Below are 288,358 nucleotides of genomic sequence, written 5' to 3'. Positions count from 1 at the left end.
AGGTGCGCTTTTAAGGATAATCTGAGTGTACACACGTGTTGTGCAAAAAAAAATGTTTTTAGCAAAGGTTATAAGACAGTGGTAAAAAAAAAGAAAAGAAGTTTAGTAGCTACTGTTAAAGAAATAGGTGCCAGTTGGTGTAAGTGGCGGCAAGAGAATACTTGGCTCTTGTGGTGGGTGGTCAAGGCCCTGGGGAGTGGGCACAGGAAGAGAAGAGTGACAGTCTAAAAAGAGGGAGGGGTGACGCCTGCTAGGTCTGGCCTAGGGGTCCTCTCCCTCGCAGACGCAGGCCGGAAGACCTCTAAACTTCACAGCTCTCTCCCGGTGCCAATGGGCCGTGAACAGCCGGGTGTCACGCCGCAAACATCGAAAGGGGCCTTGGCCGCTTGCTGGTAGGGGTTAGGTTAGGGATAGATGCCGCCACCGTTTTTTGTTATGAACTTGTTTACAAGTTTTAAGTTAAATTAAGTTCTAGTGCCTAGTATAAGAATATAAAATACATAGGCACCAATTATTCGTTTATTAAATAAACGCGACCGTGACCAGTCTTTATCCCAACGTGTTGTCTGGTCTTATTTCTTTTTCTAAAGGGGGAGGGTGGTTCTACAGTATGTAGGACTGAATATGTGGTTTAGACCTTATGACAGTGGAGGGCCCTCTAGTTGGCCCAGGAACAACATTAAGGGCTTAACAACTTGAAGTCTGGATATTGCTGGAGTGTGTTTTGTTACAATGTTGCAAGAGGGGATGGTGGTGTTTGTGCTTACCTTTTTTAGGGTCCTGCAGCAGTGATACCGGCCTCTTCCTGTTCCAGACTTCAAGGAGAAAGTTTGAGTGATGGTGAGTGACCCGGCTGGGGTAGGTTTAATTGAGCTAGCCTTGGTAAGCCTGTGTTGTTAAGATAGCCATCCACCCCTAGAAGGAGGGTTGAACGATTCGACTGAGAGGGGTCGCTTGTATTGGGCTGGATGGGATGCCCTAGCTGGCTGGTGGTCAAGGCCCTGGGGAGCGGGCACAGGGAGAGAAGAGTGACGGTCTAAAAAGAGGGAGGGGTGATGCCCGCTAGGTCCAGCCTAGGGGTCCTGTCCCTCGCAGACGCAGACCGAAGACCTCTAAACTTCACAGCTCTCTCCCGGTGCCAATGGGCGTGAACAGCAACATCGAAAGGGGCCTTGGCCGCTTGCTGGTAGGGGTTAGGTTAGGGATAGATGCCGCCACAGTTTTTTGTTAGGAACTTGTTTATAAGTTTTAAGTTAAATTAAGTTCTAGTGCCTAGTATAAGAATATAAAATACGTAGGCACCAGTTATTCGTTTATTAAATAAATGCGACCGTGACCGGTCTTTATCCCAACGTGTTGTCTGGTCTTATTTCTTTGTCTAAAGGGGAGGGTTCTACAGTATGTAGGACTGAATAGGTGGTTTAGACCTTATACAAATCTTAGCAGCCAGCCCATTTTAGGTTCAGCATCATGGATAGCGCTTGCTTATTGGAGGCTTACATTTATCCACCAATAAGCAAGCATAACCCAGGTTCTCAACCAAAAATGGGCTGCTCCTATGCATTACATTCCTGCTTTTTTAATATAGATAGTAAGAGAACGAAGAAAAATTGATAATAGGAGTAAATTAGAAGGATGATCTATCTAAATCATGAAAGAAAAAAATTGGGTTTAGTGTCCATTTAGGCAGAAGGCCTTAACTGCCAAGTCAAGATTCAAAACCTTCTAAGCCTGTGCAGAGTATTTTGCTACTAACTCTGTAACATGTCACTGAAAGATTGTGCAAGTACATATCTGAAAAGGCAACCTCTTTATTTGAAGGTCCTAGAGAGGATGCATAGTGTTCCTTTTTTAGGAGACTGAGAAGGAAACACCAGCTCTACTAGAATTCCCTTTTCCTTCTTGTGTGTCTGGACAGAAATATGGCAAAACTATATTTTGGCAAGAGTGAAACTGAGAAACTACATTGTGAAGAAACTCCAGAATTGTGTGACGGACTACTTTGTCCTTGTAAAATTAGATATAAGGATTTGAAACATCAATAGACAATACCTGAATTTCAGAAACCTGTCTTGCAGAGGTTATTGCCATCAGAAAGACAGTCTTTAGCATATGGAAACAGCTTAAAAACTCATGAAAGAGTTTAAATGTTGCAGTAAGGATTGCATCAAAAACCAAATGCAGATCCCATGGTGGAAATATAGAATGTTGAACAGTGAGTATATGAGATAAGGCAGCAAAGAACTGAGAGTTTAAATGCTCTTGGTTGATTGGATTCCTGAAATTGCAGATATAGATGATACCTGATCCTTCAACGTTTGAAGACTCAGAGCATACAAAAAACCATTATGAAGGAATTCTAATAGATTGGAAAGATACAGATCACAAACTGGAACAGCTCTTTCCAACAGTCAAGAGAACCCGCCCACAAACTCTAAAATACAACGCAGAAGTAGAAATGTTCTCACTTTCAGTAAGGTTGCTGGTGTGGGGGACAAGATGTTAATTTTCCGAAGTCTTGATTATTGAATTGCCAAAGTGTAAGGCGAGTGTACCCCTTTAAGGAACTCAATTGCAGATTCACTAAATTAAATGTGAGTTTTGTGTCACTGTAATACCAGATGCCCTCTATTGATGAGAGGGAGTCTTTTGCTTGCAGTGATCAGTTAATTAGATTCCCTGGATCAACCAGGTAGAATTATTCCCTGCTCATGACTGCAAACTTTGAAGTTAAGTTGCAGAATATCGCCACTTAAGCCTGGGTTTGTGTTGTACTAGAGACTGAAAGGTTGTTAGGATAACCGGTTGAAAGTGGAATGTGTTCCTTAGGTAATTTCCTAACCAGTAGTGGTGTTACAGTTATCACTTAGTATGCAGTAATGAGGATGTGTTTATTCAGACTGAGGAACGTTACTTAGGCAGAGTGAATTACCTGGTCCAGTGTTACTGACAGATACAGACTTGATAGAACTCAGAAGTTACCTGTAGCAGCAAACACCAACGTTAGGCTTGAGTAGTTGCTGCAGCTTGAGCTGTTCAGAACGCTGGCTGTGTTGTTTGCAGCAGGCTGTGATGAGAGTTCCAGCTAGACTGTAAGAAAGCGGAAGTGAGCAGAGAGGGGGCGGCTCCTGTGGTTCAACGGCAAATGTTTAGCCGATATGGATCTCTTTGCAATCTGTGGAATACTCAAAACAACAAGGCAGAGACAGCACAGTGGACAATAATTACAGTTCGTGTGAGTACTATACTTGCTATTGCAGTGCGTCAGTCCTGGCTCTGGCAAATGCTGATTCCTGATGTGCAGAGACTTAAAATGAATGCGGGTAGTTGGTAGGGAGCAGTTACGACTGTGTGAGTAGCAGAGATTCACTTAGTTAGAGAAAGGAGACAAAACTCTGATTGATATTTTCCTTCTCAGGTTCAAAAATGTTTAGCTCAGATCTTCAGGTGATGTGTAACCACAAACAGTGAAATTACTAAGCAACGTCTTGTGGGTGTAGGTAGTACTTAAGGGAGACTTAGCCAATCAAATAATTCAGGGAGGTTAATGTGAGTTAAAGGAACAGAACCCTGACATGACCCCCCCCCCCCCCCACTCAAGGGAGATGTCCCACAGCTTCCAGTCACGGACGGTCTGGGTGTCTGCGATGGAAAGCAGAGAGCAATCTGGGAGCCTTGAGGTTGGCAGCAGGTTCCCAGGAGTCATCCTCAGGTGAGAAATTTTTCCAGCGAATCAAATACTGCAGTTGACCAGACCGCATATGGGAATCTAGTACAGACTGGACCTCATACTCATCAGGATCCAAAGTATGAGGAGGTTGAGGGAGCAAAGTGCTGGTGTCTCTCAGGTGACTGTAGAGTTTTAACAGTGAGACGTGCATAGTGGGATGGATTCTAATGTTGTCCGGCAATTTAAGGGTTACAGCATTCTTGTTCACAACCTGTACGATTGGAAAAGGGCCAATGTAGAGGCTAGCCAATTTCTTGCATGGAATCTGCAACTTGAGATTCCTAGTCATGAGCAGCTTGTGCCAGTTGATCTACCTTTTGTGAAAGGTTATAAACCATCTGGGGAAGATCTGATGGTTCCATTTCGATTTGGGCTTAGTAATTATGTAAGGCGAGTGTACCCTTTAAGGAACTCAATTTCAGATTCACTAAATTAAATGTGAGTTTTGTGTCACTGTAATACCAGATGCCCTCTATTGATGAGAGGGAGTCTTTTGCTTGCAGTGATCAATTAATTAGATTCCCTGGATCAACCAGGTAGAAATATTCCCTGCTCATGACTGCAAACTTTGAAGTTAAGTTGCAGAATATCGCCACTTAAGCCTGGGTTTGTGTTGTACTAGAGACTGAAAGTTCGTTAGGATAACCGGTTGAAAGTGGAATGTGTTCCTTAGGTAATTTCCTAACCAGTAGTGGTGTTACAGTTATCACTTAGTATGCAGTAATGAGGATGTGTTTAATCAGACTGAGGAACGTTACTTAGGCAGAGTGAATTACCTGGTCCAGTGTTACTGACAGATACAGACTTGATAGAACTCAGAAGTTACCTGTAGCAGCAAACACCAACGTTAGGTTTGAGTAGTTGCTGCAGCTTGAGCTGTTCAGAACGCTGGCTGTGTTGTTTGCAGCAGGCTGCGATGAGAGTTCCAGCTAGACCGTAAGAAAGCAGAAGTGAGCGGAGAGGGGGCGGCTCCTGTGGTTCAACGGCAAATGTTTAGCCGATATGGATCTCTTTGCAATCTATGGAATACTCAAAACAACAAGGCAGAGACAGCACAGTGGACAATAATTACAGTTCGTGTGAGTACTATACTTGCTATTGCAGTGCGTCAGTCCTGGTTCTGGCAGATGCCGATTCCTGATGTGCAGAGACTTAAAATGAATGCGGGTAGTTGGTAGGAAGCAGTTACAACTGCGTGAGTAATAGAGATTCACTTAGAGAAAGGAGACAAAACTGTGATTGATATTTTCCTTTTCAGGTTCAAAAATGTTTAGCTCAGGTCTTCAGGTAATGTGTAACCACAAACAGTGAAATAACTAAGCAACGTCTTGTGGGAGTAGGTAGTACTTAAGGGAGACTTAGCCAACCAAATCAGTCAGGGTGGTTAATGTGAGTTAAAGGAACAGAAACCCTGAGACAAAGTGCCAGATGAACATTTGACTGAAGGCTCAATGAATGCTGATTCCAGGCACCTGATGCTGATGAATAGCTCCCCAAACAGTGGCGTTGGAATCCATTTTTATAATTATCCAGTCCAATTCCACAATTGGGAGATCCCTGAATAGAGTAGATCAATTCAACCATCTCTAATGTAGTAACTTGAGAAAGCAGGAAACGGGTTTCCTTGTGACAGACTGAAAGGGGTGCACATGCCACTGTGCTACTTCAATTTGTGAATTGTGGATGCTCTCTTCCCTAGCAGGTCATTCATATTCTGGCAGATAGTGCTCTTGATAAGAATCAGAGAGAAAATAAGTGAATGAGGTCATGAGTATTCTCCTATGGCAAGGATAGAGAATTGTGCGCCCTCACAATTTGAGGAGAGTAAAAAACAGTCTGGGGATTGTGCATAAGAGTGGTAATAGAGCACATATGTGTGTAGGAGTGTGTAAGAGAAGAAAAATGCCTAAGTGGGTGCACATACATATTGCTGCTATCTTTTTTTTTTTTGTTCAAATAATTTTTATTGAAAATTGGGTTCTTGACAATAGACCGCATTCACAATATCGTCATAACATATGTTAATAACAAGAATATCTCGAATACAATGTTGACATTTATAGACAGAGTCCCAATTTCCGTAGATATTTTCAAAATTATAAACAATAACCATTTGAATATTAGAGTAACTGAGTTGGGATCTAATCCCAAGAACAGGTAAAAGAAGAAGAAGAAGAGGATGGTTAATAGGGTTAAGGGAAAGGAGGAAAAGGCTAGTATCCCTGCTTGAATACCTTATATAGCAAATGGTTCACTAGGGGTTCATAGAACATTTTTAGTTGTTTTGTTCCCAAATAAGTTGGATATTCAAATACATATCTGGTTTTCCCTGATAACAATAGTATATATTTTCTAGTTTGAGAACATGATCAATTTCTGATCTCCATTGAGCTATAGTGGGTATCTCTTGTGTTTTTCCAATGTCTAGGTATTAATCTTTTTGCACAGGTTAACATTATAAGCTAAAGTTTCTTACGATAGAGACACGTAAGTTTTGGGATATGATTAAGAAGAATAGCTTGCGGGGTAAGCTTGAAATTCATGTTTAGGACTTTGTTCATGTGTCTTTCTACTTGGGGCCAAAAATCCCCCAAATTTGGACATGTCCACCAAATGTGTGTCATAGTACCCTCATCACCGCATCTCCTCCAACAACTAGATGAAGCAGTGGGGTAAATAGCTCGTAGACGTTGGGGGGTGAGATACCACCTAGCTAATATTTTGTAATTTAGTTCGGACATGATTAATGAGGTGGAGGAAGCGTGAGTGCACCGGAATCCACGCTGCCATGTTTCATCATCTAACTCTATGTGTAGCTCGTCAGACCATCTCGTCAGATAGGTCGGGCGTTTCTCAGGAAAGGAGCCCCTAAGTATTTTATAGATCTGTGAGAGATGTGCTCTTGTATTTTTCGGGTAATGCACAATTGTTCAAAATTAGGTCTCAGAATTTCTTTCCTGTGTGGGCTATGGTTTATCGCGTGTCTGATTTGAAGATATGCATACCAGTTGTGGAATGGAGAACCTAGTTCTTCCACGAGTGAGAGTCTGTCTTTCACCTCTAAAGGTGTCGTTATTAAGTAAATTGGTAAATTCAGTAAAAGTTTGTTGTCGTTAGTATGGGTAAGTAGGCTATGTTTCAGAAAGAGATGGTACCGTAGAACAGGTGTGAGAGGGGATATTGGAGTTGATATCTCTTTTAAATGTGTGATCAAGTCGTCCCATACGGCTAAAGTAGTTTTAATATATTCGGTATGTTGTATAATATGGGGTCTAGAGTCTCTAGGTATCCAGGGTATATCTCTCATGTGTTTAGTCTGTAATAGGTGACTCTCCATCTGTATCCATAGATTAGAGGGGGAGGAATGGTTCCAGGCCACTATTCTAGCTAGGTGTGTTGCTTTGTAATAATGTGCTATATTGGGAACATTTAAACCTCCATCCTCTTTACGAGGTATAGTGTGTGTTGGGCAATTCTCGAGCGTTTATAAGACCAGATAAATGAGTTTATCATCTTTTGTTGTGTACGTAGGTAGCTTTTAGGAATAGTCATAGGTAGGATTTGGAAAAGATAGAGGTATTTGGGAATTATCATCATTTTCACCGTGTTAACCCCGACCGAACCATGATAGATGTCCTGTCGGTGCCATGAATCTAGCAGATTCTTTATGTTGTTCTGGAGTGCAATGTAATTGTCTGAGAATAGCTTTTGTGTGTCTTTGGGGACTATCATTCCTAGGTATTTAAGTTTGTCTGTCAGTAAAAATTTTGTTTGTTGTGATATAGATTGTAGTTCCTCGGGTGTTAGGTTAACTGGCATCAATCCCGACTTCTCCATATTAATGGAGAAGTTGGAGATTTCTTTATATCTTTCTAAGGTTTCTATGAGGGCCGGTAAGGATGTGCTTGGGGATTGTAATGTGAGTATCACATCATCAGCGAACAGGAGGCATTTCTGAACAACTTCACCAAACCGCAATCCCTGAATACATGGGTTATCTCTGATTTGTATCGCTAGAATTTCAACCGTGAGTGCAAATAATAGGGGGGGAAAGTGGGCATCCTTGGCGAGTGCCATTAGATATAGGGAAGGATTGTGAGATGGTGTTGTTTATTTTGACTTTAGCTATGGGATTATGGTAAAGGGCCTGTATTCTGTTTATAAATGTCTCAGAAAAACCGAACTTTGACAGGGTGGACCACATAAATTGCCAGTTCACCCTGTCAAATGCCTTCTCAGCATCTGTAGAAAGCAAGATTAGTGGCGTGCGGTTAGAAGATGTGTAATGTAAAGAGTGGAGTAATCTTATGGTGTTGTCCTTCGCCTCTCGTCCTTTAATGAAGCCCACTTGATCTGGATATATAATATTGGGTAATATAGTGCTCATTCTGTTCGCTAAGATCTTGGCATAGATTTTCATATCTATGTTTAAGAGTGAGATTGGTCTATAGTTGCCTACTATATCACTTGATTTACCTGGCTTTGGGACAACTGTGATCATTGCTTCGAGTAGGGAACTGGGAAGGGTATCTCCGCTATCAATACCAGTGTATAGTGATAGAAGTTGTGGATTTATCTGTTTCTGTAACAGTTGATAGAATTTTGCCGTAAGGCCATCTGGACCTGGCGATTTACCGTTTGGTAGAGATTGGATCACTAGAGTGATTTCGCGTAGAGTAATAGGGGAGTCCAGTAGCTGTTTATCCTCATCAGTAATGGACGGTGTATTAATATTGGCTAAATATGACCGTAGTTTTTCTGTTTTATCTAGTGTCGTAGTTTCTTGTATGTTATATAGATTTGTGTAGTAGGAGACAAATGTATTAGAGATCTCTTCGTTAATATGAATGTTCCTCCCATTGTGCTTTTTAATTGTTTTGATAAAGTTAGCAAGTCTACGTTTTTTCAGAGATCTGGCTAATAGTCGGCCTGCCCTATTACTTTCCACAAAGAACTTAGATTTAGTTGTCATCGCCCTCATGTGTGCTTTTTGTATGAGAAATCTATTAAGGTTTTCTCTTGCACAGGTTACTTTGTTATGATTAGATGCTGAGGTGGGGTCTGCTCTAAGCGCAGCTTCACATGTGGACAGCTCCTCTGTCAACGAATTGTATTGGGCTAAGTGTTTTCTACGTTGTTGGGCATTATGTTTTATTATAACTCCTCTGATGAAGCATTTATATGCCTCCCAATTATTTGCTAGTGACGTATCTTCAGGTTTATTGAGGAAAAAATATTCATCTGTGTGTTTCCTAATGTCCTCTACCGTTTCCAATTCTGTAAGTAAATGGTCGTTTAGTCGCCAATTAAATGTGTTGCGTGGTTTATTGGACCATTTAAAGATAGTAGAAACCATGCTATGGTCCGACCAAGAAGTGTGGGTGATTTTTGAGTGTACAAGAGCGGAGAGGAGAGTTTGGTCGCACAAAATGTAATCTAGTCTAGAGTGAGAGTGTTGTGGATGTGAGAAAAAGGTATAATCTCTTTTATCCGTATGTACAATCCTCCATGTGTCAAAAAGATTAATGTTTTGTAGGGCTATGCAATTAGATTTGAGAGTGTTATTTCTTATGTAAGATCTCCCTGTTGATGTGTCTAAAGTTGGATTTAAGGGGAAGTTAAGGTCTCCTCCAACAATAATCGGGCCTTTAGCCAAATCTAATATTATATTGATAAGAGGTTTATAAAAATGTGGAGTAGGCTTGTTTGGGGCATAGACGTTAACTAGGGTTACTGGCGCACCATAACAAAGGCCTATTAGAATTAAAATTCTGCCTTCTTTGTCAGAGTGCTTCTGTAGTAATTCGAAATGGAAATTTCGCCGAAATGAAATGCTGACTCCATTTTTCTTATGTGTGCCTGAGCTACAAAAATGTTGGTCATAGTATCTCCTAGATAAAGTTGGTTCATGGTTCTTCTTAAAGTGAGTCTCCTGAGTCATTATAATATCTATTTTTCTTTTGTAAAAGTCATAAAATGCAATAGATCTTTTTTCCGCTGATAGAAAACCTTTGACATTTTGTGTGGCTATGTGTAAAGTATCTTTTTTGTGATGAGGAACTTGTGCTATTTTAGAGTTTGACATTTGGTATATATGGGTTGGGTATGTAGTAGGAACCCGCAAGGATACTGGGAATTTGAACTATATATCTGTTTATAGTATAGGGAAATATGGGTCTAGTGGGAAGAACTTATCTATATGAAAAAGAGTTAGATAAGCTAAGAAAGAAAGGGAAGTTATAGCGTTAAGAATTGGGATTAGTATGGTTAAGGATGAATATAGCAATAGTAGTATCTTCTGTATTAAAACAATACACAATAGTAACCTTGATTATAATTTCTATATCGGAATAAATTTGGGAGCTTTATGTTACAGACCGGGTGCATGGGTAGAAAGGGAATGTATAAAAGCTCCTCAGATAACCCGACTTCAGCTTAATATCCGAAGTAATGGCTTTAACTAGAGCTGGTCAATAAGAAACAGGTCATTGACCACTCTGTGATGTATTTAATACATCTCTCAACTGTGTCTATAGATAATTCATATCTCTTTAAATTATCTGCTATCAGTGTCAGGACATCTGCTTACTTCTAGTACCATTAATGATATATCATGTGTTAAGGGCTAATGGGGTAACCACCAAGAGCTGTAGATAATATAAAAGCTCGACATCTTTATGTATCAGTGGGTGATAACTCATTACTACCAAGTAGTAGGGCTCGAGAGGGCGTACATACTGTAGCTTCTAGTTGTGGTGGTCGATTAATTAAAGTATATCAGTAGGGGAACAGGACTTAGGTATATTTTATATAAGTATTGTGGAGCAGTTTTATAGTAAACAAGGGTAGACATATCTGAGTAATAACATCTAATCATATTGGTCACCATATAAGGAATTCACATCTATAATTATTAAGCAACAAGAACTTGAATAACATCACAAAACCCATAGTTAAACAAACTATCCATTAATATTGAATAATGAATAAAACTCTACTGTCCGCTCAAATGAGTTCATATCTTTCTTCGAAATTTAGCTACCATACACTGCAGCAAGCAGTAATTATAAGACAAGCTGTTAAACAGTTATAGTTACTCATCCGGGTGCGTCTGTGTCTGCGTTGTCTTCATTAGCCTGGGATATCTGTCTTCTTTTAGACTGTTTGCTGGTGGTATCAGGACCTGGTCTTCTTTGGGTCTTAAGATTATCCAACTTATTTTGCTGTGTTTGTGAAGTTGGAGGAGTGCTACTTTCAGGTGGAGAGATATTTAACAAATTGCAGAATCTGTTAAGGTCTGTTAAGGATGAGCATTCAATTTTCTTTCCGTTTTTCATAACTATGACTGATGTGGGGAAACCCCATCGATACGGTATGTGTAATGTTCTCAGGTGCGATGTTAAAGGCTGGAAGTCTCTTCTTTTCTGTAGAGTTCTCTGGGAAAGGTCTTGGAAAATCTGAATCTTGTGACCTTGGAAATTTATAATTTGGCTTTTCCTCGCCGCATTATATATTTCTTCTTTTTGTTTGAAATTTTGGAAGTGAACGACAATGTCCCTTGGAGGTGAATCATCTGGCGGTTTTGGACGTAATGCGCGGTGCGCTCTGTCTAAAGGAATCTCCTCTTTATCTGAGGTTGTGTTTCTTAGTATCTCATTAAATAAGGTCTGTAGGTAATCTCCGATTTCATGATTCATGACTGTTTCAGGTATCCCTCTGAATCGGAGGTTTCCTCTTCTCGTACGATTTTCCAAGTCATCAATTTTGTCTTCCAATTCAGTTAGATGCTGGAGTTGTTTTGTTTGGTTGGTAGAAAGATGTGCCAATTTTTGTGAGACAACATACTCATGTTCCTCTAAGGTGTCCACTCTATGTCCTAGTTCGCTGATCTCTTTTTTGAGGTCAGCACATTCCTCTTTGATACAGGACTTAACCTGATCAATCAGGGCTGCCATAGCTTGATACGTGATCGGGGTGTCAACTTCTGGGTTATAGTCGGGCCCTCGTCCATTGTGGACTGCGTGGTATCTTGGTCTGGTTCTTCTTCTGATGTGTGTTGTAAACACTCCGGCCTAGATTTGGAGTTCGGCGGTAAAAGGGCTGTTAACGCTCCGCGGGTTTTTTTCTGGCCGCACCATAAATTTAACTCTGGTATCGAGAGTTAAAACAAATGCTGCGTTAGGCTCCAAAAAAGGAGCGTAGAGCATTTTTACCGCAAATGCAACTCTCGATACCAGAGTTGCTTACGGACGCGGCCGGCCTCAAAAACGTGCTCGTGCACGATTCTCCCATAGGAAACAATGGGACTGTTTGAGCTGAAAAAATACCTAACACCTGCAAAAAAGCAGCGTTCAGCTCCTAACGCAGCCCCATTGTTTCCTATGGGGAAACACTTCCTACGTCTGCACCTAACACCCTAACATGTACCCCGAGTCTAAACACCCCTACCCTTACACTTATTAACCCCTAATCTGCCGCCCCCGCTATCGCTGACCCCTGCATTATATTATTAACCCCTAATCTTCCGCTCCGTAAACCGCCGCAACTTACATTATCCCTATGTACCCCTAATCTGCTGCCCCTAACACCGCCGACCCCTATATTATATTTATTAACCCCTAATCTGCCCCCCACAACGTCGCCGACACCTACCTACACTTATTAACCCCTAATCTGCCGAGCGGACCTGAGCGCTACTATTATAAAGTTATTAACCCCTAATCCGCCTCACTAACCCTATCATAAATAGTATTAACCCCTAATCTGCCCTCCCTAACATCGCCGACACCTACCTTCAATTATTAACCCCTAATCTGCCGACCGGAGCTCACCGCTATTCTAATAAATGTATTAACCCCTAAAGCTAAGTCTAACCCTAACACTAACACCCCCCTAAGTTAAATATAATTTTTATCTAACGAAATAAATTAACTCTTATTAAATAACTTATTCCTATTTAAAGCTAAATACTTACCTGTAAAATAAATCCTAATATAGCTACAATATAAATTATAATTATATTATAGCTATTTTAGGATTAATATTTATTTTACAGGCAACTTTGTAATTATTTTAACCAGGTACAATAGCTATTAAATAGTTAAGAACTATTTAATAGTTACCTAGTTAAAATAATAACAAATTTACCTGTAAAATAAATCCTAACCTAAGTTACAAATAAACCTAACACTATACTATCAATAAAATAATTAAATAAACTACCTACAATTACCTACAATTAACCTAACACTACACTATCAATAAATTAATTAAACACAATTCCTACAAATAAATACAATTAAATAAACTAGCTAAAGTACAAAAAATAAAAAAGAACTAAGTTACAGAAAATAAAAAAATATTTACAAACATAAGAAAAATATTACAACAATTTTAAACTAATTACACCTACTCTAAGCCCCCTAATAAAATAACAAAGCCCCCCAAAATAAAAAATTCCCTACCCTATTCTAAATTAAAAAAGTTACAAGCTCTTTTACCTTACCAGCCCTGAACAGGGCCCTTTGCGGGGCATGCCCCAAGAATTTCAGCTCTTTTGCCTGTAAAAAAAAACATACAATACCCCCCCCCCCCCAACATTACAACCCACCACCCACATACCCCTAATCTAACCCAAACCCCCTTAAATAAACCTAACACTAATCCCCTGAAGATCTTCCTACCTTGTCTTCACCATCCAGGTATCACCGATCCGTCCTGGCTCCAAGATCTTCATCCAACCCAAGCGGGGGTTGGCGATCCATAATCCGGTGCTCCAAAGTCTTCCTCCTATCCGGCAAGAAGAGGACATCCGGACCGGCAAACATCTTCTCCAAGCGGCATCTTCGATCTTCTTCCATCCGGTGCGGAGCGGGTCCATCTTGAAGCAGGCGACGCGGATCCATCCTCTTCTTCCGATGTCTCCCGACTAATGATGGTTCCTTTAAGGGACGTCATCCAAGATGGCGTCCCTCGAATTCCGATTGGCTGATAGGATTCTATCAGCCAATCGGAATTAAGGTAGGAATTTTCTGATTGGCTGATGGAATCAGCCAATCAGAATCAAGTTCAATCCGATTGGCTGATCCAATCAGCCAATCAGATTGAGCTCGCATTCTATTGGCTGATCGGAACAGCCAATAGAATGCGAGCTCAATCTGATTGGCTGATTGGATGAGCCAATCGGATTGAACTTGATTCTGATTGGCTGATTCCATCAGCCAATCAGAAAATTCATACCTTAATTCCGATTGGCTGATAGAATCCTATCAGCCAATCGGAATTCGAGGGACGCCATCTTGGATGACGTCCCTTAAAGGAACCGTCATTCGTCGTTCAGTCGTCGGTCCGGATGGATGTTCCGCGCTGGGGGTCTTCAGGATCCTGCCGCTTCGCTCCGGATGGAAGAAGATCGAAGATGCCGCTTGGAGAAGATGTTTGCCGGTCCGGATGTCCTCTTCTTGCCGGATAGGAGGAAGACTTTGGACCCTCTTCTGGACTTCTTCAGTGGATGTCTAGCCCCCGCTTGGGTTGGATGAAGATATCGGAGCCAGGACCGATCGGTGATACCCGGTGAGGTGAAGACAAGGTAGGAAGATCTTCAGGGGCTTAGTGTTAGGTTTCTTTAAGGGGGTTTGGGTTAGATTAGGGGTATGTGGGTGGTGGGTTGTAATGTTGGGGGGGGGGGGTATTGTATGTTTTTTTTTACAGGCAAAAGAGCTGAAATTCTTGGGGCATGCCCCGCAAAGGGCCCTGTTCAGGGCTGGTAAGGTAAAAGAGCTTGTAACTTTTTTAATTTAGAATAGGGTAGGGAATTTTTTATTTTGGGGGGCTTTGTTGTTTTATTAGGGGGCTTAGAGTAGGTGTAATTAGTTTAAAATTGTTGTAATATTTTTCTTATGTTTGTAAATATTTTTTTATTTTCTGTAACTTAGTTCTTTTTTATTTTTTGTACTTTAGCTAGTTTATTTAATTGTATTTATTTGTAGCAATTGTGTTTATTGAATTTATTGATAGTGTAGTGTTAGGTTAATTGTAGGTAATTGTAGGTAGTTTATTTAATTATTTTATTGATAGGGTAGTGTTAGGTTTAATTATATCTTAGGTTAGGATTTATTTTACAGGTAAATTTGTAATTATTTTAACTAGGTAACTATTAAATAGTTCTTAACTATTTAATAGCTATTGTACCTAGTTAAAATAAATACCAAGTTGCCTGTAAAATAAATATTAATCCTAAAATAGCTATAATATAATTATAATTTATATTGTAGCTATATTAGGATTTATTTTACAGGTAAGTATTTAGCTTTAAATAGGATTAATTTATTTAATAAGAGTTAATTAATTTCGTTAGATGTAAATTATATTTAAGTTAGGGGGGTGTTAGTGTTAGGGTTAGACTTAGCTTTAGGGGTTAATACATTTATTAGAATAGCGGTGAGCTCCGGTCGGAAGATTAGGGGTTAATAATTGAAGGTAGGTGTCGGCGATGTTAGGGAGGGCAGATTAGGGGTTAATACTATTTATGATAGGGTTAGTGAGGCGGGTTAGGGGTTAATAACTTTATTATAGTAGCGCTCAGGTCCGCTCGGCAGATTAGGGGTTAATAAGTGTAGGCAGGTGTCGGCGACGTTGAGGGAGGCAGATTAGGGGTTAATAAATATAACATAGGGGTCGGCTGTGTTAGGGGTAGCAGATTAGGGGTACATAGGGATAACGTAGGTGGCGGCGATTTGCGGTCGGAAGATTAGGGGTTAATTATTTTAAGTAGCTGGCGGCGATGTTGTGGGGGGCAGATTAGGGGTTAATAAATGTAATATAGGGGTCGGCGGGGTTAGGGGCAGCAGATTAGGGGTACATAAGTATAACGTAGGTGGCGGTCGGCAGATTAGGGGTTAAAATTTTTAATCGAGTGGCGGCGATGTGGGGGGAGCTCGGTTTAGGGGTACATAGGTAGTTTATGGGTGTTAGTGTACTTTAGGGTACAGTAGTTAAGAGCTTTATGAACCGGCGTTAGCCAGAAAGCTCTTAACTCCTGCTATTTTCAGGCGGCTGGAATTTTGTCGTTAGAGCTCTAACGCTCACTGCAGAAACGACTCTAAATACCGGCGTTAGAAAGATCCCATTGAAAAGATAGGCTACGCAAATGGCGTAGGGGGGATCTGCGGTATGGAAAAGTCGCGGCTGTAAAGTGAGCGTTAGACCCTTTAATCACTGACTCCAAATACCAGCGGGCGGCCAAAACCAGCGTTAGGAGCCTCTAACGCTGGTTTTGACGGCTACCGCCGAACTCTAAATCTAGGCCTCCGTTTCTTTGCATTTGGAGATTTGGTCAGGTTGTTTAAAAAAAGTGTGAACTGTGCTTTGGCTGTTTTGTGATGTCTTCTGTGGCCTTTCTTGGCGAAGAGTCTTCCTTTGTGACATTATTATGTCCGCTCTTACTAAATTGTAGCAATGGTTTTATGATGGCAATTGACACTATACCTCTTGGGGAATTTTACCCTCACAGGGTGATTACGGGAAAGGGAAAGAGGGATATGACCCACCACCACTTTGTGTGGCGGGAAAAGGGATGGAGGTATGTGTCAGATAGAGGTAAAGTTGGAGTAGATCAAGTGAAAGGTAATAATCTTTTCTGATGTTTAGTTAGATCATAGCCTCCTGATATATAAGTGCAGTATAATGAATGTCTTTTCTATTTCAGGAAACCTTCAATAATATATACCGTGCTGTTCTCAGTTAGCAGGGTATTTACTTTAATATTATAGGTAATGTGGTTGGTGCACTATGGATCCTGCTCTCAGTCTGAGTGTGCGACACAGTTCACTTTCTGCTGTATATCAGACTAGTGTACCTCCTTATGCCTTTGAGTCAGCACTAATAATGTCTCTACTGTGTGCTAATGAGAGAGTAGGTCTATAGCAAGAGTTATTCAAATGATCTAGTCTCCTTCATGTACTATATCTACCAAATTATGCACAAAAAGATAGCAAGTTAATTATATAGTATATTATGGCATGGGAGCGCTATCTGTGGTAGTTGCGTAGTCCGGTAAAGTCTAGGTGACAGTAAGTTTGTACTTAATGCCCCTCCTGACAGCCAGCGTGTTAATAAGTTAAGTGCGCAGCGTAAAAAATGAACGTCTCATGTCTCCTACTCACCGCGACTTGCGTTGTTCCGATGGACACTGTTGTGCTCTATTTATTTGTAGGCATCCTCTCTATGAGTTGCAAATGACGGTATCTAGCGTTTAAAGTGACCGTCTTAGCTCTCCTCGGCACTCGGTGGCTGTCACAGGCTGAGTACCTGTTTCAGAAATCAGGTCCGTTATGAGGGCCTTGAGCCTGGCGATGTCTGATATTAATTGCCTATAGTGCAGAGGAAAGCGTCCGGTTCTTGAATGGAGCCTTGAGGTGCTAGCGGTAGTTAGCCTCCATAAGCTGCACTGTAGAAGTCGAATTCAGAGCTGTTAAGGGCTTTAATACCCGGTCTGTTCACGGAGCCTCAGTGAAGCGCAGCCATCATGGTCGGCTGCTCGCTCCGCCCCCTATTGCTGCTATCTTAAGAGCTATTTAAGCTTAAATTTCAGAAAGATATATGGACATGCATTATGGGCCTTTTGATTCTAATCAGCTGCCAAGAACTATGTTTCAATATATAGCTCCATTGATATATTTAATTTATAAGTGTACCTGTAGTACAGACACTCACACATATCAACTCTACAGTCCAATTCAACAACCTGGGTACATGATATTAAATATTATGTATCATATGTTAAACTTCCTGACTGCTGATGAACTGTATGATGCTGTATATATATATATGTACACAAGAACTTTAAGATAAGATATGGAACATGTAAATTTATGCACCATGAAAAAGATAGGGAATCAAGCACTCTAGTCTTTTAATATTAAAGTAGAACAATTCTGCATGCAATGTAAGTAGTAAATCTCTGACCAGTATAATCATGAACCAAATGCATTTTATTGAACACAAATAAAAGAAAAAATTAAACAAATTAATTGTTCCATTCTAAAACAAGAAATCACCATGATGTAATTCTATCACAATCAATATGTGATATATAGGCATATGACAATGTATTACCCTGAAAGATTTGCACATCTATGAGCAAGAAAATATATATGTCATTCTATAGTACCCTCCACATACTACGCCCAAGCTGAGCACGGTACCCGAGTATATTCAAGGGATATTACCGGACAGGTGAATATCTGGGTTCTAAGTATTGAGAGGTACTAAGAACGAACTGAATATCGTATCAAAGCATACAAGCAAACAAATGAAATGGATGTTAGTAGCAATATAGGCAGTTCTTAATTCACCATAATTATATTGCTACTAACATCCATTTCATTTGTTTGCTTGTTGCATTTTCATACAATTTTGCATGAAATGGAGATGCCTGCATTGTATTCCATTTAGCATATTTGTGGATTGTCATTTCCGTTCCATATTAACCTATACATATTTGGGTTGCTGCATTATATTTGTATGCTTTGATAAGATATTCAGTTCGTTCTTAGTACCTCTCAATACTTAGAACCCATATACTCACCTGTCCGGTAATATCCCTTGAATATACTTGGGTACCGTGCTCAGCTTGGGCGTAATATGTGGAGGGTACTATAGAATGACTTATATATATTTTCTTGCTCATAGATGTGCACATCTTTCAGGGTAATACATTGTCATATGCCTATATATCACATATTGATTGTGATAGAATTTCACCTTGGTGATTTCTTGTTTTACAATGGAACAATTAATTTGTTTATTTTTTTCTTTTATTTGTGTTCAAAAAAATGCATTTGGTTCATGATTATACTGGTCAGAGATTTACTACTTACATTGCATGCAGAATTGTTCTACTTTAATATTAAAAGAGTGCTTGATTCCCTATCTTGTTCCATATCTTATCTTAAAGTTCTTGTGTACATACAATTTTGTATAGGGTCTGCACCACCTAACTTAGTTGTTTTGTAACGCCAATACTAATTAACTGATGTTGATCTTGATACACAATGTATTAACCATTTGTCCTGAGTCCCCCTTGGTTTTATATATATATATATATATATATATATATATATATATATATATATATATATATATATATATATACATATAAACTGTATATATATATATATTTATATATATATATATATATATATATATATATAAACATATATAGGGATATATTATTGTGGTTAGCCACTGCAATATGTAATTTGTACAAAAGTAATATATCTCTAGCAACTAACTTTTAAAACATCCATATTTATGCAATTTGCATTAATTAAATGAACATATAATATATACTATACCTTAAATAGGTTAACAACTCTGCATTCAGTCTAATTCTGAGGTTAAAAAAATGACTAATTTATATAAACATGTCTAGTTCAGATTAAATGTAAGTGGGACAAAGAAATCTAAGAATATATGTCTTTTAATAAATGCTATAATATCAGTGTAATCTAATTATCTCTAAAGGCCACTATGACATAATTGCATTTAATGTAAACTCAACGCAGTTAATTTATTTTAAGTGCACTTATGTATACCATTTTTGCCACATCGTTTTTCTTTTTCTGGTATTCAACAAAACTGTAATATTTGCAGGCAGAATACAATGGATAAATTCTAGAGTTTCCATCTCACTAAATGAAACATTTATAGTCCCACAAATATAGTATTTGTTTACACTTAAATTACTTTAACAGTACTCTCACACTTGACCCTACGGGTGCTTTATTTTACATTCCCACACAAAACTAGTATCCATAACAAACAATGCAGTTAAGAGGCATTGCCAAGGAAGGGGGTGGTATAGGACATAGAAGATTTATTGAAATATTGAAATAACATAAAAAGGCATTCTCTTGGAAACCTCCTTTTAAAGCCTTTATAAAGAAATTATTTATAGGAAGAAAAAAATATGTATAGGGTAAAAAGTATCACAATAATATACTAGTCAGGATAGAAAATTAGAGCAATTTCTTACTCATCTGGGACTATACTGGAAATCTACATAACAAATAAGACTGACTACATTGAGGTGTGTATATATATATATACATATATATATATATATATACACACACACACATATATATATATATATATATATATATATATATACTGTATATATACATACACACAGATATAATATTGTGGAAAATTCACTATTATTATATAAATCCAGACTCAAACAGTCACATTACTAAAAAAAAGACCGGTACTGCCAATAAGTATCTGCATAGTACCTTGCAAATTTCTTTGCTGAAAGCTGGATATCTAAGCATCACTCCAGGGTCCTATGTATGCTGGTAGCTGACATATAGAAAAAAAAAAGGGGTGGCTTTTCTCAGTTTTTCAAGGCAAAGTAATAAACAATTTAAGACTCTGGTAGGTTAGTTGACCAAAAGACCTACTTTGAATAGCCAATTGCAAATATATGCTGTTTCTGCTATATTAGTGTTATGAGGAGAGATCAATAAGTCATAATCTGTCATAAAGAAGAAAACAATCAGACCCATATAATATTAATATATATATATATCAATGTATTGCCCCTTCAACTCAGCAAACCTTTGCAAATAATTGACCCCATATTGGCATACATTCCGCCTTTAATGAATAACGCAACACACAAGAGATGGGTGTAAAGGCAGCAGCCCGCATTTATTAAAATATTTAATAAATATAACTTTATAAACTTCAACAAATTCAAATAACCATTAAACATATTAACCTGCTAACCATAAGGTGCTTGTCCCCAGGGATGTACCTTCCCCAGGCTTACCACCAGGTACATCCCCCCCAAAACTCTCCCGCCTCTTTAGGGAGGTACCAATTTATTAACTTCCAGCATATAAAACAAGCACCCCCGCCCACACTGCAACATAATCCTAACAAAAAGGGAGGCAACTTCACCTTGCGCTTGCAGAGGCAAAAGAGGATGAGCGGCATCCGCTCCAATCTTAAATATTGGCCCCGCAGGCTCCACCTATTCCCCTCTAGCCTGCTCCATTTGCCACAATAGGGGTCAAATTCCCCTACGTCTATGCTCTCCTCCAGGGAGCATTGACCCCATATTGGCATACATTCCGCCTTTAATGAATAACGCAACACACAAGAGATTTGTGTAATGGCTGCAGCCCACATTTATTAAAATATTTAATAAATATAACTTTATAAACTTCAACAAATTCAAATAACCATTAAACATATTAACCTGCTAACCATAAGGTGCTTGTCCCCAGGGATGTACCTTCCCCCGGCTTACCACCAGGTACATCCCCAGAAAACTCTCCCGCCTCTTTAGGGAGGTACCAATTTTTTAACTTCCAGCATATTAAACAAGCACCCCAGCCACAGCACGTCATAGACTAGCCGCCCCCACCCGAGCTAAGGCCTTTAACACCCCCTCTTTGATGTTGAAATTAAAGAGGTGCGGACCAACTTCATTTAGATGTACCCCATCCTTTAGGAAAAAGCACCTCCCCATCTCACCCTCAAATTCCACATGGCGAATGCCAACCCCCCAAATCTTACCCACAAAACTGCTAACTGATCTATTAATCTTTTTCCTAGAGGCCTCCAGCTCTCTATATTCCCATGCCGATCTCCACACTGACCGTGGTTCTATGTCAGACCACACTATCACCAAGTCAGGAAACAAATCCTTCAGCCTGCACAAATCCTTCTTGATCCTATCCAACAACTCCTTCTGTGACTGGAATCCCAAATCGTTACCCCCAGCATAGACTACTAAGATAGCTGGAGGCCGGAACAATCTTGCATAATCCACCCCCCTCCTATAAATCTGATCCCACCTCAGTCCCCTAACCCCAAACCACCGCAACAACACTGTCTCCTCTTCCAATCTTAACTGCATGCCTTGCTCCATCACTGCTGCTGCCTTACGGGCCTAATAGATGTAGGAATGCCCCACAATCCAACAATGAACTGGACCTGTCAAAACAAATAAAAAATCTAAACTTTCAACTCAGATCTAACGTACAACTTAAAACATGCAGACTTCCAACCACCAATCTTCCTAATCACATTCTCACCCAACCCCAAGCTGGCGGCCTCAGTAGCTGCCCCTATTTGAAACAAGTGCATATTAAACTCTTCTGCTACATATCCCAAAACTGCCAGAACCTTCCTAAAAACTGCCAGAATTTGAAACCGAGATAAACTCAAACCATCCTGATGAATCAACAATGGCAGGGAGCCAGATAGCCGAGTATTTAGGAATGCTGTTATAATGGCCACCGGACAAATCTGCCCCTTCACCTCCCTAATTTGAATCCAACGCCCCACCCCATCTTTATCAGTTTTTGACCTCCTAAGCCAAATCCACAACACCCCGTCCCTAATGGAAACATCTCTAGCACGAAGGTCCCCCGTATCTTTTTTATTCGCCCCCACCAACTGAAATATACGGAAGGCTCCAAAAAACGCCAACACAAAAGCTGCCCGATACAACCTAACCTCAAATTCTGAAGAACACGCCATCTCCAAGGAACCCAATAACTGCGTCAAGGTGTCGAAAACCACCGGCCACCTCTTATCCTTCCTCACCAGCCTCTTACCCACTCCACGCACCGCTAAGGGGATAACAAACAATTTTGTAAGATCCTCCCAACCCATTAATTTGAAAAAAAAAACAATGCTGCCATCCTCTGTCTCACTACCAACTTTGACAGGCTCTTTGAACTCCCTTCCCCAATCCACGCCAATAGGCCCCGGATCCATCCCTCCCTTGAAGCTTCAAACCCATTCCCTTTCAAAAATTGCACCCATTGCCCCCATATTTTAACATAATAGTTCCAGGTACCTTGAGCTAGCGCTCCCCTAGCCACTTTTATTAGTTCCACAAGTCCAACTGCAACAGCTCTGGGGGACATCTGACTCCGTCCTCCTCCGCCTCCGGTGCCACCTCCCGGAATCTTTCCCACTGAAAGCGAGAAAGAGCATCAGCTATAACATTCTGGCAACCTGGCACATGGACAGCACGAAACAGGACATTCAACTGCATACACTCCAATACAAACAGCCTCAGCAACCTCACCACCGGCAGAGAGCTAGATGTCAACTTGTTGAGCGCAAAAACCACACCAAGATTATCCGTGTGGAACACCACCTTCCTGTCCCTCAACCGATCCAGCCAAACTTTCAATGCCACCAGCAAAGGAAATAACCAGAATAGAAAAACCAAATTCCTTGTAAGACTGGATGCACCACCTCAATCACACCGTCCATCCTCTTAGGCCACTGCAAACGCAAGTTCCACACAGAACTTCACCTTGCGCTTGCAGAGGCAAAAGAGGATGAGCGGCTTCCGCTCCATCCTTAAATACTGTCCCCCCAGGCTCCACCTGTTCCCCTCTAGCTTGCTCCATTTGCCACAATAGGGGTCAAATTCCCCTACGTCTATGCTCTCCTCCAGGGAGCATGTTGTAACATTTTTATGCTTTAAAAAAAAAAAAAAGTTTGTTCTTGACTGTTCAGCCATTCTTGAACATCCTCTATGACTTCATCTTTGCTCACAAACCTTTTTCCTTGCAAGTATTCCTTAAAATGTGGAAACAGGTAGTTACTGGAGGAAAAGGCTGGTGAGTATTGGAGATGATCCAACAATTCAAATCTCCTGCAATGCGAGCTATGGCCACAAAGGACTTGTGCACAGCAATATTCTCATGTTTGAACAGTACTTTATTGCTTAACTTGCTAATCTCTTCTTTTGAATTGCTCTACACTATTTTTCAAACAAGTTAGTGCAGAAGTCACCTGTTATGATTTTCCCACGCTGCAGGGAGTCAATCAGATGCCATAACCTTGTCAGCACTTGCTGGATTGTGAAAGTTATTAAGGGGTGGAGATTACGGCACTTCCACTAATAGGATTGTGCGTTTCTCACAGGATCAAGTTGGTTGTTCCACAATTCATACGTAGGGGCATACTTATCAAGCTCCGTGTGGAGCTTGATGCCCCTCTCTAAAGACCGCTGCTTCATAACCTGTCCGTCTGCTCTGAGGCGGCAGACAGAAATCAACCCAATCGAATATGATCAGATTTATTGACACCCCCTGCTAGCTGCTGATTGTCCGCGAATCTGCAGGGGGCGGTATTGCACCAGCAGTTCACAAGAACGAGAAGAGCATATGCTGTCAGCATTTATCGATGTGCAGCGGACATGATACTCTACATCGTATCATGTCCGCTTGCACTATAATAAATTGACCCCATAGTAACAATACTCCTATAGTTATCACAACTCATTTGAATGTTTGTCAGAATTATTGTAGAAATCACCATCTGCCACCTCATTTGGTCTGTAGTCAATATTTTCTCATCCCTAAAATATCTACTAAAATGGACTTACTGAGCTCTTTGACACCCAGTGAACTCATCTATTTGTGTAATATCTATCCTCGGTTATCCATTACTGTGCCATGAACTTTATCCACATTTTCTTCACTGGCAACTGTTTTTAGGGAGACAGAACATGACTCTTCTCTTCTTGAACTCCTGATACCATTTTTTTAACTGTGGTAAGATGGAGCAGAGTTCATCAAGTATTTGATGATTGTACGATATTCACTTTGCTGTATTTTTTACCCAATTCTAAACAATCCACGAAATAAGAAAATGTTAGACACCTGAAGTTTCACAAGAAAAAAAGGGGAAAATTATTGGCACTGTGATATGAAGAAAGGAAATAAATGAGGTTTCAGGCAAAACCCTAGAAAATTTGGTGTGGCGCCTTACTAATTGACTATGCAAAAAATGGGAAGAAGGACAGGTAAGGGCTTATCAGCACTCTTTCCTAACAAAATGTAACAGTCAGCTGTGGTAATCTGCTGTACTATATAAGAAATAACTAAGTTAAAATTAAACTTTAATAATAATATCCAAAAAGAAGGTGAAAAAAACCTCTCACCAAAAATCCACCACAAGCTCCTAAAAATAAGAAACACTGTTGGTTACTCCCCTGTATTTCTGGCTGATAACTAGGATTGTCGGCTTCAAGTGACAGGAGCAACCTACACAGTGGTCAAATCAGAAAAAGTTAAACAAACGCGTTTCGTACGCTAAACGGGTCTTTTTCAATGGGTATATAATTTTGACAAACCGAGTATAGAATATCTTGGCCTTTTAAACCCATTTCTACAAAATCTCAATTAATTACATGATTTCTCAGGTATACGTCCCTAAGAGAGCCTATACTATCAATTGCCGGTTCATCAAAAAGGGGCGTGACTACCATCACTGTATATTGATTGGATCTAACCCATAATATGATTAACAACCAATTACATAACCAATCGTCTTCTGAACCTGCCTTCAAACGACACTAGCTTATTTGTTATCATCTCGTTAGGGTGCATGATCGTAATTATATGCTTGGTGATTGGTTCCAATCCGGCTGACATTAATAACATGGGAGGTTATGATATTACAAAATTACTGAAACATGTAATACACTTAAATATATCGTTACATATTGAGTATTTGTTAGTATAGATATTCCCAATGAGAGATATAAATTATGAATCCGATTCAAAGGGATTCATCAAAATGGAAGTGCGTATTGCAAAACCACTTACTCGCATATTCAAACAACTATTACTATTATTTTAATCACAGATCATGTTATCATTAGGGTCCGGTTTCTTAACTAAGCTAAAACAACATATATATATATATATATATATATATATATATATATATATATATATATATATAATATATATAATATATGTCATCTCATTCTCACAACCCCATAACGCACATCACATACAATCCAGTGTCTACCATCTAAAGTGTATAACATGTAATTTCCTATCATTGGTTATAGTTGATGTTGATGTTATGAAAAATAATAAAACATTGCTACATATTAACACAGATTTTAATATACTTTTTCAACATCATTTTATGCAGTCCTGATGTTACTCAGGTGTTCTGTCATTCTTTTCCCCAGACATCTGGTGTTCATACCTACATAGAACAAATTACAGCTGCATGACAAACAGTATATTATATCTGTGCTTTTGCAGGTAATGTGACTTAATTATCCACTTGCTTTAAAATCTATCCACATTGGTCTGTTTTTTCACCATATACTGGCATACTTTACAGTTGCCACAAGCTATAGATCCTTTGTATAAGGGAGTTTTTTTGGCATTTCTGTCGAAATGACTAGTGGTTAGACAGTCATTGAGATTATTTACTCTCCTGAAGGTAAATAATGTTTTTTTCTTGGAGAAAGGATTGTAGTTGTTTATAAGCTTTCAAGACATGCCAGTGTCTTTTAAGGATATTTGAGACTTGCTCGCTTTGGGCCGAAAAGGTTGAGATAAATCTAAAGGGATTAGTGTTTAGGGGTTAGTAGCTCTTTTCTGTTTTTGTTCAGAGCTATATGGTATGCTCTGGTAAGAGACTTTCTGGAGTAACCTCTCAAAAGAAGTCTCTATCTTAAGTCATGTGCTGCTTTCTGAAAAGATTCCATGGTAGTGCTATTCCTTCTTATTCTTAGGTATTCCCCCACGGGTAGACCTTTAATAGTTGAAGGATGATGATAACTACTGGCACATAAGATATTATTAATAGCTGTGGGTTTTCTGTATGTGTCAGTCTCTAGATGGTTATCAACTCGTTTAATTACCAAATCAAGGAATTCTATTTTCTCTTCATTTAACACATTGGTCAAGTATAGACCAAAAGGATTAATGTTAAGCAGTTTAACAAATTATTGCAGAAGTTCTTTAGGATCATTCCAAACAAAAAAGATATTGTCTATATATCTGGACCAGTGGGATATGTGTTTAGTATAGTGTTCTAATGTTTCATGGAACACAATTGTCTCTTCCCACCAGCCCAAATATATTGGCTTATGTGGGAGCACAAGATGTCCCCATCACTGTTACGCACACATAAAAAAAATTTTTTTTACAAGGAATTCTTTGGTTTCATTGGACATGGTATTATTTTTCTGTAGGTAATATGAAACTGCCTTGCAACCCCATTGTGTGTCAATACTGGTATACAATGATTCTACGTCACATGTTACTAATAAGGATTCTGAGTTTATTGTTATTTGGTCGATTTTATTTAATATGTGCATCGTATCCTTAGTGTTGGAAGGTAGTGAATCAACTATGTAACGTAGTCTAGCGTCAATATATTTGCTTGCTTTTTCTGTCAAAGATCAAATGCCAGAGACAATGGGCCTTCCTGGTAAACAGGACAGGTTTTTGTGTATTTTAGGCAGCAAATAAAGAGTCGCTACCTTAGGTTGTTACACTTTCAGGAATTTGAACTCTTTCTGGTCAATAAGACCTTCTGCAAAAGCTGAGCTTACTAATTTATTGTACTGCTCCAAAAAAGTTTCTGTGGTGTTACAAAAGAGACATTTGTCATTTTTACTGTTACTTAGTTTTTTTATGGCTTCCTCTACATACATAGCTGTGGGCCAAATTACAATGTTACCACCCTTATCACTTTGTTTTATCTAGATGTCGGTCCATTGTGTTAATTCTTTGAGAGCTTCTTTCTCTCCTTTGGATACATTATTTCCCAATTCATCTCTACCCTCAGTTATGGACAATAACTACTATCCTTTCTGCCAGAGAAACCATTATTTACCTTCAGGAGAGCAAATAATCTCAATGACTGTCTAACCACTAGTCATTTCGACAGAAAAAACCTCCCTTACACAAAGGTTCTATAGCTTGTGGCAACTGTAAAGTATGCCAGTATATGGTGAAAAAACAGACCATTGTGGATAGATTCCAAAGCAAGTGGATAATTAAGTCACATTACCTGCAAAAGCACAAATGTAATATACTGTGTGTCATGCAGGTGTAATTTGTTCTATGTAGGTATGAAAAAAAAATGACAGAGCACCTGAATAACATCATGACTGCGCAAAAAGATGTTAAAAAAGATAAAAGATTAAAAGATCACTAGTGTAGCAAGACACTTTTTACAATACCATATTGGCAACACTAGTACCTTTAAATGCTGAGGCCTGGAGAAACTTAAACCAAGAATTAGAGGAAGGGATACTAAACAAGTGCTACTTAAAAAGAAAGCGAGATGTATTTTTAAATTGAATTCTGTTATGCCCCATGGCATGATTAAAAACAATTACTGGGTTTTCCAATAAGTATGTAAATAGTGATGTGAATTAGCAAAATTAGATGCATAACATTGTGTATATACTACAAACAGTATATTAAAATCTGTGATAATGGGGGGCGGAGCCAACTTCTGAGCTGAACAGACGCACACTTCAGGAGCTCCGGCTATACTTTTCATAAAAATCCAGTTTGCCAACTCCTTAGGCTTATACTTTCAACAAATTTAGTGAATTTAGTAACTTGGGAGTTGTACTGGGTCTAACTTTCAGAGAACATTACTCTATAGCGGTAGCTTCTTCAGGCAAGAGGAGTATCACTAACTGAAGCATCTAGGAGCGGCCATTTCCCTACCCACGTGGAGCCTAGTGAGAGAGACTACTCTGGCTACCTAACCTTCATCGATTCTACACCTTTTAGAAACACCATGGCATCTGCAGCCCACATACTCGAAGTGCTGAGCAACCTTCTGGAGGGCTACCAAGAGGCTTTCAAACAAACGCTACAATCGGCATTTCAGCTCGGGGGGGCAGACCCGGCATAGCCAGATCACTACCAAGTCGACTCTGCAGCAGTCAGCACGGGAGATATCGCTTGGGGACCTCGGCGTCTCACATCTACTTTGTCTATACAGGAGGCAGAAGGACAGCCACAAACAATATCGGCCTCTCCAGCTTACTCATTGCCCTCGAGTTTGGATTGCACTTCTCTGATCGCTTTGTACAAAGAGGAGCCGGTGAGCCGATAGAAAACAGAGTCGCACGCAGTATACACTTCTGTGCCCTATTTATGCCACAATCTCTATCGCAAAGAGAACTCACAGCTAGGATGGGACATCCCTAATATATGTGCAAGAGATCGCAACCTGTTGGACAAAGAAATGGGATCACAGCTTGCAGGTACGCTCTCTCTAGGGAAGACAGAACTTTTTTCCTCACCGGACTGCTCTCTTCAGAACAATCCTTTAACTGTAGCCCAGAATTTCATTGTAGTAGCACAGAGACCTTTTATAATATATAAAGCTGTTGGCAGACAATTGACTACGGTGTGCTTGTCTTATTTTGAGGCAGGCTAACTGATGTGTCAGCAGATTTTGCCTTGCGTGATGATAGCCAGTGCCCTGGATACAGACGATTCTCTAGCTATCTCATTGCTTGGTGCCCTTGTTCCACAATATATATGGAACCTGTCTCCAGCCTGAACATCTACCTTCACACTGTTTAGTGGGACTGATCACTGCAGCAATGCATACAGGGAGTGCAGAATTATTAGGCAAGTTGTATTTTTGAGGATTAATTTTATTATTGAACAACAACCATGTTCTCAATGAACCCAAAAAACTCATTAATATCAAAGCTGAATAGTTTTGGAAGTAGTTTTTAGTTTGTTTTTAGTTATAGCTATTTTAGGGGGATATCTGTGTGTGCAGGTGACTATTACTGTGCATAATTATTAGGCAACTTAACAAAAAACAAATATATACCCATTTCAATTATTTATTTTTACCAGTGAAACCAATATAACATCTCAACATTCACAAATATACATTTCTGACATTCAAAAACAAAACAAAAACAAATCAGTGACCAATATAGCCACCTTTCTTTGCAAGGACACTCAAAAGCCTGCCATCCATTGATTCTGTCAGTGTTTTGATCTGTTCACCATCAACATTGCGTGCAGCAGCAACCACAGCCTCCCAGACACTGTTCAGAGAGGTGTACTGTTTTCCCTCCTTGTAAATCTCACATTTGATGATGGACCACAGGTTCTCAATGGGGTTCAGATCAGGTGAACAAGGAGGCCATGTCATTAGATTTTCTTCTTTTATACCCTTTCTTGCCAGCCACGCTGTGGAGTACTTGGACGCGTGTGATGGAGCATTGTCCTGCATGAAAATCATGTTTTTCTTGAAGGATGCAGACTTCTTCCTGTACCACTGCTTGAAGAAGGTGTCTTCCAGAAACTGGCAGTAGGACTGGGAGTTGAGCTTGACTCCATCCTCAACCCGAAAAGGCCCCACAAGCTCATCTTTGATGATACCAGCCCAAACCAGTACTCCACCTCCACCTTGCTGGCGTCTGAGTCGGACTGGAGCTCTCTGCCCTTTACCAATCCAGCCACGGGCCCATCCATCTGGCCCATCAAGACTCACTCTCATTTCATTAGTCCATAAAACCTTAGAAAAATCAGTCTTGAGATATTTCTTGGCCCAGTCTTGACGTTTCAGATTGTGTGTCTTGTTCAGTGGTGGTCGTCTTTCAGTCTTTCTTACCTTGGCCATGTCTCTGAGTATTGCACACCTTGTGCTTTTGGGCACTCCAGTGATGTTGCAGCTCTGAAATATGGCCAAACTGGTGGCAAGTGGCATCTTGGCAGCTGCACGCTTGACTTTTCTCAGTTCATGGGCAGTTATTTTGCGCCTTGATTTTTCCACACGCTTCTTGCGACCCTGTTGACTATTTTGAATGAAACGCTTGATTGTTCGATGATCACGCTTCAGAAGCTTTGCAATTTTAAGAGTGCTGCATCCCTCTGCAAGATATCTCACTATTTTTGACTTTTCTGAGCCTGTCAAGTCCTTCTTTTGACCCATTTTGCCAAAGGAAAGGAAGTTGCCTAATAATTATGCACACCTGATATAGGGTGTTGATGTCATTAGACCACACCCCTTCTCATTACAGAGATGCACATTACCTAATATGCTTAATTGGTAGTAGGCTTTCGAGCCTATACAGCTTGGAGTAAGACAACATGCATAAAGAGGATGATGTGGTCAAAATACTAATTTGAAAATTAAAAGTGAGAAAGAGGGCGCCACATAGCGTGATACTGTTGATACAGGTTCAGACGGCAAAGAAATAAAAAAGGCTTACCGAACAGCTCTGCACCGTTCTGTGACCGGTGCTATCAGGCAGACTAACACTCTCAGTGGTTAGCACACTGGGTGGCCTCAGACGAGATGCAGTCAGGTAGATCTCAGCGTTGTTCGATTAACACGCTGGGTGGCCTTGGATGTGGTGCAAACAGGTGGATCTCAGCGTTGCTTGATTAAAGCAAATCAGCGTCTCTGCACCATGTGCACTGCAACCTCCAATGGGTATTAGACAAAAATACCTCTCCAGGTAAGGTAAATAATCGTAAGAGACAACTTCCGTGTAATAAAGTTAAAATCTTTAATCAATCCAGGTTTTTGCTACGCGTTTCTAGACCAATGGTCTTTTCCTCAGACATAAAAACAAGGGATAAATTTACTAGTACATTGCAACCTTATATACAGGTGATTAAAAACGGAAGTTGTCATAGTTTTAAAAAGAGACCAATCAAGACCAAACAAATTCTGTGAATCTTATCAGCATTGATTGTAAAATCTGTAGATTGGTAGTTAGTGTCGGTGTATGTCACCATATTGTTACAAAATGTTTCTACACTGTTTCATATATATGTTACTAATTTTTGGGATTGAATACAGAGTGTTTGTAAAAAAAGTATGAAATAAATGCCTACAGTTGTTTCTCGAGATTGTGTGTGTATATGAGTTGGTATGTATAAATAAATAAAGCATATTAGAATTTCGAATAATTCAAAAGAATGTGTGGTATTATTTGAAACTATTAAGAAAAAGTGAGATGTGATAGAAAGGAACGTGATCTGGTTGTAAGCGTGGATACGATGGTTACCAAAATTGGGTTTCGAAAATTAATCCTTTAATTTTAAACCTCACGGCTATGGAATTAAGAGCACTATAATTTTGAATATATGTGTATGTAAATGGTCTGTGTTTAATATAATAGTCTTCACTATGCCTCTGAAATTGATTCATCAGTGTATTATCTTTTTTAGTAACATATAAATCCAGAGTTTATTAAATTATCAGTTCGATGAGTGTTGTGATCCCAAAATGATAATAGTAATAAATTGTTGTGGAATAGATTGTTAAATATAATGTACCATATAAATATGGAACAAGTTAAAAATTAACATCCTAGGGTTTGTTTAATCATTATAACAGTACCTAGTTTTTGCACTGTCGATGCAAAATTACATGCCTCATTGGGAGTGAAATATGTATTTTTACTATTTAATATGTTGTGAAATATATGAATGATGTCAAACAATGAGTATTTTGCTATTGCATATATTTGTCATTCTGAATAATAGGCATGGCAAATATTAGCCCTTCCTAGTATCGAAGAATAATTGGTGAGTGTAAAGCATATTGAAATATGTTTCTGTTATACTACAATTATTGAAACTGAGTCGTAAACAGATAGGGCTGATAATATTTTCCAATAAATACTGTTCAGCTGGAAATTGTATTAATATGTAAAAAATAATGGGTCAGAAATATTAGTAAATAATAAACCTAATTAAAACGCCACTAATCATTATGATTCCAATATTGATTCATAATGTATCAATATTTTAATCTAAATCCGAGTGTAAATGTTATTGATAGTCTTTGATCTTATCAGTTATGGATGTCTGATTTAGGTATGATTATTATTATTTCTGGATATTAATTAAAGGCTGCTAGGTCTAAGTTCGCATTTAAACCTTCCGGAAATAGTGTTTTTAACTTAAAAATCCAGAAAGTTTCTCGTTGTCTAAGTTTGTTGGTTCTATTATAATCTACTGACCTGGGAATAAAATCTATGGGAATAAATTTAAAAATGTGGGGGTTGCCTTGGTGTTTTGTTAGACAATGGGTTGGAACACTATGTTTAATTTTCGTTTTCTTGCAATTTTTGCAGTTACGAAAATGTTCCCCCCATCTTGTCTTGGCTTTCCTGGAGGTGCGGCCTATGTATTGCAGGCCGCAAATGCACTCTAATAAATAGACAACAAAAGATGTATTGCAGTTATAAAATCCCTGAATGGGATAAATGTCTCCGGTGGTGTGAGATTTAAAAGTTTTAGTGCCGTGTTTGATATATTGACAGGACTTACAACCCGTTCTTCCGCATCTATACACTCCCTGTAGCCCAAAAATGCCCCTCTTGGATTTTGTGATTGTCTTGGATTGTAGTTGGGTATGTTTGACAATTTTACTGGGTGCTAAACTACTTCTCAGAGTTGGCGCTCTCCTATAGACTATCTTTGGTCTTTCCTGTACAATATTCTTCAAAATAGGGTCCCTTTGGATGACATGCCAATGTTTGTATATAATCTGATTAATTTTTTGGAAATGATTATTGTATTGGGTGATAAACATAGGATTTCCCTGATCTATTGGATTTCCCTGATCTATTGGTGTATTGCTTAGTTGATTTGTTTTTTTGTTCTTATTGTTGTTGGATAATATCTCATTCCTGTCCAATCTTTTGGTTCTGGTAAGAGCATGGTCTAAAATGTGAGCTGGATATTTTCTTTCTATAAATCTGTTGTATATAGTCTGACTTTGTTCAAGAAACATATCGTAATCCGAACAATTCCTTCTGATGCGTCTAAACTGACTGTACGGTGATATTAACTACTATCAAATTCTATCCAGAGATCCGACCCCCCTTTTCAAAACATCATATCAGGAATTAATAGGCAAGGGCTCTTTGCAGGGTATACTAAACAAAGAAGAACGGGAATTCCTTAGAATAGACAATCCCAGTATCGCTCATTACTACCATCTTCCAAAAATACATAAGGATAAAAATAACCCCCCCGGACGTCCCATTATAGCTGGGATAGGCAACTTAACATATAATTTATCATTCTACATTGATCAGTTTTTACAAAAATTTGTTATCACTCTTCCGTCATACATCAGAGACAGCACTCATCTTTTACAGTTATTACAAAACCTCACTCTCACCAACAAAAAGAAATTATGGATTACCTGTGATGTTAGTTCACTTTACTCAAACATCTCCCATGACTTAGGATTGATGGCAATATCACATTTTTTAGAACAGGACCCATATTTACCAAAATTACAAGGAGCTTACATTTTAGAATGCATCAAGTTTATTTTGTTACACAATTATTTTTTATTTTTTTTTATTTGCAGACTAGGGGAACGGCCATGGGTACCAGGTTCGCCCCAAGCTTCGCCAATCTCTTTATGGGATTATTTGAGGAGGTATATATTTACAATGCGGATCTTGGGGAGAACCTGGTATTCTATGGCCGTTATATAGATGACCTCTTATTTATCTGGGACGGGTCATTAGAATCAGCCGAATCATTCATCACTCGACTCAATGACAACAATATGGGAATTACCTTTACAGCCAACATACAATCTGAAACAATAGACTATTTAGATCATTCACTCAGTTGGGGGCTTAACCAGACTATTATATCCAAAACTTTTTTCAAAGATGTGGATAGCAATAGCTATTTGGAATACCATAGCAACCACCATAGGAGTTGGATTAACAACGTACCGTACAGACAGTTTAGACGCATCAGAAGGAATTGTTCGGATTACGATATGTTTCTTGAACAAAGTCAGACTATATACAACAGATTTATAGAAAGAAAATATCCAGCTCACATTTTAGACCATGCTCTTACCAGAACCAAAAGATTGGACAGGAATGAGATATTATCCAACAACAATAAGAACAAAAAAACAAATCAACTAAGCAATACACCAATAGATCAGGGAAATCCAATAGATCAGGGAAATCCTATGTTTATCACCCAATAGAATAATCATTTCCAAAAAATTAATCAGATTATATACAAACATTGGCATGTCATCCAAAGGGACCCTATTTTGAAGAATATTGTACAGGAAAGACCAAAGATAGTCTATAGGAGAGCGCCAACTCTGAGAAGTAGTTTAGCACCCAGTAAAATTGTCAAACATACCCAACTACAATCCAAGACAATCACAAAATCCAAGAGGGGCATTTTTGGGCTACAGGGAGTGTATAGATGTGGAAGAACGGGTTGTAAGTCCTGTCAATATATCAAACACGGCACTTTAAATCTCACACCACCGGAGACATTTATCCCATTCAGGGATTTTATAACTGCAATACATCTTTTGTTGTCTATTTATTAGAGTGCATTTGCGGCCTGCAATACATTGGCCGCACCTCCAGGAAAGCCAAGACAAGATGGGGGGAACATTTTCGTAACTGCAAAAATTGCAAGAAAACGAAAATTAAACATAGTGTTCCAACCCATTGTCTAACAAAACACCAAGGCAACCCCCACATTTTTAAATTTATTCCCATAGATTTTATTCCCAGGTCAGTAGATTATAATAGAACCAACAAACTTAGACAACGAGAAACTTTCTGGATTTTTAAGTTAAAAACACTATTTCCGGAAGGTTTAAATGCGAACTTAGACCTAGCAGCCTTTAATTAATATCCAGAAATAATAATAATCATACCTAAATCAGACATCCATAACTGATAAGATCAAAGACTATCAATAACATTTACACTCGGATTTAGATTAAAATATTGATACATTATGAATCAATATTGGAATCATAATGATTAGTGGCGTTTTAATTAGGTTTATTATTTACTAATATTTCTGACCCATTATTTTTTACATATTAATACAATTTCCAGCTGAACAGTATTTATTGGAAAATATTATCAGCCCTATCTGTTTACGACTCAGTTTCAATAATTGTAGTATAACAGAAACATATTTCAATATGCTTTACACTCACCAATTATTCTTCGATACTAGGAAGGGCTAATATTTGCCATGCCTATTATTCAGAATGACAAATATATGCAATAGCAAAATACTCATTGTTTGACATCATTCATATATTTCACAACATATTAAATAGTAAAAATACATATTTAACTCCCAATGAGGCATGTAATTTTGCATCGACAGTGCAAAAACTAGGTACTGTTATAATGATTAAGCAAACCCTAGGATGTTAATTTTTAACTTGTTCCATATTTATATGGTACATTATATTTAACAATCTACTCCACAACAATTTATTACTATTATCATTTTGGGATCACAACACTCATCGAACTGATAATTTAATAAACTCTGGATTTATATGTTACTAAAAAACATAATACACTGATGAATCAATTTCAGAGGCATAGTGAAGACTATTATATTAAACACAGACCATTTACATACACATATATTCAAAATTATAGTGCTCTTAATTCCATAGCCGTGAGGTTTAAAATTAAAGGATTAATTTTCGAAACCCAATTTTGGTAACCATCGTATCCACGCTTACAACCAGATCACGTTCCTTTCTATCACATCTCACTTTTTCTTAATAGTTTCAAATAATACCACACATTCTTTTGAATTATTCGAAATTCTAATATGCTTTATTTATTTATACATACCAACTCATATACACACACAATCTCGAGAAACAACTGTAGGCATTTATTTCATACTTTTTTTTACAAACACTCTGTATTCAATCCCAAAAATTAGTAACATATATATGAAACAGTGTAGAAACATTTTGTAACAATATGGTGACATACACCGACACTAACTACCAATCTACAGATTTTACAATCAATGCTGATAAGATTCACAGAATTTGTTTGGTCTTGATTGGTCTCTTTTTAAAACTATGACAACTTCCGTTTTTAATCACCTGTATATAAGGTTGCAATGTATTAGTAAATTTATCCCTTGTTTTTATGCCTGAGGAAAAGACCATTGGTCTAGAAACGCGTAGCAAAAACCTGGATTGATTAAAGATTTTAACTTTATTACACGGAAGTTGTCTCTTACGATTATTTACCTTACCTGGAGAGGTATTTTTGTCTAATACCCATTGGAGGTTGCAGTGCACATGGTGCAGAGACGCTGATTTGCTTTAATCAAGCAACGCTGAGATCCACCTGTTTGCACCACATCCAAGGCCACCCAGCGTGTTAATCGAACAACGCTGAGATCTACCTGACTGCATCTCGTCTGAGTCCACCCAGTGTGCTAACCACTGAGAGTGTTAGTCTGCCTGATAGCACCGGTCACAGAACGGTGCAGAGCTGTTCGGTAAGCCTTTTTGATTTCTTTGCCGTCTGAACCTGTATCAACAGTATCACGCTATGTGGCGCCCTCTTTCTCACTTTTAATTTTCAGAAATCTTCACGCCGAAGACTAGAGGAGCCTTGCCGCCGACATCTTTTGTCATATACTGATATTGACTTTCTGCCCTATTTCACGGAAGCCATTTGGTTTGTTTATAAGTTTCAGTTTTTGCATTCACCCAGCGCACCCCGCTCTAGGTTCCCCTCGGGGTTCCCTGTCAAAATACTAATTTGCCTTATAATTCTGCACTCCCTGTATGTCGAGTTCAAATGATAGAACTTTACACAGCTACCTTAATTGGTATTGAAGTAATTTGAACTCTTTAGTTCTAGTTTATGCTTATATATTCTTCATATGTTTGGACACCTTCCACATGAATGTGTATATTTAATGCCTATACAAGTACCGTTTCTCTGCCTCTATATATTCATTGTTTATCCTACTAATGTTTTAGGAACTCTTGGCACAATATCTAGAGCTGGTGTGTTAATGACTTGGGTGCATCTTGTCTCCTGGACTGACTCAAAATAATGTTATCACGGCTGACTGTCTTATCTTACATTTGTATTGTGTCTTTACAATCCTAGTTTAATAATGGAGTTACTGTTTATCATCAATCCATCAGGAAAAGCCTCAGATTCATATCAACAATAGGCTCTATTTTATTTGTGAAGTGATATTTTGTTTTCTATGAGTATACTTAATGTTTAGGTGAGACATTCTTTTTTCTCATATCCAAGTATGCACTTATCATAATTCATTTGGGGACATTACACTGTGAGTGCTGAATTATATTTTCTTACAGCGCGGGTGTAGCCAGCGGCCGAGGCTCCGCCCGCACATTTCATAAGTACAGTGTTATAGCTGCTCTATAAGATCTAATTGTTTATCCCCCTTTTTATACTACTGTTCCTCCTATTGTCATTAGCTACATTTTACTGAGAATGACGCTAGTTCACATTATATCCTGAGTCATAGGGTCTGGGTAGCTACCTAAGCGTAGCCTCTCATGGTTAACAACACCTATATTATAAATATCCCATCTTGGCTCCTACACGTTACTCCTGTTTATACCCATGGTTTGCGTGCTTTAGATAATCTACCACATTTTACTACAAATTGGCCACTTGAGTGGCTTGTGTAACATATTCCATGACAAAGTAGTGGGTCTATTATATCCATAGCTGCTTGGGTTGAGCACCTTGCTGAGGGTCTTACTATCCTATTTTAGGATACAGCGCGCTAATTAATAATTTGCTAAGGCAGATATTTTGAGATACATAGCTCCATTAGGTGATACGGGCTGGACCGGTATTACTATACTTACTTATGATCTTATTCTGTGTAATATTTTGCATCAGCTTCTTAAGTTATACCATCTTTGCTAGTATTGCACTTAAAGCTCCCTGGCACTAGGTACAACATCAGCCCAACATACTATTAGCCTATAAAACACCTACTATGCTTTTATAATCCCCTCTCCCCCTCCATGGCAATAATAATATACCACCTTCTGATGTGCTCATACATTCCATATAGTTTACTAGATTATGTCAGCCCTTTGGTTTAACATTTCCCCAAGGTCCCATATGCCCATGTGTTATTATATACAGTAATTTAGCTTATATATCCTGCTACACATATATACTCACTTCCTCCCTCCAATCTCTTTTGTGTCCCCTTGTTCAGGGGAACTATAAACGCGACTTCTCTTATCTAGGCCGTAACCCTTTGAATAACTTCCAACACTACCTATAAACTGCACATACTAAAATAGTTTCTCTTCCCTACCTTGAATTATTGTACAGTCTGGTCCAACAGTGGTCTCTTGAGTTGCAAAAAAAGATGTTCCATGCTTATTGTCTACCTTACTTGACTTACCACCTCCCCCCCCCCTCTTAACTTAACATACCTCCTTTCTCAGGAGAGTGAATTACGTGGTTTCTCTAGCCAATACCACCCCTTATTTCACCACACGGTTTTTCTTTCCCATACCACACCATAAATATCATACCATACCTACATATCACACCATATTATTTTAGCAAAAAGATTGGCGCCTACATAGTAGCCCTTGTTTAAAATACTAATTACCATCCTAGCCAAAGCCACCAGGTTTTATATGTTGCACCGTACCTGCATATTCTACTATGCTCTTTAAGCATTCGATTGGCGGCCTATTTGTTGCTATCTTTTACTTAATACTTTTGTTTATATATATGCAGACGACTGCATTATATATACTTTTCTCACCATAATATCTAACTTTCAAAAAAAAAAGGACCCTTCCAGCGTTAATATTATTCAACATACTGATTGTTAACCCACTTTAATCATATAGGTCCACTCACTTTTCCCACTTTCCTCCCCTATAGTAAGCATAGAAGGTGCCTTGATATTAGGTGAGGAAACTCATTCTGTTCAGAATATGTAAAAACATAAAATAGAGGTTCTCCAACAAGGGCCCATGAGTGGTCCTGGCGCATTACTGCCTACCTGCTTTCTACTATGTTGCCATTCCTTTGAGGTCTATAAATGACCGCTTATATCTTATAGTAGGCACTACATTTGAGCAGAGTTTATTGCTTATATTCAATGAGTAATATGTCATTTACCTGTTGTGAATACCCATATGACCTTGTTTTGATAGCTTACTCTGTAATAATATGTTCTTCTTTTTCTTATGTGTTGATAAGAAACGACTGTTTGTTTTGAACAAGAACCTCAATAAAAATTTAAAGCAAAAAAAAAAAAATCTGTGATAATATGTAGCAATGTTAGTATTTTGCATAACATCAACATCAACTATAACCAATGATAGGAAATTACATGTTATGCACTTTAGATGGTGGGCACTGGATTGCATGTGATTTGCGTTATGGGGTTGTGAGAATGAGATGACATATATTATGCAAATCCAGCACTAATATGTATAGTGTCACATGATACCCGTATAATGACACACAGTCATAGTTAAGACAATCACATCTCTCACCTTAATAAGGGACAGTAAAACTGACCTATATAAATATCATCATATGTTGATTTAGTTTAGCTAAGAAACCGGACCCTAATGATAACATGATCTGTGATTAGAGTAATACTAATAGTTGTTTGAATATGCGAGTAAGTGGTTTTGCAAAACGCACTTCTGTTTTGACGAATCGCTTTGAATCGGATTCATGATTTATATCTCTCATTGGTAATATCTATACTAACAAATATTCAATATGTAAGGATATATTTAAGTGTATTACATGTTTCAGTAATTTTGTAATATCATAACCTCCCATGTTATTAATCAGCCGGATTGGAACCAATTACCAAGCATATAATTACGATCACGCCCCCTAACGAGACAATAACAAATAAGCTAGTGTCATTTGAAGGCAGGTTCAGAAGATGTTACGCGATTGGTTGTTAATCGTAGTATGGGTTAGATCCAATCAATATATAGTGATGGTAGTCACGCCCCTTTATGATGAACCGGCAATTGATATTATTGGCTCTCTTAGGGGGGTATACCTGTGGAATCACTAAATTGGCTGAGATTTTGTAGAAATTGGTTTAAAAGGCCAAGATATTCTATACTCGGTTTGTCAAAATCATATACACATTGAAAAAGGCCCGTGTAGCGGCCAAAACGCGTTTGTTTAACTTTTTCTGATATGACTACTGTGTATAGCCTAATTTTAGAACTTCCAATTTCCAAGTATTAAGATGTATTGATCTACTATTTTAACAGTTGCACATTATGTATAGCTCAACTAGCTACGTGGAGTGACATACTAGTAACCAGTAGTTACCATCACATTTTCCCCTGCAACTGTTACATCTAATTTAATATTTCAAGTTTCAAAATCAGGGTAACCATATGATGTTAAACACCGCTGAGTCGCTATGTGTTGTTGTTAGTATAACACACAAAAGCACTCCATAACTGGATCCAACTTAAAGGGACACTAAACCCAAACATTTTCTTTCATGATTTAGGAAGAGAATACAATTTAAAATAACATTCCAATTTACTTTATTATCTAATTTGCTTCATTCTTTAGATATCCTTTGTTGAAGAAATAGCAATGCACAAGGGTGAGCCAATCACACGAGGCATCTACCAATCAGCAGCTACGGAGCATATCTAGGTATGCTTTCCCGCAAATAATATCAAGAGAATGAAGCAAATTAGATAATAGAAGTAAATTAGAAAGTTGTTTAAAATTGCATGCTCTTTCTAAATAATGAAAGAAAAAAATGTGGGTTTTATTCCCCTTTAAGGGTTTGAAGGTCATACTAGTGTTAATGTTAATAGATGGATTTGCTTGCTGGTTTAATAAAAAAAAGAAAGCTAAAAATATTTCTAAAACTACATTTTAATAATGATATGTACATATCTTAAAGGGACAGTCAACACCAGAATTTTTGTTGTTTTAAAAGATAGATAATCCTTTTATTACCCATTCCCCAGTTTTGCACAGCCACCACGGTTATATTAATTTACTTTTTACCTCTGTGATTACCTTGTATGTAAGCATCTTCTGACAGCCCCCTGATCACATGACATTTTATTTATTATCTATTGACTTTCATTTTAGCCAATTAGTGCAGTGTCTGCCACAATTCACAGGCATGCTCACAATGCTATCTATATGGCTTACAGGAACTAGCTCTCCCCTGTTGTGAAAAGCAAATACAAAAGCATGTGATTAGAGGCGGCCTTCAAGGGCTTAGAAATTATCATATGAGCCTTCCTAGGTTTAGCTTTCAACTAAGAATTCCAAGAGAACAAAGCAAAATTGGTGATAAAAGTAAATTGGAAAGTTGTTTAAAATTACATGCCTCATTTGAAACATGAAAGTTTTTTTGGACTTGACTGTCCCTTTAAATAAAGACATCAGAATGTATAGTTTTAATTATAATTAGGCTCTTAAAGTCCGATGATCTAAACCACTCCACTCTATTGAGATTAACTAAGAAGTCTTGTCAGTTTTAGCTTGAGAGCTGTTTATCTATCTCTGCAAGCGTAGGCACATACATTACAATGTAATGCTCCAAAAAAAAGAGAGAGAAAAAAACCAAACGCCTAGATTACGAGTTTTGCAATATACCGAGTGTGTAAATAATGCAATAAAATGAGCGGTATCGCACTTTCCATAGCGCTGCCATTACGAGTTACTGAAAAACCTTCTTGTGCTGTGCGGTATGGTGCGTTAAGCTCTATACCATACAAAACCCAAGGCCTGATTTGATGTGCTCATGCACGTTTTCTCCTATAGACATCAATGGGGAGAAAGTGTTCGAAAAAAACTAACACCTGTGATCGCTGAATGGCAAATCGCCGTAACACAACCCCATTGATGTCTATGTGGAAAAGAAAGTTACGTTTAATCCTAACACCCTAACATAAACGCCTAGTCTAGGGGTTCAAATGAGCCAATAGGATTCCAGTAGCTCTCTGTTCAAATCAGCCAATAGGATTTCAGTAGCTCTCATCCTATTGGCTGATTTGAAAATATCAGCCAGTAGGAATGAAAGGTAACCCATTTTTAATGCATTCAAGATTCAGTGTACGGTGGTGATCGTATGAAGAGGACGCTCTGCGCTGGATGTCGTTGCTGGTCCTGGACAGCTACGCTCAGCACCTTCACAGCTCCGCGCCACCAGGATGAAGAAAGAAGATGGTCCCGCGATGGCGAAAGATGTCGCCGCCTGGATGAAGACTTCTCGCTGCCTGGATGAGGATGGATGACCGTACTTCAGAAACCATGAGTAGATATTCTGGGGTTAGTGTGAGGGGTTTTTTTTTCATTTTTTGTGGGGTTTTTTTTTTTTTAGATTAGGGCTTTGGGCAGTAAAAGAGCTAAATGCCCTTTTAATGGCAGTAAAAGAGCTGGATGCCCTATTAAGGGCAATGCCCATACAAATGCCCCTTTAGGGGCTATGGGTAGCTTAGACTTAGGTTTTATATTTTGGGGGGTTGGTTGGGTGGGGGGGTTACTTTTAGGGGGGAATTTGTATTTTTTTATGTAAAAGAGCCGTTTAACTTAGGGCAATTCCCTACAAAAGGCCCTTTTAAGGGCTATTGGTAGTTTATTGTTAGGTTAGGGGGTGTTTTTATTTTGGGGGGGCTTTTTTTATATGGCTACTAGATTAGGTGTAATTGTTTTTATTTTTGATAATTTCATTTATTATTTTTTGTAATCTTAGAGTTTTTTTATTTTTTTCGCAGTATTAGGTTTATTTAAATTTGTAATTTAGGTTTTTTAATTGGTAGTTTTTTTTTATTTTATTAGAATAGTAATGTTAGGTTAATTTATAGTTTAATATTAGTTTTTTTTTATTTATTTAAAGATAGTTATATTGTAACTTTTAATTTAAAGTTGGGGGGTGTTAGATTTAGGAGTTAATAGCTTAATTTAGTGTTTTACGAGGTGGGAGGCCGGCGGTTTAGGAGTTAATAGGTTTAGTTTATTAGTTACGATATGGGGGGCTGGTGGTTTAGGGGTTAATAGGTTTAGTTTATTAGTTGTGATGTGGGGGGCTGGCGGTTTAGGGGTTACTAGATTTATTTAGTGTTGGCGATGTGGAGGGGTGGAAATTTAAGGGTTAATATGTTTATATAGTGTTGGCAATGTAGGAGCCGATGGTTTAGGGGTTAATCGGTTTATTTTATTGTTGGTGATGGGGGTGGGTGGGCGGGTTGGATTAGGCGGCAGATTAGGGGTTAATACGTTTAATATAGTATTTGCGATGCAGAAGGGTGGCGGTTTAGGGGTTAATAGGTAGTTTATGGGTGTTAGTGTATTTTGTAACATTTTAGTTATGAGTTTTGTGAAACATTTTTGTTTTGAAAAATCCATAACTACTGGTCTCAGATCACGGAATGCCTCATGTTGGTATAGGCTGTAACGCAAGCATTTTAGCGGAACCGCACAACCTGTAGTATAGCACTATGGAAAATCACACACTCAAACATAATTTTTTTGAGTGCGGAATGGACATTGCGTTACAGGCTAAAATGCTTGCAGTATAGCTATACCGCCGCAACTCGTAATATGCGTTACCAGCCATTCCACGCGCAGTGGCCATTTTTTCATTGGTATAGCTGTAACGCAAAACTCGTAATTTAGCTGAAAGTTTTTATTGGGCTCTCTTGAAAAAAGCCTGTTTCATATAGCTTTTATATGTTTAACCATATTTTCTCTTAAAACAATATATGTGATGAATTAGATTTGCTTAGAAAATGAGGGAAATACTGATGTATGTTAATGGAGCGCATCACATGTTAATATTTGAATATCAAATATAAACTTTAATCATTACATTTGACTATTGATTAACAGAATTTCATTAAATTCTATGAAAATCAACATTTATAAGTTGATATTTGAATGTTACATTTTGATACTTCTGGTATCATACAGTCTTTTCATACTTTAGTGATAGTCTAACTAAAAGTCTCAACCAAGTCAAAGTTCTTAGCAGTCTTGTTCTCTTGTCACTTCAACTTACCAACTTTCAGCAGTTAAACCCACTCCAATAACTTCTAACAGTGGCCAAACTGAAGCAACCTCTTCTTATGTCTTATCAATATGTAAGGCCATCTCTTGCAAGTTGTAACATACCCTTTTTCTAATACTTACTTTAAGAGAACTGTCTCCACTGCTGTCTGAGGTAGAGCTTATCTCTCTGTTTAGTACCAGCTCACGGTTTACAGGTGCTAAAGGTTCCTATTGCCAGAGGGTGGACAGTCTCAGTCCTTTGCTTGACCCTGAAATGGACTTTCCTCAACTTGGCCTTAGTTTAGTCATCTGTTTGCTCATGTAGTAGGGAATACTTTTCATGTTTTTTAATTGGGCACTCTTTATTTTGACACCAAAGCAGGCACATCTGTGTTTTTGTAATGACAATTTTCAGAGTAACAACATGCAGAGGAAAATTACTTTCACATCTCAGCTCCCAATGGTAAGAAATGGACTTGTGAAAGGAATACTAGGAAACAGAAATCCACCTTTTTTTGTTGAACTATTAAAGATGTCTCTTCTTTGTGTAGCTGTTGCAGAGTAGATTCAATAAAGATATTTACGCAAACATATTGTGAGTCACTCCATTCTTGCAACCTCCTCTGGAACCACATTTATATAGTATACTTACCGCTAGATTTGGAGTTTTGTCTGTAACGACCCGAAAAACTAACGCCGGCTTTTTTCTGGCCGCACCATAAAAATAACTCTGGTATTGAGAGTCCACATAAAGGCTGCGTTAGGCTCCAAAAAAGGAGCGTAGAGCATTTTTAACGCAGCTTCAACTCTCAATACCAGAGTTGCTTACGGACGCGGCCAGCCTCAAAAACGTGCTCGTGCACGATTCCCCCATAGGAAACAATGGGGCTGTTTGAGCTGAAAATAAACCTAACACCTGCAAAAAAGCCGCGTTCAGCTCTTAACGCAGCCCCATTGTTTGCTATGGGGAAACACTTCCTACGTCTGCACCTAACACTCTAACATTTACCCCGAGTCTAAACACCCCTAACCTTACACTTATTAACCCCTAATCTGCCGACCGGAGCTCACCGCTATTCTAATAAATGTATTAACCCCTAAAGCTAAGTCTAACCCTAACACTAACACCCCCCTAAGTTAAATATAATTTACATCTAACGAAATTAATTAACTCTTATTAAATAAATTATTCCTATTTAAAGATAAATACTTACCTGTAAAATAAATCCTAATATAGCTACAATATAAATTATAATTATATTGTAGCTATTTTAGGATTAATATTTATTTTACAGGCAACTTTGTAATTATTTTAACCAGGTACAATAGCTATTAAATAGTTAAGAACTATTTAATAGCTAAAATAGTTAAAATAATTACAAAATTACCTGTAAAATAAATACTAACCTAAGTTACAATTAAACCTAACACTACACTATCAATAAATTAATTAAATAAACTACCTACAATTACCTACAATTAACCTAACACTACACTATCAATAAATTAATTAAATACAATTCCTACAAATAAATACAATTAAATAAACTAGCTAAAGTACAAAAAATAAAAAAGAACTAAGTTACAAAAAATAAAAAAATATTTACAAACATAAGAAAAATATTACAACAATTTTAAACTAATTACACCTACTCTAAGCCCCCTAATAAAACAACAAAGCCCCCCAAAATAAAAAATGCCCTACCCTATTCTAAACTACTAAAGTTAAAAGCTCTTTTACCTTACCAGCCCTGAACAGGGCCCTTTGCGGGGCATGCCCCAAGAAGTTCAGCTCTTTTGCCTGTAAAAACAAAATACAATACCCCCCCCAATATTACAACCCACCACCCACATACCCCTAATCTAACCCAAACCCCCCTTAAATAAACCTAACACTAAGCCCCTGAAGATCTTCCTACCTTGTCTTCACCTCACCGGGTATCACCGATCGGTCCTGGCTCCGATATCTTCATCCAACCCAAGCGGGGGCTAGACATCCACTGAAGAAGTCCAGAAGAGGGTCCAAAGTCTTCATCCTATCCGGGAAGAAGAGGCGATCCGGACCGGCAACCATCTTGATCCAAGCGGTATCTTCTATCTTCATCCGATGACGACCGGCTCCATCCTGAAGACCTCCACCGCGGACCCATCTTCTTCCGGCGACGTCCAACTGAAGAATGACGGTTCCTTTAAGGGACGTCATCCAAGATGGCGTCCCTCGAAATCCGATTGGCTGATAGGATTCTATCAGCCAATCGGAATTAAGGTAGGAATATTCTGATTGGCTGATGGAATCAGCCAATCAGAATCAAGTTCAATCCGATTGGCTGATCCAATCAGCCAATCAGATTGAGCTCGCATTCTATTGGCTGTTCCGATCAGCCAATAGAATGCGAGCTCAATCTGATTGGCTGATTGGATCAGCCAATCGGATTGAACTTGATTCTGATTGGCTGATTCCATCAGCCAATCAGAATATTCCTACCTTAATTCCGATTGGCTGATAGAATCCTATCAGCCAATCGGAATTCGAGGGACGCCATCTTGGATGACGTCCCTTAAAGGAACCGTCATTCTTCAGTTGGACGTCGCCGGAAGAAGATGGGTCCGCGGTGGAGGTCTTCAGGATGGAGCCGGTCGTCATCGGATGAAGATAGAAGATGCAGCTTGGATCAAGATGGTTGCCGGTCCGGATCGCCTCTTTTTCCCGGATAGGATGAAGACTTTGGACCCTCTTCTGGACTTCTTCAGTGGATGTCTAGCCCCCGCTTGGGTTGGATGAAGATATCGGAGCCAGGACCGATCGGTGATACCCGGTGAGGTGAAGACAAGGTAGGAAGATCTTCAGGGGCTTAGTGTTAGGTTTATTTAAGGGGGGTTTGGGTTAGATTAGGGGTATGTGGGTGGTGGGTTGTAATGTTGGGGGGGGTATTGTATGGTTTTTTTTTACAGGCAAAAGAGCTGAACTTCTTGGGGTATGCCCCGCAAAGGGCCCTGTTCAGGGCTGGTAAGGTAAAAGAGCTTTTAACTTTAGTAATTTAGAATAGGGTAGGGCATTTTTTATTTTGGGAGGCTTTGTTGTTTTATTAGGGGGCTTAGAGTAGGTGTAATTAGTTTAAAATTATTGTAATATTCTTATGTTTGTAAATATTTTTTTATTTTTTGTAACTTAGTTCTTTTTTATTTTTTGTACTTTAGCTAGTTTATTTAATTGTATTTATTTGTAGGAATTGTATTTAATTAATTTATTGATAGTGTAGTGTTAGGTTAATTGTAGGTAATTGTAGGTAGTTTATTTAATTAATTTATTGATAGTGTAGTGTTAGGTTTAATTGTAACTTAGGTTAGTATTTATTTTACAGGTAATTTTGTAATTATTTTAACTATTTTAGCTATTAAATAGTTCTTAACTATTTAATAGCTATTGTACCTGGTTAAAATAATTACAAAGTTGCCTGTAAAATAAATATTAATCCTAAAATAGCTACAATATAATTATAATTTATATTGTAGCTATATTAGGATTTATTTTACAGGTAAGTATTTATCTTTAAATAGGAATAATTTATTTAATAAGAGTTAATTAATTTCGTTAGATGTAAATTATATTTAACTTAGGGGGGTGTTAGTGTTAGGGTTAGACTTAGCTTTAGGGGTTAATACATTTATTAGAGTAGCGGTGAGCTCCAGTCGGCAGATTAGGGGTTAATAATTGAAGTTAGGTGTCGGCGATGTTAGGGAGGGAAGATTAGGGGTTAATACTATTTATTATAGGGTTAGTGAGGCGGATTAGGGGTTAATAACTTTATTATAGTAGCGCTCAGGTCCGCTCGGCAGATTAGGGGTTAATAAGTGTAGGCAGGTGGAGGCGACGTTGAGGGGGGCAGATTAGGGGTTAATAAATATAATATAGGGGTCGGCGGTGTTAGGGCAGCAGATTAGGGGTACATAAGTATAACGTAGGTGGCGGCGCTTTGCGGTCGGCAGATTAGGGGTTAATTATTGTAGGCAGGTGGCGGCGACGTTGTGGGGGGCAGATTAGGGGTTAATAAATATAATATAGGGGTCAGCGGTGTTAGGGGCAGCAGATTAGGGGTACATAAGGATAACGTAGGTGGCGGTCGGCAGATTAGGGGTTAAAAAAATGTATTCAAGTGTCGGCGATGTGGGGGGACCTCGGTTTAGGGGTACATAGGTAGTTTATTGGTGTTAGTGTACTTTAGAGTACAGTAGTTAAGAGCTTTAGAAACCGGCGTTAGCCCAGAAAGCTCTTAACTACTGACTTTTTTCCTGCGGCTGGAGTTTTGTCGTTAGATGTCTAACGCTCACTTCAGAAACGACTCTAAATACCGGAGTTAGAAAGATCCCATTGAAAAGATAGGATACGCAATTGACGTAAGGGGATCTGCGGTATGGAAAAGTCGCGGCTGAAAAGTGAGCGTTAGACCCTATTTTGAGTGACTCCAAATACCGGCAGTAGCCTAAAACCAGCGTTAGGAGCCTCTAACGCTGGTTTTCACGGCTACCGCCAAACTCCAAATCTAGGTCTTAGTAAACAGAGGTGTGCTTCTAAATGGTTCATAAACTGACTTTTTAGTTATTTTGTTTGCGCAATGGAAAAATATATATTTAATTTTGAAAATAAAGTTTTAGGAATTAATGAACTAAAAGATGGCCATACAAAGTTCCTAACCAGTGAATCTGTCCACCTGCCTTTGCAGGAAAGCAGGGTTTGTCAATCACCCCAAAAGACTGTGCTTAGCTTGTGGCAATCAGGCTTACATTAGCAATTCTGCACAGCAAGGGCTCCAAAGCAGCATTTCTTACAAAAAAAAATGTAAATAAAGAGAACGAAGATAACAAGTCTGCAAAACAAAGGATCTCTATATCTAAACAAAAAGGTACAAGGAGGTATCGAAATTAACCACTCTATTTAGAAGCACTATTTAGTGATTGCATTCGAGCACAAACACCACTGTAAGTTTGTTACGCGGACGGGTTAGCACGCGTATTACAAATTGAAAGTAAAAAGTTATCGCACGAGTGAAACCTGATGAACAGTAACTTCAGATATCGCAATCATGTTAACTTCTTCTACCCTTAGACTTTAATGGAGCGTGCTGTAAAAAAAAATAATAATACTTATTGTTCGTGTGCTAACCCCAACATGCATTAGACCAACTGCACTAAAGCTTAAGGCAGTTATGAATATTTCCCATTCCAATGTTCTTCACGTAGAATAACATGTTCTTTTTATTTTTAAATATATATTTCTAAATATATATGACTATTTTTTAAAAAAAATCTCTGCCTATATATCTATATGAATAAATAAAGGTATAGAGATATACAAATGAATATGAATATATATTTAAAAATACAAAAAACTTTTTCTACTATGTAAAGTGCATTGAAATGTAATAAGAATATATAATAGAATATTTTTTTTTATCAGATAGTGTATATATGAGTATAGCACTCTATTTTAATGTATTTATGTTGAATTTGGTGCATATCGGTATACAGCAGTACATTACACACCATAGCCGCCTCTCTGAGCATGCATAGGGGCCGAATTATCAAGCTCCAAATATGTGCACATGCACAGATAAACAGTATTTACTTTTACTAGAAGCTTTTTTGCTGATGAAAGTAAATTGAAAAAATGCTTCTATTTCAAATTGAAATGCATCCAAGCCCATTTAATATTTTACCTTTCTATCCCTTTAATTTAGGAGAAGTATTTTGCAACAACTGCTGTCACTGCGATGCTTAACATCTTCCTTCAGCTTCTATCCCTTCCTCTTTGCCAATGCCCCCTCTTCACTCTCTGGAAGATTACGGACCACTGATGGTTGATAATCAGGCGTATTTACAATCTGCTAATATTCACACTTTGTGCAGGTGGGTAGGGAGGCTTTGTTTTTGCTATCAGGCATTTTGCTTCTACACTGACTTGCTCAGTGTTTCCTCTTTTTTTATGCCCCTATTGCATCGCATTGTCATACATATATTATTTACTGTATTTTGCTTTTCATGTCTCTCTCTTATTTGAAACTCAGAGATCCACATGTTGATTTCGGAAAAGCTTCCATGCTGGGGTACCTCTGATCTCCACTGTCCATAGGATTGTGCTCTAAATGTGCTATAATAAAAAGAGGTGCTGTAATTTAAAGGTTGTCTGGAGAGTGACCCTTTAGATGCTGTTTAAAAGGGTGTCCTAGAGGTGTTTTGTAAGAAAAATTAGACAGCAGACATTATGTTGCCTATTTAGAGGTGAGGCTTGTCACGGGTGGTAATTTTTTTTCACAAGAAACAGCCATAGCAAGGTATGTTATTTGTTTGGGGAAAGGGGAGGGGGGGTTGGAAAAATGTATCTTCGCCTATGTAGCCAAAAATCCTAGCATAGGCCCTGCTCTCATGAGCTTGAGTGAATGTGTTAACTTTCAACTTGTAATAAACTCACAAGTTAGCATTGGCGTGATATTGCTTATTGCGACCCAGGCTAACAATATCACGCCAATAATTATCTAACCCATAATGTTTTAAGGACAAATCATGGTAAACATTACTGAGAACCAGATTTATTCTCATTACAATTTGTTTACTATGTTTGGTATAACATTTTTTTAATGGAGTATAAACATATGAAATAATGTTCTACTGTCCTTTGTTCAGAAATGCATGATACTAATTTTCGTTACTTTGTTTTTATACTGTATTTGTAATCTGGATTTTTCTTTTTAAATATTGATTTTAATGGTTTGACAACTCTCATCATTATACAAACTCTCCAATAACTAAATTTACAATAGGACATTTATATATTGCTTGTCTGGCCTCTATAAAATTCTGTTACATTTAGGGTGGAGTTGACAGGAATTGGTAGAATATTCACCTACCTGTCACTAGGCTTTCCAAGCCATATTTCAAGAAATGAAACCATACAAATGTTGAACAGCTGATGACAGAAATAGATTAAAATGGAAGATATGTAGTTGCAAATTTACTTTTAGAAAAATATAGTTTTACAGACTCAGTTTGAAACCGTTGCTATTGATTTGTATCTTTGTTTGGATTAAATGTGGTATGTCAATATCTGGATTAGTGAACAGAAGGAAGCAGCACCACCAATTCTTTTTAAGCAAGGTTTATTAATCAATATTGGGATTAGGAATGGGCGAATGTGTTTATATTCAAATTCGAATGTTAGAACGAATGTTATTGTAGAAATTCGATTTACATAATAGAATGTTGATAAGAACAAATATTCTTAAAAATTCTATTATCGAATGTTATTTACAGTTTTCGAATGTCACTTTCGAATTCGAAAGCTCCGTAACACAGCCCCATTGATGTCTATATGTAGAAAATACAGTTTAAACACCCTAACATAAACCCTGAGTCTAAAAACTCCTAATCCGCTGCCCCTGGCATCGCTGATGCCTGCCTACAGTTATTAACCCCAAATGTGCCACTCCCGATATTGCTGCCACTATACTAAAGTTATTAACCCCTATTCTGCCACACCCCAACATCGCCACAATTATATTAAAGTTATTAACCCCAAAACCTCTGGCCTTCCACATCACTACAACTAAATAAACCTATTAACCCCTAAACCGCCAGCCCCCCACATTGTTACAACCTAAATTAAAGGACGTCTCCGATATATATAGAGTAACAATAATAAAATAAAAACTAAAAAAATGTAGTTGCCACCACAGGAGGAAAAAATAGTCTCTTAGGAGAATTAACCACCAAGATGTGATGAATCATGAAAGTCCCCAATAAATAGTCACTAGTTGCGAAATCTCAGCATATTATGGTGACCGGGTATTTTTTTACCTTACTCCTCCGGGCACCGTTATGAATCAATCGGCTTTCAGGGCTCACCAACTCTGTAGAGGCGCACACGTGACTAATGACGTCATAAGAAGTAGGCGCTGTCTTTAGTGTAGCGATCCTATTGGTCAGGACCGTCCTTGCAGCGGAGAAGTTTTACCAGCCGCTTGTAGTAAGGAAAAAGTATCCGCTCTTTAGTGCAGTTTGCACGCAGGATACCTGTGGTCCGGTGAAGGTAATAGCTCCACGGCAGTGCTCTGTAACAGCCTTAAAGACAGTGATCTCTGTAGACTCGGATTCCTCCATAACCTTATCAGACTTCTCGTATGCTTTAATAAGAATGTCCAACAGAGCAAGGACAGTCTCTGCCTCAATTCACAAAAGTGAACAATATATCCTCCTTTCGATGGAAATGAAGAACAACTGCAACTGTAATCATCAACGCGTTTCTCCCTCTTACAGGGCTTTTACAAGATGAGTTTGTTGTAGTCACAGCCTTCCTTTATACGATGAGCCAGGTTCCTTATTGATCAACCCAGGTTAATTGATATTAAAGGTGGTTACTATGCAAATTAAGTGGTATTGGCAACACTGTGGGCAACAATGTATAAGTTATCAAAAATAGGTGATAAAGTGTAGTGATTTAAATGTTCCTAAATAAAACACATAGATCTTGCAAACAGCGAGTGAAACCTTAACAAATCATGTGGCATTACTGCCAAATCCTATAAGATATTAGTGAATAATTATAGCAGACAGGGAATCCCTATCTGCTGAGTGGTGCATATCCTAAAATTATACTAGTGAAAAAAAGAAGAAAGAAAGAACGAATAATTCATAAGATCATAAAGTAAAATGATATTTTAATCTGATAGAAATAGTGAGATATCCAATTCTGAACTCCAACCAGCAGGGTATAGGGTATCATACTTATATATGTAAAATGTAATTGGAGGGGAGGGGATATAGATAAGATCTTACGTCTAAAGGAGGCAGAATACATATATAAGTATGATACCCTATACCCTGCTGGTTTGAATTCAGAATTGGATATCTCACCATTTCTATTAGATTAAAATATCACTTCACTTTATGATCTTATTAATTATTCGTTCTTTCTTTCTTCTTTTTGATAATGAGGAATATTCTAAATAGACACTTGCATATATTACAGGCAGACCCCGTTATAGGGGAGAAACTTGCCTCTAGACCCAAACTTGTATTTAGGAAGTCAAGAAATTTGAAACTAATGTTAGCACCTAGTGCATTTCAGGACTATAAGAGACAGGCTCAAACACATAAAGATCTGTCTGGAAATAAGGTTTCTGGCTTCTTTCCATGCTATTCCTGCAAAGCCTGTCAACACAGTTGCTCATTAATAATCCCCCTGACAGGGGAAGTAGTTCCAGTAAAGGACCTCATTAGATGTATAACCAAAGGGGTCATATACATATTACAGTGCACATGCAATCTGATATATTTTGGAGAGACTAAAAGGATGATAAGAGACAGAATCAGAGAGCACCTCCTTTGTATAGAGAAAAAAGTAGAAGACACAAGACTCTACAAACACTTTAAAGAGGTTCACAATGGGAGAACAAAGGATTTGAAGTATTGGGGAATAAAACATTTAAAATGTAATTGGAGGGGAGGGAATATAGATAAGATCTTACGTCTAAAGTAGGCAGAATACATATATAAGTATGATACCCTATACCCTGCTGGTTGGAATTCAGAATTGGATATCTCACCATTTCTATTAGATTAAAATATCACTTCACTCTATGATCTTATGAATTATTCGTTCTTTCTTTCTTCTTTTTTTTCACTAGTATAATTTTAGGATATGCACAACTCAGCGGATAGGGATTCCCTGTCTGCTATAATTATTCACTAATATCTTATAGGATTTGGCAGTAATGCCACATGATTTGTTTCACTCGCTATTTGCAAGATCTATGTGTTTTTATTTAGGAACATTTAAATCACTACACTTTATCACCTATTTTTGATAACTTATACATTGTTGCCCACAGTGTTGCCAATACCACTTCATTTGCATAGAAACCACCTTTAATATCAATTAACCTGGGTTGACCAATAAGGAACCTGGCTCATCGTATAAAGGAAGGCTGTGACTACAACAAACTAAATCTTGAAAAAGCCCTGTAAGAGGGAGAAACGCGTTGATGATTACAGTTGCAGTTGTTCTTCATTTCCATCGAAAGGAGGATATATTGTTCACTTTTGTGAATTGAGGCAGAGACTGTCCTTGCTCTGTTGGACATTCTTATTAAAGCATACGAGAAGTCTGATAAGGTTATGGAGGAATCCGAGTCTACCGAGATCACTGTCTTTAAGGCTGTTACAGAGCACTGCCATGGAGCTTTTACCTTCACCGGACCACAGGTATCCTGCGTGCAAACTGCACTAAAGAGCGGATACTTTTTCCTTACTACAAGCGGCTGGTAAAGCTTCTCCGCTGCAAGGACTGCCCTGACCAATAGGATCGCTACACTAAAGACAGCGCCTACTTTTTGTAACGTCATTAGTCACGTGTACGCCTCTACGGAGGTGGGGGGCCCTGAAAGCCGATCAATTCATAAACTTTCATGATTCAGATAGGGCATGTTATTTTAAACAATTTTCCAATCTACTTTTATCACCAATTTTGCTTTGTTCTCTTGTTATTTTTAGTTGAAAGCTTAACCTAGGAGGTTCATATGCTAATTTCTTAGACCTTGAGGGCCACCTCTTTTCAGAATGCATTTTAACAGTTTTTCACCACTAGGGGGTGTTAGTTCATGTGTTTCATATAGATAACACTTTGCTCATGCACGTGAAGTTACCTGGGAGCCAGCACTGATTGACTAAACTGCAAGTCTGTCAAAAGAACTGAAATAAGGGGGCAGTTTGCAGAGGCTTAAATACAAGATAATTACAGAGGTAAAAAGTGTATAAATATAACTGTGTTGGTTATGCAGAACTAGGGAATGGGTAATAAAGGGATTATCTATTTTTTAAAACAATAAAAATTCTAGTGTAGACTGTCCCTTTAACTAAATAATTCCTATTTAAAACTAAATACCTGTGAAATAAAACCTAACGCCTAGATTACGAGTTTTGTCGGTAATGCTGTGTGGTGCTAACGAGCAGTTTTCCCTCACTGCTCACTTGCAGACAGCGCTGGTATTATGGGTTGTTACAAACCCGGCGTTCGCCGCAAAAAGTGAGCGTAGAGCAAAATTTAGCTCCACATCTCAACTTAATACCAGTGCTGCTTACAGTAGCGGTGAGCTGCCAAAACGTGCTTGTGCACGATTTCCCCATAGGAATCAATGGGGGAGAGCCGGCTGAAAAAAAACCTAACACCTGCAAAAAACAGCGTAAAGCTCCTAACACAGCCCCATTGATTCCTATGTGGAAACAAAAGTTATATCTACACCGAACACCCTAACATGAACCCTGAGTCTAAACACCCATAATCTTACACTTATTAACCCCTAATCTGCCGCCCCCAACGTCGCTGCAACTATATTAAATGTATTAACCCCTAAATCTAAGTCTAACCCTAACCCTAACACCCCCTAACTTAAATATAATTTAAATAAATCTAAATAAAATAACTATCATTAACTAAATTATTCCTATTTAAAACTAAATACTTACCTATAAAATAAACCCTAAGCTAGCTACAATATAACTAATAATTACATTGTAGCTAGCTTAGGATTTATTTTTATTTTACAGGCAACTTTGAATTTATTTTAACTAGGTAGAATAGTAATTAAATAGTTATTAACTATTTAATAGCTACCTTGTTAAAATAAATTCAAATTTACCTGTAAAATAAATCCTAACCTAAGTTCCAATTACACCTAACACTACACTATAATTAAATTAATTGCCTAAACTAAATACAATTAAATACAATTTAAAAAAATGATCTAAAATACGAACCCCCCCCCACTAAATTACAGAAAATAATAAAATAATTACAAGTTTTTTAAACTATTTACACCTAATCTAATCCCCCTAATAAAATAAAAAAGCCCCCCAAAATAATAAAAATCCCTACCCTATACTAAATTACAAATTGCGGGGCATTGCCCCAAAGTAATCAGCTCTTTTACCTTTAAAAAAGTATAAATACCCCCCAACATTAAAACCCACCACCCACACACCCAACCCTACTCTAAAACCCCCCCAATACCCCCTTAATAAAACCTAACACTAACCCCTTGAAGATCACCCTACCTTGAGAAGTCTTCACCCAGCCGGGCCAAAGTCCTCAATGAAGCCGGGTGAAGTGGTCCTCCAGACGGGCAGAAGTCTTCATCCAAGATCTTCTATCTTCATCCATCCGTCGCGGAGCGGCTCCATCTTCAAGACATCCGACGCAGAGCAGTCTCTTCAAACGAAGTCCAACTGAAGAATGAAGGTTCCTTTAAATGACATGATCCAAGATGGCGTCTCTTGAATTCCGATTGACTGATAGAATTCTATCAGCCAATCGGAATTAAGGTAGAAAAAATCCTATTGGCTGATGCAATCAGCCAATTGGATTGAGCTTGCATTCTATTGGCTGATCCAATCAGCCAATAGAATGCCAGCTCAATACTATTTTTGGAGCTCTTTTGCTCCAAAAAAAATACAAACACCCCCCTAACACTATTAGAAACCTCCACCCCCCAAACTACCAAGTGCCCTTAAAAGGGCCTTTTGTAGGGCATTGCCCTAAGTAAAAAAACAGCTATTTTGCTAAAAAAAAAATAAACACCTAAAAATATATATTACAAAAAATAACAAATTATCAAAAATAAAAAAAAAATCCTATTCTAATACCCATAAAAAAACCACCCCAAAATAAAAAACCTAATCTAGAATAAACTACCAATGGCGCCTTTTATAGGGCAATGCCCTAAAGATAGCAGCTCTTTTAGTAAAAAAAAATTACAAAGACCCACTAACATTACAAACCCCCACCCCCCAAACCCACAAAATAAAAAAAAACTATCTAAAAAACCTAAGCTGCCCATTGCCCTGAAACTAAAAAAAACCCACCCAAAAAAAACCTTTAAAAAAGCCTAACACTAACCCCCTGACGATCCTCTTACAATTTTTGAAGTCCCGCTTTGAAGTCCTAATCCCATCGGCGAGAAGTCTTCATCCAGACGGCCTCTTCAATCTTCATCCCAGCGGCAAAGTCCTGATCCAAGCGGTGAGAAGTCTTCATCCAGGTGGCCTCCTCAATTTTCATCCAGGCGGCATCTTCTATCTTGATCCCGGAGGTGTGGAGCCAGTCCATCCTGAAGACATCCAGCGCGGAGCAGCCTCTTCATACGGTCGCCGCCATACACTGAATCTTCAATGCAAGGGATATGAATCAAGATGGCGTCCTTTGCATTCCTATTGGCTGAAAATTTTGCATCAGCCAATAGGAATTAGGGCTGCTAAAATCCTATTGCTGTTAAAAAAAAAGTGGATCATCAGGGGGTTAGTGTTAGGTTTTTTAAGGGTTTTTTGTGTGGTTTTTTTTTTTAGTTTAGGGTCTGGGCAGTAAAAGAGCTAAATGCCCTTGCAAATGCCCTTTTCAGGGCAACGGGTATCTTAGTTTTTTTTTTTTAGAATTAGATTTTTCATTTTGGGGGGTTGGTTGGGTGGTGGGTTTAACTGTTGGGGGAGTCTTTGTGGGGGTTTTTACAGGTAAAAGAGCTGAGGATATCTTTGGGGCAATGCCCCACAAAAGGCCCTTTTAGGAGCCATTGGTAGTTTATTAGTGTTATAGTGTTTTTTTTATTTCGGGTGGGCTTTTTTATTTTGATAGGGCTATAAGATTAAGTGTATTTTTTTTATTTTGGATAATTTCATTCGTTATTTTCCGTAATTTAGTGTTTGTTATTTCTTGTAACTAATTTTAAGAGTAGTGTTAGGATTTTTTTAATGTGTAGTTTAGTTTATTTAATTGGTATTTTATTATTATATTAGTTTAATTGGTAGTTTAAACTTAGTTTTAATTTAATTTAAGCTAGGGAAATTGTAATTTTAATATAAAGTTAGGGGGTTGTTAGGTTTAGGGGTAAATAGTTTAATTTAGTTTATTTTGATGTGGGGGGCTTTCGGTTTAGGGGTTAATAGTTTAATTTAGTATATTTTTTTGTGGGGGGGCTTGCGGTTTAGGTATTAATAGGTTTAGTATAGTGGCGGCTGTGTAGGGCTCAATAACTTTAGTATAGTGGGGCAATGTGAGCGGACGGCAGATTGGGGGTTAATAATATTTAAATAGTGTTTGCAATGCAGGAGGGCGGCGGTCTATCACTAGCGCTCCACTTGTAATCTAGATAACATTGTGATATACCATATCACCTTAAAGGGACAGTCTAGTATAAATTAAACTTTCATTATTCAGATAGGACTTTTAATTTTAATCAACTTTCCAATTTACTTTTATCATCAAATTTGTTTTTTTTCTCTTGGTATTCTTAGTTTAAACTAAACATAGGTAGGCTCATATGCTAATTTCTAATCCTTTGAGGGCTGCCTCTTATCACATGCTTTTTAAATCTCTTTTAAACACAAAGAGACAGTAAGTATACGTTGGTCATATAGATATCACTGTGTTCAGGCACAGGGGGTTATTTAAGATTTAGCACAAAACAATGCTAAATTTAAGATAATAGATAATAAACAGTCACAGTCATGTGATCAGGGGGCTGGAAGAAGGTTCCTATATACAAGGTAATCACAGAGGTAAAAAGTATATTAATATAACTGTGTTGGTTATGCAAAACTGGGGAATGGATAATAAAGGGATAATCTATCTTTTAAAACAATAACAATTCTATGGTAGACTGTCCCTTTAACTAAGTAATACATTTGAAGAAGAAAAAACAAAGAACTTTAATTTCCATTTAATATGTATAAACATGAGTGAATATACATATAAGATATGTACTACTTTTACTTCAGGTCTCCAAAAGGGCTTATTTTACATGTTTTTCTTTAATATTTAAAAACTAATATACATTTTTAATGTAATGTTCCATTAACATATTTGCAGTATAGAAAACATTAAAACCACTGACAGGTAAAGTGAATAACATTAATTATATCATCACAATGGCATCTGTCAGGGGGTGGGATATATAAGGCAGCAAGTGAACAGCCAGTTCTTGAATTTCATGTGTTGGAAGCAGGAAAAATGAGCAAGCGAAATGATCTGATTGACTTTGACAAGGACCAAATAGTGATAGCTAGATGACTGGGTCTTGTAAGTCTTGTGGTGTGTTCCCAGTATGCTGTGGTTAGTACCTACCAAAAGTGGTGCAAGGAAGGACAACCGGTAAACCGGAGTCAGGGTCATGGGTGCCCTAGGCTCATTGATAAATGTGGGGAGCCAAGGCTAGCCCTCCTGGTCCTATCACCCAGATGAGCTACTGTAGCTGAAATTGCTGAAAAAGTTAATGCTGGCCATGATAGAAAGATGTCAGCACACACAGTGCATTGCAGTTTGCTTCATGTGGGGTTGCATAGCCGCAGACCAGTCAGAGTGCCCATGATAACCCCTGTCCACTGCCAAAAGCACCTTCAATGTGGATGTTAGCACAGTCTTGGACCATGGAGCAGTGAAAAAGGTTGGCTGGTCTGATAAATAGCATTTTCTTTTAGATCAGGTGGATGGCCAGGTCCTGGCATTCATGTGGATGTTACATTGACACTTACCTTGAGATTGTTGCAGATCACGTGCACCCCTTCATGGCAATGGTGTTCACTGATGGCAGTGGCCTCTTTCAGCAGGATAATGCACCCTGAGGAACTTGACAAAGAGTTCATGGTGATGCCTTAGCCTCCAAATTCCCCAGATCTCAATCCGATAGAGCATCTGTGTGCTTAAACAACGAATCTGATCCATGAAAGCCCCACCACACAAATTACAGGACTTAAAGGATCTGCTGCTAATGTCTTGGTTCTAGATACCACACAACACGTTTAGAGGTCTTGTGGAATCCATACCTCGAGACATTAGAGCTGTTTTGGCATCACAAGTAGGATCTACTCAATATTAGCAGGTGGTTTTAATGTTGTGGCTGATCAGTGCAGATAGATAGATAGATAGATAGATAGATAGATAGATAGATTGATTGATTGATAGCGATATATATTTTATAGAAAATATTTATAACACAATTTTAAAATGGAAATACTTGGAGAATCTCATAAGACTACATCTGAAAACCCTATCTGAAACATGAAAGTTCAATTTTGACTTTAACCTTTTATCATGCCCAAAATAACACTAATAATAATAAGCAAAGATTGGCTGGTTTGTAAGCTGTTTGTTTTTTTCAAATAAAGATACCAAGAGAACAATGAAAAATTGATAATAGGAGTAAATTAGAAAGTTGCTTAAAATTGCTTGCTCCATCTTAATCATGAAAAAAATGGGTTCTGTATCCCTTTAAACCACATAAAAAAATGGGAATATGTCCCTTTAATAAAATTGTAGTATGCTATTTAGTTTTAGTATTGTTACAAGATAATCATTCAGTACCTTCACTGCCAATTCCATTAGTTGAAATACCCCGGAAAACTGGCATCTATTAAGATAATTGAAAGCTGCCAAAATACAGCCATCATGTAGTCAGACATACAGCATAGAACCGACACTGCGTAACCTGAGCCATGTTTGGGCCAAAGTACTTAAATTTGAAATGAAAGCCCAATGTACCAGATCTGGCAGTTGGAAACATGTCAGTGTTTTCTGTTAAGTATAGTGAACAAAGCTAATTACTTTTGATGCTAAAATTATATTTTATTTGCAAGACTGCTACAAATATAAAACACAAAAAGTATATGTGAAGTACTGGCACAAAAAAAAGAATTAATAAAGTGTTTATTAATGATGGGAAATATGGGATTATAATAAAAATAGATAAAAAAAATTGTGGAACAAAATTATCTTTCCAGCCTTAAACATATGTTAATGTTTTAAAATAAGACAGACTTTATGCCAACAGAGTCAGATTCTTACTTCTGAATATTTACATTGGCTGTATCATTTAAACTGTTTCTAGAATTGGAATCTTTTAAATAATATACCTTTCAGGGACAAACTTGTCACAATTACAATGTGGTATTATATGTAATGGAATACTTACTAATAATTAGTGTAACGACTTTTCATTTAACTCATTGGTTGCTGCAGTACATTGCTAGGTTACCACACAATTTTCTATCTGTTCAGAGAAGATTATTAAATTTGTTACATCCAAAACACTTTGGCCTATATTACAAGTAAAATCTCAAAAAATATTAGTGCTATTTAGTGCTAACGACGCTCAAGATAAAACAATAGCACTCTTATTTTTGTGCTCATATTACAAGTTAAAAGTAAAATTATAGCGCTTAAGTGAAACCCTCGAGTGTGCTAACATCTAAAATATATACTGTAGGATGCTAAGTCCTTCAACTAACATACTTCTACGGGGTGTGCTACAAAACTCCTGGCTTTCTCTCAAGCACTGACCCAAAGGTCTGTCCATCTTTCTATCTATAATCTATCATCATCTATCTATCTATCTATCTATCTATCTATCTATCTATCTATCTATCTATCTATATCTACATACCTTATCCTTTTTAGCATTGTTAAATATTTATTTTTAAAACAAAAACCCATATATTTTACTATTAATATGTATAAATATGAGTTAAATACTTTATTTTAAAATATTTAACGTATTTTAGTCCTTACTCTTTAATCCAGGTCTCCAGTCACGCTAACTTTCCTAATGCTATTATGTGCTGTGTTCAAGTGGAAAATATCTTGTTTTCCAAGTACACCTCCTATGCAAGAAAGAGGAGCCCCTATCCCCCAGAAACAGCATACAAACCCTAACCACATACAAAAGGGCACTAGCTATTTTCAAATGAGGGTTTCCATGCCCCTTTAAAAATCAGGTGATTTCTATAGAACATGAAATCACATGTACCCTAAATACCTTTTACAGTGATTTAAGATTGAAATAGTACTCTAGTCCTCTTAATAAGATCTACAACAGGGAGAGGCTCCTCTTTCAAAGGAGGGATCACATGCCCAGGTGGCTATCAACTGCTCACCATGGCAAGAGTTATTACCTTAACAAACCATAGGCCTATGGAACAAAATTAGGTGGTGGAGTAGCCACTATATTGCCCTCAATAATACAAAGACAAAATTCAAGCCTTGTATGTCATGCCGTGCCGCTCTAGCCATTGCTAGGGGCGCCTGCTTCCCTGCTCATTGTCACGGGCTGTGTTGGAACCTGTTGTGTGCGTTGGTGACGTCATCGCCGCACGCTCCTCTCACTCTGAAACCGGTCAAAATCTCCTGTGGCGCGAATACTGCACCTATGTAAGTTACTCACTTTTCTACCTTCACTGCCCAAGTATAGGTGTTACTTTGTGTGCTCCTGGGTGTGATTGTTATTACTGTATACTGGATTGCCATAACATTATTGAACTCTGCCTGTCTGACTATTTGCTTACTTAACCCCTAAAGTACTGGATAACAAACTCTGCCTGTCTGACTACTTTGCTTGCTTAACCCCTAAAGTACTGGATTGACTCATTGTTAACAAACTCTGCCTGTCTGACTACTCTGCTTGCTTAACCCCTAAAGTACTGGATTGTCTCACTGTTGATGAACTCAACCTGTCTGACTACGCTTCTTGCTTAACCCCTAAAGTACTGGATTGCCTTACTATTAATGGACTCTGCTTGTCTGACTACTCTGCTTGCTTAACCCCTATCATATCAAACCCTGCCTGCCTGACCATTCTAGTGGTTGACCTTTGGACTGCCTTACTGTTGCAAACCCTGCCTGTCCGACCATTCTAGTGGGTTACCTTTGGACTGCATTACTGTTGCCAAACCCTGCCTGCCTGACCATTCTAGTGGTTTACCTTTGGACTGCATTACTGTTGCCAAACCCTGCCTGACCATTCTAGTGGTTTACCCTGGAACTACCTTCCTCTGATTCCCCGACTGATGTCGTTAAAGACTATCCTGCCTATAGTACCGCTTAACTCATCTTGCGAACGTTCTCTGCTCTCGGATATTCCCTATCATTCCGGCTCAACGCCGGGATAAGAAGACTACTGGCCGAGTTCGGTCTGCTAGTGGACTATCCCATGAGCATTACATTGTATTTGAAAGCAACAATCCTCTTATTTCAAATGAGTTGCCGTGTGCCCGTTCAGCTGCTACCAAATTGTCATAACAGAGACAAATACCACTCAGTATTGGTTCTGTTTTGGGGATTTTTTTTTTTTAAATATATTTTTATTGAGGCAATAACAAAGTCAGGTTTACAAACATTGCAATAAAGACAGTGTCATAGGCAATAATACAAGTCATTAACTTCCCATAATTACAAACATTCTCTAACTAGCGATGAGGCCGGGGAGTTGACCCTAATGCTGCCTCATTTAGAACATTAAGTAACAAAATATACAAATGTCAACGATACCAAATAGATCCACTCATGGGATCTGTAGTCTGGTTCCAGCAGGAGACTTAATTCTTACAATCATAAATGCTCATTGGGCTTCACATAGAATAGGAAGTGGATATTGTGCATATAGAGACGTCTAAGATATGTTGGGGTTGAGTTTATGAACTACTGAGTGTAGACCACCCAATGGACACAGCTTGGGAATGGGGGAAAATTAGGTGGCCCGAAGAACTATTGGCAGGGATGAGGATGAGAGAAGAGTAAAAGGGAGGAAGAGGGAGGTAGAGAAAAAAAAAAGAGAAGGGGAAGGAAGGGAAGAGACTCAGCCGCCTCGGCAGAGCAGCCATATCACCATTAGTTAAGTTTCACCACAAACTGCTCTCCAATCTGGTGGTTAACCTAATCATTAGGGTCTTTTGCCCTCCTGTATTCTTCCCAAGGGAGCCAGATTGAGCAATAAAGATCATAACGGCCTTCAACCCTCAGCGCATACTCTTCCATTTTCTGGATGTAGTCTAGGGACTCCAGGACTGGGGTTAGCAGGACAGGGGTGTGATTCGCCCACTGTCTAGCGACAGTGAGCTTCGCCGCTAAGAGGATAATAACACCAAGTAGACGGGATGGCTTTGGGAGGTTCTGTAGTCCAAGGTGGAAAAGCACCGTTTTCGCTAGTGAGAGTATCAAGGAGGCCCAGCCTCTGTAACAGGGCTGCCACCTGGGCCCAGAAACGCCCCAGTTTGGGAAATTCCCACCAGATGTGCAGATGGGCAGCCCCTCTGTGTAACCTGGTCGGGACCCAATGCCACCGAAGCAGAAGTTTGAGGTAGAGTTCAAACAGATTAGAGCATCGAACTGCTGCAATAACATCTTGGAGGGCGCGTTGCCATCTCCCATCAGGGGCTACCGCCCCCAAGTCCCTCTCCCAAGCCACCACCGACTGAGTTTTCGTGAAATGAGGAGAGTTAAGGAGAGTTCTATAATGGAACGACAGGGTACCCCGCAGGGGTTTACCCCCCAGCCATCTCCTCTCCCATTTGGTAAGGGTTCGCAAGTTTGACCTCCGGAATCCCCAGGACAGGAGAAGTTATACCAAATGGAGGTATTCGAAGTGTAAATCTCGAGGAAAATCCCCCAACGGGTAAGTGTGAGGAGGAATAGCTAATGCGTCTCCTCGGTATAAATCTGAGAGTAATCTGATCTCCAAGACCTCCCATCTCCCGGGATGGGAATCCGGGAGGCAGTGTAAAAGGGCTCGGATAGAATGTATTGGGGAGGGATGCGGAGCAACCTGCTCAGAGGACCTCAGTTCTCTCCAGAGTTTCAGACAGGTCTTAATTATGCGGTTGTGAATTCCACTCAACACTTCGGCGTGATCCGGTATCCAGATAAGTTCTGCTAGGGCCACGCCCGCTGGTAATGATCCTTGTTCTAGCTGAAACCACCTTGAGGAGCACTCTTTGACTCCCCAGGCCGTGATATGCAAGAGCATGGCAGCTTTGTAATATAGTGAGACATTGGGGACTGACATGCCCCCGCACCTCTTAGGTTTCTGTAGCTGAGTCAATGGGAGTCTCACATGGCCTCCTTTCCATGTGTACTTTGTAAAAATGGACTGGAAATGATTAAGTAGATACGCTGGGACAAGAACCGGAAGGCATCTGAAGAAGTAGATCAGTTTGGGTAACAAAAGCATTTTCACAGCCGCGACCCTACCTGTCCAGGAAACCTCCGCGACCCTCCAACCAGCAATCATCTGCTGGAATTCTGTGAGGAGAGACCCATAATTAGCAGTTACAATTCGTTTGGGGTTATGGGAAAGGACAACCCCCAAGTGCTTCAGACCATCCCTAGACCACTTGAACGGGTATGTCCCTTTCAAAGTCTCAAATGTAGAGTCAGATAAGCCAAGGGCATAAGCCTCAGTTTTAGTATAATTAAGTTTGTAATATGTCAGGTTGGCAAACTGTGACAGAATTTTAAATAGTTCAGGGAGTGATTCCTCCGGCTCAGCCAGAAAGATCGTCAAATCGTCCGCAAACAGTGCTAAGACTTGTGGGATGTCTTGTAATACCAGGGGTTGGATAACAGGGGCCGCCCGAAACTTGGTGGCCAGAGGTTCCATCATCAGAGCGAATAGAAGTGGGGACAGGGGACACCCCTGTCTCGTGCCATTCTTAATCGCAAGAGATCTAGATACAAATCCCAGTCCTCTCACTCTAGCAGATGGGTCTGAGTAAAGAGCCATAACCGCCTTTGTGAAGGCGCAAGGGAAACCGAAAGATCGCAAGACCTCCACCATGTACTCCCACCGGACCCTGTCGAACGCTTTTTCAGCATCGAGCGACAGGGTAACCAGTGGGATCTCGAGTGCAGCAGACTCAAAGAAAATGTTCAATAGACGTCTGGTGTTGTCCGAGCCCTGACGACCCGGGGTGAACCCCACCTGATCTGGGTGGACCAGAACCGGAAGGATTTTGTTTAATCTGGAGGCCAAGATTTTTGCGTATAGTTTCACATCTCCATTGATGAGAGATATGGGGCGATAACTCTCACAGAATTCAGGATTCTTCCCCGGTTTAGGAATGGTTATAATTGACGCCTCTAAAAACTCTCGAGGGAACCTGCCAGCAGCCATTGCTTCCCCAAACGCCCGGGTAAGAAGGGGACTGAGCTGACCCACAAATTTTTTGTAGAACATGGCATCAAACCCGTCAGGCCCTGGAGATTTATGTGCCTTAAGATTCTTTATCATCGGTGCGATCTCCTCTGCTGTAATGGGAGCGGTAAGAGAGTCTATCATGTCCTCAGGGACCTTCGGCAGCTGAAGTTCATTAAGGAACTCAGAGATGGCCAACACCGGTGCGAAATTCACACAAGATCACTGTAGTAGTCAGCGAAGGCTTCTCCAATGTCACTGGGAGAGTAGAATTTCCTATTATCTTTCGTGATGAACGCTATTTTACTCAGTAAAGTTCTTTGTTAAAGTTTATGGGCCAGAAGCTTATCCGCCCTGTCTCCTTTGTGGTAGTACCTCTGCTTCAGAAAATAGAGCCCTCTCTGGACCCTCTCCAGTTCCCGGGCCTCTATCTGTTTTTTAAGAGCCTGAACTTTCCTTATCAGGGAGTCCGATCTAGACCCTCTAAGCCGATTTCTGGAGAGAGTGTAATCATGGTAGAGTTGAGCTAAGCTAGCTCCTATGAGCCGTTTGGATTCCGACGACCTTTGCATAAAGAGTCCGCGGAGATAGGCCTTAAGCGTCGCCCACAAAGTTAGTACAGATATGGATCCAGTGTCATTTACACAGAGGAACTCCTCAATTTCCTGCTGCCAGAGAGGAATCTGTGAATCCGCGAGAAGATATTCCGATAGACGCCAGGAGCATCCGCCGCTCCCGGAGGGAGACAAAGTAATGCTCACAACCACTGCGTCGTGGTCTGACCATGCGCAAGGCACGATCCTCGCCTCCACCACAGCTTGTAGCGTCCGCGAGTGACAGAAGAAATAATCGAGCCTCGAGAAAGACCGGGAAGGGGCCGAATAATAAGTATAGTCATCCACGTCAGGGTGTAAAGCTCTCCAGACGTCATGATACGAGTGTTGAGTTACGGCATTTCTAAAGAGATGGGAGTAGTATTCCTCTCCCCGTTGTGGAAGGTTCCCTCTCTGTGACTTTCGATCCCTGCTCGGGTCCCAGACCAGGTTACAGTCTCCGCCTATGATAACCTGCCCCTCCCCCAGTCGGTTTACCCTACCAAGGAGGTGGTTGAGGAATCTGGTCTGGTTGACATTAGGGGAGTACAGAGCTACCAAAGTAAGCAGAATATTATCCAGCCGACAAACGCAGATTATATATCAGCCCGAGGGGTCCGACTCCAGGTATACAGGTTCATAGGAAACCTGCTTACCAATTAGAATAGTAACTCCCCTGGCCTTTTTATGGAAGGTTGAGGATAAGCAGATTGGGAAGTCTCTAGGGAGAAACATGGAGGCCCTCGACCCCGTCCAGTGGGTTTCCTGTATATACACGACATCTAGTCGTTGAGTTTTTACAAATTTGAGAAGAAGGCTCCGTTTAGTAGGGGAATTAAGACCCTGAACGTTTAGTGTGGCAAGTCTCTTAGTTAAGTGGAAGGGAAGAGAGAGGGAAAAAAAAAGGGGGGGGGAAGGTGGAGAGAGGGACAGGAGGGAGTGGTCAAGATAAGAAAGGTTATAGAGAAGGAACACTGTAGTATGCTAGGTTCTTCGGACTGGGCAGAGACTGCTTCACTCTGCCAAATAAGGAGTATGGGGGATAGAGTTGTTGATCCCTAACCGTACCAAATAGGATAGTCCCCTGCTGGGGAAAGGGAAGGTCAGTGAAGAGGGGGGTCCAAAGGGCTCCCCTCCACCACTGGTGCACAATGTGTGAGTATTTAACTACTTGCTAAAGGAGCTGTGGTCAGGTAGTCTAGAGGGTTAATGTGGGGGGAGAAAGGGAGCAGAAGAAGATGAGGGAAGGATTGGGACAAAGGGTATTAGGCAGGGAGGGGGTGGAGTGGGTAGTCCTGTATTATGTCTTTGTTTCTTGGTTATGTAAGGCAGAAAATGGGCCGATACTCCTTTTCTTAGGGAAGGTGGAAGTGGCAAGGGCAGATGGCACCTATAGGTCATGTTGAATGTATATATGGCAAGATTAAACACATAGTTGTGGTTCCTAGTAACAAGCCTGGAGTTAGAGAGTGATCTAGAATCCCAGGGAGAGTGAGCATAGTGAGAACGCCCTTATAGATTACCAGAAACATCGGGCAGAAGTCAGTTAGCAACATGCTTACGCTGCAACATCTTACCAAACCTCAGACATCATCAAAGTATTTAGGGTAGCCTTAGTTTCCAAGGAAGATTGACTTACATAGATAAGTTATACATCAGATAGTGCATATAAGTCTTAATAAATAAACAGATAAAACATTAATAGGAGCATTTAAAACATAGGATATGTAGAAAGGCACACAGTATGTAAAATTTTAGGCACAGCAGCATACGTTTCAACATGAAGGGTCACCTATTAGGGGATAGTCTCAGGGGAAGGGGTTCATCGCGACCCATTCGCCGCCACAACAGCTGCAAGGGGGAGCACAAGTCTATATCGGAGAACGGGACCTAGGGGATGAGGTAGGAAGCAGGACTTAGATAGGGTGGAAAGGAGCTGGAGATGTAGCAGGAAGGGAAGATTGGGGAAGTAGTTCTAGTGGGAGACGGGAAAGACAAAGGGGAGGCCGTGATTAAAGGGAGAGGGTTCAGGGAGGTAGGGAAAGCAGCAGGGATAAGGGTTAGGGCAAGGAAAACAGGCAGGCAAGAGGAGAAGGAAACCACCGGAAGGGAGGGATGGGAAGGGAAAAGAGAGGGAGAGGAACACATAGCTAGGGGGGAGACTGAGCCATAGTAACACCAATCTCCAAGGGATTAATGTAGTACCTTGAATTGAACATGTGCTATCTGTATGATCCCTTTAGGAGCAATAAACATCTCATAACGAATAGTTAAGAAGTGGGGGGTAGGTCACTGTGCATGGCAAGGGTGTCGGAGTTATCAGAAGAGCAACAGATAAATGGGCAGAGGAAAGAAAGAGGGCCGAAAAAGAGGGAGAAGGATGAAGCCAACAGGAAGAAAAGAGGTTAGAGGAGAGAGAGGAAGGAGAAAACAAATGGCTAGGTTAAAATTTGGCTAACATTGGCAACATTCAGTAAGAGCATAGAGTGGTACCCTGAACTAAATATCTGTATTATGTAGGGCACCTGTAAATACAGTAAACAACAAACTGCAATCAATCAACAATTAACAAGGAGCTCAATCATTAGTACATTACCAGTCCTCTGGCAATGTCAACGAGTAAAAAACAGTCCCAGTTTTCAGAGAGTGCTGGCCAACCAGGTGAGGCTGAGGCATGTCCAGCAGGGGCCCAGCCCTAGGTCAGGGATAGTTCAGTACTGATAGAAGAGAAGGCTGTATCAGCGGACTGGATTTTGCCGAGCCAGCTCCAGCCTGTCTGGATTCCAGGCCTGGGCCCCTGGTCTCAGCGGAGGGCCCGCTCCATGTGGGCGGCGAGGATCACCCTCCACATTTCCAAAGGGTAGGTTCCAAACCCTCAGCAGGTCCTGAGCTTGTCGCGGGGTCAGAGCTGTGTGTTGAGTTCCATCTTTAGTAATGATCAATTTTGTAGGGTACCCCCACCTGTATCAGATTTGGTGCAGGCGTAGGGTTCTGGTGGATTCGTTAAAACTTCTTCTTTGTTGCAGAGTAAAGGAGGATAGATCAGGGTATAGTGCAATATCCTGAAATTGGTCGGGTAGTTGAGGTTGTCTAAGGGTCACTTTCATAAGCCTATCCTTGGAGGAGTAATAATGGAGTCTGGCTATGGTGTCCCGAGGTTTATCCATAGGGAGATTTTGTGGTCTGGCAGCTCTAGGAATTCTATCAATTCTCACGTCATGCTCTCCTTTAGGGCCTAAGATAGCTCTGAACAGCGCTTGGGCATACTTTTCTAACTCCTGAGGGCCCACAGACTCAGGAATTCCACGTATTCTAATATTGTTCCGCCTGGAGCGGTCCTCCAGGTCTGCCAGTTTCGCCTCTAAGGAAGATACCTGGTCTGCCAAGTTTTGAGTGTAGCTAACCCAGTTCGTGTGGTCTACTAGCAAATCTTCTTGTTTGCACTCAATTATATCTGTTCTCTCGTTGACTGTAACAATGTCTTTCCGTAGATCATCAAAAGACCTCTCAAGCTTGTCGAATCTTTTTTGCAAAAGATTGGGTTTGTTGGTCTAGTAGCAGTTTTATAGAGTCAATGGTGACTGTTTCAGACTGCGTGCGGGATGGTGGTGAGCTCCTCACACTAGCCCTCCCTTCAGATAAAGGAGGAGAGATTGATCTGTCATCATCTGAGATGTCCGGGATGGGATCTTGGATGGGCGGGAAATGGTCACGAACCGTGTGTTTTGAGGGATGAGGACCCTTAGACTTTCTTTTAGATTGTTGGGACATTGTAAAGCAAGATCTCTGACTGTAAGTGTATTGGAAGGGAGAGACATTTTAAAGGAAGAAAGCAAAAGCAGGCTCTTTATTGGGGGGGGGTTCAATAGGCACAGCTGTTTCGCACCGGTGGGGAGGGGTGCCACAGAGCCTAGCACCTCATTGCTAGGCTGAACAGACTAGATAAATGGAAAATGGCTGAAGTGACTGGAGTTGTAGTTATGGATATAAGTCTGTCCAGTTTGGGTGTGGGTGATGACTAGCTCCTAGAGCCAATATTCCAATGTAAGAGGTGTCTCTCCCCAGGGGAAAGTGCCACCACTGGGCTCAGCCGGAAAATGGAACTGGGGTATGACCTGCTCTAGAATGGAGCAGGAAAGGAGGGGGAGAGACACAGTTTTTCTGCCTTTCCCTGTGCAGCTGATAAGTTTAGAGATTGTAGTGGTAGGAGGAGTCAGGGAAGATAGTTTGTAGTAGTGTTGTTAATCCCTTGTACCTTTAGAAAGGTTGAGAGCACAGTTCTGAGCCAGACAGGGCGAAACCCCACACCACCTTCAGTTAAAGTGTGTCAGTTATTGGCAATTTTAATGAGAGGCCAGAGTTCAAGTATTATATCACACTAAACAATGAGGTGGTGAGAGTAAGTGCAAATATCCAGGTGGCAGGCCGGTGTGGTTAGCAGGGCACTAGCAGCATAAATTCCCAGCAGTTTACTAATATGAGTTTATTGATACAAATATTATGTGACCTTAAGCTGTGGGCTGTATTGACTAATACAAATTGGTGCTCTGACTAGAGGATAGGTGAGCCGGTCCACTGTGGCCCAGATTTGTAAAGGTCATGAGCGGCTTGTAATTATAGAAAGTAAATGCGGCTCTGTTAGTGTGTGCACCGGAGCTGAGCCCCGGCCCTCCGGCGCACAGTGGCCTGCGGGTGTTGCGCTCTTGTCCCCCTTTAGGCAAGCTGATATTACTCACTGCGTGATAAGGCGCCTATGGGGTTCGCTTCTCTAGCTTCCAGCGTCTTATCGCCTACCGGTGCTCAGTGACCGCTTGCTCTCTGCCACTATGTCGCGGTCCGATGACGTCAGCGGGTAATGGCGATCTTTTGCGCCTTTTTGCCGACCAGACCGATTCTCTCTTTGCAGTCTGCGGCTATGGTCCCTTGCAGGTAGGTGTCCGGGGGGGTACCTCCAGGTATCTGATGCTGGGGTGTGAGATGCAGGTTGTGAGGATCGCTTCTAAGGGTCACCTTAAAGCTTAAAACAGACCGGTCTTGCAGGGTATGAAATGCTGCCAAAAGCAAAGCGGCAGGGGTCTCAGCACAAAGTAGGTAGTTAGAAATCCCTTCAGGATAAGATAATCAGGGAATATGAGTAAAGAAAACTTTCTTTTAAACCAGGTTTTACTAACACTTCTCAGGAGCTCTAAGTAAACACGTCCACTCTATTCACAGGCTAGCTCCGCCCCCTGTTTTGGGGATTTTTAAGAGACATTTATTTCCCCTCAAAATATACCATAAGAATCCTCATTTCAAAGAGTGAGGTCCCATGATTCTAATAAGGGAATTTATGTACGTAGAGTATATATATCTATCAAGCATCTTGTAATAGTAATAATGATCACTTGGCAGTAGTCTAATTTTGTTGTGTTGCTAATATTAGGGCTCATAGATCTATATTTTTCTGAACTAATAAAACATTTTAGGAATACAAAAAAGGTTATTTTGATCTTATTCATAATCAGCATGGAAGTCTTAGCACAGAAAATAAGAAATAATCCGCTGGTTTCCGGCATTAAAGTAGGCCCTTTCGATTGTAAACTCTCGCTATACGCAGACAATGTCCTGTTCACGTTATCATCACCCCAGACATCTGTCCCTGAGGTCCTGAAAGTTCTCAAACAATTTGGTGACTTTTCCAATTTCAGGATTAATGAACAAAAGTCAGAAATCTTAAATATCTCCCTCCCACCTCAAGAATTTCAGACCCTGTTACAGTCCTGCACTCTTAAACACCAACCACAAGCGATCAAATGTTTGGGGATGTATCTTGCTCCAAACATGAAAGCCCTCCTGGAGCTTAACTTCACTAATCTACTTAATACTATATCGACAGATTTAAAGACTTGGAAGGACCGTCCCTTTTTATGGTGGGGTAGACTCCATATTTTGAAAATGAATGTACTCCCTAGATTGCTGTACGCGATTCAAGCTGTCCCTATCACCCTACCACAGGGCCTCCTTACTCAGATACAACACGTTTTAGATTCCTTCGTTTGGGGTAGCATAAAACCCAGAGTTAAGAAGGCAACTATGTACAGGTCAGCCAGAGAGGGAGGGTTGGGTCTGCCTAAGATAGAAACCTATCATCAGGCCACGGGCTTACAGAGAATCATAGAGTGGCACAGAAATAGGGACTCTAAGGCTTGGATTCAAATAGATTCACATGTACTTCACTCCCCCTCTTCGGGAGCTTTATGTTGGATAGCAGGGCAGAATTGACCCCCATGGTTGAAGGCATACCATGCTTTTACACCATGTGTTTGAATTATGGGACACTTTGATAAAGAGATTCCCAGGAATATCAACACTCAGATCACCCATGTCCCCAATTTCCCCAAATGCTGAGCTATTAGGGGGGGTAATGTTTGACAGGAATAACCTGAATAATTGGGAGATGGGTTACACGGTTCCCCTATTTAATTTACTCAGTGAGGGCAAACTCAAAAACAGGTCAGACCTTACAGGCATCCTAGGTGGAGTTTTTGTTAGGTGGCTAAAATATAACCAAGTTCACCATTTTCTCCATACACACCCTTCTCACACCCTTCGAACAGACATGCGCTATGACAAGTTCAGCACATCACACCTTATCATGGGCTAAGAGACTCCTAGATAATGCACAGAGCTCGAAACTTCCTGATTATATAGAAAGCTGGCATAGGGAATTGTATAAGACTATCACAGAAGCAGAGTGAGTTAAAATTTTTAATAATACAAGAAAATCTTCATCCTCAGCTAGATTTTTAGAGACAATTTACAAACTCCTGGCTAGGTGGTACTTGACACCTAACAGACTTAAATGCATTTTCCCTGCCTCGTCGGACCTTTGTTGGAGGGGTTTGGGGAAAGGGGGATGATGACACACATATGGTGGGCATGTCCTAAATTGTCACCTTTTTGGGAGGGCATACAGAATATCCTACAAGTCATAATGGGGCGGGGGGATTCCTATCAGCTAGACCCGACAACGGCCCTACTGAACCTGTTACCTAAATTAAGAACACGACTAATTCAGTTGGCATTGAATTCTGCTAGGTCCTTAGTCGCTAGGCTCTGGAAATCTCAAATCTGCCCGACCCTAAAGGACTGGCACTCTCACATGACAGATACCTTGAGAATGGAAGAATACGGTTTCTTTAAATCGAATAGGTTAGAATTCTTCCATGATTTAAAATTAATCTGGGATGAAATCCAAAATGATCTGAGGATAGAAGGGGGAGCTTTACACAAGTTACAGGAGTGACCTAGGAGGAATGACAGGCCTAGTGTTATCTTAGAGGGGTAGGGCTGACGTGGTCCCACCCCTGCCTGATACTCTAATAATCACCTCTTTAGCTTTGAACTTCTCTCAAAGGTTGATAGTTAAATACAAAGTCGAGGGATACCACTAGATGTGTAGAATATATACAAAGTGATCTTAAATTAAGAAATTTCAGCATAGTTTTGTTGTTGTTTGAGTTATGTTTTGTACATTGGTGTCATTGTCAATCACCATGCATTTATATGGAGTGGGGCTACTGTTTTCAAATGGACTTATAACGTACAGTCTAGCTCTACTATTTCATTTTACTATATGGGAGTTCGTTTTCCTTTCTTTTGGAGACTGATGGTTTCTCCCTCTTTTGTTTCTGTTTAAACGTTTGTATCAACAATGACATCCTTTTGTACCATGCTGCTAAATAATGATAATAAAAATGAATAAAAAAAATAAAAAATGTTATTTTGGTAAATTCTTTATAGGAAGATTTTAGGTACAACTTGCTAGGTATTTTTTATTTTATTTATATATTTTTTATATTTTATGCTATGCTGAGTGAGGGCTCGTTTCCATTGAACCGTTAAAAATGGAGAGGTAAGCTACTGAAGTTGCCGGCAGCTAAAAGTAATTTACGGCTCCATTTTAGTACCAGGTTTCCATTGAAATATTTTGCGGATTGTGTGCAGTCGCCCTTTTCGTGTAGGTGTAAGTTAGCATTGCGTTAAAGCTTCCATCTGACGCCGGATTTCTTGAGAATTAATTCATTGCTATGGTAACCCAACCTTACACTATGGGACTTGATCACATATTTGGTGCTGCATACAAATGCGGCGCCTATATTATACTCGTTGCTCACTGTTATTACTCCCATAAACTAACATCAATAGAGCCGGCGCCCCAAGTGGCTATCATATATTCAGCGCAAGGATTTTCGCAGAGAAAATGGAGAAATTTTACTTAATTGTCACCTCTCTACACATAGGCAGGCAGAGCAAGCCTTGCACTGAGTATATGAGCACCGTAACTCCCTATTAACAAACACCTAACACATGCGCAATATGTGCCTCTCAACTGCCATCCCCCCACCGCAATAACTGATAAATGTATTAACCCCCAATCCGCCAACCCCCATATCGCAAAGTATATATTAAAGTTATTAACCCCTAATCCGCCACCCACAATGCAAAGTATCTAATTACACTATTAACCCCTAATCCTCAACCCCCCCACAATGCAATCTACCTAATTAACCTATTAAACCCTTAACCGCCAACCCCCACAATGCAAAGGTATTAATCTAATCACTAAACTCCCTAACATAACACTCCCTAAATTAACCCCAATTGCATAAAATAAAAATACTATTTAACTTAAATTAATTAAAAATACCAAAATGAAAAATCCTATTTTAAAATTAAAATGAAAAATCCTAACATTTCATAAAAAAATAAAACCTAAGATTAAATTTAAATAAAAAAATCTAAAATCACAAAAAATAAAAAAATCTAAGATAAAAAAAAAATAAAAAATCTAAGATTACATAAAAAATAAACAAAATGATCCAAAATACATTTTTTTAAACCTAAGCTGATATCTCTATAAAAACAAAAAAGCCACCCCAAAATTAAAACACCCCCTAAAATAAGACTAAACTACCAATAGCCCTTAAAAGGGCCTTTTGTAGTGCATTGCCCTGAAGCAATCAGCTCTTTTACCTAAAACAAACTTCAACTGAACCACTATCAGTAAAAAACACCTGAAAATAAAATAGACCTAACTCTATAAAAATCTAATCTACTCATTGCCCCTAAAGGGGCATTTGTATGGACATTGCCCTTAAAAGGAATCAAAAACGCCCTAAACTAAAAAAAGACAGATATAAATTTTGATATAGTCCAGGCCTTAAATAAGGATGCAAACCATAAAGATGGAGAAGTGGTAGATATAGATGCGACCTTTAAGAACTTAGAGAAACTCTTAGTATCTGAAACTAAATATACTGCTGAGATCTCTTTTTTAAAGAAATGTTTGGAACTGAATATCATTCCAAAGGGTTTAATGATACAGAAGAACTGTTCATTTAATATTGAGAGTCAGGAGTTTGCCAACAGATGGGAGACAGCCATCAAAGAAATCTCACAAAAATTGATGCAGATAATTATAGACTATCGAGGATATCTTTTGATAGCCCTAGATAAAAATATAAAGGAGGAAGAAAATAAGATGGAGCATATCAGAGACCTGAGTGTATTTAAAACAAAGCAGGAACAATTATGTTCTAAGATCAAAAAGATTAAAGATGATATCATCTCTAAAAAGACTAAGAAAATCCATAGAGACTTAAACCTAGCCACTCAAAATAAGTCCGATACGACTTTAGGGACTGAACCACATATAGAGACTAATCCAACACACACAGAAGAAGAGTGGACCGAAGTCGCCCCAAGGGGAAATAGGAATATAGAAAGGAACAGAAACTCACACAACCAATGGGGACAAAATGACAATAGTAATCATCAACCTATTCCCTATAATCAGAATAATAACACATTCTATGAAAGAAACCATCAAAAACCCAGAGACCAACACCACAGAGGTCTCTACCACTCTAGGAGCTACAATAATAGAAATTACAATCATAGGAACTACAGAGATTATCCTAGACCTAGAGAAATGGAAGATTGGGGTCAGATACAACAACCACATTTTAGACCACCCCAGTTTAGAAGTTACCAACATTATCATAGGACCCCATATCAGGGATATGATAATCGCTTCAGACAAGGAGACTACAGGGGGACATACCAACATGTACAAACAAGAGGTGGAGAGTTTAGGGGTAGATCACCCACCAATTTTCACAACCCAATACATACTAGATTCCCATCCTATGAAAGAGGAGACACCTACCAGAATAGAGACAACTATGGTTACAAACACAAACAATTGTACCCAAAAGTACACTTTGGAGACAATCAGAGTTATCACCATAGAGAATCTCACAACAATAGATCTAGAAACACTTGGGTTGACACTCCCACACCAAACACTAATAGATTTGAGAATCTGAGAAATATGGATATGTTAAACAGTCCTGCTCCTCCAGCCCTGAGGAATTCGAACACTCAATCATCAGGCACTACCATAAATCATGATAATCAACAACATTTTTTAGGGGAAGGCCCTCCAGCACTCTTAGACAGAAACAAACAGTCAAAGAGAAAAAACAGAACACAAGATGTAGAAGAGTTCACAACTCCAAGTCAAAAAAGAAAATCCATAGAGGCAGAAGAGCAGGGATAAGGCTAAAAAAGAAGTCTCAAATAACACCTCAGGCACATACTATATGCGAAAATGCACAAATAACTTTACCCTCTACTAGCTCTAACGACAATGTCTCAAGGGATCTAAAGAATAGAGGGATATACAATTTGAGCAACACAAATCTAAGCCATAAGGACAAAGAAGTATTGGCCTTAGGTCTATCTTATGCTCCATCAAGGGGTCTGGATAAATTCCAGACCTATACACATGTTAAACAATTGGTAAGAAAACTTACCCTTAAAAGATTTTTTTGCAAATCTGCATTAGAAAAAACCAATTCACATTCTAATACAAACACAAGTATAAGAGAGAATGGGCACCAGACACAAGATAAACCTAACTACACAGATCTGAAACCAAAGTCCACTTTCTTCCCCATTTCACATAAAGGACCTCACATCGAAACATTTGAAAATGTAGTATGTGATGACATAAAGAGATTAAACAACAACAACATTAGGAAGTTCCACCAAAATATGACTAAGACACAAACAAACACCATCAAGAGTCTAGAAGACAACAAAGACATTGTAGTAAAATCGGCTGACAAGGGAGGGGGCATTGTAATCCTAAACAAAATAGATTACAACAAAGAATCAGACAGGATTTTGGGAGATTTTGAGACCTATGAGGTCCTAAACTCAGATCCCACAAGAAGATATAAAGAAGAGCTGGACTCCATACTTCTGTCAGCAAAAAGGAAAGGTATTATCAACAATCAGGAATACAGGTATATATCTATGAAACATCCAAGGATACCTGTATTCTATTACCTTCCTAAAATACACAAAAGGTTGGATAACCCCCCCGGAAGGCCAATCATATCCGGTATTGGCTCCATCACCTGCAACCTATCAGAATACATCGATAGAAGACTTCAGAAACATGTACAACAACTACCTTCCTATCTTAAGGACTCCACAGAAGTCCTGAACCTACTCAATAGTCTAGAATGGGACGACCGATACATATTAGCTACCTGTGATGTCACTGCTCTTTATACGAGTATCCCACACGATTTGGGTTTAGAAGCAGTGGAGTACTTCATGAACAAGGACAGAGAATTGAGTCAGGAACAAAGGGAGTTTGTTGTGGAGGGTATCTCCTATATCCTCAGTCATAATTACTTCAACGACAGAGGAGTGTTCTACAACCAGATATGCGGAACAGCCATGGGGACCAGGTTTGCGCCTAGCTACGCCAACTTATACATGGGTAAATGGGAGAACCTCTTTTGGGACTCCTGCCCAGCAGGCGCAGACCTGGTCCTATACAAAAGATACATAGATTACATCCTCATTATATGGAGAGGTTCTGTGGAAGACCTCCAACACACTATTAATGTGATGAATAATAACACCATGAACTTGAAATTCACGTACGAGATAAGTAAGAAAAATATTCACTTTCTGGACTTAGACATAACGATAAAAGAAGGAAGAGTGTCTACTTCTACGTTCTTTAAGGATGTGGACTGTAGCAATTATATCCATCAGACCAGTTGTCACCACCACAGATGGAAATCAAACATCCCGAAAGGACAGTTAATGAGGATCAGAAAGAATTGTTCGGACAGAGGAAAATGGAAAGAACAGTAAAAAATCCTAAAAGAAAGATTCGTGGACAGAGGATATGATGCGGAAACCATAAACAGAACGATTGAAAAAGTGGAGAAAATGGATAGAGGGTCTATGCTGAAATACAAAAATAAGGACAAGACTCCAGAAAGGGACATTACCATACAGGTACCTTTCATCTCTGAATACAGCGAAAATAGGTTTCTAATCGAAAAGATAATAAAGAAGCACTGGCACTTTCTGAAAGAGGACAATATAATTGGGAAAGATCTAAAGGAATCCCCAACATTCATTTACAGAAAAACAAAAAACATTAAAACAATGATCGCTCCTAGTGTCCCCAAAGTAACTAGGAAAACCACAATTAAAGATCTACATGGGAAACCACTTAAAGGTTTCTTTCCTTGCCTGACATGCAAGGCTTGCGAACATGGCAAGAAGAGTAACATATTCAAATCCAATATAACACAGGAGTCTTTTAATATGAAAGAGATGATTAGATGCCAGGATTCAGGCATCATATATCTAATTGAATGTGGATGCGGACTACAATATGTAGGGCAAACCTCTAGGAAACTGCGAGATAGAATCCGCGAGCATCTTTTACAGATAAAATGGGGAAAGGAAGATTTTCCACTATACAAACATTTTAAAGAAAAACATAAAGGAAGCAACAAAACGTTCAAATATATGGGCATTAGTAGACCCACCAAAAATTGGAGAGGAGGGGATTTTGAAAAACAACTTCTGAGAGTAGAATCAAAGTGGATCTTCCTGCTAGACTGCATCTTTCCCAAAGGTCTTAACAGCAATACGGAAATATTCCACCTATTATAAGAGAAACAAAAAACAAACTCTCTCACACTCCCAACTCTCCAAAAGACACCAGAAAATCAGGAAAGATGGAAAGATGGGAAGAAAGTAGACTGTTTCAAACACAAGCACCACTCTCAACCAATCATTTTAAAAGAAAATTAAAAATTAAAGAAATCTTAAAACCAAAGCGATTTTTAAATGTTTTTTAAAAAAGTTTTAAAAGGTTTCTTTGGGGTCAAAAACCTTTTTTTAAAAAATCAAGGTTTCAAAAAGCTTTTACAATATAATTTTTAGATATTTATATATTTGTACTTATAAGCTACCCCCAAACCTATTGGCAGACTCCTGAAACTATATAGGACATCGAGATCCTTATGATAGAAATATTATTGACAGTAATAGGTTCTAAACACACTACTATGCAATAAAATACCGACTCCTGTTTTAAGTAATTTCTACCTCTGTTCACATAATTAAATATATAACTCCAACATAACGGTTTTATATAACTTTTTTATATATATTTTTATAAATTAATTTTTTACCCACAACATATGGATATCCATTTGCCCTTATTTGTATCTTACAATTTTTTATATATTGTATTTGTATTTTTATTCTATACCAGATATTTGTCTTTTTATTCTATACCAGACATTCTGAGCTTTAAATACCAATACCAATTTTTATTCATATGTCATATATTTTTTATCCTTTTATCTTTTTATAACTTATTCACATAGAGATTGTTTTTCATGTAGTAACACAACTACAAGGAAAAATACCATTACATATATTTACACTCATATAGGCAACTTTGCATTTTGCCAAGTCAATATACTATAACCCCAATATGCCAAAATGAGTTGTCACTTCCACCGGCAAATACACATTATATATATTTTTTTCTCCTTCCGGATGTCACGCGCATTAAGCGTGTCACTTCCGGTCTGCAAATAAACGTCACTTCCGGTGGGCCCTAACATCCGGTATAAACATCCGGTGAGTGGACACTAAGGAGAATGGACAATTTTTACCTAAAATTCAATTTTTACCTAAAACACAATGTACTCATTTTTGACATAATAGAAATGGGGGACAATATAATTATTAATTTCTGGAAATGTATTTTAAATGAGAATTTAAGCCACAAATTTTACCTCGAATTTTTGGCGCGAATTTTAGGCGCAATTTCCACAAACCATCCCATTGGCTATCAAAACACACTTAAGGTGTAGAAGCCAGACAGCTGCTACCAGTCTTGAGAAAGGTTCCTGAGGACCAAAACGCGTTGGCTATACACTGGTATTGCAGCTCAGAATATATCTGGTGAGTAGAATACTGTTGTTGCCATTCTAAAGTGATTTTATTGCACTATGTCTATTTTCTGTACACTTTTTTAGGTACAGAAGGATATCCCATTACATTTGATAACCTTTTAAGAAGAGGAACATCAACCCAGCACTTTATACACTCACATTTTGGAGTACTTGGAATTATATACACATTTTTTTGGAGCTATTTGGACTTTATTTATTTCACCAGGATTTTGAATCCTTTTTTATGACACATTTTTTATGACACATTTTTTATCACACCCTTTTATTTAAACACATTTTTATACACACTTTTTAGGTTTACACCTCACGATATTCATTCACTATCACATATAATATATACCTTCCATATGGGTTGCTGATCACAACTCATATATATTTTTTATATATTTTTATTCAGTTTTCATCTTTTCACAAATTATTTTTAATATTTTATATTTTTTACATTTTTTCACCTTTTTGATTTTTACACCAACTTTGGACTCATTTTTTTGGACACTATTGTTTGGATATTAACTTTGAACATTTGCTTTGGACATTTTGGTATGGGACTTAACCACTTGTATGTTACATAGGACATAACTTCTTGGACATTGTATGGGACAATCCATTAGATTGTTGAACCTATTTTTAACTGTATTTTTAACTATCAGTTTATGTTAATAAAATGTCTGTTTAATACATTTTAATATTGCATCCTATATATATATATTTTAATTTTTCAATCTTTTACCTTTTAAGTACTTTTTTTCACATGGTTTTATATATATTATTTGTGTAATACAATATTATATATTAACCTTTATGTATACACATTCCTAGTCGTGGACACCATCTTTAGCAACTCAACCCTCATCTGAGGGTAGTGTAGCGCTGTATCTTGGCATTTCTTTTTACTATTAAAAAAAGAAAACACCCAGAAAAAAAAAAAAAAAAAACTAACACTAACCCCCAAAAAATGTACTCACCGTTCCTGAAGTCCGGACATCCATCGTCTTCCAGGTGGAGACAAGTTTTCATCCAGGCGGATCCATCTTCATCCATCACGGGACCATCTTCTTCCCGGAGGTGTGGAGCGGTCTTCCAATGCGCGGAGAGGTCTTCGACGGCGGCAGTCTTCAACGGCGCGGAGGTCCTCCATGTGATTGTCTGCCACACACTGAAGATTTAATGCAAGCTAACCCATTTATATTGGGTACCTTGCATTCCTATTGGCTGAAAATGTCAAAGCATCCAATAGGATGAGAGCTGCTTAAATAAAAAATGATTTAAGCAGCTATCATCCTATTGGCTGAATTTAAATGACGAGTCAGATTTTTTTTTGGAAGGCGGGTTAGATTTCAATGGGAACTAAGCATCAAAAAGCTCATTTTCCTCTTTTACACCTAGTTGAGCTGGGTTCAATTTTTGATAATGTATTGACAGCCTCCGATATTGTATTGCGCTTTCATTGGAAACCTGGTATAGTTTATAGATTAGTGGATTCTAATAATTTCTATGGAACGCAAAAAAAATTTCGACAGATGGAGTCCGGTTTGACGAAATTGAGGTATAATGGGCCATTGGAAGCAGTCGATGAACGAAATTGCTCCCGACAGCATATTTATCGTTTTGCGAGCACACACAAACTTAATTACGGCTCAATGGAAACGAGCCCTGAGTTGGGATAGGGTAATAGCATGAATACCCTGTCAAAACATTTTTGTGCAGGTACCATACAGTAAATAGTTAAAATATATGTGTAAATGGAATGATTACCAAACAACTAAAACAGCTTCAGCATGTGGGTATGAAATGGTTCAGCAATGAATGAGTTAAAAGTTACATAGTATATGTAAGGTGTTGGTTTCATGGGGGAGTGTCAGTCAGGCCTTGGGCCCATCGTACCACCTGGAAATGAAAATTATTTGATAAGGACGTAAAGAGAACAGTAATTCAGACCACGCAGCAATGATCTAAACCTGCTCTGTTTATTGAAAGACACACAACATGTCTTATAGCCAACAATTACAGCATATGGGGTTAACTTGATGACACATTATGGCCTTGTCATTTTACACAGTTTCACAGTGTGGGTCAGGAAAAACACTAGATCATAAACAATATTTCTATAGTCATAATAAGGAGTGCATCTAGGATGAAGACAAGGTTATTTGAACATCTTATAGAGATAGTATCCTCCAGGCGTTGTGCCAGGACATTAAAAAGGTTAACTAGCTTTGCAGAGAACAATAACAAGCATGCTGTAATAAAAGATTATTCAGACAAGATGGATGCCAAAGACAAAATGGCTCCCAAGAACAAGATGGCGCTACTTACGCTAACAATAATTCCTAACAGTATATATATATAAAATAAAAAATGAAGGCTCGCTCTACATCATGCATGCTTACATTGCACACTACAGCTATCAAAAGCCACCAATGTCACTGATGTGAATACTCACTGCCTCTGTCACAGAATGAAAAATAACCTAATCTCCAAAATAGAGTGCCCATTATAAAGATTTGTAACTTGACAAGCCAACAACACCAAAAAAAGGGTAAAAATAAGAGAATGGCTTTAAAGTGAGCCCCTGGCACAGGAGGGGAAACAATAGCATGTTTAGTAGTAGCAATTCTATTGTAGTTGTGCCGCATAGTTTAAAGGGACATTCCAGTCAGAATTTAAATGCACGTAGATGAATTATATTTTTACATCTAAACATATTTACAATATACATGTATTGACAAAAATGATCCTAGTAATAGTCATCACTGTTTTAGTGTTAGCATTTTTCTCTGCACGTACATGTGAAGCAAAGCAAGATATTCTCAGTGCACCAGCATTTTAAATACTGCAGCTACCCAGAGCACCAGTGGGGCTTGTATCTTGTCAGCAATTAACAAATTGAGTCATTACCAGATGGTACAAGCACCTTAGGCTCTCTGAACAACTTTGAGTTTAAAATGCTGGTGCACGGTGCATACTTAAATACACATTTGAAACAGTTATAGCTTTTATTAGAAGCATTTTTGCTGGTACCTGTATATTACGAAAATGCTTCTATTCAAAACTGAAATACACCCATGTGAATTCAAGTTTTGGTTAGAATGTCCCTTGAATGTTCCTTTAACATTTTATTCTATAAAACAAGCCTGTATTTGTTAGCATGTTAGATAACTGAAAAAAGAAAAAACAGAGGCGCCAACATGGCCTAGTAATGCAAAGATAAGTGGCTCCAATAAACACAAATCCAGATGTATACTAACAAGAGCAGCGCACCCTGTGGTGCTATTGATGCAGGCCAGAGCCTCGCAGTGGTCCAGCTCACTGTGGGATTGAAGTGGATACCCAGAAGATGTCCCTGAGGGGATTGATAGTAGATATCCTATGTGGACACAAAAAGTATATGCACATAGCCCAGTATTGTTAAGACAGAGAGACAAGTAAGTAAAGAATAAACTTACAAGATCCAATGCACCTCCAGGTGCATTAACAGCAGGCTGGGACCTAACAGTCGCCCAGCAGACTGGAAAACTCCCAGCAGGTCCTGGTCTTCCTCAGGTGGCTAATAGCAGCACAGCCCAATTATGCACTCACAAAAAATACACCAAAGGGCAAGCAAGTGTATTAAAATGTATAAAACTTTAATAAAAAGTGACAAGTTTCTCAGCTAACTAAGAGCTGTTTCCTCAGGCTAAAAAAATTATTATTATTTTTTGTCATTTGTGTTTGGAGGCGTCCCCTAAGGGTGTGGTTTTTGCGGCGTTATACCACACTCTCAACATCAATATTTGTTAGCATGTTAACCAAGAATGTGCAAACATGGGGGCTGAATTATCAAGCTCCGAATGGCACACCGGAAACAAAAGTTATGAAACAAAGGTCTAAAGCCCGCTGCCCCATAAATTGTCCGCCTGCTCTGAGGCAGCGGACAGAAATCAACCCCATCGAATATGATTGGGTTGATTGACACCCCCAGCTAGCGGCCGATTGGCCATAAATCTGCAGGGGGTGGCATTGCACAAGCAGTTCACAAGAACTGCTTGTGCAATGATAAATGGCAACAGTGTATGCTGTTGGCATTTATCGATGTGCGGCAGACATGATACGCTACATTGTATCATGTCCGCTCGCACTATGATATATTGGCCCCTTGGTATTAAAGAGCTGTCTAGCAAGATTTTAGAAAAGGCCAACAATTATGTGAAGCTGTTACTATCGAGTTTTGTGGTATGGGTGAAAAAGCAGCGTTAAATACAAACATTTTCTTTCATGGTTCAGATAGAGCATGCAATTTTAAACAACTTCCTAATTTACTTTTATTATCTAATTTGCTTCATTCTCTTGATATTCTTTGCTGAAAAGCATATCTAGATAGACTCAGTAGCTGCTGATTGGTCGCTGCACATAGATGCCTCGTGTGATTGGCTCACCAATGTCAATTTCTATTTACTCAACAAACGATATCTAAAGAAGGAAGCAAATTAGATAATAGAAGTAAATGTGAATGTTGTTTAAAATTGTATTCTCTATCTGAATCATTTAATCATTTTTTGGGGTTTAATGTCCCTTTAAGGCTCATAACGCTACTTTTTCACTACTGCTGGTATTACGAGTCTTGCAGGTTTAGGGGCACTGCACACTTTTTTGGCCAGAACGCAACGTAATTACCGCAGCTTTCAAAAAGTCCTTTTTCAATGGGACTTCCACAGCGCTGGTATTGCGAGTCTGCCTGGGAGGCCAAAAAGTGAGCGGTACACCCTATACAGCCAAGATCGATACCGTAAACTGAAAGTCAGTAGTTATGAGTTTTACGCTACAAAGCTGTAACATAAAACTCATAACTAAAGTTCTAAAAAGTACACTAACACCCATAAACTACCTATTAACCCCTAAACCGAGGCCCTCCCGCATCGCAAACACTAAAATAAACATATTAACCCCTAAACCGCCGCACTCCTGCATCACAAACACTAAATATTATTAACCCCTAATCTGCCGCCCCTAACATCGCCGCCACCTACCTACATTTTTTAACCCCTAATCTGCCGCCCCCAACGTCGCCGCCACTATACTAAATTTATTAACCCCTAAACCTAAGTCTAACCCTAACCCTAACACTCCCTAACAAATATAATTAAAATAAATCTAAATAAAACCTACTATCATTAACTAAATTATTCCTATTTAAAACTAAATAAACTCTAAGCTAGCTATAATATAACTAATAGTTAGATTGTATCTAGCTTAGGTTTTATTTTATTTTTCACAGGTAAGTTTGTATTTATTTTAACTAGGCAGAATAGTTACTAAATAGTTATTAACTATTTACTAACTACCTAGCTAAAATAAATACAAATTTACCTGTAAAATAAAACCTAATCTGAGTTACACTAACACCTAACCTTACACTACAATTAAATCAATTACCTAAATTAAATACAATTACCTAAATTACAAACAAACAAAAAAACACTAAATTACACAAAATAAAAAAAATAAATGATCAAATATTTAAACTAATTACACCTAATCTAATAGCCCTATCTAAATAAAAAAGCCCCCCAAAATAAAATAAAAAACCTAGCCTAAACTAAACAACCAATAGCCCTTAAAAGGGCCTTTTGCGGGGCATTGCCCCAAAGAAATCAGCTCTTTTACCTGTAAATAAAAATACAAACAACCCCCCAACAGTAAAACCCACCACCCAACCAACCAACCCCCCAAATAAAATCCTAACTAAAAAAAACCTAAGCTCCCCATTACCCTGAAAAGGGCATTTGGATGGGCATTGCCCTTAAAAGGGCATTTATCTCTTTTTCAAGTGCCCAAACCCTAATCTAAAAATAAAACCCACCCAATAAACCCTTAAAAAAACCTAACACTAACCTCCGAAGATTCACTTACAGTTTTGAAGACCGGACATCCATCCTCCACGAAGCCGGGAGAAGTCTTCATCCAAGTGGCAAGAAGTCCTCAACAAAGCCGGGAGAAGTCTTCATCCAAGCCGGCAGAAGTGGTTCTCCAGACGGGCAGAAGTCTTCATCCAGATGGCATCTTCTATCTTCATCCATTCGGCGCGGAGCGGCTTCATCTTCAATCAACGTCTTCTTGCAGAATGAAGGTTCCTTTAAATTAAGTCATCCAAGATGGCGTCCCTTGAATTCCGATAGGATTTTTCGACTTTTAATTCCGATTGGCTGATAGAATTCTATCAGCCAATCAGAATTCGAGGGACGCCATCTTGGATGACGTCACTTAAAGGAACCTTCATTCTGCAAGAAGACTTCGATTGAAGAGGATGCTCCGCGCCGGATGTCTTGAAGATGGAGTCGCTCCACGCCGGATGGATGAAGATAGAAGATGCTGTCTGGATGAAGACTTCTGCGGGCTTGGATGAAGACTTTGGCCAATTGGATGAAGAGTTATGCCGGCGTCAATGAGGACTTCTGCCGCTTCTTGGGGATGGATGTCGGGTCTTCAAAAACTGTAAGTGGGTCTTCGGGGGTTAGTGTTAGGCTTTTTTAAGGGCTTTTTATTTTGATAGGGCTATTAGATTAGGTGTAATTAGTTTAAATATCTGATTATTTATTTTTTATTTTATGTAATTTAGTGTTTGTTTGTTTTTGTAATTTAGGTAATTGTATTTAATTTAGGTAATTGATTTAATTGTAGTGTAAGGTTAGGTGTTAGTTTAAGACAGATTAGGTTTTATTTTACAGGTAAATTTGTATATATTTTAGCTAGGTAGTTAGTAAATAGTTAATAACTATTTAGTAACTATTCTACCTAGTTAATATAAAAACAAACTTGCCTGTAAAATAAAAATTAAACCTAAGATAGATACAATGTAACTATTAGTTATATTGTAGCTAGCTTAGGGTTTATTTTATAGGTAAGTATTTCGTTTTAAATAGGAATTATTTAGGTAATGATAGTAGGTTTTATTTAGATTTATTTTAATTATATTTAAGTTAGGGGGTGTTAGGGTTATGGTTAGACTTAGTTTTAGGGGTTAATAAATTTACTATAGTGGCGGCAAAGTTGGGGGCTGCAGATTAGGGGTTAATAAATGTAGGTAAGTGGCGGCGATGTTAGGGGTGGCAGATTAGGGGTTAATAATATTTAACTAGTGTTTGCGATGTGGGAGTGGTGGCGACGTTGGGGCAGCAGATTAGTGGTTAATAAGTGTTGGTAGGTTGCGGTCGACTTTGGTGGCGGGAGATTAGGGGTTAATAAATATAATGTAGGTATTGTCGATGTTTGGGGCAGCAGATTAGGGGTTAATAAGTATAATGTAGGTGTCTGCGATGTCGGGGGCGGCAGATTAGGGGTTAATAATTGTAAGATTAGGGGTGTTTAGTCTCTGGGTTCATGTTAGGGTGTTAGGTGTAAACATAAATTTAGTTTCCCCATAGGAATCAATGGGGCTGCATTATGGAGCTTTATTCTGCTTTTTGCAGGTGTTAGACTTTTTTCAGCCGGCTCTCCCCATTGATGTCTATGGGGAAATCTTGCACAAGCACGTTACACCAGCTCACCGCAGCTTTCAGCAGCGCTGGTATTGGAGTGCGGTATGGAGCTCAACTTTGCTCTACTCTCACTTCTTGCCTGATAACGCCGGGTTTTTATAAACCTGTAATGCCAGCGCTGTAGGGAAGTGAGCGGTGACAATAACGTGCAAGTTAGCACCGTACCCCTCATAACGGAAAACTCATAATCTAGCCGTATATTAGGTACTTTGGATGTGGAATCATATGGATTAGAGAAGGGGCTTTAACTGCTAGAAAACATTGCAGCTAGAATGCAAAAGGAAGTTTTATACTATCAATTAGAAACACTTATTAGATTTAGAATCCAGGAAATTATACTTTTGGAGCAAAATTGAAAAGTTACAAAAGTCTGGTGTCCTCCACTAAACCTAAAAGCAAGCACTAAAAAGGATATCAGGTGTCATCTGCATTGTTTTCTCAGGCCTTGTTTGATCATGCTGTAATTTATGACCTTTGCTAATTAAGAGCATGTGACTCTAATTACCTTTAACACTTTTAAATTTTCTGACCATTTGGGACCAGGGCTATTTTTAAATTTCTGCGGTGTTTGTTTGTTTGTTTGTTTGTTTAGCTGTAATTTTCCTCTTACTCATTTACTGTACCCACACATATTATGTACCATTTTTTCTCGCCATTAAATTAAATTTCTAAAGATATTATTATTTTCATCATATCTTATCATTTACTATAAAAACAATTATACAATATGATGAAAAAATGAAAAAAAAAAAAAACACTTTTTCTGACTTTGACCTCCAAAATCTGTTATACATCTACAACCACCAAAACAAACCCATGCTAAATAGTTTCTAAATTTTGTCCTGAGTTTAGAAATACCCAATGTTTACATGTTCTTTGCATTTTTTGCAAGTTATAGGGCAATAAGTACAAGTAGCACTTTGCTATTTCCAAACCATTTTTTTCTTTCAAAATTAGCGATAGTTAAATTGGAACACTGATATTTGTCAGGAATCCCTGAATAACCCTTCACATGTATATATTTTTTAAAAGAGGACAACCTAAAGTATTAAACTTGGGGTATTTTGACTCTTTTCATGCAACCATTTTACCACCAATCTATGCCAAAGTTGGAAAAAAATAAAAGTGGCGATTTTTTGACAAAATAGAAAATTAAGAATACATTTACTGAGAACGCTAAGGGTTACTGCCAAATAACACCCTAATATGTGTTCAGCAACATCTCTTGAGTACAGTGATACTACCCTTGTATAGGTCTGTTGGCTTCTCTGGGGGCTAAAAAACATAATTTATGCTTACCTGATAAATTTATTTCTCTTGTAGTGTATTCAGTCCACGGGTCATCCATTACTTATGGGATTATATCTCCTTCCCAACAGGAAGTTGCAAGAGGATCACCCAAGCAGAGCTGCTATATAGCTCCTCCCCTCACATGTCATATCCAGTCATTCGACCGAAACAAGACAAGAAAGGAGAAACCATAGGGTGCAGTGGTGACTGTAGTTTGAATTAAAAATTTAGATCTGCCTTAAAAGACAGGGCGGGCCGTGGACTGAATACACTACAAGATAAATAAATTTATCAGGTAAGCATAAATTATGTTTTCTCTTGTTAAGTGTATTCAGTCCACGGGTCATCCATTACTTATGGGATACCAATACCAAAGCTAAAGTACACGGATGATGGGAGGGACAAGGCAGGAACTTTAAACGGAAGGAACCACTGCCTGTAGAACCTTTCTCCCAAAAACAGCCTCCGAAGAAGCAAAAGTGTCAAATTTGTAAAATTTTGAAAAAGTGTGAAGTGAAGACCAAGTTGCAGCCTTGCAAATCTGTTCAACAGAGGCCTCATTCTTAAAGGCCCAAGTGGAAGCCACAGCTCTAGTGGAATGAGCTGTAACTTTTTCAGGAGGCTGCTGTCCAGCAGTCTCATAGGCTAAGCGTATTATGCAACGAAGCCAAAAGGAGAGAGAGGTAGCCGAAGCTTTTTGACCTCTCCTCTGTCCAGAGTAAATGACAAACAGGGAAGAAGTTTGACGAAAATCTTTAGTTGCCTGCAAATAGAACTTCAGGGCATGGACTACGTCCAGATTATGCAAGAGTCGTTCCTTCTTTGAAGAAGGGTTAGGACACAGTGATGGAACAACAATCTCTTGATTGATATTCCTGTTAGAAACTACCTTAGGTAAGAACCCAGGTTTGGTACGCAGAACTACCTTGTCTGAATGGAAAATCAGATAAGGAGAATCACAATGTAAGGCTGATAACTCAGAGACTCTTCGAGCCGAGGAAATAGCCATCAAAAACAGAACTTTCCAAGATAACAGCTTAATATCAATGGAATGAAGGGGTTCAAACGGGACACCTTGAAGAACTTTAAGAACTAAGTTTAAACTCCACGGCGGAGCAACAGTCTTAAACACAGGCCTAATCCTAGCCAAAGCCTGACAAAAGACCTGAACGTCTGGAACTTCTGCCAGACGTTTGTGTAGAAGAATAGACAGAGCAGAAATCTGTCCCTTTAACGAACTAGCAGATAAGCCCTTTTCTAAACCCTCTTGTAGAAAAGACAATATCCTAGGAATCCTAACCTTACTCCATGAGTAACTCTTGGATTCGCACCAGTATAAATATTTACGCCATATCTTATGGTAAATTTTTCTGGTAACAGGTTTCCGAGCCAGTATTAAGGTATCAATAACCGACTCCGAGAAGCCACGCTTTGATAGAATCAAGCGTTCAATCTCCATGCAGTCAGTCTCAGAGAAATTAGATTTGGATGATTGAAAGGACCCTGAATTAGAAGGTCCTGCCTCAGAGGAAGAGACCATGGTGGACAGGACGACATGTCCACTAGGTCTGCATACCAGGTCCTGCGTGGCCACGCAGGCGCTATCAGAATCACCGATGCTCTTTCCTGTTTGATCCTGGCAATCAGTCGAGGAAGCATCGGGAATGGTGGAAACACATAAGCCATGTTGAAGACCCAAGGGGCTGTCAGAGCATCTATCAGCACCGCTCCCGGGTCCCTGGACCTGGATCCGTAACAAGGAAGCTTGGCATTCTGGCGAGACGCCATGAGATCCAGATCTGGTTTGCCCCATTGATGAATCAGTTGAGTGAAGACCTCCGGGTGAAGTTCCCACTCCCCCGGATGAAAAGTCTGGCGACTTAGAAAATCCGTCTCACAGTTCTCCACGCCTGGGATGTAGATCACTGACAGATGGCAAGAGTGAGACTCTGCCCAGCGAATTATCTTTGAGACTTCCAACATTGCTAGGGAACTCCTGGTTCCCCCTTGATGGTTGATGTAAGCCACAGTCGTGATGTTGTCCGACTGAAATCTGATGAACCTCAGAGTTGCTAACTGAGGCCAAGTGAGAAGAGCATTGAGTATTGCTCTCAACTCCAGAATATTTATTGGGAGGAGTTTCTCCTCCTGAGTCCATAATCCCTGAGCCGGGAGTTCCAGACTGCGCCCCAACCTAGAAGGCTGGCATCTGTTGTTACAATCGTCCAATCTGGCCTGCGAAAGGTCATACCCTTGGACAGATGGACCCGAGAAAGCCACCAGAGAAGAGAATCTCTGGTCTCTTGGTCCAGATTTAGCAGAGGGGACAAATCTGAATAATCCCCCTTCCACTGACTTAGCATGCATAATTGCAGCGGTCTGAGATGCAGGCGCGCAAATGGCACTATGTCCATTGCCGCTACCATTAAGCCGATTACTTCCATGCACTGAGCCACTGACGGGCGTGGAACGGAATGAAGGGCACGGCAAGCATTTAGAAGCTTTGATAACCTGGACTCCGTCAGGTCAATTTTCATCTCTACAGAATCTATCAGAGTCCCTAGAAAGGAGACCCTTGTGAGTGGTGATAGAGAACTCTTTTCCACGTTCACTTTCCACCCATGCGACCTCAGAAATGCCAGAACTATCTCTGTATGAGACTTGGCCATTTGAAAGCTTGATGCCTGTATCAGGATGTCGTCTAGATACGGAGCCACCGCTATGCCTCGCGGTCTTAGAACCGTCAGAAGTGAGCCCAGAACCTTTGTAAATATTCTCGGGGCCGTAGCCAACCCGAAGGGAAGAGCTACAAACTGGTAATGCCTGTCTAGAAAGGCAAATCTTAGGTACCGATAATGATCTTTGTGAATCGGTATATGAAGGTAGGCATCCTTTAAGTCTACCGTGGTCATGTTTTGACCCTCTTGGATCATGGGTAGGATGGTTCGAATAGTTTCCGTTTTGAATGATGGAACTCTTAGGAATTTGTTTAAGATTTTTAGGTCCAAGATTGATCTGAAGGTTCCCTCTTTCTTGGGAACCACAAACAGATTTGAGTAAAACCCTTGCCCTTGTTCCGTCCGCGGAACTGGGTGGATCACCCCCAATACTAAGAGGTCTTGCACACAGCGTAGAAATGCCTCTTTCTTTATTTGGTTTGCTGATAACCTTGAAAGATGAATTCTCCCTTGTGGAGGAGATGCTTTGAAGTCCAGAAGATATCCCTGAGATATGATCTCCAACGCCCAGGGATCCTGGACATCTCTTGCCCAAGCCTGGGCGAAGAGGGATAGTCTGCCCCCCACTAGATCCGTTTCCGGATAGGGGGCCCTCTCTTCATGCTGTCTTAGGGGCAGAAGAAGGCTTTCTGGCCTGCTTGCCCTTGTTCCAGGACTGGTTAGTTTTCCAGCCCTGTCTGTAACGAGCAACAGGTCCTTCCTGTTTTGGAGCGGAGGAAGTTGATTCTGCTCCTGCCTTGAAATTATGAAAGGCACGAAAATTAGACTGTTTGGCCTTTGACTTGGCCCTGTCCTGAGGAAGAGTATGACCCTTACCCCCAGTAATGTCAGCAATAATTTCTTTCAAGCCGGGCCCAAATAAGGTCTGCCCTTTGAAAGGAATATTAAGCAATTTAGATTTAGAAGTCACATCAGCTGACCAGGATTTAAGCCATAGCGCTCTGCGCGCCTGGATGGCGAATCCGGAGTTCTTAGCCGTTAGTTTGGTTAAATGTACAACGGCATCAGAAACAAATGCATTAGCTAGCTTAAGTGCTTTAAGCTTGGCCATAATCTCATCCAATGGAGCTGTGCGAATGGCCTCTTCCAGAGACTCAAACCAGAATGCCGCAGCCGCAGGGACAGGCGCAATGCATGCAAGGGGCTGTAAGATAAAACCTTGTTGAACAAACATTTTCTTAAGGTAACCTTCTAATTTTTTATCCATTGGATCCGAAAAAGCACAACTATCCTCCACCGGGATAGTGGTACGCTTAGCTAAAGTAGAAACTGCTCCCTCCACCTTAGGGACCGTCTGCCATAAGTCTCGTGTGGTGGCGTCTATCGGGAACATTTTTCTAAACATCGGAGGTGGGGAAAAAGGCACACCGGGTCTATCCCACTCCTTGCTAATAATTTCTGTAAGCCTTTTAGGTATAGGAAAAACGTCAGTACACACCGGTACCGCAAAGTATCTATCCAACCTACATACTTTCTCTGGAATTGCAACCGTGTTACAATCATTCAGAGCCGCTAATACCTCCCCTAGCAATACGCGGATGTTCTCAAGCTTAAATTTAAAATTAGAAATCTCTGAATCCGGTCTCCCTGGATCAGATCCGTCACCCACAGAATGAAGCTCTCCGTCCTCATGTTCTGCAAATTGTGACGCAGTATCAGACATGGCTCTCACATCATCAGCGCGCTCTGTCCTTAACCCAGAGCTATCGCGCTTGCCTCTTAATTCAGGCAATTTAGATAATACCTCTGTCATAACAGTAGCCATGTCTTGCAAAGTGATTTGTATGGGCCTCTCTGATGCACTTGGCGCCACAATATCACGCGCCCCCTGAGCGGGAGGCGAAGGTACTGACACGTGAGGAGAGTTAGTCGGCATAACTTCCCCTTCGTTGTCTGGTGATAATTTCTTTACAGATATAGATTGACTTTTATTCAAAGTGACATCAATACATCTAGTACACATATTTCTGTGGGGCTCCACATTGGCCTTCAAACATAGTGAACAAACAGATTCATCTGTGTCAGACATGTTTAAACAGACTCGCAATGAGACTAGCAAGCTTGGAAAAACCTTTCAAGTAAATTTACAAGCAATATAAAAAACGCTACTGCGCCTTTAAGAAGCACAAAAAAACGTCACAGTTGAAATAACAATGAACCAAATCAGTTATAGCAAACAAATTTTCACAGTAAATGTATTAAGTTAGAAAAGTATTGCACCCACTAGCAAATGGATGATTAACCCCTTAACACCGAAAACGGATAATCAATTTAACAATTAACGTTTTTTATCACAGTCAAACACACTGTCACAGGTCTGTTGTTACTGATTACCTCCCTCAAAATGACTTTTGAAGACCCCTGAGCTCTCTAGAGACGTCCTGGATCAAGGAGGAAGAAGCAGGAAGACTGAAACTGAATTTTTACTGCGCAAAAAAGCGCTAAAATAGGCTCCTCCCACTCCTATTACAACAGTGGGAAACCTCAGTTAATCGTTTCTATATAGAAATAAACAACAGCCATGTGGAAAATTTCATGCCCCAAAAGATTTATCATCAAAGTACCTCACAAAAAACGAATAACATGCCAGTAAACGTTTTAAACATACACTTTAAAAGTTAGATAGTGTTATTAATAAGCCTGCTACCAGTCGCTTCTACTGCAGTTAAGGCTTATACAATACTTCGGTATTAACAGTATTTTCTTAGTCAAATTTTATTCCTTAGAAAATTACTTATTGTACATACATTCATCAGCCTGATACCAGTCGCTGCTGCATTTAAGGCTGTACTTACATTACATCGGTATCAGCAGTATTTTCTTAGTCAATTCCATTCCTTAGAAAAATAATTTACTGCACATACCTCGTTTGCAGGATTCCCCACATGCTATTCCCTTTCTGAAAGTTACCCCACTCCTCAGAATGTGCGAGAACAGCCAGTGGATCTTAGTTACTTCTGCTAAGATCATAGAAAACGCAGGCAGATTCTTCTTCTAAATACTGCCTGAGAACAAACAGCACACTCCAGTGCCATTTAAAATAACAAACTTTTGATTGAAGAAATAAACTAAGTATAAAAACACCACAGACCTCTCACAACGACCTATCTAGTTGAGTTGCAAGAGAATGACTGGATATGACATGTGAGGGGAGGAGCTATATAGCAGCTCTGCTTGGGTGATCCTCTTGCAACTTCCTGTTGGGAAGGAGATATAATCCCATAAGTAATGGATAACCCGTGGACTGAATACACTTAACAAGAGAAAGCCTTATTTTTAGGGGCCGCATTCCAGTTTTCCAACTTGGAATTTTCACATCTGTCATCATGCACCATGTCCTATTTGGTACATTTCTGAAGTCAGCCAATGTAATTTACCCCCATCAAACCATATATTTTTGAAAAGTAGATACCCTAGGGTATTTTAAAAACTGGTATTTTAAAACTTTCCATGCACTAATTCAACCACTAGTCTTTGTCAAACTTTTGGGTATTAATTTTTTTGTGTTATTTTTCACACACGTATTTTAGGCATTGATTCTTAGTTCCTGTTATGTGTTACTGCCAAAAAACACCTCAATATGTGTTTAATAATATCTCCAGAGTACAGTGATAACACCCATGAATAGGTTTGTTGGGTTTTCAAGGGGTTAAAAGGCCTTATTTTTAGGTGAAAAATTCCAGTTTTCCAACTTGGAATTTTCACATCTGTCATCATGCACCCATGTCCTATTTGGGACATTTCTGAAGCTGGTCAATGTAATTTACCCCCATCAAACCATATATTTTTGAAAATTTGACACCCTAGGGTATTTGAAATGCTGGTATTTTAACACTTTCCATGCACTAATTCAACCACCAGTCTTTGTCAAACTTTTGGGTAGTCATTTTTTTGTGTCATTTTTTACACACATTGTACTTTAGGCATAGATTCTCGGTTCCTGTTATGTGTTACTGCCAAAAAACACCTCAATATGTGTTCAACAACATCTTCTGAGTACAGTGATACCACCTATGAATAGGTTTGTTCGGTTCTCAGGGGGCTAAAAGGCCTTATTTTTAGGGGGTGCATTCCAGTTTTCCAACTTGGAATTTTCACATCTGTCATCATGCACCCATGTCCTATTTGGGATATTTCTGAAGTCAGCCAATGTAATTTACCCCCATCAAACCTTATATTTTTGAAACGTATTTGAAATTCTGGTATTTTAACACTTTAAATGCACTAATTAAACTACCAGTCTTTGTCAACCTTTAGGGTAGTTATTTTTTTGTGTGTTATTTTTCCCACACATTGTATTTTAGGCATGGATTCTCAGTTCCTGATAAGTGTTACTGCAAAAAACACCTCAATAGGTGTTCAACAACATCTCCTAAGTACAGTGATACCACCCATAAATAGGTTTGTCTGGTTTTCAGGGGTCTAAAAGGCCTTACTTGTTTTCCAACTTGGAATTTTCACATCTTTCATCATGCACCCATGTCTTATTTGGGACATTTCTGAAGCTGGCCAATGTAATTTACCCCCATCAAACCATATATGTTTGAAAAGTAGACACCCTAGCTATTAGCATGAATAAGGTATATTGATACCGAAACATTGCTTGTTTTTTTGTCAAGAAATAAATCCTTTTATATTTGAATAGACAAGTGCTGTGGACATTTACTTTTGCAATTCTGCAAAATGCCATAATTCCTCTCTTAGGCCTTACAGTTGACATCAACTAGGCCTCTGCTAGAAAAAGCTGGTATTTTAACACTTTCCATGCACTAATTCAACCACCAGTCTTTGTCAAACTTTTTGGTAGTCATTTTTTTGTGTTATTTTTCACACACATTGTACTTTAGGCATGGATTCTCAGTTTGATTGGGGGTAAATTTAAATTAACTAACAGCTAGATTATGAGTTTGGAGTTATGAGTGAAAAAGCAGCGTTATGCTTCATAACGCTGCTTTTTCCCTAACGCTGCTTCCAGCGCTCAGATTACCTGAGGACGTACAGGGTACATCCTTGGTCGTTAACAACCGTTTTTTGTAGGACTACCCTTTACGTCATCAGTCATTAAGGGGTTAAATTGAATACCATTAGCTTGTTACATCAAGCTAGCTTGTTAGATCAGTGCAACATGTTCTCTAATTGTGTTAGTTTATAAGTGTAGAGAGTTAGACAAATAAGTGGACAAAAGAAATATGTACTTTCAAATCTCCCAAATTAACTACAAACGTGCTACACTTTCTAATGTCTACATTAACCTTTTCCTTCCTTCTCCTTAAAATCACAACTTATCCTTTCACAAACAGCACTTAGACTATTTATAGTTCTCCTTTTCTTCTACCTTCCCCCCTCTACAACACACATGAACTCTATTCTTATCTCACATCCGTCACCCAATCATGCTTCACTGATTCTAAACTTAAACCCTCACATAAGACACACTTTCATCTTCTTTCAGTAACCATCTTTCTTCTTCTTGCAGCTGGGGATGTCTCACCTAACCCAGGTCCACAATCTGCTTCCCTCAGTTCACTACACAAAATGACACCTCATAGACCTTGTCCACGTAACCCTCTAAACCTCATTAACTGCACCTCTGTTAGTACACCCCAATTCTCTTGTGCCCTTTGGAATGCACGCTCTGTATGTAATAAGCTTACATCTATTCACAAATTATTTATTTCACGTTCTCTTCCTGTTAGCCCTCACTGAAACTTGGCTTTCCTCCTCTAACACAACTGCTATAGCCTCTCTGTCCTATGGCGGCCTGCACTTCAGTCACACTTCCAGGCCAGGAAACAAACAAGGAGGGTAAGTAGGAATTCTCCTTGCTCCACACAGTACCTTTCACTGCATTCCTTCACCCCCCTCTCTTTCCTTCTCACCTTTTGAAGTTCATGCTATCCGCCTCTTCTCCCCTGTAGCTCTTCATGTTGCAGTTATCTATCGGCCTCCTGGACCTGCATCACCATTTCTGGACCACTTGAAGCCTGGCTTCCACATTTTCTTTCTTGTAATGTTGCTTCTCTCATCTTAGGGGACTTCAACAACATACCCATTGATAATCTTAACATGCCTGCTGCCTCTTAACTTCTATCCCTTACCACCTCTTTTGGCCTGTCCAAGTGGAAAAAATCTACAACCCACTGTGAAGGCAACTCCATAAAATTGGTCTTCACTAATCTCTGTGTCGTTTCTAACCTCTTTAACTTTCCCTTTCCTCTCTCTGACCACCATCTACTAACTTTCTCTCTTACTCTACCTGCTACATCTCTGACCACCATCTACTAACTTTCTCTCTTACTCTACCTGCTAAATCTTTGCAAGCCCCCAAAAACTGCTACCTTACAAGAATTTAAATGACTTGGATCTCACAGACTTTTCCACTTAACTGAATCCTCTGCTCTCCAACATTGTATCCCTTTTCTGCCCAAACCTTGTGGCTTTACAGTATAATTCGGCATTAAAATCAACACTTGACAAAGCTGCACCCTCCACTGTTTGCCGTACATCAATCACTCAACAGCAACCGTAGCACACCAAACAGGCCAGATATCTTCAGCGATATTCACCGGCTTCTAAACGGCAGTGGAGGAAATCATGCACCTGTGCTGATTTCCGGCATTATAAATTCATCCTTAAGTCCTACAACTCTGTGCTCAGCCTGGCCTAAGTCTATTTCTCCTCCTTTGAGTCATCTCACGCATCCAACCCCAGAAAGCTGTTCTTAACCTTTAACTCCCTTCTACGTCTGCCTGCACACCCGCCCACTACCAACGTCACTGCTCAGATTATTGCTGATCACTTCAAAAACAAAATTGACACCATTAGAAAAGATATCTGAACCTCACACCCCTCAAACTCAGCACTCCTACCCACCACTTCTATTAATGAAGCTCTATGCTATTTCCCTCCTGTAATAGAGAAAGAAGTCTCTGTACTTCTGTCATTTGCTCATTTCACAACCTGCCCACTTGACCCTATTCCTCCACAACTTCTTCCCTCTCTCTCTGCTTCACTAACCCCTACCCTAACTCATCTCTTTAACTAATCTCTCACCCCTGGCACATTTCCTGAAACATTCAAGCATGCGTCAATCATACCAATTCTAAAAAAGCACTCGATTAACCCCTCCGCCCCTTCTATCGACTGGTCTCCTTACTTCCCTTTGCTTCAAAAATATTTGAACAACTGGCCTATAATCGGCTATCTCAATTTCTCACAACTATCTCCTTACTTGAGCCCCTACAATCTGGTTTCCGCCCTAAACACTCAACAGAAACCGCTCTTACTAAAGTAACAAATGACCTGTTATCAGCTAAAGCACTTACAAATTATTCTTGACCTGTTCCCTGCATTTGACATAGTCAACATCCTCTCCTCCTAAAAATACTACATTCATTTGGCATCCGAGACACAGCCCTCTCCTGGTTTGTCTCATATCTCTCAAACCGCTAATTTCAGTTTACTTTAACAACATATCTTGTGATCCTATGCCTCTCTCAGTTGGAGTACCGCAAGGCTCTGTTTTGGGCCCCTTGCTTTTCTCTCCCTATACATTCTCCCTTGGAAATCTTATAGCCCGCCTTTGGATTCCAGTACCACTTATATGCTGATGATACCCAAATCTATCTTTTCTCATGATATTTCTTCCTCTTTACTCAACCAGATTTAAAACTGCCTCTCTGCAATTTCCTCTTGGATGTCTTCACACTACATTCAAATCAATCTGTCCAAAACTGAGCTACTTCTTATTACCCCCTCTTCCAGACATCCAACACCAGATATTTTTCTGATGGTTGGAGACTCTATGCTCAACACCTAACCCCAGTTCCGCTGTCTTGGGATCACACTGACTCAGAACTCACATTCAACCCACATATACCAGTGCTTACCAAATCCTGCCGTTCACACCTTCGCAACATTTCCAGAATTCGTCCCTTCCTTACTCAAAAAACTACAAAAATACTAATTCATTCCCTCTTTTTGTCATGCATTGATTATTGCAATCTACTTCTAAATGGCCTTCCAAAACACAGCTTCTCCTCCCTCCGATCTATTATGAATGACTCATCCACCTAAGTCATCAATCTATATCAGCTGCTCCGCTCTGCCAGTCTCTACACTGGCTCCCCATACAGTCCAGAAAACAATTTAAAGTATTAACCTTAAGTTAGAAAGCACTCAACAGTCTAACTCCCAACTATATTTCCTCTCTCATTGTGAAATATTGCCCATCCCGTCCTCTTCGTCAAACTTTGACTTACGTCTCTCCACTCCTGTTATTTCTATGTCCCACCCCCGTCTCCAAGACTTCTCACGTGCTGCTCCTGTCCTCTAGAACTCTCTACCCTGCTCCATAAGACTGTCTCCTACCTTGTATAGCTTCAGACGCTCCTTGAAAACCCACCTATTCAGAGAGGCTTACCATCTCTGCTCCATCTCTCATCCTAGCCAAACTAATGCATGAACTGCCTGACTCAATGCTGCAACTACAACCGATGTGACAAACGACCCCAACCTTATGTCTCTGCACCCTAAACCTGTAGACTGGAAGCTCTCCGGAGCAGGACCCTCTTCCTCCTGTACTAGATTTGTTTAGCTTTGTTATGTTTTGTATTTTATCACAAATCCTTGTCATTGTATACCCCTATCAATGTACCCAGCACTACGGAATTTGGTGGCGCTATTCAAATAAATGATAATAATAATAATAATAATAATAATAATAACTTATATCAGTTATGTCATCAGCCTGTGTAGGTTCTACAACTGGACTAGGTGGGATCATGGAACCCAGACAGCATTTGATTGGAAGCTTTCATGCTAATAGTGTTTTATAGGTGTAATTACTTTCATATGAGTACCATCAGCTGGGTATCAGCATTTTCTCATGTGATTGTTCAATCTGCAGAATTTGAATTTTTGAGACGGCTCACTTTGTTTGAGTTTAGATTGTAGTACACAAAGTTGGGTGTATTCCATTTCTTTCTTAAACCCAGAAAGCATTATTTCTTGAGCCCTTCCTGTCATCAGTTATGTAATTAATGATGCAATTTGTGATAAATATTTTTTCTTCTTAGAAATGTTTTGTAGTAGGTTGTTTTAGACTGTGGGTTGAGCATTCTTCACAATTAATTTAATTGGCTAATACCATTCATGGTCCCTAGATTACCTTTGCATGTTTGTAAAATTCTACATATTTGTTAATATTAACATATACAGTACATTCATACAAACATGCATCAAAAGGAAATCAAACTAATCTAAAGATCCAACCAAAAGCTATGATTTCTCTAGAAATATACAATATCCCTTACCACAACTGCTTGGAGGTACTTTTTGAAAGAATGAAATATATCCCTCGTTCATTTTGGCTTCATTATAGTCTCACAGTAGGAGGTTTAGACATTACTCCTAGACAAGGGTGGAATACTCATATTTTCTTTCTTTTGAAAATATATTACACTTAATATAATATTCACATAAAAGAAGTCTTTATTTTTAATCAAGGCAATAAGCACAAATGTTCTACTTGTCAAGAGAAAATGGGAAGTGGTGTTGGTAATTGAACAGGAATGTGCATTAGTTTTTCAATTTTTATAAAAAAAGACATTCAATATCCTATTCAAGTAGCCATGTTTTTCAAGACTTCAAACACTTTTTTTTTTGCTGAATGCTATATTATGTATTACAAATACTTTTACATCTTCACAGAGACTGTGATGTTTTGTGCAAGAATGGAATCAGACCACACACATTAACTTGTAAATTCAACAAATCCTGGAACCTATTCAGTAGAAGCAAAATTCATCCATGAATAAATTACCCAAATTGGAGATAGCTGAAAATCATGTAAACTAAAACAACTTCATCTTTTGATAATGCAGTATGCAACTAAATGCTATGCACTTTTTTAATTATGTATTTATTTATTATAAGGTATGATCATTATAGGGGTTAACTAAAAAGTTCTCAGTAAACAAAAGGGATTTACAGTTTTTACGATTTCTAAAATGAACAATGCACATCACATAAGCATTTCCTTCACAATACAGTCTCCATTAACATTATAGTTTGACTTATGGGTAAGCATTTATACAATTTATATAAGAAACAAAGATCCCATGGAATATAAGGATTAGGTGTCAGGTTAGCGCACAGGAAGAATTAGTTATCTTAAGGCGCGTTATGTAATTAAATATAAATATGAATGATTAGTTATTAATAATTATTATAAATACTGTAAAATATACCTAGATATATTCTATGGATTTTTTTAGAATATTTTTTTTTTCTATAGCAATTATTTACATCGATTATAAATATTTTAAAATATTCTATATCTAATAAATATATAATGCACCTTAATTTAACTCATGCGAGGGGGCGGAGCTAGCCATCAAAGGAGTAAGACGTGTCCTGATAGAGCTCCCGATTATTTATACTTTAAAACAGCCTTTAATTATGTAATTTATTACAAAAAGCTATGAGCACTAAGATTTTCAAAGGATAACCCCACTTATTGAACTCAGAGATCGACCAGAAGCGCAGAAAATTTCAGAAGATTCAGTACTTTGACCTGAGGATAACCACGCGGTATTATACACCACGGTCTAGGGAGCTATGGAACAATGTGGATTATAAGCAGCAATAACTTTATGAAGCAGCAGCTCTACTCCTATACACTACAATATCGCTCAGTATATATACCCATAACACTATTTATTTAGTGAGTCTTGTATACCATTGTAGAGCGAATTTATGCCCAAAATGGCGGAGATCATCCTACTCTTGCATCAGCTGGGAGACAAGCTCGACACGCAATTCCTCTTACTAAGGGCTGAACTTATCTCTGATCGGAGTCCTGCGAGAGAGGAGAGTGGATTTAGCGAGAGGAGGTCACAGTGTATAAATAACCTCAGTTGCATAACATCAGCCGGCCCTTCCTCACTAACACTGCGTGGACCCGAAAACAGCTGTGATCTGATTTGCCCGTGCACAGACGCTCACCATTCTGCTTGTTTGGACAGTGATGTCCGGTCGCCACGGCAGTCATCTGCCCCAGTAGAGAGACCCGCTTCATGCTCCGGTGGCGGTAGAAGTTCAGAGGAACCGGGGGATACAACTAATCCTGTGGCGTATAGTGCCGATAGTGACATTTTTGACAGCTTTCTAGCTATTGGAGCTGAACCGCTGGAATCCAGACAATTAAAAGACTCTGGTAATTCACAACGTGAATGGCAAGCAACCTGGAGAGTTATCGGGGACATGGTTGGATACCTTGCAGGACTTTATGTTTCCCTTCTTTCTGAGTCCGGTGTCGGCCGTACCTACCCATATACTCCGCGCACTTTGAAGTTTCATGTACCGGTGGGACTTAGAACTGGAGTGGGGTAAACATATCATGGCTGCCTTGATACCACAAATGCCCAGCTCTCGCTGGCTTGTGGTTGGATCTACAGCAACTAAGTGGTCTCTTGTGATTTATGTTTAATGCTTGTGGGAGACCTTTCCTTTGTCATTATTATGCTGTGCTTTTAGACTCTAAATATGTTCACAGTACGTTGTTTTATTTGATTCTGTGCATCTGTCATAGCAACTGCTCCCCGCAACATATAGTTTTCAGGTTGATTGCTGTTTAACTTGTTCAGCAGGTTCCCTGATGGGAATCCTATCGTTTGTATTGATTAGTATATGGGGATATGTAGTTCTTCAACAGGTCACATGACCTATATGTACACTTTAGTTTGTTACATGCAGCGTAGGGTGATTACTATAGTGAGTCTCAATATTGCTCCCACGCAACTTTGCGTTAGTTTTCAGGTAGCTGTTAGAGAACTTCCTATTGCTAGGTATTAGCGGTTTAGACATCATGCAGCATGTTTACTTATGACAGTATAAGACCCAGGATACCTTATCATATCTATATGACCTTGCCATGTAATAAACTCTTTTATGTTTAAGTTCACCTCAGCTCTCCAATAGTTAAGACCTATCTTATTTATATCCCCATATAGAGCGCACTTCCTATCTGCATATGTACTAAAGGCTCTTGTTGAAACCCTGAATTATGAGCAGCTGGTGGACAGTTTAGGTAGAAAGTTTTCTATATAAATCGATTAGATTACCCCTTTAATCTCCTAGGGAACCCTAAATACTACATATAGTCAAGGTACCTTAACTGTGCATTATAAACAATTAGCATGTATTAGCAAGCTAGGTACTGACAACCACCCCATCTAAATGCAGTCTAACTGCTAGCCAGATTACTGATATTACCCATGGAGGTATAATGGTGCTATATTTCATGGTTTACCTTATTTATAGAAACCCAGTACATATTAAAGCTTTAGCCGTTTGTAAAATCTGTACATGTGTGACATTTAGTTTCAACACTATAAATACAGGGAATCTCCCTTACAAAGCTCCCACTATATAGTTATAGCTTCTAGACATGTTCCTACATAGGGGTAAGTGATTAGCCCCTGGTACTACCAGTATCCTTCCACATTTCAGCAGAGATTTGAATTACTAATGTGGTCTACACATAATTATATTTTTAAGTGGATGTCCTATAGGAGATTCTCCTTTGGCTGGGGTTACTCTAGTGGTTGTACGGTTGTAGATTAGACTACTTATACCTCTGAGTGGAGCATATGTCATGTACACATGTGTTCCAATTGTTATTGTTGAAATTCTGGTTATCAGGCAGTTAGTGAATGTCTAGGATAGCAAGTTCCCTATATATACTGGGTTATTCCTTTAGCCTTTTTGAGAGTCCTTAATATTGCATATAGTTAAAGTTTTATAGTGGTGTATTTTATAAATTTTATAAATTAGTCTGCAGCTGTATATATAACCTTACCATGGAGGGTAAATTTATTACTAGGGATTATCTTTTTATTACTAAAGCACACTTGCCCTTGGGTAGGAGGTCCATATCTTGAAGGCAACACCAATTTTTATAAATATCCCATACCTATTCTTATCACACTGTATACACCCATCCAAGTGAGTAGCGGCACAAGCTGGAGACCTGAGCCTGAGTTCAGTATTATCATATAGTCTTTTTCCTGACAGTTGTAGTTTCTGCTCTCTGCCAAGGAGTACTATTAGCCAAGTTCTTTGATATGTGCACATAATGTTGGTTCTCTTTTTTCATGACCTTGATATTTTTTAATAACCTGCTATGTGTCATGACTTTACACTAGAATTGATGTGATATCCTATACTTAGTTACAGTTGTATTGCAGACATATATCTTATGTGTGACTTAACACTCAGTTTGATATGTCAGAGTCATTTTCCACATTATGTGCTCTAGAGGCCCAACTCTCAGATGTATATTATAGACTGATATCAATCTAATGCCAAATTATATATATTTGATATTAATATTGTTATTTCACTGCATTCTATGTAGTTAGTACTTAAGGGAGTTATGTTATGCCAATCCTACATAAACCCAATAGTATACTAGAGGTTGAAGTCAAACATCTACCACCCAGTTATGTGCCTCATTTCCAACAGGAGCTCTCAGATCAGTACAGTTTATATCTTATGTAGCGAAATACTGTCGTTATAGTGATTGTTGATTAATAACCTTAATATCGATACGAGCTAATCCCAGTGACCCGAAGGCACTTTCTAGTTTAACATTCTAACTGGCTCCGCCCCCCTCCTCCCACCTTTTACCTTCCCCCTCACCATATTTAGAGCGGCTCTTGCCCGCTGCATCCCCTTCCCCCAATGCATCATAAAGCCAACTCCCCCCTTGCCCTAACTCTACTTAAATTAATATTTAACTTATATTTTATATGACAAGGTGGGGACCAATTTCCTTATTCTTATATAAGACAAAACTGAAGTCTCACTATAGAAAGTCCAAATCCCTTTTTAACGTTCTGAATGAACTGGTACACAATGTTCCTTTTATGCATTTCCCTGGCCTAAGCTGGCCTTATTTCTCCCGCATTTATCTAGCCACATATTGCCGCCTTATCTTTGATAATATCTACCTATGAGTACCACTTTTTTTTTTTTTTTTATTCCACAATTGTATCCTGTATTGGTGGACTTGGCTGTATCTCAGTAATTGCATTGTGTACCTCTTTACATGTTATTGTTTTGGGACGCTTTTTATGTTATATCTGTTTTATGACTTCAATAAAAAAACTATAAAAAAAAATAAAAAAATGTTTTTTAACTCATGCTGGGTTAGCACGCATAAAGAATCATTGTGTACTCCTGTCAGGTTTAATCAGAACTTTAGTGCTTACCGGTAGCGCAGGTGCGCTAAGGGTTAACCATTTTAGCCGGATTTTTAGGGCGCATTTTCTGTTATAAATATTTTCTTGCTTAAGGGTCAGGCCATAACATGCTTTAAGATAGCTAACTCTGCAGGTGCGCTAACCTGAGACCTAAAGTGCGAAACCCGAAGTGTGTTACGCATATTTTTCATTCCTATGTTCTTGCAATGTCATTTTTATTATTAAATATATATTTCTATATATCTTATAGTTAATGCAAAATATGTATCCATACCTATATATCTATAAGAATATATATATATAGGTATCGGTGTATTCATATATATACAGGGAGTGCAGAATTATTAGGCAAATGAGTATTTTGACCACATCATCCTCTTTATGCATGTTGTCTTACTCCAAGCTGTATAGGCTCGAAAGCCTACTACCAATTAAGCATATTAGGTGATGTGCATCTCTGTAATGAGAAGGGGTGTGGTCTAATGACATCAACACCCTATATCAGGTGTGCATAATTATTAGGCAACTTCCTTTCCTTTGGCAAAATGGGTCAAAAGAAGGACTTGACAGGCTCAGAAAAGTCAAAAATAGTGAGATATCTTGCAGAGGGATGCAGCACTCTTAAAATTGCAAAGCTTCTGAAGCGTGATCATCGAACAATCAAGCGTTTCATTCAAAATAGTCAACAGGGTCGCAAGAAGCGTGTGGAAAAACCAAGGCGCAAAATAACTGCCCATGAACTGAGAAAAGTCAAGCGTGCAGCTGCCAAGATGCCACTTGCCACCAGTTTGGCCATATTTCAGAGCTGCAACATCACTGGAGTGCCCAAAAGCACAAGGTGTGCAATACTCAGAGACATGGCCAAGGTAAGAAAGGCTGAAAGACGACCACCACTGAACAAGACACACAAGCTGAAACGTCAAGACTGGGCCAAGAAATATCTCAAGACTGATTTTTCTAAGGTTTTATGGACTGATGAAATGAGAGTGAGTCTTGATGGGCCAGATGGATGGGCCCGTGGCTGGATTGGTAAAGGGCAGAGAGCTCCAGTCCGACTCAGATGCCAGCAAGGTGGAGGTGGAGTACTGGTTTGGGCTAGTATCATCAAAGATGAGCTTGTGGGGCCTTTTCGGGTTGAGGATGGAGTCAAGCTCAACTCCCAGTCCTACTGCCAGTTTCTGGAAGACACCTTCTTCAAGCAGTGGTACAGGAAGAAGTCTGCATCCTTCAAGAAAAACATGATTTTCATGCAGGACAATGCTCCATCACACGCGTCCAAGTACTCCACAGCGTGGCTGGCAAGAAAGGGTATAAAAGAAGAAAATCTAATGACATGGCCTCCTTGTTCACCTGATCTGAACCCCATTGAGAACCTGTGGTCCATCATCAAATGTGAGATTTACAAGGAGGGAAAACAGTACACCTCTCTGAACAGTGTCTGGGAGGCTGTGGTTGCTGCTGCACGCAATGTTGATGGTGAACAGATCAAAACACTGACAGAATCCATGGATGGCAGGCTTTTGAGTGTCCTTGCAAAGAAAGGTGGCTATATTGGTCACTGATTTGTTTTTGTTTTGTTTTTGAATGTCAGAAATGTATATTTGTGAATGTTAAGATGTTATATTGGTTTCACTGGTAAAAATAAATAATTGAAATGGGTATATATTTGTTTTTTGTTAAGTTGCCTAATAATTATGCACAGTAATAGTCACCTGCACACACAGATATCCCCCTAAAATAGCTAAAACTAAAAACAAACTAAAAACTACTTCCAAAAATATTCAGCTTTGATATTAATGAGTTTTTTGGGTTCATTGAGAACATGGTTGTTGTTCAATAATAAAATTAATCCTCAAAAATACAACTGGCCTAATAATTCTGCACTCCCTGTATATATATATATATATATATATATATATATATATATATATATATATATATATATATATATAAATATTTATTTAAAGTAAAAAATATTTATTTAAAATAATGTCCTGTATGTGAATGTAAAATATTTACAGAAAACATACAGTAAAACACATTACATATTATTAAATAATTATTATTTAGACACACATATATATATATATATATATATATATATATATATAATGAAGAAATAGATCCGCACTCACTGGACTTTTCAACATCAAACGTGGTTTATTGTGACATTTCTGGGATCAAACCGTCCCCTTCATAGTCTGATTAAGGGGACGGTTTGATCCCCAAAACATCGCAATAAACCACGTTTGATGTTGAAAAGTCCAGTGGGTGCAGATCTATTTCTTCATTATTAATACTTCTTTTCCTGACACCCTGGCTATCTTTGAGGAAGTATGAGTGCGAATTCCCCAGCAACCTGTTATATATATATATAAGAAAAAGGGAAAACCAATGGCACCATATATATAAAAATGTTCTGAATATTTATATGACTAATGTTTATCTAATAGTGTTTATAGAGTGTTTATAGAGTTTATTTTATTTATGTTGTGTTTGGTGCACCTTTTTTTTTTTAGCCCTAACCCTTTATGTAAGATTTTAAGTCAACCTGATGTGCATTAAATTTGGTTGTGCTTGAGCGAACGCGTTAACTTTCAACTTGTAATACCCACACAAATTAATGTGTGTGCTAACGTTAGTGGGCCACTTGTACTCTAGCTCATTATTAGACAGAAAATTGTGGGGTTTTTTTCTTTTTGTCTAGCTCCAAATATCTTTAATGTGATGGTAAACTCTCCCCTTTCTAAAGATCTGGAATGTTAATAGTAATATTTTAGATGGAGTTTAATTAATCTGTTATAAGGAAGTAGCGCTATAACTTATTTTTTAATATAGTTATGACATTTAAATACTCCGCGCTCCACCACCCACTTCAAAAGTAAATTTTATGAGCTAGCGGTTTGAATTGTTCTCTATTCAGCGCTCTAGCTATAACAAAAGTACCATATAAGGATAGCGCTGATTGGACAATTCAAACCGTTAGCTCACAGAAAAATTTACTTCTGAAGTGGGGGGCGGAGCACGGGTATTTAATTTTCATAACTATATTAAAAAGTAACTTTTAGCGCATCTTCCTTACAACTGATTAATTAAACTCTAAAATATCACTAACATTCCAGATCTGTTTTTAAGAAGGGGGGAGTTTAACTTCATTTTAAGGAGCATCTTCTTCACAATTTTGGTGTTGTGAGAATTTTATGTGAAAGCCACAAAGACTTTCTTCTCTTTTTGTTCATTTTTTTCTGGGTCTCGTAAACTTCAGAAAGCTACAGTTGTAAATTACAATGCTTGTTCTAAAAGCCTTAAAGGGGCACTGAACCTAATTTTTTTCTTTTGTGATTCAGATAGAGCATGCAATTTTAAGCAACTTTCTAATTGACTCCTTTTATCAAATTGTCTTCATTCTCTTGCTATCTTTATTTGAAATGCAAGAATGTAAGTTTAGATGCCTGCCCATTTTTGGTGAACAAACTGGGTTGTTCTTGCTGATTGGTGGATTGGTGGATATGCTTTCCATAGTTCTGAACCAAAAAAATAGCTTAGATGCCTTCTTTTTCAAATAAAGTTTGCGTTATGAGGGGTGCGGTACTAACTTGCAAGTTATTGTCACCACTCACTTACCTACAGCGCTGGTATTACAGGTTTACAAAAACCCCACATTATCAGGCAAGAAGTGAGCGTAGAGCAAAATTGAGCTCCATACTGCACTCCAATACCAGCGCTGCTGAAAGCTGTGGTGAGCTGGTTTTATGTGCTCATGCACAATTTCCCCATAGACATCAATGGGGAGAGCCGGCTGAAAAATGTCTAACACCTGCAAAAAAGCAGCGTGAAACTCCGTAACGCAGCCACATTGATTCCTATGGGGAAACAAAATTTATGTTTACACCTAATACCCTAACATGAACCCCGAGTCTAAACACCCCTAATCTTACACTTATTAACCCCTAATCTGCCGCCCCAAGCGTTGCCGACACTATACTAAATGTATTAACCCCTAAACCTAAGTCTAACCCTAACACCCCCTAACTTAAATATAATCAAAATAACTCTAAATAAAACCAACTATCATTATCTAAATAATTCCTATTTAAAACTTAATACTTACCTATAAAATAAACCCTAAGCTAGCTACAATATAACTAATAGTTACATTGTAGCTAGCTTAGGGTTTATTTTTATTTTACAGGCAAGTTTGTATTTATTTTAACTAGGTAGAATAGTTACTAAATAGTTATTAACTATTTACTAACTACCTAGCTAAAATAAATACAAATTTACCTGTAAAATAAAACCTAACCTGTCTTACACTAACACCTAACCTTACACTAAAATTAAATAAATTACATTAATTAAATACAATTAACTAAATTACAAAAAAAAACACACTAAATTACACAAAATAAAAAAAGAAATTATCAAATATGTAAACTAATTACACCTAATCTAATAGCCCTATCAACATAAAAAAGCCCCCCCCCCCCAAAAAAAAAACCCTAACCTAAACTAAACTACCAATAGCCCTTAAAAGGGCCTTTTGCGGGGCATTGCCCCAAAGAAATCAGCTCTTTTACCAGTAAAAAAAAATACAAACACCCCCCCAACAGTAAAACCCACCATCCACATTACCAACCCCCCAAATAAAATCCAAACTAAAAAAACCTAAGCTCCCCATTGCCCTTAAAAGGGCATTTGGATGGGCATTGCCCTTAAAAGGGCATTTAGCTCTTTTTCCGCCCAAAAGTCCTAATCTAAAAATAAAACTCACCCAATAAACCCTTAAAAAAGCCTAACACTAACCCCCGAAGATCCACTTACAGTTTTTGAAGTCCCGACATCCATTCTCAAGAAGCGGCAGAAGTCCTCATCGAAGCCGGCAGAAGTCTTCATCCAAGCGGCCGAAGTCTTCATCCAGATGGCATTTTCTATCTTCATCCATCCGGCGTGGAGCGGCTCCATCTTCAAGACATCCGGCGCGGAGCATCCTCTTCAATCGAAGTCTTCTTGCAGAATGAAGGTTCCTTTAAGTGATGTCATCCAAGATGGCATTCCTTGAATTCCGTATGGCTGATAGAATTCTATCAGCCAATCGGAATTAAAGGTGAAAAAATCCTATTGGCTGATGCAATCAGCCAATAGGATTGAGCTTGCATTCTATTGGCTAATTGGAACAGCCAATAGAATGCGAGCTCAATCATATTGGCTGATTGGATCAGCCAATAGGATTGAAGCTCAATCCTATTGGCTGATTGCATCAGCCAATAGGATTTTTTCACCTTTTTTCAGCCAATCAGAGTTCAAGGGACGCCATCTTGGATGACGTCATTTAAAGGAACCTTCATTCTGCAAGAAGACGTCGAATGAAAAAGGATGCTCCGTGCCGGATGTCTTGAAGATGGAGCCGCTCCGCACCGGATGGATGAATATAGAAGATGCAGTCTGGATGAAGACGTCTGCCCGTCTGGAGGACCACTTCTGCCGGCTTGGATGAAGACTTCTCCCGGCTTCCTTGAGGATTTCTTGCCGATTGGATGAAGACTTCTCCCAGCTTCTTTGAGGATGGATGACCGGTCTTCAAAACTGTGGATATTCGGGGGTTAGTGTTAGGTTTTTTAAGGGTTTATTGGGTGGGTTTTATTTTTAGATTTGGGCTTGGACACTTGAAAAAGTGCTAAATGCCCTTTTAAGGGCAATGCCCATCCAAATGCCCTTTTCAGGGCAATGGGGAGCTTAGGTTTTTTAGACAGGTTATTTTGGGTGGTGGGTTTTACTGTTGGGGTTTTTTTTTTTTTTTTTTTACAGGTAAAGGAGCTGATTTCTTTGGGGCAATGCCCCTCAAAAGGCCCTTTTAAGGTTTATTGGTAGTTTAGTTTAGGCTAGGTTTTTTTTATTTTGGGTGGGCTTTTTTATTTTGATAGGGCTATTAGATTAGGTGTAATTAGTTTAAAGATCTTGTAATTTGCTTTTTATTTTCTGTAATTTAGTGTTTGTTTGTTTTTGTAATTTAGCTAATTTTATTTAATTTATTTAATTGTATTAAATGTAGGTAAGTTATTTAATTGTAGTGTTTAAGGGCTATTGGTAGTTTAGTTTAGGCTAGGGTTTTTTTTTATTTTGAGAGGGCTATTAGATTAGGTGTAATTAGTTTAAATATTTGATAATTTCTTTTTTTATTTTGTGTAATTTAGTGTTTGTTTGTTTTTTGTAATTTAGGTAATTGTATTTAATTTAGGTAATTGATTTAATTGTAGTGTAAGGTTATGTGTTAGTGTAACTCAGGTTAGGTTTTATTTTACAGGTAAATTTGTATTTATTTTAGTTAGGTAGTTAGTAAATAGTTAATAACTATTTAGTAACTATTCTACCTAGTTAAAATAAATACAAACTTACCTGTGAAATAAAAATAAAACCTAAGTTAGATACAATGTAACTATTAGTTATATCATAGCTATCTTAGGGTTTATTTTAAAGGTAAGTATTTAGTTTTAAATAGGAATAATTTAGGTAATGATAGTAGGTTTTATTTAGATTTATTTTAATTATATTTAAGTTAGGGGGTGTTAGGGTTTGGGTTAGAATTAGGTTTAGGGGTTAATAAATTTAGTATAGTGGCGGCGACGTTGGGGGCGGCAGATTAGGGGTTTATAAATGTAGGTAAGTGGCGGTGATATTAGGGGCGGCAGATTAGGGGTCAATAATATTTAACTAGTGTTTGTGATGCAGGAGTGCAGCGGTTTAGGGGGTAGTATGTTTATTATAGTGGCGGCGATGTACAGAGCGGCAGATTAGGGGTTAATAAATTTATTTTAGTGCAATGCGGGAGGGCCTCGGTTTAGGGGTTAATAGGTAGTTTATGGGTGTTAGTCTACTTTTTAGCACTTAAGTTATGAGTTTAATGTTACAGCTTTGTAGTGTAAAACTCATAGCTACTGACTTTCGGTTTATGGCATTGATCTTGGCAGTATAGGCTGTACCGCTCACTTTTTGGCATTCCAGGCAGACTCGTAATACCGGCGCTGTGGAAGTCCCATTGAAAAAGGACTTTTTGAAAGCTGCAGTAATTACGTTGCGTTACGGCCCAAAAAGTGTGTAGTGCCCCTAAACCTGCAAGGCTCGTAATACCAGCGGTAGTGAAAAAGTAGCGTTGTGAGCCTTAACGCTGCTTTTTTACCCATACCGCAAAACTCATAATCTAGCCGAAAGAAAGCAAGAGAAAGTAGAAAAATTGATAATAGGCGTAGATTAGAACGTTGTTTAACATTGCCTGCTCTATCTGAATCACAAAAGAAAAAATTTGGTTTTGGGAAAAACTCCCCCTGAAGGCATTACTGTTCATTCTTCTAGATCAGTTGCCACTTCTTGGTCCTTTCATAATGAGGCTTCTTTTGTTCAGATTTCTAGGCAGCTTGTCATGATATTTTATTAGGCCTTATTGCAGTAGTCTATATTTGCTCTGTGTTAATAGCATGCGGTGGATTGTGAATTGCCTTTCTGAACCAATTACTACTTGAACATACTGGCTTGACTTCTGCCAACTACGCTTTTGTATTAACTTCTTGTTTCTGTCTAACTTGGTATTCGTCTTTGGCTTGTTTGTGGACACTGCATGTGTTAAATGATTTTGTGTGCTTTTTCCTATGAGGCCTATACCCAGACTGATTCCTCTGCTATTAGGAACACGTGGGACACAAGACCTAATCGTTCAATGTATGAGATTGAGGTTGTAAAATGGATTAATGCATATGGGATTTTCACAGTCTTCCAGAACACTCAGCTGTAATCCTTGGCAAGAGGCTAGTTCCAGTCAATAGGAGATACCTATTCACAAAGCTTTATATATCTAAACCTACTGCTCAGTATTTTTTTTTTCCAAATAAAATTGTATAAAGTTAACCCATGAGATTTCCTTCAGAGTAACATATCTAAATATCTCTAAAAGCACTGATCCAATTTACTTCAAATTTACAAATTTGGTTGTGTCAGTAAACTGCTAGCTACAACCAAATTTACTTAGCTATTTATTATCACTTAAAAACAACATTTAAGATAAAATATAAACTTAAGAGACTATAATCATCTATTGCAATGAATTTTATTCGTTATAATCCATTATAATGAATTGTAACATAAATTGCTAGATTAGAAGTAAAGCCCAAATGTGAGCGTGCAAGCAATATTGGGTTTTCGTGATCGTTTGCGCAAAGGTTAAATTCTGTTCATATTACAAGGTAAAAGTAAACGTGATCATTTGAGCGCAATTGTGATTTACGCTAGAATGATTACTTCAGAGATCTGGTTAACTGGTTTGTGAAACATAAAAGTTGCACAAAACACATCAAAAATACTCTACAAAGTATAGTTACACTTAGTAACACTATCTAATAACATTATTTAATAAAAATATTGCACACAAAAGTTATAATTGTTCAAAGATATGAGGTCTCAGGTGTTAGAAAAAAAAGGCTCCAAAAGGCTTTAACATAGAGATACATACATATACATTTCTAAATATGGGTATGTATGTATATACACACACCCTTCACGTCACAACACCACAACGCCTCACCGAGCGTTTTGCTTTCAGCCTGATGGATAAACAAATCAAAGGAGTTTTTTAGACTTTCTCAACGGCAGGCGGTATATTTGAATAGCGAATCCCCTTTGGCTTCCAGGATTACACTTCGCAATCGCAAGTTTTCTGTGGGACTGTGTTGGGACATTGCTTTAACAACTATTTGATCCGGTAGGATCTCGCTGACTCATTTTATACATAGCTCATTTTGTTTGAGGTTAACTCCCGTGAGTAGTTCCAGATTGGGGATTGGGCTCACATTTGTTTTTACTGTGTTCATTTATTAAACTACTACACTTAAAGTTCTTTTGTGCGTTCTACTTTGTTTCTTCCTTATAGATACTTCATACACCTGATTTGGCTGTCAGTCAGGCCAGTGAGAGCTGCCGGACTCCAGGATAGTGTTTTGGTTTGGGACTCATTCCACTACGTGACACTGGATTTGTGAGACTTTTTTACAGCTACTATGGCATTTGATTATTTGCATTTCCTGAACCTCACTGTGGATATTAATTATAGGTGTGCGCTGTTACATTTAGGTTTCTAGGGATATTTCTCTTTCTTTGGGAACTCCCATTGGGGGTCATCTTTATTTTGTATTTCACCATCTATATATATATGTATATAACTATACCTATATATATATATATATATATATATATATGTATATATATATATAGATAGATATATATTGTACCAAAATACCATTAGATATATGTAGAAATATATATTTATGAATAAATAGAACATATTCTTCTATGTGAAGAACATTGGAATGTAAAATATTCATATTTCATGTCAGGTTAGCGCACTTGAAAATATGCGATCAGGTTTGCGCACTTAAGAATATGCAATGAGGTTTGCGTATGCTTAGGGTATTAAGTTTTTTCCCCACTTTTTTTGCTACATGGACTTCTATGGGGAATAAGTTATTTCGTGCCTGATATTGAAAATGCGCTAGAAGTAAGCTGTTTGTGTGCGTCAGATTAGCACGAGACTGCTAACTTTTTACTTTCCACTCGTAATACAAGTGAAACCAAACGCACGCATAAAGTTTACTTCTAGCGCAATTAACGCTCTAGCGGAAGAACTAAATAGCACTCCACTTGTAATCTGGCCCAAATGATTAATTATGCATTGTAAAACACCTTTGCAATGAACTTTTATCATTAATTTTGCTCCTTTTCCTAAAATTTAGATCTGAAAATTGTGAGTTTTGACAATTCTGCGAACCTGGGGCACGATCAAATATACGGCGCAGGTTTCGGCGCAAACGTGGGAACCCGCGCCGCCCGTAATTTCACCTCGCACATCGGGGTATTACATATACTGCGCCGTTAGATGCTAAACTGGCGTAAATAGGACAAACTGGAGATCTTCTGAAATGTGCGCAAATACACATTTTAGTCGTCGCAAGTAACTTACGCCAGTATTTTCTCCACGGAAAGTGTCAATAAAGAGTAGTTTAATGCAAATTAGGCTAACACTCGTAAAAATGAACCGTGTGTGTAGTGTGATTTAGTGTGAGGATGGCAGGGAGAGGGGTATTGGAGAGGACAGGAGGAGCAGTGGGGTCCCCATCAGGGAGTTAAGTTGCTTTTTAGTCAGTGCAAGGGTTCCTGCACCTGCAATTTGTGGAGAGATAAGAATGGAGTAGATTCTCTGAATTCTGCGTGCGTATATTGGATACCAAATTGCGCGTCTGTTCTATGTTAGTCTATGGGTAAAAAAAAATACGTCCGAAGGGTGAAATATACGCGCGTAACTTGTATGCTACGCCCTATATGTAATACCAAAATTGCGTAAAATCTGGCGTCGCCGGCTTTTGCGGGCAACGCTGCATATGTAATGGAGGCCTAGAAGTTCACTCTGCAGACTTCACAACCCTCTCACATATCTTTTTCTATTCTATTTTTGCTGACAAACTAACAGTGCCTAGCTGTGCCCACCCTCGTAACAAGTTTGGACTGGTTCCTCCAAATAAGGCAAGCAGCAGGTGAAGTTTGGCTATTGGAAAACAATTGCAGCTGTGTTAATGCATTCAAATATTTTTACACTTATCAAGTACATTTATTCACTGCAAGGCTTAAGAAAGATTTTGTATATACAAGGAGTTTATATCTTTTTTAAAAACTTTATATTTATTTTGATTTACTTATTAATTTTTGTAATGTCATCATTTAAAGGGATAGTCTAGACCCAATACTTATTATTCATTATTTATTGTTACATACCAAACAAGCATCTTGCAACAGGTTCTACATCTATAAGCTTGTAAGAAGTACATGAAACTTTTAAATAACTATCATTTGTTAGCAGCTGAAGATGGCTTCTAAGCTCCGCCCACATATTTCTTCTTGTCCAGTTAGCTGTTTTTTTGTATGACAGTTTAGCAGTTTACATTTAATATTTTTCAGTTAACTATTTCAAATTGTACATGCACAAATCAGCGTGTGCAAGTAGAAAACTTATTTAAGATTTGATCGTGATTGGAGAAATTTAACATTCCAAAATATACAAGCAATAGGTGGGCGGAGCTTGGCAGCCATTTTCAGCTCCTAACAAACAATGAATATTTAAATGTTTTGTATACTTCTTACAAGCTTTATAGATGTGTGACCAGTTGTAGGATGCTTCTCTGGTATGTAACAATAAGTAATCAAACTAATTTATTGGGTCTAGACTGTCCCTTTAAGTAGTAATTTGATTCTTCTTCAAGCTGCTTTATATTCCTATGACATTGATGCGAATATAACAAATGAACTGTAAACTGTAACACACGGTAAATGCCCTTCATTTTAAGCTTAAAGGGACAGTCTACCATAGAATTGTTATTGTTTTAAAAGATAGATAATCCCTTTATTACCCATTCCCCAGTTTTGCATAACCAACACAGTTATATTAATGTACTTTTTACCTTTGTGATTACCTTGTATCTAGGAACCTTCTTCCAGCCCCCTGATCACATGACTTTGACTGTTTATTATCTACTAGTCCTAAAACCCGTGTACACGGGCCAATTTTTTAGGTACCGCGGTTCAAACCCTTGCTCCCTCTCTCCCCCCCCCTCTCTTTTGCGCTCTCTCTCTCCCCCCCTCTCTTTTGAGTTCTCTCTCTCCCCCTTATTTTGCACTCTCCCCCTCTTTTGCTCTCTCTCCCCTTTTTTGCTCTCTCTCTCCCCTCTTGTGCTCTCTCTCCCCCTCTTTTGCTCTCTCTCTCCCACCTCTTTTGCTCTCTCTCCCCTCTTTTGCTCGCTCTCTCTCTTCCCCCCCTCATCTGCTCTCTCGCCCCTCTTGCTCTCTCTCGTCCTCTTTTGCTCTCTCTCTCCCCTATTTTGCTCTCTCCCCCCTCTTTTGCTCTCTCTCTCCCCCCTCTTTTTCTCTCTCTCTCCCCCCTCTTTTGTGCTCTCTCTCTCTCCCCCCCTCTCTTTTGCTCTCTCTCCCCCTCTCTTTTGCTCTCTCTTCCCCTCTCTATTGCTCTCTCTCTCCCCCTCTCTTTTGCTCTCTCTTCCCCTCTTTTGAACTCTCTCTTCCCCTCTTTTGCGCTCTCTCCCCCTTCTCTTTTGTGCTCTCCCCCCCTCTCTTTGGAGCTCTCTCTCCCCCCCTCTATTTTGAGCTCTGTCTCTCCCCCCACTCTTTTGCGCTTTCTCCCCCCTCTTTTTTGCGCTCTCTCCCCCTCTTTTTGCGCTCTCTCCCCCTCTCTTTTGTGCTTTCTCCCCCTTGCGCTCTTTCCCCCTCTTTTTTGCGCTCTCTCCCCCTCTTTTTTGCACTCTCTCCCCCTCTCTTTTGTGCTCTCTCCCCCTCTCTTTTGCACTCTCTCTCTCCCTCTTTTGCTCTCTCTCTCCCTCTTTTGCACTCTGTCTCCCCCTTCTCTTTTGCGCTCTCTCCCCCCTCTTTTGCACTCTCTTTTAAACTGTCTCCCCTCTCTTTTGCACTCTCTCTCTCCCCCCTCTCTTTTGCGCTCTCTCTCCCCCTCTCTTTTGAGCTCTCTCTCTCCCCCTCTTTTGTGCGCTCTCTCTCCCCCTCTCTTGCGCTCTCTCCCCCTCTCTTTTGCGCTCTCTCTCTCTCCCTCTTTTGCGCTCTCTCTCCCACCTCTCTTTTAAACTCTCTCCCCCCTCTCTTTTGAGCTCTCTCTCTCCCCCCTCTCTTTTGAGCTCTCTCTCTCCCCTCTCTCTCTCCCTCTTTCTCTCCCACTCTCTTGCGCTCTCTCCCTCTTTTGCTCTTCCCCCCTCTTCTGCTCGCTTTCTTTCTTTCCTTCCTTCCTCTGTTTTGGTCTCTCCAGCTGGCCACGCCCCTCCCGCAAGGTCACGCCCCCTCATCACGCCCGCCGGCCACGCATCCTCGTCACGCCCGCGACGCCCGCCGGCCATGCCCCCATCACGGCACGCTCGACGCCGGTCACGCCCCCACCAGGCAGCTTCCGCAGTGCGCACTACTCTGCAGCTGAAGGCCAGGTGTGTTTGTCTTTGTGCAGTCTCTACTGCGCATGACGGCTTCAGACAAACACACTAGGCCTTTTATAATATAGGATTGTCTTAAATTTAGCATTGTATTGTTCTAGATCTTAAATAACTTTCAGTGCCTGAACACAGTGTTATCTATATAGCCCACGTGTACTTTCTGTCTTGGGCTCCATGTACTAAGAGGCGGGCGGACAGCTTCTTAACTCGCAAAGCTGTCCGCCCGCCTCCGCTACACACGGGCAGCGGATCTATTGATCCGCTTGCCCGTATGTATCATTACACACTCAGCGGAGTGTGTAATGCCCGCCCCTTCAGTCGCGCGACCAATCACGCGACTGAAGGGGCTGTCAATCACCGAGAGCGAGCGAGCTCTCGGTGATTCTGCTTCGCCACCTAAGAGGTGGCGTAGGGTGTAGGAAGCAGCGGTCTAATGACCGCTGCTTCTTACATTGCGGGAAGCAGGCTCGCATATGCGAACCTGCCCCGCAAAGGCTCCGGAGCAGCTTTCGCTGCTTCGTACATGGAGCCCTTTGTGTTGAAAAGAGATTTAAAAAGCATGTGATAAGAGGCAGCCCTCAAAGGCTTACAAATTAGCATATGAGCCTACCTATGTTTAGTTTAAACTAAGAATATCAAGAGAAAAAAGCAATTATTTGATGATAAAAGTAAATTGGAAAGTCGATTAAAATTAAAAGTCCTACCTGAATAATGAAAGTTTAATTTATACTTGACTGTCCCTTTAATAAACGTGTCTAAAGTTTTAAACTTAAAGGGACATAAAATTCAAAATGATATTTCCCATAAATTTGTTACTTAAGAATTAATTAAGGAAAATTAAACCAAAGTCCAATATACATTTATTAAAGATCTTGCTTAATTTTGGTCTAAAGAAAAAACAACATATTTTGCTGTAAAAATGGTGCTTTTCCCACATTTACCCAGATATTAAGTTGCAATTTGTATCATAAGTAAGCTGCAAATTGCCTGAACCAGTTACATATTATTACCCTTAATTGTGGCTGTAAATTAACTTTTGTACTGCAGTATGCATTTTACGTATTGTATGTAGATCAGGTAGTTTTTGCATATTAAGGCTACAAAATTTAGCAAAATTATCTAAAGCTCTCTGGTCTGGTGAGATTCTATAAGATGCCTTGTCAGTATTATGAGGCCTGTCAGGGATTGTTTTAAAGGCAATTTTTACTTGGGAATCATCTCATTACGCGAGTTCACTGAAGGAGGGACACTTAATATGCAACATATTTATAATACTGATTATTTCTCTTCATACAAGCGAGAATAGGGCCCCTAGACTTTCTGTGGACTTCAGGACAAGTTACAGAAAAAAATGGTACTTAACAGCAAAAGCAAGCAAATTAAATAATAAATGTATACTTCAATGTTGTTTAATATCCGTTAATTAATTTATGACCAATAACGTTTTGAGTATATGTCCATTTAGTCAAATATTCTGTCAACATAATTCAACACTACATTTAGTGGAAAAACATATTGGGCGAGATTCAGCCTAACTTCTGAAACCCGAGCCGCCGGTAATTTCACTTCGCACATCGGGTTATCACATATACAGCGCTGTCAGATGCTAGACTGGCGTAAGTAGGATAAACTGGCGATCTTCAGAAATGTGCGTAAATACACATTTCTGTCGTCACAAGTAACTTGCCCCAGTATTATGTCCGCGTAAAGTGTCAATAAAGAGTAGTTTTATGCAAATGAGGATAACGCACATAAAAACCACACCGGAATTAAACTAAAAAAGCGTCACATATTTACGCTATTCAAAATGCCTATATAAACCCCTGCGCAAACGCCATTTTCTTTTATATGTTTGGATTGTTCGTTGAGCTACAACACACGGCCCAGAAGTGGAGGATGAGAGAGAGGCACAAACAGAATAAATAGTTAGTTAGGTCACATTGGTTTATTGAGTAAACTTGTACACTTACTTACACATATTCTGAGATATTGCACACATTGCATACATACATATACAAATACACCACACTTTTTTTTCTAACACTATTTTATTTTATTTTTACAGTGTGATAGACTGAATGTTTGGTTGTGATTCTGTGTGACTGAACTGGGAGTAAGTGGGAGTGTGTGTAGTGTTATTAGTGTGAGGGTGGCAGGGAGAGGTAGGGATGAGGGGAGGAAGGGAGAGGGGAGGAGGGGAGAGGAGTGGCAGAACACATTATTTCATCATTGACATGTGCACATAGCTATTGTATGAAACACATCCCTGTATACTGCTCATATTCAAATCCCTCATAGACTAACTCACAATGCTCACAGGCATGTTTTAGAGTTTGACATGTGAATCAGTATAAGCCCTAGCATGTACATTATATGCTCACATGGACATATATCTGACTGTACTAATCCTTCTCATCCTTTAACTCCTCCACAGAACCTCCTGTCACATAGACAGAAACAGCCATGCCACCAACACAACAACCACCACCACCACCAGTATTAAGGCAACCGCAGGAACAGTGTGCTCCCAGGCATGAGCATGGTTGGATGGCTTCAGTTGAGGACCCGGGAGTGATGCCACCGACATTGCCATATGACCGCTGGCAACATTCCTGGCCAGAGGAATATCCTCCCTTTGGTTTTGAGGGGGAGCCAAGACAGGCACAAAGGGTCCATGTATTTACAACCCCCACAACACAATCACAGTCTTATGTCAGTCATGGATATTAGTTTCTTACAGGGTCCATCATATCAACAACGTTTCAAACCTATGCCAGGTTCTTAATCATGATTAAGAACCTGGCATAGGTTTGAAACTTTGTTGATATGATGGACCCTGTAAGAAATGAATAAAGGTCTTTTTAAAGTTTAACTGGTGGCTGGAAGAAAACTTTTTTTGGATACACATTGGGGTCTGGCTAACCCTTTTCCCGTGCCCCAGAAGGAAAATAGGTGCTGTCTTTCACTATCATATTTATAGTCATGGATATTACCCACAGACTATGTCACAGGGTGTGCCTGTTGTAGAGGCTGAGTGGTCACACACTGGTCACCAGTGGGAATACCAATCATCTAAGAGAGCTCCACCATCCTCTTCCCTGGGACGAGCTCCACCATCCTCTTTCCTGGGACAAGCTTCACCATCCTTTTTCCTGGGATGAGCTCCATCATCTGCAGATGAAAATACAGCAGAAACTACAGCTGCCCCTCAATCAGCAGAAACTACAACTACCCTTCAAGCACCAGAAACTACAACTGCCTCTCAAGCACCAATAAATACAGCTGCCCCTCAAGCACCAGAAACTGCAGCTGCCCCTCAAGCTCCAGAAACTACAGCTGCCCCTCAAGCACGAGAAAATACAGCTGCCCCTCAAGCACCAGAAACTACAGCTGCCCCTCAAGCAACATAAGCACATCCACAAGCATCAACTCTTCTCCAACATTGTGGCCCTCAAGCAACTGCCAGCCCTGTTGCTCAAGAGCCTGTAGATGCATTGTATTCTCCCCTGGGTGAGGAATACATTACCTTCCAGAGAAGGCTCGTCACAAGCATTAAGCGCATACAAAGAGGCCAATAGAGGTTCTTCAGGGGCCAAGAGAGGTTACACAGATGTAGCATAGAGCTGCAGAGGGACGTTGCAGCATCGTTAAGTGCAAGTGTTCAAAACCAGTCACAGATAATGCAAATTCTGTCTGATATGCAGATGCAAATGGACAATAGATGGAGAGAACAAAATCAACTTTTGGGTGTGTTGGTTGAGCACTTTACACACCAGCAGGCCACTTGCTCCAGCCTATCATCTGTGGCACTGGCCAGCACACCAGCAGAAACACCAGAATCTGCTAGAACAAGGAGAACAAGGCAATCCACTACAGGAAATTATTTTTTTCTGTGTGTGGGCTTGATACCGCTTGTGTGCGGCACTATATATAAATATATATATTTATATATTTATATATTTATATGTATGTGTATGTATGTGTATATATATATATATATATATATGTGTGTGTGTATGTATATATATATAATAATATATATATGTATGTATGTATATATATATATATACACACACACACATATATATATATATATATATATATATATATATATATAGTGTTCCAGCACTCCAACCTTGGTAGACCTCAAGTACCTGGGTGCAATCCTCAAAAGACCATATAAAACTGTTTTTTAGAATGAAGGGCACTCTCAGGATTTGTGATAATTGCGTTATGCAATTATCACAAATCCTGAAAGTGCCCTTCATTATAAAAAACAGTTATATATATATATATATATTTATATATATACATACATTATATGTATATATATATATATATATATATATATATATATATATGTATATATACAGCATATATATATATACACACACACATATATATACTGTATATATATATATATATATATATATATATATACACACATACATGTACAGTTTATCTGGGGGACTGTAAATGCCCAGTATGCATATATCAGCAGGTAATCAAAGTATGCAAATATAACCCATTAGCATTTCAAAAATTTTAAGTAAAATTTTCAGTTATATAGTAGCCTCCTCATTTGAAATACAACTAGGATCATCCTACCGTTGTTGTGGGACCTCTCCTGCACTCATATATACATTTTTGCAGGAAGATGAGGAGAGAAACATACTAGCAACACTGCTGCTTCCAATCTTCATCGTCTTCTGACAGCCTGCGCTGTTTTAAACGTTGAAAAAATAATTTGTGCCGCCCATGCTAGTACCTCCCACCTACCTTACTATTAATCCGCCCACTTAGTGTCACTAAACTTTGATAAAATCTTTCAAAATGTGCAGGGCCAAGCGGTTGTTAGAGATTACATCAGCACCGCTTGGCCCTGCACACTCTGAAAGATTTTATAAAAGTTTAGTGACCCAGTAATGAAAGACGTACCATGGAGAAAGCAGGCAGGGAAGAAGTCCAGTCCCCTCGCTGACACTACCACTGAGATCCCAAAAATGTAGAACTAATTTGCCAAGTGCTGCCCGCACTGCACATTGGACCCAGCAATCTGTCACTCATCTAGCCTGATTCTGTGTTCCTGTATACAGTGCTGCTGCCAGCACCAAGCTAATGTACTTTTAAGCTGTCAGGCATTTTCCTCTCTCTGCTTCTGCTCACAGCCCTGCATTACATCAGAAAGGACTGTGAGCAGAAGAACAGAGAGGAAATGCCTGAGACTGCAGTTAGATCAATCAAGTGTCTGAGATGGTGCTGTTAGTGCAACACCCCCGTCCCTGATGGATTGGAGCCTTGCATGCACCTAAAAATGCCCCTGGCAATATCTCACTTTCTCCATCCCTCCGGTGCTGCGTGGCCTGTTATTCTGCCTGCACTATACCAGAAGGGAAGGTGCGCACCTTAGAGGGAACATTGATCATGTGTATATTCTTGTACTATAACGCACATCCACATAGTTGTGTATAAAGGGTACATATAGTAATATTCACTTATAAGATGTAAATCAATGTATCTTACATACAATATATATGAGTACAGGGAGTGCAGAATTATTAGGCAAGTTGTATTTTTGAGGATTAATTTTATTATTGAACAACAACCATGTTCTCAATGAACCCAAAAAACTCATTAATATCAAAGCTGAATAGTTTTGGAAGTAGTTTTTAGTTTGTTTTTAGTTATAGCTATTTTAGGGGGATATCTGTGTGTGCAGGTGACTATTACTGTGCATAATTATTAGGCAACTTAACAAAAAACAAATATATACCCATTTCAATGATTTATTTTTACCAGTGAAACCAATATAACATCTCAACATTCACAAATATAAATTTCTGACATTCAAAAACAAAACAAAAACAAATCAGTGACCAATATAGCCACCTTTCTTTGCAAGGACACTCAAAAGCCTGCCATCCATGGATTCTGTCAGTGTTTTGATCTGTTCAGCATCAACATTGCGTGCAGCAGCAACCACAGCCTCCCAGACACTGTTCAGAGAGGTGTACTATTTTCCCTCCTTGTAAATCTCACATTTGATGATGGACCACAGGTTCTCAATGGGGTTCAGATCAGGTGAACAAGGAGGCCATGTCATTAGATTTTCTTCTTTTATACCCTTTCTTGCCAGCCATGCTGTGGAGTACTTGGACGCGTGTGATGGAGCATTGTCCTGCATGAAAATCATGTTTTTCTTGAAGGATGCAGACTTCTTCCTGTACCACTGCTTGAAGAAGGTGTCTTCCAGAAACTGGCAGTAGGACTGTGAGTTGAGCTTGACTCCATCCTCAACCCGAAAAGGCCCCACAAGCTCATCTTTGATGATACCAGCCCAAACCAGTACTCCACCTCCACCTTGCTGGCGTCTGAGTCGGACTGGAGCTCTCTGCCCTTTACCAATCCAGCCACGGGCCCATCCATCTGGCCCATCAAGACTCACTCTCATTTCATCAGTCCATAAAACCTTAGAAAAATCAGTCTTGAGATATTTCTTGGCCCAGTCTTGACGTTTCAGCTTGTGTGTCTTGTTCAGTGGTGGTCGTCTTTCAGCCTTTCTTACCTTGGCCATGTCTCTGAGTATTGCACACCTTGTGCTTTTGGGCACTCCAGTGATGTTGCAGCTCTGAAATATGGCCAAACTGGTGGCAAGTGGCATCTTGGCAGCTGCACGCTTGACTTTTCTCAGTTCATGGGCAGTTATTTTGCGCCTTGGTTTTTCCACACGCTTCTTGCGACCCTGTTGACTATTTTGAATGAAACGCTTGATTGTTCGATGATCACGCTTCAGAAGCTTTGCAATTTTAAGAGTGCTGCATCCCTCTGCAAGATATCTCACTTATTTTGACTTTTCTGAGCCTGTCAAGTCCTTCTTTTGACCCATTTTGCCAAAGGAAAGGAAGTTGCCTAATAATTATGCACACCTGATATAGGGTGTTGATGTCATTAGACCACACCCCTTCTCATTACAGAGATGCACATCACCTAATATGCTTAATTGGTAGTAGGCTTTCGAGCCTATACAGCTTGGAGTAAGGCAACATGCATAAAGAGGATGATGTGGTCAAAATACTCATTTGCCTAATAATTCTGCACTCCCTGTATATATAATACTGATGTTACTGATAGGGAGTGCATTGGTGGGTGTTTTAAGGCTGCAGGTGAGAGGCTGTGCAGTTTGTTTAAAGGGATAGTTTACTCAAAAATGTTCTTCCCTTTAATTTGTTCCCAATGATCCACTTTACCTGCTGGAGTATATTAAATTGTTTACAAGTATTTCCTTTACCCTTATGATTGCATTTGAAATATTTTATTTAGCTTGTGGTATCCCCACCCATCCTTAACTACGTCTAATTGGGAGACGTCCCAGGAATATAGTGTTCACCTTTACTATTTGGCTAGCATCAAAGAGCTAATCTTATGTATTTCCATATAATATGCTGGAAGTTTTTGCTGATGATTTATGTATGAAGAGTTAATCGTGTGTATTTCTATATAATCTGCTAATAGCTCTTGCTGTTGTTTTTATGCTATAAGAATTTAGCTTCACTATATATATAGAAATATATCTTTTAGAATTGTTTTATATTTTATTTTAAAATTAAATTGTGAATTTTTAAGTTTAACTTTTTAATTTTATTTGACTGGTCTGAATCCGCTTTTAACTCCTATCCACACTGTATTTGAATATTTACTTTTATCTTTGGGAAGGAGATATTTGAAGTGGGTAGTGAGTCTGTAGTCTAGCGCCACACTCTCATTCTTAAATATTTTGGCCTCAAAACACAGCCAGTGGAATAAATTACACTCCCAGTGGGTTCTAGAAGAGACAAGGCAATAACATGTTAATTTTACATTGTTCTCTCCAAATATTGGTGATTGGTTTATGAACAGATATAAAATAAAGAAGCAAGTATATGAACACACTGTGATAAAGTAGTGAGATCTGATTATGCCGACAAGCTCGAACCCATTTTATTAGGTTGTGGCTTCAAAACACAAAATCAGCCATTTCATATACACAAATAAACCTTAAAAAAACAAATCTCATACATTTTATACTCTGCAGCTAGTAAAAAAAGTTATTGGAAAGAGAAAAACTATTTTATAGTATACTGTCCTTTTAACTATTTGAGATGCTGCTTAAACGTATGTGTTTATTAAGGCTTCCAGGGAGTTACGTTGCTTTTTTAGTCAGTGCAAGGGTTGCTGTGTCTGCCGATGAGTGGCGAGATGAAAATGGAGTAGATTTTCTCAATTCTGCAAGCGTAATTCCTTGCACTGAATATGTAATACCGAATGGCGACACCAGTTCTATGTTACTATATGGGAGGAAAAAATGCGGGCGATGGGTAAAATATACGCACGTAACTTGTATGCTACGCCGCATATGTGAAACCAAAACTGTGTAAAAGCCGATGTAGCCGGCTTTTGTGGGCGATGCCGCATATGTAATCTTGCCCATTGTATTGATCATTTATATTTCAGAATATTTTAATTATATTTATATTGAGGAATATTAGTAAAGGAAAAACTTGCACTCACTGGAACTTTTCAATAAATCTTTACTGTGATGTGACCGTGACGTTTCGGGGATAATGTATCCCCTTCCTCAGACGCAACCCGAAAACACAGAATATTTGTGTTATTGAACATCCTTTTTTCATGCTGTCAATATATTGTTAGTTTTTCTTTTGTTGTTATTCTTATTATGTAATACATATTGCAGAGTAAAGCATGATATTATTTTGTGTGTTGCATACAAGTAAATTATTTTACAGTAAGATTTCTTCTGTAACTGATTGTGATGTAATAAAGGTTAAACCTCATAACAAAAATGTATTACACTGTTCATGCATGTTTTATCTTTCATGCCTCAAAAAAACATCTGGATAGTTAAATTATCTTTGAACATTTTAAAATCTTCACATCTGGTACAGAATATTATATAATTAAAATGTTTCTACACTTCTGCTTTCGCCTGCAACTAATACAGAAGACACTGTTTATGGGAAATGATATCGTATTAACAAATTGCAGTGTTTAAAGTACCCAAGTCCATTTTTATCACCTAAAGCAGATAACATTTTGTGTAGAATAGTTAGAGCCACATGGTTAAATACTGTAATTTACAAGACTGCTAATAAAATACCAGGAGGAAATCTGCTGTCTACAAATTCCTGCTCAGCAATAAAATGCATTATCTAACAAGTATATGTTTTCAGAAGTCAGTGCAATACTGTAATTAATAGTAAAGGTTTACTTTCATTAATTCCTTTCTATTTTAATACCCAAGGCACAAAATATTTGATTACAGAAGCTACATTGCCAGTAAAAATATCTGAGTTTTAATATTGGCAGCAGAAGGAGTACAGCAGCAAATTAAAGAAAAGAGTAACAAATCAAAGATCTATCTATCTATCTATCTATCTATCCATCCATATGCAATATACAGTATATATATATATACACACACATTTAACACGTAAAGGGACATTCTAATTTAAAAATAAAATGATCTATTTTGATACAGCATTCCTTATTTTACTATGTGCAGAACTATTCAAAAGGGTAAACTTGCAGTCAGTTATATGACCCCATTCTGCTACAGATAAGGATATGATCAGTGAGTAGAGCATACTCGTGTACGCCTGCTTCTTGTTATCTCACTCTTTGTGTCCTCATCTGGAATGGCACAGAAGTACAACATAACAAAAAAGAGCATTTTATTTTAAAATCGAACGGCCTTTTTATTGTTGATATATAACATAGATTTAATGGAAAGTCTTTTATTAAGTGCTACAGTGAAGCCAATCTGTAGAATAGTGGAAGCATAGAGACTGGGGGCTTGGTTATCTAAAGGTCTCTGGACTTGTAGAATTCTCTAAAACATCTCACCAGCACTATGAAGCCACTGGTGGAGCGCTCTAAAGAAAGTTTTTACCTTGAGGACAGTGTATCTTGCAAAGGGGTGTCCTTGCATTTAAGTATGTGAAGGAAATACATACATTACAATATTTATCATGAAATTAATAAATTAAAGGGTCATGAAACACCAATGCTCTTTCTTGGGACCAACCAACTGAATCAACTAGACGGATCTCTATTTGGAAGGATTGACGACAATTCTTTAGAAAAGTTTATCCTATGATTTTTCTACACAATTCACCTTTACATTTTATAGGAATTTTTCTAAAACAATTGGTGTCAGCCCCTTGGACAGAATTGTTTTTGCAATATATTTTACTAGAGAAAAATACTCTAGTAATGCCTATCATTGTTGTAGTGATTGCTTTTAGATTGCATAGGGCATAGTGAGGATACGTACATATGCTCCATACATCGTGCACACTTATAGCGTGCATCACATTCATAAGGATTAAAATGTTTATTATCATTTTGGACTGGAATAACCTATTTTAGTACACATTTTGCTTAAAATATTAGGCCCCTAAAAGGGTTACACCTATATGTCTTTTTAAGGAAGCAAGGAATTTAATAGACAAGGATTTTAACATTAAAATTTTCCACCCTGTGTGAACTTTTTGTGTAACATAGTTGATGATACCACTAATGACGCAACATATGATCTCATCAATGACATCATGAACGTCATCAGTTCTGATATCACATATGACATCACCTACAGAGATAGATAATGTGAATATTAATTAAGAAATGCATTCATACAGCTAGAATACACCCAATGAACACAATGGGGCCAAATTATCAAGCTCCGAATGGAGCTTGATGCCCCTGTTTCCGCACGAGCCTTCAGGCTCGACGGAAACAGAAGTTATGAAGCAGCAGTCTAAAGAACACTGCTCCATAACTTGTCCTCCTGCTCTGAGGCAGCGGACAGAAACCAACACAATCGAATGTGAGTGGGTTGATTGACACCCCCTGCTAGGGCAGCATTGTACAAGCAGTTCACCAGAACTGCTTGTGCAATGATAAATGCCGACAGCGTATGTTGTCGGCATTTATCGATGTGCGGCGGACATGATATGCTACATCGTATCATATCCGCTCAAACTATGATAAATTGGCCCCATAGTATACATTCTAAATAAAAGAACAAATAAAAGGTATGGTAACTGAATTAGTGCATCTGTTCCACATGTACCACTTGCTGTTTATATAATTATAAATACACCTGTAAGATACGTCTTAGTGTTTCAGTATAAAGTTCATTTTAGGAAAGTAAAACCATAAGACAGGTCCAGACATCAATATATTTAACCAATAAGGGTATATGCCATAAATACCAATATAATATTGCTTTTAATTGTATAATTGATGTTGGAGAGGATAGGTACTATTATTATGAAACAGATGGTTTTGTAGGAGCTGTAATTAGGAGGTTAATGTATAGTGTACTACAATAAAGAATACATTGCAACTGTTGTGTGAAACACTCAAGTCACTGTTTTATTAGCCAGCTGATGCAACGAGCATTCCACATTTATCTGACGGCTGTCATCAGAGGATTCCATTATATTCAACAACCAGAAACACAGTCAGTTTAACTAAGCACTCTCTTTTTTGCCAACCCAATACATTTTTTTTTATTTTGAAAATGTTTTTTTTTTCTTAAATAAATCCACAGAAAAATAGCTTGGAAGGAATCTTTATACAAGACATTATCTTTTGCAGTTTTTCAATTAAATTAATCATGGAGATGTTTTTTGAAAACTACAAGATTTTTAAAAAAGTATATTTATAATTTGTTGCTCTAGGAGGATACTTTATGAAAAAGACCATAAACTAGGTTTTATGTCACCTGCTATAATGGAGCCACTATAAAAAAAATTCTACTAAAAAGAGATTGCTTACAGTCCCTCCATTTTAGCAACTTGATCAAAGTTACGCTACTATTAATTTAGTGACTACATGTTACATACCTTTCACTAAATAATAGCAGCCCCTGGTGGCTGGTCGCTATGAGTTTCCCATTTCAAAAGCTATAATTAACCCATTAAGGACCAATAATTTCAGAGAAAAACTTGCCAAAAGACCAGAAATGTTTTAGCATTTTTGCTATCAGTTCATTTAAAAAGAAATAGAGCATTGTTTTTAAAAAAAAAAATACACTGCAAAATAGATCCGCACTCACTGGACTTTAAATAACAAAACATGGTTTATTTTTGTGACGTTTCGGGGATCAAACCGTCCCCTTCATCAGACCAAAACGTTTTGGTCTGATGAAGGGGACGGTTTGATCCCCGAAACGTCACAACAATAAAGCAAGTTTTGTTATTTAAAGTCCAGTGAGTGCAGATCTATTTTTCAATATTGAAAACCATTGTTCCTGACACCCTGGCCAGTCAATGAGGAGGTGAGAGTGCTTAACCCACAACTATTGCTATATATATATATATATATATATACATATATATATATATATATATATATATATATTATTATTTTTTCGTGAAAAGAAGAGGCACTCACAGGACTTAATTAACACAAAAGTTTACTAATTGTTCTTTAATTCAGTCAGTCAACGTTTCGGTCTTCGCAGGGACCTTTATCAAGACTGTTTCTCAATCAGAGGATGAATGTTATACTCAGCGGTATTGTGTTTCTCACTGAAACTATTTGCATACTGACAGTCTGCCAGTATGAAGATTTAGGGCTTTTTTTCATTAATTATTATTATTTTATTTTCTGCAGTATAGGTTCCCTCCTTACTCTCCTTGATCCCTCCCAAACAGCTATCTAACCCACCCCCTCCTAATGGTCTCTGCCATCTTAGGTGCTGACAGCTGTCTGCCAGTACACAGTTTATGCACATTTTTATTATTATTTATTTTTGTATTAATTGCTTAATAAAAATATTTTTGTAGTGTAGTGGCACCCTCTCCCCTCTCTTTATACGCTTTTCTGTAATATAGTGGATCCCTCCCTACCGCCCTCCTAGTAAAATTGTCTGTGGTATACTCCTGAACCTACTACCCTTTAGCTTGAGATCATAAACCCTTGTTCTTGAATTTTTCTTTTTATGAAAAATACTCACAGCTTCAGCTTTACTAAACCCCTTACTATACTTGAAAGCTACTATCAAATCACTTCTTTCCTTTCACTCCCCTACAATATGCATTAGGGCATTAAGCCTCTCCTGATAAGTTTTATTTTTTTAGACCATTTACTATTTTAGTAGCCCTCCTTTGCACAGATTCAAATAAATGTACAATTTTAATGTCCATAACGTAAATGAGCACTGCCATGTCTTTTCTTCTGCGTGTAGCATAGCAGTGCTTAGTCTAAAAGGAACTGTAAAAGCCAACAGTTTTCAGAATTAAATTACAGGAAATGCCGTTAGGTGTCGCTCCATATGAAAGGAAGCATTTTTGGTGTCCAGTGCTGGTCCCAACATGAGAACGTTGGGTTGGTCCATTTTCCTTACTGCCACTTATTTTATTGCGGCAGCCACAGATGTTGTTGTGGCTGTGGTTCCTGTAGAGAGAGAAGATGGTCTGTGCTTTTAAATTTCAGACCCCTTAGTGGCAGGCTTCTTCTGGTGCATTTCTTTTTTTCTAGTAAAAGCAAAAAAAGAAATGATTTCTGCAAAATTATGTAACAGCATAAGTGTACTGCTTGGTGCAATTTACTTTTTGAACTTTATTGAAAACTGACTGTTAATAGGGCTTTTTAAAGGGTTTGAAGGCTATGAAAGAGCTAAGGAAATAGGGTAGGTTAGGGAGCTGAAATGGTACTAAAAACAAATATAAAACACACATGTCCCCCTTTTTAGACTACTACTAAAGAATTCTATTCTTAAGTTTTTCTCTCTCATTAAAATACTATTAGCTTGGGTATATACAATTTATTAAATAAAGAATGTGTTGCTTCCAAACACAGGGCTTGATTACAAGCAGTACGCTAATGTTAGAGCAGGACACGGTAAGCGCGCAACATGATGTTACAAGTCCATGGTAAATCAGATTTACCAGAGAGAGGTTAATGGTTGCACTCAAACAAAGCCAAAATTGTGCTAAAATATTCAGCATGACTTGAGATCTGGGCCCCTAGTTATCAATGTCTGTCGGACCTGATCCGACAGTGCGGATCAGGTCTGACAGACATCGCTGAATACGGCGAGCATCACAAGAGCTGCTGGTGCAACGCCGCCCCCTGCAGACTCGCGGCCAATGGGCCGCCAGCAGGGGGTTGTCAATCAACCCGATCGTACTCGATTGGGTTGATTTCCAGCGATTTGTGTCCGCCTGCTCAGAGCAGGTTATGGAGCAGTGGTCTTTGTGACCGCTGCTTCATAACTGCTGTTTCTGGTGAGCCTGCAGGCTCGCCAGAAACACGGGGCATCAAGCTCAATACATATGCCCCCTGAAGCTTGATACATATGCCCCCTGAAGTGAAGTGTAAGGGTTAAAAAAAATATATTCAAAAAACACATATTAAAATAAAAAAATTATATATATATATATATATATATATATATATATATGTGTGTGTGTGTGTATATACATATATATATATATATATATATATATACAGTATATATATATATATGGTATATATATATATGGTATATATATATTTTATATATATATATATATATGTATATCTATAATAAAAATATTTTGAATATTGATAAAAAGGTTTTAAAAGATATATATATACAGTTCGGAACCCCTTTATCCAAACTGCTTGGGACTGGAAAATATTTGGATTTTGGAATATTTGCATCTTTAAAATGGGTCAGTTTGGAGAGGAGATGGAATTAAGTGTAAACAGCAATATCTATTTAGGCAATGTTTACAGTAAACAGTCTATACATAAGCTAAAGGTAGTTTTATATCATATTTAATACTTATGCATACATACGCCTAGATTACGAGTCTTGCGTTAGCCTTAAAAAGCAGCGTTGAGAGATTCCAATGCTACTTTTTAACGCCCGCTGGTATTACGAGTCTGGCAGGTACAAGTGCACCGCTCACTTTTTTCCGCGACTCGAGCATACCGCAAATCCCCTTACGTCAATTGCGTATCCTATCTTTTCAATGGGATTTTCCAAATGCCGGTATTACGAATCTTGGAAAAAGTGAGCGGTAGACCCTCTCCTGTCAAGACTCCTACCGCCTTTAAAAGGCAGTAGTTAAGAGTTTTATGGGCTAACGCCGTAACATAAAACTCTTAACTAAAGTGATAAAAAGTACACAAACACCCATAAACTACATATTAACCCCTAAACCGAGGCCCCCCTGCACATAGCAAACACTTAAATACATTTTTTAACCCCTAATCTGGCGACCAAACATCGCCGCCACTGTAATAAATGTATTAACCCCTAAACTGCCGCACTCCCGCATCGCAAACACTAGTTAAATTTTATTAACCCCTATTCTGCCGTCTCTAACATCGCCAACATCTACCTACATTTATTAAACACTAATCTGCCGCCCCCATTGTCGCCGCCACTATATTAAATGCATTAACCCCTAAACCTAAGTCTAAACCTAACCCCCCCTAACTTAAATATAATTTAAAATAATCGAAAAAAATTACTACAATTAAATAAATTATTCCTATTTAAAACTAAATACTTACCTATAAAATAAACCCTAAGGTAGCTACAATATAACTAATAATTACATTGTAGCTATCTCAGGGTTTATTTTTATTTTACAGACAACTTTGTATTTATTTTAACTAGGTACAATAGTTATTAAATAGTTATTAACTATTTAATAACTTCCTAGTTAAAATAAGATGGCGTCCCTTCAATTCCGATTGGCTGATAGAATTCTATCAGCCAATCGAAATTAAGGTAGAAAAGATCCTATTGGCTGATGCAATCAGCCAATAGGATTGAAGTTCAATCCTATTGGCTGATTCAATCAGCCAATAGGATTGAGCTCGCATTCTATTAGCTGATTGGAACAGCCAATAGAATGCAAGCTCAATCCAATTGGCTGATTGGATCGAAGACGTCTCAAGGTAGGGTGATCTTCAAGGGGTTAGTGTTAGGTTTTATTAAGGGGGGATTGGGTGGGTATTAGAGTAGGGTTGGGTGTGTGGGTGGTGGGTTTTAATGTTGGGGGGGTATTGTATTTTTTTTACAGATAAAATATCTGATTACTTTGGGGCAATGCCCCGCAAAAGGCCCTTTTAAGGGCTATTTGTATTTAGTATAGGGTAGGGATTTTTATTATTTTGGGGGGCTTTTTTATTTTATTAGGGGGATTAGATTAGGTGTAATTAGTTTAAAATTCTTGTAATTATTTTATTATTTTCTGTAATTTAGTGGGGGTTTTTTCCGTACTTTAGTTTATTTAATTTAATTGTAATTAATTGTAGTTAGTTTAGGTAATTCATTTAATTATAGTGTAGTGTTAGGTATAATTGTAGTAGACATAAAAAGTAATTTCCCATAGGAATCAATGGGGCTGCGTTAGAAGATGAACGCTGCTTTTTTGCAGGTTCCTATGGGGAAATCGTGCACAAGCACGTTTTACCAGCTCACCGCTACCGTAAGCAATGCTGGTATTGAGGTGAGATGTGGAGCTAAATTTTGCTCTCCACTCACTTTTTTGCGGCTAACGGCGGGTTTAAAAACCAAAAATAGCAGCGTTGTCTTTAGTGAGCGGTGAGAAAAAAATGCTCGTTAACACCGCACACCATTACCGACTAGCAGATAGTATTCTCAGAGAGATAGTACCGGAAAGTAAACAGAAATGTAATATCTGTTGTTTTAAATAACTATTGCATTTTAGTACACAAAAAAACAAAGATACAAGCAGAGAAGATTGTTACTTACAGGCAGGGAAAATAGTAAGTTTTAATAATTATATTTAAAAAAAATATTAATTCAAACTTTTAGAATTCCGAAGTTGGATTTTGGAATTCCAGATTTGGGGATTTGTACCTGTGTATATGTATAAATATATCCATGTGTGTATGTATACACGTCTATATGACTATATATGGGTATGCATGTGTATTTATGTGTTTATATACTTATGAGCCCTTTCCAATCAAATACCTTGAAACATACAGTATTATTTTAACCATATGTTTTAGTGTGTTTTGAATAGAAATATTTTAAAATAAAAAGAACATTTTCTTTTAAGTGAAGAACATAGGAATTGCTAATACACCTTCTGCTTTAGCACAATTCATCTATATCAGGGGTTAGAGTGTGATCAATAAATGAAAAAGGCTTTCTTTTGCGTGCCCCATAAAAGTTTATAGTGAGGGATAGCACAGTCGCGATATGCAAAGTCATGAAGTCTTTCCCTCGTGCTATAACTTTTTACTTTTAACTTGTAATACCAGTACTACTCCAGCAGTGCTAAATATTCAACTTGAGTGCAGTTAGTGCTCAAGCGCAAAAAATAATAATTTACTGTGCAAGATGTAATCTAGGCCAAAGAGAGTAATGTTCTACAGCTACTGTACTAAGTTAACTTAAAGGAACAGTCTAGTCAAAACTAAACATTAATGATTAATGATTAATTTTAAACAACTTTCAAATTTACTTTTATCATCGAATTTACTTATTTCTCTTTGTATTCTTTGTTGAAAGCTAAACCTAGGTAGGATAGTATGCTAATTTCTAAGCCCTTAAAGCCTGCCTCTTATTTCAATGGATTTTCCCTCTTTAAAGATGTATATGTATGTATCTCTACGTTAACGCAATTTGCCTGCCTTTTTTGAAAGGCTCAAAGATCTCATATCTTTGAGCCTTTATAACTTTTGTGTGCAATATTTTTTAAAATATTTTTTTATTAGATGATGTAACTGTACTTTGTAATGAATTTTTGATGTGTTTTGTGCAACTTTTATGTTTCGCGAAACAGTTAACAAGAGCTCTGAGGATGCGGTAATCATTCTAGTGTAAATCGTGATTGTGCTCAAGTGATCGCGTTTACTTTCAACTTGCTGTACCAGCAATAAGCCCGACAATCGCAAACCCCTGCGATAAACCCCTTATCGCTCAGGCGCAAACAATTGCGTTCCACTCGTAATTTGGTGCATAGTCTCACAGAGGTTATATGATAACTGTGATAAATAATTAATATCAACTGTTTAATAAAGCCAATAGATATTTTAATGTAAACGTAATAAACCTCAAAACAGAATTTACTGAAAATATAATTTGTGTAACTGTGTTTAATACCCCTAAATCAACAACCTTGTGACAAAGGGCAGAATCAAAGGATATGTGGCTCTGATGAGATAGCTTCCAAAAGATTGCTGGATGCCAGTCTGAGGAACAAATAACTAGATACAAAATAAACACAGTCTTCCTATATGCGTGTAATATGTACAAACACATACGGTAGTCTGAGAAAGACAGTGGGGCATATGTATCAAGCTCCGAATGGATGCCTGCAGGCTCACCAGAAACAGCAGTTATGAAGCAGCGGTCACAAAGACAGACATCGCCGGAAATCAACCCGATCGAGTACGATCGGGTTGATTGACAACCCCCTGCTGGCGGCCCATTGGCTGCGAGTCTGCAGGGGGCAGCGTTGCACCAGCAGCTCTTGTGAGCTGCTGGTGCAATGCTGAATATAGCTAGCGTATTGCTCGCTTATTCAGCGAGGTCTCGCGGACCTGATCCGCACTGTCGGAATAGGTCCACCAGACTTTCTTAAATAGGGCCCAATGTGTTTTTAACACAAACAATGCAAGATCAACCTTTAATAAGTTTCTAATAGAAATTTGAGAAACCCATTAATTGCTGAACTTGTTTCTTAGATCTTGGTCTGGGTCAATCTCTAATAGCTTGTATCTTGTTTTTTTCCATATTAATACCAGTGGGAGTAATGTAGTAACCAAGAAATGATATATTTTCTGTGTTGAATATACATTTCTCTAGCTTTGGATATAACTGATTTTTACGGAGTCTATGGAGTACCAATCAAACATGTTGCATATGTAATTCTGGGGTAGGAGAATATAGGACATCTAAAACATCTCTGAATATGTCATTGATCAAGTTTTGAAAGGTCGCTGGAGCTTTACACAGGCCAAACGGTATAACTGTGTATTCAAAGAGTCCATAGTGGGTATGGAATGCCGTTAACCATTCATCACCCGATCGAATCCTTACAATATTATATGCACCCCTTAGATCTAGTTTGGTAAAAAATCTTCACCCCTTGCAACCTCTCTATTAATTTGAGTATAAGGGGAAGAGGGTATCTATTTTTTATGGTTCTATTATAGTAACAGTGCAGTTACTTTAATGTGTGTTAGTCAAAACAGTTTTTATGAAACACTGGGCTCAGGCTGTGACACAAACAATTGCCTGATTCTCAATTCTTCCACTACTTGTCTATGCCGTTAGGTGTCGCTCCATAAGAAAGGAAGCATTTTTGGTGTCCAGTGCTGGTCCCAACATGAGAACGTTGGGTTGGTCCATTTCCCTTACTGCCACTTATTTTATTGCGGCAGCCACAGATGTTGTTGTGGCTGTGGTTCCTGTAGAGAGAGAAGATGGTCTGTGCTTTTAAATTTCAGACCCCTTGGTGGCAGGTTTCTTCTGGTGCATTTCTTTTTTTCTAGTAAAAGCAAAAAAAGAAATGATTTCTGCAAAATTATGTAACAGCATAAGTGTACTGCTTGGTGCAATTTACTTTTTGAACTTTATTGAAAAAAGACTGTTAATAGGGCTTTTTAAAGGGTTTGAAGGTTATGAAAGGGCTAAGAAAATAGGGTAGGTTAGGGAGTTGAAATGGTACTAAAAACAAATACAAAACACACATGTCCCCCTTTTTAGACTACTACTAAAGAATTATATTCTTTAGTTTTTCTCTGTCATTAAAATACTATTAGCTTGGGTATATACATTTTATTAAATAAAGAATGTGTTGCTTCCAAACACAGGGCTTGATTACAAGCAGTACGCTAATGTTAGAGCAGGACACGGTAAGCAGTATCGCTGGACTGTGCTAACATTAGCGTGCAACGTGATGTTACAAGTCCATGGTAAATCAGATTTACCAGAGAAAGGTTATATCAGCTGATATCACTCTAGCGTAAATTATGCTTATGTTTCAATGGACATCTCAACCAAACTGATATTACAAGTTGACAGTTATTGGTTGCACTCAAACAAAGCCAAAATTGTGCTAAAATATTCAGCACAACTTAAGATCTGAAGTGAAGTGTAAGGGTTAAAAAAAATATATTCAAAAAACACATATTAAAATGAAGTATTACACTCACATATATATATATATATATATATATATATATATATATATATATATATATATATATATATATATATATATATATATATATATATATACAGGGAGTGCAGAATTATTAGGCAAATGAGTATTTTGACCACATCATCCTCTTTATGCATGTTGTCTTACTCCAAGCTGTATAGGCTCGAAAGCCTACTACCAATTAAGCATATTAGGTGATGTGCATCTCTGTAATGAGAAGGGGTGTGGTCTAATGACATCAACACCCTATATCAGGTGTGCATAATTATTAGGCAACTTCCTTTCCTTTGGCAAAATGGGTCAAAAGAAGGACTTGACAGGCTCAGAAAAGTCAAAAATAGTGAGATATCTTGCAGAGGGATGCAGCACTCTTAAAATTGCAAAGCTTCTGAAGCGTGATCATCGAACAATCAAGCGTTCCATTCAAAATAGTCAACAGGGTCGCAAGAAGCGTGTGGAAAAACCAAGGCGCAAAATAACTGCCCATGAACTGAGAAAAGTCAAGCGTGCAGCTGCCAAGGTGCCACTTGCGACCAGTTTGGCCATATTTCAGAGCTGCAACATCACTGGAGTGCCCAAAAGCACAAGGTGTGCAATACTCAGAGACATGGCCAAGGTAAGAAAGGCTGAAAGACGACCACCACTGAACAAGACACACAAGCTGAAACGTCAAGACTGGGCCAAGAAATATCTCAAGACTGATTTTTCTAAGGTTTTATGGACTGATGAAATGAGAGTGAGTCTTGATGGGCCAGATGGATGGGCCCGTGGCTGGATTGGTAAAGGGTAGAGAGCTCCAGTCCGACTCAGATGCCAGCAAGGTGGAGGTGGAGTACTGGTTTGGGCTGGTATCATCAAAGATGAGCTTGTGGGGCCTTTTCGGGTTGAGGATGGAGTCAAGCTCAACTCCCAGTCCTACTGCCAGTTTCTGGAAGACACCTTCTTCAAGCAGTGGTACAGGAAGAAGTCTGCATCCTTCAAGAAAAACATGATTTTCATGCAGGACAATGCTCCATCACACGCGTCCAAGTACTCCACAGCGTGGCTGGCAAGAAAGGGTATAAAAGAAGAAAATCTAATGACATGGCCTCCTTGTTCACCTGATCTGAACCCCATTGAGAACCTGTGGTCCATCATCAAATGTGAGATTTACAAGGAGGGAAAACAGTACACCTCTCTGAACAGTGTCTGGGAGGCTGTGGTTGCTGCTGCACGCAATGTTGATGGTGAACAGATCAAAACACTGACAGAATCCATGGATGGCAGGCTTTTGAGTGTCCTTGCAAAGAAAGGTGGCTATATTGGTCACTGATTTGTTTTTGTTTTGTTTTTGAATGTCAGAAATGTATATTTGTGAATGTTGAGATGTTATATTGGTTTCACTGGTAAAAATAAATAATTGAAATGGGTATATATTTGTTTTTTGTTAAGTTGCCTAATAATTATGCACAGTAATAGTCACCTGCACACACAGATATCCCCCTAAAATAGCTAAAACTAAAAACAAACTAAAAACTACTTCCAAAAATATTCAGCTTTGATATTAATGAGTTTTTTGGGTTCATTGAGAACATGGTTGTTGTTCAATAATAAAATTAATCCTCAAAAATACAACTTGCCTAATAATTCTGCACTCCCTGTATATATATATATATATATATATATATATGTGTGTATATATATATATATATATATATATATATATATATACTGTATATATATATATATATATATATACAGTATATATATATATATATATATATATATATATACAGTATATATATATATATATATATATACTGTTTATATATATATATATATATATATATATATATATATAATCTATAATAAATATAATTTGAATATTGATAAATAGGTTTTAAAAAAGACTATATACAGTTCGGAAACCCTTTATCCAAACTGCTTGGGACTGGAAAATATTTGGATTTTGGAATATTTGCATCTTTAAAATGGGGCAATTTGGAGAGCAGATGGAATTAAGTGTAAACAGCAATATCTTATGTAATTTAGGCAATATTTTCATGTCAGTAAACAGTCTTTACATAAGCTAAAGGTAGTTTTATATCATATTTAATACGTATGCATACATAGTATCCTCAGAAAGATAGTACCGGAAAGTAAACAGAAAGGTAATATCTGTTGTTTTAAATAACTATTTGCATTTTAGTACACAAAAAAACAAAGATACAAGCAGAGAAGATTGTGACTTACAGGCAGGGAAAATAGTAAGTTTTAATAATTATATTTAAAAAAAATATTAATTCAAACTTTTAGAATTCCGAAGTTGGAATTTGGAATTCCAGATTTGGGGATTTGTACCTGTGTATATGTATAAATATATCCATGTGTGTATGTATACACGTCTTTATGACTATATATGGGTATGCATGTGTATTTATGTGTTTATATACTTATGAGCCCTTTCCAATCAAATACCTTGAAACATACAGTATCATTTTAACCATTTAAAATGTTTTAGTGTGTTTTGAATAGAAATATTTTAAAGTAAAAAGAACATTTTCTTTTACGTGAAGAACATAGGAATTGCTAATACACCTTCTGCTTTAGCACAATTCATCTATATCAGGGGTTAGAGTGTGATCAATAAATGAAAAAGGATTTCTTTTGCGTGCCCCATAAAAGTTTATAGCGAGGGATAGCACAGTCGCGATATCCAAAGTCCTGAAGTCTTTCCCTTGTGCTATGACTTTTTACTTTCAACTTGTAATACCAGTGCTACTCCAGCAGTGCTAAATATTCAACTTCAGTGCAGTTAGCACTCAAGCGCAAAAAATAATAATTACTGTACAACATGTAATCTAGGTCAAAGAGAGTAATGTTCTACAGCTACTGTACTAAGTTAACTTAAAGGAACAGTCTAGTCAAAACTAAACTTTAATGATTCAGATACGGTATGTAATGTTAAACAACTTTCAAATTTACTTTTATTATCGAATTTAGTTATTTCTCTTGGTATTCTTTGTTGAAAGCTAAACCTAGGTAGGCTAGTATGCTAATTTCTAAGCCCTTAAAGCCTGCCTCTTATTTCAATGGATTTTCCCTCTTTAAAGATGTATATGTATGTATCTCTACGTTAAAGCAATTTGCCTGCCTTTTTTGAAAGGCTCATAGATCTCATATCTTTGAGCCTTTATAACTTTTGTGTGCAATATTTTTTTAAATATTTTTTATTAGATGATGTAACTGTACTTTGTAATGAATTTTTGATGTGTTTTGTGCAACTTTTATGTTTCGCGAGCTCTGAGGACGCGGTAATCATTCTAGTGTAAATCGTGATTGTGCTCAAGTGATCGCGTTTACTTTCAACTTGCTATACCAGCAATAAGCCCGACAATCGCAAATCCCTGCGATAAACCCCTTATCGCTCAGGCGCAAACAATTGCATTCCACTCGTAATCTGGCGCATAGTCTCACAGAGGTTATATGATAACTGTGATAAATAATGAATCTCAACTGTTTAATAAAGCCAATAGATATTTTAATGTAACTGTAATAAACCTCAAAACAGAATTTACTGAAAATATAATTTGTGTAACTGTGTTTAATACCCCTAAATCAACAACCTTGTGACAAAGGGCAGAATCAAAGGATATTTGGCTCTGATGAGATAGATTCCAAAATATTGCTGGACGCCAGTCTGAGGCACAAACACATACGGTAGTCTGAGAAAGACAATGTGTTTTTAACACAAACAATGCAAGATCAAGGTACCGTACAAATATGAAACTTAGATAATCTGTGAATGCTTAAGCTTTAAGTTAAATGAATGCTGCACAGACTTACAGAGCTTGGGAGATTGTTTCGTTACAGCTGTAGCTTGAGAGAAGGTAGTCCGATCAGCTGATTCGAAGTGCTGGTGACATCAGGAGTTGAAGGGAGTGCTGGAACCAGCTCGGGTCAGATAGCAACTCTAGAGCAAACAAATCTTGATTGAAACAATGAAAGAAAGTAAAGAAAGGCAAATTTTCAAAAAAACTTTTTATCAGCTCCTGCCCAGATAGGCAATGTAGATGTAATGAAACTCTCAGGAAATGAAGGATTGTTATTAGAATCTCAAAAGCAGGTATATAAACGTAGGCTCAGGATTAATGAAGTAAACAATAATACCAAGCAAATTGAGACAGGAAGAGGAGGCTTATAAAGGTGAGAGTGAAAAGTGAACACCCAAAATTTTAAAAGTACAGAACGCTGACATAAATGTGCAGTTTATGACATATTTCTCTCGAAAACTTGGAAGTAAACTAACTACCCCTATCCAAGGTTATGGAGGAAAGTATCCCATGCAGTTTCGCTATACCGTTAATGAAGAGATCAATGGTATGAGAGGCTGATGGCAAAGATTTACATGAAAGGAAATGGGCCATCTTGGTTAGGTAATCTACTACCACAAGGATTGTTGTATAATTGTTAGACTTTGGCAAATCCACTATAAAGGCCCTACTAATGTGTTCCCAAGATCTATTTAGAATAGATCTGATAAGCAGAAGACCATAAGGTTGTTGTCTAGATGCTTTACATGATTTGATATAATCTTTAAGATCTGAATATAGAGTAGGCCACCAGAAGGATCTTGATATTAGATCATAAGTTTTTTGGAATCCAGGGTGACCAGCAAAAGAGGAATCATGAGATGCAGAGATAATTTGAGGCCTACTGATGGAAGGTATGTATAACTTGTTGTTGTGGTAATACAACCCATCGGAGTGTAGTTGCAGAGTATCTAAATTAATAGATCCATCTGTAATTTGTTTTTGTTTTAAAGTTTGGAGATCATTTACCAATAAACCTATTATGTTATGTGTAGGTATACTGACTGGTGGGTCCTCTTTAGAGGGTTTTTCATCCTTTCTAGATAAGGCATCTGCCTTGTCATTTCTATTCCCTGGTCTGTAGGTTATGATAAAATTAAATCTGGTAAAGAATAGATTCCATCTGACCTGTCTTGAGGTGAGGGTTTTAGTATTCCTTAAATACTGCAAATTTCGATGATCTGAGTATATAAGTATTGAGTATTTGGTTCCTTTTAGGAGATGTCTCCAATGTTCGAGTGAGGATTTTATAGCGAGTAGTTGTTTTTCACCTACTGGATTGTTCTGCTCAGCGGAGTTCAATAGCCTAGAATAAAAAGGGTGAAGTGGTTTGTGAAGAGTCTCTCTTTGGGAAAGAATAGCCCCAATAGCATGATGTGAGGCATCTACCTCCAAGACATATTGCAATGTAGCTTCAGGTACCCTGAGTATAGGAGCTGATGTGAAACAGGTTTTCAAAATATCAAAAGAATGTTCAGCTGACTTTGACCAAACAAATGGATGATTTTCCTTTTTTGTGAGGTCTGTTAAAGGTTTGGTTATTGCAGCAAAACCTTTAATAAGTTTCCAATAGAAATTTGAGAAGCCCATTAATTGCTGAACTTGTTTCTTAGATCTTGGTCTGGGCCAATCTCTAATAGCTTGTATCTTGTTTTTTTCCATATTAATACCAGTGGGAGTAATGTAGTAACCAAGAAATGATATATTTTCTGTGTTGAATATACATTTCTCTAGCTTTGAATATAACTGATGTTTATGGAGTCTATGGAGTACCAATCGAACATGTTGCATATGTAATTCTGGGGTAGGAGAATATAGGACATCTAAAACATCTCTGAATATGTCATTGATCAAGTTTTGAAAGGTCGCTGGAGCATTACACAGGCCAAACAGCATAATTGTGTATTTAAAGAGTCCATAGTGGGTACAGAATGCCGTTAACCATTCATCATCCGATCAAATCCTTACAATATTAAATGCACCCCTTAGATCTAGTTTGGTAAAAATCTTCACCCCTTGCAACCTCTCTATTAATTTGGGTATAAGGGGAAGTGGGTATGTATTTTTTATGGTTCTATTATTTAATTCCCGATAATCAATAATGGGTCTCAAACTTCCATCTTTGTTTTTTGCAAAGAAAATTCCGGCTCCTGCGGCGGGAAGTTGAAAGTCTAATGAAGCCCTTTGTCAAATTCTCTTCAATATAAAGTTTGAGATACTCTAATTTAGGCTGTGACAATGGATAAATATGCCCATATCTATCTATCTATTGGGTACTTATAGAGCGCAAACTAATCACCTGTGAGGGTCTCAAGGTGCTAATTTTATGGAATCGAATTACCGGGAAGAAGGTCAATAGGACAGTCATAAGTCCTGTGCAGAGGGATCTTTTCCACTTCTTTTAGGTCGAATACATCTGAGTAATCTTGAAACTCTGGTGGTATAGAGATAGGCTCTATGTGACATAAAACAATTTTTTGAAACAGTTACCCACAACAAAAACTGGAATTTTGTGAGACTTGAGAGGTGCCCCATTCTATGTGTGGTTGATGTTTTTTCAACCAACTGAAACCAAAGACTACTGGGTATAAAGGGGATTGTATTATATCAAATGATATTAATTCAGTATGTTCCTCTTTAGTTATGACCTTCAAAGGAATTGTGTGTTCTGTAATAGGACATGAGGAAATCTGGTTTCCGTCAATAACTCTGAGAGAGACTGGATTTGTTTTTTTAATGCTAGGAATTGTATTTAATGCAACAACAGACTTATCTATATAGTAGTGACAAGCCCCTGAATCGATGATGCTGGTGACTTCATGTAGGTTGTCTTCCCACTGTTATATAATAGACAAAGCACAATAAGGTGATGTATCAATTTGTGTGGACAAACAGAAACAGTCATATGGTTTCTCACTATTCTTTTGTTTGAAAAGTAAGTGACAATCCTTCACTAAATGATCAACTGCAGCACAATATAAACACAGGTTTTGTTGTCTTCTTCTGTTCTTTTCTTCGTGAGACAATGAGCCCTTTAGAAATGCCATATCCATGGGTTCATCTTTGGTATAAGCCTGATTATTTATATAGATATAGATAGTTAGTGCCATTAAGTCCTCTAAAGTGTCTGGTAACTCTGTGCGTGCAAGTTTATCCTTCACTGCCTCTGAAAGCCCCAATCAATATTGGTTACGCAAAGACAGGTAATTCCATTCGCTGTCCTTGGCCCAGCGCTTAAAGTCAGAGATGAAATCTTCCACAGGCGGTTTTGACGGTTTAAGGGCACTTAGAGCAGAATCATCTGTGATCTGTTTATGGGGGTCCTCATAGAGGTTTGACATTGCTGCGAAAAAAACCTGTCAATTAGTCAATTAAAGAATCTTGAGACACAAAAAAATAATCTGCCCAAACTCTTGGTTCGCCTCTTAACAGAGATATAACTGTTAACACTCTTGAGCGTTCTGTTAGGTATGTACAGGGTTATAACGAGAACAATATATGACATGCTGTCTTGAAATGTCTGTACTGGGATCTATCACCTGAGAACTTATCAGGTAGAGGTAACTGGGGTTCAGGTGTAGAATCAGGTTGTAAAGATTTTACAGATTGATCAATATATTTCTTTAACTGTTGATTCTCCAACTGTAGTTCTCTGATGTGTTGTGAGAGAGTATCAACCCTTTGAGTAAGGTTTACAATGTGTGTGGCTAAATCAACTGGATTCATGTTTCCTTTAGGGAAAAAAGAAAAAATAAGGCTTAGTATTTCTTATAATAAATAATTATTCTTTGTGCACGAATATCAACTGTTTAATAAAGCCAATAGATATTTTAATGTAAACGTAATAAACCTCAAAACAGAATTTACTGAAAATATAATTTGTGTAACTGTGTTTAATACCCCTAAATCAACAACCGTGTGACAAAGGGCAGAATAAAGGGATATGTGGCTCTAATGAGATAGATTCCAAAAGATTGCTGGATGCCACTATGAGGCACAAACAAATAGATACACCATAAACAAAGTCTTCCCATATGCGTGTAATGTGTACAAACACATACGGTAGTCTGAGATTGATAATATGTTTTTAACACAAACAATGCAAGATCAAGGTACCGTACAAATATGAAACTTAGATAATCTGTGAATGCTTAAGCTTTAAGTTAAATGAATGCTGCACAGACTTACAGAGCTTGGGAGAGAGTTCCGTTACAGCTGTAACAAGACGAGCGGTGCGCTTGAGAGAAGGCAGTCCGATCAGCTGATCCGAAGTGCTGGTGACGTCAGGAGTTGCAGGGAGTGCTGGAACCGGCTCGGGTCAGATAGCAACTCTAGAGCAAACAAACCTTGATTGAAACAATGAAAAAAGTAAACGAAGAAGCTCCAAAAAATGTTGTTATCACCAGCTCCTGCCCAGATAGGCAATGTAGATGTAATGAAACTCTCAGGAAATGAAGGCTTCTTATTAGAATCTCAAAAGCAGGTAAATAAACGTAGGCTCAGGACTAAAGAAGTAAACAATAATACCAAGCAAATTGAGACAAGAAGACGAGGCTTCCAAAGGGTGAGAGTGAAAAGTGAACACCTAGAATTTTAAAGGTACAGAACGCTGACAATAGCACAGAAATACATTTTACAATTGTGTTATTAAAACATTTTAATTTATGTCTACACTTGTGCAAAACTAAACAAAGAGCAATACACACAAAATTATAAACTTTTAAATGTTATACTGCTTAGGCTGCGTTTATATTGTTGTTGTTATAGCTGTAAAGAGCTAATAATTTTGGCTCTCAAAATCCTGTATTGTCTACCATTTTACACTCGGTTTACATACTTTTACATTATGTTTTACCAGCTTGTGAAAAATTCATGATATTCTGTGCAGCTAACGTGATCTCTTGAAAAAGCAAGAAAAACGGAAATCTGGACTCCAATATTCAGAAATGGCTTTTAGCCAATCTGTTATTTCAATCTTTCTTTTTATTTCATATATGTCATCTTTAGGTACTAAATTTCTCTTCGCAATTGTGTCATCCTGATTTGGAGATCCGTGTTCACATTTGTTTTAGACAACACTCGTTTTGTGCAGTGAGTTTTTGCAGTTTGTATAGTGAGTTCTGTAATTTTGGACTATAATTTAAACCTATACGGCCAGATTACGAGTTTTGCATTATGAGGGGTGCGGTACTAACTCACCGTTCACTGTCCTACAGCGCTGGTATTACAGGTTTTTATAAACCCGGCGTTAAAAGACAAGAAGTGAGCGTAGAGCAAAATTGTGCTCCATACCGCACTCCAATACCAGCGCTGCTTAAGTCAGCGGTGAGCTGGTTATACATGCTCGTGCACGATTTCCCCATAGACATCAATGGGGAGAGCCGGCTGAGAAAAAGTCTAACACCTGCAAAAAAGCAGTGTTTAGCTCAGTAACACAGCCCCATTGATTCTTATGGTGAAACACATTTTATGTTTACATCTAACACCCTAACATCAACCCAGAGTCTAAACACCCCTAATTTTACACTTATTAACCCCTAATCTGCCGCCCCCGACATCGCCGACACCTACATTAAATTTATTAACCCCTAATCTGCCGCTCCGGACATCACCGCCACCTCCATTATACTTATTAACCCCTAATCTGCTGCCCCCAACATCGCTGACACATACATTATATTTATTAACCCCTAATCTCCCTCCCCCAATGTCGCCGCAACCTACCTAGGATTGAGCTCGCATTCTATTGGCTGATTGGAACAGCCAATAGAATGCAAGCTCAATCCTATTGGCTGAGTGGATCAGCCAATAGGATTGAAGTTCAATCCTATAGGCTGATTGCATCAGCCAATAGGATTTTTTCAACCTTATTTTCCGATTGGCTGATAGAATTCTATCAGCCAATCGGAATCTAAGGGACGCCATCTTGGATGACATCATTTAAAGGAACCTTCATTCGTCGTTAGTTGTCGGAAACAAGAGGATGCTCCGCCTCAGATGTCTTGAAGATGGACCCGCTCCGCGCTGGATGGATAAAGGTAGAAGATGCCGTCTGGATGAAGACTTCTGCCCGTCTGGAGGACCACTTCTCCCGGCTTGGATGAAGACTTCTCCCGGCTTCATTGAGGACTTCTTGCCGCTTTGATGAGGACCTCTCCTGGCTTCCTTGAGGATGGATGTCGGATCTTCAAAACTGTAAGTGGATTTTCAGGGTTTAGTGTTAGGTTTTTTAAGGGTTTATTGGGTGGGTTTTATTTTTAGGTTAGGGCTTTGGGCCACAATAGAGCTAAATGCCCTTTTTAAGTCAATGCCCATCCAAATGCCCCTTTCAGGGCAATGGGGAGCTTAGGTTTTTTTTAGTTAGGGTTTTATTTGGGGGTTGGTTGTGTGGGTGGTGGGTTTTACTGTTGGGGGGGTTGTTTGTATTTTTTTTTCAGGTAAAAGAGCTGATTTCTTTGGGGCAATGACCCGCAAAAGGCCCTTTTAAGGGCTATTGGTAGTTTAGTTTAGGCTAGGGATTTTTTTTATTTTGGGGGGCTTTTTTTATTTTGATAGGGCTATTAGATTAGGTGTAATTAGTTTAAAGATCTTGTAATTTGTTTTTTATTTTCTGTACTTTAGTGTTTTTTTTTGTAATTTAGGTAATTTTATTTAATTTGTTTAATTGTATTAATTTAGGTAATTTATTTAATTGTAGTGTAGTGTTAGGTGTTAGTGTAACTTAGGTTAGGTTTAATTTTACAGGTAAATTTGTATTTATTTTAGCTAGGTAGTTACTAAATAGTTGATAACTATTTAGTAACTATTCTACCTAGTTAAAATAAATACAAACTTGCCTGTAAAATAAAAATAAACCCTAAGCTAGATACAATGTAACTATTAGTTATATTGTAGCTAGCTTAGGGTTTATTTTACAGGTAAGTATTTAGTTTTAAATAGGAATTATTTCGTTATTAATAGTAAGTTTTATTTAGATTTATTTAAATTATATTTAAGTTAGGGGGTGTTAGGGTTAGACTTAGGTTTAAGGGTAATAAATTTAGAATAGTGGCGGCGACATTGGGGGCGGCAGATTAGGGGTTAATAAATGTAGATAGGTGGCGACGATGTTAGGGACAGCAGATTAGGGGTTAATAATATTTAACTAGTGTTTTCGAGGTGGGAGTGCGGCGGTTTAGGGGTTAATATGTTTATTATAGTCGCGACAATGTCTGGAGCGGCAGATTAGGGGTTAATAATTTTATTTTAGTGTTTGCGATGCGGGAGGGCCTCGGTTTAGGGGTTAATAGGTAGTTTATGGGTGTTTGTTTACTTTTTAGCACTTTAGATATGAGTTTTATGCTACAGCTTTGTAGTGTAAAACTCATAACTACTGACTTTAGAATGCGGTATGAATCTTGACGGTATAGGCTGTACCGCTCACTTTTCGGCCTCCCAGGACAAGCTCCTAATACAGACGCTATGGAAGTTCCATAGAAAAAGACTATACATAATTTGCGTAAGTTGATTTGCGGTAATGCCAAAAAAGTGTGCGTGCCCCTAAATCTGCAAGACTCGTAATACCAGAGGTAGTGAAAAAGCAGCGTTATAACCTGATAACGCTGCTTTTTCAGTATAACACAAAACTTGAAATCTAGCCATTTAATTTTTCATGATTTTATGATATGAGAAATCAGTTGCAGCTACTTTCTTCTACTTTAAAATTATTTCCCACTCTGGTTTTCTTGTTTGTAGATAATAAAAAAAACTTTTTTCAATGATGGGAAACATTTAAAAAATAAAATATTTTAAAAATAAAAATATAATCAATTGGCAAATATGGATGGATTTGGATTACAAAAGTATAATTTATTTGTACAAATGAAAATTATGATTACCATAGACTATGTACAAAGGGATTTGACTTTGTGTTTACTTTCACACTATTCTTAGATAGAAAGTTAAAGTTTTACTAGAACTAAAATAGTTAAACAAAACTACAATATTTCAGAAAAAGTCTAATTTAATTTTAAAATAAACAATTGCAGGCCAACATACACCTGTTCAGCAAACTATTTAAAAGATAGTGTTATACTACTTACGTTTAGTACTAAGTTACTTATACTCCTCTCTTCAACCCTCTTTTTTCACAGTGTGTGGAACATGTATGAGTGTATGGTTGAACCTACTGTTCTTTCAATACTACAAACAGAAGTGAGCAAGAGAGTCATATAACTTAAAACTCCCTTTCTTTCATGTAATTAGCAAGAGTCCATGAGCTAGTGACGTATGGGATATACATTCCTACCAGGAGGGGCAAAGTTTCCCAAACCTCAAAATGCCTATAAATACACCCCTCACCACACCCACAATTCAGTTTTACAAACTTTGCCTCCTATGGAGGTGGTGAAGTAAGTTTGTGCTAGATTCTACGTTGATATGCGCTCCGCAGCAGGTTGGAGCCCGGTTTTCCTCTCAGTGTGCAGTGAATGTCAGAGGGATGTGAAGAGAGTATTGCCTATTTGAATTCAATGATCTCCTTCTAAGGGGTCTATTTCATAGGTTCTCTGTTATCGGTCGTAGAGATTCATCTCTTACCTCCCTTTTCAGATCGACGATATACTCTTATATATACCATTACCTCTACTGATTCTCGTTTCAGTACTGGTTTGGCTTTCTACTACATGTAGATGAGTGTCCTGGGGTAAGTAAGTCTTATTTTCTGTGACACTCTAAGCTATGGTTGGGCACTTTTTTATAAAGTTCTAAATATATGTGTTTAAACATTTATTTGCCTTGATTCAGGATGTTCAACGTTCCTTATTTCAGACAGTCAGTTTCATATTTGGGATAATGCATATGAATAAATCATTTTTTCTTACCTTAAAATTTGACTTTTTTCCTGTGGGCTGTTAGGCTCGCGGGGGCTGAAAATGCTTCATTTTATTGCGTCATTCTTGGCGCGGACTTTCTTGGCGCAAAAATTTTCTTGTCATTTCCGGCGTCATACGTGTCGCCGGAAGTTGCATCATTTTTTTGACTTTTTTTGCGCCAAAAAATGTCGGCGTTACCGGATGTGGCGCCATTTTTGGCGCCAAAAGCATTTAGGTGCCAAATAATGTGGGCGGCTTTTTTGGCGCTAAAAAATTTGAGCGTCATTGTTGTCTCCACAATATTTAAGTCTCATTATTTATTGCTTTTGGTTGCTAGAAGCTTGTTCATTGGCATTTTTTCCCATTCCTGAAACTGTCATTTAAGGAATTTGATCTTTTTTGCTTTATATGTTGTTTTTTCTATTACATATTGCAAGATGTCTCAGATTGACCCTGAATCAGAAGCCACTTCTGGAAAAACGCTTTACTGAGTTTCAGTTCTACCAAAGCTAAGTTCATTTATTTTAAATGTTATAAATGTTTATCTTTAGCTATGGTTTGTAATAAGTTATTATGATATACTTTTACATGCAGAATCCAGTAGTGTTTATGCTTTATATATATCTTATGTACAAGAAATATTTAGAAGATTTATAAGAAATATTTTTCTGATTCTATTTTAAAGGCTTTGTCTGACTTCGTGCCTTCTAATAAAATTTTTAGGTCTTTTTCACTTCTTTTTTAATTATTGAAGTTTCAAATGACCAACAACATACTGATTTATCCTTCTCTGATGATGTTTTTTCTCTTTCAGAAATTTTCTTCATCACATATTGACACTAACAAATCTACTTTTTAATTATTTTTCTATTATTAAAGTACATTTGTTCTTTGTTGAAAAGGTGTTGATTATTTTGGATATTAAGGTAACTAGTTCTTTAAGACTAGCTGACACTATTTCTGCCTATTTATTTCTTCTGTGTTTTCAGAGGTTTTCTTTCCAATTCCCCATTCTAGGGAATGGAATAGGCTGAGAATTTTCTTTTATTCCTTCTTCAAAGGTTTTAAACTATATTCTTTGCCAGCAGTTAAATTCAATTTGGAGGGTTCTCCAATTTATTGGGGCTATCTCTACTTCTACTAATTATGCTATTGTTTCTATAGCAAAATAGTATTTATTTTCCTTTAGATAGTTGTATCTTATTTATGGAAAATTATTTAGTTTCAGGTACTTTTCTTGGTCCTGTGATTTATTTGGATATTGCAATTGCTTCATTTTTTCTGTTTACTTTAAGATCAAGTATCAGATTATGATTTATTTTAGCATTGTTAAGGGACAACATTTACTAGACTAGGTGCTGTTGCATTTGTCTTGTTGTTTTGCATTTATTGATTATGCAAGTCCACTGTATTGACTGGTCCTTTAAACTGGACTATCATGCTAATAATTTCATTTGTGTCTTCATTTTATTGAATATTTTCGCAAATGAGGGTTAATCTATGTCTTTAGCTATTTTAGCTAGAAGAATTTTGTGATTTTTAAAAAAAAAATAATCCATATTTCTTTTGTTCTAAGATAATCAATTATTTGTTTTATAATTGGATTCAATTATTAACTGTTACTCTGGGCTTCAAGATTGTGTTTTAAGACTAAAACTTTAAGCTTATACTAGTTTGGTTGTTCTTATTAAGGAACGAATTCCTGAGTTCTTTCCCAAGTAACATGTTTTTAATTGGGGTTCGAAATCAGCTCCCTAATATTGTGATGTACGTGCCGTATTCCAGCTTGGCTGGTAAGGGGCAGGTTAAGACTTCTTTGAAATTTATTTGGTTCTATTTTGTCCAAATTTCTTTGATTTTATTCCAGTAAGGCTAACACTTTCTTTAAGTGTGTTTCTGTCCTATATATTTTGGATACTGTTGAAGCATGGTTGGGCACCCATGGGGTTCAAGCGCTGCTCAGACCTGGAATCTTCTGGGGTATTTCTTCCAGTTCCTTTTTTAGGAACTGGGTTTGGAGTTTTATTCAAACTATTTTGCCTTTTTATGGTAATTGATAGCATTATTTGTTTTCCTTAGATACAATAAATGCATATTTTCATTTTTCTGTTTTCATTCAGATTATTTTCTGAGGATGCGGAATCTCATATGATTCACTTGCTCTTCAGGACATAGTTAGAGGATCTTTTTTTCGAAAGCTCTTGATTCCTCAAACAAGGGTCACCTTTTTTAGGTTTCCAGATAGTTTGTGTCACTGTCTTTGTCTCTGTCAGACAAGGGATAATTCTATTGGGTTCCGTCTGTCGGTACCTTTAGTCTCTATTATTTCCTTCAGTTGCTATATATGCACAGAAGTTTTAGGTCTTATGGCCACAGCATTGGATTCATTTCCCTTTGCTCATTTTCACTAGAAAGAACCTTTCCAGTCTTTTATGAGTGTGAGTGTTGTTTCTTCTAGAACATGGTTGGAGGATCAATTTACCAAAATGTTCGTTGATTCCTCAGACAAGGGTAACCTTTTAAGGTTTCCTGATAGATTCATTGTCCTTGACTCTGTCTCTGACAGACAAGAGACGTCTGAAATTGGTTTCAGCTTGTCGAAACCTTCAGTTTCAATCTTTCCCTTCGGTAGCCTTATGCATGGAAATTCTAGGTCTTATGACTGCTGCATTGGATGCGGTCCCCTTTGCTCGTTTTCACATGCGACTTCTTCAGCTCTATATGCTGAACCAGTGGTGCAGGGATTATACAAAGATATCTCAATTAATATCTTTGAAACCGATTGTACGACACTCTCTGACGTGGTGGACAGACCACCATCGTTTAGTTCAGGGGCTTCTTTTTGTTCTTCCAACCTGGACTGTGATTTCAACAGATGCAAGTCTGACAGGTTGGGAAACTGTTTGGGGGTCTCTGACAGCACAAGGGGTTTGGGAATCTCAGGAGGTGAGATTACCAATCAATATTTTGGAACTCCGTGCAATTTTCAGAGCTCTCCAGTCATGGCCTCTTCTAAAGAGAGAGTCGTTCATTTGTTTTCAGACGGACAATGTCACAACTGTGGCATATGTCAATCATCAAGGAGGGACTCACAGTCCTCTGGCTATGAAAGAAGTATCTCGAATTCTGGTATGGGCGGAATCCAGCTCCTGTCTAATTTCTGCGGTTCATATCCCAGGTATAGACAATTGGGAAGCGGATTATCTCAGTCCCCAAACGTTACATCCGGGCGAATGGTCTCTTCACCCAGAGGTATTTCTTCAGATTGTTCAAATGTGGGGACTTCCAGAAATAGATCTGATGGCTTCTCATCTAAACAAGAAGCTTCCCAGGTATCTGTCCAGATTCAGGGATCCTCAGGCGGAGGCAGTGGATGCATTGTCACTTCCTTGGAAGTATCATCCTGCCTATATCTTTCCGCCTCTAGTTATTCTTCCAAGAGTAATTTCCAAGATTGAAAAGGAGTGCTCGTTTGTTCTGCTGGTGGCTCCAGCATGGCCTCACAGGTTTTGGTATGCGGATCTTGTCCGGATGGCTTCTTGCCAACCGTGGACTCTTCCGTTAAGACCAGACCTTCTATCACAAGGTTCTTTTTTCCATCAGGATCTCAAATCCTTAAATTTGAAGGTATGGAGATTGAACGCTTGATTCTCAGTCATAGAGGTTTCTCTGACTCTCTGATTAATACTATGTTACAGGCTCATAAATCTGTATCTAGGAAGATATATTATCGAGTCTGGAAGATTTACATTTCTTGGTGTTTTTCTCATCATTTTTCTTGGCATTCTTTTAGAATTCCTAGAATTTTACAGTTTCTTCAGGATGGTTTGGATAAAGGTTTGTCTGCAAGTTCCTTGAAAGGACAAATCTCTGCTCTTTCTGTTCTTTTTCACAGAAAGATTGCTAGTCTTCCTGATATTCATTGTTTTGTACAAGCTTTGGTTCGTATAAAACCTGTTATTAAGTCAATTTCTCCTCCTTGAAGTTTGAATTTGCTTCTGGGGGCACTTCAAGCTCCTCCGTTTGAACCTATGCATTCGCTGGACATTAAATTACTTTCTTGGAAAGTTTTGTTTCTTTTGGCCATCTCTTCTGCTAGAAGAGTTTCTGATTTATCTGCTCTTTCTTGTGAGTCTCCTTTTCTGATTTTTCATCAGGATAAGGCGGTGTTGCAAACTTCTTTTAATTTTTACCTAAGGTTGTGAATTCTAACAACATTAGTAGAGAAATTGTGGTTCCTTCATTGTGTCCTAATCCTAAGAATTCTAAGGAAACATCGTTGCATTCTTTGGATGTAGTTAGAGCTTTGAAATATTATGTTGAAGCTACTAAAAATTTCCGAAAGACTTCTAGTCTATTTGTTATCTTTTCCGGTTCTAGGAAAGGTCAGAAGGCTTCTGCCATTTCTTTGGCTTCTTGATTAAAGTCTTTGATTCATCATGCTTATGTCGAGTCGGGTAAAACTCCGCCTCAAAGGATTACAGCTCGTTCTACTAGGTCAGTTTCTACTTCCTGGGCGTTTAGGAATGAAGCTTCGGTTGATCAGATTTGCAAAGCAGCAACTTGTTCTTTGCATACTTTTACTAAATTCTACCATTTTTGATGTGTTTTCTTCTTCTGAAGCAGTTTTTGGTAGAAAAGTACTTCAGGCAGCTGTTTCAGTTTGATTCTTCTGCTTATAATTTCAGTTTTTTTCATTATAAGATTTAAACTTTATTTTGGGTGTGGATTATTTTCAGCGGAATTGGCTGTCTTTATTTTATCCCTCCCTCTCTAGTGACTCTTGCGTGGAAGATCCACATCTTGGGTATTCATTATCCCATACGTCACTAGCTCATGGACTCTTGCTAATTACATGAAAGAAAACATAATTTATGTAAGAACTTACCTGATAAATTCATTTCTTTCATATTAGCAAGAGTCCATGAGGCCCACCCTTTTTTGTGGTAGTTATGATTTTTTTGTATAAAGCACAATTATTCCAATTCCTTATTTTTTATGCTTTCGCACTTTTGTCTTATCACCCCACTTCTTGGCTATGCGTTAAACTGATTTGTGGGTGTGGTGAGGGGTGTATTTATAGGCATTTTGAGGTTTGGGAAACTTTGCCCCTCCTGGTAGGAATGTATATCCCATACGTCACTAGCTCATGGACTCTTGCTAATATGAAAGAAATGAATTTATCAGGTAAGTTCTTACATAAATTATGTTTTTCCATTTACAGCCCTCCCCCATTGTATTCATGATTGAACAAAAATGTCACAGACTTCTAACAACCAATTATTATCGGCTCCTCCTGGCTTTGTTTTATATGCCTGCTTGCATCATAACTGCAAGTTGCTATAAGCTTAATTCATTCAAACTAAAATGTGTTATTTATATTCATCCAAATGCAAAAGATAAGTTAAATTTTACATTTCTGTATTTCCCCATGCAATGTTTCTACATACCTATATGTTCAATGTTTTACCCTATCTATACATCTCCCCTCCCCCTGCCCACATATTCTTTCACTTGGTCCCTTTTCCGTACACTTTAGTTTCTAGCACTATTCTTCTCTGTATTTAAAGGGACATTAAACCCAAAATTTTTCTTTCATGATTCAGATGGAGAATACCATTTAAACAACTTTCTAATTTACTTCTATTATCTAATTAGCTTCATTCTCCTGATATTCTTTCCTGAAAAGCATATCTAGATAGGCTCAGTAGCTTCTGATTGGTGGCTGCACATAGATGCCTCATGTGATTGACTCACCCATGTGCATTGCTATTTCTTTAACAAAAGATATCTAAAGAATGAAGCAAATTAGATAATAGAAGTAAATTGGAATGCTGTTTAAAATTGTATTTTCTTTCTGAATCATGAAAGACAATTTTTGGGTTTAATGTCCCTTTAATCCACTAGTAAAATCCACATACTCAGAAGAAAGCTCAAGGCTTGACTTTTTGATCCTGTGTTCCAATGTAACCACTAATGTCCTGTTTCTGCTGTGGACCACCAATCTTTCTTAATTATTCTGTTTTATGTTTTATGTACATTTTTGTATTTATGTATAAATGGGTCAAATTAGTTAATGTAGTCACAAAAGTTCTGAAGTTATTGTCCATCGGGTTTTGCTTGCTTGCAAACAATTTACTTTCAACTGTTATTACGAGTGCTAACCCTTCTGCGTTAAAAGTTTACTTTGAGCGGAGCTTGTGCGTGAGCAAAACAATATTTAGCATGCCACACAATCTGGCTCTCTGTTTCCTTTTATTTTTCACACCATTTTTATAACTTTCTCCATTAATCTTTCAATTTCCCTTTTTAATGTTTTGCCCATAATGTGGGAGGTCTTGGAAAAGGATCCAGAAACATTAAATACTATATAAAACATCTTTCTAGTGTACGCATTTACCCTAGAAAGTTTATCCACCGATTTCCAAAATTAAAGGGGCAGTTCACCCCAAAATTTTCTCCCCTTTAAATTGTTCCCAATGATCCATTTTACCTGCTGTAGTGTATTAAATTGTTTACAAGTAGCTCCTTTACCCCTATTTCAGCATATGAAATAGCTCATTTAGCCTGTGGTATCACAACCTATACTAAAAATATGATACTGAAGTATATGCTATTGACAGACTATGTAAACACAGCGAGCAGAATAAATTTACACTCTCAGTGGGTTGCAGGATAGGTTAAGTAATAAAATGTTAATTTTCTATTGTTCTTTCTAAGTATTGAGCTTTGCTTTACAAACAGATATAAGATAAGGAAGCAAGTCTGTGTGAATAAAAGTGATAACATAATGAGATCTGATATTAGCTGGAAGCTCAACCCATTGTAATAGGCTGTGGTTTAAAAGCACAAAACCAGCTAATTCATAAACATAAATAAACCTGAAAAGGCAAATTCTCAAACATTTTATACTCTGCAGCTGGTATAACAAGTTATTAAAAATACATTAATTGAAAAACAATTTTCCGGTGTACTGTCCCTTTGAGATTTGGACATTAACTACATGCTAATTTCAGATACTTACTATAGTGTCTGTCTGAACAAACCTGTGGAAATGTGAATTCAAAGCCACGTGTTCTGCATATACCCAGAACATTTCTCAGTATTGATCTGTTACCACTACCCTAGCTCATAGGTTCATCTAGCACATCCCGTTGTATTACAATATTGCCACTAACCATTATCCTGATGACATTAGGGTCCTGAAATCTCACAACAATATTCCCAACTTAACATTTTTTTTAAACAAAAACAAAAAATTCTAGTCACAAGCTTACAAACCAACAATGTATTAAGGGCCAGATAACAAGTGGAGCTCTATCTTAATGTGGGCCTGTAAAGGAGCAAATTTGCCAGTTAACAGCGCATGTTAAATAACCAGCCATTACAAGTGGTTGGTTAATGTGACTGGGAGCTCACGGTTTTACTTTACAGACCAGACCTCTGGTTAAAAACAAAAAGTTTGATGCAAGTGTACAGGTGAAGAAGCGCCTCAAAAGAGAGGCCTAAGTATACTAGAGTATTATGTGATATCCCAATAGCTCAAATAATTAGAACAAGAACATTCTTTAGTGGTAAAAAATGACAATAATGCAGAAAAATGCTGGGGCTAGTGCAAAGAATGCAAATGTGAATACATTTACATAAGTGATTCGATTTGCGAAAAGAATGTGCAACAATATCTGGAATGGGACACACTGTAGTTAGTGCTGATAATGTTATTATCAATATTGCAAATGTAGCAATAATGTAGATTTATAGTAACAACAAGATATGAACTGCAAATGTCTTTGGCACGATGAGGAACAATCTTATATATAAAGAATATTACATAAACGGTATGAAATAGAAAGTAAAATATAACATTTAATATTTAACATAGAAGTTGTTAATTAAAACATTGATGATATATAACATAAGCAAATAACTAATAGGACCAGTCACTGTTGAAATTTATATTGTACAGCCTAAAGAAAAATATATATATAGATAAGCCAATCTTATATGAAAAAATATATAAAATTGATTATTGAGTGCACAAAGGATATATATATATATATATATATCCTAGAGAAAAATATAAAAAATTTAAAAATGATAATAAATGAGATGAAAATAAGTGTCCCAAAAAAATAAATATAAGTAAGTAAAAAGTGTGTGAGGAGTCCCCAAAAGAAAAAAAATGTGTGTCACAGGGAGGGATCCCAAAAAAGTAGCAAGCATATTGTCTCAAGTGGGGGAAGTGCGTTCAAATCCCAAATGAAGTGTAGAGGTCACGGACTGGAAAGCATGATCTGTTTTCTAGGTGAATGAATTGGTAGGAAATCCAAGATGTAGCAAGTAATGTCCAATATGGATCCAAATGAAAAAACCTGCAGGAAAAGAAAAGAACAAGGGCTGCACAAAACAGGCGCAGTAAGGAAATGGTATAGGAGAAGTGCTCACCGTAATATAAAACTCGGGCTGGTATGTCATTCAGTGTCTACGTGTTTCAGCCTGCAACGAGGCCTTTATCAAGACTATACCTGCTCAGAGTATTGACAATATTTAAAGATTAGTTGGGCCAATCCCGTCTGAAGGAGGGAGTGGCTTTGATTACGTATCGCACAAATTCTGGCATATGTATAGTTAATACAGGATATGTGAGAGAACTTGGATATTACAAATTTAAAGGAGAGTCTTGTGTAACAAATGTATAAGTATTTGGGTTCGTAACACAAATTATTGGAAACAGAATGATCGTGTTGTCATATATATATAAATGTGCCATTTTGGATATGGGCAAACTTATTAAACTATGTGCAGATGGGTCTCTAATATTATCAGAAGAAGACCTTACAGAGACTATAACTGTACAAGGTATCTAATGATTTATTATATGTACATATATGGAAATATGATTATTTGAAGTTATTGATCGTCTACAGCAGCGGTTCCCAACCTTTTTTCTCTCCTGTACCCCTTGATTAGGCTTTACATTTATGAATACCCCCTCTCTTCATTACCCCCACCCATCCCTCAAAATAAAGGAAGCACTTTTTTATAGGGGAGGTAAGCTATACCTGAATTGCATACGACTGTACGTGTATCAATAGGATTAAAGCTCAGATCTTATTCTCAGGAGTCCTGCTGTGTGGCTGGTGCCCCTGGCAGCTGCCTGGTTGCTCCTAAACAAGGCCCTGGGGGGGAGTCAAAGTGTAATGATAATAAAAATAAATATTTAAATTTGTGAGATCAGATCGATATTAACCACCCAGCCACTATGAATGTTTTTAGTTGGAAGTGAAGCAATCTGAATCAAGCAAGCACTAGAAGCAGTACTTTACTTCCCGGCACTGACTTAGACCTGCCTTGCCTGTGTGACTCGCAATCTCAATGGCTCTATCACACGTGTCCACGTAGCTATGCTGCTGCAGTGCCGCTTCTATTTGAGCACTTGCAGTCAAAATTGTGTGCATGGGACAGAGGTGATTGGAGCAGGAGGCTAAGCTGTCTGGTGACACAGGGTGATCATTAATATGTGGACCGGAGTCATCCACACCCGGTCCACATATTTCAGGTGCAGGGGCTCCCATCTGCCTATATGCCAGGCCAGGACTTTATTTGTCACATTCCGGTTAAATGCTCCTTCCTTCCACAGTTCCACGATGCTTATTAGTTGATGACCCATTGAGAGTGCCCCCCCCGACCCTCTCCCCGCATCTTCCGCCATTACCAACAATATTTTTGCGTACCCCCAACCGGCCTGCCAAGTACCCCCAGGGGTACACGCACCCCAGGTTGGGAACCGCTGGTCTACAGTATTGGGAGATACGTGTATTGCATTACCCTATTTCGGGGAACCATAGCACAGGGTTCTGAATAGTACTAATAGGTATATATTATACAAATGTGTAGACAAATGTATAAACCAAACTGAATAGCCAAGAGGTCTTATATATTAACTTGCATCATGTAAAATCATAAATATAGAGCCACTATATTAATAAACATAACATTGAGGTGCTTAATCTTTTTAAAAAAATAATATAAATAATAAAGCAGCAATAATTTATTATTGTTTGTTCTGATATCTTAAAAGCATAAAAGAAAAGAAGAAATACTATTAGATGATTGTCATGGTTACAATTGAAATGTTTGTAAAGTAGCCATGACTACAATCATATGATGGACATATTTGGGAGTAGACATATAGATCATGAAAAATAAAAATAATAAAGGAGAATAATAATAATAATAATAATACATAAACATGTCTAATAATAATATATAAACTTATTTGAAAACGTGGAAATATCTAGAAACTTTTAAAAATATAGTTCAAACATTTAGTCAAAAACATTTTTTAATGTCTCTAAAAATATTTTATAGAATATTTTTAAGATATTTTTAAGAAGATGAGTTTGTTAGAAACAGCCCGAGTTGGTGAAGCTCATTAGAAAAGGGGAAGGGGGAGGGGGGAATAGCAATATAAAGATTGCAAATATAATGCAATTATAAAAAAAAAATATGTCCATCATATGCTTGTAGTCATGGCTACTTTACAAACATTTCAATTGTAACCATGACAATCATCTAATAGTATTTCTTCTTTTCTTTTATGCTTTTAAGATATCAGAACAAACAATAATACATTATTGCTGCTTTATTATTTATATTATTTATTTTAAAAGATTAAGCACCTCGATGTTATGTTTATTAACATAGTGGCTCTATATTTATGATTTTACATGATGCAAGTTAATATATAAGACCTCTTGGCTATTCAGTTTGGTTTATACATTTGTCTACACATTTGTATAACATATACCTATTAGTACTATTCAGAACCCTGTCCTATGGTTCCCCGAAATAGGGTAATGCAATACACGTATCTCCCAATACTGTAGACGATCAATAACTTCAAATAATCGTATTTCCATATATGTACATATAATAAATAATTAGATACCTTGTACAGTTACAATCTCTGTAAGGTCTTCTTCTAATAATATTAGTTACCCATCTGCACATAGTTTATTAAGTTTGCCCATATCCAAAATGGCGCATTTATATATATATGACAACACGATCATTCTGTTTCCAATAATTTGTGTTACAAACCCAAATAATTATAAATTTGATACACAAAACTCTTCTTTAAATTTGTAATATCCAAGTTCTCTCACATATCCTGTATTAACTATACATATGCCAGAATTTGTGCGATACGTAATCAAAGCCACTCCCTCCTTCAGACGGGATTGGCCCAACTAATCTTTAAATATTGTCAATACTCTGAGCAGGTATAGGCCCCTATTTATCAAGCCGTCAACCGCAAATATGCTGGAATTCTGCAGCGTAATTGTGGCAAGCCAGATTCCCCTTATTTATCAAAGCCTACAGACCGGCAAAGGTAGAATTTTGTGAGGTAACATACGATCCGCCGGTCCTAGTCCGACACAGATCGATGCTTACATCACTACAGATGTTCCGAATGCAAATTCGGCACTATCTGAGTACTTTTGCTACTTATCAAATTTCTACCAGGTACGCTCGGCATTATTCCTTCCCAGCGTACCTGGTTTTCAATCCGCCACCCTGGAGGCGGCAGATGCCATAAGAATCAATAGGAGTCGGAAAGCAGCGAAAGCTTATGTTCGCTGCTGCCCGATATCCCATTCATTCCTATGGGAGAATAAAAGTTATGTTTACACCTAACACCCTAACATAACCCCCGAGTCTAAACCGCCCCCTACACCGCCGCCACCTACATTATACTTATTAACCCCTAATCTGCCGCCCCACCACCGCCGCCACATACATTATACTTATTAACCCCTAATCTGCCGCCCCTACACCATTGCCACCTACTTTATACTTATTAAACCCCTAATCTGCCGCCCCTACACCACCGCCACCTACATAAAAGTATTAACCCCTAATCTGCCGACCCTAACATCGCCGCCACCTACCTACATTTATTAACCCCTAATCTGTCGTCTGTCGCCCCCAACGTCGCCACAACTATACTAAAGTTATTAACCCGTAAACCTAATCTAACACTAACCCTAACACCCCCTAACTTAAATATAATTTAAATAAATCTAATTAAATATTCCTATCATTAACTAAATAATTCCTATTTAAAACTAAATATTTAACTATAAAATAAACCCTAAGCTAGCTACAATATAACTAATAGTTGCATTGTATCTAGCTTAGGCTTTATTATTATTTTACAGGCAAGTTTGTATTTATTTTAACTAGGTAGAATAGTTATTAAATAGTTATTAACTATTTAATAACTACCTAGCTAAAATAAATACAAAGATACCTGTGGAATAAAACCTAACACTAACACTAACACCTAACACTACACTATAATTAAATAAATTAAATTAAATTAGCTAAAGTACAAAAACCCCCCCCCCACTAATTTACAGAAAATAAAAAACAAATTACAGATATTTAAACTAATTACACCTAATCTCATAGCCCTATCAAAATAAAAAAAAAAACTCAAAATAAAAAAAAACCTAGCCTAAACTAAACTACCAATAGCCCTTAAAAGGGCCTTTTGCGTGGCATTGCCCCAAAGTAATCAGCTCTTTTACCTGGAAATTTTTTTACAAACAACCCCCCAACAGTAAAACCCACCACCCACACAACCAATACCCCAAATAAATTACTAACTAAAAAAACATAAGCTCCCCATTGCCCTGACATTTGGATGGGCATTGCCCTTAAAAGGGCATTTAACTCTTTTGCAGGCCCAAAGCCCTAACCTAAAAAATAAACCGACCCAATACACCCTTAAAAAAATCCTAACACTAACCCCATGAAGATTCACTTACCGGGAGACGTCTTCATCAAAGCGGCAAGATGTCCTCAATGAATCCGGCAGAAGTAGTCCTCCAGATAGGCAGAAGTGGTCCTCCAGACGGGCAGAAGTCTTCATCCAGACGGCATCTTCTATCCTTATCCTTCCAGCGTGGAGCGGGTCCATCTTCAAGACATCCGACGCGGAGCATCCTCTTCCAACGACATCTTCTTGCTGAATGAATATCACTTTAAGTGACGTCATCCAAGATGGCGTCCCTTCAATTCCGATTGGCTGATAGAATTCTATCAGCCAATCGGAATTAAGGTAGGAAAAATCCTATTGGCAGATGCAATCAGCCAATAGGATTAAACTTCAATCCTATTGGCTGATTGGATCAGCCAATAGAATGCCAGCTCAATCCTATTGGCTGATTGCATCAGCCAATAGGATTTTTTCTACCTTAATTCCGATTGGCTGATAGAATTCTTGGATGAAATCACTTAAAGTGATATTCATTCAGAAAGAAGACGTCATTGGCAGAGGATGCTCCGCGTCGGATGTCTTGAAGATGGACCCGCTCCGCGCCTGAAGGAGGAAGATAGAAGATGCCGTCTGGATGAAGGCTTCTGCCTGTCTGGAGGACCACTTCTGCCCGTCTGGAGGACCACTTCTGCCGGATTCATTGAGGACATCTTGCTGCTTGGATGAAGACGTCTCCCGGTAAGTGAATCTTCATGGGGTTAGTGTTAGGATTTTTTTAAGGGTGTATTGGGTCGGTTTATTTTTTAGGTTAGGGCTTTGGGCCTGCAAAAGAGTTAAATGCCCTTTTAAGGGCAATGCCCATCCAAATGTCAGGGCAATGGGGAGCTTAGGTTTTTTTAGTTAGTAATTTATTTGGGGTATTGGTTGTGTGGGTGGTGGGTTTTACTGTTGGGGGGGGTTGTTTGTATTTTTTTTTACAGGTAGAAGAGCTGATTACTTTGGGGCAATGCCCCGCAAAAGGCCATTTTAAGGGCTATTGGTAGTTTAGTTTAGGCTAGGTTTTTTTTTTTATTTTGAGGGGGCTTTTTTATTTTGATAGGGCTGTTAGATTAGGTGTAATTAGTTTAAATATCTGTAATTTGTTTTTTATTTTCTGTAATTTAGTGTTGTTTTTTGTACTTTAGCTAACTTAATTTAATTTATTTAATTGTTGTTAATTTAGTTAATTTATTTAATTGTAGTGTAGTGTTAGGTGTTAGTGTAACTTAGGTTAGGTTTTATTTTACAGGTAAATTTGTATTTATTTTAGCTAGGTAGTTATTAAATAGTTAATAACTATTTAATAACTATTCTACCTAGTTAAAATAAACACAAACTTGCCTGTAAAATAAAAATAAACCTTAAGATAGCTACAATGTAACTATTAGTTATATTGTAGCTAGCATAGGGTTTATTTTATAGGTAAGTATTTAGTTTTAAAAAGGAATAATTTAGTTAATGATAGTAATTTTATTTAGATTTATTTAAATAATATTTAAGTTAGGGGGTGTTAGGGTTAGGGTTAGACTTAGGTTTAGGGGTTAATACATTTAGAATAGTGGCGGCGACGTTGGGGACGGCAGATTAGGGGTTAATAAATGTAATGTAGGTGACGGCGGTGTAGGGGGCGGCAGATTAGGGGTTAATAACATAATGTAGGTGGCGGTGGGCTCCGGGAGTGGCGGTTTAGGGGTTAATAAGTTTATTTTGTTGCGGCGGGGTCTGGGAGCAGCGGTTTAGGGGTTAATAACTTTATTTGAGTTGTGGTGGGCTCCGGGAGTGGCAGTTTAGGGGTTAATAACTTTATTTAGTTGCGGCGGGGTCCGTGAGCAGCAGGATAGGGGTAAAATAGGTTAGTTTAGTGGCGGTGTTTAGTGACAGTATACCAATAAAGCTGGGGAAAAGCCAAAGAGCAGCGAGATTGATGACTGTTAGTTAACAACAGTCCTCTGCTCATTGCCCTGTACTTGGTGCGCGGCTTTTTGACAGCTTTTTTGGTAACTTTGGAGAGCATATTCAGGTCTGCGGCAGCGATATTAGGCGATCTTAGGTGAGCGTATTGGTGCAAGAAAGTTGATGGCTTGATAAATAGGCTTGATTAATAGGCCCCATAGTCTTGATAAAGGCCTCCCTGCAGGCTAAAACGCGTAGACACTGAATGACATAACAGCCCGAGTTTTAAATTACGGTGAACACTTCTCCTATACCATTTTCTTACTGCGCACGTTTTGTGCAGCCCTTGCTCTTTTCTTTTCCTGCAGGTTTTTTTTTCATTTGGATCCATATTGGACATTACTTGCTACATCTTGGATTTCCTACCAATTCATTCACCTAGAAAACAGATCATGCTTTCCAGTCTGTGACCTCTACACTTCATTTGGAATTTGAATGCACTTCCCCCACTTGAGACAATATACTTGCTACTTTTTTGGGATCCCTCCCTGTGACACACATTTTTTTTTTTTTTTTGGGACTCTTCACACACTTTTTACTTACTTATATTTATTTTTTTGGGACACTTATTTTCTTATCATTTCTTATCATTTTTTTATTTTTTATATTTTTTCTCTTATACAGTATATCCTTTGTGCACTCAATAATCAATTTTATATATTTTTTCATATAACATTGGCTTATCTATATATATATATTTTTTTCTTTAGGCTGTACAATATAAATTTCAACAGTGCCTGGTCCTATTAGTTCTTTGTTTATGTTATATATCATCAATGTTTTATTTTAACAACTTCTATGTTAAATATTAAATGTTATATTTTACTTTCTATTTCATACCGTTTATGTAATATTCTTTACATATAAGATTGCTCCTCATAGTGCCAAAGACATTTGCAGTTCATATCTTGTTGTTACTATAAATCTCTACATTATTGCTACATTTGCAATATTGATAATAACATTATCAGCACTAACTACAGTGTTTCCCATTCCAGATATTGTTGCACATTCTTTTCGCAAATCGAATCACTTATGTAAATGTATTCACATTTGCATTCTCTGCACTAGCCCCAGCATTTTTCTGCATTATTGTCATTTTTTACCACTAAAGAATGTTCTTGTTCTAATTATTTGAGCTATTGGGATATCACATAATACTCTAGTATACTTAGACCTCTCTTTTGAGGCGCTTCTTCACCTATACACGCATCAAACTAACTGGAACGATTAGGTTAGGCAATCGTTCCTTTCTTAAGTGAGCCTGTATACTTTATATACTTTATTTATTTTTGGCGCTGTCCTCTATAGCCCCTCTTTCACTAAAAACAAAAAGTTGACCCAAATGACCCCAAAATAAAGAGGACAGTACATTAACATGTAAAATAAATATTAGCATTTTTTTTTTAAATGCACAAAGCAGTTATAAAGGATTAAAGTGAGAGGGATGTGGGGTGTTAGAAAAAAACGGCACCTAAAGTGTCTTTACATGCAGGTCAATGAGGGGCTGTGTTTTCACTTTAAATATATATGTATATGCTTTTATATATATATATATATATATATATATATATATATATGTGTGTGTGTTTATATGTGTATATTCACATATAAACACATAAATATATATGTATATAAGCATATACATATATATTTATTGATTGCTGCAAAACGCTGCATGATTTGACCCCTGCACTGCGCGAAGTGGTTTGCTGTGACTGCCTACAGGAAAACGAGGCTCCCATTGGAGCCTATGGAAGCACGCTTTCGTGAGCAGTTGACTTTTGGCAAAGCAAATGCAATATTGCGCTCCACTCATAATCTAGACTTATGAGTAGGTTTCGCAAATTTTCTAAAACTATATTTTTATATTGCTCGGTCTGTTTAATGTATTACTAAAGCAAACTGTCAAAACTGTATATCACACATATTACAAATGCTGGATTATCTTGAGACTGTTTTTAAAAAAAGATCTCCTTGAGATATTGTTTCTAATAAATTCTCACCATGTGGATTTTTTCATCATAGTCTTCATACCTTAAAAAAAGTGTGTTTCATATTGAAATGCACAAAATGTTTAGACACTTTCTGATTAATATCTCTTTTATTTATATTTGGAAATGTTTCTGAATTCTTGTCCTAAGCTGACATTTAGGGCAGCTAATACAACATGCTATAGCACAGTTGAAGATATGAAATGTCATTGTAAAAATGAGTGCATATAAATATTTTGTGCAATATGAATAAAGTTAAAGGTTTGTTCTGTTGTAAACCATTTACAATTACTAGAGTTTGTTAGACTAAATAAAAAATAGAATTTATAGTCACAAAGAACAGTCCAGTTAGCCATTTCCTACCTTACGTTTTGTTGCAGCTATGTGCATGTTTTCCATTTTTTTGTTTTTGACTTTATTGTCCTTTTTATGATTTATTTTGTTGAAATTAGGTGCATAAAAAAAAGAAAAGAGAAAATGCATTTTAATAAATATTATCAGTATAATGAACCTCATCTATCTCTGCATATATGAGTGTAGGTTAGAGTATAAAGAGGCCTTGATAAGGCCCCTGGGTCTATCACCATATGGCCAAATGTTGTAATAGTGCTTAATTGTATGCTTTTAATCTAGCTGTGAACATCTTAATGAGTGACAGTTATCCTGTGGGGTGTGATAAATATTTATATTTGATTTTTACTGGTTGAAAATTACACTAAGACTTGTTTGGGGTTAACTGTCAGAGTTAGTGAATGTAATCCCAGCTTGCTGTAAGTGCCGGTGAGCACCCAGAGCTGCGAGTTGTACCAGTGGCATAGGATGTGTACTCATTTCATAAAAAGTTTCAAATATCATTCAAACCCACACTTTTAAATGATGAAATTTACTGAAATTAAAATGTCAGACCATTTATGAGCAAAATTTAAATTGGAGGTATAAACATGTTAATTATAAAATTATATGAACTGATAGTAATTGTTAATTGTATATTAGGCAGTTATATCAACATTGAATTTATTAGTTTAGTCATGTTTTATTGTTGCTTTGACTGTTTATTTTTTTCAATTTTTTTTATAGTTTTCAATTTATTTTTTTTCGTTCTGGTTTTGTGTAGTATATTATTGCTACAACATGAGTTTTTGCAGGTGGAATATCTCAATGCAATGTATTTATAGCATCACCTGGTTTCAGTATTAGATGATTTTTGAAGACAGATTATTTTTTTAGTACAGTGTCAGTGCTGTTTATTTATATGCTTTATCAATAGTGCAGAGATTGTAGTTCATTATTTGTGCTTGATCCCATCTGGGATATAATTAATGTTTTCCTTAGTCACAGATAATCATTATGTCATTGATTATGGTTCTATAAGTTAGATGAATGGCATTTAACATAAAAATACCCCCCCCCCTTTTGAATATATAAGTGACAACTTAAACATTCACAATAGGAGACACAGCTTGCATGCTATTTTGTTTCCCACTTGCACGTAAACTTCGCTAGAAGTAATCTTTTAACATGGGCAGGTTATCGCTCATATTGCAAGTTGAAAGTAAAAAGTTTGTATGCCAGCAAAACCCGATGTACTCTAACTTCTGGACTTCAGATATCATGACCATGTTAACCTCTTCTCCCCTTAGGATTCAATGAAGTGTGCTAAATAAAGAAAACTAATATCTGCATAGTTGCCAGACACCCATTAAACCTACAGCGCTAAACCCAAATTTAATAGATGAAAATGTTCTTTTTATTTTTAAATATTTATTTCTATATGTATCTCATGATTTTTTGTAAAATATATATCTGTACCTATATATATCTATATGAATATATATATATATATATATATATATATATATATAAATATTTATTTAGAAATACAAATAACATTTTCTTTTTAAGTGAAGAACATTGGATTGTAAAATATTTACATTAAAAATACAGTAAAACATATTAAAAAAAATAAAATGAATTAAAAAATGTTTCATGTTTAAATGTATTTAAGTGTATATATGTATATACATGTGTATATGTGTGTTTAAACACATAACACATCAACACACATGTATATACATATATACAAACACACAGGTTAGGAAGACAGGTTAGGAAAATGTCTGACAGTTTGAAGAGTGCGTTCCAGTAGGTTGGTGCTACATAAGAGAAGTTCTGCAGTCTAGCATCGGAGGAGGTTATGGTAGAAGATGCAAGGATCAGTACATTGTTGGATCTTAGATGGCAGGCTGGAGTATATTTGCAGGTTATTGCAGTAGTCAAGACAGGAAATTACCAGGGAGTGGCATATGTCTATATATATATATATATATATATATATATATACAGGTATATACCTGTATATTTATTGATTAAGTGTCTTGATAAAGACTCCATAGAGAGCTGAAACTTTGACTTGTTTTTAAAAAGATTAATTTGGATTATGTAATAAAATTGTGTAAACATGTTAAAGTCTTGTGAGTGCCCTTAACTTGTGATACTATATATATATATATATATATATATATATATATATATATATATATATATATATATATATTGTATATATATATACATAAATGCATACATACAGCACTGTGCAAAATTCTTAGGCCACCATTAGATTTGTTGTTTTAGCAAAGTTTTAATGACCATCCATATTTAATTTTCAGTCTTTTTATTAAGATACAAACAGAAAATATAGGAAATATGTAAAAACATATATAACAAAACACCATTTTCAGAACAAAATGGCTTCTTCAGGCAAAAATTTTGTGTGAATTTGCACACTCGCACTTTATTTTGTGATCCACTAACCTTTCTAAACCCACACCCACTAAGACTCAAGACTTATGATTTAGTATTAGACCTTTTATATGAAGATTTTTATATGAAGATTGTTATACTTACCAAAGACTGTCCCACCATCTTTGGACTGTTCATTTTGATGGTTCGATCCATATAGGATTCAGTATCTGTATTTGTTCTTATAGATATATGGCCATTTAGAATTCACTGTTATTCAAACACTGGTGTTTTTTTATTTTTGATTGTTGTTTTTAATAAATGTATTGTTTTAATATATTTATAACATTGTTACAATATATCATTGTGTATAATTGTATACCTGGAGTTACCGCTACCTCATCTCAGTAGCTTGTCATAAGCGCACCATTTCTTTCTGTTCTTTATTCCAATGAATTAAACTCATACAGCATGTAATGCTCAAACATGTCTTCTACAAACCCTACAAACCTGGTCTAATAGATCTTTTTCACAGCAGTAATTTTGACATAAAAAATAGGACAAATACTAGTGTTAGCAATGATATTAATTAGGGTTACATTCCATTTTGGTTTAAGAGAGCCAGGTTCCAGCTATTGCTCAAGTGTAAGGGGAGGTCACATTAAATACTGGCCACTTTAGCCTATAGAAGATGTTTTTTAATGCTGCATACAAATATCCTGTTTTTTTTGGTTGTATTCTAATAAACAGACTGATAAATAATTATATAGGGTCATTATACCATTGATAACACAGCAAAAAATTGCTGTGAAAAATTTCCTTTATTGTTTAATCTTTTGATCTTTTGTGAAAAACTAAATACACAAAAATACTCTGCTCTCATGGATATCAAACAATTGCAAACACAACACGGGTTTATGCAAAAACATATTTTTTTGTTAAATATATGTGTGGCACAATTATGGGCACTTTTAGTCAATATTGTGCTACCTCCCATTGCCAAGAAAACAGCACTGAGTCTTCTCCTATTATGCCTGATGAGGTTCAAGAATACATGGCAATGGATCTGACACCATTCCTCCATACAGAATCTCTCCCGATCCTTCAAATTTCGAGGTCGACACTGGTGGACTCTCCTCTTCAGTTCACCATTTTTTCTATGGGGTTTAAGTCAAGGAATTGGGATGGCCATGGCCGGACCTCGATTATGTGGTCAGTAAACTATTTTTGTGTTTATTTTGTTGTATGTTTTGGATCTTTGTCCTGCTAGAAGATCCAAACACGGACCATTTTAAGCATTCTGGCAGAGGCAGTCAGGTGTTCATTTAATATCTGTTGATATTTGATAGAGACTATGATGCCATGTATTCTAATAAAATGTTCAGGTCCTCTGGCAGAGGAACAGCCCCAAAACATTAAAGAGCCACCACCATTTTTAACCATGGACATGAGCTGTGCCAAACATACCTTTGGTGTTTATTGCCTAAAAAGCTCTATTTTAGTTTCAAGGGACCATAGAACCCCATGCCATTTGAAATTCTAGTAGTATCTAGCAAACTGAAAATGTCTGAGTTTGTTGTTGGATGAGAGTAGAGGCTTTTTTCTTGAAACCCTTCAAAACAACTTGTGGTAATGTAGATGACATCGTATTCTAGTTTTGGAGACTTTCTGACCACAAGATACAACTGACTTCTGCAATTCTCTATCTGTGTTCCTAGGAGATATATTAGCCAGCCAAACCATCCTCTTCACAGTGTGTTGAGACAATATAGATACACTTCCTCTTCCAGGTTTATTCATAACATTTTCAGTTGACTGGAACTTCTTAAATATTGCCATTAAGGTGGAAATGGGCATTTTCAATGCTTTGCTATTTTCTTATAGCCACTTCCCATTTTGTAAAGTTCAAAAACCTTTTGCCGCACATCACAGCTATATTCCTTGGTATTGTGATGAAGGACTAATGGAATTTGGCCTATATGTGACCTAATATTTATACTCCTGTGAAACAAGAGGTCATGGTGGAACAATTTCCTATTCCTACTCACCCAGGTGTACTCAAAAATTTAAAATATTAAAGGGAATATACTTCAAATATATTTTTCTCATATGAATTCTTAGGGGTGCCAATAATTGTGCCACACATATATTTAACAATGTGTTATATATACATATATCATATTATATAAAAGGCCAAGTGTTTGTCCGAAGCTGTCATGCGCAGTAGAGACAGCACAAGGACAAACACACCTGGCCTTTGAGTCCTACTCCCTAGCTAATATGCGGCAGAAGTGGGCATGGCCAGGCATGAGAGGGGGCATGGTCATTGTGAAGGGGGCATGACCAGGCGGGAATGGCAATGAAGGGGGCGTGGTCGGGCGTGGTCGCGAGATAGAGAGAGGGGAGGGGAGAGAGAGAGGAGGGGAGAGAGAGAGAGGAGGGGAGAGAGAGGAGGGGAGAGAGCACAAAAGAGATGGGGAGATAGAGAGCAAAAGAGAGGGGGAGAGAGAGAGAGAGGAGGGGAGAGAGAGAGAGGAGGGGAGAGAGCACAAAAGAGATGGGGAGATAGAGAGCAAAAGAGAGGGGGAGAGAGAGCACAAAAGAGATGGCAGAGAGAGAGAGAGAGAGAGAGAGAGCGCAAAAGAGAGGGGGAGAGAGAGCATGCAAAAGAGAGGGGGGAGAGAGCACGCAAAAGAGAGGGGGAGAGAGAGCAAAAGAGAGGGTGGAGAGAGAGAGAGCAAAAGAGGGGGAGAGAGAGTGCAAAAGAGAGGGGGAAGAGAGAGCACAAAAGAGATGGGGGAGAGAGCACAAAAGAGGGGGGAGAGAGGGGGGGAGAGAGAGAGCGCAAAAGAGATGGGGGAGAGAGAGAGCGCAAAAGAGATGGGGAGAGAGAGAGCACAAAAGAGAGGGGGAGAGAGCGCAAAAGAGGGGGAGAGAGAGAGAGAGAGCGCAAAAGAGAGGGGGAGAGACAGATCGCAAAAGAGAGGGGGGAGAGAGAGCTCAAAAGAGAGGGAGAGAGCGCAAGGGGTGGGACCGCTGTACTGCAAAAAATGGCCCGTGTGAACGGGCTTTAGGACTAGTATATATATATATATATATATATATATATATATATATATATAGATATATAGATATGTAGATAAAACTGTGTTGTGTTTGCAATTGTTTGATATCCATGAGAGCAGAGTATTTTTCTGTATTTTTTAACAAAAAATCAAAAGGTTAAACAATAAAGACAATCTTCCTTGCTCATATTTATATATATATATTAGCCCTTTCCAGCTAAATATCTTGAGATATGAATATGAGTGTAATAGTTTATTTTAGGCTGTGTTTGGTTAAAAAATGTTTTAACCCTTACACTTTACGCTAGGTTTTCACTCATGCTAATTCACTGATTGCAAATTTTGTTTGCACTCCAGCACACCTGTTTACTTTCAACTAGCAATATACACATAAGTTAGTGCCAGTTTAGCCCACATTGTGTTTAGTTTAGTGTTTTATTAGTTAAACTGAACCAAATACTTTAGTGTTTGTTACAATCATTTGTTAATATTTTACATATTTTCTTAAATGCCATGAACAGCCTTGTGATTTTTTTTTTAGAAATTTAGTTAAAATCTCTGTGTATTTAAACAAACATATAAAGGTCTGTAGGAAAAAAATGACATATATGATAGAAGTGTCTGGCACTAATTTAGAAAACTGCACATCATTAAACTTTATATTATATAGCATTTATAGCACTGCTTTCCTACTATTCCATTATATCAGGGTTTCCATTATTGTTGGAAGAACATTCTTACACACTAAAGTATGCCAGCTTTTCACTACTTCAAGCAACTCAGAATTAAAAAAAGAAAGGTCATTAATAGATAGATTTCTAAACGACATTAGAAACTAGTCTTTGCTTAAATGGTGCTGTACTGTGGTGAAGAAAAAATGTGCACAAGCATGACTATTTGGATGTGATACAGGAAGCACAAGTTGATCTCATGACTCTTGAAGCTTGCATACAGTTTTATTAAAGTTGAGTATTTTTTATTAGTTCTATAGCTATTAAGGATTCATTACATTTTATTTATCCCACAGTGCATCACCTAATGTGCTAGATTCAAAAACCTCAACTTCAAAAAAATTATTTTCACCCAGTCTCCCTTCACAATTTTTTTTTTATAAAGATAATGGATGCAAGTAGTGAGCATAGGAACATATAGACCTATAGACAGATAGCTCAGCATGCTAAGGCACTGTGGTTGAGCTCTGTAGCAACCCAAGGGTTGCAGGTTCGATCCCCGGCAAGGTCCACTCAGCCTTTCATCCTTCAGTGGTTGATAAAATGATCAGCGCCTTGAAACCCTTACGGGTGATTAGCCGCGCTTTACAAGTACCCAGTACATACAGACTCTTCAACCTGTATATATGAATCTCACTATTACTTTCAGATGATAAAATCACCAATACTTTCACATCCAATAATCTGTATGCTTAAATGGTTATATTTTATGTGCAAACACTGTAAACAGAGTATTAATTACAATTGTAACATTTATATATACAGCCATCTATCTATTAGGTACTTATAGAGCGCAAACTAATCACACGTGAGGGTCTCAAGGTGTTATGGGGATAGGAGAAGGGGGGAGGGTATGGGCATTCAGTCGAAGAGTCAGATTTTGAGGTCCTTTCTGAACTTTGTAAGGGAGGTGGATTGTCTGAGCTGCAGCAGGATGGTGTTCCATGTCTTTGCTGCCATGTGGGGAAAGGATATTTTGGCCGCTGTAGTTTTGCTGATGGGGGGGATGACTGCGAGTGCTTGGTCGGCTGATCGGAGTTGTCTGGCAGGGGTGTAGAAATTTACGTGGTGGTTGAGGTATTCAGGTCCGATGTTGTGTAGGGCCTTGAACGCATGGGTAAGGAGCTTTAAGGTGATTCTCTTGTTGATGGGGAGCCAGTGAAGGTTCCTTAGTTGTTCGGTGATGTGGCATTGGAGAGAGCCATAACAAGATTAAATAAAAAATACAATGTAACAAAAGAATTTACTCACATTTCAAATTTCAATTAATTACTCTTCCCATCTACCCCAGAAACACAGTGAATTCCTTCAGATTTTTAGTGGGAGGTTTATTTTCTGGCACAACAGCCCTGGCAAGACGGCTTATACAGGCAAGCTTTATTAAATGTAGCTCATTGTTTATCTTCTTGTGTATCATATTACAGACATGAATCTGCTACAGTTGTCTATTTATCTTGATATCAAAATGGAAGTGGATGGGGGGGATGCTTCCGGGCAGCGACCAAGATGGCTGACATACTTTGAAGCTGTGTGGACCCACTGATAATAACTCTGTGGAACAGATTGGTGTGCTTGGGTGGCTCTACTGCCTGCTTTGAAGTACCGGAACGGTGGGCCTGCAGCAACGGCACCGAGATGTCTGAGGCCTCCACCTAACCCCCCGCGGGTGAATCCGGGTAAGAACAGCCGATGTGAGCTGTCAACTGGAGAAGTCATACTAATTAAAGGACACTAAATAATTGGGTCTCCTCTCGGATACTTCAGACCCGAAGACTGTATTTACGGACGTACAGTGTTTGCAACCTTAACACAAAGTGATCACAATGGCGTCTTCCCGCCATAGTGAGAGGATCATAGCTGCAGTGAACAGGTGGGAGAGAGAAACACAAGCGATTATAGCGACACACTTTGCTAGCCTCCAGCGGGACCTGCTTGATTTACTGGGTCCACACCTGCAAGGTACCGTACCACTGAAAGATCCCAGCGTAGTGAAAGCCTCTAATGAAATGAAGAAGGGGGAGTTGGGAGAACCGGTGCTAGCTCCGCTCTATTTGGAAGACACGCTGAGGCAGAAAAAGACAGATACCGCACAGCCCACCAAAGCACCTGATGCTCCATTGGACTTATCTTCACCACTCGACTGTGTAGAAACAAGTTGGGACTTACAAGTGAGGGGTGCTGAGGTGCGCTGGCGCCTGGGCCCTATCCTCCCTCTGTTAGACAAATACTGGGGGATCCCACCGTGTCTAGATGGCAATCTGCCCAGCAAACAACGAGATCTCACTGCTATCTATCGTTTGCGGTGGGGGAGTGCAACAGATGACAGAGACTGGAACTTTACCTTCTTATCGGAAAGGATTGCTGGAAATGTACACCAGAGAATAGGTGTGGGTTAGATATGAGTTTTCAGTTGCGTAGTGAGTCAGATCTTGAGAAAGCCTCTAACGCTGACTTAAAATTATTGACAAGTAATACTCATCGCAGTAGTCTCTTTATTTTATGATGATTGTGCAAACTCATCCTACCATAAGTCATTTTCTATGATGTATACCCTTTGTTTATTCATCTGTGCTCTTTTACTAGGATGCAGTGGTCATTGTATTATAATAATGCTTACTTGGGTATATCAGCTATGCTCAATTGGGAAATCATGAAGGTTCATTGTTAGGATGTGACTAGTAATGCCCATAGCAATAATCTGCTTACTCTATCTCGACTGTGCCTAGTTTGATTTTATCCAAATTCACCTTACCGTAGTTTATATCTCATGTTGTAAATGTTATATCCATACATTTGTTAGGATAAAGTGGCCATGAGATTACAATATGGTATAAGACCCAGATATATCAGCTGTTCAATTGGGAAATTATACACTCCTTAAGATTCTTTGTAAATATGTTTAATAACAAGTCACAACTCAAAGAAATGTAGTTAGCTAATTATATTGCCATAGCCTATAATGTGTCAACCATCAATGAGGTACAGCTGACTCCTAGTTTCCACAATCTGGGACTCCCGGGCTGTCTGCGGCCGAGTCGGCAAGGGAGTAGTTAAATTTTCTTTCCATGGGTTTTTCCACAGTAGCTGCATTTCCCACAGTCTTTGTCTTATACAGAATATTACAGATTTGGGGTTCCTGCACAGCATGCCTAGTTCAATCTCTCTAACCTGCCTTGCAGCTTAGCGGCTGATCTCTGTTATACTCACAATTGATATCCGCACCAGCGTAATTCATAGGTTGCTGATTACCATTCTTGTTAAGATGTGTGTCTGAGGTGAGGCCCACCACTTACTATTAGTTAATTGTTAATTATAATTTTCCCTACATTGATGACTTCCCCTTTTTAGGGTCCAAAAGTGGCCCATCTTATTCTTCACTACCCCCCCTATTGTAGCCATAACTCAGTCATCGGTCCAAAAGTGGCCGCTTTTATTTTACAGGGGGTTTCATAGAATTACTTGTTAATGATCCATCAAACTAAGCTATACATAACTCTGTTATACGAGTATATTTCACTCTAGTTTCTCTATATATTCATAACATGTTCATCATTTTACTCCCTCTAGTTCACATATAAGGGTAATAGAGCCCAAAAGTTGCTTATCACAATAGGAAAGGGAGTTTTTTTTTTTTAAATATAAAAAGAGGTTTCAGTTAGTGTGTCACACTCCATTATAGAGATATAATTTTAGATTTTTTCAGGAAATATATCTATTATACATGTGATTATATACATTGCTTGAGCATTTTTTTGGTATAAGCATAATCTAAGAGAATGTTCCTGAATACTTATTGTAACACGCTTTGTTTGTTTTCTGTTTGTTTTATGGAGATGTTATGCCAATAACCTCAATAAAAAATCAAATAAAAAAAAAAAAAGAAATGGAAGTGGATGATAAGATTGAATAATATATTAAATATTGTCCATAAAAGGTTGATACAGCCAATAAGGAATTGTATATGATATAAGAGCATTTTGCTTCAGTTTAGCTCCGGAGGATGTGATGATGAGATTGGCAATAATATAGTTAACACAATGGGGCATATTTATCAAAGTGCGAGTGGACATGATATGATGTCCGCTGCACATCACTGCATTTGCTGTTGGCATTTATCATTGTACCGGCAGTTCTTATGAACTGCTTGTGCAATACTGCCCCCAGCAGATTTGCGGCCAATCAGCCGCTAGCACGGGGTGTCAATCAACCCGATCGTATTCGATCGGGTTGATTTCTGTCCACCGCCTCAGAGCAGCAGAAACAAGGGGCATCAAGCTCCATTCGAAACTTGATAATTCGGCCCCAATATGTTAGTACACATATTGTAACATATGTAACAGGACCAGTGATCTATCTTTTATATGTTCTTGTCTAAACTACAGTTATTGGGCTACTACCTGCAGCAAAGGGCATTTCCATCTGGCCCCTGGACCTATAATAGGGAAAAATAAAATAAAGAGGAAGCGTGGTGTAGGTAACATCGTCTCTTGCCTTTTACTTCTCTCTTTTTATTCTTGCACTGTGCTTTTCTTTCCTCTCTAGTTTGGTCATTTCCCTCCTTGTTCTCCTCTTATTGACTTTTACTACAACTTTCTGTTGTGCTCCCATCCAACTTACATCTCCTTAGCTCTTTCTTTTTTCTTTCTCATTTGCCCTTGTCTCACTCTCTGGGCTTGTTTCAATAAAACCTCTTTGTGAAATGACTTTCATTTTATGGAGTGAGATTCTACAGTAATTGCACTGGCAATTACTCAGTTTGCATTATCACTGACAAATACAGTACATGGCTCTCTGATCAGGTACATAGTTTGGCTTTATGGTACATATGTTAATATGCTCAGTACACAATGGAAGGTTTCATGTCACTAAAGACATTTTCGCTAACACTGCGTACTTGAAACTGAAATTCATTCATGAACATTTATGCATTGAGTTTTATGTCCCTTTAAGAAAATATTGTATGAAACTCAAATTAAAATGTAGTCAGACAGTGCATGCTGAAGTGTACAAGCCATTTTGTAGATTTTACAGAACTGGTAAGACAAGGGTTCATTTTTTTTAACCCGATTCTAATTCAGCAGTTATTCTTTGACATATATGCTAGAATATATGCTAGTTTCAATTACTCCAGCTAAGGTTCCTGATCACTGAGCAGCTCATTGGTAGTAAAATGTTGGTTCTGCGTATCAATAACCTGCTGAAAACTTTAGCTTAGAGAACATAACAAGGCTTATCTGCTACCAAAATCACTCATACTACATCAAGATCTAAAAATTATTGCACACTTTGGTAGTTATCACTATTCCACATATGATTCTTATTAACTGAATTATGACTATTATTCGCCTAGATTACGAGTTGTGCGTTAACAGGGGTGCGTTGCTAACTTGCAGTATTTTCTCACCGCTCACTTTCCATCAGCACTGGTATTATGGGTTTTTATCAAACCGGCGTTAACAGGCAAGAAGTGAGCGTAGAGGAAAATTGCGCTCCACACTGCACTCCAATACCAGCGCTGCTTAAGTGAGCGGTGAGCTGGTTATACATGCTTGTGCACGATTTCCTCATAAGCATCAAAGGGGAGAGCCGGCTGTGAAAAAGTCTAACACCTGCCAAAAAGCAGCGTAAAACTCAGTAACGCAGCCCCTTTGATTCCATAAGGGGAAACACATTTTATGCTTACACCTAAAACCCTAACATGAACCCCTAGTTTAAACACCCCTAATCTTATACTTATTAACCCCTAATCTGCCGCCTCCAACATCGCCGACACCTACATTATATTTATTAACCCCTAATCTGCCGCTCTGGACATCGCCGCCACTATAATAAATATATTAACCCCTAAACCGCCTCACTCCCGCATCGCAAACACTATATAAATATTATTAACCCCTAATCTGACGCTCCAGACATCGCCGCCACCTACATTATACTTATTAACCCCTAATATGCTTCCCCCAACATCACCGTTACCTACATTATATTTATTAACCACTAATCTGCCGCCCCCAATGTCGCCGCAACCTTCCTATACTTATTAACCTCTAATCTGCCGCCCCCAATGTCGCCGCCACCATATTAAATTTATTAACCCCTAAATCTAAGTCTAACCCTAACACCCCCTAACTTAAATATAATTTAAATAAATCTAAATAAAATTCCTATCGTTACCTAAATTATTCCTATTTAAAACTAAATACTTACCTATAAAATAACCCCTAAGCTAGCTACAATATAACTAATAGTTACATTGTGTCTATCTTAGGGTTTATTTTTATTTTACAGGCAAGTTTTATTTTAACTAGGGAGAATAGTTACTAAATAGTTATTAACTATTTAATAACTACCTAGCTAAAATAAATACAAACTTAGTGGAGGACCACTTCTGCCGGCTTCGTTGAGGGCATCTTGCTGCTTGGATGAAGACTTCTCCCGGTAAGTGATTCTTCGGGGGTTAGTGTTAGGATTTTTTAAGGGTCTATTGGGTGGGTTTTATTTTTAGGTTAGGGCTTTGGGCAGCAATAGAGCTAAATGCCCTTTTAAGGGCAATACCCATCCAAATGCCCTTTTCAGGGCAATGGGGAGCTTAGGTTTTTTTAGTTATGCTTTTATTTGGGGGTTAGTTGTGTGGGTGGTGGGTTTTACTGTTGGGGGGTTCTATTTTTTTTACAGGTAAAAGAGCTGATTTATTTTGGGCAATGCCCCACAAAAGGCCCTTTAAGGGCTATTGGTAGTTTAGTCTAGGGTTTTTTTTTATTTTGGGTGTTTTTTTTTTTATTTTGATAGGGCTATTAGATTAGGTGTTATTAGTTTAAAGATCTTGTAATTTGTTTTTTATTTTCTGTAATTTATTGTTGACTTTTTTTGTAATTTAGCTAATTTTATTTAATTTATTTAATTGTATTTAATGTAGGTAAGTTATTTAATTGTAGTGTAGTGTTAGATGTTAGTGTAACTTAGGTTAGGTTTTATTTTACAGGTCAATTTGTATTTATTTTAGCTAGGTAGTTATTAAATAGTTAATAACTATTAAGTAACTATTCTACCTAGTTAAAATAAATACAAATTTGCCTGTAAAATGAAAATAATCCCTAAGCTAGCTACGATGTAACTATTAGTTATATTGTAGCTATCTTAGGGTTTATTTTACAGTTAAGTATTCAGTTTTAAATATGAATAATTTAGGTATGATAGGAATTTTCTTTAGATTTATTTAAATTATTATTGCTAGGGTTAAGGTTAGTTAGATTTAGTGGTTAATACATTTAATATATTGGCGGCGATGTTGGGGGTGGCAGATTAGGGGTTAATAAATTTAGGTAGGTTGCGGTGACATTGGGGACGGCAGATTAGGGGTTAATAACTATAATGTAGGTGTCGGCGATGTTGGGGGCAGCAGATTAGGGGTTAATAAGTATAATGTAGGTGGTGGTGATGTCTGGAGCGGCAGATTAGGGGTTAATAAATGTAGGTAGGTGGCAGTGATGTTAAGGATGGCAAATTAGCGGTTAATATATTTAACTAGTCTTTGCAAGGCGGGAGTACGGCAGTTTAGGGGTTAATATGTTTATTATAGTGGCGGCGATGTCCGGAGTGGCAGATTAGGGGTTAATAATTTTATTACAGTGTTTGCTATGCGGGAGGCCCTCGGTTTAGGGGTTAATATGAAGTTTATGGGTGTTAGTGTACTTTTTAGCACTTTAGTTATGAGTTTTATGCTACAGCTTTGTAGCGTAATACTCATAACTACTGACTTTAAAATGCGTTAGGAATATTGGAGGTAGAGGGTGTACCACTCACTTTTTGGCCTCCCAGGACAAACTCGTAATACCAGCGCTATGGAAGTCCCATAGAAAAAAGGCTTTACGAAATTTACGTAAATTGATTTGCGGTAAGGCCAAAAAAGTGTGCGGTACACCTATACCTGCAAGACTCGTAATAGCAGCAGGCGTATAAAAGCAGCGTTAGGACCTGTTAACGCAGCTTTTTTAGCTTAACGCACAACTCATAATCTAGCCGAATATTTTTTAAAGCAGGTACATCAAGTGAGAAGCTGAAAAGGCAACATTATTCATATACTATTAAATTTCCATTACCAGTTCATGCAATACTTAAAGTAGCCATTAAAACTCACTGTCAGCAGCAGTACACTGCCCATGGCTAACAATGCACAATCTGCTGATTGTGCAATACTGTTCCCTGCTTGTGCATAGTCAATATTGTGCAAGAGTGGGCTGTCATTCATTGGATTAAGATGTTTGCAATCCACAACCTGAAGTTATTTAGCAGTGGTCTTAAAACTGCTGCTACTTAACTAGCATTTCAGGCTAATTTAGGGTGAGTTTGTCACAGAATACCTGATTGGTAGAGCAGACACCGCTAGTGAGAGGAATGCAGACACAGGTTTCTAAGCAGGCACTGTTGGTGAAATTGTCACAGGATACTAGATAGGTACTAGACATGTGCATGACGAAAAAATTCGGGTTGGTTCGAATTTCGGTTCAGATCGATTCGAATTCGGAAAAATTTGAATCAATTTGTTTCGGATTCGTTTCGGATTCGTTTCGGATTCAAATTAATTTGGCTGGATTCGGTTTGGTTCGATTCGGAAATTCGGAATTTCGGTATGTGTTAGGTGGGATGTGCTGTGTATTAGACTAGTATTATGTACTGTATATTAGGTGTAACCCATAGCAGAGTGATATAACCTAATATACTGTACAATACTAGTGTAATCCATGGCCATCAGAATCTACCGAATAAATCCGAACTAATTCGCATTTATTCGGTAGATTCGGCACTATTTCAATTCGGAAATTCGAATCGATCCGAATCTCCGAATTTAAGAAATTCGGACGAAATTCCGAATCGATCCGAAATGAATCACACATGTCTAAAAGGTACAGCTGATTTGAAAACAGCTGTCACTGGTAAGGTAGACACAAGTTTCTCAGCTGACACAGTATATCCAGCGGGTACTGTTGGTGAGACTGTCATGCGATACTAGATAGGTACAGCAGGCACAGTTGGTTTGAGGAAGGCTAACACTGGTTTAGTGGACACATGTTTCTCAGCAGGCACAAGATACCCAGTGGGTACTGTTGGTGAGACTGTTACAGGGTACCAGAAAGGTACAGCATCAGGAACAAGGTGAGCATACACAGGTATAAGGTTAGTCTGCTTGGCTTTCAGGACCCAGGTGAGCATACGCCGGTGAAAGCTAAGTATGCTTGGTCTCTGGAACAAGGTGAGCATACACAGGAATAAGGCAAGTATGCATGGTGTCTGGAGCCAGGTGAGAATACGCAGGTACAAGGTAAGTATGTTTGGTCGCATGCACCTAGAGGGCAGTAGAGGAGTTGCAGAAAGGTCTCACCATCCCATATCTGCATTTGCTGAGACTGGAGGGACTCCGGTAAGTACCCTCACTTGTTTGTCATAGTAATAACGACTTGCTAGCAACTGCTAGCCTCATGTTGCTGTGTTGTTAAAATTAAGACTCATAGATCTAGGATCTAATATCTTGGAGAACTAGGTAAGTTTAAAATAGATTATAACTTGTTAAAATGGGTTAAGCCATCCCTCTATGAAATATGGTTAGATATTTTGGACCTACAATTTCCTTCATAAGTTGTGAGATAATTCAAAATGGCAAATTTATAAATTGTATCTTTTGATTTTCAATAAACATTTTTTTGATTAAACAATATACTGTAGGTATAAAATACAAAATATTACGGCTAGATTTGGAGTTTTGTCGGTAAGACTTGCGGTGCTAACGAGCCTTTACTTTCAAGCGCACATTTAAGACAATGCTGGTATTACGAGTTTTCTGGATAGCTGCGTTAGCCTCAGAAAAGTGAGCGTTGAGCCAAATTTAGCTCCACATCAACCCTCAATACCAGCGTTCCTTACAGTAGCGGTAAGCTGGAAAAACGTGCTTGTGCACGATTTCCCCATAGGATACAATGGGGCTGAGCTGGCTGAAAAAAAACCTAACACCTGCAAAAAAGCAGCGTTCAGCTCCTAACGCAGCCCCATTGTTTTCTATGGGGAAAGAAAATTTACGTCTGCACCTAACACCCTAACATGAACCGAGTCTAAACACCCCTAATCTTACACTTATTAACCCCTAATCTGTCGCCCCCGCTATCGCTGACACCTGCATTATATTATTAACCCCTAATCTGCCGACCGAACACCGCCGCCACCTACATTATACCTATGAACCCCTAATCTGCTGTCCCTAACATCGCCGACACCTATATTAAAAAAAACTAAACTATAGTACAAAAACCCCCCACTAAATTACAAAAAATAAAAAAATATTTACACCTAATCTAAGCCCCCTAATAAGATAAAAAAGCCCCCCAAAATAATAAAATTCCCTACCCTATACTAAATTACAAAAGTAATCAGCTCTTTTACCAGCCCTTAAAAGGGCTTTTTGCGGGGCATTGATCCAAAGTAATCAGCTCTTTTACCTGTAAAAAAAAATACAAGACTCCCGCCAACATTACAACCCATCACCCACACACCCCTACTCTAAAACCCAGCCGATCCCCCCTTAAAAAAACCTAACACTACCCCATTGAAGATCACCCTACCTTGAGCCGTGTTCACCCAGCCGGGCACCACTGGTCATCTGATCCGTCCAGAAGTCTTCATCCGATGGGGCAGAAGAGGACATCCGGATCGGGTGAAGGCTTCATCCATCCGGCGCGGAGCAGGTCCATCTTCAAGACATCCGACGCGGAGCATCCTCTTCTTTCCACGGCCAACGACTGAATGAAGGTTCCTTCAAATGACATCATCTAAGATGGCGTCCCTCAAATTCCGATTGGCTGATAGGATTCTATCAGCCAATCGGAATTAAAGTAGGAAAAATCTGATTGGTTGATGCTATCAGCCAATCGGATTGAAGTTCAATCTGATTGGCTGATTGGATCAGCCAATAGAATTGACCTTGCATTCTATTGGGGATTGGGTGGGTTTTAGAGTAGGGGTGTGTTGGTGGTGGGTTGTTATGTTGGGGGGGGTCTTGTATTTTTTTACAGGTAAAAGAGCTGATTACTTTGGGGCAATGCCCCGCAAAAAGCCCTTTTAAGGGCTGGTAAAAGATTACTTTTGTAATTTAGTATAGGGTAGGGAATTTTATTATTTTGGGGGGCTTTTGTTTTTGTACTATAGTTTAGTTTTTTTTAATTGTATTTTAGTTTAGATAATTGTAGGTAATTTATTTAATTAATTTATTGATAGTGTAGTGTTAGGTGTAATTGTAACTTAGGTTAGGATTTATTTTACAGGTAATTTTGTAATTATTTTAACTAGGTAGCTATTAAATAGTTATTAACTATTTAATAGCTATTTTACCTAGTTAAAATAAATACAAAGTTGCCTGTAAAATAAATATAAATCCTAAAATAGCTACAATGTAACTAATAGTTATATTGTAGCTATATTAGGGTTTATTTTATAGGTAAGTATTTAGTTTTAAATAGGAATAATTTATTTAATTATAGTAAATTTATTTCAATTTATTTAAATTATATTTAATTTAGGGGGGTGTTAGTGTTAGGGTTAGACTTAGGTTTAGGGGTTAATAACTTTATTATAGTAGCGGCGACGTTGGATGTGGCAGATTAGGGGTTAATAATTGTAGGTAGGTGGCGGCGATGTTAGGGAGGGCAGATTAGGGGTTAATAAAACTTATTATAGTGTTTGCGAGGAGGGAGTGTGGCGGTTTAGGGGTTAAAACATTTATTATAGTGGCAGCGATGTCTGGTCAGCAGATTAGGGATTAATAAGTGTTGGTAGGTGGCAACGACGTTGGGGGGGACAGAGTAGGGGTTAATAAATATAATCTAGGTGTCAGCGATGATAGGGACAGCAGATTAGGGGTTCATAGCTATAATGTAGATGGCGGCGGTGTCCGGTCGGCAGATTAGGGGTTAAATAATTTTATTATAGGGTTTGCGATGTTGGGGGGGCCTCGGTTTAGGGGTTCATAGGTAGTTTATGGGTGTTAGTGTACTTTGTAGCACTGTAGTTAAGAACTTTATGTTCCGCCTTTAGCCCATAAAACTCTTAACTACTGACTTTATGCGGTAGGAGTCTTGGAGGTAGAGGCTGTACCGCTCACTTCTTCCAAGACTCGTGATACCGGCGTTAGGCAAATCCCATTAAAAAGATAGGATACGCAATTAACGTAAGGGGATTTGCGGTAGCTTCGAGTCGTGGAAAAAAGGTGAGCGGTACACCTGTACCTGCCAAACTCTGAATACCAGCGGGTGTTAAAAAGCAGCGTTAGGACCCCTTAACGCTGCTTTTTAAGGTTAATGCAAAACTCTAAATCTAGGTGTTAGTGTTTGAGAAAGATGAATTATATATATATATATATATATATATATATATATATATATATATAAAAAATATAAATATGATAAATCTTTCCATTTAGAAATGTGCATTAGGGCTTTGGACAAATGAATTTGGTTGATTTGTTGAGTTGGTTGATATAGGAACAGCCAAATACATTAAATTAGTAGATGAAACAGGCTAAGAACAAATGATTATTTGCCAAAATTGATTTGTTCATTCATTCATGTCGTTTGGCGTCAAAAAAGGTGCAAGAATGGGGAAAAGATATCAATCGTACGGGGGGTCTACCCATTCATTTGTGCATCGTTCCCTGTCCATTAGTGATGTCGCGATCCTAAAATTTTGCGTTAACGAACGACGAACCGGGCGAACCGCCATAGACTTCAATAGGCAGGCAAATTTTAAAACCCACAGGGACTCTTTCTGGCCACAAAAGTGATGGAAAAGTTATTTCAAGGGGACTAACACATGGACTGTGGTATGCCGGAGGGAGATCCATGGCAAACTCCCATGGAAAATTACATAGTTGATGCAGAGTCTGGTTTTAATCCATAAAGGGACATTCCTAAATTGTTTGGAATAACGTGCTTTAAAACATCAGGTATGATGTTGTATCGTTCATGTAGTGTAAGGGTTTTTTTTTTTAAATGTACACTACTGTTTTAGCAGATATGACTTGCACTGGTGTGACACTGTGCCCTGGCAGGACCTGGAATGCACACGTGTGAGGGAAACTGACTGCTATTATTTCACAGTAAAAAAAGGTGTTGTTTTTTTTTAAATGTATGTACACTACTGTTTTAGCAGATATGACTTGCACTGGTGTGACATTGTGCCCTGGCAGGACCTGGAACGCACGTGTGTGAGGGAAACTGACTGCTATTATTTCACAGTAAAAAAAGGTGTTTTTTTTTTTTAAATGTATGTACACTACTGTTTTAGTAGATATGACTTGCACTGGTGTGACACTGTGCCCTGGCAGGACCTGGAGTGCACACGTGTGAGGGAAACTGACTGCTATTATTTCACAATAAAAAGGTTTTTTTTTTAAATGTATGTACACTACTGTTTTAGCAGATTTGACTTGCACTGATGTGACACTGTGCCCTGGCAGGACCTGGAATGCACACGTGTGAAGGAAACTGACTGCTATTATTTCACAGTAAAAAAAAAGTTTTTTTTTTTTTTTAAATGTACACTACTGTTTTAGCAGATATGACTTGCACTGGTGTCACACTGTGCCCTGGCAGGACCTCAAACGCACACGTGTGAAGGAAAATGACTGCTATTATTTCAAATTAAAAAAAGTTTTGTTTTTTTTAAATGTACACTACTGTTACACCAGATATGAGTGGTGGCACTGGGCAAGTGGGCACAGTATACGCTGTGAGCCTGACACACACGCTGGCAGGCAGGATGCAATTAGATTACACAGGGAAAAAAAAAAAAAAAGCAGACTGATGTTCTAGCCCTAGAAAGGGCTTTTTGGGGTGCTGTCCTTACAGCAGAGATCAGATGAGTCCTTCAGGACTGTAGTGGACACTGAATACACTAGCCTAGCTATCGATTTCCCTATTAAATCAGCAGCAGCTACACTGTCCCTCCTCTCACTAAGAATGCAGGCTCCGAATGAATCTAAAATGGATGCTGTCCAGGAGGTGGGAGGGTCTGGGAGGGAGTGTCTGCTGCTGATTGGCTGGAATGTGTCTTGTGACTGTGAGCTACAGGGTCAAAGTTTACTCAATGATGACGAATAGGGGGCGGATCGAACATCGCATATGTTCGCTGTCCGCTGCGAACGCGAACATGCTATGTTCGCTGTGAACTATTCGCGTCAGAACTGTTTGCGACATCACTACTGTCCATTCCTGCCATAGTATTTCTAATGACTGATGTTAGGGACAGCTGGTAAGGGCACTAAATGCTGGATTTTAGTTACACAGGAGTTATTTCTTCTTTTAACATTAACATAAAGATAAGTTCTTTTAATTGATTGGATCCCTTAATGTAAGAGTTTGCTAATAATAATTGTCAATCACCTAGATTTTGAGTTTTGAGTGCTATAGGGAAAGTAAAGAATGCAACAAAAGTTGTGTTATTTAACCCCCCATAGCGCTGTCATTACAAGTTTAAAAAAACCCGGCTTGTGCGGGCGATATGGAGATTTTGAGCTCCATACCGCACCAAAAACAAGCAGTGTTTTGACGTGCTCATGCACGCTTTCCCCATAGACATCAATGGGGAGAGCCGGCAAAAAAAAAATCACCTGCGATCGCAGAAAAAAAGCTCCGTAACGCAGCCCCATTGTAGTCTATGGGGAAAAAGAAAATACAGTTTAAACCTAACACTCTGACATAAACCCCGAGTCTAAACATCCCTAATCAGCCCCTCCCGATATCGCCGCCACCTAAATTAAATTATTAACCCCTATTGTGCCGCTCCCAATATTGCCGCCACTATACTAAAGTTATTAACCCCTATTCCGCCGCATCCCAACATTGCTGCAACTATATTAAAGTTTAAATGTACACTACTGTTTTAGCAGATATGACTTGCACTGGTGTCACACTGTGCCCTGGCAGGACCTCAAACGCACACGTGTGAAGGAAAATGACTGCTATTATTTCAAATTAAAAAAAGTTTTTTTTTTTTATTTTAAATGTATTTTAAATGGCGCTCTACAAATACCTGATAATAATAATAATAATAATAATTAACCCCTATTCCGCCGCTCCCCAACATCGCCACAACTAAATAAAGCTATTAACCCCTAAACCTCTGGCCTCCCACATCACTACCACTAAATAAACCTATTAACCCCTAAACCGCCAGCTTCCCACATATTTTAAATGTATTTTAAATGGCGCTCTACAAATACCTGATAATAATAATAATAATAATTAACCCCTATTCCGCCGCTCCCCAACATCGCCACAACTAAATAAAGCTATTAACCCCTAAACCTCTGGCCTCCCACATCACTACCACTAAATAAACCTATTAACCCCTAAACCGCCAGCTTCCCACATTGCAAAAACCTAAATTAAACTATTAACCCCTAACCCTAACGTAACCCTAACCCTAACATGACCCTAATCCTAACACCCCCTAACTTTAACATAATTAAAATAGAGCTAAATTAAACTTACAATTATTAACTAAATAAATCCATTAACCCCTAAACCGTCAGCCCCCCACATTGCAACAACCTAAATTAAACTATATTAAACCCTAAGCCTAACCCAACCCTAGCGTAACCCTAATCCTACCCCTAAACCTAACCCTAACACCCCTAACTTTAACATAATGAAATCAGATCTAAATTAAATTTACAATTATTAACTAAATAATTCCTATTTAAAACTAAATACATACCTGTGAAATTAAACCTAAGCTAGCTACAATATAACTAATAGTTATATTGTAGCTAGCTTAGGTTTTATTTTTATTTCACATGTAAGTTTGTATTTATTTTAACTAGGTAGACTAGTTAGTAAATAGTTATTAACTATTTACTAACTATCTAGCTAAAATAAATACAAACTTACCTGTGAAATAAAACCTAACCTGCCTTACACTAAAACCTAACATTGCAAAAAATAAAAAAAAATACCATTACAAAAAAATAAAAAAAACCTACCGATACAAAAAAAAAAAAAAGAAATTATCCAAACAAATAAAGATTATTCCTATTCTAATACCCTTTTTTTTTAAAAAAAACCCACCCCAATATAAAAAAGCCTAATCTAGAATAAACTACCAAAGGCCCTTAAATGGCCTTTTGGGGGGCCCTTAAAAGGGCCTTTTGTAGGGCATTGCCCTGAGTTAAACAGCTCTTTTGTTATAAATAATAGTACCCACTAACATTACAAACCCCCCCCCCCACAAACCAACAAAATAAAAAAAAACTATCTAAAAAACCTAAGCTACCCATTGCCCTGAAAAGGGCAATTGTATGGGAATTGCCCTTTTTTACTGCCCAGACCCTAAACTAAAACAAAAACCCACTAAAAAAGCCTTAAAAAAGCCTAACACTAACCCCCTGATGATCCACTTACAGTTTTTGAAGTCCCACTGCTTGAACAATCTTCATCCCAGAGTTGAAGTCCTGATCCAGGCGGCGAGAAGTCTTCAACCAGATAGCCTCTTAAATCTTCATCCCGGTGGCGAAGTCCTGATCCAAGTGGTGAGAATCTTTATCCAAGCGGTCTCTTCAATCTTCATCCAAGCTGCATCTTCTATCTTGATCCCGGAGGCGCAGAGCGGGTCTATCCTGAAGACATCCGGCGCGGAACATACTCTTCATACGGTCGCCCCGTACACTGAATCTTCAATGCAAGGGACACGATCCTAGATGGCATCCCTTGCATTCCTATTGGCTGAAAAATTTGAATCAGCCAATAGGAATTAGAGCTGCTAAAATCCTATTGGCTGTTCAAATCAGCCAATAGGATTTAAGCAGCTCTAATTGTATTGGATAATGAATTTTAGTTTAGGGTCTGGGCAGTAAAAGAGCTAAATGCCCTTTTATGGGTAATGCCCATACAAATGCCCTTTTCAGAGCAATGGGTAGCTTAGGTTTTTTAGAATTAGGTTTTTAATTTTGGGGGTTGGTTGGGTGGTGGGTTTTACTGTTGGGAGGTCTTTGTATTTTTTTTACAGGTAAAAGAGCTGATATCTTTGGGGCAATGGCCCACAAAAGGCCCTTTTAAGGGCCATTGGTAGTTTATTGTAGGCTAGGGTTTTTTTTTATTTTGGATGGGCTTTTTTATTTTGATAGGGCTGTTAGATTAGGTGTAATTATTTTTTATTTTGGATAATATCGTTTGTTATTTTCCCCAATTTAGTGCTTGTTATTTTTTGCAATTTAGTATTTTTTTGATTTTGTATTTAGATACTTTGTAGTGCTAGGACTTTTTTAATGTGTAGTTTAGTTTAATTTAATTGGTAGTTATTTTACTTTTAGTTTAATGATTATATTAGTTTAATTGGTAGTTTAAACTTAGCTTTTTTAATTTGACAGGTAAGTTTTAATTTAAGATAGGTAAATTGTAAATTTTATATAAAGTAAGGGGGTTGTTAGGTTTAGGGGTGAATTGTTTAATTTAGTTTATTTTGATGTGGGGGGGTTTCGGTTTAGGGGTTAATGGTTTAGTTTAGTATATTTTGGTGTGGGGGGGCTTGCCGTTTAGGGGTTAATAGGTTTAGTATAGTGGTGGCGGTGTAGGGCTTAATAACTTTCGTATAGTGGGGTCGTTGTGGGTGGACGGCAGATTAGGGGTTAATAATATTTAATTAGTGTTTGTGATGTTGGAAGGCGGTGGTTTAGGGGTTAATAACTTTAGTATAGTGGTGAGGATGTCAGGGAGCGTCGGAATAGGGGTGAATATTTTTTGAAAGAAGCGGTGATACATGGGGAGCGGCAGATTAGGAGTTAATACATTTATTATAGTATTTGCGATGCGGGAGGGCCTCAGTTTAGGGGTTAATAGGTAGTTTATGGGTGTACTTTTTAACACTTTAGTTATGAGTTTTATGTTACAGCTTTGTAGCGTAATACTCATAACTACTCATTTTATATGGCGTTACAGATCTTGTCATTTTAGGCTGTAACGCTTGCTTTTTAGCCAGAACGCAAAACTTGTAATACCGGCACTATGGGAAACGCATTAAAAAACGTCATTTTTAGGAGTGTGGTACTGACGTTGCATTACAGGCTAAAAGGCTTGCGGTACACCTATACTGACAAGACTTGTAATGGCTGCGTTAGGGAAAATGATGCGTTATGGGCCACAACGCTGATATTTGACTCATAATGCAAAACTCATAATCTAGGTGAATATTAGCTGTTCCCATTGGAAATAACGGTAACAAATCTGAATCCAATATTCGTCCAAAACGAATGCCTGCATGGATGAAATTTGTCCGAACCGAACGTTTGAAAATTGTTTAAATTAACCATTAGGACAAAACAAAAATTTCACCCGTGCATGTGTCTACTTCTTTTATTTCTGTAACCAAATTCTAAAGGGATATGAAAATGAACCCTAATCTATTCAGACTCAACACATAAAAAAAGAAATGACTTTCTAGGTACTTCATGTTTTACATTGCTACGTAGACATGTGCACCGCTAAAAAATTCGGTTCGTTTTCGGTTCGGATCGATTCGGACTTTTAGAATTTCGTTTCGGATCGAATCTGATTCGGCAAAATTTGAATAAATTCGTTTCGGATTTATTCGGATCCGAATAAATTCGTTTCGGATTTATTCGGATTCGGCTGAATTCGGTTCTATTCCGTTCCGAAATTCGGTATGTTTTTACTACACTAACACCCATTTAGTACACTAAGTCACTAACACCCATAAACTACCTATGAACCACTAAACCGAGGCCCCCCCCACATCGCAAACCCTATAATAACATTATTTAACCCCTAATCTGCCGATCGGATATCGCCGCCGCCTACATTATAGCTATTAACCCCTAATCTGCTGTCCCTAACACCGCCGACCCCTACATTATAGTTATTAACCCCTAATCTGCCTCCCCCAACGTCGCCGCAATCTAACTATAAGTATTAACCCCTAATCTGCCGACCCGATATCGCCGCCGCCTACATTATAGCTATTAACCCCTAATCTGCTGTCCCTAACACCGCCGACCCCTACATTATAGTTATTAACCCCTAATCTGCCTCCCGCCAACGTCGCCGCAATCTAACTACAAGTATTAACCCCTAATCTGCCGACCCGATATCGCCGCCGCCTACATTATAGCTATTAACCCCTAATCTGCTGTCCCTAACACCGCCGACCCCTACATTATAGTTATTAACCCCTAATCTGCCTCCCCCCAACGTCGCCGCAATCTAACTACAAGTATTAACCCCTGATCTGCCGACCGCAAATCGCCGCCACTATAATAAATGTATTAACCCCTAAACCGCCGCACTCCCGCCTCGCAAACACTATAATACATTTTATTAACCCCTAATCTGCCCTCCCTAACATCGCCGCCACCTACCTACAATTATTAACCCCTAATCTCCCGCCCCCATCGTCGCCGCTACTATAATAAGGTTATTAACCCCTAAACCTAAGTCTAACCCTAACCCTAACACCCCCTAACTTAAATATAATTTAAATAAAACGAAATAAATTTACTATAGTTAAATAAATGAATCCTATTTAAAACTAAAGACTTACCTGTAAAATAAACCCTAAGATAGCTGCAATATAACTAATAGTTACATTGTAGCTATTTTAGCATTTATTTTTATTTTACAGGCAACTTTGTATTTATTTTAACTAGGTACAATAGTTATTAAATAGTTAATAACTATTTAATAACTACCTAGCTAAAATAAATACAAATTTACCTGTAAAATAAATCCTAACCTAAGTTACACTAACACCTAACACTACACTATCATTAAATTAACTAAATAAATGAATCCTATATAAAACAAAATACTTACCTGTAAAATAAACCCTAATATAGCTGCAATATAACTAATAGTTACATTGTAGCTATTTTAGCATTTATATTTATTTTACAGGCAACTTTGTATTTATTTTAACTAGGTACAAAAGCTATTAAATAGTTATTGACTAATTAATAGCTACCTAGTTAAAATAATTACAAAATTACCTGTAAAATAAATCCTAACCTAAGTTACAATTAAACCTAATTAACTACAAGTACCTACAATTATCTACAATTAAATAAACTAAAGTACAAAACCCCCCCACTAAATTACAAAAAAAAACAAACACTAAATTACAAAAAATAAAAAAATATTACAAGAATTTTAAACTAATTACACCTAATCTAAGCCCCCTAATAAAATAACAAAGCCCCCCAAAATAAAAAAAATGCCCTACCCTATACTAAATTACAAAAGTTAACAGCTATATTACCTTACCAGCCCTGAACAGGGCCCTTTGCGGGGCATGCCCCAAAGAAAACAGCTCTTTTGCCTGTAAAAAAAAAAACACAATCCCCCCCCCACATTACAACCCACCACCCACATACCCCTACTCTAACCCAAACCCCCCTTAAATAAACCTAACACTACCCCCCTGAAGATCTCCCTACCTTGAGTCGTGTTCACCCAGCCGGGCCGAAGTCTTCATCCGATGGGGCAGAAGAGGACATCCAGACCGGCAGAAGTCTTCATCCAAGCGGGGCAAGAAGAGGTCTTCCATCCATCATACAAGTACCAAAATACAAACAAACACTAAATTACAAAAAATAATAAAATATTACAATAATTTTAAACTAATTACACCTAATCTAAGCCCCCTACTAGCTATTAATATAGCTTCAATATAACTAATAGTTACATTGTAGCTATTTTAGGATTTATATTTATTTTACAGGCAACTTTGTATTTATTTTAACTAGGTACAATAGCTATTAAATAGTTAATAACTATTTAATAACTACCTAGCTAAAATAAATACAAATTTACCTGTAAAATAAATCATAACCTAAGTTACAATTACACCTAACACTACACTATCATTAAATTAACTAAATAAATGAATCCTATATAAAACTAAAGACTTACCTGTAAAATAAACCCTAATATAGCTGCAATATAACTAATAGTTACATTGTAGCTATTTTAGCATTTATATTTATTGTACAGGCAACTTTGTATTTATTTTAACTAGGTACAATAGCTATTAAATAGATATTTACTGTTTAATAGCTACCTAGTTAAAATAATTACAAAATTACCTGTAAAATAAATCCTAACCTAAGTTACAATTAAACCTAACACTACACTATCATTAAATAAATTAACTACAAGTACCTACAATTAAATACAATTAAAAAACTAAACTAAAGTACAACCCCCCCCCCCACTAAATTACAAAAAATAAAAAAATATTACAAGAATTTTAAACTAATTACACCTAATCTAAGCCCCCTAATAAAATAACAAAGCCCCCCAAAATAAAAAAAATGCCCTACCCTATACTAAATTACAAAAGTTAACAGCTCTATTACCTTACCAGCCCTGAACAGGGCCTTTTGCGGGGCATGCCCCAAAGAAAACAGCTCTTTTGCCTGTAAAAAAAAACACAACCCCCCCCCCTCACATTACAACCCACCACCCACATACCCCTACTCTAACCCAAACCCCCCTTAAATAAACCTAACACTACCCCCCTGAAGATCTCCCTACCTTGAGTCGTGTTCACCCAGCCGGGCCGAAGTCTTCATCCGATGGGGCAGAAGAGGACATCCAGACTGGCAGAAGTCTTCATCCAAGCGGGGCAAGAAGAGATCTTCCATCCATCAGAAAAGTACAAAAAAACAAACAAACACTAAATTAGCAAAAATAATAAAATATTGCAATAATTTTAAACTAATTACACCTAATCTAAGCCCCCTACTAGCTATTAATATAGCTACAATATAACTAATAGTTACATTGTAGCTATTTTAGGATTTATATTTATTTTACAGGCAACTTTGTATTTATTTTAACTAGGTACAATAGCTATTAAATAGTTAATAACTACCTAGCTAAAATAAATACAAATTTACCTGTAAAATAAACCCTAACCTAAGTTACAATTACACCTAACACTACACTGTCATTAAATTAACTAAATAAATTAATCCTATATAAAACTAAATACTTACCTGTAAAATAAACTCTAATATAGCTACAATATAACTAATAGTTACATTGTAGCTATTTTAGCATTTATATTTATTTTACAGGCAACTTTGTATTTATTTTAACTAGGTACAAAAGCTATTAAATAGTTATTGACTAATTAATAGCTACCTAGTTAAAATAATTACAAAATTACCTGTAAAATAAATCCTAACCTAAGTTACTATTAAACCTAACTCTACACTATCATTAAATAAATTAACTACAAGTACCTACAATTAAATACAATGAAATAAACTAAACTAAAGTACAAAAAAAACAAACACTAAATTACAAAAAATAAAAAAAATTACAAGAATTTTAAACTAATTACACCTAATCTAAGCCCCCTAATAAAATAACAAAGCCCCCCAAAATAAAAAAATGCCCTACCCTATACTAAATTACAAAAGTAATCAGCTCTATTACCTTACCAGCCCTGAACAGGGCCTTTTGCGGGGGCATGCCCCATAGAAAACAGCTCTTTTGCCTGTAAAAAAAAACACAATACCCCCCCCCACATTACAACCCACCACCCACATACCCCTACTCTAACCCAAACCCCCCTTAAATAAACCTAACACTACCCCCCTGAAGATCTCTCTACCGTGTCTTCACCCAGCGGGCCGAAGTCTTCATCCGATCGGGCAGAAGAGGACATCCAGACCGGCAGAAGTCTTCATCCAAGCGGGGCAAGAAGAGGTCTTCCATCCATCAGAAGTCTTGATCCAGGCGGCATCTTCTCTGTTCATCCATCCGGAGCGGAGCGGCAGCATCCTGAAGACATCCCACGCAGAGCATCCTCTTCTTTCTTGATCCGACGACTAGGTGACTGTACCTTTAAGTGACGTCATCCAAGATGGCGTCCCTTGAATTCCGATTGGCTGATAGGATTCTATCAGCCAATCGGAATTAAGGTATGAAAAATCTGATTGGCTGATTCAATCAGCCAATCAGATTCAAGTTCAATCCGATTGGCTGATCCAATCAGCCAATCAGATTGAGCTCGCATTCTATTGGCTGATCGGAACAGCCAATAGAATGCGAGGTCAATCTGATTGGCTGATTCCATCAGCCAATCGGATTGAACTTGAATCTGATTGGCTGATTAAATCAGCCAATCAGATTTTTCCTACCTTAATTCCGATTGGCTGATAGAATCCTATCAGCCAATCGGAATTCAAGGGACGCCATCTTGGATGACGTCACTTAAAGGTACAGTCACCTAGTCGTCGGATCAAGAAAGAAGAGGATGCTCTGCGTGGGATGTCTTCAGGATGCTGCCGCTCCGCTCCGGATGGATGAACAGAGAAGATGCCGCCTGGATCAAGACTTCTGATGGATGGAAGACCTCTTCTTGCCCCGCTTGGATGAAGACTTCTGCCGGTCTGGATGTCCTCTTCTGCCCGATCGGATGAAGACTTCGGCCCGCTGGGTGAAGACACGGTAGAGAGATCTTAAGGGGGGTAGTGTTAGGTTTATTTAAACAATGTAATTGAAATCCAGCACTCAGACCCAAGGTGTGTGCAAGCCAGCATAGGATCACTGCAAGGATCCAAACAGTATCCAAAATCTTCAAAGAATGCAGCAGCACCACTTCTCATATAAAAAGTTCCTTTATTAAACACATAGTAGGAGCAGGTAAAATAGAACGACGTTTCGGGTGGTTATCCCTTAGTCATGTATGTGAACATGACTAAGGGATAACCACCCGAAACGTCGTTCTATTTTACCTGCTCCTACTATGTGTTTAATAAAGGAACTTTTTATATGAGAAGTGGTGCTGCTGCATTCTTTGAAGATGTTAGGTTTATTTAAGGGGGGTTTGGGTTAGAGTAGGGGTATGTGGGTGGTGGGTTGTAATGTGGGGGGGGGTATTGTGTTTTTTTTTACAGGCAAAAGAGCTGTTTTCTATGGGGCATGCCCCGCAAAAGGCCCTGTTCAGGGCTGGTAAGGTAATAGAGCTGATTACTTTTGTAATTTAGTATAGGGTAGGGCATTTTTTTATTTTGGGGGGCTTTGTTATTTTATTAGGGGGCTTAGATTAGGTGTAATTAGTTTAAAATTCTTGTAATTTTTTTTATTTTTTGTAATTTAGTGTTTGTTTTTTTTGTACTTTAGTTTAGTTTATTTCATTGTATTTAATTGTAGGTACTTGTAGTTAATTTATTTAATGATAGTGTAGAGTTAGGTTTAATAGTAACTTAGGTTAGGATTTATTTTACAGGTAATTTTGTAATTATTTTAACTAGGTAGCTATTAAACAGTAAATATCTATTTAATAGCTATTGTACCTAGTTAAAATAAATACAAAGTTGCCTGTAAAATAAATATAAATGCTAAAATAGCTACAATATAACCATTAGTTATATTGTAGCTATATTAGGGTTTATTTTACAGGTAAGTATTTAGTTTTATATAGGATTCATTTATTTAGTTAATTTAATGATAGTGTAGTGTTAGGTGTAATTGTAACTTAGGTTAGGGTTTATTTTACAGGTAAATTTGTATTTATTTTAGCTAGGTAGTTATTAACTATTTAATAGCTATTGTACCTAGTTAAAATAAATACAAAGTTGCCTGTAAAATAAATATAAATCCTAAAATAGCTACAATGTAACTATTAGTTATATTGTAGCTATATTAATAGCTAGTAGGGGGCTTAGATTAGGTGTAATTAGTTTAAAATTATTGTAATATTTTATTATTTTTGCTAATTTAGTGTTTGTTTGTTTTTTTGTACTTTTCTGATGGATGGAAGACCTCTTCTTGCCCCGCTTGGATGAAGACTTCTGCCAGTCTGGATGTCCTCTTCTGCCCCATCGGATGAAGACTTCGGCCCGGCTGGGTGAACACGACTCAAGGTAGGGAGATCTTCAGGGGGGTAGTGTTAGGTTTATTTAAGGGGGGTTTGGGTTAGAGTAGGGGTATGTGGGTGGTGGGTTGTAATGTGGGGGGAGGGATTGTGTTTTTTTTTTACAGGCAAAAGAGCTGTTTTCTTTGGGGCATGCCCCGCAAAGGGCCCTGTTCAGGGCTGGTAAGGTAATAGAGCTGTTAACTTTTGTAATTTAGTATAGGTTAGGGCATTTTTTTTATTTTGGGGGGCTTTGTTATTTTATTAGGGGGCTTAGATTAGGTGTAATTAGTTTAAAATTCTTGTAATATTTTTTTATTTTTTGTAATTTAGTGGGGGGGGGTTTGTACTTTAGTTTAGTTTTTTTAATTGCATTTAATTGTAGGTACTTGTAGTTAATTTATTTAATGATAGTGTAGTGTTAGGTTTAATTGTAACTTAGGTTAGGATTTATTTTACAGGTAATTTTGTAATTATTTTAACTAGGTAGCTATTAAATAGTCAATATCTATTTAATAGCTATTGAACCTAGTTAAAATGAATACAAAGTTGCCTGTACAATAAATATAAATGCTAAAATAGCTACAATGTAACTATTAGTTATATTGCAGCTATATTAGGGTTTATTTTACAGGTAAGTCTTTAGTTTTATATAGGATTCATTTATTTAGTTAATTTAATGATAGTGTAGTGTTAGGTGTAATTGTAACTTAGGTTATGATTTATTTTACAGGTAAATTTGTATTTATTTTAGCTAGGTAGTTATTAAATAGTTATTAACTATTTAATAACTATTGTACCTAGTTAAAATAAATACAAAGTTGCCTGTAAAATACATATAAATCCTAAAATAGCTACAATGTAACTATTAGTTATATTGAAGCTATATTAATAGCTAGTAGGGGGCTTAGATTAGGTGTAATTAGTTTAAAATTATTGTAATATTTTATTATTTTTTGTAATTTAGTGTTTGTTTGTATTTTGGTACTTGTATGATGGATGGAAGACCTCTTCTTGCCCCACTTGGATGAAGACTTCTGCCGGTCTGGATGTCCTCTTCTGCCCCATCGGATGAAGACTTCGGCCCGGCTGGGTGAACACGACTCAAGGTAGGGAGATCTTCAGGGGGGTAGTGTTAGGTTTATTTAAGGGGGGTTTGGGTTAGAGTAGGGGTATGTGGGTGGTGGGTTGTAATGTGGGGGGGGGATTGTGTTTTTTTTTTACAGGCAAAAGAGCTGTTTTCTTTGGGGCATGCCCCGCAAAGGGCCCTGTTCAGGGCTGGTAAGGTAATAGAGCTGTTAACTTTTGTAATTTAGTATAGGGTAGGGCATTTTTTTTATTTTGGGGGGCTTTGTTATTTTATTAGGGGGCTTAGATTAGGTGTAATTAGTTTAAAATTCTTGTAATATTTTTTTATTTTTTGTAATTTAGTGTTTGTTTTTTTTTGTAATTTAGTGGGGGGGTTTTGTACTTTAGTTTATTTAATTGTAGATAATTGTAGGTACTTGTAGTTAATTAGGTTTAATTGTAACTTAGGTTAGGATTTATTTTACAGGTAATTTTGTAATTATTTTAACTAGGTAGCTATTAATTAGTCAATAACTATGTAATAGCTATTGTACCTAGTTAAAATAAATACAAAGTTGTCTGTAAAATAAATATAAATGCTAAAATAGCTACAATGTAACTATTAGTTATATTGCAGCTATATTAGGGTTTATTTTACAGGTAAGTATTTTGTTTTAAATAGGATTCATTTATTTAGTTAATTTAATGATAGTGTAGTGTTAGGTGTTAGTGTAACTTAGGTTAGGATTTATTTTACAGGTAAATTTGTATTTATTTTAGCTAGGTAGTTATTAAATAGTTATTAACTATTTAATAACTATTGTACCTAGTTAAAATAAATACAAAGTTGCCTGTAAAATAAATATAAATGCTAAGATAGCTACAATGTAACTATTAGTTATATTGCAGCTATCTTAGGGTTTATTTTACAGGTAAGTCTTTAGTTTTAAATAGGATTCATTTATTTAACTATAGTAAACTTATTTCGTTTTATTTAAATTATATTTAAGTTAGGGGGTGTTAGGGTTAGGGTTAGACTTAGGTTTAGGGGTTAATAACCTTATTATAGTAGCGGCGACGATGGGGGCGGGAGATTAGGGGTTAATAATTGTAGGTAGGTGGCGGCGATGTTAGGGAGGGCAGATTAGGGGTTAATAAAATGTATTATAGTGTTTGCGAGGCGGGAGTGCGGCGGTTTAGGGGTTAATACATTTATTATAGTGGCGGCGATTTGCGGTCGGCAGATTAGGGGTTAATACTTGTAGTTAGATTGCGGCGACGTTGGGGGAGGCAGATTAGGGGTTAATAACTATAATGTAGGGGTCGGCGGTGTTAGGGACAGCAGATTAGGGGTTAATAGCTATAATGTAGGCGGCGGCGATATCGGGTCGGCAGATTAGGGGTTAATACTTGTAGTTAGATTGCGGCGACGTTGGGGGAGGCAGATTAGGGGTTAATAACTATAATGTAGGGGTCGGCAGTGTTAGGGACAGCAGATTAGGGGTTAATAGCTATAATGTAGGCGGCGGCGATATCGGGTCGGCAGATTAGGGGTTAATACTTGTAGTTAGATTGCGGCGACGTTGGGGGAGGCAGATTAGGGGTTAATAACTATAATGTAGGGGTCGGCGGTGTTAGGGACAGCAGATTAGGGGTTAATAGCTATAATGTAGGTGGCGGCGATATTCGGTCGGCAGATTAGGGGTTAATAAAATAATGCAGGTGTCAGCGATAGCGGAGGCAGCAGATTAGGGGTTAATAAGTGTTAGATTAGGGGTGTTTAGAGATTCGGGGTACATGTTAGGGTGTTAGGTGCAGACTTAGTGTTTCCCCATAGGAAACAATGGGGCTGCGGTGTTAGTTTTTTTTCAGCCGAAACTCCCATTGTTTCCTATGGGGAAATGCCGAATCTTAACGAGCTAATTCGGATTTATTCGGAGATACGGCAGCTATTTCGGATTCATTCGGTAGATTCGGAAGTATTTTAATTCGGAAATCCGAATCGATCCGAATCTCCGAATTTACCGAATTTACCGAATTTCCGAATTAATCCGAAACGAACCGCACATGTCTAGCTACAAGCATTATAGTGCGCAGGACATGTATACACTCCTGAACCTAACCTAGTATTCTGTTGTTGTATGTAGCTTTGCTCCAACAAAGAATACCAAGAGCCAGAGATTCATCTGATAATAGAATTAGATATACACATAGACACACATACACCTACTGTATATCTATCTATCTATATATACTGTATATATATATATATATATATATATATTATTTATTTATTTTACTTTTTTTTTACTTTAATTATCATTATACACTGTATCTAAATTATCAAAGATTAATTATGACTTCCATGTTCCTTAAAGGGACAGTCAAGTATAAATTAAACTTTCATTATTCAGATAGGACTTTTAATTTTAATCGACTTTCCAATTTACTTTTATCATCAAATTTGCTTTTTTCTCTTGGTATTCTTAGTTTAAACTAAACATAGGTAGGCTCATATGCTAATTTCTAAGCCTTTGAGGGCTGCCTCTTATCACATGCTTTTTAAATCTCTTTTCAACACAAAGAGACAGAAAGTACATGTGGGCTATATAGATAACACTGTGTTCAGGCACAGAAAGTTATTTAATATTTAGCACAACACAATGCTAAATTTAAGACAATAGATAATAAACAGTCACAGTCATGTGATCAGGGGGCTGGAAGAAGGTTCCTAGATACAAGGTAATCACAGAGGTAAAAAGTATATTAATATAACTGTGCTGGTTATGCAAAACTGGGGAATGAGTAATAAAGGGATTATCTATCTTTTAAAACAATAACAATTATATGGTTGACTGTTCCTTTAAATATAAAAAAGGGAAATCCATGAAGGTTCAGATATCAGATACAAACAGCTGTCAGTGATGCTCTTGAATTACCATTACTATTTTAACACACAGAGAAAATGTTAGCTACTCTGCTATAATTCTCAGACCCTACTTTATGATCTGTTGATTCTGTTTGCAGCTACCTCCTCAATGATGTGTGTGGGAATGCCAACACATATGTTGACCATGTCTGTAAAATTTGGCAAGTTCCCCCAGTGAACAAGTTTGCTCACTCTGTCCTTAATAAACTGTCTCATGACTAGGGTCACTGTTCAAATTCCACCTTTTTTTTCTTGTAAAGTGTTTAAATTGTTAATGTGAACCTGCTTAACACATTTGCTCCCAACTCTGTACTTCAGTTACTACCAGGAGAGCCAAAATTATAGTATGGTGTAGTTTTTTGTTTCATGCTTTCAAAATATGTGCCTAGCAATTTTACCACAGTCGCTTTAAAAGTTTTAGTTTGACACCAATTCCTCAGTTGTGATGTTTCACTGTGTTTGACACAGAATCAGAGCCACAGGAGTAAGGAAAGAGTTTTTGAGATGTTTGGTGTTAGTTGGAGCAGTCGTTTGCAATCTACATTATCATTTAAAGACTTACATTTCACTTTATTAGAAACCCAGGAACACACATAAACAAACACACATAGAAGTAGCATACATATGCTTGTTCCTACAACAGCACAAACCTACACTCACACACTCACTCTTCCTAACCTGATTTAACCCCTTCCAACACATCCATTATCAATTTCTTCCTGTTACCTCTTCCCTATCTGTGCACTATCACCTTTATTACCCCAGTCCTAGATTTTTCCTTTTTTCCTTTTGGTGTAGCATTGACAAGAACTCTGAATCCACACAGTACCCCTTTATCCTTTGTCAAAACTATATTATTATTATTAATTTTATAATTATGCTGTTTTTTCATTGTGTTTATAGTATTTTTGTTTGTTTTTCCAGTTTTTGTTTTTTGCATTATGTTTGCTTTTGTATGTTTTTTTATATATATCACAGGTTAAGGTTAGTTTTTTCCTAATATAGAGGACAGGGATACAGGGTGGTGAGGGGTAGAGATTAGGATAATGTAGTTAGGGGGGTCAGTAGAGAGATGAGTAGTATTGACAAAGGGGTAGCTACTGAGATAGTATGAAGGATAGGAAGAGAGGAGTAAAATAACTGCATTGTGGTTTTCTTCTTCAATTGTGGAAAAGGTAATTATGGTACCCAAAGCCAGGGAGCTTTAGATTAGGGACAAGGAAAACCCGGGTGTAGAGGGTTGGATTGAACAGGTTAAAAATTATATGTTTCTGTTGTAATTAAATAACAGTTTTGTTTTTATTATTATTCTTTTTATTGAGCTACAAGATAAGAGAGGAGTTACAGTATGAAATGCAAGTAACAAGTAAATGGTTACTATGCAGAAAACAAGATGCACAGATCACTCAACTACAGTCATTTTATCGTTCTGTGTCCTTTTACCATATAAAGTGTTTAACAATACAAAGGAAATAATGTTGCTGATGCATTTAAGCTTTTACTATGCATAGAGCCTTCTCTGTCTGGGCTCTGCTAGTCACATTCTCCTCATGCAAACTCACAACATGTTTCTCTTGGTCTTCATAGCCTCTATAATTTCTTAATGAGTTGCAGGTGATTTCCACTTTTTAAGTTTGTAGCAGTCGTTCAGAAATCCTTTTCCTGTTGGAAAGCCATATGTGCTTTTTTCCATGCACCATCGTACAGGCTCAACAAAGTTTAACACAACAGATCAATTTCAGACTTGCTGAAACACCATTTTAGTACTTTCAGAACTGTATAAATTAAAATGACAGGTTTATCATAACTATATTGTTAGGTTATCATTCATATGATATTCGAATTATAACAACTCCTTATGCACATTTAAAAGAAATAAGATTTACCTGGAAATTACATTATAGAACTTTTGTGTGTATGCAAAGTAAAAAATGCAATCATTTATTTCTTTGTTGTTGACATATGGTTGCAGGCATGTGACATAACATTTTGTTTTGACAAATCATATTTTTATATTAAAATTGTATTTTGTTTTCTGAATATTTAATTAAAGATTCCCTCTCCTAGCTAGAGAAGATTCCATCAAATTTATACTTTTGCATTAATTTCAAATTGATTACATCCGCAACCAAAAAAAATATGCCGTTTAATACCTTTTGAAAATGCTATACTAATTTGTTTTACAGAGAAATCAATTAATAGTTTATTTACAAACAATTTATATACATTTAGAAACATTCATACAAAACAAAGAAACAGGATAAAAATAACCTTGGGGTATATTCCTATCTCCTAGATTAACTTTTTTTCTATCATTTACTAAAAGAAGGAAAACTTGTTTTAAATTCATACACCTCTATTTATTAGAAAAACAGATATGTGCTTAGCATTAACACATCAGATACCTATCAAGGAAAGCCCCACAAACCTATTTTATTTTTTGTAGTATGGGTTATTAATTTACTTCTTGGAACCTATTTGTTACACATACAAATATTTATTAATTACCCAAGTATTTTAGTTGAAATATTTTTTATTATAGAACACACATATTGAAAGACAATAACAAAAGACAAAGGGAGTAACAACCCTCCATACAATAGTTCTTATATCTTGTAACTCTACCCATGGAGCATTATCATCCCCCTGTAGTTTTATAAAATAGCTCAAGTCCATCTTTCTTGCTTCTTCAAACAAAATAGAGTCCAGGAATTATGTAGCTTAAGGACTGCTCCTATATCAATTTTATAGATAATATCCTTATACTCTTCCATTAGTGTGTTCTTAATCTTATTCCAAGACATCACAGGAGAGGAGGAAATGCAGCAACTGAAGATTGGCCCCTACACCTTTACAGTACCCCCCCCCCCCCTCCCTAGACATACTGCAATAATTTTGAATCTTCCTCCCTCAACTATAACACATAAATTTACTTAACTTAAACAAATAGTGTCAAACCAAAACCTACCTGCCTGCAACATTAAACTCCGCTTAATCAGACCGGGAGAGGAAACCCCAACCATCTGCTTCGCCGTCCGGACACCTACAGTCAATTAGTAATCTAGGATAAGAAGGGCAGTTAGCCTAAGATCTAGTCGTCTTGTGTAGTGTGCGGGTGATACCCTAAAGTGTACCAGTTTAATACCCCTTCAAGATCCAGTAATTCCATATCTTCAGAAATTGATCTTTTGTTCCCTGTTGGTAGGCCACTATTTCGGACATTTGATGTGTGGATTTAATCTTTTCTAAGACTTCTCCCCAAGAGGGCGACCCAGTTTTCCAGTGCCTAGCTACACTTATCCTGGTGGCTGTACACAGTGTGCGGATGAAAGTGTTAGTGGCTGCATTAAATGGTTTGATGTGTTCATTCAGCAATGCCTGTGTTGCTGTTAATTTAATAGTCTCAGACAATACCTCACTTAATAACTCTGATAGCTTATTCCAAATGAGCCTGACCTGGGGACAATCCCACCACATATGATAGTATGTCCTCACCTCAGTGCATCCTCTGTAGCAATTTTTGTTGCCGTTCTGGGTATAGTGAGATGTAATCACAGGGGTGAGATACCATCTGAAAGACGTTTTTATGAAATTCTCCCTAAAATCAGCACTAATTAGTCCATTACCAGATGTAGAGAGAATCCCGTCCCACTCTTCCTTTGTTAATTCTTGCCTGATATCCAATTCCCACTTAACCATGAGGGATGATTTAGAAGTGTTGGTAGCTTGTTGTATTGCTATATATATGCGAGAGATGATTTTTTTGTCGCGTTTATCTGTGTTGCATATATGTTCCAATGTTGTCAGTCCTTGTCTAGAGGAGTGTGAACTATATTTCGCTATAGCTGAAGCCACTTGCAGGTATAAAAACCAGTACAACCTCTCTGGTGCTATCTTGTCTTGTATTTAGTGAAAGGTAGCTATTTTCCCTAGGTTAAAAAAATGTGCCACCCTATAAAGCCCCTTATTTTCCCATTTTGCAATTTGCGCATGGAAATCCGGAGTCAAAAGAGTCCTAATTGGTCTGACCACTGAATTCACCGGAATCAGATGCATAGATTTGGACCAAGAAGCCCACTCCTGCATCGTCTCTATGGTTATTTTCGAGGACTTAATACCTTTAAGTGAGTGTCCTTGTCTCCCCCACAGTATATCGTCTGGGCGTTTATAGTTAGCTAGTAATATCTCAATTTTCAGCCACACTTCTTCTGGGTTTTTACTCAATAAGGTAGTCTGTGCTAACCTCGCAGCTTGATAGTAGTGAGTCAGGTTTGGTACTCCTACGCCCCCTAATTGCCTATGGTGCAATAGAGTCTGTGACAGAATTCTAGCCTTCTTGTTCCCTCTCAAAAACCCCACCAGGTCTGACTGCATCTTAGCTAGATCTATCATAGGGACCTTAATTGGGAGGGCCCGAAAAAGATATAACAGCCGTGGGAGTATATTCATTTTAATAGCCGAAAGTTGACCGTACCAGGAGAAGTTGCCCAATTTCCATTTTTTAATATCTTTCCTAATTGTTTTAAATAGTGGGAGATAATTGAGTTTATAGAGGTCTCTAATATCGCTTGGCAATCTAATCCCCAAATATTTAATCACTACTGGAGCCCATATAAATTCAAAGTTAGCTTCAATAACCTTTTTAGTGTGGGGTGGGATAGCTATGGGTAAAGCTTCACATTTATCTAAATTAATTTTATAGCCCGATATGTCAGAAAAGTCGCTTAATATTTGATATAGATTCGGCAGAGACACCAACGGCTTAGTTAACGTAAGAAGCACATCATCTGCGAATAATGATAATTTAAATTCAGTCCCTGCTATTTTCACCCCATGGACCTCCGAAGCTAAGCGAATCGTGGCGGCTAGTGGCTCTATACATATCGCAAACAGTAATGGTGACAGGGGGCAGCCCTGCCTAGTGCCGTTTAGAATATTTATAATTTGTGACTGGTGACCCGCTGCCCTAATCGTAGCTGTGGGACAAGAAAATATACTTTTAATGGCTTTTAAAAATGAACCGTGAAATCCCAATTTGGTTAATACTGCCAGCATAAAGTTCCAATCTATTCTGTCGAACGCCTTCTCCGCGTCCAGAGAAAGAACCAGAGAAGGCGTTCCAGGACTCATAAGATAGTTAATCAGGGAGATCGCACATCGTGTATTGTCAGGGGCCTCTCTGTTAGCAATGAAACTGACCTGATCTGGGTGGATCAATTGTGGAAGGTGTAATTTAAGTCTATTTGCTAGAATCTTAGTGAGGATCTTGATGTCCTGGTTTATTAAAGAAATGGGCCGGTAGCTTTGACAAAGTTTTGGGTTGCGACCTGGTTTAGGTATTACTACTATTTTAGCCTGTAAAATCTCCCTTGGGATCTCACCCCCCTGCAGAATTTCATTACAAAATCTTACAACATGTGGTATTAAAATCGTTCTAAAGAGTTTTTAATACTCCCCTGGGAAGCCGTCAGGACCAGCGGCCTTACCCGGTTTTAGTTCTTTGATGGCATTAAGGACTTCCCTGGCCATGATCTCAGCATTAATCTCTCTGCTAGTATCTTCAGTTAAGGGAGTGAGTTTGGCCCCCTCCAGGAGCCTATCAAGCAACCTCTCCGTCTGGGCATTATGTACCATTTTATCCCCATCATATAGCTGCGCATAATATTGTGAAAAGTGTCCGCTATCTCCTGGGGATTGGAAGTATAAATTCCATCTGTCTTTTGTAGGTATGGTATAGTAAAGGATCTAACCTGCTCTCTTAGTTTATGTGCCAGGTATTTATCCGACTTGTTGGAGTATAAGTAGTACTGTGCTTTCAGTCTAGTGGCTGCTCTAGTGGATGCCTTATTCATAATTGTGGCTAATTCTAATCTCCTACTTTGTAGTAGTGTAAAAGTCTCTAGTGATAGGGTCAACTGGTGCAATCTAGTCAGGGAGTTTATCTCTTTCTGTAGGGAGTTTACCTGTAATCTCGACGCTTTGGTTAATGCTGCCTTCTCTTTAATTAACAACCCTCTAATGTAGGGTTTGTGAGCTGACCAAACACTGGCCGGGTTGGAGGTTGTACCTACGTTTATTTCCCAGTACTCATTTAATTCTTTAGAAATATTCCCTTGTGCGTTTGGATTTCGGAGGACATGTGGGTCAAAGGTCCAAGAACGTGTGGCACTGGTATGAAAAGACTCTCTAATATCTACCTGGACTATTGAGTGGTCAGACCAAGCACATGCATGTATTGATGATGAAGCTAAATCTGGAATCAAAATTTGGCTTACATAGATATAATCTAATTTGGAGTACGATCTGTGGGCAAAAGAGTAATATGTATAATTTGTAGTTTTCCCGTATAATGTGTCCCAGGAATCTAATATGTTATGTGAGAGGAGAACTTCCTTAATCCTCTTTACCATAGAGTTGTTTCTCATTTGTTTCTGTGAAAGCTCCAGTTTACCCCTTGCTTGGTGCGCATACATAGACAAATTAAAGTCTCCCCCTAGAAGGATCCTAAAGTGGGACCACTGAGTTAGCACATGGGAGATGTTTGTAATTTTTTTTATCTGTGTCTCATTTGGTGCATAGACATTGCAAAGAACTATTTGTTTATCATGTAGCCTCCCCCTAAGAATCAAGTATCTGCCCTCTGGGTCTTTGATTGTCTCCTCTAGCACAAATCCTAATGATTGGTGTATCAAAATCGACACTCCTCTTTTCTTTTGGTCAGTAGTGGAGTGATAATGTTTGGTGAACTGTCTCGTCCAGTATCTGGGTACTACCTCCTTAGTGAAGTGGGTTTGCTGTAAGTAGATAATGTTGGCTTTCAGTCGGGTGTATTGACTTAGTGCAGTTCTATGTTTGTGGTCTGAGTTGAGGCCTCTCACATTGTGTGAAATTAGTTTGATATTGTTGTCCATTACTTACAGTTCTAGGTGTGGGGTCTCCCCCCTCCGGTCACAGCAAACTTAGCTAGGCTAAACAGGCAGGCATAACAATGAACTAGAAAAAAAGAACAAGAACCATCAGTATACACAAACACAATCATGAAAATATCACAGTCGCTATGTGTATTGAGAACAATGAGAGAAAAAGAAAAGAAAAAAAAAATGAATTCTCTGTGAGCCCTCCATTCTTAAAAAAAAAGAAGGGGGGGAAGAAAAAGGGAGGAGGGGAAAAAATCAGACAAAAAACAATATGTTACATTTGCAGAGCGATACATTAGCTGTTTTGTTAATTTACATTATCCTTAATCCTGGCAAAAAAAAAAGAAAGAAAAAAAAAGAAAAGAAATAATAATAATAAGACCCCCATGTGTAGAAAAAGTATAGGGGGAGTGAAGGGAAAAGGGCGGAAATAACTGCACTTAGTGAATAATTACCTGCACAACATAGCATTTTAACTATTTACCATATTACTACTACCAGATATCTTCCTCTCGCTGGTATTATTACCCTCCTACTACCTCATAGGGAGTAAAAATAAAATCTTCTTGTTGAGTACACTTGTCTAGTGCCTTTAAATAAAATCAAGTCACTGGTAAGGCCTTGGGCCCTAAAATTTTCAGGATTTCGCTTTCCTTTTCGGTACGGTTTTTGATGTTGGGGAAGTGCTGTAGCCACCTGTTGTTTTGATGACTCTTCTGGAGAGTTTTCTTGAGGTATCTCTGGTGGTTCCAGTTGCAATCTACAGCATACAGCTGGGATTTCTGATGGTTCCTTCAAGCTGATAGACCTGCCATTGTGGAGAATATGTAGATTAAATGGAAATCCCCAGCGGTAGCTAATCTGATGCTTTCTTAGGAGTAGAGTGAGGGGTTTTAGACAGCTTCTCCTTTGGAGCGTTCTCACGCACAAATCCTGATAAAATTGTATAACTGTGCCCTGGAACTTGAAAGTGGGATGTTTTCTCGCTGCAGATAGAATAGCCTCTTTTTCTGGAAATCTGAAAAGCTTGACAATGACATTTCTAGGGGGTGCATCTTTCTTTGGTTTTGCCCTTAATGCTCTTTGTACTCTTTCCATTAGGTATTTACCATCGTCCACCTCTCCTGTAATAGCCTGAAACAGTTGATGTAGATAATTCTGTAGTTCGTCGGACTGGATAGTTTCTGGTACCCCTTTCAACCGCAGATTACACCTGCGGCTCCTATTTTCAAGGTCCTCCAGTTTTTCTTGTATTTCATCAACTTCTTGTTTTTGTGTAAACAGCTGTTGGGTTAACATGGTTAGCTCTTCTGATGTGGAGCCCTCAGAATCTTCTAAAGCAGCTACTCTGGAACCCAATTCCGTGATATCTTGTTTTATTTCAGCAAGACTGTTAGTCACAGTATTTTGAAACGAATCAAATTTCTCCCATAGCTTGTCAAAGTTTCTATTAATATCTTGTTTAGATACCAGGGTTTTAAGGTCCGCTCTTGTAACAGGGGTAGAATCTTCTTCAACTATCTGAGAATCAGATTCTGAATCTATATCTTCTTCATTAATACTCTCCACCATTTCAACCACTTCTCCCCTCTGGCAGGTTTAAAGAATAAGCTGGCTGCAGGAGTTTTAGTCCCTTGTGAAGACTTGTTATGTTTTCTAGCTGACATATTTGTTCCTACTAGCCAGTGGCTAAATCAGGATAGATATCAGAATATATTTAGGTTACTTTTCAGTATGATATGTAATGGATATTTGCTCTTCTATGAAGCTTATGGTACCTCTTTGCTTTATGCACTATCTGCTGATCGACTCTGTAGTGAGGCCTGTATAATATTGCACAGCTATATCATTTATAGAGATCTCAGTAGCTAATTCAAGCAGCAAGAGTGTCAGATATTGTATATAGAACCATTATTGCTATGGTCACAACACTATAGTACAGATTTCTTCCAATGATATCTCACTCAAAATTGTCTCCCCATTTTATAGTAAGCGTTCTCTCTCCTTGCAGACATCACATTTTGTATTGCACATGAGCCTTATAAATGCCCCAGTCATACAGATAGTCGCCAATAGAGCCAAGTTTAATAAGGCTAAGATGCAGTAGCTTTATCCTCACATGCCCCTTAACTGCCTCATTTGCTACAGCCTCTTACTGTGTCAGGCCTCAGTCCTGGCGGTCCGCTTCCATGCAGCTCCGTGATGGCCTTACTCCAGCTCCCTGTTAGCCGAGTCTGCTTGCTTTACATCCGGTCAGAGAGAAACGTGTCTCCGGAGCTTTGTATACTCTCGCTGTGAAGTGCTGCAGCCTGAGTTTAGTGTATACCGCGTGGCCAAGATGGCGGTCGGCTCCGTGCTTTGTCAAATGCAGCTGAGGCTGCCTGTGCTTTACATCTCCCACCACCAAGCAAATCTCTTCTCGGTGGTTAGTTACTGTCTTATCTCACCCTTCTTATAAAAATTTTGGGGCCAGAATGCCCTGTTAGCCAGGTTAAACAGCCATGTATCACAGAGCTTTTGCTTTACACCTCTATACTCCAATGGCTCCAAGCCCCGCCCCCTACCCAAGTATTTTAAAGGGACGCTAAACCCAATTTTTTTTCTTTCATGATTCAGATAGAGCGTGCAATTTTAAGTAACGTTCTAGCTTACTCCTATTATCAATTTTTCTTTGTTCTCTTGCTATCTTTATTTGAAAAAGAAGGCATCTAAGCTAAGGAGCCAGACAATTTTTGGTGCAGGACAATGGGCAGCACTTGTTTATTGGTGCTGTACAATCAGCAAAGACAACTCAGATTGTGAAACAAAAATAGGACGTAAAAAAAATGGGACACTTCTAAACTTACATTCTTGCTTTTCAAATAAAGATAGCAAGAAAATGAAGAACAATTGATAATAGGAGTAAATAAGAAAGTTGCTTAAAATTGCCTGCTCTATCTGAATCATGAAAGAAAAAAATTGGGTTCAGTGTCCCTTTAAGCTTTTTAAAGAAACTCTTTTGTAAATAATTTAGTGCTCTTTAAGTAAAATACCCATTTATTAGGACAATTCGTATAATAAATAAAAAATATGTAAACAATAATTTCAAACATTTATCAAGGACATTTTCATTATTCATCATTAGACTCTGTGCAATGAAGTTAAACTTTGTTTGTTATGAAGTAATCAAAGATTTACCATCTCCCACTTATGTTGGATTACTAACAATAATGGAACAACCACTCTGAGTTGTATTTTATTTATAAATAGGAAATTAAATATTGTTGTAGGTCAAACAAAACTATATGTAACAAAGCATTGTGTTCTCTTTGTGACAGCTGGTCTTGGTCAGAAGATTAGTTCTACTGTCACTAGGGATATTGTTCTTTTAGATTTAAATTACAAAGAATATATGTTTTAATAAAACTAATTCTATGTCAAACTATTCTATGTTAGTTATAACTAATTGTACTATAAAGCAGCTGTTTTGTGCCATACGTCTGGCACTGGTCTGACTGAAATCACAGAACCACCTCAATCCATTACCAAACTCAACTTTCTAATGGATTTGGGAATGACTTTGCAACATGCTAACTTCTCTTTGTATACCTTGTTGAAAAGCATATCTATGTAGGCTCAGAAGCAGCAATGCACTATTGGGACCTAGCTGCTGATTGGTGGCTGCGCATACATACCTCTTGACATTTAATTACCCAATGTGTTCAGCTAGCTCCTAGTAGTACATTTCTGCTCCTCAACAAGCAAATTTGATAATATATATAGTAGTTAATAATAATGGTCTATCTGAATCATGAATCATATCGCTTTTACATTTTACCAAAACCGGGGGTCAAATCCAGCTGGAACGCATGGGAACGGAGTTCCTGCAATATATTTGCAGTTGAAACTAAGTTCCCCCTGGACAGAGAGCAGAAATGCTTCAATAAACACTTCTGCTGCTGGTGGGATGAGCTAGGTACAGTCTGGTTAGAGGGATAGTCAGATCCTCTTGTAATGGGCAGTAATACTTTCTACAATATAGTAAATGCAAGCCTATCAGAGGTCCTGCTGTGTGCTAACCCTGCATTTCTGTGTGACTTGCTCTGGTGTTATTTTACTCCCCTCAGCAGAAATAGGACTATTGTACCTTTAATGGGTGAGACTTTGTTACAGAGGAGGAGTCTGGAGTTGCTGTCAGACACAGAGGTCTTAGCACACCCTGGGGAGGAAGGAGGGTGTACGGAGCCGAAGCTAAGCTGGCTATGCACCATGTGAGTTAAAAACAAAATTATCGCACCCTGGATCTTGACATTAAACAACAAAAAAGTTGTTTTAAAAAAAAGTTTAGTATTTCACCACAGAAAAAAATGTGCTCAGTGTACATGACTAAGAGCCTATTGTAGGTTTGAAATGTTGTTCCTGTAACTTTTGGACCCAACTAATGAAAATAAAGGTCTTTTAAACAAAGATTTTTTTATGGTGGCTGGAGTGCTTTGGATGTATTTGGATTGACAAGATTTGGCAAATCTTACTCCATGCCTTATAAATAGGTGTGCTGTTCTCCTTTCTCTTTGATCTTCTGTAGTATGCAATGTGTATAAGAGCTATAGAGCTCTAGCCTAACTTTCCTTCTTTCTCTAATTCCAACTATGTAGCTAAAATTCATATAATTCATTTTTTGTAATGATGCCATGACTGGCTATAAGTTCCTTTAGATTAGGAAAGCCCAGAAAGATAAACTTAAATGACACAATCACAATCATTTAAAAAAATAATCAAATTATTTTTCTACAAAAAGACAATCGGCCAGATTACGAGTTTTGCGTTATGAGCGGTGCGTTGCTAACTTGCACGTTATTGTCACCGCTCACTTACCTACAGCGCTGGTATTACAGGTTTTTACAAACCCGGCGTTATTAGGCAAGAAGTGAGCATAGAGCAAAATTGTGCTCCATACCGCACTCCAATACCAGTGCTGCTTAAGTCAGCGGTGAGCTGGTTGTACGTGCTCGTGCATGATTTCCCCATAGACATCAATGGGGAGAGCCGGCTGAAGAAAAGTCTAACACCTGCAAAAAAGCAGCATAAAGCTCCGTAACGTAGCCCCATTGATTCCTATGGGGAAACACATTTTATATTTACACCTACCACCCTAACATGAACCCCGAGTCTAAACATCCTTAATCTTATACTTATTACCCCTAATCTGCCTCTCCGGACATTGCCGCCACCTACATTATACATATTAACCCCTAATCTGCTGCCCCCAACATCGCTGACACCTATATTTATTAACCCCTAATCTCCTGCCCCCAATGTCGCTGCCACTATAATAAACATATTAACCCCTAATCTGCCGTCCCTAACATCGCCGCCACCTACCTACATTTATTAACCCCTAATCTGCCGCCCCAACGTTGCCACCACTATAATAAACATATTAACCCCTAATATGCCATCCCTAACATCGCCGCCACCTACCTACATTTATTAACCCCTAATCTCCTGCCCCCAATGTCGCCGCCACCTACCTTCACTTATTAACCCCTAATCTGCCGCCCCCAGCATCGCCGCCACTATAATAAACATATTAACCCCTAATCTGCCGTCCCTAACATCGCCGCCACTTACCTACATTTATTAACCCCTAATCTGCCGCCCCAACGTCGCCGCCACTATACTAAATTTATTAACCCCTAAACCTAAGTCTAACCCTAACCCTAACACCCCTAACTTAAATTAATTAAAATAAATCTAAGTAAAACTCACATGACTGGGCAGTTAACTTAGAGAGGTACACTTTATTTAGGAGGGACAGGAATAAAAAAAGGGGTGGAGGAATCTGCATGTATATTAAACCTAACCTTAAACCTACAATAAGGCTTGAGAGGTGACATGATTACTTTATATAAATATATTCAAGGCCCATATTCAGAGATGGCAGAAGCTCTGTTTATTCCTAGAAAAGTGTTTCTGACAAGAGGTCACAATTTAAGGTTGGAGGAAAGGAGATTTAATCTCCTGCAACAGAAACGTTTTTTCACTGTAAGAGCAATAAAATTGTGGAACTCATTACCGAAGGAGTTAGTGAATGCCAATACCCTAGATACATTTATAAATAGTCTGGATACATTTCTGTATATAAACAAAATTCATGGATATGATTGCTAATATTAAATTAGTCACCTTTTAGTGGGGTTTAAGCTTAACTGGAGCTTTTTGTAAGTATTTTAGATTTGTATAGGTTGAACTCGATGGACTTCAGTCTTTTTTCAACCTTATCTACTATGTTACTATGTAATAATAACTAAATAATTCCTTTTTAAAAATAAATACTTACCTGTAAAATAAACCCTAAGCTAGCTACAATATAACTAATAGATACATTGTATCTAACTTAGGGTTTATTTTTATTTTACAGGCAAGTTTGTATTTATTTTAACTAGGTAGAATAGTTACTAAATAGTTATTAACTATTTACTAACTACCTAGCTAAAATAAATACAAATTGACCTGTAAAATAGAACCTAACCTAAGTTACACTAACACCTAACACTACAGGGAGTGCAGAATTATTAGGCAAATGAGTATTTTGACCACATCATCCTCTTTATGCATGTTGTCTTACTCCAAGCTGTATAGGCTCGAAAGCCTACTACCAATTAAGCATATTAGGTGATGTGCATCTCTGTAATGAGAAGGGGTGTGGTCTAATGTCATCAACACCCTATATCAGGTGTGCATAATTATTATGCAACTTCCTTTCCTTTGGCAAAATGGGTCAAAAGAAGGACTTGACAGGCTCAGAAAAGTAAAAAATAGTGAGATATCTTGCAGAGGGATGCAGCACTCTTAAAATTGCAAAGCTTCTGAAGCGTGATCATCGAACAATCAAGCGTTTCATTCAAAATAGTCAACAGGGTCGCAAGAAGCGTGTGGAAAAACCAAGGCGCAAAATAACTGCCCATGAACTGAGAAAAGTCAAGCGTGCAGCTGCCAAGATGCCACTTGCCACCAGTTTGGCCATATTTCAGAGCTGCAACATCACTGGAGTGCCCAAAAGCACAAGGTGTGCAATACTCAGAGACATGGCCAAGGTAAGAAAGGCTGAAAGACGACCACCACTGAACAAGACACACAAGCTGAAACGTCAAGACTGGGCCAAGAAATATCTCAAGACTGATTTTTCTAAGGTTTTTTGGACTGATGAAATGAGAGTGAGTCTTGATGGGCCAGATGGATGGGCCCGTGGCTGGATTGGTAAAGGGCAGAGTGCTCCAGTCCGACTCAGACACAAGCAAGGTGGAGGTGGAGTACTGGTTTGGGCTGGTATCATCAAAGATGAGCTTGTGGGGCCTTTTCGGGTTGAGGATGGAGTCAAGCTCAACTCCCAGTCCTACTGCCAGTTTCTGGAAGACACCTTCTTCAAGCAGTGGTACAGGAAGAAGTCTGCATCCTTCAAGAAAAACATGATTTTCATGCAGGACAATGCTCCATCACACGCGTCCAAGTACTCCACAGCGTGGCTGGCAAGAAAGGGTATAAAAGAAGAAAATCTAATGACATGGCCTCCTTGTTCACCTGATCTGAACCCCATTGAGAACCTGTGGTCCATCATCAAATGTGAGATTTACAAGGAGGGAAAACAGTACACCTCTCTGAACAGTGTCTGGGAGGCTGTGGTTGCTGCTGCACGCAATGTTGATGGTGAACAGATCAAAACACTGACAGAATCCATGGATGGCAGAAATGTCAGAAATGTATATTTGTGAATGTTATATTGGTTTCACTGGTAAAAATAAATAATTGAAATGGGTATATATTTGTTTTTTGTTAAGTTGCCTAATAATTATGCACAGTAATAGTCACCTGCACACACAGATATCCCCCTTAAATAGCTAAAACTAAAAACAAACTAAAAACTACTTCCAAAAATATTCAGCTTTGATATTAAAGAGTTTTTTGGGTTCATTGAGAACATGGTTGTTGTTCAATAATAAAATTAATCCTCAAAAATACAACTTGCCTAATAATTCTGCACTCCCTGTACACTACAATTAAATAAATTCCCTAAATTAAATACAATGAACTAAATTCAAAACAATTAGCTAAATTACAAAAAAAACAAACACTAAATTACAGAAAATTAAAAACAAATTACAAGATCTTTAAACTAATTACACCTAATCTAATAGCCCTATCAAAATAAAAAAGCCCACCCAAAATAAAAAAAAACCTAGCCTAAACTAAACTACCAATAGCCCTTAAAAGGGCCTTTTGCGGGGCATTGCCCCAAAGAAATCAGCTATTTTACCTGTAAAAAAAATACAAACAACCCCCCAACAGTAAAACACACCACCCACATAATCAACCACCCAAAAAAAGCCTAACTAAAAAAAACTAAGCTCCACATTGCCCTGAAAAGGGCATTTGGATGGGCATTGCCCTTAAAAGGGCATTTAGCTCTATTGCGGTCCAAAGCCCTAACCTAAAGATAAAACGCACCCAATACACCCTTACAAAATCCTAACACTAACCCCCGAAGATCTAATTACCGGGAGAAGTCTTCATCCAAGCGGCAAGATGTCCTCAACGAAGCCAGCAGAAGTGGTCCTCAAGACGGGCAGAAGACTTCACCCAGACGGCCTCTTCTATCTTCATCCTTCAGACGCGGAGCGGCTCCATCTTCAAGACATCCGGCGCGGAGCATCCTCTTCAATCAAAGTATTCTTGCTGAATGAAACCCACCCAATCCCCCCTTAATAAAACCTAACACTAACCCCTTGAAGATCACCCTACCATGAGACGTCTTCACCCAACTGGACAGAAGTGGTCCTCCAGATGGCCAGAAGTCTTCATTGGATCCGGGCAGAAGAGGACCTCCAGATGGGCAGAAGTCTTCATCCAGGCAGCATCTTCTATCTTCATCCATCTGGAGCGGAGCGGGTCCATCTTCAAGACATCCGACGCGGAGCATCCTCTTCCATACGACGACTAACACTAAATGACGACGGTACCTTTAAGCGACGTCATCCAAGATGGCATCCCTTAGATTCCAATTTGCTGAAAAAATTCTATCAGTCAATCGGAATTAAGGTTGAAAAAATCCTATTGGCTGATGCAATCAGGCCATATGATTGAGCTTGCATTCTATTGGCTTTTCCTATCAGCCAATAGAATGCAAGCTCAATCCTATTGGGGTTGTTTGTATTTTTGTATTTTGTTTGTATTTTTTTTACAGGTAAAAGAGCTGATTTCTTTGGGGCAATGCCCCGCAAAAGGCCCTTTTAAGGGCTATTGGTAGTTTAGTTTAGGCTAGGTTTTTTTATTTTGGGTGGGCTTTCTTTATTTTGATAGGGCTATTAGATTAGGTGTAATTAGTTTAAAGATCTTGTAATTTGTTTTTTATTTTCTGTAATTTAGTGTTTTTTTTTGTAATTTAGCTAATTGTTTTGAATTTAGTTAATTGTATTTAATTTAGGGAATTTATTTAATTGTAGTGTATTGTTAGGTGTTAGTGTAACTTAGGTTAGGTTTTATTTTACAGGTAAATTTGTATTTATTTTAACTAGGTAGCTAGTAAATAGTTAATAACTATTCAGTAACTATTCTACCTAGTTAAAATAAATACAAACTTAGCTGTGAAATAAAAATAAAACCTAAGATAGCTACAATGTAACTATTAGTTATATTGTAACTAGCTTAGGGTTTATTTTACAGGTAAGTATTTAGTTTTAAATATTAATTATTTAGGCCTAGATTTGGAGTTTTGCGGTAGAAGGGCTGTTAACGCTCCGGGGGCTTTTTTCTGGCCGCACCATAAATTTAACTCTGGTATCGAGAGTTCAAACAAATGCTGCGTTAGGCTCCAAAAAAGGAGCGTAGAGCAGTTTTACCGCAAATGCAACTCTCGATACCAGAGTTGCTTATGGACGCGGCCAGCCTCAAAAACGTGCTCGTGCACGATTCTCCCATAGGAAACAATGGGGCTGTTTGAGCTGAAAAAAAACCTAACACCTGCAAAAAAGCAGCATTCAGCTCCTAACGCAGCCCCATTGTTTCCTATGGGGAAACACTTCCTACGTCTGCACCTAACACTCTAACATGAACCCCGAGTCTAAACACCCCTAACCTTACACTTATTAACCCCTAATCTGCCGCTCCCGCTATCGCTGACCCCTGCATATTTTTTTTAACCCCTAATCTGCCGCTCCGTAAACCGCTGCAACCTACGTTATCCCTATGTACCCCTAATCTGCTGCCCCTAACACCGCCGACCCCTAGATTATATTTATTAACCCCTAATCTGCCCCCCACAACGTCGCCGACACCTGCCTACACTTATTAACCCCTAATCTGCCGAGCGGACCTGAGCGCTACTATAATAAAGTTATTAACCCCTAGTCTGCCTCACTCCCACCTCAATAACCCTATAATAAATAGTATTAACCCCTAATCTGCCCTCCCTAACATCGCCGACACCTAACTTCAATTATTAACCCCTAATCTGACGACCGGAGCTCACCGCTACTATAATAAATGGATTAACCCCTAAAGCTAAGTCTAACCCTAACACTAACACCCCCCTAACTTAAATATAATTTACATCTAACGAAATAAATTAACTCTTATTAAATTAATTATTCCTATTTAAAGCTAAATACTTACCTGTAAAATACATCCTAATATAGCTACAATATAAATTATAATTATATTGTAGCTATTTTAGGATTAATATTTATTTTACAGGCAACTTGGTAATTATTTTAACAAGGTACAATAGCTATTTAATAGTTACCTAGTTAAAATAATAAAAAATTTACCTGTAAAATAAATCCTAACCTAAGATATAATTAAACCTAACACTACCCTATCAATAAATTAATTAAATAAACTACCTACAATTACCTACAATTAACCTAACACTACACTATCAATAAATTAATTAAACACAATTCCTACAAATAAATACAATTAAATAAACTAGCTAAAGTACAAAAAATAAAAAAGAACTAAGTTACAAAAAATAAAAAAATATTTACAAACATAAGAAAAATATTACAACAATTTTAAACTAATTACACCTACTCTAAGCCCCCTAATAAAATAACAAAGCCCCCCAAAATAAAAAATTCCCTACCCTATTCTAAATTAAAAAAGTTAAAAGCTCTTTTACCTTACCAGCCCTGAACAGGGCCCTTTGCGGGGCATGCCCCAAGAATTTCAGCTCTTTTGCCTGTAAAAAAAAACATACAATACCACCCCCCAACATTACAACCCACCACTCACATACCCCTAATCTAACCCAAACCCCCCTTAAATAAACCTAACACTAAGCCCCTGAAGATCTTCCTACCTTGTCTTCACCATCCAGGTTCACCGATCCGTCCTGAAGAGCTCCTCCGATGTCCTGATCCAAGCCCAAGCGGGGGGCTGAAGAGGTCCATGATCCGGTCAAAGTCTTCATCCAAGCGGGGCAGAAGAGGATCTTCCATCCGATTGAAGTCTTCATCCAGGTGGCATCTTCTATGGTCTTCCATCCGGAGCGAAGCGGCAGGATCCTGAAGACCTCCAGCGCGGAACATCCATCCGGCCCGACGACTGAACGACGAATGACTGTTCCTTTAAGGGACGTCATCCAAGATGGCGTCCCTCGAATTCCGATTGGCTGATAGGATTCTATCAGCCAATCGGAATTAAGGTAGGAATTTTCTGATTGGCTGATGGAATCAGCCAATCAGAATCAAGTTCAATCCGATTGGCTGATCCAATCAGCCAATCAGATTGAGCTTGCATTCTATTGGCTGTTCCGATCAGCCAATAGAATGCGAGCTCAATCTGATTGGCTGATCGGATCAGCCAATCGGATTGAACTTGATTCTGATTGGCTGATTCCATCAGCCAATCAGAATATTCCTACCTTAATTCCGATTGGCTGATAGAATCCTATCAGCCAATCGGAATTCAAGGGACGCCATCTTGGATGACGTCCCTTAAAGGAACCGTCATTCGTCGGGAGACAACGGAAGAAGAGGATGGATCCGCGTTGCCTGCTTCAAGATGGACCCGCTCCGCACCGGATGGAAGAAGATCGAAGATGCCGCTTGGAGAAGATGTTTGCCGGTCCGGATGTCCTCTTCTTGCCGGATAGGAGGAAGACTTTGGAGCCTCTTCTGGACCTCTTCAGCCACCGGATGATGGATCGCCAACCCCCGCTTGGGTTGGATGAAGATGTTGGAGCCAGGACGGATCGGTGATACCTGGATGGTGAAGACAAGGTAGGAAGATCTTCAGGGGCTTAGTGTTAGGTTTATTTAAGGGGGGTTTGGGTTAGTTTAGGGGTATGTGGGTGGTGGGTTGTAATGTTGGGGGGGGGTATTGTATGTGTTTTTTTTACAGGCAAAAGAGCTGAAATTCTTGGGGCATGCCCCGCAAAGGGCCCTGTTCAGGGCTGGTAAGGTAAAAGAGCTTTTAACTTTTTTAATTTAGAATAGGGTAGGGCATTTATTATTTTGGGGGGCTTTGTTATTTTATTAGGGGGCTTAGAGTAGGTGTAATTAATTTAAAATTGTTGTAATAATTTTCTTATGTTTGTAAATATTTTTTTATTTTTTGTAACTTAGTTCTTTTTTATTTTTTGTACTTTAGTTAGTTTATGTAATTGTAGTTATTTGTAGCAATTGTATTTAATTTATTTATTGATAGTGTAGTGTTAGGTTAATTGTAGGTAGTTTATTTAATTAATTTATTGATAGGGTAGTGTTAGGTTTAATTATATCTTAGGTTAGGATTTATTTTACAGGTAAATTTGTTATTATTTTAACTAGGTAACTATTAAATAGTTATTAACTATTTAATAGATATTGTACCTGGTTAAAATAATTACGAAGTTGCCTGTAAAATAAATATTAATCCTAAAATAGCTATAATATAATTATAATTTATATTGTAGCTATATTAGGATTTATTTTACAGGTAAGTATTTAGCTTTAAATAGGAATAATTTATTTAATAAGAGTTAATTAATTTCGTTAGATGTAAATTATATTTAAGTTAGGGGGGTGTTAGTGTTAGGGTTAGACTTAGCTTTAGGGGTTAATCCATTTATTATAGTAGCGATGAGCTCCGGTCGGCAGATTAGGGGTTAATAATTGAAGTTAGGTGTCGGCGATGTTAGGGAGGGCAGATTAGGGGTTAATACTATTTATTATAGGGTTAGTGAGGCGGGTTAGGGGTTAATAACTTTATTATAGTAGCGGTGCGGTCCGCTCGGCAGATTAGGGGTTAATAAGTGTAGGCAGGTGTCGGCGACGTTGAGGGGGGCAGATTAGGGGTTAATAAATATAATATAGGGGTCGGCGGTGTTAGGGGCAGCAGATTAGGGGTACATAGGGATAACGTAGGTGGCGGCGCTTTGCGGTCGGAAGATTAGGGGTTAATTATTTTAAGTAGCTGGCGGCGACGTTGTGGGGGGCAGGTTAGGGGTTAATAAATGTAATACAGGGGTCGGCGGGGTTAGGGGCAGCAGATTAGGGGTACATAAGTATAACGTAGGTGGCGGTCGGCAGATTAGGGGTTAAAAAATTTTAATCGAGTGGCGGCGATGTGGGGGGAGCTCGGTTTAGGGGTACATAGGTAGTTTATGGGTGTTAGTGTACTTTAGGGTACAGTAGTTAAGAGCTTTATGAACCGGCGTTAGCCCAGAAAGCTCTTAACTACTGCTATTTTCAGGCGGCTGGAGTTTTGTCGTTAGAGCTCTAACGCTCACTTCAGAAACAACTCTAAATACCGGCGTTAGGAAGATCCCATTGAAAAGATAGGATACGCAATTGACGTAAGGGGATCTGCGGTATGGAAAAGTCGAGGCTGAAAAGTGAGCGTTAGACCCTTTAATCACTGACTCCAAATACCAGCGGGCGGCCAAAACCAGCGTTAGGAGCCTCTAACGCTGGTTTTCACGGCTACCGCCGAACTCTAAATCTAGGCCTTAGTTATTAATAGTAGGGTTTTTTTTAGATTTATTTTAATTATTTTAAGTTAGGGGATGTTAGGGTTAGGGTTAGACTTAGATTTAGGGGTTAATAAATTTAATATAGTGGCGGTGACGTTGGGGGCAGCAGATTAGGGGTTAATAAATGTAGGTAGGTGGCGGGCGATGTTAGGGACAGCAGATTAGGGGTTAATAATATTTAACTAATGTTTGCGATGCGGGAGTGCGGGGGTTTAGGGGTTAATATGTTTATTATAGTGGCGGCGATGTCCAGAGCAGCAGATTAGGGGTTATTAATTTTATTTTCGTGTTTGCGATGCGGGAGGGCCTCGGTTTAGGGGTTAATAGGTAGTTTATGGGTGTTTTAGTGTACTTTTTAGCACTTTAGTTATGAGTTTTATGCTACAGCGTTGTAGTGTAAAACTCATAACTACTGACTTTAAAATGCAGTACGAATCTTGCGGGATAGGCTGTACCGCTCACTTTTTGGCCTCCCAGGACAAGCTCGCAATACCGGCGCTATGGAAATCCCATAGAAAAAAGACTACCCAATTTGCGTAAGTTGATTTGCGGTAAGGCCAAAAAAGTGTGCGGTGCCCCTAAATCTGCAAGACTCGTAATAGCAGCGGTAGTAAAAAAGCAGCGTTAACGCTGCTTTTTTACTCATAACGCAAGACTCGTAATCTAGCCGTTTAATTTTTATCGGTTGACAATCATTAGATATGTTTTTCTAAAGGATTTTAATTGACCCCAAAGTTCCCTTAACACCTTTAACATATACATATTTATGCCTAATGGTAAGCATTTGGAAATGGAAATGTCCTGGAAATGTATATGTAAATAGAGGCAGATTTACAATTTAATTTTACAGTTGAATCAGTTGCTATTCAGATGTGCTGGAATGGCTTAGAAATTAAGTCAAAACCCACCAGAACTGCCTACAAAGTTTTTGCAAGGCTCTTTTGATAGGCTGGAATGGTAAGTATAGATATACATTTGATGTTGCACCTACATTGCTACATTTCCCTCTTGTTCCACAGGATTCATTGCATTACATTTTCTAGCTCAGAAATGTCAAAAAGCTTGAGAAAGAGAATTACCACAAAATGTTTTTATCAGTGGTCAAGTCCAGTTGGAACGAATGGGAACGGAGTTCCTGCACTATTTTTGTAGGTGGAACTAAGTTCCCCCTGGACAGAGAACAAACCCTTCAGTAAACACTGCTGCTGCTGGTGGAAGTAGCTGGAGGACAGTCTGGTTAGAGGGATAGTGAAATCATCTAGTAATGGGCAGTAACACTTCCTACAATACATTAAATGTAAGCCTGTGAGCGGTCCTGCTGTATGATCACCCTGCACTGTGTGGAACTCATGGTGCTTGCATTTCTTTGTGGCTATTCCACCTTAAGTGGATGAGACTCTGTGAAAGAGAAGGAGTCTGGAGTTGCTGTCAGACACAGAGGTTTCAGCCCACCCTGGAAAGAAAGGAGGGTGTAAGGAAATGAAGGTAAGCTGGGAATGCACCATGTGAGTTAAAAACAAAGTATGGACACCCTGGATCTTGACATGAAACAACAGGCATTTATGTGTGTCTAGTTTAGTGATTTTAAAGTTGTTTTTAAAAAGTTCATTGTTTTACCAAAGAAAAAATATGCTCATCAATCAGGGAAGAGTCATGTCCTTTCAGCTTCTTGCTTTCTCTCTGATTAGAATTCATTTTAGTTCTTCCAGAGATAGCTGGGATAAAGTTTGCAAGGGAAATACATGTGTACACAATAAAGGAAAATAGCCCTTGCAATGAAAAGTGTTTGTGAAACATCTTGTAGTAGGATACGCCAAATTACTTTATTTTTATTTTATACACCAATAGTATGTGCGGTCTGTTTATCTATGTTGGTGTCTGTATGTCTATCAATTTATGGTCAGCAGGCCAGGTTCTCTGCAGAATGCTGACCTGTGAAAAATAATGAATTTGCTGCAGATTCAACCTTACCAGTTTAATCCCAAAGTAAAAGGTGACCTGTTTTACTTTCAATTTTACTGTTCCCTCATGCCTCCAGCTTCCTCTGCCAGTGTTACTCGCTTCATATATACTTGGTATACATGTTAATAGTAAAAGAAAATCACAAAAAGGAGCACCAGCTAGTTTAAAAGTTCATCTTTATTTCAACATCAGTTAAAACAAAGCCACCAACATTATGACAATAAAAGGTCAAATAAGAGGTCAGACACAGCTGATGCATTTCGGCTTGTGGCCGTACTCCAAGTTGCTCAAAAAAGCTTTACTTTTTAAAGGACATTCTCTACCCCTCCTTACAATACAATTAACCCATTCCATACTTAAGCATTTTCTTTGCTTACTATTAATGCATATAGACTGCTTAAATCCTGCCACTGGATATAGCAATACCCTTTTGCCTATTTTCTAACATATTAAATTTCATTATAGAGCAGTGATTCTCGATTCATCAAAACTATATTATGCCCAATTATTATGTATTTTCATGAACCAATGCATAATTTTAAATTTGCCAATTTACAAACTTGAAATTAAAAACCAAAAACAAAATTGAAAGAAGATTAGGCCAAATTACTTCATACAGTATGTAACCCCATATTCACAACTTGCATATTTATTATGTATACACTCAGTGTTGTATTTTCTTTTTTCACTCATTGATCAAATACAGACCAACGTTATAAATAGCGATGTTTGGTAGTCCAAGGACACACACCTATGGTTATACAGAATAATATGCAAAAATGTTGTCCAGAATACTTTGCATAAATGCTCGAAAGTACAGAAAATAAAATGTATTGTCTGATAAATATAGGTCGATGAAAACCAGGGGAGGTTTATTGGATAGAATAGTAGTTTACCGAAGAAGAAAATGACACTCAGATGCGTTGTGACCATAATTTTACTTTAAATCAAATTATCATTGTTTCTTACTGCAGAGTGAGTGCACACACAAACCTTAACAAGATCATGATATCAGATGTTTACATTACAGAGCCTTACACAGCCTGAGAGCCAGGGAGTAACATCTCCTTCATTGGCTCCCCATTCACAGCAGAATTAAATTCCAACTTCTCACCCTTACATACAAAGCTCTGATGCCACTCCCCTCTACCTTTCCTCTCTAATCAACAAGTATACTCCAGCCCGCCCACTAAGATCCAACAATGACCTGCTCCTTAAATCTTCGACTATCACCTCTTCTCATGCTAGGCTGCAGGACTTCTGTCGTGCAGCACATACCCACTGGAACACTCTCCCTCGTGCTGTCAGGCTTTGCCCTCATTTTTCTTATTTTAAATGATCCCTGAATACTTTTTTGTTCAGAGAAGCTTACCACCCAACTCAGTAATAAATTAATTCCACTTACCTAATATTTCTCTCATCTAACTCTGTATTAACTTCTTTCTCACTCTTGCAGTCCTTACCTCCTGATTCTCAACCTTCTACCCTTCTAGATTGTAAATTCCCACGGGAATAGGGTCCTCAATTCCTCCTGTATATGTTTGTCAATTTTTGTCCTGTCTCTTACAAGTTTTATATCATTGTTTTATTTAAATCAATTGTACCCTTGGACAGTGCTGCGGAATATGTTGGAGCTTCATAAGTAAAGTATAATAATAATAATCTCCTAAAATTGTACTAAGGCTCTTAGCTTTTTGGATTATTCAACATCATCTATTTACAAATGCCCCTTCATGTGTTCTAAAAAGTGTGTGTCTAGCTTCTTAGTATATCAGTTGAATCCTGAATTACAAATAAAAATTGCACCCCTGTCATGTAAAAATGTAACCATCCTCAGGCCCAAAGGCAACCATTCAGCCCTTCAATGGTTTTAATTTGCTTTTATTAACCAGAGTTTATAGCTGATATACATATAAATACAGTGTATATGTGTGTGTGTGTGTGTGTGTATAAACAATCACCTAGATTACGAGTTTTGCACTAAACAGGGTGTGAAACTAATGCCAAAAAAGTTGTGTTATTTCACTCTCCATAGGACTGCTATTACGAGTTACTGAAAACCTCCTTGTGCGATATGGTGGCGTTAAGCTCCATACCGCACAAAATCCAAGGGCTGATTTGACCTGCTCGTGCATGCTTTCCCCCATAGACATCAATGGGGAGAGAGTGTTAGAAAAAAAACTAACAACTGAAGCGCGGAATGGAAAATCTCTGTAACGCAACCCCATTGATGTCTATGGGGGAAAAAAGTTAAGTTTAAAACTAACACCCTAACATAAACCCCAAGTCTAAACACACCTAATCCCCTGCCTGTGACTTGGCCGACACCTAAATAAAGTTATTAACCCCAAATCCACTGCCCCGACATCGCCAACACTAATAAAAGTTATTAACCTCTAATCCCCCACCCCCGACAGGATGAGAACTTCTGTAAACAGCCAATAGGCTTTCAGAAGCTCTCATCCTATTTGAAGAATCAAATCAGCCAATAGGAATGCAAGATACACCATTTTGAAACGGCTACCTTGCATTCAACTTCAGTGTACGGCGGTGACTGTATGAAGAGGATGGGATCGACTTCATGGATAGCGCAGCTCCACGCCGCCAGGATGAAGATAGAAAACATCCCCAAGATGGATGAAGGTGTCGCCACCTGGATGAAGACTTCTTGCCGCCTGGATGAAGATGGATGTCCGGACTTCAGGAACCGTGAGTAGATATTCTGGGGTTAGTGTTAGGGTTTTTTTTTTTTAAATCTTTTGGGGTGTTTTTTTTTTTAGATTAGGGCTTTGGGCTCTTGTAAAAGAGCTGAATGCCCTTTTAAGGGCAATAAAAAAGAGCTAAATGCCCTTTTAAGGGCAGTAAAAAAGAGCTGACTGTCCCTTTAAGGACAATGCCCATACAAATGCCCCTTTTGGGGCAATGGGTAGCTTAGGTTTTTTTTAGAGTTAAGTTTTTTATTTTGGAGGGTTGGTTGGGTGGTGGGTTTTACTGTTGGGGGGACTTTGTATTTTTTTACAGGTAAAAGAGCTGTTTAACTTAGGGCAAAGCCCTACAAAAGGCCCTTTTAAGGGCTATTGGTAGTTTATTGTAGGCTAGGGCTAGGAGATGTTTTTTTTAGGGGGGGACTTTTTTATTTTTATAGGGCTATTAAATTAGGTGTTATTGTTTTTATTTTTAATCATTTAATTTATTATTTTTTGTAAGCTTTGGCCTAGATTTGGAGTTTGGCGGTAGAAGGGCTGTTAACGCTCCGCAGGCTTTTTTCTGGCCGCACCATAAATTTAACTCTGGTATCGAGAGTTCTAACAAATGCTGCGTTAGGCTCCAAAAAAGGAGCGTAGAGCATTTTTACCGCAAATTCAACTCTCGATACCAGAGTTGCTTACGGACGCGGCCAGCCTCAAAAACGTGCTCGTGCACGATTCTCCCATAGGAAACAATGGGGCTGTTTGAGCTGAAAAAAAACCTAACACCTGCAAAAAAGCAGCGTTCAGCTCCTAACGCAGCCCCATTGTTTCCTATGGGGAAACACTTCCTACGTCTGCACCTAACACTCTAACATGTACCCTGAGTCTAAACACCCCTAACCTTACACTTATTAACCTCTAATCTGTCGCCCCCGCTATCGCTGACCCCTGCATATTTTTTTAACCCCTAATCTGCCGCTCCGTAAACCGCCGCAACCTACGTTATCCCTATGTACCCCTAATCTGCTGCCCTAACATCGCCGACCCCTATATTATATTTATTAACCCCTAATCTGCCCCCCACAACGTCGCCTCCACCTGCCTACACTTATTAACCCCTAATCTGCCGAGCGGACCGCACCGCTACTATAATAAAGTTATTAACCCCTAATCCGCCTCACTAACCCTATCATAAATAGTATTAACCCCTAATCTGCCCTCCCTAACATCGCCGACACCTAACTTCAATTATTAACCCCTAATCTGCCGACCGGAGCTCATCGTTACTATAATAAATGGATTAACCCCTAAAGCTAAGTCTAACCCTAACACTAACACCCCCCTAACTTAAATATAATTTACATCTAACGAAATTAATTAACTCTTATTAAATAACTTATTCCTATTTAAAGCTAAATACTTACCTGTAAAATAAATCCTAATATAGCTACAATATAAATTATAATTATATTATAGCTATTTTAGGATTAATATTTATTTTACAGGCAACTTTGTAATTATTTTAACCAGGTACAATAGCTATTAAATAGTTAAGAACTATTTAATAGTTACCTAGTTAAAATAATAACAAATTTACCTGTAAAATAAATCCTAACCTAAGATATAATTAAACCTAACACTACCCTATCAATAAATTAATTAAATAAACTACCTACAATTACCTACAATTAACCTAACACTACACTATCAATAAATTAATTAAACACAATTCCTACAAATAAATACAATTAAATAAACTAGCTAAAGTGCAAAAAATAAAAAAGAACTAAGTTACAAAAAATAAAAAAATATTTACAAACATAAGAAAAATATTACAACAATTTTAAACTAATTACACCTACTCTAAGCCCCCTAATAAAATAACAAAGCCCCCCAAAATAAAAAATTCCCTACCCTATTCTAAATTAAAAAAGTTACAAGCTCTTTTACCTTACCAGCCCTGAACAGGGCCCTTTGCGGGGCATGCCCCAAGAATTTCAGCTCTTTTGCCTGTAAAAAAAAACATACCATACCCCCCCCCAACATTACAACCCACCACCCACATACCCCTAATCTAACCCAAACCCCCCTTAAAGAAACTTAACACTAAGCCCCTGAAGATCTTCCTACCTTGTCTTCACCATCCAGGTATCACCGATCCGTCCTGGCTCCAACATCTTCATCCAACACAAGCGGGGGTTGGCGATCCATCATCCGGTGGCTGAAGAGGTCCAGAAGAGGCTCCAAAGTCTTCCTCCTATCCGGCAAGAAGAGGACATCCGGACCGGCAAACATCTTCTCCAAGCGGCATCTTCGATCTTCTTCCATCCGGTGCGGAGCGGGTCCATCTTGAAGCAGGCGACGCGGATCCATCCTCTTCTTCCGTTGTCTCCCGACGAATGACGGTTCCTTTAAGGGACGTCATCCAAGATGGCGTCCCTCGAATTCCGATTGGCTGATAGGATTCTATCAGCCAATCGGAATTAAGGTAGGAATTTTCTGATTGGCTGATGGAATCAGCCAATCAGAATCAAGTTCAATCCGATTGGCTGATCCAATCAGCCAATCAGATTGAGCTCGCATTCTATTGGCTGTTCCGATCAGCCAATAGAATGCGAGCTCAATCTGATTGGCTGATTGGATCAGCCAATCGGATTGAACTTGATTCTGATTGGCTGATTCCATCAGCCAATCAGAAAATTCCTACCTTAATTCCGATTGGCTGATAGAATCCTATCAGCCAATCGGAATTCGAGGGACGCCATCTTGGATGACGTCCCTTAAAGGAACCGTCATTCGTCGGGAGACAACGGAAGAAGAGGATGGATCCGCGTCGCCTGCTTCAAGATGGACCCGCTCCGCACCGGATGGAAGAAGATCGAAGATGCCGCTTGGAGAAGATGTTTGCCGGTCCAGATGTCCTCTTCTTGCCGGATAGGAGGAAGACTTTGGAGCCTCTTCTGGACCTCTTCAGCCACCGGATGATGGATCGCCAACCCCCGCTTGGGTTGGATGAAGATGTTGGAGCCAGGACGGATCGGTGATACCTGGATGGTGAAGACAAGGTAGGAAGATCTTCAGGGGCTTAGTGTTAGGTTTCTTTAAGGGGGGTTTGGGTTAGATTAGGGGTATGTGGGTGGTGGGTTGTAATGTTGGGGGGGGGGTATGGTATGTTTTTTTTTACAGGCAAAAGAGCTGAAATTCTTGGGGCATGCCCCGCAAAGGGCCCTGTTCAGGGCTGGTAAGGTAAAAGAGCTTGTAACTTTTTTAATTTAGAATAGGGTAGGGAATTTTTTATTTTGGGGGGCTTTGTTATTTTATTAGGGGGCTTAGAGTAGGTGTAATTAGTTTAAAATTGTTGTAATATTTTTCTTATGTTTGTAAATATTTTTTTATTTTTTGTAACTTAGTTCTTTTTTATTTTTTGTACTTTAGCTAGTTTATTTAATTGTATTTATTTGTAGGAATTGTGTTTAATTAATTTATTGATAGTGTAGTGTTAGGTTAATTGTAGGTAATTGTAGGTAGTTTATTTAATTAATTTATTGATAGGGTAGTGTTAGGTTTAATTATATCTTAGGTTAGGATTTATTTTACAGGTAAATTTGTTATTATTTTAACTAGGTAACTATTAAATGGTTCTTAACTATTTAATAGCTATTGTACCTGGTTAAAATAATTACAAAGTTGCCTGTAAAATAAATATTAATCCTAAAATAGCTATAATATAATTATAATTTATATTGTAGCTATATTAGGATTTATTTTACAGGTAAGTATTTAGCTTTAAATAGGAATCATTTATTTAATAAGAGTTAATTTATTTCGTTAGATGTAAATTATATTTAAGTTAGGGGGGTGTTAGTGTTAGGGTTAGACTTAGCTTTAGGGGTTAATCCATTTATTATAGTAGCGATGAGCTCCGGTCGTCAGATTAGGGGTTAATAATTGAAGGTAGGTGTCGGCGATGTTAGGGAGGGCAGATTAGGGGTTTATACTATTTATGATAGAGTTAGTGAGGCGGGTTAGGGGTTAATAACTTTATTATAGTAGCGGTGCGGTCCGCTCGGCAGATTAGGGGTTAATAAGTGTAGGCAGGTGTCGGCGACGTTGAGGGGGGCAGATTAGGGGTTAATAAATATAATATAGGGGTCGGCGGTGTTAGGGGCAGCAGATTAGGGGTACATAGGGATAACGTAGGTGGCGGCGCTTTGCGGTCGGAAGATTAGGGGTTAATTATTGTAAGTATCTGGCGGCGACGTTGTGGGGGGCAGGTTAGGGGTTAATAAATGTAATACAGGGGTCGGGGGGGTTAGGGGCAGCAGATTAGGGGTACATAAGTATAACGTAGGTGGCGGTCGGCAGATTAGGGGTTAAAATATTTGAATCGAGTGGCGGCGATGTGGGGGGAGCTCGGTTTAGGGGTACATAGGTAGTTTATGGGTGTTAGTGTACTTTAGGGTACAGTAGTTAAGAGCTTTATGAACCGGCGTTAGCCCAGAAAGCTCTTAACTCCTGCTATTTTCAGGCGGCTGGAGTTTTGTCGTTAGAGCTCTAACGCTCACTTCAGAAACGACTCTAAATACCGGCGTTAGGAAGATCCCATTGAAAAGATAGGATACGCAAATGGCGTAGGGGGATCTGCGGTTTGGAAAAGTCGCGGCTGAAAAGTGAGCGTTAGACCCTTTAATCACTGACTCCAAATACCAGCGGGCGGCCAAAACCAGCGTTAGGAGCCTCTAACGCTGGTTTTCACGGCTAACGCCAAACTCCAAATCTAGGCCTTTGTGTTTTTTATTTTTTGTTATTTAGTGTTTATTATTTTTTTTTTCTTTATTTTTCTTATAGTTCCAGGTTTTTTTAAATTTGTAATTTAGATTTTTTAATTGGTAGTATAGTTATGTTAGGTTAATTTATAGTTTAATGTTAGGTTCATTTTTATTTCACAGGTAAGTTTTTATTTATTTTAAGATAGTCGTATTGTAATTTCCATTTAAAGTTAGGGGGATGTTAGAATTAGGGGTTAATAGTTTAATTTAGTGTTTTGCAATGTGGGGGTATTGCGGTTTAGGGGTTAATAGGTTTATTTAGTAGCGGTGATGTGGGGGGCCGGAGGTTTAGAGGTTTATAGGTTTATTTAGTAGCAGCAATGAGGGGGGGGCGGAGGTTTAATGTTCAATAGGTTTATTTAGTAGCGGCGATGTGGGAGGCCAGATGTTTAGGGGTTAATAGCTTTATTTTAGTGTCAGCAATGTCAGGGAGCAGCGGTTTAGGGGTTAATATATTTAAATAGTGTTTACGGTGTAGGTGGATGGCAGATTAGGGGTTAATAGGTTTATTTAATAGTCGCAATGTGGGTGGGCGTAAGATTAGGGGTTAATAAGTTTATTATAGTGTTTGCAATTCGAGAGGGTGGCAGTTTAGTGGTTAATAGGTAGTTTATGGGTGTTAGTGTACTTTGGAACAGTTTAGTTATGAGTTTCTGTAACTAATCCGTAACTACTGCTCTCAGGTGGCTGTATGGATCGTGTCGGTATAGGCTGTAATGCAAGCATTTTAGCCAGACGCTATGAAAATTCCTAAAAAAAATGTAATTTTCTTTAGTGCGGAATGGACGTTGCGTTTCAGGCTAAAATGCATGTGGTATAGCTATACTGACACGACTCATAATATGCGTTCCTTGCCATTATGCTGGAAGGGACATTTTTTCAGCGTTAAAAGCCATAACACAACACTTGTAATCCAGTCGAATATTAATTGTGAGGGGGTGGAAGTCTTGGTGAGTTCCCACGCTTTATTTGTTGGACGTGACCCCTGGTTATTATGACATTTCATTATTATTTAGAGAATATTTTTTGTCCCCCAGTTGATTTAAAATAAGGATATCAAGACTAAGCTCAAAGAACATCTTACTGTCAAATACAATGGAACAAATACTTGCATCAGAGATGATTCAGTCACAAGGCTCACTAAGGCAAACATACCTCTTACTGTAAGCCTCAGTGTATAATTACTTACATCAGTTTTGAATGACTTCAGGATGCTATGGTACTTGCCAAAACATGAAACTAGCTTGTTTGTTTAAGTTGCAAAGTACATAAAATTGAATGACTAACACACACATATGTAGGGTTGCTGCAAAACATAATGGCTGCTATTTTATTGAAGCATTTTAACAGAAAAATATTTGTGTTTATTAAATTGTGATTTTATCTTAATACATTCAAATGTTTCTTTCAAAAATGTATAATAATGAAAATAGTTGTAAATTAAACTTATTTTCTGATGCAGGCTTTTGCAGCAAACGTTTCTGTGTATATATATATATATATATATATATATATATATAAAACAATCTGTCTATCTATCTATCTATATATCTATCTATCATCTATCTATCTATTGTCAAAAGTATGTGGACATCCCTAATAACAGATATATATAGGAATATCTATTTAAAAATACTTAGAACATATTTACCTATGTGAAGAACATTGGAATGTGAAATAATTACACTACAAACGCAATTTAACACTTTATTAAAGGGATACTTAACACAAATTTTTTTCTTTCATGATTCAGATAGAGCTTGCAATTTTAAGCAACTTTCTAATTTAAAAATAATCAATTTTTCTTCATTCTCTTGCTATCTTTATTTGAAAAAGAAGGCATCTAAGCTAAGGAGCCAGCAAATGTTTGGTTCAGAACCATGGACAGCAATTGTTTATTGGTGCTGTCCAATCAGCAAGGACAACCCAGTTTGTTCACCAAAAATGGGCTGGCATCTAAACTTACATTCTAGCTTTTCAAATAAACATACCAAGAGAATGAAGAAAATTTGATAGTAGGAATAAATTAGAAAGTTGCTTAAAATTGCATGCTCTATCTGAATCACGAAATAAAAAATTTGGGTTCCGTGTCCCTTTAAATATGAATATTGCATAAATATGCTTTTATATGTTTTAAGCTACTTAACTGCAAAGGGCTCCAATGCACTTATATATATTTGTCTATAAGTGTACTCATATTTATTAATGTGTTTATATGTGTACACTTAAATACATAAATACATATGTACACACACACACACACACATATATATATACATCTTTAGACATGTATATGTATGTATCTCTATGTTAAAACCCTTTGGATGCCTTTTTTTAATAACACATGAGAACTTATATTTTTGAGCCCTTATTACTTTTTATGCAATTTTTTATTAGATGGTGTTATTATGAGTGTATAATGTATTTTTGATGTTTGTATACAACATTTTATTCAAGCTTAGCAGTTAACCACACCGCTGAAGTTGTGCTATAATGTTAAATTCAATTGTGCTTAAAGGGCCATAATACCCAAATGTTTAAACACTTGAAAGTGATGCAGCATAGCTGCAAAAAGCTGACTAGAAAATATCACCTGAACATCTCTATGTAAAAAAGAAAGATATTTTACCTCAAAGGTTTCTCAGTAGCCACATCCCATTGTAAAGGACTTCTAAGCAACAAATCAGTATGTCTGTCCCAGGACAGCGGAAGGAGCGAGCATTCGTGCACACTCATCTTATTTTTCTATTCAGTGTAAGGAAATTTATAATGAAATCTCATGAGAGTTAAGTGAATACTCATGAGATCACAGTAAAAGAGTTCATGACCTCTGCACTGCTGATGCTGATTAGCTGCTGCTCATTTCTTAATTTTTTTTTTACCTGTAGCTGAGCAGCAGCTGAGTATAACTTTTTACACAGAACTTACTCTGCTGAGCTGAGGAGATTGTGAGGTAAAATATCTTCCTTTTTTACATAGAGATGCTCATGTGATATTTTCCTGTCAGCTTTTTACAGTTATACTGCATCAGTTTCAAGTGATTTAGCATATGAGTATTATGTCCCTTTAATGAACGCATTTAATTTCAACTTGTAATAAGCTTGCTACTTCCGACAAGCGCAAACAGCTGAGATAAACCTTGCACGTCACTCGTAATCTAGCCCATTGTCAGTTAAATACGTTTATTGTGAACTTTAAACAAACTTCACACGTAAGATATATCAGTGATATCTGCATTAAAATACAAAATAGAAAGTGCATAGCTTAAATGTAATATATTTAAAAGACAAAGGGGTATATTTATCAAGCTTCGTATGGAGTTTGATGCCGTGTTTCTGGCAAACCTTCAGGCTCGCCGGAAACACAAAGACCGCTGCTTCATAACCTGTCCACCTGGTCTGAGGCCGTAGACAAACATCACCACAAATCAACCCAATCGAATACAATCAGGTTGATTGAAGCTCCCTGCTAGCGGCCGCGAATCTGCAGGGGGCGGAATTGCACCAGCAGTTCACAAGAACTGCTGGTGCTATGATAAATGCCAAGAGCGTATGCTGTCGGCATTTATCAATGTACAGTGGACATGATCCGCAATATAGGATCATGTCCACTCGCACAATGATAATTCGGCCCCAAAATCTAAAGTGTAAAGTAAATTAAAAGGCAAAGCACCATCACATCCAGAAATGCAGGGAATGTCAGTTAGAGAAGTATAGCAACATTACCCTTTATAGAATCTTGCAAGGGATCACACACAGGATGATTTAAGATAATATCATTTAAGAGGAGAGTTTTAAATCATTAGGCTCTGAGTATTATACAATTCTTCTACAAACATTTATTTATTTATTTATATTATAATACAATACAATATATTAGTGCCCCTTCCTGAATAAAAGTCTGTATTATTTCTTCACATTTTAGATGGAAATAAAAAAAATAGAAAATACTTATATTTGTTTGCTTCTTTTTTTCTTAAAATTTATTATTTTTTTATAAAACGTATATGAGATTACATTATACTATATTATAAAGGCAAAAAATATGTTCAACGGACAGTAAAGTCAAAATTTCATGATTCATATAGTGCATACCATTTTTACAACACACTTGTCCATGTATTTCTATTAAATAATTTGCTTAATTCTCTTGGTATCCTTTATAGGCTTTGGAACAGCAATGCCCTACTGGGAGTTATCTGGTGATTGGTGGCTGCACATATATGCCTCTTATCATTGGATAACCCAATTTAAGTTTTCTATCAAACTTTTAAAAGCTAGAAAATTGCTAACAAACTGTCCCCACTCCCCATTGGGTACTTTGACTGACATCATCAATGACATCAATGTTGACATCACACATCATATTATTGGTGACTTCATCTTTGAAAATTGTATATATATGTATATATATATATATATATATATATATATATATATATATATATATATATATATATATATATATATATATATATATATACAGTCATGGCCAAAAATATTGACACCCCTGCATTTCTGTCAGATAATGCACCACTTTGCTCAGAAAATTGTTGCAATTAAAAATGTTTAGGCATTCTCATGTTTATTTCTTTTGTTTGTATTGGTATAACACAAAAAAGTGGAGAAAAAAACAAATCCGACACACAAACTCCAAAAATGGACTGGACAAAATTATTGACACTTCTCAAAATTGTAAGAAATATTTGTATTCCAAGTTTGTGATGCTCCTGTAATTTTTAATTTAACTCACCTGTATCAATTAACAGGTGCTGACAATATAGAAATCACACCGGCAACCAGTTAAAATGGTGAAAAATTGACTCAACCTTTCTGTTGTGTGCCACACTGAGCACAGAGAAGAGAAAGAGCAGCAAATAATTGTCTTAGGATTTGAGAACAAAAATTGTGGAAAAGCATGGACAATCTCAAGGTTACAAGTCCATCTCTAGAGATCTTAATGTTCCTGTATCCACTGTGCGCAACCTTGTCAAGAAGTTTACAGCCCATGGCGCTGTAGCTAATCTCCCTGGACGTGGACAAAAGAGAAAAATTGATCAAATATTGCAACGAAGGATTGTTCGAATTGTGGATATTTCAAGCTGACCGTCAGGCACAGGGTACAAATGTGTCAACTTGCACTATACGTTGCCATCTGAATGAAAAGGGACGCTATGGTAGGAGACCAAGGAGGATTCTACTGCTGACACAGAAACATAAAAAAGCCAGATTGGAGTTTGCCAAAACTTATCTGAGGAAACCAAAATCCTATTGGGAGAATGTGCTGTGGACAGACAAAACAAAATGACAGCTTTTTGGTAAAGTCCATAATTCTACTGTTTTCAGAAAAAGAAATAAGGCTTTTAAAGAATAGAATGCAGTCCCTACAGTTAAACATGGTGGAGGTTCACTGATGTTTTGGGATTGCTTTGCTGCTTCAGGCACTGGATGTCTTGACTGTGTGCATGGCATTATGAAATCTGAAGACTAACGCAGAATTCTGTGGTGCAATGTAGGGCCCAGTGTCAGAAAGTTGGGTCTCCGTCAGAGGTAATGGGTCTTACAGCAGGAAAATGACCCAAAGCACACATCAAAAAGCACCCAGAAATGGTTTAGGACAAAGTACTGGAGAGTACTGAACTAGCCAGCAGTGAATCCAGATCTCAATCCCATAGAGCCTGTGGAGAGATCTCCAAACAGCAGTTGGGAAAAAGAACCCTTCCAATAAGAGAGACCTGGAGCAGGTGGCGAAAGAAGAGTGGTCTAAAATTCCAGTAGAGAGGTGTAAGAAACTGTAACAAATCCGTTATGTATAGGGAATATACCTTTAACAGGTAAACCATTTCCTAAAAACTCCTCCAATTTACCCCTTATAAGCCTCATTTTAGCTTTTAACAGTGCTTGGTAATGTTTTGCAGTTATAGTTTGCGTTACAAGCTCATACCTCTGAGTCCTTATTCTAAAGTGCTCCAAGTAATTGTCATAGCCTGTTGTTTATTCTAAGTGGAATTCAATATCTGCAGTGTGCGCGCTCATCTCCTCTGAACCTGTTGCTGCTTCGATCCGTGTGCTGGTAATAATCTGCAACCGTTCTCCATTCCAGATTGGAGAACTCACGAAGGGCTGTGACGTCACATCCGCCCACAACCACCGCAACTCTGAGAGACATCGTTTAGCAACTTTTCGGTTGTATGATGATCCAAGCAAGCAAGCAACTGCTGAGGCTTCTATTAGGTCCTTAAAACAATGGAAACGTCCAGTACAATAAAATATCACAGATTTTAAAAGATGGTGTAAGGATACCAGCTGGAACGAATCAGCATAAAAAAATCAATTCAGAATTGGGTTGTCCGAATTAGTGAAGGATGAATTGGCAAGAATTTATCTACCAGATTCCCTTGAGGCATTAATGGCACTAACTATATCGGTGGATAGACGTATAAGAGAACGCCGCAAAGAAAGGTATACCACTGAACATGTTTCTAAAAAAACAATTCCACATTTCACATTTAGTGCATCTACCAAGACATCAGAGGAACCCTTGGAGATTGGGTTCATTAAAGGTCCCCTTCCTCATGAAGGGAAACAAAGGAGAAGAATAGTGAAGCTATGTATGTACTGTGCAGCTAGTTCCCACTCTGTTAATGATTGCCCATCTCTACAAAGATCAAATAAGGGTAAGACTATTCATTTGATTCAATGCATAAGCTCAGTGATCAATAACCCCCGTTACTTCCGTCTACCTATTTTTTTGCAGTGGGATCAACATCAACTGACTTGTGATGCTGTAATAGATTTGGGTTACTGTACGAATTATATTGACAAATTCCTTGTTAAAATAAATAATATTCAAGGGGCGTGTCCGAATAGCGACTGTGGATGGTCGCATCTTCTTGGTGCTCTAGCTGAATATCCAGCAAACCGTTGGTTTAGGATAATTACCACAGTGAACAACTACAAAAAGAGACCAGCTATGCTGGACTAGTGGATGGAATATAATAATTCAAGCCTGTAACTGTATTTTTGAAGCCGGAGCTCAAGGTCAGACAGAACAGGTCTGGAGCGACAGCTCTCGACAGGTATCACTACCCCCCTCGGTTCTCCAAGGTTTTCTGTCAGGACTGGATATAGAAAATTTAACCCACATTCTCACAGGTTTACAAAGTAAGCAGACTCTTTCTTTCATAACAACTTCAAGTTTATTCAGATAATTGCTACAACAAAGATGGCCGCCGAGATAGAACCCAGCTACGTAGTCAGTTTAAACGCTACCCTGGAAAAGATAGAACATTGCTTTTTGGGCCTAATACATAGGGCTCCGTGGGACTTTTTTGCAAATTTACCACAGTTCAAGTCCAATGCAGGGTTCAAGTCAGAAGAGGTAGAGGTGATCTGTGCGGTGGATGAGGCCATGGCAAAGGGCGCCCCCGTGGCCTCCCCCCTCATAAGCAGCAAAGAAATTAACCCTGAATCGGCAACACCATTACAGGTCACGACAAGTGTGAAGCTGATTCGGATGAAGACTAGATCTAGAAGACGACCGAAATAGATCAAAATATCAACTCGACCCCACAGGATGCTTTGATGTCCAAGCAAAAACAGGCCGACAAGAAATGTACCAGGAAGCTCACTATCTCGTCTCGGCCTATACCGATGCTTGACGCACTTGGTGCGGAGGGAAGGTTTATTCAAGAGAAAAAAGGAAACTCCTGCTACTCTAAGCCCGCGGAAAACACACAATCTATATCACTAGAAAATTTGCACTTGCAACCAGACAAGCTTTCCTACCCAGAGGAAGGGAACTCATATAAACAGTTTAACATGGATCAATGTTGGGACTTCCTAAAACCAGCCTGATAAATGACCGGTATAGCTAAATATATTTCAACACTGTACATCTGAAAATGTTAATTGTTTTGGTTTCCTCTTTGTTGTATTAAGTGTTCTTCTTCCAAAGAGCTTGAATGTTTACATGATTTTAGAATAAGCTTAGGTATATGTGCATCTCTACTTCTTTAATCATCTGATTTTCAGCACCCCTGTTGCTGCGTTAAATAGAAAGTGGATGGGCTCTAACAGTACACGCACACTGACAATTTGTAAGTAGCTAAAGAATAGCTTTCATACCCTTTTATAATTTTATTTGTCTCCTGTGGGGTTTGGAGGGTGGCTCCTAGGGGGTCATAATCTAACATTTGAAAAAAGGGATCCATGCTTTGCAAGCAGCCTCAGTTCTTGACAGAAAAAGCAAAGTGGGCCCCCCCACGTGGTCTGCGGCCTGGGACCTGGGAAGGGGAGTCCGGTACATACCATAGCAAGTCAATAACAAGAACAAAGCTTTAATAGCAGGCTTATACTGTGAGCTGTGTCTTTTCTGAACTGGAGTCCGCACCATATTTTAATGACTGTGAGAGGGATGTACAACAACACGTTAAGAATATATGTTTAAAGCTGTCTAAACATCTCATATAGACTTATAATATGACAGTTGCTTGCTTTTGTGAGATATATATCGTTATTGTATCCAGTCCTGGTTCACGCATCTACTCCTAATCTTCTAGAATCGAGTTGTTTCATCATATTTTGTTTATTTTTCTTTATGTGATGCGGTTTGTTTCTTTTGTAATTTCTTATTTTCGTTTCATGATGCATATTTACCCCAATGTTTTTACTTTAAGCACTGGAATAGATCCAAGAGTGATCTGCACTATTGTTTATGGGGACTAAAAAAGGAGGGTTTTCAATATTGCTATATAAAAACCAGAAATGACGTGATTAACTGCTATTTTGCATTTATTATAAAAAGTGTATGTATCTTATTCCCTTAATAAAAATATTATAAATAAAAAAAAAAAAAAAAAATAACTAATATTCCATTGCTGAATAAGTTATCTCCTCTTTCTGTCGGTGTTGTAGATGGTACTGAATTAAGTTCAGGTCTTATTACTCATAATACTGAACCCCTTCTTGTATCCACACACTCCCAACATTTTGAAACTTTAACATTTGATGTTATTTCATCCCCTATATTTCCAGTTATATTAGGTCTCGGTTGGCTTCTACTACACCAACCTCTTATAGATTGGACCACCTCTACACTTAGTTTTACCTCTGATTTCTCTAAGATGAATTGTTTCAACCATTTGGCATTGATTCAAACACCAGAGAACAATTTACCACCCAAATATATTGAGTTTCAGGATGTATTTGATGCTAAAGAGGCCACATCTTTACCCCCACATCGGAGGTATGATTGCCCGATAGAATTGTTACCAGGGGCTACCATTCCTGTTGGCAGGATTTATCCCCTCTCTGATCCCGAATTGTCTCATCTTAAAACATATTTAGATGAAAACCTGAAAAAGGGGTTTATCAGACACTCCACATCCCCAGCAGGTGCTGGAATGTTTTTTTGTGCATCCCATTATTGACTATCGGGAATTGAATAACATAACAAAAAGAATAGATATCCACTTCCATTAATACCCGAACTTATCGAACGACTTCAGGGTGCCAAAATATATACAAACTTGATTTACACGGAGCTTATAACTTAGTAAGGATCAGAGAGGGAAATGAATGGTTAACCGCATTCCATACACGGTATGGGCTATTTGAATATACCGTGATGCCCTTTGGTTTGTCTAATACTCCTGCAACATTTCAACATTTCCTTAATGACATTTTTAGGGATTTGTTGGATGTTTACCTTGTAATATATTTGGATGATATAATTATATATTCCAATAATTATGAGGATCATATCACACATGTTATTAGTGTTCTTTCACGTTTACGTCAAAACTCACTATTTGCTAAATTAGAGAAATGTTTTTTTACACTGACACTATCACCTTCCTTGGGTATAAAATTAGTCCAAAAGAGATTGAAATGGAGAATAACAGAGTTAAAGCAATTACAGACTGGAAAAAAAACAAAATCCATAAAACAAGTACAACAACTTCTACCGCAAATTCATAAAAGATTTTGCCCATGATAGTAAACCTTTAACATTGCTAACAAAAAAGGATAACACTCCTTTTACATGGTCTCAAGAGGCAGAAAACTCCTTTGAGTTTCTCAAGCTGAAATTCACAACAGCTCCTATTTTACAATTCCCTGACCCATCACTTCAATTCATCCTAGAAGTAGATGCTTCTGAATTCCCCTTAGGAGCGATGCTTTCACAAAAAGAATCCTTACTCCAGCCTATCCACCCTGTTGCCTTCTATTCTAGGGTCATGAACTCTGCAGAATTAAATTATCCGATAAGTGAGAAGGAACTCTTAGCAATAAAATGTGCTCTTGAGAATTGGAGACACTTACTTGAAGGTACAAAAATACCAATTCTAATCTTTACAGATCACAGAAACCTAAAGTATCTGAAAAGCAATAAAATACTATCATCCCAACAAGTCCGTTTGAGCTTGTTTTTCTCACTATTTAACTTTGTTATAACTTACAGACCAGGTGCAAAAAATGGCAAGGCAGATGCCTTATCCCGTATAATGGATAAACCCCAAAACCTTCAGAAAGCCACATCGATTATACCACCTAAGAGTATATTGCAGCCATTGTTACTAACCATTGAGAACTTTAAAACTTCTTAAGAAAATGACATTGACATTCCTGTACATCTTTTGATAAAGCAATCTAACTGATTATTCACATACCGTGACCGTCTGTATGTTCCAAAAGAATTGAGAAATAAAGTGATTAATAATTCCAAACTGGTTGAACATCCTGGAGAACATAAAACGGTGCAATTAGTGAAAAATAAATATTGGTGGCCATCTCTTCCAAATGACGTAAAAGACTATGTGAAAACTTGTGTTATCTGTGTCACAACTAAAATAGATAAGGCCTTTCCATATGGTATGTTGATGACCTTCCTACTCGTCCATGGTCTGATATAGCAATGGACTTTATCGTTGAATTGCCAAAATCCAATAATAATACTATTATATTCATTGTAGTAGATATAATGACAAAAATGGCACATTTCATTCCTTTTAAAAGCCTCCCAACAGCTTCTCAAACTGCCACTCTATTCTTTGATAACATAGTCCGTCTCCATGGTCTTCCCAATAGCATTACATCTAACAGAGGAACTCAATTTACCTCCAGATTCTGGAAAGAACTTTGTACCTCACTCAACATCCAGCAACGTTTATCCACATCCTACCACCCACAAACTAATGGACAAACAGAACACACGAATCACTGGCTGGAGCAGTATTTAAGGTGTTTTTGTAACTCTCAACAGGACAATTGGTCCTCTTTACATCCGTCTGCTGAATTTTACCTTTAATAATACAGTTAATAAATCCACCAAACAGACTCCATGTTTTGCAAACTACGCCTATCACCCAATATTACACTTTTTGCCGAATCACCAGTCATCTAATCTATTACTTACAGACATCATGCATTCCTTAAACCATAACTTTGAAATTTTAAGGGATAACATAAAGATGGCTCAAGAACGACAAAAGAGATATTGTGATTTAAGAAGGAGATCTACTCCAAATTACCAAATCGGAGATAAGGTATGGTTATCTACTAAATACCTGAAATTAAAAACACCTTCAAAAAATTGAGCTTGAGGTTCATTGGACCATTCCCTATTATAAGGATAATAAATCAGAATGCCGTTACCTTGTCTTTGCCCTCTTCTTATCTCATACATCCAACTTTTCATGTCTCGTTATTGAAACCTTGCCATAACCCAAGAGACTCGAACTTGACACCTACTCATCTCCATTCAGTGACCACTGATCAGATGGAATATGAGATAAAAAACCATCCTTGATTCCAGGAGATCCAAGGGTTCTCTTCAATACTTAATTAGATGGAAATGATTCGGTCCTGAGGAGGATTCTTGGGAGCCTGCAGTTAACATCTCGGCTCGACGCCTTCTCTCCTTATTTCACAGATGCTATCCAGATAGACCGAAACCTTGAACCACTGAGTGGTTCTTTTTGGGGGGTGTACTGTAACAAAACCGTTATATATAGGGAATATACCTTTAACAGGTAAACCATTTCCTAACAACTCCTCCCATTTACCCCTTATAAGCCTCATTCTGGCTTCTAACAGTGCTTGGTAATGTTTTGCAGTTATAGTTTGCGTTACAAGCTCATACCTCTGAGTCCTTATTCTAAAGTGCTCCAAGTAATTGTCATAGCCTGTTGTTTATTTTAAGTAGAATTCAATATCTGCAGTGTGTGCGATCATCTCCTCTGAACCTGTTGCTGCTTCGATCCGTGTGCTGGTAACAATCTGCAGCCGTTCTCGGTTCCAGCTTGGAGATTGGAGAACTCACGAAGGGCTGTGACATCACATCCGCCCACAACCACCGCAACTCTGAGAGACATCGTTTAGCAACTCTTTGGTAAGCTAGCTATCTCTTGCCAGCTAACTTTTTCTTTTGCGCAATTCACTGTTTATTATATATATATTGATATCATACCAACTACAATTGCTAACTAACAAAAGGAGGTTAACCTTGTTATGGTTATAGTCGTTAGGGATATTAAAACGCTCACAAGTGAATACACATTGTTTCAAAAAGTATCAACTGTGTATCAACTCTATTTTTGCTTTACAGTTATTTTAATTATTCCATGTTATTCCATCCTGAGCAACATAATTACAAGGGTTTATATAAGTCACACATCTATGTTAGGCATTTTCATAAAGGAACATACATTTAATGATAAATACTTAAATACTCCTTGTAAATCAGCAGTTGAGATTCTAACTAAAGAAATATAATTTTAAATAGATAACACAAATTGGAAAATCCTGACAGAAACTGATTGATGGTTACAGGAAGTGATTGATTTCAGTTATTTTTTTCAAGGGGTATGCTATCAAATATTAAATTGAGGGTGCCAATAATTTTGTCCTTTTTTTTTTTTTGGTTTTGCACGGAATGTGTCAGATTTGTTTTTTTTTCTCCACTAATACAAACATAAGAAATAAACATGAGATTGCCTAAACATTGTAATTGCAACAATTTTCTGGCAAAGTGGTGCATTATCTGACAAAAATGCAGGGGTGCTAATATTTTTGGCCATGACTGTATATATGTTTCGGATAAAGTAGGATTACCTGGGTAAAATGGACATTACCCAGCGGCTGGTGGGTAAAGCCCAATTTTAAGATCATACATCAGGCTTTACCCGGGTAACCCTAGCACTGTTTGTGCAGGTCTGTGTGTACTGTGAGTAACGTTAAACAGTTGCTTTATCCAGAAGCATTTGCGCAATGCAATCCTAGGATTACCCGGGTAAAGCCCTATGTATGAATTTACATCAGGCTTTACCCATAGCCGCTGGGGTAATGTCCGTTTTACCCGGGTAATCCTAGGATTACCCTGATATCTGACTTTACCTGTAACACACACAGGAGGTTGTGTGTAAGAAACAGGGGGTGAGGAGGGAGCTGTGTGTAAGAGACAGAGGGTGAGGAGGGAGCTGTGTGTAAGAGACAGGGGGTGAAGAGGGAGCTGTGTGTAAGAGACAGAGGGTGAGGAGGGAGCTGTGTGTAAGAGACAGAAGGTGAGGTGGGAGCTGTGTGTAAGAGACAGGGGGTGAGGAGAGCTGTGTGTAAGAGACAGGGGGTGAGGAGGGAGCTGTGTGTAAGAGACAGAGGGGGAGGAGGGAGCTGTGTGTAAGAGACAGGGGGTGAGGAGGGAGCTGTGTGTAAGAGACAGAGGGTGAGGAGGGAGCTGTGTGTAAGAGACAGAGGGTGAGGAGGGAACTGTGTGTAAGAGACAGGGGTGAGGAGGGAGCTGTGTGTAATAGACAGGGGGGAGGAGGGAGCTGTGTGTAAGAGACAGGGGGTGAGGAGAGCTGTGTGTAAGAGACAGGGGGTGAGGAGGGAGCTGTGTGTAAGAGACAGAGGGTGAGGAGGGAGCTGTGTGTAAGAGACAGGGGGTGAGGAGGGAGCTGTGTGTAAGAGACAGAGGGTGAGGAGGGAGCTGTGTGTAAGAGACAGAGGGTGAGGAGGGAACTGTGTGTAAGAGACAGGGGTGAGGAGGGAGCTGTGTGTAAGAGACAGGGGGGAGGAGGGAGCTGTGTGTAAGAGACAGGGGGTGAGGAGGGAGCTGTGTGTAAGAGACAGGGGGTGAGGAGAGAGCTGTGTGTAAGAGACAGAGGGCGAGGAGGAAGCTGTGTGTAAGAGACAGAGGGGGAGGTGGGAGCTGTGTGTAAGAGACAGGGGGTGAGGTGGGAGCTGTGTGTAAGAGACAAGGGTTGAGGAGGGAGCTGCGTGTAAGAGACAAGGGTTGAGGAGGGAGCTGTGTGTAAGAGACAGGAGGTGAGGAGGGAGCTGTGTGTAAGAGACAGGGGGTGAGGAGGGAGCTGTGTGTAAGAGACAAGGGTTGAGGAGGGAGGTGTGTGTAAGAGACAAGGGTTGAGGAGGGAGCTGTGTGTAAGAGACAGGGGGTGAGGAGGGAGCTGTGTGTAAGAGACAGGGGGTGAGGAGGGAGCAGTGTGTAAGAGACAGGGGGTGAGGAGGGAGGTGTGTGTAAGAGACAGGGGGTGAGGAGGGAGCTGTGTGTAAGAGACAGGGGTTGAGGAGGGAACTGTGTGTAAGAGACAGAGGGTGAGGAGGGAGCTGTGTGTAAGAGACAGAGTGCGAGGAGGGAGCTGTGTGTAAGAAACAAGGGTTGAGGAGGGAGCTGTGTGTAAGAGACAGGGGGTGAGGTGGGAGCTGTGTGTAAGAGACAGAGTGCGAGGAGGGAGCTGTGTGTAAGAAACAAGGGTTGAGGAGGGAGCTGTGTGTTAGAGACAGGGGGTGAGGTGGGAGCTGTGTGTAAGAGACAGAGGGTGAGGAGGAAGCTGTGTGTAAGAGACAGGGGGTGAGGAGGGAGCTGTGTGTGTAGGAGAGAGGAATAAGAGGGTGGAATCAGACTGTAAAAAGAAACATTTAAGAGGAGGCTGTGTGAGAGTATGGGGATAATAGTGGGTATCCGGGAAGAGAGGTATAGGATGAGGCTGTGTTTGAAGAGGAATGAACAGAAGCTGATGTGTGAGGAATAGTGGGATTGAGAGTTTGCTGAGAAGATGAGTTAAAGGGAGTGATGTGTAAAGAAACATATTGGGCTAGATTACAAGTGGTGTGCTATTTAGTGATCTTGAAGGAGCGTTAACTTCACTTGAAGTTAATTTTTTGCACTTTTCGGGTAGCACATTTAGTACAAGTTGAAAGTAAAAGTTTACACTCAAGTGAAACCAGACATGCAAAGAAAGATTATGGGCCTATTTAATATGGTGCAAGCGGACATGATCTGATATTGCGGATCATGTCCGCTGCACATTGATAAATGCTGACAGCATATGCTGTCTGCATTTATCATTGAACCAGCAGTTCTGGTGAACTGCTGGTGCAATGCCGCCCCCTGCAGATTTGCGGCTGCTAGCAGGGGGTGTCAATCAATCGGGTTGATTTCTGTCCGCCGCCTCAGAGCAGGCGGACAAGTTATGGAGCAGCAGTCTTTAGACAACATGGGGCATCAAGCTCCCTACGGAGCTTGATAAATATGCCCCTATATCACAACCACGTTATTATTATTATTATCGGTTATTTGTAGAGCGCCAACAGATTCCGCAGCGCTATAAACAAAGGGGGAGTACAACAAAAAAAATTATAGGGTAGAGGGCCCTGCCAATAGTTGCACTGTTGTAGTCAGCTCTTAAGAAGGTGATCTACAAACAGCTGGACTATTAGGCTTACATGCTAAGAGGGTTCAGGGGATTGCAGTGGAGGAGAGGAACTGGTATTAGGAAAGGTTAGCGTAGGTTGTATGCGTCCCTGAACAGTAGAGTCTTTAGGGAGCACTTGAAGCTTTTAAAACTAGAAGAGTCTCTTGTGGAGCGAGGCAGAGAGTTCCACAAGATGGGAGCCAGTCTGGAGAAGTCCTGTAAACGGGAGTGTGATGAGGTGACAAGAGAGGAGGAGAGTAGGAGGTCATGAGCAGAGCGAAGGGGACGGGAGGGAGAGTATCTGGAGACAAGGTCTGAGATGTAGGGGGGAGCAGTGCAGTTGAGGGCTTTGTATGTCAGAGTGAGAGTTTTGTGTTTGATCCTAGAGGCAAGAGGAAGCCAGTGAAGGGATTGGCAGTGTCAGGTTTCACCTTACCTACCTGCAGTTCTGCTTATCTCCACCCAACCCTTATCTCCACAAACCCAAAACCAAGAGAAATTCTAAAGCATTACAAGCAAGGTTGCTACTTTTCCTTCTATCCAAACTTACCAATTTGCATCATTTGCAAGTTCTTATTTCAAGCTGATTTACACGCTAACAAGTCGCTGCCGAATACAGCAAAGATACGGTGACGTCACCCGCCGACTGCCTTCAGCGTGATACACACCTCTCCAGACTGCCAGTCCATATTCGCATGTAGCGATACAGAGCTTCACTACAGATACCGCTTCCACAACTAAAGGTAACACAATCATCTACGAACTCTAAGCTTACACAGTACTAAAGGGCCTGCAAATTAATGTCACACTGTTACCGAGTACTTCAAGTTAATCCTTTGCAGCACTGTAGATTTAAAGTTATTTTCTACAGCGACATTTCCTCTCTGCATTAACTCATCACTTGCTGAAGCAAAGCAACAATCAACACCATTGTTGTTGCTATTTTACAAGTGAAACAATACCATTAATTAAGGTCTACAACTGTGATCTGATTCACTTTAACAATAAAGAAAAAGGTTTAAACATCTCCTGCACAAACCTGACATAATTACTAAGCCATAATGACGTCAGATCCTGTAGACCTCCCACAATTTGTGTATTCCCTATCGCAGAGAGTGGATCAAATGGGACAATCTTTAAGGGATCTAGAAGTGGAAAATCAGTCTTTGAGAAGGATTATCAGAGATTCTATTAATACTAAACCCCAACAACCGGATCCTATTCCAGAGCCTACAGTGTCCTTACCTGAACCCTTCTCTGGCAATAGAAAAACATACCGACAATTCAAGAATGCCTGCCTATTACTTTTTACACTAAAGCCAAAGACTTATTGTACAGAGAGAGTTAAAGTCCTTACTATAATATCATTTTTGAGAGGTGAGCCTAGGGTTTGGGCAGACTCTTTCTTTGAAAGCAATCAACCTATTCTTGGATCCCTTGATGAATTTTTGAATCAAATGGATGAACTTTACTTAGATATTGATTCACAACTCACAGCAGAAACTGCAATGCGTGCCCTGAAGCAAGGGAAGCGTGTTGTAGAAGAATATATTGCTGAATTTAAGCAATTTTCACGTGATTCTCAATGGAACCCAATTGCATTACGCAATCAGTTTAGATTAGGACTTTCTGACAATATTAAGGACGAGTTAGCACGCACTGACTTGCCAAAATCCTTAGATTCATTAATGCGCTTGGTGATACAAATAGACCGGCGTCTACGTGAGAGAAGGTCTGAAAGATTCCACACTGAACACAATCCGAAAGCTCAAACCTATGCTGCTCCTACATCTACCAGTAAATCTATACCTGAACCAATGGAGATAGGTCTAGCTAGGTGCCCTCTTACCCCTGAGGAAAGGTCAAGACACAGACAACATCTGCTATGCATGTACTGTGCTAATCCCTCCCATTCCGTGAGGGATTGTCCATTACTACAGAAGCCTAAGAAATGTAAGTCATTTGCACTGTCTGCTGCTCATCACATGCAAATTCCAAATACTTATTGCATAATGTCTGTCTCTTTACAGTGGGATCTACGCCATCTGCAGTCTAGTGCCATTCTTGATACCGGAGCTTATGGAAACTTTATCAATACTGCCATTGTAAATACTAATAAAATACCCTGTGTGTTAAAGCAGAATCCAGTTGCCATTTGTGTCATTGATGGTTCATCTATAGCAAGTGGTCCTATCACTCATCAAACCATTCCCCTATTGCTTGTAACACCATGTGGTCATTCTGAGTTTATTGAATTTGATGTATTGCCATCCCCTCTATTCCCCATAGTATTAGGCATTTCTTGGTTTAAGAAACATCAACCTACTGTGAATTGGCAATCCCTTCAGGTTTCTTTTAAATCACCATTTTGTAGGAATTCCTGTTATTCCACACAGGCACTCCTGGAAACCACTGTCCCCGAACAAAACATTCCATTTGAATATCAAGATTTCGCCGACGTTTTCAGCAAAGTAGAGGCTGAATCATTACCTCCACATCGGGATTATGATTGTCCCATCGACCTTAAACCAGGTTCTACTATTCCCTATGGGCGTCTTTACCCCATATCAGCTCCAGAGCTTGAACATCTAAAAGGATATTTAGAGGAAAACCTTCGCAAAGGTTTCATACGACCTTCTACCTCCCCTGCGGGAGCTGCAATGTTCTTTGTGAAGAACAAGGATGGTTCTCTTCGCCCTATCATCGACTATAGAGATCTGAACCAACGGACTATAAAAAAACGTTACCCTCTCCCCCTCATTCCGGAATTAATAGAACATCTCCGCGAGGCCAAGATTTTCACGAAGCTAGATCTTCGAGGTGCATACAACCTCATAAGGATACGTGAGGGGGATGAGTGGTTAACCTCTTTCCGAACCAGGTACGGGTTATTTGAGTACCTCGTCATGCCATTTGGGCTATGCAATGCCCCAGGAACTTTTCAACACTTTATCAATAATATATTCAGAGACCTATTGGATGTTTATATTGTCATTTATCTCGATGACATCCTCATTTACTCAAAATCCTATGATGACCACATCTCCCATGTCAGAGAAGTGTTGACCAGATTAAGAACGCATCGGCTATATGCAAAACTTGAGAAGTGCCAATTTCACACCAACACCATTTCATTTCTGGGATATAACATCAGTCCGCTAGGTATAAGCATGCAAGATGATAAAGTGCAGACTGTCAGGAATTGGGCTTATCCTAAAACCAAAAAGGATCTACAAAGATTTCTTGGCTTCGCCAATTATTATAGGAAATTTGTGAAAGATTTCTCTAAATTAGCAAAACCTTTAACGAAACTCACTAGCTCTACTATTCGATTTTCATGGAATGATGAGGCTGCTCGAGCTTTTGATCTCTTAAAATCCATGGTCACTTCAGCTCCAATACTTCGGTTTCCTGACCCATCTCTTCAATATATCCTGGAAGTAGATTCTTCCGATTTCGCTTTGGGGGCGATTCTTTCACAAAAATCTTCTCATACAGAACCATTACATCCAATAGCCTTTTTTTCTAAGGTACTCAGCTCTTCAGAAATGAATTACCCTATTGGGGAAAAGGAGCTTCTGGCCATCAAAAGGGCATTGGAGCATTGGAGGCATCTGCTCGAAGGAACTACACTCCCCGTGATCATTTACACAGATCATAAAAATTTGGAATTCTTGCAAACAAACAAAACGTTGTCATCCAGACAAGTACGATGGAGTTTGTTTTTTACGAGATTTAATTTCCATATTATCTATAGACCCTCCAGTAAAAATGGAAAAGCAGATGCTCTCTCAAGGAAAGATGAAAGACCTGCCCAGTCTGATCAAGTGACATCCATGATTCCATCTACCAAATTTCTTGGATTGACACCCTATCTCCTGAAAGCGTTGAAAGAATCTCTTCCTTCTGATCCTGAACTTCCTCAACATGTTCTGGATTCTAAAGCAGATGGTCTTTTCTACTACAAGGACAAAATATATGTTCCAAAAAGTCTAAGGGACACTATACTTCAACTGCATCATGATACCCCTCTAGCTGGACATCCTGGTCATAAGAAGACCTTAGAGAATATCTCAAGATTCTATTGGTGGCCCAAAATCGCACAAACTGTGAATTCTTTCATAAAGTCCTGTTCCATTTGTGCCACCTCCAAATCATCACGACAACGGCCTTATGGTCTTCTCATGCCTCTTCCTGTTCCAACCCAGCCGTGGCATCATTTGTCTATTGACTTCACTGTCGACCTACCCGTTTCAAATAAGATGAACACCATTTTTGTCGTTGTGGACTTGTTGACAAAGATGGCACATTTTATTCCCTTTAACAAATGACCTACTTCAGCAGAGACTGCACAGTTATTCTTAGATAATATTGTGCGTTTACACGGTCTTCCAAAAATTATAACCTCAGACCGTGGTACCCAGTTTACCTCCCGTTTTTGGAAGGCTCTCTGTTCCCATCTACAAATAGACCACCGTTTCTCAACCTCTTTCCACCCTCAGACGAATGGTCAAGTGGAACGTGTAAATCAATGGCTGGAACAGTATATACGCTGTTTCTGTTCCAATCAACAAACTGAGTGGTCTACCTTTCTTTCCATGGCTGAATTCGCTTTTAACAATTCCATCACTACCTCTACGAAGATGTCACCATTCCTGGCAAATTATGGGTTTCATCCTAACTCCTACCCCCTCCCAGACTTCTCTAATATCACCTCCACAGATTGTCCTCATGCTAATGACTTCTCAGCAAAGTTTAGACAAACTTTCAAAATCTTACAGGATAACATTTTAAACTCTCAAGAACAACAGAAACGTTATTACAACTTGAGGAGACGACCAGCTCCTGTCTATGCTGATTTAGTTTGGTTATCCACCAAAAACCTTAAGCTTAAGGTACCAAGTAGAAAACTTGCAGGATTGTTCATAGGTCCATTTCCGATTGCAAAGATCGTCAACCCTAATGCAGTCACTCTAAAGTTACCGGACACTTTAAAAGTCCATCCGACTTTCCATGTCTCCCTTCTGAAGCCGTATGTCACTACAAGGAGTTCCACCCCTGCCCCTCCACTTCCTACTATTCCTCAGTTGGATGAATATGAAGTAGATTCTATCATTGACTCTCGGATTCGCAATGGTCGTCTGGAGTACTTGGTTCGTTGGGTTGGTTACTCTTCAGATGACGATTCCTGGGAACCCTCTTGTAACATACATGCTCCAAGGAAGTTGTCGATTTTTCATCGCAGACATCCTGACCGTCCTGGTCCTTGACGTTCTATCCTGTCCCTTGGGGAGGGGGAGATGTCAGGTTTCCCCTTACCTACCTGCAGTTCTGCTTATCTCCACCCACAAACCCTTTATATTCTGTTCACGCCCTGTTCCTAGTGCTTAGTAATTTTGTATGTAGTTAGTGATAGCTTCCTGCTCTCTAAGCTCCACTTCTTCAGAGGATTAATACTATCCAAAGTTTCTGAGAATTTAAATTCATCACCTACGGAATATCTAAAGTGCTCGTGCATATACGAGTTATCCAAAGAGACTTATACAATTTCAAGTTTTCATCTACTTACAGCGTGAACGCTGCACCGCTGATTTTTCAGTTCTAACAAGCTCACTCCGCTATCGGATTTAACCAAGAGAAATTCTAAAGCATTACAAGCAAGGTTGCTACTTTTCCTTCTATCCAAACTTACCAATTTGCATCATTTGCAAGTTCTTATTTCAAGCTGATTTACACGCTAACAAGTCGCTGCCGAATACAGCAAAGATACGGTGACGTCACCCGCCGACTGCCTTCAGCGTGATACACACCTCTCCAGACTGCCAGTCCATATTCGCATGTAGCGATACAGAGCTTCACTACAGATACCGCTTCCACAACTAAAGGTAACACAATCATCTACGAACTCTAAGCTTACACAGTACTAAAGGGCCTGCAAATTAATGTCACACTGTTACCGAGTAGTTCAAGTTAATCCTTTGCAGCACTGTAGATTTAAAGTTATTTTCTACAGCGACATTTCCTCTCTGCATTAACTCATCACTTGCTGAAGCAAAGCAACAATCAACACCATTGTTGTTGCTATTTTACAAGTGAAACAATACCATTAATTAAGGTCTACAACTGTGATCTGATTCACTTTAACAATAAAGAAAAAGGTTTAAACATCTCCTGCACAAACCTGACAGGCAGAGAGGCGCAGCAGATGAAGAGCAACGTGTAAGGAAGATGAGTCTGGCAGAGGCATTCATTATGGATTGTAAAGGAGCTAGGCGGCAGGTGGAGAGACCAGAGAGGAGAGAGTTGCAGTAATCAAGGCGGGAAAGAATGAGAGAGTGGATTAAAATCTTAGTTGTATCTTGTGTAAGGAAGTGTCTAATTTTAGAGATGTTTTTAAGGTGGAAGCGGCAGGCTTTAGCCAATGACTGAATGTGAGGAGTGAAGGAAAGATCTGAGTCGAATGTGACCCCGAGACATCGGGCGTGCGGGGTAGGGGTAATAATGGAGTTGTCGACAGTTATAGAGATATTGGCTGTGGAGATTTTGGAAGAAGGGGGGGAAATGAGGAGCTCAGTTTTGGAGAGATTTAGCTTGAGGTAGTGAGAGGACATCCAGGAAGAGATGTGAGAAAGACAGTTAGTGACATGGGTTAGCAAGGAAGGAGATAGTTCTGGTGCAGAGAAGTAGATTTGGGTGTCATCGGCATACAAATGATATTGCAAACCGTGGGACTTAATTAGGGAACCTAGTGATGATGTATAGATTAAGAAGAGAAGGGGACCAAGGACAGAGCCTTGCGGTACTCCAACAGAAAGTGGTGACGGGGCGGAGGAGGCCCCAGAGAAGGCTACACTGAAGGTACGGTTTGATAGATAGGAAGAGAACCACAAAAGGGCTGTGTCACAGATGCCGAAGGATTGGAGGGTTTGGAGCAGAAGAGGGTGGTTGACAGTGTCAAAGGCTGCGGACAGATCAAGAAGGATAAGCAGAGTGAAGTGGCCTTTTGATTTAGCTGTAAGTAGGTCGTTGGTGACCTTAACAATAGCTGTCTCTGTGGAGTGATAGGGACGAAATCCAGATTGCAGCGGGTCAAGAAAGGAGTTTAACGTAAGGAAATGGGATAGGCGTGCATATACTAGTTTTTCGAGAAGCTTAGAAGCAAGAGGGAGGAGGGAAATTGGGCGGTATTTGGATGGGGAGGTAGGATCAAGGGAAGGTTTTTTGAGGATAGGTGTGACCAGCGCATGTTTCATCGATGAGGGAAATGTACCAGTGCTGAGGGAGAGGTTGAAAGTGTGTGTTAGTATAGGGGTAAGGGTAGCAGAGAGAGAGGGGAGCAGCTGTGAGGGGATAGGGTCAAGGGGACAGGTAGTGAGGTGAGAGCATAGTATAAGTGCTGAAACTTCGTCCTCAGTAACAGGGGAGAATGAACTAAGTTTCAGGTTATGAGGGTTGTGGGTGAGTGGGAGTATTTGAGGGGGGGAGAGAATGGAATTGTGTTGAGAGCTGATTTCATGTCTGATGGAGTCAATTTTGTTAATGAAGTGACTGGCAAAGTCTTGGGCTGACAGAGAAGTTGTATTAGGAAGTGGGAGAGGGCGGAGGAGAGTATTGAAAGTGGAGAACAGACATTTTGGGTTTGAAGAAAGATTAGAGATAAGAGTAGAGAAGTAGTGTTGCTTGTGGAGATTAAGGGTAGAGTAGTAGGAGTTCAAGATGAATTTGTAATGAAGAAAATCAGCGGAACTCCGTGATTTTCTCCAATGCCGTTCAGCAGTACGGGAACATCTGCATAGGTACCATGTCAGAGGAGTATGCCAGGGCTGGGGATGAGTGTGTGATTTCCTAGCAGTGGTAAGGGGGGCGAGATTGTCAAGGACGGATATAAGGGTGGAATTATAGTGGCAGATAGATTGTTTAGGGCAGGAAAAGGTGGAGAAGGATGAGAGGAGTGGTTGAAGGGAATTAGCAAGTTGTTGCTGATCTAAAGACCTAATGCTTCTGTGAAGTTTGGTGTGAGGAGTAGAAGGTGGGAGAGTTGTAGGAAGGGATGATATGTTGCAGGTAAGGAGATGGTGGTCAGAAAGAGGAAAAGGGGAGTTTGAGAAGTTTGAGAGAGTGCATCGATAGCTAAAGATCAGGTCAAGGGAGTGACCGTCTTTGTGAGTGGGAGAATCAGTCCATTGTGACAGACCGAAAGAGGAAGTGAGTTGCAGAAGTTGTTTAGCAGATGAGGCAGTGGAATTGTTAAGGGGGATGTTGAAGTCGCCAAAACGAGGGCAGGGGTGTCTGAGGAAAGGAAGTAGGTTAGCGTTAACTTATTCTCCCCATAGACTTCAATGGAGAGCGCAAACTGAAACTATACTCACACACTAACCTGATCGCTTTTAAATTAAGAACACTAAATCTGACATGAATTTATTCTATGTATTGTTAAATAGATAATTATATGTATATCTGATGATTTGTTTGGTAAAATACAGGGAGTGCAGAATTATTAGGCAAGTTGTATTTTTGAGGATTAATTTTATTATTGAACAACAACCATGTTCTCAATGAACCCAAAAAACTCATTAATATCAAAGCTGAATAGTTTTGGAAGTAGTTTTTAGTTTGTTTTTAGTTATAGCTATTTTAGGGGGATATCTGTGTGTGCATGTGACTATTACTGTGCATAATTATTAGGCAACTTAATAAAAAACAAATATATATCCATTTCAATTATTTATTTTTACCAGTGAAACCAATATAACATCTCAACATTCACAAATATACATTTCTGACATTCAAAAACAAAACAAAAACAAATCAGTGACCAATATAGCCACCTTTCTTTGCAAGGACACTCAAAAGCCTGCCATCCATGGATTCTGTCAGTGTTTTGATCTGTTCACCATCAACATTGTGTGCAGCAGCAACCACAGCCTCCCAGACACTGTTCAGAGAGGTGTACTGTTTTCCCTCCTTGTAAATCTCACATTTGATGATGTACCACAGGTTCTCAATGGGGTTCAGATCAGGTGAACAAGGAGGCCATGTCATTAGATTTTATTCTTTTATACCCTTTCTTGCCAGCCACGCTGTGGAGTACTTGGACGCGTGTGATGGAGCATTGTCCTGCATGAAAATCATGTTTTTCTTGAAGGATGCCGACTTCTTCCTGTACCACTGCTTGAAGAAGGTGTCTTCCAGAAACTGGCAGTAGGACTGGGAGTTGAGCTTGACTCCATCCTCAACCCGAAAAGGCCCCACAAGCTCATCTTTGATGATACCAGCCCAAACCAGTACACCACCTCCACCTTGCTGGCGTCTGAGTCGGACTGGAGCTCTCTGCCCTTTACCAATCCAGCCACGGGCCCATCCATCTGGCCCATCAAGACTCACTCTCATTTCATCAGTCCATAAAACCTTAGAAAAATCAGTCTTGAGATATTTCTTGGCCCAGTCTTGACATTTCAGCTTGTGTGTCTTGTTCAGTGGTGGTCATCTTTCAGCCTTTCTTACCTTGGCCATGTCTCTGAGTATTGCACACCTTGTGCTTTTGGGCACTCCAGTGATGTTGCAGCTCTGAAATATGGCCAAACTGGTGGCAAGTGGCATCTTGGCAGCTGCACGCTTGACTTTTCTCAGTTCATGGGCAGTTATTTTGCGCCTTGGTTTTTCCACACGCTTCTTGCGACCCTGTTGACTATTTTGAATGAAACGCTTGATTGTTCGATGATCACGCTTCAGAAGCTTTGCAATTTTAAGAGTGCTGCATCCCTCTGCAAGATATCTCACTATTTTTGACTTTTCTGAGCCTGTCAAGTCCTTCTTTTGACCCATTTTGCCAAAGGAAAGGAAGTTGCCTAATAATTATGCACACCTGATATAGGGTGTTGATGTCATTAGACCACACCCCTTCTCATTACAGAGATGCACATCACCTAATATGCTAAATTGGTAGTAGGCTTTCGAGCCTATACAGCTTGGAGCAAGACAACATGCATAAAGAGGATGATGTGGTCAAAATACTCATTTGCCTAATAATTCTGCACTCCCTGTATATATCTATACCTATATATATGTGATTATATATACTGTAGGTATATACAGATATCTATAGGAATATGTATTGAACAATACATGGAACATTTTCTATTATGTGAATAACATGTCTATATATGTATACAATCATATGTATTTATGTGTTTATACTGTATGTGTATATATGTATGTAAATACTATAAATACAAAAATACATCTTTTCACACACACACACACATATATATATGTGGGAAGAGCGCTTACGCACTGTGTGGGAAGATTCCCTTCTGAGGGAGGAGAATTAGCTGTAAGCAACGCACAGGCCGTATCCCTGTACTACTCGCAGGCTTTTACAGTGCAAAGAGCAGATCTGGAAGAAGTTGGGCTGTGAAGCAATCTGTAGAAGTAGCATGGCTGGTTGTGAAGATAACACGAGGGGTTCTTGATGAGCTGACTGCGTCTGGAGATCTTTAAAGCAGGCTAATACCTTTGTGAGAGGAAGAAAACACAGAGAAATACCTACTCCGAGGACCAGCCACTGATTCTCATCTATATACAGTGGATCTCTACTACCCCCAACCAATTGCGGCAACTTACCTCATCAGATTGAGGTATTTTCTGGTAAGGGGACAATCATTTTACTCATCTATCTGATTGGACTCATCCAATCAGCCAATAGGATTGAAGTTCAATCCTATTGGCTGATCCAATCAGCCAATAGAATGCGAGCTCAATCCTATTGGCTGATTGCATCAGCCAATAGGATTTTTTCTACCTTAATTCCGATTGGCTGATAGAATTCTATCAGCCAATCGGAATCTAAGGGATGCCATCTTGGATGACGTCACTTAAAGGTACCTTCATTCTGTGTTAGTCGTCGAATGAAGAGGATGCTCCGCGTCGGATGTCTTGAAGATGGACCCGCTCCGCGCCGGATGGATGAAGATAGAAGATGCTGTCTGGATGAAGACTTCTGCCAATCTGGAGGACCACTTCTGCCCGTCTTGGATGAAGACTTCTGCCCGTTTGGAGGACCACTTCGCCCGACTTGGATGAAGACGTCTCCCAGTAAGTCGATCTTCAGGGGGTTAGTGTTAGGTTTTTTTAAGGGTGTATTGAGTGGGTTTTATTTTTAGATTAGGGACTTTGGGCAGCAAATTAGCTAACTGCCCTTTTAAGGGCATTGCCAATCCAAATGCCCTTTTCAGGGCAATGGGGAGCTTAGGTTTTTTTAGCTAGCATTTTATTTGGGGGGTTGATTGTATGGGTGGTGGGTTTTACTGTTGGGGGGGTTGTTTGTATTTTTTTACAGGTAAAATAGCTGATTACTTTGGGGCAATGCCCCACAAAAGGCCCTTTTAAGGCCTATTGGTAGTTTAGTTTAGGCTAGGGGTTTTTTTTTATTTTAGGGGGCTTTTTTTTACTTTAATAGGGCTATTAGATTAGGTGTAATTAGTTTACATTTCTGTAATTTGTTTATTATTTTCTGTAATTTAGTGTTTGGTTTTGTACTTTAGATAATTTAATTTAATTTATTTAATTGTTTTTAATTTATGTAATTTATTTAATTATAGTGTAGTGTTAGGTGTTAGTGTAACTTAGGTTAGGTTTTATTTTACAGCTAAATTTGTATTTATTTTAGCTAGGTAGTTATTAAATAGTTAATAACTATTTAATAACTATTCTACCTAGTTAAAATAAATACAAACTTGCCTGTAAAATAAAAATAAACCCTAAGCTAGCTACAATGTAACTATTAGCTTAAGGTTTATTTTACAGGTAAGTATTTAGTTTTAAATAGGAATAATGTAGTTAATGATAGGAATATTTATTTAGATTTATTTAAATTATATTTAAGTTAGGGGGTGTTAGGTTTAGGGTTAGACTTAGGTTTAGAGGTTAATAACTTTAATATAGTGGCGGCAACATTGGGGGCGGCAGATTAGGGGTTAATAAGTGTAGGTAGGTGGCGGCGATTAATAATATTTAACTAATGTTTGCGAGGCGGGAGTGCGGTGGTTTAGGGGTTAATAAGTGTAGGTAGGTGGCGGCGAAGTTGGTGGTGGCAGATCAGGGGTTAATAAGTGTAGGTAGGTGGCGGCGACATTGAGGGCGGCAGATTAGGGGTTAATAAGTGTAGGTAGGTGGCGATGACATTGGGGGCAGCAGATTAGGGGTTAATAAATATAATGTAGGTGTCGGCGATGTTGGGGGCAGCAGATTAGGGGTTCATAAGTATAATGTAGGAGGCAGCGGTGTCCGGAGCGGCAGATTATGGGTAAATAATTATAATGTAGGTGTCGGGGGTGGCGGATTAGGGGTTAATAAGTGTAAGGTAGGGGTGTTTAGACTCAGGGTTCATGTTAGGGTGTTAGGTGTAGACATAAATGTTATTTCCCCATAGGAATCAATGGGGCTGCGTTAAGGAGTTTTACGCTGCTTTTTGGCAGGTGTTAGACTTTTTTTCAGCCGGCTCTCCCCGCTGATTCCTATGGGGAAATTGTGCACAAGCACGTATGACCAGCTCACCGCTAATTTAAGCAGCGCTGGTATTGGAGTGCGATAAGGAGCAAAATTTTGCTCAACCAGCGCTGTAGGTAAGTGAGGTAAGGTAGGTAAGCGCTGTAGGTAAGTGAGCGGTGAGGGAAAACTGCTCGTTAGCACCGCACAGCCAACTCTGCAAAACTCGTAATCTAGGTGAAAGTAACCAGAAGTTTTCTGTGAGAAAAGCTAGCCTTCTGACTTGTCAAGATTTGTTAAATGAACTACACAATGAGTTATTTTCTTTACATTTTGTGCTTAGTGGAGGAATTTAAACTCACTTTTCACCTCCCCATAATTTTAACCCCTTAATGACAACTGACGTACCAGGTACGTCATGCAAAAACTAACAGTTAATGACAATGGACGTACCTGGTACGTCAGTTGTCTAACAGAGTGCTGGAAGCGATCACAAATGCTTCCAGCAGCTCTGAGGGTATTGCAGTGATGCCTCGATATGGAGGCATCCTGCAATACCACTTTACAAGCCTCCGATGCAGAGAGAGCCACTCTGTGGCCCTCTCTGCACCAGTAGCGATGGTGCCAGTGTCCGCCGGTGTGAGGGTGCGTGCGCGCGTGCACAACGCGTGTGCGCGTGCACGAGGGGGCGAGTGTGCACGTGCGTGTACGCGTGCACGGGGCGCACGTGCGTGTGCGCATGCACGTGCGTGCATTAGCCACACTGACACCAATGAATGAGGGAGGAAAGGGATTAAAAGGTAAAAAAAATTTTTTTAAATATAAAAGGATCTGGGAGGGGGAGGGGGTGGGGGTATTGTGGGGGGGCTGCTACACTACAGAAATAGTTTTTAAGTTAAAAATAAAATAAAAATACTTTTTGGGGGATTTTTGGGGCCAAACTAGGTACTGGCAGACAGCTGCCAGTACCCAAGATGGCGGTAATTAGGTAGGGGAGAGGGTTAGAGAGCTGGAGGGGTGATCAGGGAGGTTGGGGCTAAGGCAGGGGTCCATCACAGCTAAAATATTTTATTATTTTTATTTAAAAAAAAAAAAAAAAAAAACTCTTTTATTTAGTACTGGCAGACTTTCTGCCAGTATTTAAGATGGCGGGAACAATTGTGGGGTGGGGAAGGGAAGAGAGCTGTTTGGGAGGGATCAGGAGGTGGGATGTGTCAGGTGGGAGGCTGATCTCTAAAATTAACCCTGCAAGCTCCCTACAAGCTAGCTAATTTAACCCCTTCACTGCTGGGCATAATTAATGTGTGGTGCGCAGCAGCATTTAGCGGCCTTCTAATTACGAGTGTGCACGTGCGTGTACGCGTGCACGGGGCGCACGTGCGTGTGCGCGTGCACGTGCGTGCATTAGCCACACTGACACCAATGAATGAGGGAGGAAAGGGATTAAAAGGTAAAAAAAAAATTTTTAAATATAAAAGGATCTGGGAGGGGGAGGGGTGGGGGTATTGTGGGGGGGCTGCTACACTACAGAAATAGTTTTTAAGTTAAAAATAAAATAAAAATACTTTTTGGGGGATTTTTGGGGCCAAACTAGGTACTGGCAGACAGCTGCCAGTACCCAAGATGGCGGTAATTAGGTAGGGGAGAGGGTTAGAGAGCTGGAGGGGGGATCAGGGAGGTTGGGGCTAAGGCAGGGGTCCATCACAGCTAAAATATTTTATTATTTTTATTTAAAAAAAAAAAAAAAAACTCTTTTATTTAGTACTGGCAGACTTTCTGCCAGTATTTAAGATGGCGGGAACAATTGTGGGGTGGGGAAGGGAAGAGAGCTGTTTGGGAGGGATCAGGAGGTGGGATGTGTCAGGTGGGAGGCTGATCTCTAAAATTAACCCTGCAAGCTCCCTACAAGCTACCTAATTTAACCCCTTCACTGCTGGGCATAATTAACGTGTGGTGCGCAGCAGCATTTAGCGGCCTTCTAATTACCAAAAAGCAACGCCAAAGCCATATAAGTCTGCTATTTCTGAACAAAGGGGATCCCAGAGAAGCTTTTACAACAATTTCTGCCATAATTGCAGAAGCTGTTTGTAAATAATTTCAGTGGGAAACCTAAAGTTTGTGACAAATTTTGTGAAAAAGTGAACTTTTTTTTTTATCGCATTTGGCGGTGAAATGGTGGCATGAAATATATCAAAATGGGCCTAGATCAATACTTTGGGTTGTCTTCTAACAAAAAATATATACATGTCAAGGGATATTCAGGTATTCCTGACAGATATCAGGGTTCCAATGTAACTAGCGCTAATTTTGAAAAAAAAGTGGTTTGGAAATAGCGAAGTGCTACTTGTAGTTATTGCCCCATAAATTGCAAAAAAAAGCAAAGAACGTGTAAACATTGGGTATTTCTAAACTCAGGACAAAATTTAGAAACTATTTAGCATGGGTGTTTTTTGGTGATTGTAGATGTGTAACATATTTTGGGGGTCAAAGTTAGAAAAAGTGTGTTTTTTTTCCATTTTTTCCTCATATTTTATTAATTTTTTTTTAGTAAAATATATGACATGATGAAAATAATGGTATCTTTAGAAAGTCCATTTAATGGCGAGAAAAACGGTATATAATAAGTGTGGGTACAGTAAATGAGTAAGAGGAAAATTACAGCTAAACACAAACACTGCAGAAATGTAAAAATAGCCATTGTCATTAAGGGTAAGAAAATTGAAAAATGGTCCGGTCATTAAGGGGTTAAAAGTTGTTTTATATACATATATATATATATATATATATATATATACTGTATATATATATATATATATATATATATATATATATATATATATATATATATATATATATACACCGATGGACGCTTGAGCGCAAATGTTAGCGCACCACTTTTAATGTAACCCATTGTTGTGGGTGGGAATGGAGGTGAGAATGTAAGGAGGAAATTATGTTTGACTCCATTGATTATGCCATAGACATGATGTCATCAACAATGTCATTGATGATATCATCCAAAGCTACCATGACATTGCATTTTCTTGCATTTAAACATTTGGGGCCAGATTACAAGTGGAGCGTTATTAAACGCTCCTGCTCTTTCTCCACTAGAAGGATAGTTTTTGCGCATGTCAGATAGAGCTTGTATTACAAGTTGAAAGTAAAAAGTTTTCGTTTGTATGCTAACCTGATGAGCACAAAAAGACAAATTTTGAATATAAATTTGCATTAACGTATTCCCCCATAGAAGTCAGTGGAGCAAAAAAGTGGAAAAACCCCTACTTGCGTGTAAACCCGATCACATTTTATCGAATGCGCTAACCCTGCATGAAAATATGAATATCTCCCATTCCAAAGTTCTTCACTTAGCAGAATGTTTTATTTATTTATAAGTACATATTTCTACATATATCTGATGATATTTTGGTACAATATATATATATATATATATATACCTATTTATAGATGATTATACATTGGTATAAATATATACAGATATATATAGGAATATCTATTTAAAAATACATAGAACATATTCTGCTGTGAGCAGAACCTTGGAATGTGAAATACTTACGGTAAATACACTGTATAACACTTTTTAAAAAATAAATATTGCATAAATATGCTTTTACATGTTTTCATCTACTTGACTGCAAAGGGCTCCAATGCACTATATATGTATATACGGTATGTCCCTTTGCAGCCTATTTTTTTCTAACACCAAGGCCTTATATATCTTTGAGACCTTATAACTTTATTTTGCTTTTTTTTTTTTAAATATTTTTTTTTTATTAGTGTTATCATGAGTGTAACTGTACAGTACAATGTATTTCTGATGTGTTTTGTGATACTTTTTTGTTTTGCGAAACAGTTAACCAGAGCTCTGGGGACGCAGTAATAATTCTAGTGTGCATCGCGATTGCATTCAAGCATTTGCTTTAACTTTGAACTTATAATACAAGCGCTAAACCCGAAGCATAAACATCCATAATAAACCCCTTTTCGTTCACACATAACTGTTAGCGAGCGCTCCACTCGTAATCTGGCCCTTGATAGGTCATTTAAACTATAAATATATATATATATTACAGTGCTTTTTTTATAAAAGAAAAGGTGCCGGTACCTATTGATTTTTGATTGATATTTTCTGTTTAGTAACTTTGAGTAAAGCAAAGGGACAAGATTATTTACAATGTTTGATACATTTTACAGCTACCACTTGTGAAAACTAGAGTATTTACATGATAATTGCAAATATTACCTCTTATAAGTTGGCTGATGTGGGGGTACCGGTGAGTACCCCCACAAAAAAGCCCTATATATATATATATATATATATATATATATATATATTTGATTTCAATTTTATATAGGTGATATTGTTACTAAAGTATAACAAGAGCAAAAGATTTATACCGTGACTGTAAATGCATCTGAGGGTGTGCTTTGTCAGAGTACAATGTTTCAACAATACAATAAATAAAAAAATGATTTCCCACCACCAAGAATTTAGAAGAGGATCTGCACACCAGACAAAATATAAACTCAGACTACCCAAAAAAAAGGTTTCTGAGGACACATTCTCTCTGCATCTGTGCGTAGATAACATCATTAACTGTTTAGCCAACAAAAGCATTTATCCAATGGGCACGAACAGTACTTTTCTTCTGTGCAGTACATCTATAATACTCATTTATCTGTATCACTGCATGAGATTTATTAGAAAACAACAATATATTCTTTTAGAATTAAAATTTAAAGGGACTCTCAAGTTTCCAATTTACTTTTCTCACCAATTTTGCTTTGTTCCCTTGGTATTCTTAGTTGAAATCTAAACCTAGCTAATTTCATAGACCTTGACGGCTGCCTCTAATCTAAATGCATTTTGACAGTTTTTCACCACTAGAGGGCATTAATTCATGTGTTTCATATAGATAACAATGAGCTCATGCATGTGAATTTACCAAGGAGGGAGCACTAATTGGCTAAAATGTAAGTCTGTCAAAAGAACTGAAATAAGGGGCAGTTGGCAGAGGCATAGATAAAAGGTAATTACTGAGGTAAAACATGTATTATTATAACTGTGTTGGTTATGCAAAACTGGGGAATGGGTAATTAAGGGATTATCTATCTTTTAAAACAACAAAAATTCTAGTGTTGACTTTCCCTTTAAGTTTATAAATTAGGGCACCACTGGATTCTTACAACTAGTTTTCTTGGATTAAGACAATAGCAAATATTTTAACAGTGTGTTTGAAAGAGGGGGATAGATAATAATCCAAATGAGCATTTCAGAAAGTGCATTAAAGTGGCTATAGGGGAATCAAGAAATAAACAAAAAATTCTTTTTAAATAACTGCACAATGTGAAAAGCTATTCAACATGATAAAGGGGTTAAGGAACCTAGAATTAAAGTTCAATCAATATAAAGTTCCTTCAGTTACATTTCTTGACTAGGAGCCAGGAAGCTGGAGGCAGATTTTCATTAGGCCAGGGCAGGGGCAGGGTGATCCATGGGGCATCATGACAATATATATGCACTGTTAGGATTGGCTGGGGATATGGCAGAAATAACAGCCTGCAAATTGATACAATTTTCAAGCATATTCTTTATTGACGTATGAACATTACGATTTATGCAATTTATGCAACTTTTTTGTATCTTTAGCAACCAATACATTGTTTAAGTGATTATTGTTTTAGCGATCATTTTTAGCAATTAATATATTGTTTTAAGCGATCACCATTTAGCCATTTTTTAACGTTTAGGATATTGTATTAAACATAGAAAACAAGGTAATATCCTTATGCAAGTAACGGACACCAGTGTCAAGGTTTTAAAGGAATTTTTTTGTATAAAATATTGTGTATTTTACAGATTTTCTGTATATTGTGTATTTTATTTTTTAGTTTTACTAACATTTGGTAAAATTACCAGATTTAAATAAAGGAGCCTATTTTATATATAACCTGTGTCAATATCAATCTATCCAAAAGAGAATATAAAACTAGGAACATAATAGTTCAATCAAATACACAGACAATATATATATATATTGGATTTGACTAACTCATCCTAAATTCACCCTCACCAACATATGTCAGTTCATCAAAAACATTTTGTGCACCAGTTATCATATTCATTTTTCTTACTTTTTTTTCAAGATGTTTTACTACTTGAAACTTGTATTGACCTTTTTTCATTAGACATCTTTACCTTTTTTTACCTTACAATTTTTCTATACTACAAAAAACAAGCAACAAAAAAAAGTGGTTATCAAAGTATAAAAGAGAATTGAAAATATTTTATTGATAATTCATGGAAAACTAGTATGGAAAGTGTGATACTGTTGGTGATGTTTGTCAATGCTAAGTGCCTTAGAAATTTACACAGTGTAAAGTCTTTTGAAAACCATTAGAAAAGCTGTTTTACAAAAGGTTTGGAAAGGGTCAGAATTTGAAATTTGTTGACCACTAGGAAAACTTATCTAACAGCTTGAAATACACTCAGGGAAATATATCTCTACTTGCCGCAATCAGGATATAAGTAAAGCAATGTAAAACAACTAGATCAGATAACTATGGGACCGAATAAAAATTATGCAGCTTGGAGAGAAACTATAGTGCAGGCTTTAAAGGGTCTGAACTTATTGAATCCTCTAAATAAAAAGGTGGAACCTGGAAGTCCCAAAGAGATGAAAGCTGATACTCATAGAAAGAAATGAAGCTCTCTGAGAAAGATTATCTCACAGGGGAGAGTGAAGTTAACAGGGGAGCACCTGGCACTGATATAAAGTTTCACTTTGCAGCAAAAACAAATTAAGTTCAAATATTTTCACCACAATTTAAATTTCATTAACTTTTAATTTAGTGTACATTACTTTTCAGACAGTTATATTAGTGTATTATGAACATATGATCAAAGTTTACCTGCATAAATATTCATATACACATATATTTGAAAATTCTGCCCATCGTTGCACGAGGTTCTGAAGCCGTCTCTGATGGCATCAGAACGAGGCTCCCATAGTAGCCTATGGAAGTGCACTCTTGTGAGTGCATTGCTTCCTAGCAATGCGAACGCGAGCTCACACACACATTGAGATTTACTTGTAATACTAGCGCACATTATCGTGCGCTGGTATTACATAGTGGAGCGCTAATATTGCAGCAATATTTAATACTCCACTTGTAATCTCGCCCAAATTGTTTGTACAGTAAAGTTACACAGAAGCATAATCATAATTTGTAAAATCACAATCCTAAATACACTGCTGTAATGAATTAAAATATAAAATAGTGAAAAGCTTAAATTGAATAACATTAAAAGGGCAAATCTAGATTATTGGGCCCTATGTCTTTAAAACACTGGGTGATTAGAAAAATGTTAAACTAGAAATATTAGCATTTAATTATGTACAACATGCAAATCTGCCCAAATTAATAAAAATAATAATTATATGTTAATGTAAATTCTAGTAAAAAACTCTACCCATAGCAATGAGCACAGTCACTCTAACACTATATATGTGGCAAAACTATCGGATAGATTACGAGTTTTGTGTTATGAGTGAAAAAGCCTAAAAACGCTGCTTTTTCACTACCACTGGTATTATGAGTCTTGTAGGTATAGCTGTACCGCACACTTTTTTGGCCGTAACGCAACGAAACTACCTCACCTTTCAAAAAGTCCTTTTTCAATGGGACTTCCATAGCACCGGTATTACGAGTTTTGCCTGGGAGGCCAAAAAGTGAGCAGTACACCCTATACCGACAAGATTCATACCGCCATCTAAAGTCAGTAGTTATCAGTTTTACGTTACAAATCTGTAGCATAAAACTCATAACTAAAGTAATACAAAGTACACCAACAGCCCTAAACTACCTATTAACCCCTAAACAGAGGCACTCCCGCATCACAAACACTAGTTAAATATTATTAACCCCTAATCTGCTGCCCCCAACGTCACTGCCACCACTATACTAAAGTTATTAACCCCTAAACCTAACCCTAAATCTAACCCTAAAACCCCTAACTTTAATATAATTAAAATAAATCTAAATAAAAATTACTATCATTAACTAAATAATTCCTATTTAAAAAGAAAATACTTACCTATAAAATAAACCCTAAGCTAGCTACAATATAACTAATAGTTACATTATAGCTATCTTAGGTTTTATTTTTATTTCACAGGCATGTTTGTATTTATTTTAACTAGGTAGACTAGTTAGTAAATAGTTATTAACTATTTACTAGCTACCTAGTTAAAATAAATACAAATTTACCTGTAAAATAAAACCTAACCTGTCTTACATTAACACCTAGCATTACACTACAATTAAATAAATGACATTAATTAAATACAATTAACTAAATTACAAAAAAAATACTAAATTACACAAAATAAAAAATAAATGATCAAATATTTAAACTAATTACACCTAATCTAATAGCCCTTTCAAAATAAAAAAGCCCCCCCCCCCCCAAAATAAAAAAAAACCCTAGCCTAAACTAAACTGCCAATAGAGAGAGGCAACAATTGCAGAAGCAATTGAAAAGAATGTACTTGAATAGCACTCAACAACACAAAACGGATGAGCCACTATCTACTAGTTAAGGAAGGCCCAGAATTATGGCAGGTTTAAAACTTAACTTTAATATTGAGTTAAAAAAATAATAATAATTAACATGTATTAAAACCACAGTAGGAGACAGTGAGAATGACTGGGGACCCTCAGTCAAAATATCAGGGCTAAAGATAATTTCGTTAAGTCCCCCCAATAGGGAAATGTTACTAAGGTGTGAGGTTAAAAAAAAAAAAATGTCAGTACAATACTAATGGACAATGTCCAAAGTGTAGGTCAATTGTAGTGCTTACCACTCCCTCTTATTAGAGGTTATTAGTGGTGTACTTAGAATGGTACTTGAAGTGGGAATATACAGTGATTTAGGATGTTCTCAGATCAGGTTAGATACCCCTATCCAATGTTTCATAGTATGTTAAAACCATCTAATGGTGTTAGAAAACAGGCAAAACAATATATATATGTACACTGTAGATAAGGTCCTAAGTTGTAGGAGTTAATAGTTATTAATGACCCTGTATTAAGCATATTGGACTCTCCACAAAGTGCCAGTATGATTATTCTTGGATTTTCTTATGTAATTGTTAGTGGGCTAAGAGAATGAATCTATCGGTCAAGAACGATATTTCCCAGGTAGTTACCAGGAGCTAGTTCTGGCTAACGTAGGTAGCCAACATAATTAATAAATATGGTTCAATATATTGAGGCAATCAGTAGTGCCGAAATTAGTTCTATAACCAGCAGGTACACTGTGTCTTTAAAAGCGACCGTATTATTGCAATACAACTGTAACTCGAATATTTAAGCAAACCTCTGATAATTCTAAGTATTATACGGTCCTTAATGTGAACCTGTATTTATATCAGAGTAACTGGATTATCATTCAGTTGATACAGAGTTAGAGTATATATTGTGTATTAAGCTAGTCGGATATTTTATAAAGTAACACTGTCTTTCTAATAGACCTGCTATTGCAGCCCACAACGGAGAGATATCAACTATGTATCATTGGTGGTTCAGAGTAAAGATCAAATAACCCAGGACCTATATCACTGCACTAACAACATTCACACCTTCTCACACATCCTTAGTTTAAATTTCTAAAAAAGTAACAATCACTCTCACATCTGCACTGCTGCAAAAGAGTTAAAAAGAGAGACGCAGAGTCTCAGCGCGCCCTGACATGTTTCGCATGTTCGGCTTTGGCAAAGCCAGTCTTGAGAAAGGTCCTTACAGACCGAAACGCGTAGATATCACTGGTATTGCGGCTCAGACATATACGGTAAGCAGGATACTTATTTTGTATAAATATAGAGGCAATATTGCACTATGCTCCTTTTATTTTTTACATAGGGATCCGATGTCAAATATAGGACACCCACTTCTGAAAGAAGACTAAAAGTAAAACATTACACCATCATCACTACACACTCAGGATATCACTCAGGACTTCACTCATAAGGATAAACAGAAGAATAGTACTTTGAGGGTAATTCCTCCACCTATTAAGACCACACTATAAACGCATTTTTAAAGGTGTACACCTCTTTCTTCCCATTACAACTATTTTTTTCACAACTCATTATTGTGAACCCCACATATCCATTTTATTGGATTAATCAACCTATTTTTTAGACACTTCTTATTCACATTTTTTACATTTTACTCAACTTTTTTATATTTTTTATATTTTTTATATTTTTATATATTTTTTCATATTTTCAAACATATATATATATATATATATATATATATATATATATTTACACATTTTTTTGACTACTTTTCTATATCACCATTTTATTGACACATGGACAGTTTGGATTTTTATTGACATTTTTATTTGACACTTGGACACTTTGGATTTCCTTTCACATTCTGGACTACCACTCATACGGCTAGATTTGGAGTTTGGCGGTAGATGGAGTGCTAACGCTACGTGTGGTTTATGTCTAACGCACGGCATTGTTTGACTCCGGTATTTAGAGTTCAAACAAAACCTTCTAACGATACTCCTAACGCGTGTATTTCACACGCGGAATCCTGCCCGCGTTTGACAGTCTCCCATAGAGATCAATGGAAAAACAAACAAACACGCTTTTTTCACCTAACACTCGATCTCACGAGAAATACGCACAGCTCGGTCATATGACACATACCACATCATGCACAACAATAACACGCCGCAAATGTCACAACAACAATCACTAAACAAAGCACATAAGCATTACACATTCACAAGCGGGGTGGATTTTAATAAAATAAAATACAGGGAATACGCATATACTTTAAGATGCGGAAATACGGAAAATAACAACAAGGAAAATAAAAAAAAATCATACACTAGCAAAATAATCGCATTCAATATCACTATATATTAGGACAAACATGCATATACAACACTTCACTAATACCACACCATCGCAAATTCACATTTAAACATAATACTATAAATATATTCAAGGCCCATATACAGAGATGGCAGAAGCTCTTTTTATTCCAAGAAAATTGGTTCTGACAAGAGGTCATAATTTAAGGTTGGAGGAAAGGAGATTTAATCTCCTGCAACGGAAACGTTTTTTCACTGTAAGAGCAATAAAATTGTGGAACTCATTACCAAAGGAGGTAGTGAATGCCAATACCATAGATACATTTAAAAATAGTCTGGATAAATTTCTGTATATAAAATGTTATAGAAAACGAGCACTATGACATCATCACATTCTACACATTCCACAAATACTAACTCAAAATGAGCATGCGCAAATTCACACACCTAATACACATTGCACAAATACTAATTGCTAATAAAGCACACCTGAACACAATTTACAACGCAAATCGGTACATCATTAAACATTTACACAGGGTATATAAGCACCACACAAGCATGGCTTCTTTGACTGTGTTGCTGGTGGGTCTTTGGAGATTGGAGGTTTAAGATTAGAGAGTTTGTGCATTATTGTGAGTGAGTTAGTGTTAGTGTGAGAGAGTCAGTTGTTAGTGTTATCGTGAGTGAGTGAGTGGGAGTTAGTGGTAGTGGGAGAGAGTCAGTTAGTGGGAGCGTGAGTGAGTTAGTGGTAGTGGGAGTTAGTGAGAGTTAGTGGTAGTGTGATAGAGTCAGTTAGTGGGAGCGTGAGTTAGTGGTAGTGGGAGTTAGTGGTAGTGGGAGTTAGTGGTAGTGGGAGTTAGTGAGAGTTAGTGGTAGTGTGAGTTAGTGGTAGTGTGAGTTAGTGAGAATTAGTAGTAGTGTGAGTTAGTGAGAATTAGTAGTAGTGTGAGTTAGCGAGCAAGTGCTTTTTCTGTACACTTAACACATTTACATGCAAACACATTCAATACATACATACACTTATCAAGAAAACTACATACACTCCATACCCCATACCCTCTCATACTACACTCCATACCCCATTCCCTGTAGTCCCATTCCCTTTCATCCCATTTACTCTTATCCCATACCCCATCCCATACCCATCCCCTAGTTACATTTAGTTTACATATCCTCCTTTTAGTCTTCTTCTTCATTTTGTTCATTTAAATACTCCTTACCCTCTTTTATTTATATCCCTTTCACACTTTCAGCACTTTTTTTGGTCTTTTTAGTTCTTTATTTTGACCCCCTTTCATTTGATCAAACTCACTTTTTGTTTGCTTAGTTGGGGTTTAGTTTAGGGAAGAGATGGAGGGCAGGCAGGGGAGAGGTAGAGGGGGGAGGAGAGGGAGGGGGAGGGGAACAGGGCAGGAAGCGGGGCAGGAAGGGGGGCAGGAAGTGGGGGTGGAAGCGGTGGGTGGACCCAGCCACTTGGTTCAAGATGAACAAGTGGCTGGGCCCAGTGGCGGACAGAGTAGGGCTTCACAGTCCGGGAAACAGAGGGCATTGTCACAGGGGAAGGCCAAGGCGACTAGGGAGGCGAGGTTTTCGATGGAGGAGAAGGAGGCCCTCGTAGAAGCCTATATGGCCAGGTATAGGAGGCTGCAGCATCAGAAGACCACCCCGACTGAGAAGAGGAAGCTCTGGCATGAGATAAGGAATGCAGTCAATGCAGTGGGTGGCCGGAACAGAGATATGGACTCTATTGAACATCGATACCGGGACTGCAAGATGGATCTTAAGAAAAAGTTAAGCCTAGAGGCCCGACATGCCGCAGGAACCGGTGGCGGCCCTGCACTGGAAATCGATTACTGCCGATGGGAGGAAATGTTGCGTCCCAGCATCTCCGAGGTGGATGTAGTCGGTATCGGAGGAATTGATACCGGGAACCTGCCATTCTCATCTGACGGTAAGCTCATTCAAGAATAAATTCACATACGAATGTATTTCAAGGGACACTATACGCAAATCTTTACTTTCATGATTGAGGTAGAGAATACAATTTGACAAAACATTCAAATTTACTTATATTACCTAATTTGATTCATTCTTTAGATATACTTTAATGAAGAAATAGCCATGCACACGGTGAACCAATCACAGGAGGCAGCTATATTCAGCTACCAATCAGCATCTTCTAAGCATATTTAGATATGCTTTTCAGCAAAGAATATCCAGAGAATGATGCTAATTAGATAAGAAAAGTACATTAGAAAGTTGATTATAATTGTATGCTTCTAAATCATGAAAGATAAAACATTGGGTTTCATGTCCCTTTAAGGATCAGATTAATGCTATAACGTTGTTTACACACATTCACAATTACTTTGCGGTTACATCAGTATCTAGGCTATAGGTTAGGTGTGCATTTAAACAGACTGAAAACAAACGCTAAAACATTCAGATTGACCAGAGATATCACAAACACGGTTTAGAAAATGCGGAAATTGTATTGATTGTTAGATTTCAAAGTGGATTAATGAGGCTGCATTTGTAATTGTATCGTAAGCTAAGTCATTTAAAGCTTTATTTGGAAATATGCTAATATATACATTTCTTTCTTTTTCAAATATGCAGAGTCTGGGGAGGAGGCAGCACAGCAAATACAGGCTCCTCCTTTTCCCCGGGATGAGAGTGGTGCGGATGAATATCCACCTCGGAGGAAAGAGGCCCCCCGTGACGAAGAGGCCACGGAAGCAGAGGAAGAGGCCCCGGAACCAGAGGAAGAGGCCGCGGAAGCAGAGGCCCCTCAAGGACCCGCACCCCGCCGTGCACGGGCACCCCGCCATGCATGGGCACCCCGCCAAGCACAACAAGAGGAAATAGCGGAGGTGCGGGTTCTACTAGACTACATTGACCAGATGCGTAACTCCCGGATACAAAATATAGAAGGCAGAACTAGAATTCTTGAAGGACAAAACAAAATCATTGAAGGCCAAAACCAAATAATAAACATCCTTACTCGAATAGAAGAAGGCCAAAACAGAACCTTTAATCTCCAACAAGAGATGTTTAATCTCTTCCGGGAGGCGCATGCTGGTCTGCCTCCTGCTGGTCTGCCTCCTGGTCCGCCTCCTGCTGCTGGGCCTCCTGCTGCTGGGCCTCCTGCTGTTGGTTCTCCTGCCAGGCCATCTTCTCCTGCCGGGCCATCTTCTCCTGCCGGGCCATCTTCTCCTGCCGGCCCATCTTCTCCTGCCGGGCCATCTTCTCCTGCCGGGCCATCTCCTCCTGCCGGGCCATCTCCTCCTGCCGGGCCATCTCCTCCTCCTCACCTTGGTCGTCCCAGTACTCTTCCTTCCACTCTTCCCACAACATATCCAATGAGAACTCGTCGGAGTCGGCAGTTGACCCTCCCAGAGCCTCAGCCCCGTGGGAAGAGGGGAAGGAAGAGGAAGTAAGTATTTGTTTTCATGTTTAATGTTATTTTTATTTAATGTGTAATGGATAGGTATGTAATGATGTGGTTTTCATACACTTGTGGACCACACTCTGTATATAATCTACTTCTATGGGACCGGGTCCATGGAGGCAGATTGTTTGCAGAGTGTGGGTTATAAGTGTGTGAAAATCACATCACATACCTATCCTTGTTCATGATATTGATTGGTTTCTGTGATGTGATGTCCAAACTGTTTCCCGAATCGCTAACAAAATTACTATTACAATTATCCATGATGGCATATTACTGTTTGAATGCCAATAACACAGCTTAAAGGGACAGTCAGAAAATTATTGATTACAAAAAAAACACTGTATTATAAAGTTGGAAACAACAAAACATGGAGAAATACGTGTGACTTATGTGCTTACCCTTGTATCTATGACTATGAAAAATGACCACTTATTTGTTGTTCTGACATAACAACATTTTAGACATCAATGATCAATACATGGTAAATATGCTGTATGAGCACCAGGTTTTAGATATACAAATGCTATCCAAATGCCCTCTAGTGGTCAAATTGCATAATGATTACATGCACTCTTCAAGCTCTAAGAAATGAGCCCACGAACCTCATAGGTTTAGCTAGCAAATTAAAATAAACACAGACAAATGATTATTTGGTGAGAAACCTTTGATATCATTGATATTACAAAATTGACTTTTAGAATAATGCAAAACATTATTTGTTTTCTAAACTGTCCCTTTAACAAAATTACATATGCTAACATATATTTGCAGATTGTTGGTATGTCTACATGTACTTGTTCAAACAATAAATATTGAAAACAGATTTATATTGACGTGTTAAATAAAGTCTATTTTCTTAAAGAGACATTATTGTGTTATTATTTTTTTTTTTAAAGACATTTGTTTTAACAATGAATATGGTTTAAAGTCCTTTTAGGAGTGGGGGGTGAAAATATGCTAACAAACATATATTTGGAGATTAACCAATGTGGAACTCATACATGATAAAAAATAAACATTTGCATTAAAGGGACAGTATACTATATTTTTAACAGAACTGTATGTAATAGACACTACTAGAAACAACAAGATTAACATATACTGATATCAATATTACAAAGCTTTAAACACTTTCAAAGAAAATCGGGTTAGCTCTATTGAAAATATAGATGAACCCCCATTACAAACGTAAAACAAGACAATACCCCATCATTAACATATGAAAAGACCCTTTACACAAACAGGAGAAAGCTGGAGATGGAACTCACATGAAACTTAGAGGCTTGGCGAGGAGTCTGAAAATTACTTACATTTTATTTGAACAGAAGCAAAATAAGACGTGTATTTGTTAAACAATGGACTATCTAACTAGAGACAAAATAAAATATTTTGATTTATAATGTGAGTGTCTAATGAACCTTTAATAAAATATACGACGAAATTACATTTAGAAGAAGTCGGCATCATATATTTAGCATATGATAAAGATAAATGCATATTGATTACTTTATTCTAACACAATAGCGCATATTTATGAATTAGATATCTTTAACATTAAACACAACAGTCATTTTTCATAAAAAGGAACATATTGTTGACAAAGATATTAAACAACATGGACTATAGAGATTTGCACTTGCCTCGAAATATCTTATGCATGAAAACATTTTGCTTTCGTTCGTTTATTCAACCAGACATCCAGCAAAAGAGAATGTGGTGGTCTTTATCAGCTATGGGTCAACAATGTAACATGATGCAAACAATCCATATTTCGAAGATATTTATGGCTTAAAGACTCAATGTTCAAAAAATTATAAATAACAATCACCAGAAAGCACCTAAAAAAAGAGAATTGAAAGAAATCAGATGTCCCTTTAAATAAAAAGAAACATTTTCCCTTTAAGGATTCCGGTATAAAAGACTGTCTGACAGGATGCAGTTCATCTTGATAAACGCATCTTAGCTGAAATGCGTAGATGACCCAGGACAAGATCTGTTCAGCTGGCCAGCACTTGTAACGGTGATTCTCCCTGCTATTTCTGTTCAGCAGTATCCTTGGAAGTGTCACTGTGGGTGACGGAATATTTGGGAAAAGGATAAGTTGAAATCTAACCACTGAGGATATTGTGCTCCTGGTAGCACTTTGAAAATATCAAAAGAAATTACATCGCTGTTTTGAAAGTTACACTCACCGGCAACCCGGCAAGGCTATTGGTGCGGCAAAGAAGTCACGTGGAGACATACACGTCACAGCCAGGTAACGGCTGATTCAAGAACGCCAAACGCTGCCGCAAAGAAAAAGCAACCACGGGGAAAGGTATCATAGATCTTTCGTATTCTGGTGAGTGTAGTTACACTTATATGTTTTGGGACAAAGGATTTGATATTCAGACTTATATGTATTAACAAAGGACATATTGCCAATTATCGGCACACGGTCAATAACTGTCAAGTTGAATATAACAATAATCGCCAGTTTAAGGGGTACCCCGCGAAAAACTGATCTTTCAAATAAAGTCTTTTTGCTCACTTTGGAAATAAAATATAAAAAAGACTAAGGACAATTTATTGATACTTTGTTATGATATATATGGTTTCCAGCATATGCTTTGAAATAAAATTGATACAATCAATGATTAGGTTATAACTAGCTGAAGAGATATTTTTATATACTTTTATCTTTTGAACTTAAGCAAGTTTTTTAGGATTTAAAAGTGGTATAAGTGATATATAAAATTAAGCTATATGAAAAGGTGCACCTTAGCAACTAATTGTTTTTAAATGTATGAGTTGAGTAATAAAGTTTATTAGTGTTTATATATATTTTTTATACTCATGTTGTCTTTTAATTATTTTAATTAATTTATTTGTAAGATACTAGTCCATATTTATTCACTAATAGTGTATAACTAGGCTACAGGTAGAGCTGTTTTAGCGCACTCTAATTTTGTACATTTAAACAATCCATAGTCGCCATGTTTTTAAACTTGGCTTCATTCACAAACGTGTTTAACGTGCACAAACAAATATTGCGGGACTACGTAATACAATCAGACGTTTTTTTACCTTTGCATGTGACGTCTTAATTAACATGGCGCTTCCTTGATCACGTAAGAACGCAATCCAATAAAAGGCACATTCTTGATCACGTAAGAGCGCAATCCAATAAAAGGCACATTCTTGATCACGTAAGAACGCAAACCAAAAAAAGGCGCATCCTTGATCGCGTAAAAACGCCATCCAATAAAAGGTGCATCCTTGATCGCGTAAAAACGTCAGTCAATACAAGGAATCATTGGACAGCCTGGCAGGTGACGTCTTAAGCAACATGGCGCATCCGAGATCGCTGAAAAAACGCAGCCAATACAAGGACTCAGTTGACAGCTTGGCATATCACTAAGAAACATATTTATATTTTAGTAACTAGTATGTGTCTAGATTGCTATCTAGGAATGTCACAAAATCATGAATCATCTTTTCGGACTTGACTGTCCCTTTAACTATAGCTATGGTGTATATCTTTAACATTTAAAAGATACACATGAGAAATACATATGCCATTGATGTTTTAAGATATGTTTAGATTGTTTTGGACTAACAATAATGACACATATATTGATCAAACGTGTCATTTATTCAAGTTGAAATATGGTCAGCCTACCTATAGCCATATATGGGAGGAGAAGTATTTTTTATCAATATTTGGAAAAACATATTCCTCATCTAAAATATGCGCATTACACACAGAGATTGATTTGGTTAAACTTTTACAATAATACGATAGAATTGAAAATGAAATACATGTGCTGTCAACATTACAATAAGATTGTTTATTAATAAGATTATATGTCCTTGTTCATGTAAAAAGGACAAAAACGCTTTAGAAATGGAAATCCATTCATTAACAATTGTGCTCAACATCACTTAAAGGGACATGATTTTTATTTGTAAAAAGATTATACACAGAGACAATACTACAGGGATTATATCATTGGATCAATCATCAGATCATTTGTTAAAGGTGCATCAATTCATGCAGAGTTTATAAATACACACATGGATGTAAAATTTGAAATATACATATATAACAATCTATATATACATATATAAAAGAATTACTATGCTAATCATAATCATGCAATGATAAAGCTTTTAGAAAAATATATAAAGCCAAAAATTAAAATTACATTGGAGATGTTAATCTTAAAGTAATTTACAATTGTATTACATATATGATTCAGGAAACACCATTATTTTTGGTAGGTCCCTTTAAGGATCAACAAGATAAACTAGAGATTTCAATCAATGACATGAATAAGGAGGACAAAGAATCATGCAATTAGTATGTCAGAAAACATCAACAACGTTTATAAATAATCTGGTAAAGATCATGAAAATTGGAGCCATATGACAAGGTAACAGAGTGCATCACAGTCCATGAAGAGAGTTGCCAAGGGCCAGCATAGCCCCATTGGAGCCATATGACAAGGTAACAGAGTGCATCACAGTCCATGAAGAGAGTTGCCAAGGGCCAGCATAGCCCCATTGGAGACATATGACAAGGTAACAGAGTGCATCACAGTCCATGAAGAGAGTTGCCAAGGGCCAGCATAGCCCCATTGGAGACATATGACAAGGTAACAGAGTGCATCACAGTCCATGAAGAGAGTTGCCAAGGGCCAGCATAGCCCCATTGGAGACATCTGACAAGGTAACAGAGTGCATCACAGTCCATGAAGAGAGTTGCCAAGGGCCAGCATAGCCCCATTGGAGACATATGACAAGGTAACAGAGTGCATCACAGTCCATGAAGAGAGTTGCCAAGGGCCAGCATAGCCCCATTGGAGACATATGACAAGGTAACAGAGTGCATCACAGTCCATGAAGAGAGTTGCCAAGGGCCAGCATAGCCCCATTGGAAACATATGACAAGGTAACAGAGTGCATCACAGTCCATGAAGAGAGTTGCCAAGGGCCAGCATAGCCCCATTGGAGACATATGACAAGGTAACAGAGTGCATCACAGTCCATGAAGAGAGTTGCCAAGGGCCAGCATAGCCCCATTGGAGCCATATGACAAGGTAACAGAGTGCATCACAGTCCATGAAGAGAGTTGCCAAGGGCCAGCATAGCCCCATTGGAGACATCTGACAAGGTAACAGAGTGCATCACAGTCCATGAAGAGAGTTGCCAAGGGCCAGCATAGCCCCATTGGAGACATCTGACAAGGTAACAGAGTGCATCACAGTCCATGAAGAGAGTTGCCAAGGGCCAGCATAGCCCCATTGGAGACATCTGACAAGGTAACAGAGTGCATCACAGTCCATGAAGAGAGTTGCCAAGGGCCAGCATAGCCCCATTGGAGACATCTGACAAGGTAACAGAGTGCATCACAGTCCATGAAGAGAGTTGCCAAGAGCCAGCATAGCCCCATTGGAGACATCTGACAAGGTAACAGAGTGCATCACAGTCCATGAAGAGAGTTGCCAAGGGCCAGCATAGCCCCATTGGAGACATATGACAAGGTAAAAGAGTGCAACAGGCACAACAATAAACAGAAAAAAAGGCCAAATGGCAACCATAAAACCAAACATCAACATGTGGATGGAGGATTCTTATCAGCGCCCTTGGAGCATCTCCAGATCCTCCACTTACTGGTCATCCCCTTCATCGTCCTGTGCCTGTCCAGCTACAGATTCAAGCATTGAGTTCCACCGCCTCATCTGACGTAGAGTCATATGCTGAACCTGTAGTTGGGCCTGCATGGTGTCGGCCATCCCTCTCAGGACAGCTGCGTTCCTCAACACGGCCTGCTCGATGAGTGCTAGACCTTCGAGCGTGAGCCATGTTGAGTCACAGCCTAAAATAAAGAAAAAAACAAATATTAATGATAATTACACAACAGACAAAATCAAAAGCAAAGATAAATTGTCATCATAAAGACAAATCATTCTTTAAATTAATTTGTTGACATTGATTATTTACACATGAAATATGTTCTTCAGACAGACCTAAACCATTAAATGGACATTTTAATCCAACATGTTGTCCCCTTTAATTGGTTTTTGATGATCCACTTTTACAGCTTGAGTGTCTAAAATCTTGTTAAAGGATTTACATTGTACTTACATTAGCAATTTAAAGATTTTTGTTATACTGTGGTAGGCACACCTATCCTTAAACATTTTGGCGTTGAGGACAAGCTGTGTAAACATAGCAACCAGAAGAAATTACATTCCCACTGGGTTATACAAGAGATAATGTATGAACATTTGTACATACATTGTTGGATCCAAAATAGTGGTGATTGGTATATGTAGTGATATCAAATTAAAGGGACAGTAAACCTAAATATTTTAGTTACAGATTCAGATAGAGCATGACATTAAAAAAAAAAAATAATTTACTTGTATTCTTTAAATGTTAGAATTCTCTAGCTATATTTTAAATGCAAGAATGTAAGTTTATCGGGCAGGCCATTTTTGGTTATCAACTTTGGTTGTCCCTGCTGATTGATGGATACATTTATCCAACAATAAAGAAAGATGTCCATATTTTATTGGAATAAAAAAAAATATAGGCATTTCTTTGTTTCAATAAAGATAGCAAGAGAATGAAGAATAATTCATAAGAGTAGTAAAATATAAATTTGATTAACATTGCATGCTCTATTTGAATCACACTTGACAATTTTTCATTCAGTGTACCTTTAAGTATCTTATAATGTTGATTTTGAATAATACTTACAGCTGTGCCTGGGAAGGACAATCTGACACCCAGGACAATGAAGGTTGAGACAGGGGGGAGGGATGGGATTGGGTTGTGGAGGGATGGGATTGGGTTGTGGAGGGATGGGATTGGGTTGGGGAGGGATGGGCTGCTGCTGTGGGGTAGCCCGTACAGCTGGGGAGTGGTGAGTTGCGGGCTGGGCAGCTGGGGTAGCTGTACGGGCCAAAAGACGGGGAGAGCGGCGAAGGGGGACGAAGGGGCGTTTTTTTTGGAGGTATAGAACAGGACAAATGGGAAGGGACGGGAGGGGCAGGGGGCTGGGCAGGGGACTAGGCAGGGGGCTGAGCAGGGGGCTGGGCAGGGGGCTGGGCAGGGGACTGGGCAGGGGGCTGGGCAGGGGTCTGGCCAGGGGACTGGGCAGGGGAGGAACAATGATGACCAGAAGCGGAGGATCCATTTGAAATAAATATAATAAATATATTAACATCTCATACATAATGAAATCAAATCAACGCATTTCAACTTGATTATGTTTGCAATATACTTAGAAGTGTGTTTGAATTTCTAAACAGTGATGACATGAGGATATGGTATGCATATAGGCACTCAGATGAATAGCAATGACTGTCTGTACAATTATAAAATTATTATTGTGGTTTGGCCTAGAATATGCATGTGACATCATGATGGCATGAATTTCAAATCCAAATATTTAAACAAATCAAAGCATATCTTAATGATGCCTGATATATAAAGGGGGCAGTAGTGTATTTGAACAGACAAATAATATTCCTTTTTAAAGTGCAAAAGCTGTAGACTTTGAATGTCTTCAAAAAAATGATTTCCAATAAAGCAACATGTTGGAAACATGTTAGATATATTTCACATACCATCAGACTTCAAGGGAGTCTCTTCCTCCTCCATCCCACATGTTAAATCAATCAATCAAACCCATGTTAACGTGTATGCGCAATTCCATTTTCGCGATCATTGCGCAATGATTCCAAGTGGAATTACGCATCCGTCATTTGACCAACATGTATAAAGCAATGCCACTTACAGCAAACCCATGTTAACGTGTATGCGCAATTCCATTTTCGCGATCATTGCGCAATGATTCCAAGCGGAATTACGCATCCGTCATTTGACCAACATGTATAAAGCAATGCCACTTACAGCAAACCCATGTTAACGTGTATGCGCAATTCCATTTTTCGCGATCATTGCGCAATGATTCCAAGCGGAATTACGCATCCGTCATTTGACCAATATGTATAAAGCAATGCCACTTACAGCAAACCCATGTTAACGTGTATGCGCAATTCCATTTTCGCGATCATTGCGCAATGATTCCAAGCGGAATTACGCATCCGTCATTTGACCAACATGTATAAAGCCATGCCACTTACAGCAAACCCATGTTAACGTGTATGCGCTATTCCATTTTCGCTCTGTGACGCATATTCTGTAGAGCGCAAGAAACATCATTCCTATTTCATGTGTCACTAATCTAAAATCAGATATCTAAACATCATATGTAGTGTATGTTGTGAGATCTGTATAGGTTTAGTATCTGACTATATACACATTTTCTAAAAGTCTAATCAAATATTAAGATATTATATGAAGTTGGATAGTTACCTGGTTCAGATTCTCTTTCATCTCCTCCCAGGCCACCGGACGGAGAAGCAGCTGCCCTGGCCCCCGTGTCAGGACTTTCAGATCCCGCAGCTGGGAGGGAAGAAGAGGAGGCCGAGGATGGCGAGGATCGAAATCTTTTGGGGACCCGGAGAGTGAGGAGCTCGCATAAAGTCATCTCATAAGGGAGTAGATATAGTTTCCGCGGGGCCTTTTTTTGGCCCCCTCTTTTACGGGCTTGTACCCAGTCCCTTATGAGGTTGACTTTTTTTGACAAGCGCAACCTCATATCTCCGAATCTCCTCATGATTTGATCCTGGCTCCTCTGGATGCCACACACCAATTTAACCACATTGGTGATAGATTTCCAGAGGGCCTTCTTAACAGGTGCATCTGTCGACCTCCTCTTGTTCCCAAACAGCTGGGGATAAAAGTCCTTGACGGCGTGGACCAGTGCAGCGCTCTCCTGCTTGGTGAACCTGGGAGATGACATGCCTGCTGGGTTGTAGAATATATGTAAGGATATAATATATACTGCCTGCAGGCATTAGAGAACTGACAAATCTTAATGTTTAAATTAACTTTAAAATCTAATACTGTCACATTATTAAATGTTGTATACATTTTTCGGTTTAATAACGGTCTGTTTCTTTAATACAAATACACATTTAATATTGTATGTCTTTATTGTTCATAAAATCATTTTTTTGACTTATTGTGAAGTATTGACATTGCTCTATTAAATGTATTTTAGAATGCACATTGATTGTGTGCTATTGCGTGACATTAGACTCTAATGTTTAAAGATGCAAATCTGGTGTTTCAAGATCCGTTTCCCACGCAACATTTCTGAATGTTCAAATTCAGGTTATAATATCAGTAACTTGGATAATCTGTTTATAGATGTTAAACTACAGGTTTGTTTGTTATTAGTAAATAAACCTCGAGCTTGTATTTGTCTGAACTGCTCATATATGTTATTGTGCAATGGCGTCTTTATTTTTAAATAGAAATTTCAAGCAAAGTATATCAAGATAAGAAGAGAAGTAAATACACTCTTTAAATCTCTTAAAGGGAAACTGTCCAAACAAATTTAGCGTTCGTGATTCAGATTGAGCATGAAATGTTAAGCAACTTTATAAGTAATGATAGCAACATCACGAGGAACATTGATAATATGAGACAATTTATAAAGTTGCTTAAAATAGAATACTCATTCTGAATGTATAAATCATTACTTTTTTAACTGTCTCCCTTTAAGTATATTTTGAGTTCATGTCCCTTTAAAGAGACATTTCACAATAATGCTTGAAAAATCAGAAACCTAGGCACCTTCCTTTTGCTAAATTAGTATAACATATGAGTAAAGCATATTTAGATTAACTTCTGGAATGTTTTACACACTGACTGAAATATATATTGTAATGGATGTATTTCGCAGTCTTCAGCTTAGAGGGACATTAAGCTATATGTTATTTATGCATTTTGGATAAGATTATAATATTTGAACAACTTAATATGTTTTGGTATTCAATCATTAGATTGTAAGTATATATATTCTTGGATTAAATACATATCTACATAGGCTACTTTGATGCTGATTGTTGGTTTCACATAGATGCCTTATGTAATTGAATAAGATATGTGCATTGATGTATATTTTTCGAAGTATATTTAAAGACT

Source organism: Bombina bombina, chromosome 2 (genome assembly GCF_027579735.1).
Source record: "Bombina bombina isolate aBomBom1 chromosome 2, aBomBom1.pri, whole genome shotgun sequence".
NCBI lineage: Eukaryota > Metazoa > Chordata > Amphibia > Anura > Bombinatoridae > Bombina > Bombina bombina.
This window is presented reverse-complemented; position numbering follows the sequence as displayed.